Raw genomic sequence first — 247189 nt, forward strand, 5'->3', positions numbered from 1 at the left:
ATGTACTCCATATCCTATGTACTTAAGGAGGCACGGGTGGCCCAGTAGTCTAAGGCGCCGCGATTCGCTGTGCAGAGTTGCGTCCCTTGGGCACGCCAGAAACCTATGATTGTGGGTTCGAATCCCGGTTCGCCCCGATTATGTTCCTAGGTTTGTCAGCACCATACCCGTGATCGTGGGTTTCACCGAAGTGGTAAACGTCTGAGACCTGCATCACTTCGGGCTTTCCTCCCACATTAAGCTGACACGCCGTGATATAACTGGAACACTGTTAAAAGCGCCCTTAAACACAACTCACTCACTCACTCACTCCTATGTACTTAATATCCTATGTACTCCATCTAGTTGGTAATTCATCTGCAGGGTACTTCATCTGCTAGGTAATTCATCTACTTGGTGCTTCGTCTGATCTGAAAGGTGATAAATGAGAAGGCTACTGCTTTTGACTCATGAATACATTGTAAACCTGGTTTGGCCTGAATTTACAATAGGGTAAATATGTGCATAGACGAGCTGCGAGCGGGCGTCCCGGCGCCTTGTATGGAGCTCAGTCACATTTGGATACGGCTAGGCTATACCGAGGAATACGTACGTGTGTATAGCTGCTGCAAACGGTCACTATGGATACGGACAAGGGTAAGTATATGCCAAATGGCTATACCCATATGTATTATCTGCAATAACATTACAAACTCTTATCGTAATTGGATGACGACAAAACGTATGCTTACATTTTTAATGCTATCCTCGCGTGTATTCTGTGTTTTACATCGTTTGACGTGTGTAGACGTTTGTGTGTCAGCCTCGGGACAGTTGCAGCAACAGTTTGACAATTGCCGAAGGGCAGATTCTTTGTGCTAGACAAATGTGGAAAGTAGAAACACGTTTTAGTGGACAGGTTTAGTGAGCACCACAAGGACGTTTTAATGAATGCGATATGACAGGAGGTTGATTATTATACGTAGGTATTACATAGATATAAATGCCAACTGACGGCAAGATGTGCACATGTTTTTTCAGATTATATAACTAAAACATTTACCATGGTCTTCCCAAAACTATGTCTAAAAGTCAGAATTTTATTAAGTCATAAATGAATACGCAGATCTCCGGCTCCGCCACACAAAGAGACGTTAAAAGACGTTACTTGCCGTTATCCTGTCTGCATTAAGGGGATAACACAAGGACCAATAGACTCGGAGTCTGTTTACTGTGTCTGAGTAGGGTATCCATGTTAAACTGCGGCATGGTACCTCAATGGACTTGCACTTTTAAATCGGCATTGGTCCGGACACACACACAGACACATACACACACACGCACGCATGCACGCACACACACACACGTGCATGAATATCGCTATATAAGTGCAATAATCTGCGCGTGCACCGATTCATCAATGAACTTCTACACGACTACAAGATCGTCACACCGGCACACCATGCCGTTGCAGATCAACAGTGCAAGTTTCACGCATGTCATCCTTGCCCTTGATGCTCACGTGATAACATATAAGTTGTTGCAGGATCACTAGGGGTTCATTGGCCTTTACGCGTCCTGCGTCAGGTTTGATATCGAGGGACGCCTAAAACCCCATGTACCCCGAGTGATCCTGCTACAGCGGATATGTCTTACCGACAGTACCCTTTCACCTGAAGCTTTGTGTCTGTGTGTTGGCTCTTCGCTGGATATGCGACAACGCCATTTCAAGAATCATAAGAAATTTCCATTGTACGATTCGGAATCAGACAGACAGTTTATTTGATTACAAGTATATGGCCAAAAGAACAAAAGTACAACATGCATACACTAACATTGTACAAGTTACAGCGCTACCTAGACATTGTAGTTTCAGAACACGTAGAACGGGTTTACAAATACAACTTTCATAATAGATTTATATTGAGTTCTTATCCCTATTACGAAGTATGTGGTGAAATAACACGGATAACTTAAATAACATGTTCGCATCCTCGGTATGAAGCATATCAGCTTTCCTCGAGATGGTCCATTTCTAAAATACTGTTGTATGTACTTTTTCCTTAAACCTGCATATTCTGGACATATTAATAGTATGTGATATTCATCTTTATTTGGGTGGTTACAGTATGGACAGGGTGTATTTTCAATTGCCGTTTTTTTTTTTTAAACTCTAGCTGCCCTTGTGATAAAAGCTTGTACATTGCATCTAAATTTCGTTAAGACTCGACGGAGATGCACTGCTTTTATTGACGTTGGGTAGGTTCCAGATGAAAAGATTTTTTGAATTCAGAATTATAATGTACACAATTTGATTCTGAATCATCTTGTGGCAATAAAGCTGACTTGATTTGACATGGTTTGAACTGAAGCACTGATGCCCGAGCAACATTTATCCTTATAACATTATATGTAGTTTCAAGAAAAAGAAAATAAACAAACAGAAGTTAGAAGGGTAGTATTAATCGTGTCAATGCTTTCAACCAACTTGAAATTTCAAGATGCTATGTTGAAATTTCAAGTTACTAAGTTGAAATTTCAAGTTAGTATCTTGAAATTTCAACATAAAATATGAAAATTCAACATAATAAATTGAAATTTCAAGATAGTTTCTTGAAATTTTAACATAACATCTTGAAAATTTACGATACTAACTTGAAATTACCAGATGCTATGTTGCAAAACAAACAAAAAACAAATGGTAACACAAAACTATTTATTGCTAATAATGGTAAACAACACAATAACGGCAAACTCAACGGCCATGTTTACTTTCTGATAGTGTGTCACTGTATGATTGATAAGGCCAAACACATTTGAACAAGACATCTATCATTAAACCATAAACCATCAACCTTATGCAGCTCTGTAAAGTTGACCCCTAAAGAGGTTGCGTTGGCTGGATAATGTTTTGCATACCACGACGGCATGGTGGTAATCACGTCGAGGCCAAGCATACATTGTTTGTTGTTTGTTTTATTATTCATGTTATGAGTAACTTTACATGCAGTCGGGTACAATTACACACAGTAGGTGTAGTCCCAAAATCTGATCACATGTTCTGTACTTAATGTACCTTTACGACCCCCAAGATGGGGAAAGTGTGTGTCTGGAATCCCAACATGGTTAGCCTTTGACTTTAGACATTTCCCCAAGGCAAGAGAGTTAACTGACTATAAAAGTCCAGTTTCCACCCTTGCCGAGCTACGCTTGTTTTTCTGGGCTCGATCGTAGCGCCACCAGTGGCTATTACGAGTTCAATTCGGTTTATTTCGTAAGTGTAGGCCATCGGCCCATAGTTACATTTGTATTACAATGGACGTGATGTACACAGCTGTTATTGTTGTGACAATAATGTACTACGAAGTGACATCGCTTGATAGATATAGATAGCTAGACGTTCAATTAATTTACAATCAGTTGTAGACATAATGATATTCAATTTTTGTATGGTCGGATATTCATTAAATGTTTGTGGTAAGTGATCCATGCGTAGCTTGTTATAACCGGACCAAACTAACAAAATATGATACTCGTCCTCCACATAACCAGCATGACAAACACAACATAGTCTTCTGTTACGTGGGATATCAGCATATCTCCCAGTTTCAACACACAGCTGATGCGAAAAACATCTAAACCGAGCTAGCGCCACTCTCAATTTACTGACGGTCACACAGCTAAGATACAACTCTGTAGCAAACGATACCTTGAATAGAGAATACGAGAAAGATTTACTACCCTTTACCAGAAGACTATGCCAATCCTGTTCATAACTACATTTCAGACGCGACATAAATTCTGTCAAAAACGAATCAGGATGACTTATACACTGGTTTTCTCATACAGAGCCAAAACCCAAACAGAACAATAAAGATTTACATTTTGATACCCAATTAATTTTACCATTACTTTCTGCCTGAAGCATCATATAATAACATTTCTTTGGAAAGCGACAATCGGACATACTCAATAACCTTATCCAATAACCAATAACTCTTTTGTATGCATAAATATATAATGGATACCGCCCACATTCACCTCGAACCATGTTGTTGGGTGTTGACGATTTGACACCTAGAAAGCGCTTGCATGCCAATGTATGTATAGTTTCCATTTCATCATTCTGGTGTAGACCCCAGACTTCGGAACCATAGAGCAAAATTGGGACTATTTTCATATCAAATATTTTAAAATATAAGTCCTATCGAAGAGGATGCAATTTTATCAATGACTTTAAATTTCCAAACATTGCTTTTTTCCCCTGTAGACCAGCATTAGAAAAATGACTTGACCAGGACAGGCTTCTCGTAAAAAGTAACGCCCAAATATTTATAGGAGGACACACACTCCAACTTTAGACCTTTATAGTACCAAATCTCTTTTCTTGACAACACTCCACCATTCTTAAAAACAACCACCTTGGTTTTATCCAAATTGACATCTAGATCATAATCATTACAATATTTTTCTAGAAAATTAATACGCTTCTGAAGTCCACCTATAGTATCTGCAATTAAAATAATATCGTCTGCAAAATTAATAATAACAGGAATATCTCTGTAATATCAGGATGAAGTTGTATTCCTGGTCCAGAATTCTGTTCAACTTCAGCAGCTACATGTAGTTCGTTAATAAACATCGAGAATAAAAGGGGGCTTAACACACAACCCTGACGTACTCCTCTTGGACACCCGAACATTTAAGAAAATGTATGTTTAAATTTAACACTGGCCTTAACAGCTGTATAAATAGACCGTATAGCTTTTATCATTTTGCCAGCGACACCTTTATTAGCTAGTACTGACCATAATTTCATCCGGTTTACACTGTCAAAGGCTTTTGCAAAATCGACAAACAAACCATATACCCTACCCTTACACTTACTGATATATCTCTGGATAATACACTGTAATATAAAGATATTATCCATGGTGGAGTAATCATGACGAAAACCAGCCTGGGACTCGGCAATTTTACCATAGACCTCACACCAAGACGTGACCCTTCTGTTCAAAATAGAAACATACAACTTACTCAGTGCACTAAGGACTGATATACCCCTATAGTTGGATGGGGAATGGATGTCTCCTCGCTTATGTATCGGAACAATAATTCCCAAAGACCAAGAGTCAGAAAAGTATGCATTATCAAACAACTTATTAAACAACACTGTAAGATACGGGACAAAAATATCATTCGCATATTTAAAAAATTCTGAAATGAGGTGGTCATTTCCTCCGGATTTATCAATTTTCAAAGAGTTGATTGCACAAAGCACCTCCTCTTGTGAAATGGGGGAGTCCAGAATATAGCAACTCATATCATCATGACTATCATTAATAGTCGTGTCGGTGTTAACCATATCTTCAGCTCTCGGATTGTCAAACACATCTTTAAAATGATCGACCCATTGTTCTAGTGCTATGTTAGGTACACGAGTTGCATTTACTATTTGGAAGACTAGATAAAACCTTATTACGCATACATTCATTATAACTTTTCTTTTTATCACGTAATAAACTTGTATAAGTATTTCTTGATTTTAAATAACTAACTAAGGTGCTATCATTCTTAAGGTGTCTATATATTCTGAGACACCTCTCTCTCTCCCACCTGTAGTGCCGACACACGCTATCAAACCAGGGTTGTGTGTTACTGTCGTGAGACTTACAAGTCCTTTTCATGCACTGAGCAGCTGTACAAATGGCGTCCGTGAATGAGTTAATAGCACCATCTATATTATCTGGTAGTAACAGAGTACATTGTTCAAAACCACATGTGGCAGTACAAGATTATCCCTGAACTGTTGTAGTTTCGCCATGTCCCACGCATAGTGGTAGTTTTCACGAGGCGCACGTGCGGCCCCTGCTGTCTCAACGGTAATATCAAGGTCACGTGCTTGAAATGAACAAGATAGTGGAAGGTGTGAGGATTCTGCCCTCGACACAATATCAAATGTGTTACGGTGGAAGAATAGACTGTTGGATACAATAATGTAGTCAATTACACTTGAGCCTGAGTGACCGATGTAAGTATAAACACCTATACCTAAATCCGAACCACAGCGACCATTTAGAAAAGACATATCGAGAGCGGCACACAGATTGACAAGATATTTTCCGGCATTGTTTTTAATGTTATCACATGACACTCTATCTATGTTGATACTATCGGACATAACTGACATATTCTCGTCACCTAAAACCTCGGCGATATCATCATCAATATGATCAGACAGTGTCCCAGTCCGGGCGTTGAAATCCCCGCCTATGAGGATGTGTATATCTCTGTTTAGTGACCAAATAACTTCTATAAGTGAGTTGAAGAATAAAGTCAAACCACACTTAGTTTGTCTGTTATTAAACCAACTTGATCCTGGAGGATTGACATATACACAGCAAATAAGAATGTCTTTCTCAAGATTAAATACAGCTTTTATCTAAAAGTAAAAATATAGCATTGTCAGCAATTCTGGACCATTTCACATAGACACTGATGGATTTTTTCACAATCACGGTTAAACCTCCCGAGAATCGTCCTCTGTCTGCTGTTTTTATTGCATTTAGGCTGTAGGCTGTAAAGTTATGGAATATCTGGTCATAAGGAAAGTCAATTGTCCATGTCTCTATTAATCCAACAAGATCTGCATTAGATAAAAAGTTTATAAAGTTTACGTCGGAAACTTTATTTACCAAACCAGATATATTCCAGAAGAGAATCTTAGTAGATAATACTTGTTTTGGACATCGACGAGAGTTTGCTTGGACTGGACCACACCCCTATTATGAGTTATGTCCCCTCTATGCCCCTCCTATGTACCTTCTAATGACCAATCAGATTCCACCTCGCATATCACTTGCATTTGCTTCAAACAAAATGGCGGCGCCCAGTGAAGACGATCTGATCGATAATCAAGATCTATGTTGTAATAAAACGGGTATTTCTTCTCTAAGTGCATCAAATCACGTGAGCACCGTGTTTATAAACATGAAAAGATTTGGAAAATATTTGTTGACGGTACACATGCTTTGCAAATCCTGCACACGACCGAAATCTGCACGTCAGTTTACGAACCGGATGAGAGTTCGTTACGCGATTTTGATTGGACTATATATAGACACGTTAGTCCAGCCAGAATATATCTCTATAATTCCAGTCTAGTTCGGCAAGGGTGGAAACTGGACTTTTACAGTCAATAAACTCCCTTGCCTCGGTAAGATGACATAAGAGGCAGTTCACTAGTTTCAGCTTTTCCATAGACTACTGATCTAACATAACGCTCGAGAGAATCCATGCTTATAAGGAACCAACCATGTGATATTTTGGGGTTGGCATTGTGTCGGGATAGGATGCAGGGGGGTTGAGGTTGGGGTTGAGTTGGGTGAAGGTTAGGGGTGAGTGGGTGTTGGTGCTTCACTTGATATGCTGGTGTCATGAAATAAAAGCGACAAAAATATTTCCATAATCATAAGACATTTCTACTAAAAGCCGAGTCCAGTGTACGATTCCGACTATATGAGAAGCTTGTGTTTATAGATCAGTTTCAAATAGGGACGATACAAGGTGTTCACGATAAGGTGAGCCTATCCTGCCCCGCCGTTGGCACCAGTCACAAATACATGCAAAGGCAAGTCAGTTGTTCTCCTAACCAAAACACGAGACCATATGGTAGTCAAAATAGAAAATGACATCTAACAAATGTTTTTTTCTGATACGTCAGAATTGGAAATGACCCACACATGTCTACAATAAAACCATTCACTGAGGCCTTGATTGTTGTATGTTGTAGCCCTGAAAAAAGAACTTTTTAACAAGTGTCGTATGACGCTCTTTGAAATCTTCGTAGATAGAAAAAAAACTACATGTCACCTCTACAAATGATTCTAGCCGTCTTCAAGATGGTAACATCCGACCAACAACTATCTATTTGATATAAAGTCACAACAATTTCGCGAAATCAATGTCATCACTGTATTACAATGTTTCCATATAATTTTCACCGAGATTTTGCCATATCGGATAATCGAGACTGGTTATTCTCTGGCGTTGACGTTGTGTATATAACAATGGGTGCTGCAAAGAAAGATAGAAATTGTGTTTTTGAGAACAATGTCAGCTGTGTATTTTACACCGACAAATTCAATATTTATAACATCATGGGTCATGACCTAAATATTTAATCTGGAGTTAACAAAAAGTTTTATCTTCTAATTATCTTAAGAACACATGCATGTAGTACGGGTTTAAACCGCCGTTCAGTCAAGTTGGTGTCTTGTTTGGCCCGCAAGATGGCGGGTGACAGATGTCTCTCTTCTTTATGTTTACCTTGACCCAGGCAATTCAACAAAGGTCAACGTTAGTGTCAATGTTAGGGTCAACGTTAGGTTCAACGTGTCTTGACAATACGGCTGTCGTAAATTCACAATGTAGTCATAAACATATTGTGTGCAGTTTGCAGAGCACGCCCAGCGTACACTACATGTATGTGGGCTTAAGCCACATATCCTTCTTTATCATATAATGAGTAGGTTTCTCGGCAAGATAAAGCAAACGGATAAAAACGATATCCGTTGGGGTCATATGCGGATAGAGATGCAAATATGAAGGGTCAAGTAGGGACCATTTCACTGTTTATAAACAAACATGGCGTCGCCCTCGTCATTCGGCGATCGAGTCAGAATTAATCATCGGGAATCTGGATAAACTACAGGGATAATTGCTATCATTATCAAAAGAACAGTCTAATATACTGAAAACCAGTGTCTTACTGTGACGTAGCTAAGGCATTTTATAAGTATTGGCAACTTTGGAGATATAAATTTCGAAACAATTTTGCGACGGCACGAGGCCAAGCCAAGCGGGATCAGTAGCCATGTCTGTGCTTGTAGATCTCTGCGGTTTGAAACCTTCTCCACAAATTAAAATAGTTGGATTTGGCCGAAATATGTTTGAATTGTTACCTTGTTTCGTTTTGTCGCTGTGTGTACATCTGACTACACTTCTTAACGTTATGACAGGACAGACCGACTGTCAACAACGTCTGACCTTGGCCGTGACGTCTCATAGACTAGGGTTAGGGTAGCTTCCCTTTGACAAAGGGCAGCTACTCTAGCGGACAGACCGATGGATTGCCACGAAAGGCAATTAAAAACAATTGTTGTTTTGCGTATATGTTGCTTCGCCACTGTATAAGAAACATATTTCAGTTGGAACTATATTGGCTACTGTCACTGTCCGACTGACACATCACTTACCCTGTGACGTAATAAATATTAATTCGCGCATTCCAGGAAAAGTCGCAATGTTTTGGTAATGTTTGTGAGAGAGGGAAAACGATTTTGAAGCACAGAATTAAAGAATGACATTATATGATAAAGAGGTTATCACGCTTGTGTGTTTGGGGATGGTAGATATCCTGTATTAGGAATAAACACTATGTATTTAGCTCGCCAAGGCTCGCTAAATACAATATTTATTCCTAATGCAGGATATTTACCATCCCCAAACACACTCGCGTGATAACCTCTATTTATTTGTGGATGGTGACCAACAATTTCATCGTCTGGAATGATGACGAAAATACACATGTCGAAGTTCGCAAAACATATGTTTTGTTTGTTTGTTTGTTTTTTATCGCCGCACTCAGCAATATGCCAGCTATATGACAGCAATATTCCAGCTATAAATAATCGAGTCTGGACTAGACAATCAAGCGATTGACATCAAAAGCATCGATCCACACAATTGGGATACGATGACCTGCATCAACCAAGTCAGCGAGCCTGACCTCCTGATCCCGTTAGTCACCTCTTACAAGCATGGTTTGCTAAAGACCTATTCTACACCGGATCTTCACGGGTCGAAAAAAATATGTTTAGGCAGACATCGTAAATCTTTCCATTTTGTGTCTTTCTTAAACATTAAAAGCGTTGTCTTTGGAAATACATTGTGTCGAGTAATATAACCTTTCATCCAAGTATATTTTTTGTGGGAAACAGTTTTATTACTTTGTCGCGCATTCTCGGGAAAAGATTATTTTGATCAAGATAATCCCAGATATAGCACATGGTCGCTTCCTCCCGGAGTTCTGTGACCATACCGTCAGCCTTCACTCCCAACAGGCCGCACATCTTACTGTATAACCAGCTGACATGACTCAAGGGCTTTAACGTTGAGGTTATCCTTCGCGTTTAAGAGTCACTGTTGACCAACTGTAGTGTGTGTCTGTATGAGTGTCATATGAGGTCACGTCGAAGGGATTCCAGGTCAGAATAGGACCCCATTCACCCATGTATGTCACCGACTTAATGTATCGGGTGGTCGGACTCGTCCACCTGTCTGATGGAGAGCCATCGTTTCCTGACGACGTGAGTCATATATCAACCACGTGTTTGTCTGGCTCACACTCGCTGTGGACATATTAATAAATTAATATTAATTGTTGCAAGTTGATTTAATTGAATGGAATAGACATTTTATTAGTTTTGTTGACCATTAGGGACACTATGTTTGTTTCAAACTGGAAATGAAGAGTTTTTTTGTTTTTTAATATCTGAAGGCAGTTATATAAACCGTCATCTCCGAAACTAGAAAAGGCAACTTTCATTGAATACAATTTATGTATTCTCCGACACTTGAGTTATTATAATCTTATCGTTCCAAAGTTTTGTCCATACATCAGTCATGATGCCACGACACTGGCCGCCTATCGAGGCAAGGATTCATTATAAAATCTTGACCTACAGATGTGTTCGCCACGGTTCCAATAGACTAACGCTTTGTCTCTGAAAAAATATAATTTATATAGAAACAATTGAAAGGGAGCCCCGGTGAGATAGGAGAACCTGAGGAAAATCTAGACTTGCTTCACATTACACATTGCATTACATAAAGGACTGGACAGAAGGGAAAATAGTATAGTATGTTGTTGGTCCATAGTCATTTGTGTGTTCATCAGCACGTATCAGATAGCTTCAGAGACGACATTTTATTTTCACAAAATGCTTGATAAAACCATTCACCTTATCTTCACAGGCCTTGAAATAATGTATTGCTTGTCCAACGTTATGTGTATCGTCTCTGTAACGTGATCGTCTTACTCGTGTTTCCTGAAGATTAAAGTGTACATGTTAAGAAAGGCAAGTTTTCCAGAGGCCAGTTCATCTTTACTACGACCTGTTTCTATCGATCATAACAAATATGTACAAGATTTTATTTTTTATGCAAATAGTGGGAGTGGCGGGTGCAGGAGGCAGGGCAGGAACTGATGACCCTTCTCAAGAACACCTGGTGTTATGGCTGATTTTCAGAGATCCATTCATATAATTTTCACCGCTGTTATTGCTTTTAATGCCCAATGAAATCTGTTTCGTCTGAAAATCGACACTGGTTATTTGACGTTTTATATTCTCAAATACGACCTTTCTCTCTCGATCACGACAAAAATGTACAAACATGTCTTATTTCGGCAAAACTTGTAATATAAAATGTCAGCACCACAGAATAATCAGTCTGATTATCTGTCGAACAGATCAAATAGCAGCTTAATTTAAAAGGTAATTTCATTACTGCGAGTTCATAGTCAAAATTAGGACGTAGCCTAACAGTATAGTTAGTACCATGCCAATATAAGTCGTCTGCGTATGGGTTCACATCAGCTGATCAAGGGTTATGAAAGGTAAGCTAGTCGTCTTCTAAAAAATTAACAGTTTCGTTTGATTCAGCCAGATGGGTCCTCGTTGATATTAGAACATGCGTTGTTTTGCGGCTTAAAGCTTAGGAAAGCAATAAAACAATTGGACTAAGACACCACAATTAACAGTGCAGAGTTGCGTCCCTTAGTAATGCGAGGATCTGCCGTTTGGGAGTTCGAATTACATGTTTTGACACGAGGCCGAACTATGGGTCCGTTCCTGGCTTTCTACAAAGTATTAGAGGTCTACAGCTTGTCATATTGGTTTACCCTCCAACATAAAACTGACACATGTGATAACTGAAAACTGGCCAAAGCAGTTTAAAACACCACACCTTTAACCATTCCGATTATGTTAATGTAAATCTATGTGAATCCACATTAAAGTAAAAGTAAAATATGTCAATAAGTGAAAAACACTGCTTACAGATTCATCGACCCCGGACAAGGTGTCACTGTCAGACATGGAGCTGCGGCAACGAGCAGCTGCTGACTCCACAGAGACGTCTGAACCTAAGGTCCAAATTGACACATCCAAGATGACCTTGAAGAGGGAGATAGGTCTGTTCAGTGGGATAGCCTTTGTGGTCGGATCAATTATTGGTAAGCTGGGTTGCACATGTATCATTCATGGTAAGGTTTCAGCTGCTTTCAATGGACGAATTACCATTATTAGAGTGATGGTCATTAAATGTGAAGGGAAGGGGACGGGAAGGCAGGAGAAGGAAGGGGAGGGGGTGAATTAGCATTATCGGGGTTGGGGTTGGTATCAGTAGGGAAGGGAAGGAAGGGAGGAAGATGAAAGGAAAGGGTGTGAGAGGAAGGGAAGGAGAGAGGAGGAATTACCATCATCGGGGTTGAGGTTGGCCTAAGTAGGGAATGGAATGAAGTTGGGATTGACATAACTGTAAGAGGGAAGGAAATGAGATGAGTTTCTATTATCGGGGTGGGGTTGACATTACTATAGGAGGGAAGGGAATGAGATGAGTTACTATTATCGGGGTGGGGTTGACATTACTATAGGAGGGAAGGGAATAAGATGAGTTACTATTATCGGGGTGGGGTTGACATTACTATAGGAGGGAAGGGAATAAGATAAGTTTCTATTATCTGGGATGGGGTTGACATTACTATAGGAGGAAAGGGAATAAGATGAGTTTCTATTATCGGGGTTGGGTTGACATTACTGTAAGAGGGAAGGAAATGAGATGAGTTTCTATTATCGGGATGGGGTTGACATTACTATAGGAGGGAAGGGAATAAGATGAGTTTCTATTATCGGGATGGGGTTGACATTACTATAGGAGGGAAGGAAATGAGATTAGTTACTATTATCGGGTGGGGTTGACATTACTATAGGAGGGAAGGGAATAAGATGAGTTTCTATTATCGGGGTGGGGTTGACATTACTATAGGAGGGAAGGGAATAAGATGAGTAACTATTATGAGGGTGGGGTTGACATTACTATAGGAGGGAAGGGAATAAGATGAGTTTCTATTATCTGGGATGGGGTTGACATTACTATAGGAGGGAAGGGAATAAGATGAGTTTCTATTATCGGGGTGGGGTTGACATTAATATAGGAGGGAAGGGAATAAGATGAGTTTCTATTATCGGGGTGGGGTTGACATTACTATAGGAGGGAAGGGAATAAGATAAGTTTCTATTATCTGGGATGGGGTTGACATTACTATAGGAGGGAAGGGAATACGATGAGTTTCTATTATCGGGGTTGGGTTGACATTAATATAGGAGGGAAGGGAATAAGATAAGTTTCTATTATCTGGGATTGGGTTGACATTACTATAGGAGGGAAGGAAATAAGGTGAGTTTCTATTATCGGGGTGGGGTTGACATTACTGTAGGAGGGGAGGAAATAAGATGAGTTTCTATTATCGGGGTGGGGTTGACATTACTATAGGAGGGAAGGGAATAAGATGAGTTTCTATTATCGGGATGGGGTTGACATTACTGTAGGAGGGAAGGGAATAAGATGAGTTTCTATTATCGGGGTGGGGTTGACATTAATCATTAATATAGGAGGGAAGGGAATAAGATGAGTTTCTATTATCGGGATGGGGTTGACATTACTATAGGAGGGAAGGGAATAAGATGAGTTTCTATTATCGGGATGGGGTTGACATTAATATAGGAGGGAAGGGAATAAGATGAGTTTCTATTATCGGGGTGGGGTTGACATTACTATAGGAGGGAAGGGAATAAGATAAGTTTCTATTATCGGGATGGGGTTGACATTACTATAGGAGGGAAGGGAATACGATGAGTTTCTATTATCGGGGTTGGGTTGACATTAATATAGGAGGGAAGGGAATAAGATAAGTTTCTATTATCTGGGATTGGGTTGACATTACTATAGGAGGGAAGGAAATAAGATGAGTTTCTATTATCGGGGTGGGGTTGACATTACTGTAGGAGGGGAGGAAATAAGATGAGTTTCTATTATCGGGGTGGGGTTGACATTACTATAGGAGGGAAGGGAATAAGATGAGTTTCTATTATCGGGATGGGGTTGACATTACTGTAGGAGGGAAGGGAATAAGATGAGTTTCTATTATCGGGGTGGGGTTGACATTACTATAGGAGGGAAGGGAATAAGATGAGTTTCTATTATCGGGATGGGGTTGACATTACTGTAGGAGGGAAGGGAATAAGATGAGTTTCTATTATCGGGGTGGGGTTGACATTAATCATTAATATAGGAGGGAAGGGAATAAGATGAGTTTCTATTATCGGGATGGGGTTGACATTACTGTAGGAGGGAAGGGAATAAGATGAGTTTCTATTATCGGGGATGGGGTTGACATTACTATAGGAGGGAAGGGAATAAGATGAGTTTCTATTATCGGGGTGGGGTTGACATTAATATAGGAGGGAAGGGAATAAGATGAGTTTCTATTATCGGGGTGGGGTTGACATTACTATAGGAGGGAAGGGAATAAGATAAGTTTCTATTATCTGGGATGGGGTTGACATTACTATAGGAGGGAAGGGAATACGATGAGTTTCTATTATCGGGGTTGGGTTGACATTAATATAGGAGGGAAGGGAATAAGATAAGTTTCTATTATCTGGGATTGGGTTGACATTACTATAGGAGGGAAGGAAATAAGGTGAGTTTCTATTATCGGGGTGGGGTTGACATTACTGTAGGAGGGGAGGAAATAAGATGAGTTTCTATTATCGGGGTGGGGTTGACATTACTATAGGAGGGAAGGGAATAAGATGAGTTTCTATTATCGGGATGGGGTTGACATTACTGTAGGAGGGAAGGGAATAAGATGAGTTTCTATTATCGGGGTGGGGTTGACATTAATCATTAATATAGGAGGGAAGGGAATAAGATGAGTTTATATTATCGGGATGGGGTTGACATTACTATAGGAGGGAAGGGAATAAGATGAGTTTCTATTATCGGGATGGGGTTGACATTAATATAGGAGGGAAGGGAATAAGATGAGTTTCTATTATCGGGGTGGGGTTGACATTACTATAGGAGGGAAGGGAATAAGATAAGTTTCTATTATCTGGGATGGGGTTGACATTACTATAGGAGGGAAGGGAATACGATGAGTTTCTATTATCGGGGTTGGGTTGACATTAATATAGGAGGGAAGGGAATAAGATAAGTTTCTATTATCTGGGATTGGGTTGACATTACTATAGGAGGGAAGGAAATAAGATGAGTTTCTATTATCGGGGTGGGGTTGACATTACTGTAGGAGGGGAGGAAATAAGATGAGTTTCTATTATCGGGGTGGGGTTGACATTACTATAGGAGGGAAGGGAATAAGATGAGTTTCTATTATCGGGATGGGGTTGACATTACTGTAGGAGGGAAGGGAATAAGATGAGTTTCTATTATCGGGGTGGGGTTGACATTACTATAGGAGGGAAGGGAATAAGATGAGTTTCTATTATCGGGATGGGGTTGACATTACTGTAGGAGGGAAGGGAATAAGATGAGTTTCTATTATCGGGGTGGGGTTGACATTAATCATTAATATAGGAGGGAAGGGAATAAGATGAGTTTCTATTATCGGGATGGGGTTGACATTACTGTAGGAGGGAAGGGAATAAGATGAGTTTCTATTATCGGGGTGGGGTTGACATTACTATAGGAGGGAAGGGAATAAGATGAGTTTCTATTATCGGGATGGGGTTGACATTACTGTAGGAGGGAAGGGAATAAGATGAGTTTCTATTATCGGGATGGGGTTGACATTAATCATTAATATAGGAGGGAAGGGAATAAGATGAGTTTCTATTATCGGGATGGGGTTGACATTACTATAGGAGGGAAGGGAATAAGATGAGTTTCTATTATCGGGGTGGGGTTGACATTAATATAGGAGGGAAGGGAATAAGATGAGTTTCTATTATCGGGGTGGGGTTGACATTACTGTAGGAGGGAAGGGAATAAGATGAGTTTCTATTATCGGGGATGGGATGGTCAGCAAAAGGTGGCTTGTGATAGGAAACTACTCATCATTATATGTGTGACCCATGTAAAAGTATAAAGTTGTTTCGTAGGTTCTGGTATCTTCATCACCCCCCAAGGAGTCTTGAGGAACACAGGGTCGGTGGGTCTGTGCATGGTGGTGTGGTCTAGCGGAGCTCTCCTCTCTCTCCTCGGTAAGTACATTTAAGTAAGCAAAACAGTGTCACACAGATGGACGTGGATATAAGCATTATGAATGTATCAGTATCTGTGACGATGGGGGTGTTGGGGTAGCCAAGTGGTTAAAGCGTTCGCTCGTCACGCCGAAGACCCGGGTTCGATTTCCGACATGGGTACAATGTGTGAAGCCCATTTCTGGTGCCCCCGCCGTGATATTGCTGCAATATTGTTAAAAGCGGCGTAAAACAACACTCACTCACTCACTCAATCTGGGACGACGGAATTCCATAACCAAACTACATCTTTTCTGATTATGCACACTTGTCTGATTGTTTCATGACAAATAACGTATCAATTATCAAGTGTCATGTGCTTATATGTCGCTTTTGAAGCATTTTCAGAAAAAGATAAGGAATAATACGGGTTTATACTACAACCTGACTTTAAGTTGTTTTGTTAGGTCAGGCAAGGTGAAGAGGGTTTCATGTCGCGCTTTCAAGGTCATTTCATGTATACACCGGCGTGCATACACGTGTGCGTGCGTGTGTGTGTACGTGCGTGTGTGTCTGCTTGTACTAGCAAGAGCTAATGTTGGTTTTATAGTGCTAGCCCACAGAGATACCATGCCGCAATTTAACATGCATACCTCACTCAGACACAGTACACTGACTCCGAGCCGACCAGTCCTTGTTTTAGCCCCTTAATGCCGAGCGCAAGACAGGGTAACAACAAGTACCATCTCTTAACGTCTTTTCGAATGACGCGGGCGGGGATCGAACCCCGGACCTTCTCTCCGGGCGGACGCTATCCCACTAGACCACGGAGGCGGTCAGTTGGAGACATTGTTTCAATGAGCACCTGTTTAAAATTCGTGCAATTTAAGGCAATAATTACAAATTGTACCCAACGCTACCAATGTACAATATACAGTATTCCACTGTGGCCTTACAATCGCTGTTCGGGCAGACGCCCTATCCGCTACACCACGTAGGCATCCTTTAAGTTGTTAAACCATAGGGAATCTAATGTGCCTGAACTGAAAATATGTTATCCTGTTTCCAGGTTCACTGACCTTTACGGAGTTGACATCTGTCACGCGGACGTCCGGCGGGGAGTACGCCGTGCTGCTGAAAACATTCGGCCCTATCCCTGCCTTCATGTTCGTGTGGTCCATCGAAATCGCCAGGAACCCAGCCTCCCGAGCTGTGCAGACTCTGACATTTGCCGAGTATCTGTCCTCCTTCCTGGAGCTGTGTGGGTCACCTGTCCTTCCCAAGAGGCTCGTAGCGATCTGTGTACTTTGTAAGTGCAGGTTTAATTGTGTTGGTCCACTTCCCGAGAAGTATATAGCTAGTTTGTCTACATAGGTAGTAAATCTGATTCTTCATCGACAAAAGATCGCTAAAAGTCCGTAGAAAGCTTAGCTTGGTAAGTGGTTCCTGATTGTGTTGGCCAAATTCCCGAGAATCACACAGGTAGTTAAATCTGACTTTTCATCTGTATTGATCCACTTAACGTCCAAAGAGACCTAAACTATTTTGCTTTCTTTAAAGGCTGAGTTTTCCAGATGCTTTTTAAGAAATTACTTGTCGTCTCAAAGGTATTCCTCTCTTTTCGCTTCCTCAGTATCAGTATCCATGAATATATCCCCCTTCCAAGAAATCCTTAGCCATTTGATTGCTTTGAAAGTCGTAAGACATTCCTCGAACTGTTTCAACCACCTCTTCAAAAGTACATATTATCCATATATGCCCAAACTGGGTCATGAATGTTTTGTAAAACTAGACAGACTAGATAGTGATATATCTCGTGACCATATATATTTCATTTTGAACTAAGTGTCAAATGAGTTGCCTCATACGACTAGAATCTGACGAGTGAAGTCCAAGAAGGAAACTGAAGAACAAACTACCCATTACAGTAATTAAAGCGATGAAAGTTGTGTTATGATCTTAATGCCTGTACGATCAGACTGTATAATCCTGAGCCAAACATGACAATGTCCCAGTACATGACCTTACATCTGTTGTCCAGTTGTCCTTTCGTTCACCACGTCCTACAGCGTGAAGCTGTCGGCCAGGATACAGGTCTTCTTTACCATAGCCAAGCTGGGAGCTCTTGTTGTGATCATCATCGGAGGGCTGGTCTCCATTGGACAAGGTAGGGACCCGGGCAGATAGTGTCAGGCAGAGAAGCAGAGGCCAGGATGCATGGGCCAAAGTGTGTATGCACTGAATGCACTGCCCTTTTCAGAAAGGTCATCGAAGCAAATAAAGCTGCCACATATTTGGACCTTCCTGTCTGAATAGTGCCCTGGTGGTTGTGTGAGCAAGTTTGGTTTTAATGGCGCTTTCAGTATTTTAGTTAGATCAAGGGTTCTTAACATTATGAAGGGAATGGAAATCTCGGATGTTTACATTTTGGGAGCTGAGAAAACTAATCAATATCGTCAGGTCGATTTGGGATTTGGACTTACGAAACTGGCGTTACGAAGGGATGCAACTCTATCGTCCTAAAGACGGGGAGCGAAGTCAGCAGTGGATAAATAGGGCGCTTGTGTGCCTTCGTGCGTCCCTCTGTGTGTGTGTGCGTGTGAGCGTATGTGTGTGCGTGTGTGCGTGTGTGTGTGTGTGTGTGGCTGCTTGTACAAGTCCATTGAGATACCATGCCGCAGTTTAACATGGATACACTACTCAGACACAGCATACTGATTCCGAGCCGACTGGTCCTTGTGTTATCCCCTTAATGCAGACATGATAACGGCAAGTAACGTCTTTTAACGTCTCTTTGTGTGGCGGAGCCGGAGATCTGCGTATACATTTATGACTTACTAAAACTCTTAGGAGCACAACGTTTCGGAGGTTATACTAACCTAGGTGAATAAATGCTATAAGACAGAGAACATTATGAGGAGCACAACGTTTCGGAGGTTATACTAACCTAGGTGAATAAATGCTATAAGACAGAGAACATTATGAGGAACACAACGTTTCGGAGGTTATACTAACCTAGGTGAATAAATGCTATAAGACAGAGAACATTATGAGGAACACAACGTTTCGGAGGTTATACTAACCTAGGTGAATAAATGCTGTAAGGCAGAGAACATTCTCTCATAGCATTTATTCACGTGATGAAGGAGTAAGTATATACTCCTAAACGTTGTGTTCTTCATAACAAAGAAGCTGACGTCCATAATTTATCTTCCTTACGTGTATGACTTCGAAACGTCTTTCAAACACTTAATACGTACAGATCCTTCTCCTCGCGAATCTGCCAAGCCTATTCTGCGCCAACAAGGGAAAGATGTAGACTAAAAGATCTTTTGATAGTACATATCCCAAGAAATTGCGAATATGTACATCAAATACATGTCTGTATTGCAGTTCGTATAGTTGTCTACAAATGTTTTACTTTTGTGTAACAGGTTTTATTTACAATTGAATCTGTGGTGTTTTCCTATGATGATTCATAGAACAGTTTTTTTTTATATTAAATGATTATTGTTCTCGTGGCTGTGTGGTTGAAGAATTGACTTTGCATCATTGAGGTAACAAGTCAGTGAAAAAAATCAGCTGTGAGCGGAGTGAGGTGAACAGTGCTGAGACTGTTCTCGGCATGCAATGCGATTTAAGTAGCCACTTGAGTGCGTTAAGGAGTTACACTGAATAAAGTGAATGACATCGTCAGTACATGGATTTGTATACACCACGTTCTTCCATCACCCGTGAATACATGTCTGAGCGTGTAGTAGGGACGCGTGTCAATTAAGTCAAGCAAGTAAGCCATGCCTCCTCTTGCAGGGACGTTGTCTGATCTACCAACAGGGTTTGACGGTTCTGTGACCTCGGTTTCCAACATCGCTCTGGCGTACTACTCGGTCATGTTTGCATATGGAGGATGGTAAGCTACAGCCGACCATTTCACATTCGGGTTTGGGTATGTGTAGGGTGGGGTTGTGGGTAAGTGTGGGTGGGGGGTGTTGGGGTTTGGGTATGTGTAGGGTGGGGTTGTGGGTAAGTGTGGGTGGGGGGTGTTGGGGTTTGGGTATGTGTAGGGTGGGGTTGTGGGTTAGTGTGGGTGGGGGGTGTTGGGGTTTGGATATGTGTAGGGTGGGGTTGTGGGTAAGTGTGGGTGGGGGGTGTTGGGGTTTGGGTATGTGTAGGGTGGGGTTGTGGGTAAGTGTGGGTGGGGGGTGTTGGGGTTTGGGTATGTGTAGGGTGGGGTTGTGGGTAAGTGTGGGTGGGGGGGTGGTGGGGTTTGGGTATGTGTAGGGTGGGGTTGTGGGTAAGTGTGGGTTGGGGTTGTTGGTAAGTGTGGGGGTGGGGTTTGGTGAAGGTATGTGTGGCGTAAGGGGTATTGTGTAGGGGGGGGGGGGGTTGTGGGTACGTGTTGTATAAGGGGTATTGTGTGGGGTTTGGTGAAGGTACGTGTGGTGTAAGGGGTATGTGTGGGGGTGGGTTGGGGTGAAGGTATGTGTGCGCAGGGTGTGGGTATGTGTGGGGTGGAGTTTTATGCGTGGGTATGTGTTTGGTGTGGTGTGGTTTGAGAATGTGTGGGGCGTGGGGTGGATATGTGTGTGGGTGTGGTGTGTTTTGGGGTGGGAATAGTGGGGTCGGGTGTCGGTCGGCCACTTACCTGCAACTGATGTGGGAAAAGAAAAACAACAATACCAAGTCATACCACTCCTCCCTTTTGATTATTGTCATAAAATCAGTGTATGGGTGTGCAGGTCATATTTGACATTGGCAGACGAACCTGTGGTCAGTCCTGAAGTTCATGTACTAGTTATGACAGACCCAACCAGCTGCATCTGTCCATGGTACTCCACCATCTGTCCATGATACTCCACCATATGATGTCCTTTTGTCCCTTAAAAATATCAAGAAATGCAATGTAAGTGAATTACAAATGGTTCTTTTCAATAAACAGAACGTTTCATTTAGAAGACGTTCATCGTAAAGCTACACATGTATAACATATGCAAAGCATACATTTTCAAAGCTCGGAATTATGACAAATGGTAACATTTATAGTTTAAACCATCCCTGTATTGATGGCAGATGTATGATGTGTGGGAGGCAAAGTCAGACAAAACAAAAATTGAATCGCTTAATCCGGAAACAAACCCGATTCGTTTGAGCTTGTTGCCAATGAAAAAAACATTAATAGAGAACTTCTTGATAAAACAAGGGGCAAGCTCATCATGTGCATGCTGTATAGACACCGAACACACAAAGTTTATGTTTCCATGGAAAATATTAAATTGACTATGATTAACAAACACACATGTTATGGATAACAACTCCTTTGATAAAAAAATACCTTGTGAATCGGCCTTCAAAACGCCAACACATCACGTTCTGAGAACAACAAGTCACCAGTTCAGCATTTGTCTGATGTGTGCACGAAAGTTTTCGAAGATAGGCTGGACGGTTTATGAGTTATGTTCGGACAGGAGCCGTGATACTGTTTCTACAATATCATATAACCATGTATGTTTGTTCAGTACATGCACACATTTGATTTGGAGAAATCATATGTACTTTTTGTCTTTCAAGGAACAATGTCAACTTCTTGATAGAGGAGGTGAAGAACCCACAGAGGTACTGAGTCACAGTGTATCATATATATATATATACTCATTAGTGTATCATATATATAATGGATTGTGTTAAAGCAATCCAACAAACGTAGTATCACAACCCAATAAATATGCAAATGAGGACATCAAGCAGAAATACTTTTGATAAGCTCCATATCGACGCGATGCCTGCTTGCTCGAAAAAAGCCTTTTGCCTATCGGTCCAAACGGAATTCAGATGGACGGTTCCCGACCGGCGAGTGCCAATGTAACCAAATATGGCTGCGACTCGTTTGCACTATATTAAGATTGGGGCGGTTCTTTGTAATCCCATGCGATATATAATGTTACTTAACTGATTGAAAATATGACGAAAACTTCGATTATGTTAAGATGTGATGAAGCAATAATACCCTCTTGTGTTGCCATTTTATAAATATGTTTTAGGAGTAAAAACTATTTATTATGCACACCAAAGGCTCGCATACAATTTTCATTCCAAATATATATTACATTACGTATATTACGTTCTACATAAAACACATTCGCCAAATAATCCTTTAAGTTAGATATCGACCTGTCGATTTGGGCTTAATTTCGACCATAGCATACAGACCCGTGAAGATACGGGTAGGGAATAGATTTTCAGCAACCCTTGCATGCCGTAAGAGGCGACTAACAGGATCGGGTGGTCAGGATCGCATTCTTGGTTGATACATGTAATCGTATCCTAAATGCATTCATCGATGCTCATGATGTCAATCACTGAGTTGTCTGGTCCATACTCGATTAATTACAGACCATTGTAATACAGCCTGAATGTTGCTGAGTGCCGCGTTAAACAACTTAACATCATAGCTTACAACGCCATGGTCTAACAATCACTATGTCGTCACTATGGACTAGCATTCCGCTTGTATGGAACTACCCAAACAAAATTGAAACAAAATACATTATTTTTAGTTAATCACCAAGATAGTAAAGTAATAATGTTCACAGTATTTAGATATAACACTTTTTATCATACGATATATAATTCTGTAAGAGAAACCTATAACCAATTACAGAATGACTTTAATCTGTTGAGCAACAGTGAACTGGATCTAATGTTCACGCAGATGTCTCTGAACAATCGGTGTTCTTAACTTCCAGAAACGGACCTCTGTCGAGTATAATCGGCGTGGCGGTAGTCGGCGTTGTCTACATCCTCACCAACGTCTCCTACCTTGCTGTCATGACCCGTGAGGAGCTGTATCAATCATCGGCTGTCGCACAGGTACATGTAATGAAACATGGGTTCCATCAATACTCGTTTGTTTGTTGTTTGTGCTGCCGCACTCAGCAATATTCCAGCTATATGAGGGCGACCGCCTCCGTCGTCTTGTGGTAGAGCGTCCGCCCGGAGAGCGGAAGGTCCAGGGTTCGATCCCGGGCCGCGTCATACAAAAAGACGTTAAAAGATTGTACTTGTTGTTACCCTGTCTGGCGCTCGGCATTAAGGGGTTAAAACAAGGACTGGTCGGCTCGGAGTCAGTATACTGTGTCTGAGTGGGGTATTCATGTTAAACTGCGGCATGGTATCTCAGTGAGCTAGCACTATAAATCGGCATCAGTCCGGACTAGTACAAGCAGCCACACACACACATACACGTGCATGCACGTCGCTATATAAGTGCAATAATCTTGGACGCGACGTTAAACCCAATTTCACCTCACCTCACCTATATGAGGGCTGTCTGTAAATAATCGAGTCTGGACCAGACAATCCAGTCATTGACATCATGATCATCGGTCCACGTAATTGGGAGCCTGACCCCCGATCCCGTTAGTCGCCTCTTACGACAAGCATGGTCGCCTTTTATAGCAAGCATGGGTTGCTGAAGACCTATTCTACCCCGGATCTTCACGGGCCCATCAATACTGGTATTGATCATACTCTGGTATTGATTGTCTGACAGATCAGGATGTTGGCTAATGGCTATACATAGGATTGAATGTCCGTGTGTTGTGTTTGTATACACACTGTGCACGTGGGTGGTTCAGTCCTCAGATGCGTTACGAGTTGTGTCCCTTGTGTACCAGGAACTTAAGATCGCGGGTTCGAAGCCCGGTTCACCTTGATTATGTTAATAAGTTTGTCAGCACCAAACCGGTACTGGTAGCTTTCGAAAACCTGCAGCTTCGGGCTTTCCTCCAACACCAACCCGAGACGCTGTGATGTAACTGGAACACTGTTCCAGCGGCGTAAAAGTCCACTCACTCACTTCAGTTTAGTCACCACCATATCCATGGTAGTAGTAAAGGTCAACGACCTACACCGCTGCGGGTTCCCTCACACATGAAGCTGACAAACCGTGATGTATTGAAACCCACTTCACTCACTTTCTCACTGTTTCCAACCAGACATGGGGAGACAGGGTCCTTGGTTCCTACTCGTGGATTATCCCAATCGCCGTCATGATGTCAGTGTACGGCAGCTCTAATGGTGGAATAGGCACAGCTTCCAGGTGAGCGGTACTTTGAGGGAGTGTGTATCTAAACATTATTGTGTACGGCAGCTCTAATGGTAGAATAGGCACAGCTTCCAGGTGAGCGGTGCTTTGAGGGAGTGTGTATCTAAACATTATTGTGTACGGCAGCTCTAATGGTAGAATAGGCACAGCTTCCAGGTGAGCGGTGCTTTGAGGGAGTGTGTATCTAAACATTATTGTGTACGGCAGCTCTAATGGTGGAATAGGCACAGCTTCCAGGTGAGCGGTACTTTGAGGGAGTGTGTATCTAAACATTATTGTGTACGGCTAAAACGAGTCACATACTCGCGATACTTTGTGTCTAGATACGAATATCCTTTCGTGAGATTGTATAATGTAGCAAAAAATAGATATGAGAGGGTCGTGTTGTATAAAATGAATTGTAAAGTATGATAACGACCCCTTTGGCCCAAGTGATTTGTCAGTGACACATGTCAAGCTGCAAAAGTGTGTTTTTTACTGTAACAACTTACACGTCCCTGTTTATAGTGATAATAACTCACAAAGACCTGTCTATAGCGGTAACGACGAAAGCTTGTAAATAATGTAGCAGTATATACAGGCGTGTTTATATCGCTTTTAACGTGCTGTGGTATGTTTATAGAGACAGACCGCCTCCGTGGTCTAGTGGTAGAGCGTCCGCCCGGAGAGCGGAGGGTCCGGGGTTCGATCCCAAACGTCATGCCAAACGTTAAAGGATGGTACTTGTTGTTACCCTGTCTGGCGCTCGGCATTAAGGGGCTAAAACAAGGACTGGTCGTCTCGGAGTCAGTATCATGTGTCTGAGTGGGGTATTCATGTTAAACTGCGGCATGGTATCCCAGTGTGCTAGCACTATAAATCGGCATCAGTCCGGACTAGTACAAGCAGCCACACACACGTGCATGCACGTCGCTACATAAGTGCAATAATCTTGGACGCGACTTTAAAACCCATTTCATTTCACCTTATAGAGAACAATTGACATTGGTGACTTGAATCAAGAGTCCTCTCTTTGTTTGACATTCTGTACATGCAATATGTTTTCGGTACTCTAGTAGAAGGTCATGATATTTAGCCAAGGTTTTTTTGTGTCATTTCTCAACATAACATTCCTCCTATATGAATTTGTCGCTACTTTGACGGAGATGTTTACATTTTTAACAGTTTTACTACATCGTCGAGTTTGTCAGTACAGGAGGTAGACCTACCCAATAACACTTCGTGAGTGAGTGAGCAAGTGAGTGAGCGAGCGAGTATGGTTTTACGCCGCCTTTAGAATATTTCAGCAATATCATGTCACCAGAAATGGGCTTCACACATTGTGTACCAATGTGGGGAGTCGAACCCAGGTCTTCGGCGAAACGAGCGAACGCTTTAACCACAAGGCTATCCCACCGCCCAACACTTCATGAAAGCACATGTATGAATAGAATCAAGCCCCCACCTTTGCTCTTCCTTCATCTTAGAATACAGTTCGCAGCAGCCCGAGATGGGAACTGGTGGGAGTTTCTGTCTTTCGTCAACGTGAAGAGGTTAACACCCATGCCAGCAATCATTTGTCACGTGAGTACGAGTAAATGTTGTTTTACGTCACTAGTTTTGTTTGTTTGTTGTTTAACGCCGCACTCAGCAATATTCCAGCTATATGACGGTGGTCTGTAAAATAAACTAGTCTGGACCAGACAATCCAGTGATTGACATCATGAGCATCGACCCACGTAATTGGGATCGATGGCATGTATCAACCAAGTCAGCGAGCCTGACCAACCGATCCCGTTAGTCGCCTTTTACGACAAGCATAGTCGCCTTTTACGGCAAGTATGGGTTTCTGAAGACCTATTCTACCCCGGAATCTTCACGGGTCACGTCACTAGTAATACATCTATCTGGTATACACCTTGGTCATCTAATCTCCAAGTATAGATTTGAGTGATCAGCCAATGTATGTCGAGGCCATGTTGCGGCCATGTTGAGGCCATGTTGCGGCCATGTTGAGGCCATGTTGCGGCCATGTTGAGGCCATGTTGAGGCCATGTTGCGGCGATCTCGTATGACAACAATCGTTTTACCTTTGACCATCTGCTGAATTCTGAAGGGGACGAAAACCCTCTGAACGTATCCCTTGTGATGAAAGTTTAACTGCCAACCACATTCGTCTTGATTGAGCGGACGTAGCAATCACAAGGGATTCGTATTACAAGGCAGCGAGTGGTCTGTAAAATAATTGTAAAAAGTACCTTGCAGTTCATGAATTTGTCTATATTGTATTACTTTTAACCGCACCGGGTGCTTTTTATTGTTTCTGTAATATTTACCTAACTATTTTACTGTACATCGTTTTAATCAATATATAATTTGCTCTCGTCTCGATATGGCTGAGGGGTGGTCGGCTAGCCTAGTGGTTAAAGCGTTCGCTCGTCACGCCGAGGACCCAAGTTCGATTCCCGACATGGGCACATAAGCCTATTTCTGGTATTCCCGCCGTGATATTGCTGGAATACAGCTAAAAGCGGCGTAAAACCATACTCACTCGTTCTCTATATGGCTGAGATATTACTGATGCAATGTTAGATTTATAATAGAAGCTACAAAAGCTTTTTTATATAAAAAAAATCTCTGCCAAAAGAGTCGATTGTACGATTCCGACTACATCGTAGCATGTGTTTATGGATCACTATCAAATAGTGATGACACCAGGTGTCCGTCACCCACTCTAGTCTCCTGTGTTGATGTTTGGCTGCAGGTGCTGATCGCTGCCTTCATGGTACTGCAGGGATTCATCACCAGCCTCATCACCTCTGTATTTTCTAATCTAAGCACATGTCCCATGCGTTGTTGTTTGGCTGCAGGTGCTGATCGCTGCCTTCATGGTACTGCGGGGCTCCATCACCAGCCTCGTCACCTCTGTATTTTCTAATCTAAGCTCATGTCCCATGCGTTGTTGTTTGGCTGCAGGTGCTGATCGCTGCCTTCATGGTACTGCGGGGCTCCATCACCAGCCTCGTCACCTCTGTATTTTCTGATCTAAGCTCATGTCCCATGTGTTGATGTTTGGCTGCAGGTGCTGATCGCTGCCTTCATGGTTCTGCAGGGCTCCATCACCAGCCTCGTCACCTCTGTATTTTCTGATCTAAGCTCATGTCCCATGTGTTGATGTTTGGCTGCAGGTGCTGATCGCTGCCTTCATGGTTCTGCAGGGCTCCATCACCAGCCTCGTCACCTCTGTATTTTCTAATCTAAGCTCATGTCCCATGCGTTGTTGTTTGGCTGCAGGTGCTGATCGCTGCCTTCATGGTACTGCGGGGCTCCATCACCAGCCTCGTCACCTCTGTATTTTCTGATCTAAGCTCATGTCCCATGTGTTGATGTTTGGCTGCAGGTGCTGATCGCTGCCTTCATGGTTCTGCAGGGCTCCATCACCAGCCTCGTCACCTCTGTATTTTCTGATCTAAGCTCATGTCCCATGTGTTGATGTTTGGCTGCAGGTGCTGATCGCTGCCTTCATGGTTCTGCAGGGCTCCATCACCAGCCTCGTCACCTCTGTATTTTCTAATCTAAGCTCATGTCCCATGCGTTGTTGTTTGGCTGCAGGTGCTGATCGCTGCCTTCATGGTACTGCGGGGCTCCATCACCAGCCTCGTCACCTCTGTATTTTCTGATCTAAGCTCATGTCCCATGTGTTGATGTTTGGCTGCAGGTGCTGATCGCTGCCTTCATGGTACTGCGGGGCTCCATCACCAGCCTCGTCACCTCTGTATTTTCTGATCTAAGCTCATGTCCCATGTGTTGATGTTTGGCTGCAGGTGCTGATCGCTGCCTTCATTGTTCTGCGGGGCTCCATCACCAGCCTCGTCACCTCTGTATTTTCTGATCTAAGCTCATGTCCCATGTGTTGATGTTTGGCTGCAGGTGCTGATCGCTGCCTTCATGGTTCTGCAGGGCTCCATCACCAGCCTCGTCACCTCTGTATTTTCTGATCTAAGCTCATGTCCCATGTGTTGATGTTTGGCTGCAGGTGCTGATCGCTGCCTTCATGGTTCTGCAGGGCTCCATCACCAGCCTCGTCACCTCTGTATTTTCTAATCTAAGCTCATGTCCCATGCGTTGTTGTTTGGCTGCAGGTGCTGATCGCTGCCTTCATGGTACTGCGGGGCTCCATCACCAGCCTCGTCACCTCTGTATTTTCTGATCTAAGCTCATGTCCCATGTGTTGATGTTTGGCTGCAGGTGCTGATCGCTGCCTTCATGGTACTGCGGGGCTCCATCACCAGCCTCGTCACCTCTGTATTTTCTGATCTAAGCTCATGTCCCATGTGTTGATGTTTGGCTGCAGGTGCTGATCGCTGCCTTCATGGTTCTGCAGGGCTCCATCACCAGCCTCGTCACCTCTGTATTTTCTGATCTAAGCTCATGTCCCATGTGTTGATGTTTGGCTGCAGGTGCTGATCGCTGCCTTCATGGTTCTGCAGGGCTCCATCACCAGCCTCGTCACCTCTGTATTTTCTGATCTAAGCTCATGTCCCATGTGTTGATGTTTGGCTGCAGGTGCTGATCGCTGCCTTCATGGTACTGCGGGGCTCCATCACCAGCCTCGTCACCTCTGTATTTTCTGATCTAAGCTCATGTCCCATGTGTTGATGTTTGGCTGCAGGTGCTGATCGCTGCCTTCATGGTTCTGCGGGGCTCCATCACCAGCCTCGTCACCTCTGTATTTTCTGATCTAAGCTCATGTCCCATGTGTTGATGTTTGGCTGCAGGTGCTGATCGCTGCCTTCATGGTTCTGCAGGGCTCCATCACCAGCCTCGTCACCTCTGTATTTTCTAATCTAAGCTCATGTCCCATGCGTTGTTGTTTGGCTGCAGGTGCTGATCGCTGCCTTCATGGTACTGCGGGGCTCCATCACCAGCCTCGTCACCTCTGTATTTTCTGATCTAAGCTCATGTCCCATGTGTTGATGTTTGGCTGCAGGTGCTGATCGCTGCCTTCATGGTACTGCGGGGCTCCATCACCAGCCTCGTCACCTCTGTATTTTCTGATCTAAGCTCATGTCCCATGTGTTGATGTTTGGCTGCAGGTGCTGATCGCTGCCTTCATGGTTCTGCGGGGCTCCATCACCAGCCTCATCACCTCTGTATTTTCTGATCTAAGCTCATGTCCCATGTGTTGATGTTTGGCTGCAGGTGCTGATCGCTGCCTTCATGGTTCTGCAGGGCTCCATCACCAGCCTCATCACCTTCCTAAGTTTCACCAGCTGGGTCTTCTACTGTGTTTGCGGTCTCTGCTGTATTGTACTGAGGTTTAAAGTGAAGGACGACCCGAAACGAGTAAAGGTATTGTGTGATCCCACTGATGGTGGGTTCGAATCCCGGTACGGCCTGATTATATTGTAGGTTTGTCAGCACCATACCCGTAGGTATCACAAAAGAGGTAAATGTCTTAACCTGCATCGCCGCCAACCTCCAATATAAGGCTGACATGCCGCGGTATAACATAAATACTGTTCATCATGGCGTTAAACACAACTCACTCACTGTTCGTTGTCCTATCTCGACACACCTTAAACATATAAAATGTCAATGCCAGAGATCTAACCAGATTCCATTGGGCATAAAAGGAAAAATAGCGGTGAAAAGTATAGGCGTGGATCACTGACAATCAGTGATGACACCAGGTTACCCTGAACAAGGTAAGCATGCCCTGCCCTACCGGCAACACCCGACACTCTCACATTAGCATAAAAAATTACCAACTCGACTGTGGCAGTTACAGATTTTGAATATTTCTTGTATTTTACCCTTTAAGTATAATTCATGTACATAATTAAATGCAGTTTTAGTCACCTTATTGTATTTCTCAGCCTACCTTAAACACTACACTATCAGTCACAGCCCTTTTTCTTAGCATGCTTACTGCATGGTTAGTTTGTGAATCTCACACCCTGTGAACTAAGACTTCAGCCTTTCCCTACTCAAGCCCTTTTGTCTATATGGCCAGTTTGGGTACTGAGCCATGCTGTATACTGGACACCTAAGAAGGACTCAGGTCACTTCTCATATACCTTTCAAAGGATAAACATATTTATCATTTAACTTAAGCATTTTACATGACATAAGCTTATGACATAAAAACATGTATGTCATACCCCAATGACATAAGTATGCAAATTAGATATGCAAATGAGATAACCGGAAGAGCGAGCGGTTTGATTTGAAACTATATATTATAAGTGAAGTTACACCAGAGATATAATCAGATTACACAGAATCGTTGTTGTTACGGTTATTAAAGTTTCAATTATTCTGCAAAAGTCTGTTCAAGTATTTTGTTTAAAATAATCCGAGGAACCTTTTTTCTCAGCGAATTGTTTTTTTTGGTTTACATGGCTATGGAAAACATGTATCACTACGCACGATCTATACGTAAGATTTCGACAAGTTGCTGATGTTAATGTTTAATGCAATTATTCTTTAATTTGGAAGCAAAAATGTGAAAATGATAAATAGAATTCATCACTCGTGTTTTTTAATATGGGAAATATCAACCTCGTCCCGTTTATCGGTATTTGCCTCGCCAAAGGCTCGGCAAATACCGATTAACTAAGACTCGGTTGATATTTCCCATATTAAAAAACACTCGTGATGAATCCTCTATGTATATTCTCGTTCGTTATTTGCAAGGATCTCTTTGGGGAACTTTGGATCAAATTTCAAGACGAGTGTTGTACTACTGTGTAGACACCTGACGCGGCATCGTCCCCAGGTGTGATGTCATCCCATACCCACACACCTGGGTGGGTTTTACGTTCATACCATCTGGGATTAAATATTGGCCATTGAAGAACACCGTAGCGCCTGTTGTCATTCGTGACCAACTCGTGTTATTCCGGGACAAGCCGAATAGCGACTCGTGCCCCTCTCATAGCCATTTTTGGGACCGGGATCCGTCTTAGCGCAATCGGGCATATCCAAAACAATTGTCAACTCGTTGCGTAATGGTTCACATATATTTCCCCATATATTATTTATGTTTCAGATGCAATTTAAAGCACATCTGGACATGTGGAATTATACAGTATGATTGAACACATTTAACTGTGTCTTGGGTATATTTTAGATGCAAGACATGTGTAAAATCAAATATTATTTCTGAGGGATTCTTTGATGAATAACTTGAAATCAAACGCGCATTCTGATTGGTTTGTCGTATTTTCGCACATAACATTCATCGATAGGGGGACGAGTCTTCTTGCAGGTTACGGAAAGGGGCGAGTGGTGACGAATGCGCCTGTTGTCTGTGTGTCTGACACAGTCCTGCTACACGCCTATGTATGTGTTACTTAACCTGACCCTTCCTTTCAGGTTCCTATCATCATCCCCACAATCTTCATGCTGTGGTGTCTGTTCCTGGTTGTTGCCCCTATTGTAGAGAATCCACGTGTTGAGCTGCTGTATGCAGCCATATTCGTCGTTGGTGGCCTCGTCATCTATTTCCCACTCATCTACTTCGACTTAAAACCAAAATGGTTTGGTATGTATAGAATATCCCTGAAATGACGCGACATCCATACAGTGTATCAGTACCATGTATTTACTTTCAGCGACAGTTCATTGGTGGTATAATAATCAATTTAACTCACTTTGGCACATCAACATTCTAAAGTATCAGTTAAACAAACGATAACAATCATTTCCATTCTACTCCTTTTACTACTACTCCTTTTACTACTACTACTACTACTACTACTACTACTACTACTACTACTACTACTACTACTAATAATAATAATAATAATGATAATAATAATAAATATCGACTGAAAGCAGAGTCATTTGTACGACTTCGACTACTTAATAAGAGTGTGTTTATCAAATAGTGATGATACCAGGTGTTCGCGAAAAGGATAGCGTATTCGATCCTACCGGTTGCACCGGTCACAAACACATGCAAAGGCAAGGCAAGTGTTCACCTAAAAACTAAACGGAGACAAATGGTACAAGTCTAAAACGGGAATAACAGCAGACTTCATTTTTGTCAAAGGTGGCAATGTCCTCCACATGTCTACCGTAATACTTTTTTTAAAGTCGTATGACGCTCTTTGAAATCTTAGAAAGAGCATGCTCGGATATACCTAAACAAATGTGAAATGTAAACACCAAGGGCCGGAATATTGCTCGACATAAAGGGAACGGTGACTACTGGAAAGGTTTTTGTCATTCTTCTTGTCACACAGTCTTGAGGAGAATTCTTTGTCACTATGAATCGTTATGCATGCATCTACAGATTGGGTCTCTTTTATCTTTAGTTCAGGTGGGTAGATCAGTAGAAGGGAATTGGCTATTTGACCATAATTGAACGATATCAGATCATCGATTTAGCTGAACTCGTACAGATCAACAAGAAGGGCAGCACAATTGGTGTTCATGAGAATGCGTTCCTATTATCATAGTTCTTTCATAGAGTATACAATGTAAGAAGAGACTCATTTTCCATCACTCACACCTCAATCTCTCCCATGTTTGCTTACAGAAAAGATAGAGATGTATCTTCAGCTGCTGCTGGAGGTTGCGCCAAGCACATATGTGGACACTTCCTGAGAAGATGGGCCACAAGTTCATTTAGCCAGATTAGCAATAACATTGGGACACAAAAACTGTGTACATGCTCATCGTTGCTTGGGATTCGTTGCTACCTCAACTTCTAGCATCACACCAAACTCGGATGGGTGTGTACAGAGATTATACCGCACGAGTGTCTGACACGTACCACTGATCTTACAAGTTGTTGTTAAACGTAACTAACAAAAGAAAGCGAGTTAGATACGTTCTGAAACACATATTTATAAGATAAATGGTACATGTCAGGAACGAGTGCAGTAATGTTTCTTACACGACCTAAAATCGCATCAAATCGATGCATATTTTGTCTATTCTCGTGAGCACAGTGGCACATTAATACATAACACAACGGTCATGAGTGACGTCATCCAGCTTACTGCTCACTACTCATGCCTGGCGTGACCCTCCACAAAATACGTTTCAGCTTATCTCTGGATTACGAAGATGATAATGTAACTCGATAAGATTCAAAGAATGTTTATCAAACACTCGAAAACCAAAACCTTTCGATACAGACGTAGGTGAATTGTTTAAAGCACGAGAATCGTATCAACGAATTACAAAAAGGAACGTAGTCCTTCATGATATGACCTGAGGTCATCACCATGGAGTAGGGACTCGGACCTGGAATTCGATCCCCCACATATGTTTGAGGTACGTTGTCTCAGTACACAGACCCGAGTAAGGCGATCCTGGTACATGTGTATCATATTCCACTTCAAATGCCTGTGTCTCATTGTCTGAATACCTTGGTGACAAAACTTCAGTCCTTTCGTTGAAGCTTGCACTCGAAAGACTTGTACAGTGATAGACAATCTTGTGTGACGTTTGCTGAGTTCCTTGGCCATCTTGTCTCTGCCACCATGACCAGTAGCAACATCCACTCTCTTGATGACGTCAAGGGTCTCCTGTTCTTGTTGGTGTACTGTACGCCGCCACACTGTAGTATTTCCTATTTCTTCCGATGATAAACCGAGGAGCAAAGGAACTTTACCTCTCAGCTGATTTTATCATATATTTTATTTTCAATTATAAATTTATTTTTTTTTAAAAATATCTTAAGTTAAAGTATATAAATATCATACCGAGAATATAAACTTTATTGGCACTTAGTCAGCACTCAATGAATACTTCCACATCGTTTTATTTATTTATTATAATTTGATTTAAAACTTTTGAGTGCGTGAGTGAGTGAGTGAGTGAGTGAGTGAGTATGGCTTACGGCGCTTTTTAGCAATATTCCAGCAATATCACGGCGGGGGGACACCAGAATTGGGCTTCACACATTGTACTAAAACTTCTGAAGGGCGGTGAGACACGAGGGGCGTTCAATAAGTTTTGCAATTTGCATTTGTGTTTAAAGCGTTCGATCGCCACGCCGAAGACCCGGGTTTGATTTCCCTTATGGCTACAATGTGTGAAACCAATAACCGGTGTACTCCCCCGCCATATTGCTGGAATATTGCTACAGGCGGCGTAAAATCCAACTCACTCACTCATTCGCTCACTTTAACTTTAAATATTATTAAACAAACCTTTCTCATTATACACAACTACTGATATGTATCTTTGAAAATCAATAAATGTTTCTTTTTTTAAAACAATTTTACAACATTTCAAACGTGGTAGGGGTCATGTGGACTTCATTGAACCAATAGGTGATGACATAAGTTTTCCCAGCCGGAGATAAACGTTTGCAAAATGTGTCAGGAATGAGTGATGATTAAATGGACATAATCACATGACACTTCTTTCAATTTTCAATTACACACGAAAAACAAACAAGGTACATTACCTGATGGTCCTCAGTATAATACAGCCGTGGCTTCTAATATCTCACCTGTGGTTGTGCAGTCCTCTTAAACCTTTGTTTTTAACAGTGATCACTAATCGTTCCAAAAATGTCAAACTTATGTGTTATTTTTACTAATCCTTTCTTTTTAATAAACCACTTAACATTGTTATATTGATACAATGAATAATTCCTGTTCTTCTTATTGCTACAGGGGCGGTCGGGTAGCCTAGTGGTTAAAGCGTTAGCTCGTCACGCCGAAGACCCGGGTTCGATTCCCGACATGGGTACAATGTGTGAAGCCCATTTCTGGTGTCCCCCGCCGTGATATTGCTGGAATATTGCTAAAAGCGGCGTAAAACCTCACTCACTCACTCTTATTGCTACAGATAATCTCTTCACAGTTAATTCAGTGAACATCAAAGAGGGAGTGACGCTCTGTTATTACAAATCTAATGACGTAAGCTAATTCTAATGTCAATTTATTTCAGGGAATGTGTTTAAAAGACTTTTTGTTGGATCAGGGAATATGATTAATACCTGAAAACTTTAAGGATTATGTATATTATCCTGAAAATTCCAGAGATTATACACATTCCGTGATTAGCCATAGTCCCTGTAACATATAGATGGAGGATGAAGGTGTCTACCAGCCTCCTTCACGTGCATTTCATTTGTTCAGCGCTGACGTCATGTTGCAGGACACAATCATGGCGGGGAGCTACACGCCATCGCTTGTAGATTTTATTGTGATATATTATTCATGTGTCTCTTTTTACATTTATATTTTATTTATACAGATTAAAACGGTTAATAGTCTGCAGAGTGTTTTGTTTGTTTGTTGCTTAACGCCGCACTCAGCAATATTCCAGCTTTTTGACGGCGGTCTGTAAATAATTAAGCCTGGACGAGGCAATCCAGTGATTGACATCATGAGCATCGATCCACGCAATTGGGATACGATGACATGCATCAACCATGTCAGCGTAATTGATCATCCGATCCTGTTAGTCGCCTCTTACGACAAGCATAGTCGCCTCTTATGCTGAAGACCTGTTCTACCCCGGATATTCACGGGTTTCTTCAGAATGTGGGTCGGTTTTGGACTCTGCATGAGCGACATGACGTCACGACTCGTACATGACAATACAGAGGCTGATTCTGAAAATAATTGAGGTGCGTATAATACCCATGTCATGAAGTGGCTTGGTCGAGAGAACAAATCAACACGTTAGTGAGTGAGTGAGTGAGTTGGGTTTAACGCCGCTTTTAACAGTATTCCAGTTATATGACGGCATGTCAGCTTAATGTGGGAGGAAAGCCCGAAGTGATGCAGGTCTCAGACGTTTACCACTTCGGTGAAACCCACGAGAACGGGTATGGTGCTGACAAACCTAGAAACATAATCGGGGCGAACCGGGATTCGAACCCACAATCATAGGTTTCTGGCGTACCAAAAGGACGCAACTCTGCACAGCGAATTGCGGCGCCTTAGACGACTGGGCCACCCGTGCCCCCTATTAGCACGTTAGGTGACCCCTCTGGAGCTGCCCGTGAAACGTATCCCTGAAAGCAGCAGCAGTCAGAGATCTTTGTATGTTAAAATAGTCGTACATGTTATAAATCTGTATGTACCATGTCATTGATAGGTGTGAGCTGAGATACCAGCGAGTTCATATTGGTTTAAACATTTTGATATTTCATAAATGAAATCCGGATTGGTAAACAAACAAAACATTACTTATATAAATACCGCTCCGGGAAAAAATCAGTTGGTGAATATATACATATAAACAAGTTCGTGTTAAGTATAAATGTGCATACAACTTATCTGTAACCGTAAACTGGAGCTAGTGGTGTCTGAGCTAGAGGAATGAAATATTCATACCATATGTTGTCTTCGAACATGACGACACTGACACCAGAATTCACTGCAGGCTTCTTGGAGATTAATTTGGGAAACGAATTCGTTACTTTCTTTAAGTAAATTGTGGTCAGTACAGGACATGTTCGCGAACACCTGGTGTCATCATTGATTTTCAATGATTCGTTCATATAATTCTCACCACTGTTACGCCTTTTAACCCAATCACATCTGTTTCGGCAGGTAACCAAGACTGATTATTCTCTGGCGAGGACGTTTCATATTTACTGTGGTTCTTTAACTTTTAATATGATTTGTTGTTGGTTTGTTGGTTAACGCCGCACTCAGCAATATTCCAGCTATATGACGGCGGTCTGTAAATAATCGAGTCTGGACCAGACAATCCAGTGATTAATATCATGAGCATCGATCCACGCAATTGGGATCGATGACATGCATCAACCAAGTCAGCCAGCCTGACCACCCGATCCCGTTAGTCGCCTTTTACGACAAGCATAGTCACCTTTTACGGCAAGCATGGGTTGCTGAAGACCTACTCTACCCCGGAATCTTCACGGGTCACTTTTAATATGAAATGAAATGACTTAAGTTTGCTTGGAGGGACTAAGTCAGCTGTCAACAGTTTTCAGCAATCTAGCTGCTCATGCTTTGTATTTACAGAACTTCAAACGCCAGCCACAGCTTATAATATATAACGTCAACGTCAGAGAAGACCCGAAGTCTCGATTATCCGCCGAAACAGATTCCATTGGGCGTAACAGGCAAACTAGAGGTGAAATTATATGAATGGATCACTGAAACCCATTGTGTCAGAAAGGAGTACGCATGTCCTGTCCTACTGGGAGCATCCTTCACGCACCTGATTTGCATAAAGGTAAAAATTCGATGGAAATGCTAAATGTCACACGTGAGGGAATATGGTTTTGCGCCGATTTTATCAATATTCCAGCAATATGATATCATGTGGGAAATCGAACCCTGGTTATCGACGTGACGAGCGAACGCTTACTCCACTAGGCTACCCCACCGCCACCTGAATGTCATAAACAGGCGCTGACAGTTTCTGAATGAATGAAATTTACGTGAAGTGTGAAAATAATTCCGACCGTGTTCGCTTTATATGAAAGCATGCGCATGAAACAGCAACACAAAACACTATTGAAATGTTGTACATGTGATAGTCAGCACTTGGGGTTTTCATGGTGTTTGTCAAGCATACACAGTGATGGTGCGAGTACCTTGATATAGGACACGTGTTTCCTATATAAGCATACAGTGGTATCTTGGGTAAATATTGTTATTCCAGGGCATACACTTACCCGTGTCGGGAAGCTCACCGCGTACTCGGTAAATATTGACAAAGTATGGACTACTAAAGTCTGACCACAATGATCGCGTTCACCCTCCGTGCATAAACAATATTTCCTTTCATGAAAGGCCACCACTGGTTTTTATGGCTACTTCGGCGATGGTGTAGTGGCTTACGGCGGATGTATGTGTGATTATATGACTGTCTCTATCACCAATAGTAAAACAGCAATATCTCCATCAATGTTAACACAAATCTAATAACATTAATCAAACTTCACAACAACTTTACAATAAACTTTACATCATAATTCAAAACAAACTTTACAAAAGACTTTAATGAAAGTTAAAACAAACTTTACAATACACTTAACAACAGACTTTATAATAAACTTCACAACAAACTTTACAATAAACTTTACAATTTACAATAAACTTTACATCATAATTCAAAACAAACTTTACAAAAGACTTTAATGAAAGTTTAAAACAACCTTTACAATACACTTAACAGACTTTACAATAAACTTCACAACAAACTTTACAATAAACTTCACAACAAACTTTACAATAAACTTTAAAACAAACTTAACTGACTTTACAACAAATTCACAACAAACTTACAAAAGACTTTACAATAGACTTTACAATATACTTCACAATATGCTTTACAACAACCAAACAAAGTGAGTGAGTGAGTGAGTCAGTCCACAATATGCCAGTTGCAACTCGAGGCGGTTGATCATGGGATGGACATAACCCGGTCAGTTGGTTCTGCATACCTTGTGTATAAACTGGTCGTTAACCGACACAATGAATCTGTATAAAAGAGAAGGCTAAATGGGATGTTACTTGGCTGGTTGTGTGTCACGGCGTCCCGACGGCGTGGAACATGGACAACAGCATCATTGATCAACCTCTAGTTTTCCTGAACCCTGCATATTCTTTGAAGCGTGCGTACAATCTCTATACAGCCGCGCACGACCCGAAATCCGCTTACGAGTGAATATGCGACTTCGCTCGGAGAATCTGTACTCCCTGGCTTGGTTGCTTGATTGTTGTTTAACGCCGAACAATATTCCAGCTATACGACAGCGACATGTAAATAATCAAGTCTGGAACAGACAACCCAATGATTGATATAGTGAGCAGATCCAGGCCGTCGGGGTAATATGACACGCAACCCGTGAAGATCCGGAGTAGAATAGGTCTCAGCAACCCATGCTTGCCGTAAAAGGCGACTATGCTTGTTGTAAGAGGCTCGCTGACTTGGTTGATACATGTCATCATATCTCAATTGCGTGGATCGATGCTCATGATGTCAATCACTGGATTGTCTGGTCCAGACTCGATTATTTACAGACCGACGTCATATAACAGGAATGGTGCTGAGTGCGGCGTTAAACAACAAACAAACAAAACGATGACAGGCAATCAACCAAGTCACCGAGCCAGACCAACCGAAATATTTAGTCTCCTCTTCCGACCAACATCATGTTGGCGACCTCTACTGGCTCGGGATGCCAGCGGGGTCACTGTTTGGGGTAACGCTGCTTTGAATAGGAAGGGCGTGGGAAGAACGCCAATAGTGACAAGTCGTAGCCATTTAGCACGACAGGTTAATTATAATAATATGAAAGATTCGGGTGTTTTTTTCACTTCTTTTGAGTATACAGTAAACTACGTTTATAAGGAACACGCTTGTAACGAACTGACAGATTTAAGAACTTTTTTTAGTCCCGTCCATTTGCTGTAATTATGTTATATACGTTTACAACGAACTACGGTTATAACGAACTACAGTTAGTGGTCTCTTACAGTTCGTTATAACTGTAGCGTACTGTGTATTATTGTAGCAGTGTGGTTTTATATAGTATTAAGTTGGGGTATTAAAACATTATTGTATTACGTTAAGCTAAATATTAGGTTAATAATCTATACCTAATCATTTGAAAGATACTCCCTTACATGCTTGCACAACTTGAATCAAAGGTTACCTAGTCTCTGCAGCAGTGTTTGAATATTGCTAGGCTGTCATCAGGGGCCAAAGACTTTAGAAGTTACTAAACTCTTTAGGCACTCATTCAAAATATTGCAGCTTTCTGTGACAAATAAATACACACGTAAATTTACTGCAGGCCATGAGGCCGCCATGGTTACACCTTTGAAACTACGTGCCCAACACGAAATCTACTTGCCACGGTCCTACGGGCAGGCGATTGTTTCGAACACTGCTCTGCAGTCGGATTGGGTCATTCAGCTACTTCTTTTATGAAGGTCGCAGTTCCTGGTCTGTGGCGCCACCTGGTGACCTTGGGTTTCCTTGTTTCTGAATGATCTCTGCATGTTATGAATATCAATAATCTGGTTTGTTTGTTTGTTTGTTTGTTTATTTGTTGTTTAACGCCGCACTCAGCACTATTCCAGTTATATCACGTCGGTCTACATAATCGAGTCTGGACCACACAATCCAGTGACTGACATCATGAGCATCGATCCATGCAATTGGTATACATGCATCAACAAAGTCAGCGAGCCTGACCACCCGATCCCGTTAGTCACCTTTTACTGCAAGCATGGGCTGCACATGCTGAAGACCTATTCTTCTGTCGGCATTTCTCGCCTCACATCAACTGAGAGCACCACCTCTGAACTTTATCATATAGGGTAAAGGTACGTTAATTTACCCGAGGGAATTATGATATTTTGTATTTATCACTTATCAGCTTTGTTTGTTGTTAAACACCCTTTCAGCAATATTCCGGGTAGCCTAGTGGTTAAAGCGTTCGCTCGCCACGCCAAAGACCCGGGTTCGATTCCCGACATAGGTACAATGCCTGAAGCACATTTCTGGTGTCCCCAGCGGTGATATTGCTTGAATATTGCTAAAAGCGGCGTAAAACCATACTCACTATTTGTTATGGCTTATGCTACTTTCCTGGTTTACTATAACATATTATGCTAGTTACCGAGGGCAGGGATAATAGCTCACAAAATAGATCACTGGATTGTCCGTTCAAAATTATATTATTTGCAGACCGCCGTTATATTGGTGGAATATTGCTGAGTGCGGTGTAAAACAACAAAGACAATATGCTTGTGTGACGTTATTTCTATTATAGAATAGCAGGTGATGTTTATAAATATATTATTTGTTCAGGGCTACCCGACTGTTTAGATGTATGTGCGAAATCTTCACAGTATTGTATATATAGTGACGATTTCGTTCAATGCATCTACATACTTGAGTACCCATCTGTGTCGTTAATTTTATTATTGTCAAGTAACAAAAAACACGATCAGCTGACGAACGACGCCGAGTGCACGACATACTGACGATTTCGTACACCGTCCCTCTATAGGTCTCCGATGATATCATCGCGTACATATGTCTGGGTGGTGAGGAGATTTGTCGTTCTGGTGATGTAACATAAATACACTAAAATGGTATTGTAACCAGTCACCTTCACCTTTTGGACTTAGGACGACCGCCCGAGAATCATAAGGCTACGCCGCTTTACATTTCTAATAAGTCGTATGGAGAATACTGTTTCACACGTGGTTCCGGTCTAAACAGGAAGTTATCTTCTACACCCAGTTTCAATGTTTTGATTTTTCCGTTCACTGAGAATGACAAGTGTGTAGAAGAATTGTCTTAATTTCCGAAGATTTCCAGCTACGACCGACCCAAATGCAGAAGAAAATGTTCACCAAATTTACCACTCTTATACAGCATGCCGTGGACTCGGTACGCGTTCGTCAGCTGTTCTTGTTTTTTTAAGTCAAATATGAACAATGACATAGGCACAGCTGATACCCATTTACCAATCTAGCAGGGGCGCAGATTGGGCTACTTAACTTGAATTACAAGTATTAGCCTGTATCAGGCTGGCTATGCAATGAGTAATCCACGATTTTAAAGCCCGTTGTAAATGTGGCACTGAAAGACTGTAAAATGAACTCAAGTCATTAATATGATATTTTGACAGATGAAGTACGCGGGTAATTTGGCTGTGTTTCTGTTGTTATCTGGATCAGTAGACGAGATCTTTATTGTTGAATAGATTACTTTCGCACATAAATCGTACGTATGCTGCTAATGATTGTAAAGCCAAACACTTGTCACTGAAACCTGTGTACAACGACAAGTATTATTTTGGTTGTCCCTGTATTGAAATACTACTTTCAAGCTACCGTCAAGGGAGATAGGCAGGCTTTCCAGTTTGATCAGCAGCAAATTATTTGATATTCCACCGGTCCGTTTTGACTGATAGGCGTCCAGTTTGATGAGACAAAAGGAGCCATTATGACCAAATTGTCTGATCCGTTATGACATACAGCTACAAACAGGACTTCAGATGCCTGTCAGTAAGAATACGGCTCTGCATTGTTTAGTGTTTGAATTTTCCACTGGTTCCATCCAACTGATCTACGTTAGATATACAGCACATGCACTTTAGATGCCTTTCTGTCAGATGTACGAACAGGAAGGAATCATTCTCCAAATATTGTTGTAGTGGGTCAGTGTTTTATAATGTACAGACGTTTACTTTATTTTTATTCTTATTTTACCTTTAAACCATAAAATATAAAACACCATGTTACATCCAATAATTGTAAAATAGATATATACAAAGAAACCAAGTTAAGACATTAAAATACCCTCAAAATGCTACATGAGTACTGTTCTGTATACAAAGACCTTCCCCACTCCAGACCAGTGTACAAGAATCTACCCCTGTCATTTGGTGCCAATAGTTTGTCAGAATCCAAACTTATCCAGAACTGGTTTAGCATTGTTAGAATAAATCCTGCATTTCTAAACTCACTTTGAGTCAAATAAGCATGATAAGAAACAAGCATGACACCATGCATGTTGCTCTATGCTTCTCTCATGTTGCTTATCATCTATATTTATGAAAGAGACAAACATGTTAAAATTCTACTACTTACCATGCTTACGTAAGTCATTTGAGAAAAATCAGAAACTGTTTAAAATGTTTGTGCCTGAATTCAATAATGACACACTAGTAAACTTTGTAAATGATATGAAATTTTTGAGCAGATTGTCTCTCAAGTGTTTAGTCATCTAAACAAGGTGAGCTTCCGTATCTTTGGATTTGGGATCAAACAGAATCTGCTCAGACATCCTAAACAATCTTATATGAGTGAGTGAGCATGGTTTTACACTACTTTAGCAATATTCCGGCAATATCACGGCTCGGGCTTATATGACTAAGCTGCACCAGTGTCCCATGTATCTAGTGTCATACATTGATGTGATGTGAAAGGATCAGAGAAGAAGGATGAGATTGGCTAGAGTCATGTGATGATGTTGATGTTGTTGTTTGCAGTTTGCTCCGAACTTGTCCCTGCAGGAGGAGTTCATCCATCACTGGAAGGCCGTCACCAGCTACTTCGTCGATAACAAAGGTCAGTACAGTCCGCATTCTTGTCCTAAATATCTGTCGGCTTGTTACATCGTGTTGAGTAATGTTTCTGGAGAACCAGCATTTATTCAAGCTTTGTCCCCTGTCTTTCTCGTACATGTTGTAAGATATTTCCAACATTTTAAACACAATTAATATACTTGCTGCCAAAAGAAACGTGAACCATAGAAACATATAGAGAAGTATGTTCGATAAGAAGAGATGTTTCCAATGTGTACGACCTAAACACGGAACTAACAATCTGTCAAGTGTTACCACAGATTGTCTTTGTTCTTATCACAATATGCTGCACATAATTTTCAAACTTTACACGCTAATCCTGCATCTCTAGTCATGGATCTACGACGTCACATGTGATGCGTTCATGAGAATCGGTCCACACATTTTAACAGTATGTTAGTTTGTTCATCGAACCAATTTAATATCTCTTGTATATGAGTAATTCTTCATATATTAACCAACATGTATGGTATTCGCATTTCTTTTGGCATTGAGTATATTAGAATTATTCTTATATCTATGTGTATTGTTAATTATTTGTTTTTGTCTCTTGATTCTATTTACTGCCACCCTTGATTGCATTCTATTCTAGTTCATGTTTTCGCGCCATAATCAACTTTTCTCTTACTTGAGATGGTATTGGACATTTAAAGAATATCACAATATTTCGGGATGCACAAGACCTAATTGCGAAACGTATCATGATATATTGTATAATTCTAAATTTTGAATTCAAAAGCAACTTGGTACGTTAAGGTATGAACTGAAGTTCACAAATGGAACAAAACAAGATGCTGGTACAACATGGCATTTACTCAGTCAATAAATACACAGCCATTTTGGTTCTCCGGGGCAATGAAGGCATTTGCCAAGTGTATAACATTTAACACATGATAAAGATCGTTATTTGTAATCACCCAATATATTGAGCTTCAAAAAATGATATAATGATATGTATCATGGAAAGAATGAACCTCGAATTAGCGATATACCTGTAATACCGCACACCCTTATCTCTCACATTATCTAAGATCATGACAGAATGACCTCAGATAAGATGTCGGTGACAGTGTTGAGAGCATGTGGAATGTTGGCCTACCTTTAGAATACAGTACCACAAACATTTCAAACACGTGACAATACCCTGTCAGAAAATCCACCAGCCGACTTATTAAATTACACGTCATTCATGCGTACTCGCGAGTTCGACGTCTGACATCTGAAGCCTGGATCTGTTTTCAGTTCGCGCCATATTGGATCATTCCTCACCACCCGGTATCTTGTAGATTACGGAATGGGACGAGTGTGCCAAATTGCATCGGGATCATTTGTAAGTGTCGATAGACTAAAGTCATGAGACACCATGCCTACCCCTAACCTTCGTAAGGGTCTGTCACCTATTCGACCCTTTTCGTTCAGTTCCGTAACGTCGTAGGCATGACTAGGTAAATTTGCACTTTGTTTCACAGTGTGGACGTAGCTCAGTCGGTTAGCTGTCGGGCTAACAATCCGAAGGTTGTGAGTTTGCGTCCGACGGATTCTCACAAAAACTGGTTGCTTGTCTTTGAGACATGTGACCTACGGCAGAGACCGTCCTCACGAGAAGTTGTGGTACTGTATTCTAAAGGTGCTCCGGAATGTGTGTAGGTGAGCGCGGGCATGTGGAGCAGACCCAGATACCAGGGCACCTGGACCAGATGATGCGGATCCTGTACGAGGAGGAGGGGCTGTCCCTGGAGAGCGGCACCACAGGCCCGTGTCTGGAGTACGTCCTGCAGCACAAGCTGATGGAGACACTCTACACGCTCGGCAGGACGGATGTAAGTACAGACGAAGGGATTTATCAAGAGCAATGTCTGAAATAACTGCCTTTGATAACTTTTCTGTCGGGCTGCATGAAATTTTATTCCACCTGCCCGACTGTCTGGCTGATAATTTTAAGACTACTTATGTATGCAGTTTTATTCTAACTCCTTGTACATTCTCAAGTAATTGTTTGCATTGTTTCTTCAACTTTGAAGATGGACGGAGAACTGTTATGGGTCACCTGCCCCACTGTCTTGTAGGGTTATAAATCTATTGTAATTTTTTTTTAAAACGATGATGCACAGAGGCGATATTCAGTAAAAATTCCCAAATAGGAATGATAAATATCCAAATTAAATTTAGTTATGACACATTGTGACTTTGTAGAGATGACTTGACACATTGTGTTTCACTGACAAAAGGACCATTGAAGAGGAGTGAGTGAGTTGTGTTTAACGCCGCTTTAAACAGTATTCCAGTCAAATCACGGTGTGTCAGCTTAATGTGGGAGGAAAGCCCCAAGTGATGCAGGTCTTAGACGTTTACCACGGTTAAACCCACGAGCAGGGGTATAGTTCTGACAAACCTAGAAACATAATTGGGGCGAACTGGGATTTGAACCCACAATCATAGGTTTCTGGCGTGCCCAAGGGATGCAACTCTGCACAGTGAATTGTGGCACCTTTGACGACTGGGCCACCCATGCCCCCCTCCATTAAAGAGGAAGAGGCCTTATTTATATCTTGTACATTATTGCACTGAATGCAATGTTAGAATACCTATTAACATGATGAATGTAAGAAGAATTTATTTATCTAATATGGATTGATGTACATGTTGGATAAACATGATGACATTGCTATGGGTCTATTTCCAAATTCATACACAAAGATCAACCCAGAAATTTGAAATAAATTGTGAAATCAGTAAATGACTCACAAAAGTTGACTGGATAATCAATAAGTTATAGTTAATCACACAGTTTTAGGTTCAGCATCAAAAGGGCAGTACTATGGGTAAAAAAGTGACAGCAGCACCAAGCATGATAAGTAACAAGTGGTAGAATTAACGTTTGTGCACTCACAGGTGTGGAAGAAATTGTTAGTCGATTGCCTTGAAAGAGGCCTATCTCTGCTCTGTAATCCAGAATAGGTTTGGAAACTGGCAGGAATTTGGTGTTTTCAAATAGGTATCCAAACGGACTTGGCAAGTAGATAAGAATAACTTAGATCCAGAAAGGCCTCCAATCGCCCTCTTGTCACTTTTATATAGGTACAGTCTGCCTTTTTGAAACGACTGCCTCCATGGTCCAGTGGTCATGTCAAGAAATACCACATTGGACAAAATGTATCTCTAGGAAAACCATGGTTACATCTGTTTGACGTTACATCCCTAAAGTATGCGCTGTATGACCATGAAGTCGGGGGCCAGCTGATGAGGGTCGGCTTGTTCTGTGGTATACATGGTATAAGTGTAGTATATTATTATAGTCATATTGAAGCTGCTTGCCAAATGTCAAATTGTAGTTCGTAAAAACATTGTGATATCTCAGAAGATACACGAATACAAACATGGCTATGTGCAGCACGTGATGGTGTTTTATCACCTAGGCAACTTGTGAGTATTGTTCATTATGTCAGTATGTTGCTAGGTAAGGGCTGTTGGACCTTAGCAGGGCTCCATTTACGGAACTTGATTTAACTTGCACCAGGTGTATGTTCAGAAAAATCTGAGTTGCACCAGACCAAACCAGGTTTCACCCTGGTCCCATAAATTTATTAAAGTCGAAACATACATGCATAAACGAGTCGAAATAAATAATATCGACGACTGTAACGACTGTATCACGATTTTACGTAAATTAATGACATATTGGTGTAAAAAGTGAAAGGAACCTGTGTGCATAATCTTGAAGTACCCACACTTTGATGACAAGCCCAACAAAGCATGACAAATTACACACACGGGATAGTGGTGTGGTATGGAACATAGAGATTAAAGGTACTGAGTGAGTTCAAAAAACATTGGCGGGTTGAAAAGTAAGGGTAAGTCAGACTCAAATTTTAATACTACATGCACTTGGTGCATGTAGACATAAATATTAGGTTGCACTTTTCAATAATAGGTTGCACTGGTGTGTGTTTATCAGCTAAATTAAGCCCTGCTTCATCCTTTGTGCTGCTGTATGTGTACACACTCGTCTGTGATCTGAATCATTATCCCCCACTGTGAAGTGGAAGGGGATATGCTGTCCATCCGCCACGTTTCCTTTCCAGAGCAGAATTAAAAAAATATGAGAGATATCTCAACCAAACTTGACACATTGACAGGTCTATTGGTGATCTGGTGACTTGATAGTGTGGGATTTTAATTTTTTTTATTGTTTTGAGTTTCCATGGCAACAACTTTGACTGCCAATGGTGGTAGGCAGGGGATATGAGTATGTCATGCTTGTCGGCAATATCCCACGCTATTACCATCTTGTTGACTCTTCCAGCACCCGCCTGGGATGAAGCAGATCATCCTCAGCTTCTTCACCAAGATGTTGTCACGCATCAAGCACCCGCTCCTGCCGCACATCAACGTACACAGAGCTGTGCAGGTAGACAGGCATTGACTTGGGGATATGTTTCTTCCACATATGTTATATTTGGGATCACACTTTCTTAGTAAAGCATAGGTTCAAGTACATTTTTGGGTTGACACTCCCAAAGTGAGGCACCTAATTGCCAGCACACAGTCAGTGATCTAACCCTCCTGGCTAGCGAGGCTTACACAAAATGAAAGTCCGACCACTGGTAGTCTAGATCACATACTTTGTGTACCCCTCTGACAAGTGTAAATTGGCACGGTTCCCATGGCCGAAAGCTTTGCATACACAATGCCATATAGAAAGTGGCCAAATGTAACAAATGTTATATTTGGGATAACACTTTCTTAGTAAAGTACAGATTCAAATGGGACTTTGTGCCTATTGGATATCTGCTTTCAAAAACAATTTGGTTTCATTTCTTTGCCACCTTGATTGTGAAATTTGGTTTAGACAAGAAAACCCACACGGAACACAATTATTCCTTGGTTGGTACTCCCTTGTGGGTGGTGATGCCATGACACTTAGAAAAAACAGGGTGTATAAATCATCAACAGTATAATGATATTCTTTATTATTTACATTTAGAACTGGCTGTTTGGTTCCTTTTACATATACAGAAATCAGATATGCTGCTTCGAATGCGTGGCTCCCTCATACCAAGAACTTAGAAGCTGATTGGCTGATTTGAAAGTTCACTATCAGAGTACCAGAATACCAAATACCAGAGTCGCAGGCAGGTTTCAAATCTGGGTATTCCACCATCGATCACATTTTTACTTTACACTCTATTATAGAAAAGTGTTTGATTAGAAAGAGGAAAAACTATAAGTTGCATTTAAAGACTTGAAGAAAGCCTTCGACTATGTAAAAAGAAATAAACTATGGTACTGTTTGTATTGTAATGAATGGCCTAGGTGGAAAAATGTCATCAGCCCTAAAAGTCTTCTGTTAATTCCTCATATACCGATTTCTTTGACTGTCCAAATGGTGTATGCTAAGGTTGCATACTTAGCCCTTTGCTATTTTCTCTATTTATAGGAGAACTATCAAAAGTTATACATGAACATGGTAAACATGGCATACAATTATTTCCAGAAATTTTTGAAATTTTGTTACTGTTATTTGCAGATGATGTCATCCTTGTCTCAGAATCTATTGGGTTTTTTCAGATACATGGGGATTAACTGTTAACATACAAAAATCAAACGTAGTTGTTTTCAGAAGGGGAGGCATCCTATCTTCCAAGGAGAAATGGACATTCAGAGACACCCCCCTGCCCATAGTTTAAGTACTTAGGTGTAATATTTTCTTCAACTTTCAAGATGACAAAGTGCTGATCTAGCAAATCATGGAAAACAGACTTTGATGGAAATAAATATGATTTTAAATAAAACAGGAATGATTGACCCAAAAGTATATTTAAAAAATATTTGATACACGGGTATTACCAATACTTTTATATGGGTCAGAAGTATGGGGTTACCAGCGGTATGATCAATGAGAACGAGTTCATCTTTTGGCATGTAAATGTTTTTTTAAAAGTGGGAAATCAAACTCCAAATGCCATTGTCTATGGTGAATGTTGTGGCTATCCCCTTTATGACAATGCACAGGTCGGTATTATAAAGTATTGGTTAAAATTAACCAGAATGCACGAAAAGCATTTAACATGTTGATGTATTTAGACAACATTGGTCATAATACTTGGGTAGCATCTGTTTGTAACATTTTATTTTCGCATGGTATGGTTAAACCGGTCTGATGTGGACAATATAGCTTTCATTGGGGTAGTTAAAACATGTCTTGTAGATGAATTTCATCAGAACTGGATGTCAACACTCAAAAGTAGAACCCGATATGTTTTTCAACCTGAAAGATATTTGAGTATTTACAATAGTAAAAATGTACATGTTTTTATCAAATTAAGATGTAATGTTTTACCTTTACGACAGAACGAGGGTAGATGGCAATCTGTTGAATCATGCTTACGTATGCGTCCTGTTTGCAATATGTCTGTTGAAGATTAATATCATTTCTTATTGATCTGTACACATTATATTGAACTACATAAGTTTATTTGCCAGAATTTGTTGGACATTTCCAACTATATAGAAATTCACAAGTTTGTTGTGTACAACTCAGGATGATTTACTAAAACGTAATATTATATTTATTATGCATAGAAAAAAGACATGACATCGTAAAATCCATGAAATGTGTTACACATTGTACTATTGGCATTGCATTCCTTGTACCGTTTTTTCTTGAGTATAGTGTGCACGCGTGTATAATGCGCACCCCCCTCTAGCAGGTTCAATATTTTGGAAAAAAAGAAATTTGAATATTATGCACAGAAAAAAATTACACCGTACCCCTTCAGCGAAGTCCGGCAAACGAACTGGTGATGAGAAACTTCGTCAGTACAAATTCGAAATTTGAGATAAAAAATCACCAATCATGTTGATTTACCGTTTAAATTGTATTTTTTGTTCAGCTAGGCATTGTTTTATATCCAGGGATTAAGATTACCTTGTGTATTTTCTCGTAAACTAAGCCGGACACAGCAATCAGCTGTACACACGTTTTCTTGGAATCTACCGGTGATTCGGTCAAGACACACCAAATGATATAACTTTACAGTATTTTAATGCAAGGATTGGCAAAAGTTGTATCTGAAACTATTTTTTTATCAGGAATAATATATTCCAATATCTTGTTAATTTAGATGCAGCTTTTACTAAACATATTTAAGATAATAATAACCCTAAGCGAAGCAGCTGATCGCTATTGCCGGGTATTATTTTTTACATGGAACCAGTCTGACCTCAAGGCTCCCGTGCACGTGATCGCGAGAATTACATGTTGATATAGAATCGTCCAACAAAAACAAATATGACCATAAATATGGGCCAAATGCCTACACACATATAAACTAGTTGCGACTCCTTGTTTTGGAGTAAGAGGTCAGTTAGTGACGACTCCTGTGGCTTCTGGTTCCAGCGCCTGGTGAAGACTTGCGGGGAAGTGAGAGCTGCCCCCACTGAGAAGGAGGAGATTGAGTTTCTGTGTACTGTTTGTGCCAAGATCAAGACTGATCCATACCTAGTCAACTTCTTTATTGAGGTAAGTTGTCATGGAAACAAAAGCAATTAACTTCATCAGTCAATTTCTATGTTCAATTTCTTGGATCGATGCTCACGATGTCAATCACTGGATTGTCTGGTCCACACTCGATTATTTACAGACCGCCGTCATATAACTGGAATATTGCTGAGTGTGGCGTTAAAAACAAACACACAACAAACTAAAAACAAATCTGTGTACCATTAATTGTCAGAATGGTTATTTTCAATGACGTGGGCCATGTTTTGTGTATACAGTTGTTAACTCATGTTTGAATGCTTGTTTTATTTGAGCTGTAAATTCAGGCTCCAGGAAAGTCTCAAGACAAGGGTCGTCCTTCTCTACCACTGATGGTGTCGTCTCAGCCGACGGCCACAAACAACCTGGAGTTCTGTCTTGTGGATGCTCTCATCTCTCTCATGTCTAGTCCAGTGAGTAGATCGTCATTGTGAAATTGCCTTAGAATTATTTTCTATTTAACATGTTTAGTCTTTTTGCTGTTTGTGATTATTTTGTATATTTTGTAATCAGATAAAACCCGGATGAACATTACTTGACCTTGACTTGACCTTGTTGACCAGTAGTCCTGTTGTCCTGTTGCCCTGACCACTGCCAAGTGATATTCAGTTATATACATATTGTGGGTTCAAATCCTGGTTAGCTCTGAATATGTTTCTAAGTTTGCCAGTAACATACACAAACTTGTGGGCTAGACCCATGAAGATCCGGGTTAGAACAGGTCTTCAGCAACCAATGCTTGCTGTAAAAGGCGACTAACAGGATCAGGTGGTCAGGCTCACTGACTTATTTGATGCATATCATCGTATCCCAATTGCGTGGATTGATGCTCATGATGTCAATCACCGGATTGTCTGGTCCAGACTCAATTATTTACAGACTGATGTCATATAGCTTGAATATTGCTGAGTGCGGCGTTAAACAACAAACAAACTTGTTGGTTACATCAAAGTAATCGCCAACATCTAAGACCTGCATTACTTTGAACTTTCCTCCCACATCAAGCGACATGCCATAACTGTGATCTGTACTGTTCAAGACAGTGTTAACCCTAACTCATTCACTGCTGTCTCCAGGATGCGCGCATCTCGGTGAAGGCATGTGAAGGTCTGATGCTGTGTGTGAGTCTCCCCGAGGAGTCGGCCGCCAAGTGTATTGTCGCAGACACCAAGTTCTGTGGACACCTCACGGAGAGGCTCTGTCAGCTGTACGAAGACCTACCCACCGTCATCAGTCCAGCAGACATCGACTCTGTGGATGCCAAGTGGGGGTAGGTCAGATTTATGTTTTCTAAACAAGAATTGGAGCCCAGTGGTTAAAGCGTTCGCTCATCGCGCCAAAGGGCAGCCTTAGAAATTGGCACTGGTCCTATAGTCCTTGCCCAACTGCCCAATAGTTGAGGTATCATAAGGACTAGTAGAAATATGCACTTTTTAAGGGTTTTGCTATATATTATCATAATAAGGACAAGTGGCCTAAAACTGTTTGTTTCTATCGCTTCAAAGTGTCCGATTCCCCACTTGGGTACAATGTGTGAAGCCCATTGCTGGTGTCCCCTGTCATTATATTGCTGGAATATTGTCAAAAGCAGCATAAAATCTTCTCACTCACTCTTAACAAGAGGGGAGGGGGGGGGCTAAATATTAAAGGGATCAACTCTATTCGTCATGTCAATGGCCAATGGAGACTGTTATTCAGTAAATGTGACCGACCATGAGATAATGGATGTTATGGGTGAAAAAAATCACATTTTGAATTCTCATTATATTTTACAACTAAGGTATCTTAGGAACACAAAAATGCAATTCACAAGCTTCAGTTCATATAATTTTTTACTTATCCTGCATTACTCCTTAATGCATTCACTGCTTACTTACGACAACTAGAAGGACAGCGCTGCGAAGGTCCTGGGTGAAGAAATAAAGTTGTTGTTCTCAAGTCCCAATCAGTGGCCTTCCGTCGCTGTCCTGTGACCTTGATGACACCTAAGGTCATCTTCACATCACTGCTTGTCGCAGCACAGCTAGGACGTGTCCAAGCGGAGCTCTCCTTTTGGATTAATTTTAGACCTTCAGTTTGTCTACAATCTTAAAAATTGATCTGCGATGGGTGATGTATTCTTTTCATATTACTTTCACCATGTTGTGTAGTTTTATGTGAATTAATTAGGCGTGAAAAGACGCTTGTCTTTTTTCCCGCCAAATATATTGTTGTTCGTCGCCATTTTGAATTGTGTTACAATCGTTTGCCTGCCAAGGTAGTCATATTGTTTACAATTCTCAGCTACGTATGTATAACATATTCTTATGTTCTTAAATATTACTAGCTTTGGCGTAACAGTGAGTTGCGTATACTAAAATTATTGTATACTTTTTCAACTCGTTAAAAATATGGTTGCCGATAGATTAATATCAAATCTACGGCTTTCTTCCAGTCCCGCTTCATCAACAATTCTTTTATTGCGTACCTATGTTTATGCGATTAAATAGTTTTTTGTTGGTATTTTTGGTTTTACATTGAGTTGCGTATATGAACTATTGTATACTCTTGCAACTCGTAGTTTTTGCCGATAGATTATTGTTCAATTCTATGGCATTCTTCCAGTACCGCCTCATCAACAATGGGGTAATTGTGTTTAATTTAAACATATTTTATTGACATATATGGTCAACGGGATTGGGCAAAAGTTATCCAACTTAGGTGGCCCTTTCCCTACTCTATATGTACAGACATTGAATATACATATATATATGTAATTGTGTAACTTATGATTGAGCGTGGTATTAATTGTCGTGGGAAAAATCTTACAAAGATTATCATCCACGTTGTTTGGTTTGCGCGCAGATGTGCTCTCCAAACCCTAAATGAAAATATAAATACCCTTGGTTTACATTGGGTTGCGCATACAAAAATATTGTATATCCTTGCAACTCATAAATTTGCCGATAGATTAGTGTTCAAATTCTTCGGCACTCTTCCAGTATTATCTCATCAACAAGGGTTTCATTGCGTAACATACCTTTGAGCATTTTACTAATTGTCGTGGAAAAAACCTTACAAGATTATCATCCACGATTGGTTGGTTTGCGCGCGGATGTGCTCTCCAATCTCTAAATGTAAATAGCCTTGGTTTACATTGAATTGCGTATATAAAAATATTGTATACCCTTGCAATTCGTATTTTTGCCGATAGATTACTGTTCAATTCTACGGCATTCTTCCAGTACCATTTCTTCAATGGTTTAATTGCGTAACATAATTATGTTTGCTCGGTGTACATATTGTCGTGGAATAATCGCCCAAAGCTCTTTATCCACGGTCATAGGCATGCACGTAGATGTGCTCGCCAAAATTCAAAAGGTAATTTTTATGTAAATCTCTAATCCAACGAGTTTACTATATAAAAGCAGATTACTCACAATCATATTTTGCAGTTATTCCATCGTGAGACGAGAGGAATGTCACTATCGCAGAATAGCGAATGACATATGGTTCTGTCATTACCACCCAACCGTTATTATCGGCAGGTATTATGACGACTGTGATTGCAGAAGTACACCATCCACCGAAATCAACAATACCGGAGGATTTTGTGAGTATCGTAACTGCTCCTATTTTTTCAGCCGCCGGACACTTCCAGATACATGTATGATAATCTGTGACGTCGGCGACAGCACCAGCGTATCGAGATGCTATGATGGGGGTAGATTAGACACAAGCTTTGATCCAGTCAATACTTTTGAGCTTTGTGTCTGATTTATCTGCGCCGAGCGCAGCACTTGACTACAACCAAAGCACTTCTATTACGCAATCGGCGCACGATCAGCTTAGCGCTGTTCCAACATATCCAGCATAGACCTGCGCCGAGCGCAGCGTCTGACTGATACCCAAGCGCTCCTATCACGCCAGTGACGCACGATCAGCTTAGCGCTGTTCCAACATATCCAGCATAGACCTGCGCCGAGCGCAGCGTCTGACTGATACCCAAGCGCTCCTATCACGCCAGTGACGCAGGATCAGCTTAGCGCTGTTCCAACATTCCAGACCTGCGCTGAGCGCAGCGTCTGCGTATCAATCATCTCTACAATGACGTTAGCCCAAGGCTTACAGTGTACTCGGTTACGTAACCGGCACATGATCAGCTTAGCACATGTACCCGATTGGGAAGCAGACCATCTCGTGTCAGTAACGCCCTCCCCTGATAACAGGGTAAATAAGAGGGACACCACGAGGTCATTGGAGGAAGCCTTCTCCAAAACTCACATTTGCTCCGTGATTTAAGCGACCAATATCGTCAATGTTTGCAGTGGATCAGAATCTATTAGAGGATAACCCTATCTGATTAGATCACTTCCAAACTATGGTGTTTTTCCTACAGCGTCAGTTTGACCACAGGAAAACTCATCTTGAGACCGTTCTGACGGTGATTACCGTTACACCCAAGACTTTATAGCGTTTCCAACTGAGATGCTGGTTTCAAGGGCAGTCTATTACGTCAACCTTGATCATCTACTCCCCTGTTCAACGAACAGATCGCAGACACGCACGTCAAGTTCCCAAAAAGCTTGGAAAGTCCAAGTCAGGGAATTATAAGCCTAGACGCGCGTTTCTCAGGGAAGACCAGCATTCCCTTACTGAGAAAGGGAGTGGCAGAGACAAGTCTCAAGGACGATTTCGTACTTATCGCACTATATCATGGTGTCCGTATAAGGGTAGAGTTAACCCCACCGTTGACCACAGTTTGATTGGGAAAATCCAACATAGACATACTGTTGGTAAGAAGAGCTGTAGAGTGGGTTCACAACCCAGTCTTTACTCCGGGGTTTTATCCTCACACCTACCTGGTACTCATGAAGGACCCAGACAAGATGAGAATGATCCACAATCTCTGTGTTCAACGAACGTTTGATTCTTCATCAGTCTCGACTATCCATCCCAACCGTAGACTTTTCAGGTCCAGTTCATTGGGGTTCACTACCAATGGTAGTATTTCCCATTTGACATGTCAGTGACACTTATGGCTATTTACAGGAGTAATGAAGCCAATAACTATCTACACGTGACGAACACTTGGTTCGAGTCGTAGATGGAGGGCGATCTACTGTATCATCAACACATGTCAATAATTGGGATAGACAATCAACGAGGCGAAGTCGGGAGTATTCTCCTTCCTATTGACTTCAGTTCATAGGAGACCTGTTTAAGACAGACCAGGATATCCTATCTGTACCGAGGGACAGATGGCACAAGTGTCTACTTCTTTTGTCATCTACTCTACACCAACCACACACACTTCGCCAGTGGCAAGTGTTGCTAGGGTTAATCACCTCGGCACAGGAGTTAACTAGCATGGGCCGCTTACAACAGCGACCAATTCAATTTTTTTCCTGAACCGTTACATCAGGAGTCAGGATCCACTCAAGGCCATCACTCTACCAACTAAGCTAGAGCCTCAATTTGTGGCGCTGAATGTCTGCGGAGTCTGTTTATTCGGATTTTCCCCGAATACACACCTGTTTGTGGACGTCCCTTTTCAGGGGTGGAGTCTTCACTTACAAGACCAGATAAGCTCAGGGCTATGGCCCGGCGCACAATGGAAGTGGCACATAAACAACTTGGAGTTGGAAGCTTTAATTCTGGCTATATCACATTGGCAGAATCAACTACAGTTAGCCCGACTCGCTATATCCACAGACAACAGCACTGCGGTGTGGTGCCTGTGCAATCGGGGAACAACACACTCCCACTCTCCACTTCTAAGGACATTCAGATTTCTTCCATCTAGTGGATCGGCTGTGATTAAGGTTCATAGTTCAGCACATCCCCGGATGTAGAAACATACTGGCCGACACTTTATCACGTCCAGACAGGGTGGCTCCCACTGAGTGGAAATTTCTCACAGAAGCATTCCAGTTACTGCTTCAGGAATTCAGGCAACCAAACATTGACTTGTTTATTACTTGCCTAGGCCACCAACTCATGACGTATATCTCCCCGTTGCCGGATCCGCAGACTTGGGCGGTGGACAGTTCAGTATCACTTGGGAAGGGCAAAGAACTAAAACTCTTCTGCCACCACTTTTACTTCCAAGGTGCTACAGGGGATCAAGGAGACAAGGTATCTCGATCTCTCCTTTGGTCGCACCATGGTAACCGGCGAGAGGGTAGTTCGTCAAGCTCGGAAAAATCTAAAACGATTCACTTCCCCTCTCACAGTGGTCCAACCTACTCATCCACCCTCAACAGAAAATTGCCTCACCCAACGTCTGCACGCATGGTTCGTCTTTAAAAGGCGTTCAAGTGCGAAGGGTTATTTCGACACGGGCAGCAAAGCTATAGCTTTAGTTCATCGTTACTCTCCCAGAGACGACGATGACAAGTGGGGATCACTTGAGACCTTTTACAGGGAAGAAAAGAATCAAGACCCTACGATTGCGTCACAATTCCTAGAGGAATACCTCCTACATTGCGTACCCAAAAACACTTGGAAGGTAGCACCATTACTACGTAATTGGCTGCAATTATCTTAGTGTTGGCCGTTTCCGGAAAATCACAGTGTGATTAAGGTCACGGAACTACAGGCCATATTATGCTCATTCAGGTTTGAGGATCAGAAGGCCAAGTTCCAGCCACCTGATTGGGACTTGAACGTGGTACTTCGAGGTTTGCAAGGGCCCCCTTCGAGCCCCTCATTGCATCCTCATTTTCAAGCTCCTTCCCAGCGCGTGACACCTTCGTTACACTCTCGGTATAGTATAGAGAGCTCCGCGAACGGGCTATCGCTGTGAGGAGCTTGGACCTCACCAAGGAAACAATGGTTTTCTCTTGGCATTAGCAATGGCGGTACGGGTGAGCGAACTACATGTGGTCGACTCAACCCGGATCCGTTTTGAGCATGGGACGCACGGAACAGGACATCTAGGGTTATGCTGGGATTTTATTGCTAAAATCTACTACCAGGCAAACCCGACCGTTCTTCACCATCCCACCGATATCGACTATTGTGGGAATCGTACATGGTGAAGTTCTCCTGGGCTCGGTGCGAGCAGTTCGAGTTTTCATTCGACGCTCCAAGACAAGGCGTGGTTCGTCCACGACAGAAGTTAGTCGCATAATCGCAAACACCATATCTATATGGTTACGCGCAGTAATCCTTCAGGCCTACGAGATCATCAAACGGAACTCGCCGAGAGCGAATTACCCTCAAGATCTCAAGGTGTCAGCCTTACAAGGGCTCAACACGGCAATTGTGGTTTTGGAACAATCACGGAAGGATATTTCTGGAGATTCGACACATATTTTCGTTAGTCATAACCTTCGCGTTGTGACTCTCGAGGATGTCAAAGACGTTCGAAGTTTGGCCCTCTGGTTGTTATCCTGCAGATTGCCAACCACTGACGCAAATAATGAACTCGCCCTATACAGAGCCAGTCAACTTCCATGTGCAGTCACTCAGTCGCCACCAGTGGAAGAATATTAGACAATCTTGTTTGTCAGCGACGGCTCTATGACGCAGTAAGTAAAGAATTAGCTGAATAGCTATTATTTTCTTTATTACTAAGCGTGTATAGGGAATTTCTCTTTAATTCCTATGTTCAATGTTTTTGATTTTTGAACAACCCTACCGTAATGGCGTTTTTGTCTGAACTTTTCCGCTTCACGGTTTATCGACCAAATGGGGTCGTATTGCAGGGTGTGAATTATTGAGGTTTCTGTATTCTGAAGGTTGACCCACCTCCAAACCGTCCGATACAGATGCATTAAGGAGTAATGCAGGATAAGTAAAAAATTTAGTAAAATCTAAATATTTTTTACATTTGTATACTTATCCTGCATTACTACGCTTAAGGCCCACCCGTCGTTAGACTTGCCTCCCCACTTTGGCTTCAGAAACCTCAAAAGTATGTTTTTCTAAGAGCTTGGGCGACAGGCAGTGATGTGAAGATGACCTTAGGTGTCATCAAGGTCACAGGACAGCGACGGAAGGCCACTGATTGGGACTTGAGAACAACAACTTTATTTCTTCACCCAGGACCTTCGCAGCGCTGTCCTTCTAGTTGTCGTAAGTAAGCAGTGAATGCATTAAGGAGTAATGCAGGATAAGTATACAAATGTAAAAAATATTTAGATTTTACTAATTGTAGTATTTTATATAATATCAGATTAATTGAACAAAGACATGTACACCCAAATGTTTTCGAATAATGTTTTTATGACATTACAAACCTAAGGGATAAAAATAAAATGTCTGTACAGTCCGTACAATTGGCCTTGTTTTGGAAGTAAGTTGGCATCAAACGTCTCTCTTGTGAGGTCACAGCACAATTGTACAGTCCCTTTTCTCCTGGTGGGTCACCATTGTTGTTTTAACGCTGCAGTCAGCACTGATCTAGCTGTATCTGGCAGCCTGGACCTGCATTACCAGTGACTGAAAGCATGAGCACACAACCACTGGGGCAGGATGACATTCAGAGAGACTCACCACTCAGTGAATTAGTTGACTCTTTATTTCAAGCATCCATGTTACTGGGGACGAACTGGGACGACAAATCCAGCTTGCTTTAGTTCAGTATTCCAATCTTTGTGTTTTAATGAGCAGCTATTGTCACCAAAGAGGAAGCTTTTGAGGCATGTCATAACAGCAGTTTTACTCTTAGAATAAAAAATGTCATCAAATTCCTGGAATTGAAATCTTGTTTTGACATCAGCCACTTTGGTAACACAGAACCCTTACATCTGTACAAGAAAATGTTGTCATTTTAAAAGCTTTGAAATATTGTTTGTAAGTGAACTGGAATATTCTAGTTTATAATCATCCATTGCTCTGTAGGCCATTTTGTTTCCAGTATGAAAGTACCTTGGAGATGTCAGCCTGAGAGGTGTAATTGAATGAAGTAATGTAAAATCCTTATGACACAGATTAATGGATTGCTGTGGTTACTAATTCAACAAATGATGCTTGGCTTGCGGTCATTTGATCAACATGTATGATACAACTTCACAGATTTTTACAGTATTTTTGCATGACAAGAAACTGAAGTCTGATGATTTGGTGACTTCCTTCTGTGTCTTCAATAAGGGGAAGTAACTCTCCATGTACATTATATACTATTTCCCTATGAAACAGTTACCAATACCATTATTTATGGTATCCTTCTGTCGACATCATCCTAACATGGTCAACTTGTTGTTTTCAGTCTGGATGTTTTCACTGAGCGAGAAGACCACCAGTCTTTCATTGGCAAGCGCACATTGATATCATTCTTGTCGTGGTTGGATTATTGTGACCAGCTCATCTCCATTGCCAACCCCCTGGTAGCCTGTGCCTTATCCACCTCCATACATGTGGAGCTGCTGAAAGGGAAGATGCAGCCTCTCATCTTACAAACGTCAGTACAGTGTTTTTATCATGTCTATTCTACGGTTAGTGTTTTCTGATCACAAACCACAGTGTTCAAAAAGTGGTAAACGTCCAAGACCTGCATCACTTCGGGCTTTCCTCCCACATTAACCTGACACGCTGTGATATAGCCGGAATACTGTTGAAAGTGGCGTTGAACACAACTTACAAGTTATCTAGAATTCCAAATTAGGTGCAATTAGCAGGCAGATTGGTGAAAAGTGTTAGTTTGTTCAAAAATATATGTTTTTTAAGTTATAATTTTTCAAGATTCAGAGCAGTATTTTAGCATTGAATTTTGACACTGCCTCAAATGTTCAACTAAGCATTAAAGCTTCTTCCTTTATATGGACCCTGTCATCAGTGAAATAAAATCACCTCTATACAGCTTTACGGGTAGATCTTTTGGTCTCTAAGCAGACTTGGAAATATGCTCTTGTCCTGCTATATCTTGAACACAGGGACTTCTCCATGTTCAAGTTTTATCATTTGGATTATTAGATGCGAGTTTTGAACACTGCACTATGACAAGCCTTGAGCTCGGACAAAATTGTAAGCTTTTGTCAGTTTTGTTTATTGTTTAACGCCGCACTCAGCAATATTCCAACTATATGATGGTGGTCTCTTAATAATCAAGTCTGGACCAAACAATCCAGTGATTGACATCATGAGCATCAATTCTCGCATTTGGGATACGATGACATGCATCAACCAAGTCAGCGAGCCTGACCATCCGATCCCATAAGTCGTCTCTTACAACAAGCATAGTCGCCTTTTACGGCAAGCATGGGTTGCTGAAGACCTACTCTACCCCGGATCTTCACGGGTACTTTTGTCAGTACATGTATGTTGAATAATGCAAGGACGTCTACGTTGTATGATGTTACAGATACTTAATCATCGCAGTACCATTGAAATGGTTGTATCAGTATTGTAATAAAGTTTTTAACTACCACAATATTGCAATAGCAAACTAGCCTGGATAATTACCTTTCGTTCCTATGTCATGTTATATACAGTAAACTACGGTTATCACAAACTCAAAAAGACCACTAATTTTAGTTTGTTATAACTGTAGTTTGTTATAAGCACACACAGCATAGATACAGCAAATGGCTCTGACCAAAAGTTATATCTATCAGTTCATTACATGCGTGTTTGCTATAAACATACCCTACTGTAAACCTGGTTAAATAAGGCACCATTTACTATATATTTAAAAATTGTATTGTGTCTTAATTTTCTGTTGAAAGATATTTGTTTTTGTTTGGGATGGATGTCAAATCTTGATATTTCCAAACGATACGTGGAAGTTCAGAATATATGAAAAGTGGTGCGGAACTTTTGATTATGACAATAATTATTGATGACGACAAGTGCTACAAGTGGCTGTGTTCATTGTTTTCTGTCATTATATACATTACTGGTAATAAAGGTAGCTTCATATAATACTTACCGCTTCCTGAGTCTACTGGTAGAGTGGCGGCCGAGAGAGAGGAAGGTCCAGGGTTTGATCATACCAACAGATGTTAAAAGATGGTACTTGTTGTTACCCTGCCTGGCACTCGTCATTAAGGGGCTAAAACAAGGACTGGTTGGCTCAGAGTCAGTGTGTCTGAGTGGGGTATTCATGTTAAACTGCAGCATGGTATCTCAGTGAGCTAGCACTATAAAACGGCATCAGTCCAGACTAGTACAAGCACACACACACACACACACACACTCACACTCACACTCACACAGGCATGTCGCTATATAAGTGCAATAATCTTGGACGCAGCATTAAAACCAGTTTCACCTCACCTCATTTAATACTTTACATTTTGACTTTGTACTACAGGTGTGAGACTGGTGCTATAATGGCAACGTGCTACCTCACCCGCTGTCTGAAGACAGTATGTTCCCAACCACTACTTACAGGTGAGTCTTGGCTCCTGATTTCTATGAAAACTGTTTTGTTGTCATATAAGACACCACCACTGGTACTCCCATCGTTAAAAACATCACATCCCCATTTATATTCCGGTCCACTGGTCAGATACTACCCACACATGGATATCCCCTAACGGTCCACCGGTCCTGGAAAGACTTCCCACCAATCCACCGGTCAGATACTTCCCACACATGGGTATCCCCTAACGGTCCACCGGTCCTGGAAAGACTTCCCACCAGTACACCGGTCAGATACTTCCCACACATGGGTATCATCTAATGGTCCACCGGTCCTGGAAAGACTTCCCACCGGTCCACCAGTCAGATACTTCCCACACATGGGTATCCCCTAACGGTCCAACGGTCCTGGAAAGTCTTCCCACTGGTCCACCGGTCAGATACTTCCCACACATGGGTATCATCTAATGGTCCACCGGTCCTGGAAAGTCTTCCCACCGGTCCACCGGTCAGATACTTCCCACACATGGGTATCATCTAATGGTCCACCGGTCCTGGAAAGACTTCCCACTGGTCCACCAGTCAGATACTTCCCACACATGGGTATCCCCTAATGGTCCAACGGTCCTGGAAAGTCTTCCCACCGGTCCACCAGTCAGATACTTCCCACACATGGGTATCCCCTAATGGTCCAACGGTCCTGGAAAGTCTTCCCACTGGTCCACCGGTCAGATACTTCCTACACATGGGTATCCCCTAATGGTCCACCGGTCCTGGAAAGTCTTCCCACCGGTCCACCGGTCAGATACTTCCCACACATGGATATCCCCTAACGGTCCACCGGTCAGATACTTCCCACACATGGGTATCCCCTAACGGTCCACCGGTCAGATATTTCCCACACATGGGTATCCCCTAACGGTCCACCGGTCAGATACTTCCCACTAACGGTCCAACTTCCCACCATTCCACCGGTACACCAGATCACCAACCCACCTGTAAGCACCACCGGTACACCATCCCAGGACCCTTGCAACATTAGAGTACTTCATACAACGGGGCTGGGATAGTTGGACAAATAAATAAATGCACCGGCCGAACAATCACTTCCAAAAGTGAGAGAGATATGACAATCAGTGTTGGGAGAAAAGGTGCAGAAAATCAAGGTGAAAATTGTGAGAATATGCGGGAAAGACCAAATATATTAACCCGTTCATTAAAAGGACTTGTCCGACATTGCCTCAGTTGGATTTTATTCAGGGAGACCTGATTATTTAAATAGGGTAAAGATTTTTAAAGCGTAGACTTTTTACCAACATCCTTAAACATGTTAAAGAGGTTGTACGTAATGTTGATATCTCACATAAGAAATAAACGACTCGTGGTCGTTGTGTATTGTACAATAAAACACTGCAGGGATAATAAACAACTTGGGGCTTCGTCCCTCTTGGCTGTGTCTCCCTGCAGTGTTTTATTGTACGATACACAACGACTGTGAGTCATTTATGTCTTAATGAAGGGACCGCCTCCGTGGTCTAGTGGTAGAGCGTCCACCTGGAGAGCGGAAGGTCCGGGGTTCGATCCCCGGCCGGGTCATACCAAAAGACGTTAAAAGATGGTACTTGTTGTTACCCTGTCTGGCGCTCGGCATTAAGGGGCTAAAACAAGGACTGGTCGGCTCGGAGTCAGTATACTGTGTCTGAGTGGGGTATTCATGTTAAACTGCGGCATGGTATCTCAGTGTGCTAGCACTATAAATCAGCATCAGTCCGGACTAGTACAAGCAGCCACACACACACACACGTGCATGCACGTCGCTATGTAAGTGCAATAATCTTGGATGCGACGTTAAACCCAATTTCACCTCACCTTAATGAAGGACTTTAGAGTTGTTAACTAAAGGCATGTTAAAAAAGCATGTGTCATGCAGTCCTTCTCCTTCTCCCTCTGGTCATTGTCTACATGATTTCCAGCAGGAGCACAGAGGCGAGTTACAGGAACATTTGCCTATGATGATGCAAGTCTATTGTGGGAATGCAGTTTCAACAAGGTTTAGCCTGATGGAGTATAAATGTGTGATGTCATGAATCATGTTTGTAAGGGAACAACTTCAAACTCGGGGTTATGGAGTGTGGGAGAAAAGAGCCTTGTAGACTTCGGTTCCTTGGCCAAGGGATGTCCAGTTCTGATGATGTTCGTGATGTATTTCCAGAATTTACTCATTTCATTCTTGGGAATGAATCGGAGCCAGAGAAGCCCTCTGAGAGTGTCCACAAGATGCGCCGAACTCTGATTGAACGTTGTAACCACATTTCAGAAGAGGTAAGTTCCTACAATATACATGTATCATTATCTAGGGCTGGGATGGTACATCCACTGTGTGATCCGATATGTACCACGATGCCTTGTTCACGATCCGATATGTACCACGATGCCTTGTTCACCATCCGATATGTATCACGATGCCTTGTTCACGATCCGATATCTATCACGATGCCTTGTTCACCATCCGATATGTATCACGATGCCTTGTTCACGATCCGATATCTATCACGATGCCTTGTTCACCATCCGATATGCATCACGATGCCTTGTTCACGATCCGATATGTATCAGGATGCCTTGTTCACGATCTGATATGTATCAGGATGCCTTGTTCACGATCTGATATGTATCACAATGCCTTGTTCACGATTTGATATGTATCACGATGCCTTGTTCACGATCCGATATGTATCACGATGCCTTGTTCACGATCCGATATGTATCACGATGCCTTGTTCACCATCTGATATGTATCACGATGCCTTGTTCACGATCCGATATGTATCACGATGCCTTGTTCACGATCCGATATGTATCACAATGCCTTGTTCACGATTCGATATGTATCACGATGCCTTGTTCATGATCCGATATGTATCACGATGCCTTGTTCACCATCCGATATGTATCACAATACTTGCATATGCGCTTATCTTTTTCTGGAGATTAGAACATGCGCTCGCAACTTGATGACATCGTAATTGGGATAACATTTTTTTTAGAGAGTAGTGTCCAGTAAGTTGTTTCCCATAGATGTAGCTGGGCAACACAGATAAACCCAATGGCCGAACGATCCCTTCCAAAAGTGAGAGAGATATGGCAATCTGTGTTGGAAGAATCGACGTGAAAATTTGGCGTGTGTGTGTGTGTAACCAGAAATGGTATCATTAAGGTTCCTCAGGGTGTTGGCTGGAGGAAAGGTACTTTGCTTTGGCATAATGTAGTCAGCCTGAACTACACCAAGTCAAAGGTAATGGTGTCACACTGAAAATAGGTGGTAGTGTCCAATCACTACTGGGGCCTTCCAGAAATGACAAATCTAGCTCTGTATATATTGTATTTACTGTAATATGCGCCCAGGGCGCTCTCAAAATTAGAAATATTATTTTGGTGAAAATAAACAGAGTTCAAAGATAAATTTTGTGGTTTATGCTGACAGCCTGAAATGTTTATATACGACAGACATGTTTTTCCAGAATTTAATTGCCAATAATTAATGGTGTTATAACACTCGAGTGCGTATTATACGCGAATAAATAAGTCTTGTGTTCATTGATCAGTCAGAAGGGGTGCTAATTGAGATTGTTCACTTGCCAATATTTTAGCAGATATCGTCGTAGGCGCTTATTAGAGCAGGACGCTTATTACATCGAATACGGTAGCCATTGGTTTTCCTGGCCCTTATATAAATAATTACAGGCCTCCTTGATGTGGCGAGACAATTGCTGACTGTGGTGTAAAACAGTACAACTCCTTCCCTTCCCTGTCCCCCACCACACTGGTTATAGAGCTGAGGATGTGCTGCAAGTGTCATTAAAATGCAACCCCGAGGGGAGTCCAGGTTGGAGTAGGTACCCAGCAGCCTGTGCTGGTCGCAAGAGCTGACTTAGCAGATCAGGTGGTCAGACTTGGTAGTTTGGTTCATGGCATGTTATTTTATCCCCAACATTGTTCACAATGTCAATCACTGGATTGTCTGGTCTAGATTTGATTATTTATATGCTGTTATCATATTGCTGGAATATTGCTGAGTGAGACGTTAAACGAGAAACAAACAAGCACACAAAGTCAAGTGCAGCTGTTCATTGCCATGTTCAGTTGTGTTTGAAGCACCCATAAAAGAATGTCTTTCCTCTCCCTCTGATGTGTTACCTTTTTTTTGTGCAAATGTGACTTTGGTGAAACACGATCAGGCGTGATTCTTTAGTCTGTCTCGTGTAATTGTCTTTTACGCTTTTTGATGTAAATTTTTGCAATGATGCAAGTTGCAGGCTTTTTGGCACCAGCTACGTACTATCAGGGTCTTGTTGCTAATGGAAAAAGGTTCCAAAACATCAGCCTGTTTCGTATTTTGCCTGTTGGAAGTATGTTTAATGTGTTTAATTGATTCATGTTCAATGATAAGAACTCTTTAGGCCGAACCAATTTTAATTCTTTTTTAGTTGTGACTTTTGGTAATTATTAATTAAAAATGTATTAAATTAGTAATAGAGAATTGGCAAAAACAATTATGAAAAATGCTGTTTGACTGAACATGTGCTTTTTTTGTTTTCTTTGGTTTCTAAATTTAAGTTTATTTTTTTAAGGAAAACTTTGAACACGCTCTTGAATACTTTCAAAATGCATTTTTGACTCTATAGACATCTTCTCTGAAATTACCTGATCGAGGAAGCGAAACTTTGGCATATTTCTCTCCAAAAGGTGACATGATATTTTGTTCAAATCCTTAGATTTTATCGCGTTTTTCTGTTTTCCGTACTTATGCAGAAAATATCTGAATGTCAATTGAGAATGCATCTTTTGGTAAGTGCCTTTTGATGGTGACATTTTAGGTTGTTGTCTAAATGTCCATGTGAGCTACAGTGCCATGTTGTGTATTGTAGTTCATATATTTTTTGTAGATATATTATAGTTTTGTCTATCCTGTTTTTTTAATTAAATCGATGATATTTACATGACTGTTTTGTTGCACACACCCTCCCATGTATGAACCCCCTATGTACCTACCCACACACCCACCCATGTACCAACCCCCTATGTACCTACCCACACACCCACCCATGTACCAACCCCCTATGTACCTACCCACACACCCTCCCATGTACAAACTCCCTATGTACCTACCCACACACCCACCCATGTACGAACCCCCTATGTACCTACCCACACACCCACACATGTACCAACCCCCTATGTACCTACCCACACACCCACCCATGTACCAACCCCCTATGTACCTACCCACACACCCACCCATGTACCAACCCCCTATGTACCTACCCACACACCCACCCATGTACCAACCCCCTATGTACCTACCCACACACCCTCCCATGTACCAACTCCCTATGTACCTACCCACACACCCACCCATGTACGAACCCCCTATGTACCTACCCACACACCCACACATGTACCAACCCCCTATGTACCTACCCACACACCCACCCATGTACCAACCCCCTATGTACCTACCCACACACCCACCCATGTACCAACCCCCTATGTACCTACCCACACACCTACCCATGTACCAACCCCCTATGTACCTACCCACACACCCACCCATGTACCAACCCCCTATGTACCTACCCACACACCCACCCATGTACGAACCCCCTATGTACCTACCCACACACCCACCCATGTACGAACCCCCTATGTACCTACCCACGCACCATCCCATGTACGAACCCCCTATGTACCTACCCACGCACCCACCCATGTACGAACTCCCTATGTACCTACCCACACACCCACCTATGTACGAACCCCCTATGCACCTACCCACACACCCACACATGTACCAACCCCCAATGTACCTACCTACGTACCCACATCTGTATGAAGCCCCAATGTACCTACCCACGCACCCAACCCTGGGTGACTGGCTAGGGTATTTTGCCATGTTATTTTGTGATTGAGTGACTTGACATAAAAATGTAAAGGGTCTTTAGAATACATTGTATATACCACACATCGTTAAATATCATAATTTTGCATCAAAATCTTGATTCAAGTTGCATGTTTCTGAAGACTATGATCAGAAACAAACCGTCACAGTGGACATCACAAATTCAGAATGAGTCTCTTTTACACTCTTAACACAACTTAATTTAGTTGGCCACTCATACATATCAGAGCTAATGGTTTGAATTTAATTTGATTTTCCTTTGCCAAATCAAAAATATTTAGCTGCAATCAGTTATTTTGAAGAGAGCCATGAACTTTGATAATTGGTTTCTCTCAAGGACTTGAACGTGGTGAAGTTGTTGAATGTTCTTTCTCCTCATTGTAGATGGAAAACTTGATTCATGAGAATGTTCTGATCTTGTAAACGGAAGTTGAATATTAACAGAAGTTTGAAGAGTGCACCTATTCTTTGATCCACCATTCCTGGGGATGAGGTTCTAAGTTGCTGCTGATAGTTGAGGAGATGAACTGTCTTTTTCTACTCTTCATCAATGCACATTCTGACTTCATATGGTATCAAGTGTGGTCAAGATATTTTACTCTGAAATCCTAAGGAGCATCCAAATGTTACATTGTAAGGAGTGCCATTAGTTAATGGATCTAAACTTCATGGTTTCTCAACAGCAGTTAATAAGCATCCATGGAAGCTTCTATCACACTTACTGTGTTGCTTTCTTCTATTTGAGTGTTAACCAAAAGATGAAACCTAGAAATATTCATTCAGTTACCATGGTTACCATCTTGTGAGGGCAACGCTATGCTTCCTGTTAGGCCAGTAAAAACTAGGGGGACTTGTGAAATGCTGCTGAGGACTTCCCTATTGTCTTCTACTCAAGTATTAGCACTTGTCATTTGTAACCAATTACTTGTTTTCATCGAGATCATTTGATACTCACCCAAATTTTGCAAATAAATTGTTCAAGGTGTCCAAGGCATCTGTGTATAAACTGTGAACGCATGTGGTTCACATGAAGCATGAATGTTGGGCAGGAATCATGTATTTGGGTATTTCTCAAGTTGAGAAAGAACAAACTTCAGTTTTCTTCATCTGCAGTAATTTGGGGACATAAAATGATGGGAAGGGATGAAATTCTAATAATTAATCATGGTTTAATGCTGTGCAGTTTCCTGTTGGCAATTTCATTGTGGTAATTAAAGCCCAAAACGTCTTGAAGGGTAGTTATGTCTTTCTCCTATCATACGAGGTGAATATGTGGATCGGTTGGTCAGGTTGTACGAGGTTACTGAGTGGATCGGGTGGTCAGGTTGTACGAGGTGACTGAGTGGATCGGGTGGTCAGGTTGTAGAGGTGACTGAGTGGATCGGGTGGTCAAGTGGTAGAGGTGACTGAGTGGATCGGGTGGTCAAGTGGTAGAGGTGACTAAGTGGGTCGGATGGTCAGGTTGTAGAGGTGACTGAGTGGATCGGGTGGTCAGGTTGTACGAGGTGACTGAGTGGATCGGGTGGTCAAGTGGTAGAGGTGACTAAGTGGGTCGGATGGTCAGGTTGTAGAGGTGACTGAGTGGATCGGGTGGTCAGGTTGAAGAGGTGACTGAGTGGGTCGGATGGTCAGGTTGTCGAGGTGACTAAGTGGGTCGGATGGTCAGGTTGTCGAGGTGACTAAGTGGGTCGGATGGTCAGGTTGTCCAGGTGACTAAGTGGGTCGGATGGTCAGGTTTTTGAGGTGACTGAGTGGATCGGGTGGTCAGGTTGTACGAAGTGACTTAGTGGATCGGGTGGTCAGGTTGTCCAGGTGACTAAGTGGGTCGGATGGTCAGGTTGTCGAGGTGACTAAGTGGGTCGGATGGTCAGGTTGTCGAGGTGACTAAGTGGGTCTGATGGTCAGGTTGTCGAGGTGACTGAGTGGATCGGGTGGTCAAGTGGTAGAGGTGACTGAGTGGATCAGGTTGTCAGGTTGTACGAGGTGACTGAGTGGATCGGGTTGTCAGGTTGTACGAGGTGACTGAGTGGATCGGGTAGTCAGGTTGTACGAGGTGACTGAGTGGATCAGTGGTCAGGTTGTAGAGGTGACTAAGTGGGTCGGATGGTCAGGTTGTCGAGGTGACTAAGTGGGTCGGATGATCAGGTTGTAGAGGTGACTAAGTGGGTCGGATGGTCAGGTTGTAGAGGTGACTGAGTGGGTCGGATGGTCAGGTTGTACGAGGTGACTGAGTGGATCGGGTGGTCAAGTGGTAGAGGTGACTGAGTGGATCGGGTTGTCAGGTTGTACGAGGTGACTGAGTGGATCAGTGGTCAGGTTGTAGATGTGACTAAGTGGGTCGGATGGTCAGGTTGTCGAGGTGACTAAGTGGGTCGGATGGTCAAGTGGTAGAGGTGACTGAGTGGATCGGGTGGTCAAGTGGTAGAGGTGACTGAGTGGATCGGGTTGTCAGGTTGTACGAGGTGACTGAGTGGATCAGTGGTCAGGTTGTAGATGTGACTAAGTGGGTCGGATGGTCAGGTTGTAGAGGTGACTTAGTGGGTCGGATGGTCAGGTTGTAGAGGTGACTGAGTGGGTCGGATGGTCAGGTTGTCGAGGTGACTGAGTGGATCGGGTGGTCAAGTGGTAGAGGTGACTGAGTGGATCGGGTTGTCAGGTTGTACGAGGTGACTGAATGGATCAGTGGTCAGGTAGTCGAGGTGACTAAGTGGGTCGGATGGTCAGGTTGTATGAGGTGACTAAGTGGGTCGGATGGTCAGGTTGTCGAGGTGACTAAGTGGGTCGGATGGTCAGGTTGTCGAGGTGACTAAGTGGGTCGGATGGTCAGGTTGTCCAGGTGACTAAGTTGGTCGGATGGTCAGGTTTTCGAGGTGACTGAGGGGATCGGGTGGTCAGGTTGTACGAGGTGACTAAGTGGGTCGGATGGTCAGGTTGTCGAGGTGACTAAGTGGGTCGGATGGTCAGGTTGTCAAGGTGACTAAGTGGGTCGGATGGTCAGGTTGTCGAGGTGACTAAGTGGGTCTGATGGTCAGGTTGTCGAGGTGACTGAGTGGATCGGGTGGTCAAGTGGTAGAGGTGACTGAGTGGATCAGGTTGTCAGGTTGTACGAGGTGACTGAGTGGATCAGTGGTCAGATTGTAGAGGTGACTGAGTGGATCAGTGGTCAGGTTGTAGAGGTGACTAAGTGGGTCGGATGGTCAGGTTGTCGAGGTGACTAAGTTGGTCGGATGGTCAGGTTGTCGAGGTGACTAAGTGGGTCGGATGGTCAGGTTGTCGAGGTGACTAAGTGGGTCGGATGGTCAGGTTGTCCAGGTGACTAAGTGGGTCGGATGGTCAGGTTTTTGAGGTGACTGAGTGGATCGGGTGGTCAGGTTGTACGAAGTGACTGAGTGGATCGGGTGGTCAGGTTGTCCAGGTGACTAAGTGGGTCGGATGGTCAGGTTTTCGAGGTGACTGAGTGGATCGGGTGGTCAGGTTGTACGAAGTGACTGAGTGGGTCGGATTTTCAGGTTGTCGAGGTGACTAAGTGGGTCGGATGGTCAGGTTGTCGAGGTGACTAAGTGGGTCGGATGGTCAGGTTGTCGAGGTGACTAAGTGGGTCTGATGGTCAGGTTGTCGAGGTGACTGAGTGGATCGGGTGGTCAGGTTTTACGAGGTGACTGAGTGGATCGGGTGGTCAGGTTGTAGAGGTGACTGAATGGGTTGGATGGTCAGGTTGTCGAGGTGACTGAGTGGATCGGGTGGTGAGGTTGTACGAGGTTACTGAGTGGGAAGGGATGAAATTTTTGATAATTAATCATGGTTTAATGTTGTGCAGTTTCTAGCAAATCATGATAAAAAAAGTCTCAAAGGGTAGTTACGTCTCTCTCCTTGTTATATAGGTGACTAAGTGGGTCTGATGGTCAGGTTGTCGAGGTGACTAGTGGATCGGGTGGTGAGGTTGTACGAGGTGACTGAGTGGATCGGGTGGTCAGGTTGTAGAGGTGACTGAATGGGTTGGATGGTCAGGTTGTACGAGGTGACTGTTGAACAGGTGGTCAGGTTGTACGAGGTTACTGAGTGGGAAGGGATGAAATTTTTGATAATTAATCATGGTTTAATGTTGTGCAGTTTCTAGCAAATCATGATAAAAAAAGTCTCAAAGGGTAGTTACGTCTCTCTCCTTGTTATATAGGTGACTAAGTGGGTCTGATGGTCAGGTTGTCGAGGTGACTAAGTGGGTTGGATGGTCAGGTTGTCGAGGTGACTTAGTGGGTCGGATGGTCAGGTTGTCGAGGTGACTTAGTGGGTCGGATGGTCAGGTTGTCGAGGTGACTTAGTGGGTCGGATGGTCATGTTGTCGAGGTTACTAAGTGGGTCGGGTGGTCAGGTTGTACGAGGTGACTAAGTGGGTCGGATGGTCAGGTTGTCGAGGTGACTAAGTGGGTCTGATGGTCAGGTTGTCGAGGTGACTGAGTGGATCGGGTGGTCAAGTGGTAGAGGTGACTGAGTGGATCAGGTTGTCAGGTTGTACGAGGTGACTGAGTGGATCAGTGGTCAGATTGTAGAGGTGACTGAGTGGATCAGTGGTCAGGTTGTAGAGGTGACTAAGTGGGTCGGATGGTCAGGTTGTCGAGGTGACTAAGTTGGTCGGATGGTCAGGTTGTCGAGGTGACTAAGTGGGTCGGATGGTCAGGTTGTCGAGGTGACTAAGTGGGTCGGATGGTCAGGTTGTCCAGGTGACTAAGTGGGTCGGATGGTCAGGTTTTTGAGGTGACTGAGTGGATCGGGTGGTCAGGTTGTACGAAGTGACTGAGTGGATCGGGTGGTCAGGTTGTCCAGGTGACTAAGTGGGTCGGATGGTCAGGTTTTCGAGGTGACTGAGTGGATCGGGTGGTCAGGTTTTACGAAGTGACTGAGTGGGTCGGATTTTCAGGTTGTCGAGGTGACTAAGTGGGTCGGATGGTCAGGTTGTCGAGGTGACTAAGTGGGTCGGATGGTCAGGTTGTCGAGGTGACTAAGTGGGTCTGATGGTCAGGTTGTCGAGGTGACTGAGTGGATCGGGTGGTCAGGTTGTACGAGGTGACTGAGTGGATCGGGTGGTCAGGTTGTAGAGGTGACTGAATGGGTTGGATGGTCAGGTTGTCGAGGTGACTGAGTGGATCGGGTGGTGAGGTTGTACGAGGTTACTGAGTGGGAAGGGATGAAATTTTTGATAATTAATCATGGTTTAATGTTGTGCAGTTTCTAGCAAATCATGATAAAAAAAGTCTCAAAGGGTAGTTACGTCTCTCTCCTTGTTATATAGGTGACTAAGTGGGTCTGATGGTCAGGTTGTCGAGGTGACTAGTGGATCGGGTGGTGAGGTTGTACGAGGTGACTGAGTGGATCGGGTGGTCAGGTTGTAGAGGTGACTGAATGGGTTGGATGGTCAGGTTGTACGAGGTGACTGTTGAACAGGTGGTCAGGTTGTACGAGGTTACTGAGTGGGAAGGGATGAAATTTTTGATAATTAATCATGGTTTAATGTTGTGCAGTTTCTAGCAAATCATGATAAAAAAAGTCTCAAAGGGTAGTTACGTCTCTCTCCTTGTTATATAGGTGACTAAGTGGGTCTGATGGTCAGGTTGTCGAGGTTACTAAGTGGGTTGGATGGTCAGGTTGTCGAGGTGACTTAGTGGGTCGGATGGTCAGGTTGTCGAGGTGACTTAGTGGGTCGGATGGTCAGGTTGTCGAGGTGACTTAGTGGGTCGGATGGTCATGTTGTCGAGGTTACTAAGTGGGTCGGGTGGTCAGGTTGTACGAGGTGACTAAGTGGGTCGGATGGTCAGGTTGTCGAGGTGACTAAGTGGGTCTGATGGTCAGGTTGTCGAGGTGACTAAGTGGGTCGGATGGTCAGGTTGTCGAGGTGACTAAGTGGGTCTGATGGTCAGGTTGTCGAGGTGACTTAGTGGGTTGGATGGTCAGGTTGTCGAGGTGACTTAGTGGGTTTTCAGGTTGTACGAGGTGACTAATCGGATGGTCAGGTTGTACGAGGTGACTAATCAGCATGACATACTGGGTACCAATTCTACCCTGGAATCCCTACATGGTCAATTATAATCATCCCATCGTTCTGTAGGAACTTTCCTCTTTTGAACTCACTCAAGTTTAAGCTGGGAGGGACTGTTTTAGGGAGTTTTACTTTCCCAGTAAGACCTTCTTGTAGGTTTTGCTTCTTTCACAGAAGACTTCAGGTTTTACTTTGAGTCATAAGTAGACCTGCTTTGAAGTTTTACTTTTGAACTATATCAATTAACTAGCATCTAATGTTGATTTTTGACAGCTTAAAGGAAAAGAAAACATGAAAGTTCGATGACGTGAACTGAACCTGCAACCACATATATCATGTCTGGTATTGTATTGTTTGTTTGTTTGTTGTTCAACGCCGCACTCAACAATATCCCAGCTATATGACAGCAGTCTGTAAATGATCGAGTCTGGACCAGACAATCCAGTGATTGACATCATGAGCATCAATCCAAGCAATTGGGATACAGTGACATTCATCAACCAAGTCAGCGAGCCTGTCCACCTGATCCCGTTAGTCGACTCTTCAAAAAGCATCATATTGTAACCTTGTGTTTTCCCACTGAGGCACCGGGGCAAGTGATGAAGTAATGGTTCATGGAGCACATGGTTTGTGACACTGTCTGGTTCTCATGCTAGAATATTAATGAGTGTTCAACGAGCCAATTTTAGACAGGGTTATCCATATCAATCAACACAACATATTTGATTGATGTGTGTATCAGTGTGTTTGTGTAAACGTCTGTCGATCACCGGTTGGTGCTCATGCTAGAATATTAATGAGTGTTCAACGAGCCAATTTTAGACAGGGTTATCCGTATCAAATCAACACAACATATTTGATTGATGTGTGTATCAGTGTGTTTGTGTAAACGTCTGTCGATCACCGGTTGGTGCTCATGCTAGAATATTAATGAGTGTTCAACGAGCCAATTTTAGACAGGGTTATCCGTATCAAATCAACACAACATATTTGATTGATGTGTGTATCAGTGTGTTTGTGTAAACGTCTGTCGATCACCGGTTGGTGCTCATGCTAGAATATTAATGAGTGTTCAACGAGCCAATTTTAGACAGGGTTATCCGTATCAAATCAACACAACATATTTGATTGATGTGTGTATCAGTGTGTTTGTGTAAACGTTTGTCGATCTCTGGTTGGTGCTCATGCTAGAATATTAATGAGTGTTCAACGAGCCAATTTTAGACAGGGTTATCCGTATCAAATCAACACAACATATTTGATTGATGTGTGTATCAGTGTGTTTGTGTAAACGTCTGTCGATCACCGGTTGGTGCTCATGCTAGAATATTAATGAGTGTTCAACGAGCCAATTTTGGACAGGGTTATCCATATCAATCAACCCAACATATTTGATTGATGTGTGTATCAGCTTGTTTGTGTAAACGTCTGTCGATCACCGGTTGGTGCTCATGCTAGAATATTAATGAGTGTTCAACGAGCCAATTTTAGACAGGGTTATCCGTATCAAATCAACACAACATATTTGACTTATGTATGTATCAGTCTAAGAAGATGTGGGTTCACAACCTCAAATTAGGTCTTAATGGTCTTAATGGGATTTATGGGGAGATAGGGAACAAGTCTATCGGCCATCGTTCTTACTTTTGGATCTGTACTCCCTCAGGTTTTACCACTCCCACAAAGACACAAATTCCAGGTTGTAAACCTTTGCATAAATACCACCAAAACATTAGCAGTGGATGAAGTCACAGAGTCGAGACGTGAGAGTAATTGAATCGTCAGGACATATTAATCCAATGATTCATGTCATATTTATATTCTTTAACCCAATAGAAACTGTCTTCACTCAGCCTCTCTCCTTGTCTATCGCATCTGTAGCTGTGCACTATCAATAAGCCGGCCTTGTGTTTGGGTCCCACCAGAGGACAGTAACAATGTTAAGGAAGCTGTCTATTATCCATTGTTAACTGACCTGTCAGTTCCGATACCAGTACAATTTTGTAGTCACAAGAATGAAAATATATTGGAAATCTCACCCTGAAATTTGGTGTTATTCCCCAACATGTATAATAACTAAGATTTTGATTCAATTTACTCACACGCTGAAAGTAAGATTCATGGGAACTTATAAAAATGGAGTACAACTTGTCGGAAAACAACCTTGTGAGCGTGGTGTTCTCGTTGCCAAATTGTAGCATAAGGCCTTTATATTTTGTAAGTTGATAGACAAAAAAACCCCGAAAATTAGAATAAAAAAAGAATGACTTTTGACATTTTTTGTTTTGGCTAACTCCGTTTTACAAAAAGGTGAAATGAAAAAAGAGATATATCATAATGAATACTACATAAAAAGTCTTTATTTTAACAAAAACAGACAATCAATTATCTTTAGGTATCTTGCCATGTTACCACTTGTTTGTTTTTCTTTCATTAGTCGCAGTTCTTATCTGGAAGCTGAAAATTATTTTCATTTTGATCCAACCACTTACATCAATATTTTTGTCCAAATGAAACTAATAAAACCTAAAAGGCGGAATGACCAACACATGTGAAAATCCAATCTAATGACCATCAGATGTTGCACTCTTTGTGAGGACACCTCTGTAGGAGATCGTGTCAGGTGAACCCTGAGCGACCTCTGATCCGCCCAATTTAAAGGATGCGTGAATTCTTGAGCCCATCAGACGTCAGCTTGTAACACAATTTGGTTTTGTGTCTGTGCCATCTTGATTCCGAATTTTCGATTTTAACAAACCTACACAGGACACAGAAATGCCTTCGATTGCAGTCTCTTTTGGATGTAGATCCAACAGAGGCCATCAATGACAGGGTGTATAAAATATGCACAACAATATGATAGCACAGCCATCATCATGTCATTCGTTGACAAACTTGTACCTAGATTATAGAGACCCGTGAAGATACAGGGTAGAATAGGGCTTCAGCAACCCATGCTTGCCATAAAAGGTGACTATGCTTGTCGTATATGACAATCAACAAGATCGGGTGGTCAGACTTGCTGACTTGGTTGATGCATGTCATTGCATCCCAATTGCGTGGATTGATTCTCATGTTGTCAGTCACTGGATTGTCTGGTCCAGACTTGATTATTTACAGACCACTGTCATACAGCTGGAATATTGCTGAGTGCCGTGTTAAAGAACAAACAAACAATTAAGCCAAGAATATAGAGGTCTCAACGCTGATCAGAAAGTACTCCTGACGTGATGTCATGTGGAGGTTTCGTCACATCTTCATGCAGAGAGGCGTCGTATGGGGGTTAAAGATCTGATTTTAATGAGATTGGTGAAATCTTTGTCTGTATTTCCTAGCCTTGTGAAGGTGCTTCTGTCATCTCCTCTTCCCCATAAGCCAGTAGTTATGTAACATGACTATTGGGCTGGTAAACTTAACTTACCATTAACCCTGAAGGGGCAGTGGGGTAGCAAAGTGGATCAAGCGTTCGCTTGTCATGCCAAAGACCAGGGTTCGTTGACCAACCTGGATGCAATGTGTGAAACAATTTTCTGGTGTCCCCATCATAATATTCTTCTGCTATTACTAAAAATGGCATAAAATGAGACAGATAACAGGAGTCTGCACAGGCTGTAGGGGTCCATAGTCAGACATGGCCGTCCTTCTTGTTAGTTAACATTGTATTTTATTCAGCTTATACAAAGGTGTTGGCCATTTTCCTTCCTTGCATTCTCTTCCATTCTGTCCAGTCTCATTATATCTGGATTTTCACTCCAATGCCATACATACCTTTCTGCATTTTAATGATTATTCTTTCATGAATAACATCGAAATGGCCCGGAGAATTTCTTTGGCACATGTCATGAAAAGGTCAAAGGTCAAGGTCACAAGATAGAAAACCCCCCGCAAAACAGTTTGTGGTTTTACTTTCTCAAAAAGTATTATTGCATTGAAGCATCTATGTTTGAGCTTGTCCATATTTTCACAATTAGGTTTTGGGGATGTCATGGAAATATGTTTTTATCGGACATGAAACTGCTGAACTGGTCCCTTGGTGCAATGGAGGACACTACACTGAGAACATTGAATTACAGATCCAGGAAATGTGTTTGTGCATATGTATTTATGATGATATCGTTGAAAACAAGCTCTTGCCAGACCCCTTGTGTAGACATAAATATGAGTGGGTGCAGACTCTCATGTCTGAAGTATCCCATACATCCAGAATCCGATGACGGCCTCCATGTTGTACATGCACCGATCCCTGTAACCATTATCATACAAGGTTATTTGATGAAGAAGACAATCAAGACCTTGGTTTTCATTGGTAATACAATGCCAGTATACTTCCTTATTTTACAGGCGATGAAATGGGGTTTAATGTAGCTTTCAAGATTATTGCACGTAGCTAGTGAAACCACAAGTACCAAATTTTAACATCTTTTGGTATGATGTGGTTGGGAATCAAACCACTGACCTTTCTCTCTCTGGGTAGATCTACTGAGGGTGTGAGGTATTACTGGTATATCGGTAAATTTAGGTTCTTTCTTTCCACGATGCGTATCACAATATCATTTTTTCATGCTTGATATATCAGGTGATTTTAAATTGGGAAATGAGGGAAAGTATGTACTACTTAAGGGATCAGTCATTATGGGGGTGGGTGGGTAAGAGGGAGGGCCACCAGAACATGACCAGAAAACACATGGGAACATGTGGTGCTTGTCAAAATAGGGAATTGCATCAGATTGCGTGCAATCAGGAAATGTCCTCGGCATGTCTACCACAAAACGTTTTAAAGCTACTGACACCTTGAATATTGTAACCTTAATCAAACAACTTTTAAGGAAGAGTCTCACAATGTTTGAAAACCTGCTGCCTGCAGTAGATATATTAGGGCTGTGGTTGCAGAACACTTCGAACTGGTGCTATGAGACTAGGACAATGTATTGCACTTTTCTACACAAAGTTCATATAAATGTGAGCATCTGTTATGTCAGAATAAATACTGAAAGAATGATGAATAAAAAGTAATTAGTGAATACTCAACAGGGAATTACAGAGTATCTGTCCCAAGTGATGGAATGCTGTCTGCCTTCAGCCTTTGACTAGGACAATGAAGGGAGATGTACTGCTCTTGCATATTGGGGATGAAGTAAGGAGTGGAAATAAGTGGGTCTCCTCAGCAACCATATTGTTTCATTACTGATGTGTAGATGCTGCATTTAATAATACGTCTCTGATGTGATACAGGCTCATCGCAGGATGATCACAGAGGCGGATGGAATAGGGTACAAATTGTTGGTCTGAAGATTGCTCATGGATTATTTAACAGTTCCTGGTAAACATTCAGACCTGCGGCCAAAGTTTGAAAATGCTGAAAAGAATTCTAAAAAATACATGAACAGTTTCCACTTCAAATTGACAGTGGAAGAGATGATAAATAATTCAGTAATGATGTTTGGAGTGTTGTGCAAGAAACTAGTGTATTTATCTGCACCATCTGTCGTGGTGGGTGTTTGCTTGAAGTCTATGGCTGCAGGATAGGGGCTTCTTGGTGACATGACATCTTGCTCTACAGGAAATGTGATGACGTTTGTCCTGTTCTGTTCTTATTCATGTCTAAGGCATGGCGATTCACTGTGTAGAGTTGCATCCCTTAGGTGTGCCATGATCCTGTGATCATATCAGTGAATGTCCAAGATTTGATCCAACTTGCCCCTTGGTCTCAGTTTTGGCCTACAGGGGAACGGCCCCCTGGTTGTCTAAGGCACGGCAGTTCACTGTGCAGAGTTGTGCCCCTTAGCTTTGCCATGATCCTATGACATGATCCTATGATCATTTGTGAAAGTCCAAGATTTGCCCGTGGCATGCATCACAAACACATGCAAAGCCAATTGTACACCTGTAAAAACACAGGAACATTGGTACAAATCAAAATTGAGAATTCCATTGTACGTCACTGATGCGACAAGTTTAGAAATGTCCTCCACATATCTACCATCAAAACTTTTTAGAAAGGAGATCACACAACTGTTGAGCAGGACTCGTATAGGGAGGGTTAACCCCAACTCACTTGCTAAAATTCCTGACAGATTGAGATGACTTTGTTGGTCCGTGTCGATCATGGCTCATAATATCCATCACTGGATTGCCTGATCCACAGGTAGAGGGTAGTCAGGCTCAGTCACCAGGTAGATAGAAGGTTAACATGCAACATGGCTCATAATATCCATCACTGGATTGTCTGATCCACAGGTAGAGGGTAGTCAGGCTCAGTCACCAGGTAGATAGAAGGTTAACATGCAACATGGCTCATAATATCCATCACTGGATTGTCTGATCCACAGGTAGAGGGCAGTCAGGCTCAGTCACCAGGTAGATAGAAGGTTAACATGCAACATGGCTCATAATATCCATCACTGGATTGCCTGATCAACAAGTAGAGGGCAGTCAGGCTCAATCACCAGGTAGATTGAAAGTTAACATGCAACATGGCTCATAATATCCATCACTGCATTGTCTGATCCACAGGCCATCATAATAAAGCTGGAATGCTGGGTGGGCGTAAACCAACAAACTGAACTTCCCAAAAGGTTAACATGGTTCCTGCATCTTCCAAACATGGCTACAGCAGGAGATGGTTACAAGTTGATGAAGTGTCTACTGAGTCAGTGTTATCAGAACAGTACCAAGCATTTCAGTTTTTTCCTTGGCTTTGATTTGAGAACGACACCCCTTTTGATGTTTACTGCAAGTACTTATGGTAATAATATCAATCACTGGTAAGTCCGTTCCGGTTTCGTTATTTCCATGCCATCAATTATGGCTTGAATATTGCTTAGTGGGAACTAACCGACACACTGAAATTCTCAAAAAGTTAATTTGGTTCCTCTGTCTGGAAAACATGTCTGCATCAGGGGAGAAGGTCACAAGTCTTCACTGCAAGTACTAGTGGTCCAGGTTTTAAAAAACTCAGAATTTGGACTTGATATGTGTTGCTCTTTGCTCTGTGACATCAAAAACTTTATTCTCTGTTGGGAATATAGAAATCTATAGTGACGTTTTCCTTTCCAATGTGATTTTGAGTAACTTATTTAAGCAATACTAATTTGAAATTTTTAAAGCAACTTTTGTTTTCAGATTCAACTAACCAAGAGGAAAAAGCTCTTTTAGAAATTAAAATAGAAAATGGTTTGAATCTGTCATTTTCTTCCTAACAGCACCATCTTTGATGGATTAGAAAATAAAAAGATACTGCATAGAAATACTAAAAGTAAAGTTAGAATTGTGGATAATTTGTAAGTTGTTTGAACTATTGTACTTTGTATTCCGGCAGTACATCCATGAATAGCAATACTGACATAAACTTTTCTGAAGGGGATGTCTTTGTTGACTTTTTAAGCTGTTGACTACATATCCAGGTGAGCTACAGTACTATTTTGTTAAGGGTTATGATTGATGCAATGTAAACATTATCTAGTCACTACAAACATTTTGTGATGAAAAACAAACCTCTGGCAGCAGTAAGTCCATGTACATGTAGCTGTCAAAATATTAAAGGACCTTGAGCAGAATTTGTATTTGTTTATTTCCCCCTACAACTACTGATGGAAAACAACTTGATACCAAGTTAAAAAATTATTGAGCTTCATAGTTTCATTTTTTCTTCCACCTACCCAGACTAAATGCTCAGTAAGTCATGTTAGTTCTCTCAATAACTATTATTTAAACCAGTTGAGCACAGACTCACTGTAAAGCTCCATGTTAAATTTAGCATTTAAATGATGAACAAAACTTGGACATGCAATCCAAGATAACACATGTTATTGACTCTTTTATAACTGTCTTCATCAGAAAATATCTCATCTTTTGTTTCCCTAAAGAGTTGAGTCATTGTTACAATTTTAGATGGCCTAGAGTTATACTCCCTCATAAGCTTATTTGGCAAGTTATTTCCTGCCATCATTTTGTCTCAAAACCAGCCAACCCACAAATGGAAAAAAACAAAAAACAAACAAACTAACTTAATTTTTTTGTTAGAGTGCAAAAGTGTTTCTGTGTCATATTTGAACTGAACCTGTTTTGGTAAGAATGCTGTTGAACTGCTTGCTACAGATTTGAGAAATGTTGACAATGAAGATGGAGATGCCCAAGCCTTAAAAATGTCATATCAGTCAGATTCAACGTATAATTTTGAGCTTTCAAGTGATTGTATGTGGATTTTGCTTTAAGCATATTTGTCTTCAGGAGAGTCTGGACCACTTTGAGGGTTACAATATGAAGCCTCCATTAAGTCTCAGGTCATGGCTTTTGAAAAAAGTATGCCATCCTGTTTTGCTGATCAAGATCAAAGGTCCAAGAGAACTTGCATGTCGTTTCTAGAAAGGAGGAAGGCATATGCCTTTTAATTTTACTTTGAGGCTGTCTTGCCCCAAAATACAACATGAAGACAGGAAAAAGTCAATGTTTAATATATTTAAAACAATTTTCTTCTTAGAAACTGCATCGTCTAGTAATCTGAAACATTCTGTAATGTGTAGCAGCATGAGCCTAGGATACTATTTCTTTAAGTCAGGATTTCCTGTAACTTATTCTTGTAACAGATTCTACAATTCACTGTTCAGAATTGTGTCCCTTGGGCATGCCACAAGCCTATGATCATGGGTTTGAATCCTGCTGCGACCCGGTTATGTTACTAGGTTTGTCAGCACCATACCTGTGCATGTGGGTTTTACCAAAGTAAGACCTGCATCATTTTGGGCTCTCCTCCCACAGTAAGATATAACTGGAACACTATTCAAAGCAGTGTTAAACCAAACACACTCACATTCAACTCAAGACAAGTTTTGGTAAAAGGCAACCTGCATGCAAAGTTTGATCATGTTGATGACTGTTGTTGAACATTTATTTCAAATAAAAGCCTGAAAATTCATCAAGGCACATTTCAGAAGTGGCGTTAAAACCAATTCACTCACTCTTTCACAAATTCTGCCATCTTTAGAGAATGAAAAGTGGAAAAAACTATCTGAAAAGCACTGATTTGTTTTTTGAACCAAATACAGAAAATAGTAGTGTATGTTGACTAGGGGTGATAACAAGGAATCCTTCCTCATATTCAGTACTCTTACACTAACACGCTGGTGGCAGCGTCTACCCCTGTACACTATAGGTTATACTGCCTTGTCTTACCTCCATGTCAGGGTGTTGAGATCTGATTGGTTCTTGTGATCTTGATGAAATACTGCGTATCCCACCTGGGATAAATCCTTGCACACTGCTACAAAGCGAACAACTGTTGTTGACGAGTCAATAAAAGTCCAGTGAAACAGCAAAAGTTAACCTCAGCTCAGTCAAACATCTGTTTTCTATCAATTTGCAGTTTTTTTCAATTATTTTACAATAGCTGATTGAAACATGTCGCAAGATATTGTCTGATTCATCGGTATAAGACCTATCTCGGAATGGTTAAAATCCCACATATCCCTCATGATACCACTACAACTTACAGCACCCATGAAGACCTGGGTTAGAATAGGTCTTCAGCAACCCATGCTTGCCATACAAGGTGACTAGTTGTTGTAAGAGGCGACAAACAGGTCGGGTAGTCAGGCTCGCTGAATTGGTTGATGTATGTTATCTTTTCCCAATTGTGTATATCGATGCTTATGATATCATTGGATTGTCTGACCCATACTACATTATTTAGAGCCAGATGTCATATAGCTGGAATATTGCTGAGTGCGGTGTTAAACAACAAACAAACAACTTTCAGATAATAGTTGTAAACAACAACACAGGCTTGGCTAACACTGCACACAGGACACCATACTCCTTTTAATCATATAATCAGTGTTAAGCTTAAAAAAATAAAAGGATTGGTTCTCAGGCAATGGTTTTTGAAATTTATAGTGCGGGCGGGCAGTTTCTTTTTTTTGTTTTTTGGTTGTACAAATTAGTATGTAACCAATAAACAGTTGTGTAATCAATAAAACAATTGTGTACAATCAACCCGGGAAAGGGCCTCCCTAAATAAATGTATTCCTTGGTGAGTAAAATACTGGAATACATGTTGGACTTGGAATATTTAAGGATTTTTTATATATCTTTTTAAAAAATGAAACGTACAGTGAACTTTATGATGATGCGGACTCTTATTTTTTTAGCCTTATCAGTGTGGTAAACCAATCCGATATGCTTGGTAGCACGATCCAATAAATATGTACATGAGGTTGCCTAGCAAGGAGTGCTTTCAAGCTCCATACAATGATGCAATGACCTTTTTTACAAAAACTAGTGACTAATTAACATTTCCCAATATGCTCAGTTAGGGGTTTCCCAACATGGCACATGTTTCTGTAGACAAACATGGCCGCATGTCATTTGGAAATATACCGGTATCATTAATTGGGCGGTTCACTCAAACATTGTGTTCATACACAACTTCTGATGCTTCTTCATTAATGAAATTACGTCTTAAACACCCATTATTTTAAGAATGACATTCTGTGATAAGGACCAAAGGCTTGCACAGTACAATTTGAATTCCTAATATTTGATATTTATGATACGGAAACACACTTGTCCAATAATCTCTATGGCTATTTGAAATATAAACAAAATAATGCAAATTATTTCCAACCTTCCAACCAGGATTGTCACTAAAATGTCATAAAACCTCAAAATGTTTATATTGCCTTTAACAAAAGTTGAATCATTCATTTAGTTATGTTATAATCTGTGCGACAGTCATGTGTTGTGACTTTGTATGTTTCCCCACCAGAGGGCTCTGTAGTATTTACTGTAACACTGGCGGTATTATTACATACAATCACCATCCACACCAAGAAGATGCATGTAAAAATGCGTCTTTAATCATACAGTCGGAAGTGCAGACCAGGTAGTTTGCACACATGAATAGCAAATTGCCCCCTAGCTGGTTTGGTTTCCATCAGTGCCATGGAGAAAGGCCAGATGCCCGCCATTATCAAGTGGTCAGAAAAACAAGCAGGGTTTAGCCACCATCACCAGCACTGATCACAAGCCAGTGAAAGCTCGGATCGTAATTCCAAGTTGGCAAAATGACCACCAATTTGAAAGTGACCACATGAGTCTAAAAGTAGGAAAGTCTTGCAATCTGTCTGGTGGCTCCCCCTGGAGGCCTAATTGTATGACCTTTGCCACTAGCATGGCACCTCACCTGGCCGGTAATTATTAACTAAGCCAGCTAATTTTTCAGGCAACATGAGCAAATGACAGTAAATTAGGGCCAAGGAGAGTGTCTGGCTTGTTTAACAGATCAGGTGTAGCCCAACCCTTGCACCAGTTATTTAAGTGACCGGAAATAGCTAATAGATTGCTTGGCTTCCAGCTGCAAGGCCGGATTACATTAGGTTTGTTGCTGCCAGCCAGAGGACATTGTTATTTTCATGTGCACAAAGCTCCAGCCTGCTTGTCAGGATGTATTTTTAGCTCACCTGCAATATGTGTGGGCCTTCATCTAACATCCCCGCTGAAATTGTTTGATCAATGAAGATGAATGTTGGGCATCGTATGTATCCAGTGGTAAACACAGCAAGGATGACACATAAATGATTTTAGCTCACCTGGAATATGTGTTGGCCTTCATTTGGCACTGTCCTCTGAAATTGTTTGTCTGATGAAGATAGGCGTCTTATGTATCCAGTGGTCAACACAGCAAGAATGACACAGAAACGATTGTAGCTCACCTAGAATACCGTATTTTCTTGAGTTTTTCCAAAATACTGAATCCACTAGAGGGGTTTGCGCATTATACTTGGATGCGCACTATACTCAAGAAAATATGGTATGTGTTGGCCTTCATCCGGCAACATGTCCTCTGAAATTGTTTGTCCGATGAAAATAGGCAACTTTACAATCTTAAGTATCCAATTGTCATCACAGCATGGATGACACACAAACAATTCAATTTTTTTATAACATTTGATTTTTTTTTTCACCATACAAATTTTTGTTCATGTTTTTTGTATATCCTGTTTCAAGAAAAAGAAGAAAAAAAAAATGTATGAATATGGAAAATGTTTTTGGGATAATTTGAAGCTTATTTTCTTATTTAAATCTCCGGGCGGAACGTCTGGGGTTCGATTCCCATCTGTGTCGTACCGAAAGACGTTAAAAGATGGTACTGCCAGCACTATATTTTCAAAAGTCATTGCCTCTGAACCTATTCTTTTATTTTTTTAAGCCTTAGTCAAGACAGACAGTCACAAACACACACAGACCCACACATACCCTGATGGCGTGGATTGTTACTCAATATCAATCACTGGTATGTCTGGTCCAGATTTATTATTACCAATATTGCTGAACGGGCATTTACCAGCCAACAAACAGCACAGCTCTATAGGTTAATTTGGTTTGTGCGTCTTGAAAATGATGGCTGCTGCATTGTGAGAGGGTTACGAGTTGATGTAGTGACGACTGAGTCAATGTTTTCAGAGCAATATAAAGCCTGCAGCAAACAGAAATAAAAACCCAAAACCAACATGGGATAAGAGTAATGTGCAGGGAAGCCCATGTTTTTAAATAATCTTTATTTCGAATACTTTGATCTGACATGTTTATTGTGGTTCAAATGTTTTTGATTTGTCACTGTATATTGAGTGATATATCATTGAAAACGTTATGTTGTTTATCATTGTGATCCCTGTAAAAGAATAACCATACATTTCTCATAGTATCATGCCCTTGTCCATGTCCAAGGTGAGAAGGGGGCACGGTTGGCCCAGTCATGTAGGGTGGGGAGGGGGCACGGTTGGCCCAGTCATCTAGGGTGGGGAGGGGGGGAGGGGGCACGGTTGGCCCAGTCATGTAGGGTGGGGAGGGGGCACGGTTGGCCCAGTCATCTAGGGTGGGGAGGGGGCACGGTTGGCCCAGTCATCTAGGGTGGGGAGGGGGCACGGTTGGCCCAGTCATGTAGGGTGGGGAGGGGGCACGGTTGGCCCAGTCATCTAGGGTGGGGAGGGGGGGAGGGGGCACGGTTGGCCCAGTCATCTAGGGTGGGGAGGGGGGGAGGGGGCACGGTTGGCCCAGTCATGTAGGGTGGGGAGGGGGCACGGTTGGCCCAGTCATGTAGGGTGGGGAGGGGGCACGGTTGGCCCAGTCATGTAGGGTGGGGAGGGGGCATGGTTGGCCCAGTCATGTAGGGTGGGAAGGGGGCACGGTTGGCCCAGTCATCTAGGGTGGGGAGGGGGCATGGTTGGCCCAGTCATCTAGGGTGAAGAGGGAGCATGGTTGGCCCAGTCATCTAGGGTGGGGAGGGGGCATGGTTGGCCCAGTCATCTAGGGTGAAGAGGGAGCATGGTTGGCCCAGTCATCTAGGGTGAAGAGGGGGCACGGTTGGCCCAGTCATCTAGGGTGGGGAGGGGGCACGGTTGGCCCAGTCATGTAGGGTGGGGAGGGGGCACGGTTGGCCCAGTCATCTAGGGTGGGGAGGGGGCATGGTTGGCCCAGTCATCTAGGGTGAAGAGGGAGCATGGTTGGCCCAGTCATCTAGGGTGGGGAGGGGGCATGGTTGGCCCAGTCATCTAGGGTGAAGAGGGAGCATGGTTGGCCCAGTCATCTAGGGTGGGGAGGGGGCATGGTTGGCCCAGTTGTCTAGGGTGGGGAGGGAGCATGGTTGGCCCAGTCATGTAGGGTGGGGAGGGGGCACGGTTGGCCCAGTCATCTAGGGTGGGGAGGGGGCATGGTTGGCCCAGTCATCTAGGGTGAAGAGGGAGCATGGTTGGCCCAGTCATCTAGGGTGGGGAGGGGGCATGGTTGGCCCAGTTGTCTAGGGTGGGGAGGGAGCATGGTTGGCCCAGTCATCTAGGGTGGGGAGGGGTCATGGTTGGCCCAGTTGTCTAGGGTGGGGAGGGAGCATGGTTGGCCCAGTCATCTAGGGTGGGGAGGGGGCACGGTTGGCCCAGTCATCTAGGGTGGGAAGGAGGAATGGTTGGCCCAGTCGTCTAGGGTGAGAAGGGGGCACGGTTGGCCCAGTCATCTAGGACGGGGAGGGGGCATGGTTGGCCCAGTCGTCTAGGGTGGGGAGGGAGCATGGTTGGCCCAGTCGTCTAGGGTGGGGAGGGAGCATGGTTGGCCCAGTCGTCTAGGGTTGGGAGGGAGCATGGTTGGCCCAGTCATCTAGGGTGGGGAGGGAGCATGGTTGGCCATGTCGTCTAGGGTTGGGAGGGAGCATGGTTGGCCCAGTCGTCTAGGGTGGGGAGGGGGCACGGTTGGCCCAGTCATCTAGGGTGAAGAGGGAGCATGGTTGGCCCAGTCATCTAGGGTGGGGAGGGGGCATGGTTGGCCCAGTTGTCTAGGGTGGGGAGGGAGCATGGTTGGCCCAGTCATCTAGGGTGGGGAGGGGTCATGGTTGGCCCAGTTGTCTAGGGTGGGGAGGGAGCATGGTTGGCCCAGTCATCTAGGGTGGGGAGGGGGCACGGTTGGCCCAGTCATCTAGGGTGGGAAGGAGGAATGGTTGGCCCAGTCGTCTAGGGTGAGAAGGGGGCACGGTTGGCCCAGTCATCTAGGACGGGGAGGGGGCATGGTTGGCCCAGTCGTCTAGGGTGGGGAGGGAGCATGGTTGGCCCAGTCGTCTAGGGTGGGGAGGGAGCATGGTTGGCCCAGTCGTCTAGGGTTGGGAGGGAGCATGGTTGGCCCAGTCATCTAGGGTGGGGAGGGAGCATGGTTGGCCATGTTGTCTAGGGTTGGGAGGGAGCATGGTTGGCCCAGTCGTCTAGGGTGGGGAGGGGGCACGGTTGGCCCAGTTGTCTAGGGTTGGGAGGGGTAATGGTTGGCCCAGTCGTCTAGGGTGGGGAGGGGGCACGGTTGGCCCAGTCGTCTAGGGTGTGTGTGTGGGGGGGGGCACGGTTGGGCCAGTCATCTAGGGTGGGGAGGGGGCATGGTTTGCCCAGTCATCTAGGGTGGGGAGGGGGCATGGTTGGCCCAGTCATCTAGGGTTGGGAGGGGGCACGGTTGGCCCAGTCGTCTAGGGTGTGGGGGGTAGCATGGTTGGCCCAGTCATCTAGGGTGGGGAGGGGGCACGGTTGGCCCAGTCGTCTAGGGTTGGGAGGGGGCATGGTTGGCCCAGTCGTCTAGGGTGGGGAGGGGGCAGTTAGCCCAGTGGTTTGAGGTAAGGAGGGAGCATGGTTGGCCTTGTCGTCTAGGGTGGGGAGGGGGCATCAACTGGAAAACTGTTCAAAGTGGCATTAAACCCATCTCACTCATTCACTTACTCTTAGGTGGTGAAACCAACTTTGCAGAGTTGCCTACCTTAGGCATGCCAGGAACCTATGATTGTGGGTTCAAATCCCAGATTCAGCCTGGTTATGAGTTTTGATTTGTCCACACCACACCCATGATCGTGGGTTTCACCAAAGTTGAAAAGAACTGCATCACTTCGGCCTTTCCCTCCATCGCAAGCTGACATATTCTGACATAACTGAAACACTGATCAAAGTAGCTTTAAACCAAACTGTTTCACTCATCTTTCACTCGTCCAGTTGCTATATGGCTGAAATAATGCTGATGCGATGTTAAATTGTAACTCACTCAATCACCCACTTTCACACATCCTACATATGTTTCATTATTGAAAAGGCATTGTCGTCATCAGAACTAACAATGTTTGTTCTAGATCTGTTGTATAATTCAGGCTCCTCTGTTACAAATTTGCAAGGACAGCACTGTATTACATCAATGCCATTGATGATTAAACACCCCAGACTCTGTGTATAGGAAACGTGCAACACAAGATATTCATCTTTTGAAATTGCATTGTAAAACTTGATCTCAAAATAGTCTACTGTCATACCCAAGATAAATACTAGAAGGTTATTTAGAAGAAGGATTTAAAGGTTAATAAGCTATGCAGTGGTATTTAGAAAAAGTATTTCATCTGAAACCATTGTCACATTGATACAATGGAAATGTTGTTCATATTTTTCGATAATCTGTGTTTATGAGGCCCTGGGGGTGTAAATATTATACTAAATAACAAAACTGGAATAGCATTGTCCTGACAACTAATTCCCCCTTAGGATCTCACTTAATCACTTGTATGCACATGTCAGTGTAGTCACCTGACTGTCCTGAGTGGGGGACGTATACTTGAACCGATCCACGGCCTGGTACAAGTACCGGCCCAAACATGGTGTGTGACGGGCACCAACTTGTCAGTACTGACACATACGGACAAATGTTGATGCCAAATCATGTGGATAATTAGCCTCATTTCGGCCAGCTTCGTAAATCTCCTTGTCCCATTAATAAGTCTTTTAGCACCTCAGTCGAGTTGAAATGAAAAATGTATGAGTCTGAGAATCTTGAGGAGAATCACCAGAGTTAGTGGGCTCAGCCCCTGACCTCCAAAGTGGGCAATTATTGATATTTGAGAGCGGGTGTTTGGAATATGTGATCAAAAATCCATGATTGGCTGTAACCCTCGTGAACTGGCGACTTGGTCAGTTTATGTTTGCATGATGTACTGGGTTTACGAGATGCATGCTTATCTGTCTCCATCGCTTCAGTGTTTGGTGAAATTGAAATTTGGTTTCATTAATGCGCTGGTGAGATATAATGATGACTCTGCATACATGTGATGCTTTGTCTGCATGCAGATACTATGATGATGTTTTCCACACTGATCTGTACTCAGCATGTGGCTTGTGAAAAGGAGGACTCACTAAGTGATGATGTTTTTGTTCAAATGTTTAGCTATGTTGTTTTCACAGTAGGTGTAATCTGGTTTGATGTTGGAAACTTGTGTGTATTCAGTGTGACCTAAGTGTGTTTGTTTCTTTGTCACACTTCCAGCCGTATGACGGTGGTCTGTATATAATCAAGTCTGGACCAGACGATCCACTTAATGAAATCATGATCATCAATCTACACAATTGGGGTATGATGACATTGCATCAACCAAGTCAGCAAGCCTGGATGTTGGTGTGACCTGGGTGTCCCCCAGGTGTGATATAAGTGTGATTATTTGTTACTTAGGTGTGATATAGGTGTAACATGAGTGTTACCTGGGTGTGATATAGGTGCGATATAGGTGTGACATAAGTGTTACCTGGGTGTGACATAGGTGCGATATAGGTGTGACATAAGTGTTACCTGGATGTGACATAGGTGTGATATAGGTGTGACATAAGTGTTACATGGATGTGACATAGTAGCGATATAGGTGTGACATAAGTGTTACCTGGATGTGACATAGGTGCAATATAGGTGTGACATGAGTGTTACCTGGGTGTGACATAGGTGCGATATAGGTGTGACATAAGTGTTACCTGGGTGTGACATAGGTGCGATATAGGTGTGACATAAGTGTTACCTGGATGTGACATAGGTTTGATATAGGTGTGACATAAGTGTTACCTGGATGTGACATAGTAGCGATATAGGTGTGACATAAGTGTTACCTGGATGTGACATAGGTGCAATATAGGTGTGACATGAGTGTTACCTGGGTGTGACATAGGTGCGATATAGGTGTGACATAAGTGTTACCTGGATGTGACATAGGTGCGATATAGATGTGACATGAGTGTTACCTGGGTGTGACATAAGTGCGATATAGGTGTGACATAAGTGTTACCTGGGTGTGACATAGGTGTGATAAAGATGTGACATGAGTGTTACCTGGTTGTGACATAGGTGCGATATAGGTGTGACATGAGTGTTACCTGGGTGTGACATAGGTGCGATATAGATGTGACATGAGTGTTACCTGGGTGTGACATAGGTGTGATATAGGTGTTACATGAGTGTTACCTGGGTGTGACATAGGTGTGATATAGGTGTGACATGAGTGTTACCTGGGTGTGACATAGGTGCGATATAGGTGTGACATAAGTGTTACCTGGGTGTGACATAGGTGCGATATAGATGTGACATATGTGATACCTGGGTGTGACATAGGTGCGATATATGTGACATGAGTGTTACCTGGGTGTGACATAGGTGTGATATAGGTGTGACATGAGTGTTACCTGGGTGTGACATAGGTGCGATATAGATGTGACATAAGTGTTACCTGGGTGTGACATAGGTGTGATATAGATGTGACATGAGTGTTACCTGGGTGTGACATAGGTGTGATATAGGTGTGACATAAGTGTTACCTTGGTGTGACTTAGATGTGATATAGGTGTGACATAAGTGTTACCTGGGTGTGACATAGGTGCGATATAGGTGTGACATGAGTGTTACCTGGGCAAGACTTAGGTGTGACATAAGTGTTACCTGGGCGAGACTTAGGCGTGACATAAGTGTTACCTGGGCCTGACTTAGGTTGACAGAGGTGTTACCTGAGTGTGATATAGATGTGACATAAGTGTTACCTGGGTGTGACTTAGGTGTGATATAGGTGTGACAACTCTCCCCTGTGTTTGTCTGGGCCAAAGTCATCATGAGTCAACCATACCACCTCTGTCATCTAGTTGATGGAGTGTCTCCCCTTAGAGCAGATGATCAATTGTTCGATCCCCAGGCTGTGTCCTGTCACCAACAGATGTTGATAGGTTCTACTTGTTCCCAGTGGAGTCAGTATTCTGTGTCTGACTGAGTGGGGTATCCATGTGGCATTGCAGCTCAGTGGTCTGGCACTTTAAAACTGGCATCAGTCCGGACAAGTACAAGCAGCCACATTCAGTCATACATGCATGTCACTTTGTAAGAGCAATAATCTTAACCACGACATTATGCCCCATCTCACCTTATTGCTCTAGTCTACATTGACCTCTTTTTCTTCTATTTCTATACAAATGCTGATGAAATTGAGAAAAATGGTGGTTTCCCCCAAATGTATGCAATTTGGTGTACACCATGGTGGCAAGGTTCTACAAAAGGTCTCTCAGCTTTCTTCAGAAACAAGATACATTTAATAGGGACGGGCTTCCTACATCGTCATCACGTGCAACATCATGTAGGTTGGGAATGTCATGTTGGGGGTAATTGTCCGACTCTGGAAGTACTCACCAGCAGTCAACACAGCTATGTGACACGGGAGATTAATTAATTACATGTGTCTGGTGATGGGTCATGGAAACACAGCAGACTGATGGCAAGGGTCATGTCCTGGGGTCAGCCATGTACTTAGATCACAACTCAGCTCAGCACTTTGGTGTTTGAGATCAAGGCTGAGTCTTTTGAAGTGATTTTCACGATTATTTGACATTGACTTACATTGACATTGTTTATATACCTTAGTTTTCAATGTGTGAAGCTCATTTCTACTCCAATATGGCTCGAATATTGCAAAGTTAAGTCAAATCCTACTCACAAAAGTTTTGGGAGGTGGGGTATGTAATGTGGGCTGTTGGTTCCGTCATTTTGTTTTGTTATGCCCCAAATCTTGGCTCAGCACATGTTGGTATTCCTTAAAAATTGAAAAATTGAAAAATTTCCCAAAATGTGGAAACCTTTGGAAATGATGGACGTTCTGAAAAATTGGCTTGAAAATCGAAGAGAAGAGAGTTGTAGGACGTATAAAATATTCTGTCTCAAACAAATCACAGGCCCACCCCCCACCACAATGGAAGGATCGGCCCCTCAGTAAATGTGGATCGGGTGGTCATTCTGTGTTCTCCGACTCTCTGGTGGTTTTGTTGTTTAACGCCTCACTCAGCAATACTGCAGCTGAGTATAGGCGGTCTGTAAATAGTCAATTCTGGACCAGACAATCCAGTGATTGATATCATGAGTGTTGATTTACACAATTGGGATACAATGACATGCATCAACCAAGTCAACAAGTCTGACCACCCGATCCCGTTAGTTGCCTGTTATGACAAGCATAGTCGCATCAGATTGTCCACTACTCCGCTTCAAACTTGTGTGTAGACACAGCTTTATAATAATAATCTGGATTAAATATAGATTCTGATGATACGTTCAATGTATGCGACCGTTTGATATTTTACTTTTGTACAAATAAAGATATGTCTAGATAAACCAGGTATGTAATCATGTTTGTGATTGTACAACATTACATTCAGTGCAGTAATGTCAAGCTAATCTCTGCTCTATTTGTCTTGATTGGTGCTTTGTAGAGTGAAATACAAGTCCCTTCTAGTTCAAGATTAATTCCTGCTTGTAGTTTTTCCTTCCACTGAAATTATTTTACATCCACCGTAAACTATAGGAGACATCGCATGACAAAGTGTGGTGTTACAAGAAGCTAGAGGCGTAGAATGTGATAGCTCTCTTGATTGTTGAAGATGTAGCGTGCGACATATTGAGTCTGATTATATCTTTTAGGTCCCTGCTCATGTTCGTTATCTTGCCGAGATCTTTAGATCCACGGTGTAGATGGGATGGGACTTTTAAGTTACATTGTGTGATTCACAATGCAATGTTGTGACTATGTGCAAGTGATGTGTCTTGTCAGAACAGAAACATACGTAGATATAATGAAGCAACACTGAAGATTTATTTTTGAGATGTGCCTCTCTATGAATTGTCGACTCTGTAATCTGTCATCGGGTCTGCTGAATTTTACCCAGCCACAATACACTATTTTACTGACCCATATACTGTGTTTGACCTCTTCCATGTCTCTCAATGCATACTGCTATGCGGTGCTTAACACACCTCTTCCATGTCTCTCAATGCATACTGCTATGCGGTGCTTAACACACCTCTTCCATGTCTCTCAATGCATACTGCTATGTGGTGCTTAACACACCTCTTCCATGTCTCTCAATGCATACTGCTATGCGGTGCTTAACACACCTCTTCCATGTCTCTCAATGCATACTGCTATGCGGTGCTTAACACACCTCTTCCATGTCTCTCAATGCATACTGCTGTGCGGTGCTTAACACACCTCTTCCATGTCTCTCAATGCATACTGCTGTGCTGTGCTTAACCTCTTCTGTCCCTCAATGCATACTTGTCTGTGGTGCTTAACTTCTTCAATGTCTCTCAATGCATACTGCCCTGTGGTGCTTAACCTCTTCCATGTCTCTCAATGCATACTGCCCTGTGGTGCTTAACACACCTCTTCCATGTCTCTCAATGCATACTGCTCTGTGGTGCTTAACCTCTTCCATGTCTCTCAATGCATACTGCCCTGTGGTGCTTAACACACCTCTTCCATGTCTCTCAATGCATACTGCTGTGTGGTGCCTAACCTCTTCAATGTCTCTCAATGCATACTGCCCTGTGGTGCTTAACCTCTTCCATGTCTCTCAATGCATACTGCTGTGCTGTGCTTCACCTCTTCTGTCTCTCAATGCATACTGCTCTGTGGTGCTTAACACACCTCTTCCATGTCTCTCAATGCATACTGCTGTGCTGTGCTTCACCTCTTCTGTCTCTCAATGCATACTGCTCTGTGGTGCTTAACACACCTCTTCCATGTCTCTCAATGCATACTGCTGTGCGGTGCTTAACACACCTCTTCCATGTCTCTCAATGCATACTGCTGTGCTGTGCTTCACCTCTTCTGTCTCTCAATGCATACTGCTCTGTGGTGCTTAATACACCTCTTCCATGTCTCTCAATGCATACTGCTGTGCTGTGCTTCACCTCTTCTGTCTCTCAATGCATACTTGTCTGTGGTGCTTAACCTCTTCCATGTCTCTCAATGCATACTTGTCTGTGGTGCTTAACCTCTTCCATGTCTCTCAATGCATACTGCTGTGTGGTGCTTCACCTCTTCCATGTCTCTCAATGCATACTGCTGTGTGGTGCTTAACCTCTTTAATGTCTCTCAATGCATACTGCTGTGCTGTGCTTAACCTCTTCTGTCTCTCAATGCATACTGCTCTGTGGTGCTTAACACACCTCTTCCATGTCTCTCAATGCATACTGCTGTGTGGTGCTTAACCTCTTCAATGTCTCTCAATGCATACTGCTCTGTGGTGCTTAACACACCTCTTCCATGTCTCTCAATGCATACTGCTATGCGGTGCTTAACACACCTCTTCCATGTCTCTCAATGCATACTGCTATGCGGTGCTTAACACACCTCTTCCATGTCTCTCAATGCATACTGCTGTGCGGTGCTTAACACACCTCTTCCATGTCTCTCAATGCATACTGCTGTGCTGTGCTTAACCTCTTCTGTCCCTCAATGCATACTTGTCTGTGGTGCTTAACTTCTTCAATGTCTCTCAATGCATACTGCCCTGTGGTGCTTAACCTCTTCCATGTCTCTCAATGCATACTGCCCTGTGGTGCTTAACACACCTCTTCCATGTCTCTCAATGCATACTGCTCTGTGGTGCTTAACCTCTTCCATGTCTCTCAATGCATACTGCCCTGTGGTGCTTAACACACCTCTTCCATGTCTCTCAATGCATACTGCTGTGTGGTGCCTAACCTCTTCAATGTCTCTCAATGCATACTGCCCTGTGGTGCTTAACCTCTTCCATGTCTCTCAATGCATACTGCTGTGCTGTGCTTCACCTCTTCTGTCTCTCAATGCATACTGCTCTGTGGTGCTTAACACACCTCTTCCATGTCTCTCAATGCATACTGCTGTGCTGTGCTTCACCTCTTCTGTCTCTCAATGCATACTGCTCTGTGGTGCTTAACACACCTCTTCCATGTCTCTCAATGCATACTGCTGTGCGGTGCTTAACACACCTCTTCCATGTCTCTCAATGCATACTGCTGTGCTGTGCTTCACCTCTTCTGTCTCTCAATGCATACTGCTCTGTGGTGCTTAATACACCTCTTCCATGTCTCTCAATGCATACTGCTGTGCTGTGCTTCACCTCTTCTGTCTCTCAATGCATACTTGTCTGTGGTGCTTAACCTCTTCCATGTCTCTCAATGCATACTTGTCTGTGGTGCTTAACCTCTTCCATGTCTCTCAATGCATACTGCTGTGTGGTGCTTCACCTCTTCCATGTCTCTCAATGCATACTGCTGTGTGGTGCTTAACCTCTTTAATGTCTCTCAATGCATACTGCTGTGCTGTGCTTAACCTCTTCTGTCTCTCAATGCATACTGCTCTGTGGTGCTTAACACACCTCTTCCATGTCTCTCAATGCATACTGCTGTGTGGTGCTTAACCTCTTCAATGTCTCTCAATGCATACTGCTCTGTGGTGCTTAACACACATCTTCCATGTCTCTCAATGCATACTGCTCTGTGGTGCTTAACCTCTTCTATGTCTCTCAATGCATACTGCTCTGTGGTGCTTCACCTCTTCCATGTCTCTCAATGCATACTGCTGTGCGGTGCTTAACACACCTCTTCAATGTCTCTCAATGCATACTGCTGTGTGATGCTTCACCTCTTCCATGTCTCTCAATGCACCCTGCTGTGTGGTGCTTAACACATCTCTTCCATGTCTCTCAATGCATACTGCTGTGTGGTGCTTAACCTCTTCAATGTCTCTCAATGCATACTGCCCTGTGGTGCTTCACCTCTTCCATGTCTCTCAATGCATACTGCTGTGTGGTGCTTCACCTCTTCCATGTCTCTCAATGCATACTGCTGTGTGGTGCTTAACCTCTTCAATGTCTCTCAATGCATACTGCTCTGTGGTGCTTCACCTCTTCCATGTCTCTCAATGCATACTGTTGTGTGGTGCTTAACACATCTCTTCAATGTCTCTCAATGCATACTGCTGTGTGATGCTTCACCTCTTCCATGTCTCTCAATGCATACTGCCCTGTGGTGCTTAACACACCTCTTCCATGTCTCTCAATGCATACTGCTGTGTGGTGCTTATCCTTTTCTATATCTCTCAATACAGACTACTGTGCTGTGCTTAACCTCTTCCATGTCTCTCAATGCATACTTGTCTGTGGTGCTTAACCTCTTCCATGTCCACTACACTATGAATAATACTCTGTGGTGCTTAACCTCTTTAATGTCCCTCAATGCATACTGCTGTGTGATGCTTAACCTCTTCCATGTCTCTCTATGCATAATGCTCTGGTGCTTGACCACTTCCATGTCTCTCAATGCATAATGCTCTGTGGTGCTTAATCTCTTCCATGTCTCACTATGCATAATGCTGTGTGCTTAACCTTCTCCATTTCTGCGTGACTGGGCCCTAAATTTATCTTTAAATGCGAGCGCTATTATCTTTTCATATTTTGTTCATTGTAATGGAACCAGAAGTTCATGTGAGGGCAGTTTGTTAATGCAATGTCAAAACTGCTTGTCTGCCATGTCTTTTTATTGAAAACCTAAAATTTGCCTTTCAACCATTTTGCACAAAATCTGTTGAATTTTTACAACTAGGTAGTACAGTGATTGTCAGTGAATCACAGATACAGCACCCTTTGATGTACTGCTATCTCTGATACAGCTCAGTGGGAGCACGGTCATCTAATAACATTGATGTAAGAACTGATGAGATAATATTCCCAGTGGCCGTGAGCATGTAACACCGGAAATACCATGTTAACAAATGTGTGCTGAAGTAGACCATGTAACCCTGCTATTACAGTTTCTGGTTATAAAAAGGGTTCTTGGTGTATCTGGACTTATTTTATTAATTTTATTCAAAATTTCAGTCAATATTGTTTACATTTATTTAGGTAGATCGCACCAACTCATCGTTATTTACAGCAACCACGGTTAGATGACCGCCATTGGTGCCTTGAAACAATCTTAAATTCACAGAGAAGGGATCCATATCATGAATGGCATATTTTGACTCGTTAAAAATCATATTCGATGTATTTTGAAGTACATGTATTAAATATGACAACATATCTTTTTCGTGATCGATCACAGGAAACCTCAATGGTGACTTGGCAAAGTGTTCCATACATACCGGGGGGTAAGGAATATCCGGCAATAACGCTCAGATGTACCAAAGTGCTACACTTATGGTCATTATTATTTTAAATATATATAGTAAAAGCTTCTACTGTAATTGCATGGTTTGGGAATATTTTATTACTGATGAAATAATAGCTTCAGATAGAATTCTTTAGATCCTTGCATCCAAATAATTTGAAGTTATATAATTGGGTAACTTTTAACGGAATCACTGGTAGATTTGGAGAAATTTTTTGTACAGCTGATTGCAATTTCTGGCTTAGTTCACAATAAATTACACACTGTAGTCTTAATCTCTGCATAAAGCACAATGCCTAGAAGAACATTTAATATAATTTAGATAGTAAATCATCATGTCTATTGCTGTTTTATCTCAAATTTCACATTTTTACTGTACGACTCATTTTAATGAATTTTTATTTATGTAATTTTCGCATGCATTTTGATTCATCATCATCTGCAATCTTAGCTGTGTACACTGATTAATTATGAAGAAACTGAATAAGGCTAAAACCTATTGATGATGCCCGACCAACTCAAGTTTCTAACCTTTTGATGAATTGGACATCTACAGGGCTACAATTATTTTTATGATCAAGGTCTGCAATAATGATTTGCTACAGAGGTGCCATCAACCTTATTGTTAAGGTGGTAGTCCACAAGGAAATGTCACTAGTCCTGCTAGGGGCGGTGGGGTAGCCTGGTGGTTGAAGCGTTGGCTCGTCACACCAAAGACCCGGGTTCGATTCCCCACATGGGTACAATGTGTGAAGCCCATTTTCCGGTGTCCCCCGCCGTGATATTGCTGGAATACTGCTAAAAGCGGCGTAAAACCATACTCACTCACTCACTCACTCACTAGTCCTGCTACAGAGGTGCCATCTACCTTATTGTTAAGGTGGTAGTCCACAAGGAAATGTCACTTGTCCTGCTACAGAGGTGCCATCTACCTAATTGTTAAGGTGGTAGTCCACAAGGAAATGTCACTAGTCCTGCTACAGAGGTGCCATCTACCTAATGGTACAAGTGGTAGTCCACAAGGAAATGTCACTAGTCCTGCTACAGAGGTGCCATCTACCTAATTGTTAAGGTGGTAGTCCACAAGGAAATGTCACTTGTCCTGCTACAGAGGTGCCATCTACCTAATTGTTAAGGTGGTAGTCCACAAGGAAATGTCACTAGTCCTGCTACAGAGGTGCCATCTACCTAATGGTACAAGTGGTAGTCCACAAGGAAATGTCACTAGTCCTGCTACAGAGGTGTCATCTACCTTATTGTTAAGTTTGTAGTCCACAAGGAAATGTCACTAGTCCTGCTACAGAGGTGCCATCTACCTAATGGTACAAGTGGTAGTCCACAAGGAAATGTTACTAGTCCTGCTACAGAGGTGCCATCTACCTTATTGTTAAGGTGGTAGTCCACAAGGAAATGTCACTTGTCCTGCTACAGAGGTGCCATCTACCTAATTGTTAAGGTGGTAGTCCACAAGGAAATGTCACTAGTCCTGCTACAGAGGTGCCATCTACCTAATGGTACAAGTGGTAGTCCACAAGGAAATGTCACTAGTCCTGCTACAGAGGTGTCATCTACCTTATTGTTAAGGCTGTAGTCCACAAGGAAATGTCACTAGTCCTGCTACAGAGGTGCCATCTACCTAATGGTACAAGTGGTAGTCCACAAGGAAATGTTACTAGTCCTGCTACAGAGGTGCCATCTACCTTATTGTTAAGGTGGTAGTCCACAAGGAAATGTCACTAGTCCTGCTACAGAGGTGCCATCTACCTTATTGTTAAGGTGGTAGTCCACAAGGAAATGTCACTAGTCCTGCTACAGAGGTGCCATCTACCTTATTGTTAAGGTGGTAGTCCACAAGGAAATGTCACTAGTCCTGCTACAGAGGTGCCATCTACCTTATTGTTAAGGTGGTAGTCCACAAGGAAATGTCACTAGTCCTGCTACAGAGGTGCCATCTACCTTATTGTTAAGGTAGTAGTCCACAAGGAAATGTCACTAGTCCTGCTACAGAGGTGCCATCTACCTAATTGTTACGGTGTAAGTCCACAAGGAAATGTCACTAGTCCTGCTACAGAGGTGTCATCTACCTTATTGTTAAGGTTGTAGTCCACAAGGAAATGTCACTAGTCCTGCTACAGAGGTGCCATCTACCTAATGGTACAAGTGGTAGTCCACAAGGAAATGTTACTAGTCCTGCTACAGAGGTGCCATCTACCTTATTGTTAAGGTGGTAGTCCACAAGGAAATGTCACTAGTCCTGCTACAGAGGTGCCATCTACCTTATTGTTAAGGTGGTAGTCCACAAGGAAATGTCACTAGTCCTGCTACAGAGGTGCCATCTACCTTATTGTTAAGGTAGTAGTCCACAAGGAAATGTCACTAGTCCTGCTACAGAGGTGCCATCTACCTTATTGTTAAGGTGGTAGTCCACAAGGAAATGTCACTAGTCCTGCTACAGAGGTGCCATCTACCTTATTGTTAAGGTAGTAGTCCACAAGGAAATGTCACTAGTCCTGCTACAGAGGTGCCATCTACCTTATTGTTAAGGTGGTAGTCCACAAGGAAATGTCACTAGTCCTGCTACAGAGGTGCCATCTTCCTTATTGTTAAGGTGGTAGTCCACAAGGAAATGTCACTAGTCCTGCTACAGAGGTGCCATCTACCTTATTGTTAAGGTGGTAGTCCACAAGGAAATGTCACTAGTCCTGCTACAGAGGTGCCATCTACCTAATTGTTAAGGTGGTAGTCCACAAGGAAATGTCACTAGTCCTGCTACAGAGGTGCCATCTACCTTATTGTTAAGGTAGTAGTCCACAAGGAAATGTCACTAGTCCTGCTACAGAGGTGCCATCTACCTAATTGTTAAGGTGGTAGTCCACAAGGAAATGTCACTAGTCCTGCTACAGAGGTGCCATCTACCTTATTGTTAAGGTAGTAGTCCACAAGGAAATGTCACTAGTCCTGCTACAGAGGTGCCATCTACCTTATTGTTAAGGTGGTAGTCCACAAGGAAATGTCACTAGTCTTGCTACAGAGGTGCCATCTACCTTATTGTTAAGGTAGTAGTCCACAAGGAAATGTCACTAGTCCTGCTACAGAGGTGCCATCTACCTTATTGTTAAGGTGGTAGTCCACAAGGAAATGTCACTAGTCCTGCTACAGAGGTGCCATCTACCTTATTGTTAAGGTGGTAGTCCACAAGGAAATGTCACTAGTCCTGCTACAGAGGTGCCATCTACCTTATTGTTAAGGTGGTAGTCCACAAGGAAATGTCACTAGTCCTGCTACAGAGGTGCCATCTACCTTATTGTTAAGGTGGTAGTCCACAAGGAAATGTCACTAGTCCTGCTACAGAGGTGCCATCTACCTTATTGTTAAGGTTGTAGTCCACAAGGAAATGGCACTAGTCCTTCCTGAATTGTATCTGGAGAGAGGAAGGTCCAGTGTTTGATCCCCGGCCACGTCATACCAAAAGATGTAAAAAGATGTTTTTTGTTGTTACCCTGTCTGGCTCTCAGCATTAAGGGGCTAAAACAAGGCCTGGTCGGCTCGGAGTCAGTATACTGTGTCTGACTGGGGTATTTATGTTAAACTGCGGCATGGTATCTCAGTGAGCTAGCACTATAAATCGGCATCAGTCCGGACTAGTACAAGCAGACACACAAACACACATACTTGCGATATAAGTGCAATAATCTTGGACGCGACGTTAAACCCCATTTCACCTCACCTCCTGAATTGTATTTGTCTGGGACTAGCAGTCTGCTAGCCATGTGTAAAATATGAAATAGTGGGAAAGTGTTAGGGCAGCTTACTGCAAGGATCCAACTTGGCACTGGACCACTGGACCACTGCACCCTTGGACCACTAGCCTGAGTCATGTTGTCTATTGTTAAAGTTTTCCTGACACTGAGTAGAGTTTCAGGATTTTGAGGGGTGTCCTTATATCAATATTCAGGCTAGTAACTTTCAGGTAAAGTTGCATCCCTGTCTCATTAAGATACCTCTGTGACATAGGGCTGTCAACATTTCCAAAGCAAACAAAAATAATTGTCATGATTGTTGCAGCCATTACATCTGTTGGGACAAAGAAATGATAGCCATTTTGTTACTGGCTGTAAAGATGTGATAGAAATATTTTTCAAATTACCTATTTACTTTTTTCAAGAACACATTTACTGTATCCTGAAGGACAAATAGAAGTAAGCATAGTAAGAACTGCTACGGCTACTAGCAATGGGTATACTAGTTTCAATTATCTAGGTGCCAATATTTCAAGAAAATATTCCATTTGTTCTTTGTGTGTATTTGAGTATGGGATAATTGAAAATAGCTATTCCTTGTTTCTTTGGCTGTCAGAAACTGAGTAATATTTACTTCTTTGAGTTCAACTCTGAAATTAGAGAATTAAAAAAAGAATTCATTTGAACGAAATTGGAGCCATTAAGCCTTATTTTAAGTTTCAGAATTAATCATCTTTTTAAAGTCATTACAGTATCTGATGGCTTTGATGGATGTTTCCGTGTTAGTTGTGTTGGTTGCAAGTTAATTATGTTGAAATTAGTTTCCTCAAGTAGCACATTCTTTTCATCTGATGAAAGCGATAGACAGGTGACATTGTTTACCTAACTTCTCAAACAGAAAAAGATATGAGAGTCATTATATTGCTGTGAATAATCAATAATTTAATTAATCATTTGATCATCAACTTTAAATAACAAGTACTTTAGCGATGGTGACATCAATTTAGTTATGCAATAATCCTATTCCTTTTGAGAAAGGAATGAAATTTCTATCACACTAAAAGAAGAAGTGTTTTATTTTTCAATGGATTTGAAAGGAGAATATGTTTTGGTGATTTGTGTGTGGGAGTTCAACAACATCAATCATGAAATGGCCAGTGAAAAGACATGTATGATGAAAGAGTTTTTACAACGCACAATTGTGAAAGGGTTTGTGTAGTTATTGACTACAAGAATGACATCATGCAGCCTTAATGTGATTCATTCCTTGCGTGGGCATTCCAAGATGTCAGCCATTGTTTTTGTGTTCAAGGTCTGATAACAAGCTGCTTGGTATTTCTGACAAGAAACATTCTAGCACTGACAACTTCATCCTTGATCATCCAGTGTATGTCTCCTCTCTATCTTGATAAATACCTGGGCACATCCTTGATCATCCAGTGTATGTCTCCTCTCTATCTTGATAAATACCTTGGGCCCATCCTTGATCATCCAGTGCATGTCTCCTCTCTATATTGATAAATACCTTGGCACATCCTTGATCATCCAGTGTATGTCTCCTCTCTATATTGATAAATACCCTGGGCCCATCCTTGATCATCCAGTGTATGTCTCCTCTCTATCTTGATAAATACCCTGGGCACATCCTTGATCATCCAGTGTATGTCTCCTCTCTATCTTGATAAATACCTTGGCACATCCTTGATCATCCAGTGTATGTCTCCTCTCTATCTTGATAAATACCCTGGGCACATCCTTGATCATCCAGTGTATGTCTCCTCTCTATCTTGATAAATACCTTGGCACATCCTTGATCATCCAGTGTATGTCTCCCCTCTATCTTGATATATACCCTGTGCACATCCTTGATCATCCAGTGTATATCTCCTCTCTATCTTGATATATACCTTGTGCACATCCTTGATCATCCAGTGTATGTCTCCTCTCTATCTTGATATATACCCTGTGCACATCCTTGATCATCCAGTGAATGTCTCCCCTCTATCTTGATAAATACCCTGGGCACATCCTTGATCATCCAGTGCATGTCTCCTCTCTATATTGATAAATACCTTGGCACATCCTTGATCATCCAGTGTATGTCTCCTCTCTATCTTGATAAATACCCTGGGCCCATCCTTGATCATCCAGTGTATGTCTCCTCTCTATCTTGATAAATACCCTGGGCACATCCTTGATCATCCAGTGTATGTCTCCTCTCTATCTTGATAAATACCCTGGGCCCATCCTTGATCATCCAGTGTATGTCTCCTTTCTATCTTGATAAATACCCTGGGCCCATCCTTGATCATCCAGTGTATGTCTCCTCTCTATCTTGATAAATACCCTGGGCCCATCCTTGATCATCCAGTGTATGTCTCCTCTCTATCTTGATAAATACCCTGTGCACATCCTTGATCATCCAGTGTATGTCTCCTCTCTATCATGATAAATACCCTGTGCACATCCTTGATCATCCAGTGTATGTCTCCTCTCTATCTTGATAAATACCCTGTGCACATCCTTGATCATCCAGTGTATGTCTCCCCTCTATCTTGATAAATACCTTGGGCCCATCCTTGATCATCCAGTGTATGTCTCCTCTCTATCTTGATAAATACCCTGGGCACATCCTTGATCATCCAGTGTATGTCTCCTCTCTATCTTGATATATACCCTGGGCACATCCTTGATCATCCAGTGTATGTCTCCTCTCTATCTTGATAAATACCCTGGGCACATCCTTGATCATCCAGTGTATGTCTCCTCTCTATCTTGATAAATACCCTGGGCACATCCTTGATCATCCAGTGTATGTCTCCTCTCTATCTTGATATATACCCTGGGCACATCCTTGATCATCCAGTGAATGTCTCCTCTCTGTCTTGATAAATACCCTGGGCCCATCCTTGATCATCCAGTGTATGTCTCCTCTCTATCTTGATAAATACCCTGGGCACATCCTTGATCATCCAGTGTATGTCTCCTCTCTATCTTGATAAATACCCTGGGCACATCCTTGATCATCCAGTGTATGTCTCCTCTCTATCTTGATATATACCCTGGGCACATCCTTGATCATCCAGTGTATGTCTCCTCTCTATCTTGATAAATACCCTGGGCACATCCTTGATCATCCAGTGTATGTCTCCTCTCTGTCTTGATAAATACCCTGGGCACATCCTTGATCATCCAGTGTATGTCTCCTCTCTATCTTGATAAATACCCTGGGCACATCCTTGATCATCCAGTGTATGTCTCCTCTCTATCTTGATATATACCCTGTGCACATCCTTGATCATCCAGTGTATGTCTCCTCTCTATCTTGATAAATACCCTGGGCCCATCCTTGATCATCCAGTGTATGTCTCCTCTCTATCTTGATAAATACCCTGGGCACATCCTTGATCATCCAGTGTATGTCTCCTATCTGTCTTGATAAATACCTTGGCACATCCTTGATCATCCAGTGTATGTCTCCCCTCTATCTTGATAAATACCCTGGGCACATCCTTGATCATCCAGTGTATGTCTCCTCTCTATCTTGATAAATACCCTGGGCACATCCTTGATCATCCAGTGTATGTCTCCTCTCTATCTTGATATATACCCTGGGCCCATCCTTGATCATCCAGTGTATGTCTCCTCTCTATCTTGATAAATACCTTGGGCACATCCTTGATCATCCAGTGTATGTCTCCTCTCTATCTTGATAAATACCCTGGGCACATCCTTGATCATCCAGTGTATGTCTCCTCTCTATCTTGATAAATACCCTGGGCACATCCTTGATCATCCAGTGTATGTCTCCTCTCTATCTTGATAAATACCCTGGGCACATCCTTGATCATCCAGTGTATGTCTCCTCTCTATCTTGATAAATACCCTGGGCACATCCTTGATCATCCAGTGTATGTCTCCTCTCTATCTTGATATATACCCTGTGCACATCCTTGATCATCCAGTGTATGTCTCCTCTCTATCTTGATAAATACCCTGGGCACATCCTTGATCATCCAGTGTATGTCTCCTCTCTATCTTGATAAATACCCTGGGCACATCCTTGATCATCCAGTGTATGTCTCCTCTCTATCTTGATATATACCCTGTGCACATCCTTGATCATCCAGTGTATGTCTCCTCTCTATCTTGATAAATACCCTGGGCCCATCCTTGATCATCCAGTGTATGTCTCCTCTCTATCTTGATAAATACCCTGGGCCCATCCTTGATCATCCAGTGTATGTCTCCTCTCTATCTTGATAAATACCCTGGGCACATCCTTGATCATCCAGTGTATGTCTCCTATCTGTCTTGATAAATACCTTGGCACATCCTTGATCATCCAGTGTATGTCTCCCCTCTATCTTGATAAATACCTTGGGCCCATCCTTGATCATCCAGTGTATGTCTCCTCTCTATCTTGATAAATACCCTGGGCACATCCTTGATCATCCAGTGTATGTCTCCTCTCTATCTTGATAAATACCCTGGGCACATCCTTGATCATCCAGTGTATGTCTCCTCTCTATCTTGATATATACCCTGGGCCCATCCTTGATCATCCAGTGTATGTCTCCTCTCTATCTTGATAAATACCTTGGGCACATCCTTGATCATCCAGTGTATGTCTCCTCTCTATCTTGATAAATACCCTGGGCACATCCTTGATCATCCAGTGTATGTCTCCTCTCTATCTTGATATATACCCTGGGCACATCGTTGATCATCCAGTGTATGTCTCCTCTCTATCTTGATAAATACCCTAGGCACATCCTTGATCATCCAGTGTATGTCTCCTCTCTATCTTGATATATACCCTGGGCACATCCTTGATCATCCAGTGTATGTCTCCTCTCTATCTTGATATATACCCTGGGCACATCCTTGATCATCCAGTGTATGTCTCCTCTCTATCTTGATAAATACCCTAGGCACATCCTTGATCATCCAGTGTATATCTCCTCTCTATCTTGATAAATAGATTGGCACATCCTTGATCATCCAGTGTATATCTCCTCTCTATCTTGATATATACCCTGGGCACATCCTTGATCATCCAGTGTATGTCTCCTCTCTGTCTTGATATATACCTTGGCACATCCTTGATCATCCAGTGTATATCTCCTCTCTATCTTGATATATACCCTGGGCACATCCTTGATCATCCAGTGTATGTCTCCTCTCTATCTAGATAAATACCCTGGGCCCAATTGCACAAAGCAGCTGCAGTTGCAATCCTAGCTAAGATCAAAATCTCTAATGTTGGTGGTACAAAGCTGTAAATCTTGAAATCAGTGTGTCTTCAAAATACCGTATTTGACGTAGTAAGCGCCCCGCTCTAGTAAACGCCCACGGCGATATTTGCTAATATATTGGCTAGTTAACAATCCCAATTAGCACCCCTTCTGATTGATCAATGTACACAAGACTTATTTATTCGCATATAATAAGCACTCGTGTGTTATATGCACCCTTAATTATAGGCAATAAAATTCTGGAAAAATATATCCGTCGTACATAAACATTTCAGGCTGTCAACATAAACAACATAATTTATCTCTCAACTCTGTTTTTTTCACCAAAATAATATTCTAACAAGAGCCCCTTTTCCTAATTTTGAGAGCGCCCTAGGCGCTTATTACGTTGAATACAGTAATAGGACTGCTGACCCTTAGCTAAAAATGCGACTCAACATTAATGCAACTCCCCCACCCAATCCCCAGTGGAATGATTCATATTCTTACCTTAATCCATTCAAACAGCAAACAGCACCACTTATTATCGCTAAGGAGAGCACATCCGTAAAAACAATAAACTGTTTTCCTAAAAACAACACACAGTTTATATCTTGATTCTGTTGACTGGCATTAAGGAAGTTCAAAGGCAATGAACTAATTGAACCAACAACAGTTCAATGATTGGTATGAGGAGAAGGTGTGGACAAACTTGAAGTCAGATAACAAGACAAAGGCTGTAGATCTAAGGAGTGTGATGAAGCCTATGAAGCGCATTGGGTCGTGTCGGCCTTTGAAGAAGTGTTGTGTGGGTGGCGTCTGTCTGGACTCCTGGACTGTTCAAGGATGCTTAGTTTGACATGAGTGGGAAGAACTCTTGACCCCAGCAGTGATAACTCACCGGATGCCAGTGGTGTAATTCTTTATTCTTTGAATGACATGGTTATATACTTGTTACAACTGCTGCTCAATAAACAGTGTTTTTGTTTATGTTCAAGTTGGTATTTCCACTATCCAAAGTGTGCAGTGAGGCTGTCATTTCGGAGACATAAATGCAAAGTTTAGTTAATGCGAACAAAGACCACTCGCATTTTTCGCACTTAATTCACGCTCGTTTTAATTTCAAGATTTTCAGTATCTTAAACTTGAATCCAGTCTTCAGTTGTTTCTTAAAAAAAGCACACCATGCTGCGCACATCAACAGTGTGATTGATTATGATATACAATGGGTACCTGCCTCTGTCGCAGCTTACACGGTTGTAAAAATGGTCCCAATTAATTGACGGAAATGACTATAAATGATGGGATATAATTTCTTCTGAAATTGATACTGTCATGATTAAGGAATTGTGAGTTTGATATTGCAACTAGAGAAATACCACTATTTTATGAAAATATTGAAATTTGAAACAATACATCCATAAATTTGGCTCAAGATTTAGTGATTTAATTATGAAAAGTAAAATAGGCAAAAATCATATTTCCTGCAAACTTAACATGAAAATGTGTATGATCAGCTGATGGATGTCATAAGGTTCAATATATTGCGTGTAGCACTACGATTGTTTTGTGCATGTGAGCCTGGACCAAACTCCCATCATATTTTTGTTTTGAGTCTGATTTTGGCCGCACTCAGCAATATTCCAGCTATATGATGGCGGTCTGTAAACAATCGAGTCTGGACCAGACAATCCAGTGATTAATATGATGAGCATCAATCCATGCACTTGGGACCAAGTCAGTGAGTCTGACCACCTGATCCTGTTAGTCGCCTTTTACGATAAGCATAGTTGCCTTTAACGGCAAGCATGGGTTGCTGAAGACCTATTCTACACCGAATCTTCACGGGTCGAGTCCTGAACAACCTGAAGCTAATAATAGCCATCCAATCAAATTACACTGTTCTTTCTACCTATGAAGAACCTGTTTTCAGCAATCCATGCTTGTCGTAAGAGGCGAATAATGGGATTAGGTGGTCAGACTCACTGGTTTGGCTGATGCATGTCATGTTTCAAATCCGTACATCAATGCTCCTGATATGAGTGAGTGAGTGAGTGAGTATGGTTTTACGCCGCTTTTAGCAATATTCCAGCAATATCACGGCGGGGGACACCAGAAATGGGCTTCACACATTGTACCCATGTCGGGAATCGAACCCGGGACTTCGGCGTGACGAGCGAACGCTTTAACCACTAGGCTACCCGACCGCCCGCTCCTGATATGAATCACTTGATTGTCTGGTCCATACTCAATTTCTTTTTTATACAGATGGCCTTCATTTAGCTGGAATATTGCTGAGTGCAGCCTTAAGCAGCAAACACATAATCAACAATCTATCACTTGTATTCATCTTGCCTTGTTGCTTGCCATCTCAACTTGGAATGTCTTGTAACATGAGGAATTCCATCCCTGTCTTTGTAATTAGGAAGACATCTTTTCCAGCAAAAACTTAATGTGTTCTGGTTTGATGTATTATTGCGAGGGTTCAGATGTACAAGTCTGCGATTATGAAAGTAGATCTTGTTTGATGACGTCAGAAGTGGCATTTTGATTGGCTGTGGCTTTCTTGCTCTTGAGAAAGAGAAATTCTAATAAAGAGAGGTGACAAAACCATTTCCATAGTCATGAAAAATCTCTGTCAATAGCAGAGTCGATTTTACGATTCCGACTATATCAAGAGCATGTGTGAATCACTGTTAGATATCAGATACCAGGTGCTTACTAAAAGGTGAGCGTATCTTGCCCCGTCGGTATCACCCATCACAAACACATGCGAAGGCAGGGCAATACTTTTGGTTCACCTGAAAAAAACTGGAAGTTAGAGATAAGAGAGATGGAGCTGCTGATGCTACTTCTGAACATGTCTGTGGTCATAGAAGAATGGACGTATGATATACTGAATTAATGCAGATGTGACGCCTTAAGACTTAAAGAATTTGGAGCACATTTGTGGATGACATTACTTAAACAGTTTGTGTGCCCAAGGAGGAACAAACACCCTGTTGTGAGTCTAGTGGTTGTGTGTCTGCCTGGAGGACTGAAGGTCGGCAGTTCGATCCCCGGCTGCATCATACCGAAAGGTGTTAAAAGATGGTGCTTGTTGTGCAACAACATTAAACCCCTTTCACCTCATCTCACCCTTTTGTGAGTCTTGCATGATGTCAAAGGAGTTATTCAATTCACTGTGTAGGGGCCTGTGTCCTGAATATGTTGCTTGGTTTGTCTACACCATACCCTTGCTGGCAGGTTTGATCAAAGAGCTGTGCATCTCAGACATGCACCACTTCAAGTTGTGATGTATAGGGAATCTCACCCAAGTCTCTTTTGAAATCAACCATATCATCATGAGTGGCAAAAAGTTTAAAATTCCAAGGATGCCTCTTGGAGAAGCCAGTTTTGGATCATACAACTGAAATAGGCTTCAGGCAGAGTCTGTTGCTACAAACACTTGTGGACACACACTGTTCAATGTGGAGTTGAACACAACTCACTCACTTGAACACTTTGAATATGGCAACCACAGTTGGCCTTGTTATGTGTTTGCAGTAAGTAAGTACAATGCTAGCTGATGTTTGGTCAGGCCACAGATGCAGCAGTATTGCTTCTGGACTTTGGGATTATTGGTGGCCAAATAGTAAATCATTGAAGGAGAGTGTGTATGTTTATGGTGATTTGCAAGTTTTAATTTAGCTTCTTTTGTGTTTGGATTCTTGAAAGATTACTTTGACAGCCATTTTCATCTTTGAGTTATTTCTGTTTTGAGAGTGATCATTCTTAAAGAATTGTAGTGAGTGAGTTTATGCTTTACGTCACATCGGCAATATTTCAGCCATATCGTGACGAGGAAAGAATTGTAGTCATAGGAGTTCACTGTCTGTGACATACACCAGAACTAAGGAGTCTGCAAACGTAGCAATATTCTGACTTGTATTTCTTGCCCTTTATAATGATATTGTTCATTGTCTAACTTTGGAAGCCATTTCAGATATCTTTATTTCAGATATGATGATAGTTCATATCCTATAACTGTCGAGCAAAAGTTCACTGTTCATGGCATATTACAGGACAGTGAAGTCTGAAAACAAGGCAATTTTATACACTTGTCCTTGATATAATATTTTTTTATTACTAAACTTTTCCACGTTTGAAGTATGGCCGTTCTTTGTGTCCTGATTGTGAACTATGATAATTATGGTTGCTTCCATTTCCCTTCACTTCAGAGACAGTGCCAATTGATGTTGACCAGCGCTCATTTTCCCATCATGCATGCTGTATAATTTCCAATTACTACCGTTCCTTAAGCTCTTCAAACAAGCACCTAAATCCAACAAACAAGGACTTAATGTCCAAAGAAACTGAAAGGGTTCTTGTCAGCGTTGATGACTGCCCTGTCACAAACAAATAACAAGATTAAGATGCAGTGCCGCATTTCTGCACGTGAAAGATAATGGCCTTACGTCAGACCGTTTTCAGTGATGCCAAACAACTCTGATTTATGTCTTTTCTAAGACCATAGTCACAATGGCATGTTCATAACTACAATTAGAATGTAATTGAGTCCCCATGTAATTTGAGCCTTATAAGTTCCTTAAGTTTGACTATTGAGCTGTGAAGCACTTTAATGAACAGGCAATGAAGGCATCTCCCACTTTACAGAGCAGAATTCGCCCATTTACAAGACATCACTTCCTGGGGTTGGGCCAATTGTTGGCTGCCAATAGGTTTTATTACAATAACATTACATTAACTTCTGATTAATTAGGACTCTATCCAGCCATGCTCATTGGCCACACGGCCATTTCCTTAATTGAAACAAACCATGATGTTCTAAACGTGATTTAATGTTTATTGTGCGCCAAAATATTGACAGGTGGCAAAGTAAAAACATGCAAAAAGATTGATCATGGCCGTCCTTTGTTGATGTGCTTGTTGGTGTTTATGCTCCCTACAAGACAGCACCGTCCTCGTTGACTCTTGCCAGCAGAGTATGAAGTCTGGTAATTACACTCAGGTTAATGAGCCATTGTTTCATTTGGCCATGATCTAGTGGAAGTTATCATGTTTATGGGAAGTTAATCTTTTTTCGTGTCTATACATGTTGCTGCTGAAAATAGATCAAACCACTTTAGCCACGGTGATTGTAAAGGTTATATTGATGGGGGAAAATGTGCAATTTGAAGTGTTCTTAGTAGGGTAGGGACGGAACATTTTGGCTTTATGTAATATATTGGAAACTGAAGGTCATCCAGTATAGGATGCTGCTCAGATGCCACATGAGGAATTTTCGGTCAAGACCCAGGAATCTCAAGATGTGGTACTGACAACCTGTTCTGTCCTGTATTGATTGAGTGTGGAGTGTTGGTTCCCAAAAGACAATAAACAGTTCATTTCACATTATACATCTGATTACTGAAGAATTATTGCTCCATTATTTTCATGTGGGATTTATTGGGGATATTAGCACTTAAGGCTGTATATGGTTCAGTCACTTTGAGTTGTGGCAGAGATACATTGGCTGGGCTGTGATTACATTATATCTGGTGGAGAGTCTTCACACTCTGCAGGGTCCACCTGGTCAGCCCTGGGGGTATTTAGGGTTGTATTGATGTCCAGTGCCCAACACTTGTAAGAAAGGACTAAATGGGATTCGGAGAACTTGTACTGTTTGACTTGGTGGCTTGATAGTCTGTCATACTGTCACTGAGCAGTTGGGTTCATGTTCCAAAATGTGGTTTTGAGTGGTTCAGTGTTACGGATCTGGAATACCTTATTCGACGTAATAAGCGCCCCGCTCTCATAAGCGCCCACGGCGATATTTGCTAATATATTGGCAAGAGAACAATCCCAATTAGCACCCCTTCCGATTGATCAATGTACACTTATTTATTCACGTATAATACGCACTCGTGTGTTATATGCACCCTTAATTATGGGCAATTAAATTCTGGAAAAATATATCTGTCGAATATAACAGTTCAGGCCGTCAGCATAAACCACAAAATTTATCTTTCAACTCTGTTTTTTCCACCAAAATAATATTCTATTAAGAGCCCCCTATTTCTAATTTTGAGAGCACCCTGGGCACCTATTACATCAAATACGGTATGGTAGTCTGGCATGATGGCTTTGTGAAATGGTTTGTGAAATATATACTACTCAAAAGAAGCTAAGGACCACTTGATTCTTTCATAATACTATAGTTAATCTGTGATGTTATACAGGTCTGTATAGTTAATCTGTCATGTCTTGACAGATTAACTATAGTAATATGAAACAACCAGGTGGTCATTAACTGCTTTTGAGTAGGCCGCCTATGTGGTCTAGTGGTGGAGCGTCTGCCCGGAGAGCGGAAGGTCGTGGGGTTTGATGCCCGGCCGCGTCATACCGAAAGGTGGTGCTTGGTACCCTCAAGGCTCGGCATTAAGGGGCTAAAAAAAGGACTGGTTGGCTTGGAGTCATTATACTGTGTCTGAGTGTGATATTCATGTTAAACTGTGGCATGGTATCTCAGTGGGATAGCACTATAAAATGGGCATTAGTCTGGACTAGTACAAGCAGCTCTCCCCCCCCCCCCCCCCCCCCAACACACACATGTACATACACATCGCTATATTAGTGCACCAATGTTGGATGTGACGTTAAACCCCATTTCACCTTACCTCTTATGCTTGTTGACACCAGCCTAACACTTCTTTTCTTTCCCATGAAAACTGTTATCTGAAGCGATGTTAATCCACAACTCATGGGGGGACGGTCGGGTAGTCTAGTGGTTAAAGCATTCGCTCGTCACGCGGAAGACCCGGGTTCGATTCCTGACATGGGTACAATGTGTGAAGCCCATTTCTGGTGTCCTCCACCATGATATTTCTAAAAGCGAGGTAAAACCAAATTCACCTACCCACCCAACTCATGGTCACCAAGTATTCTGTGTTTAGTGTATGCCTATGAACTTTTGTACCACATTTGCCCCTTCTTTGCAGGTTTGTCTGTCCACAATGAAGCTGTTTGACATGCTACTCCAGAAAGAGGATGCTCACATCTTCCAGAACTTGTTCCTGCGGAACCTCCTAGGACGGTGCTACATGAAGCCACAGGCTAGTTCCAATCAGTCACAAGATGGAAGTGGCTCCACGGAAACACAAGATGCTAGTGTTCCCACAGAATCCAAAGATGGGAGTGGTCCCACAGGATCCCAAGATGGGAGTGGTCCCACGGGAACTCAAGATGGTTCCACAGAAACACCAGCTGCAGATGAGGAGGATGGAGGCATGGATGCTGCCTCCAGTCATGTGAAGGATGCAGATAGTTGTAAAGAAGAGCAAGATGAAGAGAATAAGGAAAGGACAGCTCCAGATTCCCAAAGAAAAGGAGATTCCCATGATAAAGCTGCAGTGGAAAGTCTACCAACACCAAAAGGTACCTTTATTCAACATGCATGGTATTACAGACAAAATAGGACGTCAAGAAACACAATTACCGTATTCGACGTAATAAGCGCCCCACTCTAATAAGCTCTAATAAATTTGCTAATATATTGGCACGTGAACAATCCCAATTAGCACCCCTTCCGACTGATCAATGTAAACAAGACTTATTCATTCGCGTATAATACGCACTCCTGTGTTATATGCACCATTAATTATGGGCAATTAAGTTCTGGAAAAATATATCTGCCGTACATAAACATTTCAGGCTGTCAGCATAAACCACAAAATTTATCTTTCAACTCTGTTTTTTTTCCACCAAAATAATATTTCAATAAGAGCCCCCTATTTCTAATTTTGAGAGCAGCCTGGGCGCTTATTACGTCGAATACGGTAATACATATGATAGATTTAAGATACGTTACTTTTGGATGTGTATGAATGTGCTTCAAAAGAGCTGATGTGGTGGTTCTTATCATCTGTCCTTCATAATAACTTTTACATTGCACAAAAGATACTGAACTACAATGGTTCCAGTATAAAGTATTACATCATATACTACCAACAAACAAAAGACTTTTTAAAATGCGACTGGTTGATTCGGAGACATGTAGTTTTTGTTCAAATAGTATAGAATCTGTTTCCCATGTACTGGCAGACTGTAGCAAAGTGAAACCAATATGGCAAAAACTGGAAGAGTGGCTATCAGATGAGATTCAGGTTAAACTCACATTAACAAGAAAAAACATTCTGCTTGGATCTGATCAGCGACACAACGATCCTATAAATGTAATTATCTTACTTTGCAAATTCGTAATTTTTAAATATAGATATTCAAAAAAGGTACCGAACTTCCAGTTTCTTAAAAAGAGATTTACAAATATTACATGCTTACAAAATACACAGCTCTCATAAGTAATAGTATCGATAAATTCTACAAATTTTGGTCATCTTGTCATCTTTTGTTTCCCACATAATAATTCTGTCCTCAACTTTTGTTTACTGCCTATGTATTACATTGTATAGTCCATGTGTAAAAATGCAACAGAAATAAAGTTAAAAAAAACAAACAAAAAAACAAAACAAAAAAAACACAAACTTTTACATTGTTTCTCCTCTGAAACTACAAGGCCTAGGGAGCTGAAATTTGTATGAATAATCCCAGCAATGAGACTCTAATAAATGACTCCCAGAATTCTAGTCTGACTCACGGCGCCATTATTTCACAATTCAGGTGAGCTACAGATGGACAGATGCTTCGGAGCTTGTGGCTCTTTTTTTGTGTTTTGTAAAATATTTGTTCAGTTCGTGATCCGATTTAATTCTTCACTTGGGGTGAAGTCCTGAATTAACTTCAGCATTAATGAAGATCATTTGATTAGTGAAAGGCCATCAATCTCCGGGGACATCATGGACAAGGCTGTCTGCCTCTTCTCTAAATCTTCACCAGTCAAATGACTGTGTGGGCACATTATGTTTTTTGGTGACATTAACTTCAGAACATACCAAACTTTATTTCTAGACAGGTCTGTTTTTCCAACCAGATGTATTATTTTTAAAAATTCTGAAGCTGCCTTTTTCATTGACAAAAGATGGATGACTTCAAAAGAGATTTTGAACATTTCATGGATTGTTTAACACGTTTGACAGCTGTGAAATGATATCAAGTTTCTTGTTTTTATTCACCACTGGATTTTGCTTTTTGTATGTCAAGTTATGTCATTGAATTATGAACATTTACATGTTTTTTGAAAATAGAGACAGTTATTTTATATTAAAAAACCAAATGGCGGATACGGATGCATTAGAAAATCTGAAATAATTGCGAAAATAATGAAAGGATGTTTTTCAACTATCTGATGTATGGAACATGTATAGGTTGTATATCATTGAGAAAATCTGTCAGCTTTGAGTTTTTGCATCAAGAACACTCGTTCATTAGATACAAGTTCAATTTCAATTTAGCAAGACATGGATGGACAAAAGTCTAAATATCACTTTCACTCTTAATGTGTATCCATCGGGGTATAAATGTCTTGGTTGTATACGGATGCATACATCTTGTCAAATTACATCTGTGGGATTTTTTTTGTAGGGATGCGTTCCTTGTGAACTTCACATTTAGAAAATGAAAACAAGAAAATAGCTTTTGCTAATAAATCATTCGTGATGAGCTTTATCAATTTTGGATTAGTTTTGAAGGTAGCTAATTTGATCAGAGTCGTGTGTACTCCAGGGAGCAGAAATGCTTCATTTCCTCCAACGGATGAAGATACTGGCCCACATCTGACATGTTCCACTGCAATTGATGGGCTGGAAACGTTGGTGATTGTCTTTGAAATATGTCCCATGTTTGGCAGGTATCGGGAGACCTAATGGCCAAGCTTAGGTCTTTATCTGGCACGACCAGAGTATATGTCAGACTTCCATGTCAGACTGCCCTTTTCATAAGTTTCAAGGCAAAAAGTTTTCAAATTAAAATGGCTTGCAGGGAACTGATTAGAAGCCAATTAGAATCAACGCGAGGGTCTATCTTTCGGGAGCCTGTTGGGTGGGATTGGATGAATAGGTTAACAAAAAAGAAACGCAGAATAGATTAGATGCCTTGCAGCGTAGTGTGGGTAACGGGTAGCCATGTTAGCTTATGTAGCCCTGACTACAGGGATTGCATTGTTGGCTTAGTTTGCACTTTTGGCTAATCTAGCTCTGTTAGTTAATGCATCCCTGTTAGCTAATATAGCCATGTTAGCTAATGTAGCCTTGTTAGCTTGTATTGATCTGTTTGCTAATGTAGCCCTGACAACTAGGATTGTTAGCCAATGTTGCAATGTTGGCTAATCTAGCTCTGTTTGTTAATGCATCCCTGTTAGCTTAATTAGCAAATGTGCCTACATTAGTTATGTTAACTAATGACCTTAATGTAGCTGTTAACTATTACAGAGCTACAGGTAAGCTGCGTATTTACGTAAAATACTCCCCCAAAATATTCAAAACCCAATTTCTTTCAATTATCTTGCGTTCAAAACCGCATGCATTAAAGGAAAAACTCAAATGTATAAAAACAGCATGTGTAAATACCTAAGAAAGCTTTTTCAGCATGCGTACAACAGAGCTAATTCAGAAACACCTTCCCGCTACCTTATGTAGATGCTAGCCAAAGTAGCTGTTAACTAATGTAGCTCTGTTAACTAATGTAGCTCTGCTAACTAATGCACCTGTTACCCAATGTGTTCTGTTAACTAATGTAGCTGTTAGCCAGTGTAGCTGTTATCTAGTGTACTCTGCTAACTAATGTAGATGCTCGCCAAAGTAGCTGTTAACTTATGTAGCTCTGTTGACTAATGTAGCTCTGTTCACTGATGTAGCTGTAAGCCAATGTAGCTGTTAACTTGTGAACTCTGCTAACTATTGAAGATATTAGCCAAATTAGCTGTTAGCAGATGTGTAGCTGTTAGCCAATGTAGCTGTTACCTAGTGAACTCTGTTAACTAATAAAGATCCTAGCCAAAGTAGCTGTTAGCAGATGTAGCTGTTAGCCAATGTAGCTGTTAGCAGATGTGTAGCTGTTAGCCAATGTAGCTGTTAGCAGATGTGTAGCTGTTAGCCAATGTAGCTGTTACCTAGTGAACTCTGTTAACTAATGAAGATCCTAGCCAAAGTAGCTGTTAGCAGATGTGTAGCTGTTAGACAATGTAGCTGTTAGCAGATGTGTAGCTGTTAGCCAATGTAGCTGTTAGCAGATGTGTAGCTGTTAGCCAATGTAGCTGTTAGCAGATGTGTAGCTGTTAGACAATGTAGCTGTTAGCAGATGTGTAGCTGTTAGCCAATGTAGCTGTTACCTAGTGAACTCTGTTAACTAATGAAGATCCTAGCCAAAGTAGCTGTTAGCATATGTGTAGCTGTTAGACAATGTAGCTGTTAGCAGATGTGTAGCTGTTAGCCAATGTAGCTGTTAGCAGATGTGTAGCTGTTAGCCAATGTAGCTGTTAGCAGATGTGTAGCTGTTAGACAATGTAGCTGTTAGCAGATGTGTAGCTGTTAGCCAATGTAGCTGTTAGCAGATGTGTAGCTGTTAGCCAATGTAGCTGTTACCTAGTGAACTCTGTTAACTAATGAAGATCCTAGCCAAAGTAGCTGTTAGCAGATGTGTAGCTGTTAGCCAATGTAGCTGTTAGCAGATGTGTAGCTGTTAGCCAATGTAGCTGTTACCTAGTGAACTCTGTTAACTAATGAAGATCCTAGCCAAAGTAGCTTTTAGCAGATGTGTAGCTGTTAGCCAATGTAGCTGTAGGCAGATGTGTAGCTGTAAGACAGTGTAGCTCTGTTAACTAATGTTCTCTTTTGACTGATGCAGCTGTTAGGCAGTGTACTCTATTAACTGATGTACGTCTGGTAGCTGATGTCAATGTAGCCAAAATGCCAGCAAACAATAAACACTTGATATAATTATGCCTAGTGATATCTTATTGCCAAATTTACACTCAATCTGTACCAATAATGGGGAGTTTGTGCTGAAGTGTGTATCCTACACAAGATCATCTGGCAGAATGAAGGAGGTCAATGGAATCATTTCAATATAATGTTATGTAATCTGCTGATACTGAAAGGGAATAACACTTGTCGTATATTAGGAGTATGTGACAGAAACTCGCTGACTGCCAACACTGATTGAAAAGTATTGCCTCGCATCACAAATGAAATGTAAGCCATACATCTCTCATTACGAATGGATTCTCATGGTCAATTGTAGCCAAAGCATTTGGATTATTATTCCTCCCTGTTTGCCTAAATCCATAAGAATAATAGCAGTTTTGATATGATTGCTTCATATTCAACACAAATTCTCTTACTTGAGACATTTGTAAATGTCAAAGTGGTTCTGATTTGGGCAAGTATTATATTCATTACGCTGGTCGTGATATGGGATTTGTTGTGTCATCGCTTGTTACTGAGAAGCTCCAGCTGCCGGAAGACGTCCCACGTCCCTGATGATATCCCGATCAAATGATAAGTCAATTTTCTGGAGTGCATTCATACCTGTGTGTTATGATAGTGTGGAGTTTGGTTATTTTCATTTGTAAAACAGATAGGAGCGTATGCTGCATTTTCAGTGGTTGAAAAATGTGAAAGATGGTATTTGCCTATTTGAAGCCTTGACTTTTCACAGTGTTTGAATACTTTTCTTGAAAGGGTTTCTATCTTTTCCTCATCCCAAATTAAAAATATGTGCCTTGCACCAAAGCATGTGACGCCATCCATTGTGTCATGACGTCCTTCAATTGTATCATGACGTTGTCCATTGTATCATGATGCAATCAATTGTATCATGACGTCTTCATATACCAGGGTGACATCATTCATTGTATCATGATGCCATCAATTGTATCATGATGTCTTCATAGACCAGGGTGACATCATTCATTGTATCATGATGCCATCAATTGTATCATGATGTCTTCACATACCAGGGTGACATCATTCATTGTATCATGATGCCATCAATTGTATCATGATGTCTTCACATACCAGGATGACATCATTCATTGTATCATGATGTCTTCACACACCAGGGTGACATCATTCATTGTATCATGATGTCTTCACATACCAGGGTGACATCATTCATTGTATCATGATGCCATCAATTGTATCATGATGTCTTCATAGACCAGGGTGACATCATTCATTGTATCATGATGCCATCAATTGTATCATGATGTCTTCACATACCAGGGTGACATCATTCATTGTATCATGACGTTGTCCATTGTATCATGATGCCATCAATTGTATCATGATGTCTTCACATACCAGGGTGACATCATTCATTGTATCATGATGCCATCAATTGTATCATGATGTCTTCACATACCAGGGTGACATCATTCATTGTATCACGATGTCATCAACTGTATCATGATGTCTTCACATACCAGGATGACATCATTCATTGTATCATGATGCCATCAATTGTATCATGATGTCTTCACATACCAGGGTGACATCATTCATTGTATCATGACGTTGTCCATTGTATCATGATGCCATCAATTGTATCATGATGTCTTCACACACCAGGGTGACATCATTCATTGTATCATGATGCCATCAATTGTATCATGATGTCTTCACATACCAGGATGACATCATTCATTGTATCATGATGCCATCAATTGTATCATGATGTCTTCACATACCAGGGTGACATCATTCATTGTATCATGACGTTGTCCATTGTATCATGATGCCATCAATTGTATCATGATGTCTTCACACACCAGGGTGACATCATTCATTGTATCATGATGCCATCAATTGTATCATGATGTCTTCACATACCAGGATGACATCATTCATTGTATCATGATGCCATCAATTGTATCATGATGTCTTCACACACCAGGGTGACATCATTCATTGTATCATGATGCCATCAATTGTATCATGATGTCTTCACACACCAGGATGACATCATTCATTGTATCATGATGCCATCAATTGTATCATGATGTCTTCACACACCAGGATGACATCATTCATTGTATCATGATGCCATCAATTGTATCATGATGTCTTCACACACCAGGGTGACATCATTCATTGTATCATGATGCCATCAATTGTATCATGATGTCTTCACACACCAGGGTGACATCATTCATTGTATCATGATGCCATCAATTGTATCATGATGTCTTCACACACCAGGGTGACATCATTCATTGTATCATGATGCCATCAATTGTATCATGATGTCTTCACACACCAGGATGACATCATTCATTGTATCATGATGCCATCAATTGTATCATGATGTCTTCACACACCAGGATGACATCATTCATTGTATCATGATGCCATCAATTGTATCATGATGTCTTCACACACCAGGATGACATCATTCATTGTATCATGATGCCATCAATTGTATCATGATGTCTTCACACACCAGGATGACATCATTCATTGTATCATGATGCCATCAATTGTATCATGATGTCTTCACACACCAGGGTGACATCATTCATTGTATCATGATGCCATCAATTGTATCATGATGTCTTCACACACCAGGGTGACATCATTCATTGTATCATGATGCCATCAATTGTATCATGATGTCTTCACACACCAGGGTGACATCATTCATTGTATCATGATGCCATCAATTGTATCATGATGTCTTCACACACCAGGATGACATCATTCATTGTATCATGATGCCATCAATTGTATCATGATGTCTTCACACACCAGGATGACATCATTCATTGTATCATGATGCCATCAATTGTATCATGATGTCTTCACACACCAGGATGACATCATTCATTGTATCATGATGCCATCAATTGTATCATGATGTCTTCACACACCAGGGTGACATCATTCATTGTATCATGATGCCATCAATTGTATCATGATGTCTTCACACACCAGGGTGACATCATTCATTGTATCATGATGCCATCAATTGTATCATGATGTCTTCACATACCAGGGTGACATCATTCATTGTATCATGATGCCATCAATTGTATCATGATGTCTTCACATACCAGGGTGACATCATTCATTGTATCACGATGTCATCAACTGTATCATGATGTCTTCACATACCAGGATGACATCATTCATTGTATCATGATGCCATCAATTGTATCATGATGTCTTCACATACCAGGGTGACATCATTCATTGTATCATGACGTTGTCCATTGTATCATGATGCCATCAATTGTATCATGATGTCTTCACACACCAGGGTGACATCATTCATTGTATCATGATGCCATCAATTGTATCATGATGTCTTCACATACCAGGATGACATCATTCATTGTATCATGATGCCATCAATTGTATCATGATGTCTTCACATACCAGGGTGACATCATTCATTGTATCATGATGCCATCAATTGTATCATGATGTCTTCACACACCAGGGTGACATCATTCATTGTATCATGATGCCATCAATTGTATCATGATGTCTTCACACACCAGGGTGACATCATTCATTGTATCATGATGCCATCAATTGTATCATGATGTCTTCACATACCAGGGTGACATCATTCATTGTATCATGATGCCATCAATTGTATCATGATGTCTTCACACACCAGGGTGACATCATTCATTGTATCATGATGCCATCAATTGTATCATGATGTCTTCACATACCAGGGTGACATCATTCATTGTATCATGATGCCATTGCATTCCAGGGTCACACTATGCATTGTGTCATGACATCGCATATCTTCCTGAGGCAAGGGAGTTAACAAACTATAAAAGTCCAGTTTCCACCCATCCTGAACTTGGCTGGAATTCTGGAGTTATATTTTGGCTGGACTAACGAGTCCATGCATAGTCCAATCAAAATCACGTAATGAACTAGACACCCGGTTCGTAAACAACATGGATTTCAACGTGCAAATCATGTTTATTGTCGACAGATATTTACCAAATCTTTTCGTGTTTTTAATCAAGGTACTCAGGTGATTTGGTGCTCTTTGCGGGGTAAGACCCCTATTTTTTCAATAATGATCTTGAGTATCAATCAGATTGTCTTGCCTGGGCACTGCCATTTTGTTTGAAGAAAATGCAAATGATATGAGAGATGGAATCTGATTGGTCAGTTGGAGGGACATAGAAGGGACATAACTCATAGTAGCCACTGGTGGCGCTGTGATTGAGCCTGGAAATTCCAGCCTAGTTCGGCAAGTGTTGAAAGGACTTTTGTGGTCAACTCCCTTTCCTTGGGAAGATGGACATCGCATTCCAGGGTCACCTCATCCATTGTATCATGGTGTCGGCACCTCCCATGACACTGTCATCCATTGTGTCATGACGTCATCGCATTCCAGGGTGAAGTCTTCCATTGTATCATGGTGTCGGCACCTCCCATGACACTGTCATCCATTGTGTCATGACGTCATCGCATTCCAGGGTGAAGTCTTCCATTGTATCATGGTGTCAGCACCTCCCATGACACTGTCATCCATTGTGTCATGACGTCATCGCATTCCAGGGTGAAGTCTTCCATTGTATCATGGTGTCGGCACCTCCCATGACACTGTCATCCATTGTGTCATGACGTCATCGCATTCCAGGGTGAAGTCTTCCATTGTATCATGGTGTCAACACCTTCCATGACACTGTCATCCATTGTGTCATGACGTCATCGCATTCCAGGGTGAAGTCTCCAATTGTATCATGGTGTCAACTCCTTCCATGACACTGTCATCCATTGTGTCACAATGTCATCACATTCCAGGGTGAAGTCTCCCATTGTATCATGGTGTCAACACCTTCCATGACACTGTCATCCATTGTGTCATGACGTCATCACATTCCAGGGTGAAGTCTTCCATTGTATCATGGTGTCAACACCTTCCATGACACTGTCATCCATTGTGTCATGACGTCATCACATTCCAGGGTGAAGTCTCCCATTGTATCATGGTGTCAACACCTTCCATGACACTGTCATCCATTGTGTCATGAGGTGATCGCATTCCAGGGTGAAGTCTCCTATTGTATCATGGTGTCAACACCTTCCATGACACTGTCATCCATTGTGTCACAATGTCATCGCATTCCAGGGTGAAGTCTCCCATTGTATCATGGTGTCAACACCTTCCATGACACTGTCATCCATTGTGTCACAATGTCATCGCATTCCAGGGTGAAGTCTCCTATTGTATCATGGTGTCAACACCTTCCATGACACTGTCATCCATTGTGTCACAATGTCATCACATTCCAGGGTGAAGTCTCCCATTGTATCATGGTGTCAACACCTTCAATGACACTGTCATCCATTGTGTCATGACGTCATCACATTCCAGGGTGAAGTCTTCCATTGTATCATGGTGTCAACTCCTTCCATGACACTGTCATCCATTGTGTCACAATGTCATCACATTCCAGGGTGAAGTCTCCCATTGTATCATGGTGTCAACACCTTCCATGACACTGTCATCCATTGTGTCATGACGTCATCACATTCCAGGGTGAAGTCTTCCATTGTATCATGGTGTCAACACCTTCCATGACACTGTCATCCATTGTGTCATGACGTCATCGCATTCCAGGGTGAAGTCTCCCATTGTATCATGGTGTCAACACCTTCCATGACACTGTCATCCATTGTGTCATGAGGTGATCGCATTCCAGGGTGAAGTCTCCTATTGTATCATGGTGTCAACACCTTCCATGACACTGTCATCCATTGTGTCACAATGTCATCGCATTCCAGGGTGAAGTCTCCTATTGTATCATGGTGTCAACACCTTCCATGACACTGTCATCCATTGTGTCATGACGTCATCACATTCCAGGGTGAACTCTTCCATGGTATCATGGTGTCAACACCTTCCATGACACTGTCATCCATGGTGTCATAACATTATCCATTGTGATGATGTCATAGCTAGCATTAGAGATGTCATGTCTGTCTCTGTGAGAAAATATCGGATATCTCTATGTTTTTTCAGATTTGTGGATGTTATTGATTATTTGATGCCTAGAAATTTTAACATTTGAAACCTCCGACTAGCACTGTTATTTCTAAATTAAATTGAATACTCAATAAAACCCTGAAATCTGAAATAATATATTAATTTCCAAATTGAATGTCATATTAAACTTGTCCTTGGGGTTTTAGAAATCCTGTTTGCGTGAACTTCGACTTAAGGTTTCTTATGACCATTAACTATTGTGCCTTTTCAACAAGTTGTGCTGAAAACGGTTTTATTCCAGATACACAACAAGATAAATGGACCTTTGAATGCCGATAGTGTAGCAGGAACTCACTATGCCTCACTGTCTGGGGCCCAGTGCAAGTTGATGTTGCAGGAACTCACTATGCCTCACTGTCTGGGGCCCAGTGCAAGTTGATGTTGCAGGAACTCACTATGCCTCACTGTCTGGGGCCCAGTGCAAGTTGATGTTGCAGGAACTCACTATGCCTCACTGTCTGGGGCCCAGTGCAAGTTGATGTTGCAGGAACTCACTATGCCTCACTGTCTGGGGCCCAGTGCAAGTTGATGTTGCAGGAACTCACTATGCCTCACTGTCTGGGGCCCAGTGCAAGTTGATGTTGCAGGAACTCACTATGCCTCACTGTCTGGGGCCCAGTGCAAGTTGATGTTGCAGGAACTCACTATGCCTCACTGTCTGGGGCCCAGTGCAAGTTGATGTTGCAGGAACTCACTATGCCTCACTGTCTGGGGCCCAGTGCAAGTTGATGTTGCAGGAACTCACTATGCCTCACTGTCTGGGGCCCAGTGCAAGTTGATGTTGCAGGAACTCACTATGCCTCACTGTCTGGGGCCCAGTGCAAGTTGATGTTGCAGGAACTCACTATGCCTCACTGTCTGGGGCCCAGTGCAAGTTGATGTTGCAGGGATGTAGATTAACCAGATGGAGGACAAACAGGGCTAAAAGAATCATCATGGTTCAAAGACTTGCTCATAATTAGGTTTTCTACTTAAGTGAGACAAATCTGCCGTTTTCCATCTTTTTCACTGTGTTCATATTTGATCATGTCAGAAGTGCAAAAAAAGAAGGCTACTTCAGCTGTTTGTACATGTTTTCCAAGTACTTTAATATATTCCCGTGAAGACCTGTGGTAGAATTAATCTTCATGACCCATGTCGTAAGAGGCGATCGGGTGGTCAGGCTTGCTGACTTGGTTGATGCATGTCATTGTACCCCAATTCCATAGACCGATGCTCATGATGTCAATTATTGGATCGTCAATTATTTACAGACCGCTGACATACGGCTGGAATATTGCTGAATGCAGTGTCAAACAACAAACAAACAAAAAGAAATTTGATATTCGACATGTTCATTGGTCCAAAACCTTGTCCTACCTTGTTCTTTAAAGCCATCAAGCAAAGTATTTAATCAGATTTGCTAGGACTGCAAGCTTGCTCAATCCTAGTCCCTTGCTTCAAGATGAGAAACTACTGACAATATTTTGCAATGGACAATAGAAGTTGATATATTGGTCTTCCCTCAAGTCAGGCACCCCAAATCACTATTAGATTACAATACTGGTTTCCATGTATTTCCAGCATACAGCCTGCTTCTAGTCAGTCCCCAGGTTGTTTGTATTTGGCAACTGCAATCACATCTAACCACTCAAGTTCTGTGAGGCAAAAATGGCTTGTGTGTTTCCCGTCTTTCGATTGACCTTAATTGGGAGCCCCTTGACCTTAAACTGTTTTTCTAGTTTTTCTTGATTTTCGTGAGTTGCATTATAGCTTTTATCATCAATTGGTATTACCCAGATGTCATGTTACAAGCATTCATTTGCTGCTCTTCAAAGATAAATCAGTCTGTATATTCATGTGAAAGCTGGCTTTACTGACAGAAAATAATTGTCTTTCAAAGAAAAGAAATTTAGAAAACCCAACTACCTACCCTGTTTTGGGAATGACTGACATAAGGAGACCCATGTTCCATTTTTTGACTCAATGTTTCTCATGTAGTGGCTATTATCAGGAATATTTGTCTTGATCTGTAATGTGATTCTATATGTATTGGTACATGAACTGTTAAGACATGATTTGAGCGAGGGTATTATTGCCCCTGCGAAACTTTCAAGAATAATTCTTGAATTGTTCTAAAATTAAATGTTCATGAACTGCTCATGCAAAGCTCAAGAACAGTTCACGAGTAGTTCATAAACATTAAATGGTGCAAATGTAATGGACATTTCGAGAGCAAACAGTTCATGAACAGTTCATGAACTTCTATTTTCAAGAGCACTTCATGAACTAAATTCCATCTGACCTTCACCTCCAATTGTGCACTCAACTTTTGGACCAAAAGTTTGATCAAATTATTCCTATCTATTTCCATGGCAGCCATACAGAAAATAGCATTTTGAATAATTTTACAAGCAGTCATTTTCGCATACATCCATCCTAAAATATGTTTGCTTTCTATGTCACCGTCATTAGATAAGTGTTAGTTTGCAATCTTACGAATGTTGAAAAATGAAATGAAATAAGTATAAATTAAGCTTAAAAGTTTGATCCCATAAGCTAGCAGGGTGAACATGATTTTTCGAGCTGAATGGGCTTGTTCACCACAAGACTGAAGGTTGAGTGTGAACATGAATGTTCACCATGTGAAATCCTGTACATGTTGCTATTTATCATTACATTTTCACAAGTCTAGAGACTTATTTTCGAAACATGTTTGTGTGAAAGTATCAGATCTGCTGTATGACTGCCAGTGTTCAGCATGCTAACTCAAGTGTGAACAGAGTTCATTATGACATGACAAGTAGATAACGGCATCATGTTCACTGGTCGATACTTATCATACTTGTATGGTTTTTTTAAAAATGGCGACTGGCTATTCGGTTAGCTGGATGTTATTATCAAGTAAGAGGCGACTAATGGGATCGGGTGGTCAGGCTCGCTGACTTGGTTGAAGCATGTCATTGATCCCAATTTCATGGATCCATGCTCATGATATCAATCACTGGATTGTCTGATCCAGACTCGAATATTTACAGACCACCGTCGGGGCGGTCGGGTAGCCTAGTGGTTAAAGCGTTCGCTCATCAAGCCGAAGACCCCGGTTCGATTCCCGACTTGGGTACAATGTGTGAAGCCCATTTCTGATGTCCCCAGCCGTGATATTGCTGGAATATTGCTGAAAGCGGCGTAAAACCGTACTCACTCACTCACTCACTACAGACCACCGTCATATACCTGGAATATTGCTGAGTGTGGCATCAAACAACAAACTAACCAACCAACTACAAGTAATGATAAATGTTTCTACAGTGTGTGACCGATCAGGGACACCAGTTGAGCACCACTCCTGGAGGAATTCTGCTTGACAAGTACAAGTGATTAATAGAAGGACTGATTTCTGTACATTGATATCTCATTAAGAATTTCACCCCTTGGGATTCTTGGCCAGAATAGGCCCCTAGTGCTTGTTGTACAGTTGACTGATGAGGACCAGACTGTTACAATGGGTGGTGATTGAGTGTCATCGTGCCCCGATGATGTGGATTGTAGTGGATGTAGTCAACCACTCGACTGGCTGGCTGAAGCTGACGGGATGAAGCAGAAAAAGTGCTGACAGAGCGAAAAAGAGACACTCACTCACTCTGAATATATTAACATGCACATTGAACTTCATTCTCAACACAGGCTCCACTGTAAGATGACTACAGAGTTTATTCTGTAGGGCATCAAAGATGGTTTAATTGCTATCTTGAAAAGAACTATTTTTTACCCCCTTTGAAAATGATTGGCAAGGGATAATATGATTTGTATAGTCAGGTCTCAAAGACCAGTATTAATTTTGGCTTTCTTCCCATGCTAAGCTGACATGGTGTGACCCAACTGAAATAGTTTTCAAAGTGGTATTAAACCAAACTCACTCACTCTGTTCTGTAGATCAATACAGTCTTCGTACTGTTGGAGTTACAATGTTGGGAAATGTGAGGTGAAATGGGGTTTAATGTCGCGTCCAAGATTATTGCACTTATATAGCGACATGCATGTACATGTCTGTGTGTGGCTGCTTGTACTAGTCCGAGCTGATGCCGAGATACCATACTGCAGTTTAACATGAATACCCCACTCAGTCACAATATACTGACTCTGAGCTGACCAGTCCTTGTTTTAACCCATTAATGCCGAGTGCCAGACAAGGTAACAACAAGCACCATCTTTTAACGTCTTTAGGTATGACGCAGCCAAGGATTGAACCCTGGACTTTCCGCTCTCTGGGCGGACGCTCTACCACTAGGCCACAGAGGCGGTCTGCTGGGTAAGAGAGAAGAAAGAATTTCATTAACTGTAGTGAAGCCAGTCAGTTTCAGTTTTTCAGTTTGTTTGTTCTTTAACACCGCACTAAGCAATATTCCAGCTATATGACCTTGGTCTGTCAATAATCTGGACCAGACAATCCAGTTTTTGATGTGATGAACATCAGTCCACACAATTTGGATACGATGACATGCATCAACCAAGTCAGTGAACCTGACAAGCATAGTCGCCTTTTACAGCAAGCATGGATTGCTGAAGACCTATTCTACCCCGGATCTTCAGGGGTCTGAAGCCAATCAAATGAATTTGACTTCTACAATGCAGACCAAGTATAATTCAACCTGAGCAGTCTGAATTAACTTCTCCTAATCATACTTCAAGTAACTCCTACAATGCAGACTAAATTTATCTTCTCCTATGCAGACTAAATGGAACTCCTGTACATGATTGTACCCACCTGTATTTTAACTTTGAATACCTGGACACCAAAATAATTCAGTCATATTTACAGTGTTACTCATCAGCAATGTTACTTCGTACTAATTAGGGGTGGTTGTGGCGTGGCTAACCGGGGGGGAAAGCATCTACTCGCCATGCTATAGGCCTTGTTTAATTCCCCGCATGAGTACAATGTGTGTATTTGCTTCAACAGGATCCACAATGTTAATTATTTGTGTCCATTCGCAATAGGCATGCATATAGGACATAGTATTTTGTGTTTGGTAAACACTGGGCCCAGTGTCACAAAGCGAACTCTGTTCTGAGACAATTGGGGGCGGTCGGGTAGCCTAGTGGTTAAAGTGTTTGCTCGTCATGCCGAAGACACGGGTTTGATTCCCTACATGGGTACAATGTGTGAAGCCCATTTCTGGTGTCCCCCACCGTGATATGGCTTGAATAGTGCTAAAAGCAGCATAAGACCACACTCACTCATTTACTCATACCAATTCATAACAAATATAGCCCATTGCAATTTTGTATTATACATTACCTTATAATGCATGCATAAGCACTTTGAACAATATCACCGGTTATGGTTGAAATTGGATGATAAAGAAATTATTTATTGGCAAAGAATGTAAAAGTGATGCTAGGACAGTTATGGGTACATTTGGATAGACAAATCAAATTTGTTGTTTTAACAGGGCCATCAGATTTTTGCAGACTTGCAAGATATATTCAGATGCTGTGAACATTTGAATATTGCATCCAAGAGTTTATGCTTTTCAAAAAGTCAGGAATTAAAAAAGATTTAAAAAGGTTACCGGATAGCCAATGTTTATGCAATATTTCCTGTGCTTTATTGTAACTTTTTGTTTGACATGTTAATAGATTGACAAAATCATCAACAATAAACAAGGCAGCATTTTGAATTGCAATTACATTTGAAGATTTAGGGTTAAATGGTTACTCAGATATGCTTAATGGAATCAACCCAGCGGTCAATTTTAAATTGACATTTTTTTGTAATTTAACTCCAAGTTATGGGTAAAGCTCCAACGATTATAAACAAATTTCTGGTGATGAGGGAAAACACCCAGTATGGATGGTAAGGATCCCTATGTCATCACTGATTTATTATTTGTTAAAAAAAATAACAGTTTTCTCTCTTGGCATGCTAATGATCATGAAACACAGATCAGTGCACAGGTTCAATATTTTGGATTAAACCAAGCTGTATCTCTGATGATTTAAACTTGCATATCGCCTACTTTGTTTAATTCAACCATGGAATGTTTAATCAAGCATTCAGACATTTTATGGCATGTAAAACAAGCTGAAAAGTTTCACATGAAAGCATAACTATTATAGTCAGAGAGTCGGGATATGTGTTAGGTTGTTTTGTTGTTTAATACCATGCTCAGCAATATTCCATCTATTTGACGGCAGTCTGTAAATAATTGAGTCTGCATCAGACAATCCAGTGATTGATGTCATGAGCATTGAGCCATGCAATTGGGTCAGGATATCTGCAGTCTTGTTGGAGGCATGGGTGGCCAAGCCGTCTAAGGTGCCGCAATTCGCTGTGCAGTGTTCCATCCCTTGGGCAATCTAGAAACCTATGATTGTGAATTTGAATCTTGGTTTGCCTCGATTATGTTTTGTGTTTGTCATCACTATGCCCATGCTCGTGAGTTTTACGAAAGTGGTAAACATCTGAGACCTGCAACACTTCCAGCTTTCTTTGCACATTAAGTTGGCATGCTGTGATAAAGGATGACTCTATATTATCTCAGGCTCTATATTATCGCTGTATCGGTAAATCTTGTGATCTACAACCCCTGAAGACTGTTTACTTTTTGTTTGTTTGTTTGTTGTTTAACGCCACACTCAGCAATACTCCAGCTATATGACGGCAGTCTGTAAATAATCGAGTCTGGATCAGACAATCCAGTGATTGACATCATGAGCATCGATCTATGCAATTGGGATACGATGACATGGATCTTCACGGGTCGACTGTTTACTCATGTAAACTAAGCACAATATTTCAGTAAAGTAATGTAAACCACATAATCAAATGTATCACACACAAAATAGTGATACTATGATAATATAGAGTTGCCCGCCAATGAGTCGCCAATGACAGGTACTTTGTTTACTACCGAAAATCAGCATCCATCAATCCTAATTGATGTGTCATAAAAGTTGAATATAGAATGACATTGTTAAAGAGTTAGTAAGCATTCGCCATTACGATCTGTTATAAATTAACTACTGCAATAATATAGCGTACCATGCTATAACTGGAATACTGTTCAAAGTGGCTATGAACCAAACTCACTCACTCACTCACTTCAAGTTGTGATGACATCAGCTGGTTGCTTTATGATTGCTACAACGGTTGAAGGATCCATGCTGTCTGTGGTAAGTCTGTTACTCCAGCTGCAATTGCCAGGAGATGTTGATAAGCATGACAAGCATGTGTCTTAATGCAGCCATGTAATTGTGATGGATAGGGATGATATTGACATCCCCTTGTCAGCTATGTACCAGAGGGACTCAGCCCCAAAGCACCTCCACTGTATACACATCCATCATGACTTGATTCATGAACAATTGACACATTGTAACACTGTACTTTCGACAGGATGACAAAGAATATGTTACGAAATTCACTCGGGTCTTTGGATGTGATCGTGACAAGCTAAACAATTAGTTTAGTGTCAAACACAGAATCTAACAGTATGTTCATTTCAGTCGGATGAAGATTCATGAGGATAGAAACCTCATTTGGCCGACAGCTATCAGTGACGAAGTTGAGATGACATTTTAGAGGATTACCCAGCAAATACGACATTGTGTCCTTATCGCTGCAAGGAAAGACATAATGTTCCATCATCCTTGAAGATCTGTAGTTCTGGAGGAAGAGGTCTTATGTCTGTGAAGAAACCTTTTCAAGAATAGGTTTTCTGAAGTACATGATGTAAGGAATTACATAATGTTCCATTGTCCTTGAAGACGATCTTTCATTTCAGAGGAAGAGTTCTTATGTCTGTGAAGAAACCTTTTCAAGAATAGGATTTCTGAAGTACATCAACCAATGTCATAATGTTATAATGTCATGATTAGGACTTCTTCATGGCCTGCTTTTCAAACATAGCATTAAACATGTGAACTCATCTTCTATATATATGATTACTTAGTGAGCTTGTAACGCGTGTCTTGAATCTTCCTAAAGAGAGACATACAAGTGTTTTTTGTAATGTTTTGACATTTGACATTCTAAATCATCGTTATCAGGGATGTGTTTTCCATCTAATTGACATAAGTTCAAGTTATACACATGCAAGAATATATGGATTTTAACTTCTGATATTCCCCTACATCCCTCCCTCCCTCTTTCTGTCTGTCTGTCTGTCTCTGTCTCTCTCACACAGAGAGAGAGACACACACACACACACACACACACACACAGACACAGAGAGACACACACACACACACACAGAGACACACACACACACACAGAGACACACACACACACAGATAGAGAGAGACACACACACACACAGAGACACACACACACACACACACACACACACACACACACACACACACACACACACACACACACACACACACACACACACACACACACACACATTGTGCATGGGCTGAAGATCCCCCAAGTTAATAGGGTATGGAATAGGTAGTCACTGTGCATGGGCTGAAGATCCCCCAAGTCGATAGGGTATGGAATAGGTAATCATGTTTAACAGACACTCATGGTTTTGCATATATTTCAAAGTCATGTTTTCTTTCAACATACGAACATGATGAAGCACAGCCATGTTGTATTACGCAGCAGCAAAGATATTTTTATGCGTTTAACATTTCATTTTTGTGTGTGCATAAGAAGCACTTTCAGTTTCTAAGCATGTTGTGGAGGATCAAAGAATGTGAATTGTCATTTTATCTACACATTTGAACAACTCAGATTTCAATTATTTTTTTCCGAAACATTGAATGATCTATGCAGTAGGTAGCAACATGTCCGTTCTCCAGCATTTTTTAAATATAGCTATGCCGTCACTCTTTTGTTTGAACTGTAGATTGTCAGTAATGATTCTGATCTACTTGCACATGCGTTATTTCTAAGAACATGCGTTAATTCTAAGCACATGCGTTAATTCTGAGTACATGCAGTACAAATGCAATTCAAATGCTGCACGGATATCACAGCTCAATGTTAATGATTCTCATGTATTACAAATGGATTGCATGAAATTTTCATACAGAATATAAACTTTGATGCTGTATTTTAAGTCTGATAATGCATGTATGACTGGACTTCCGTTACAAAAAAATCATTTTTGCTGGCTTGAACAATTGTAACGAATGTCGAGTTTCTTTTATGTTATCCTTTAGATAGTGGACAGAAATACTGTATACATTGTGACTATCATCGTCCTGAGAAAAAAGAGTTCACTGACTGCAAAAGTCCAGTTTCCACCCTTCCCAAACTAGGCTGGAATTTTGTGGCCCAATCATAGCGCCACCAGTGGCTATTACGAGTTATGCCCCTTCTATTGACCAATCAGATTCCACCTCTCATATCAGTTGCATTTGAATTTGCTTCAAACAAACTGGCGGCACCCAGTCAAGTCACGATCAGATCGATAATCAAGTTCTATGTTGGAATAAAACAGGTCTTACCTCATGAAGTACATCAAATAATTTTAGCACTTTGATTAAAGCCATGAAAAGATACCCAGTTGACAGAAGGTCTTCTAAATTTTAAGGTTGCCCAGGGGGTATCTGAGAATGATTTTTTAGCTTCTCCAGCAATTTCACAAGATGGGCATTGATTTTCCACATTCCTGGCCTGTTGTCCATAATAGATTACCACATTTGTACACTGTAAGTGAAATAACAGTTGTGATATCTGTTCTAAATATGACCATCAGGCAGATTAAATGCTCTCATTGTTTGCTTTGCCTTCCTTGGGGAAGTTTTACTGAACTTTGTCGCCTTGGCATGTGTGCCGGCATTGTCTGCCTGGGTAACATGGCATGATTCATGCATTCTGGTTGTCTGAAAGCATACAGCTGTGAACACTGTCAACATAATTTAACAGAAAAACAATACTCTTGAGAAAAGAATGCTAAAGGTAAAAAAGAACCCTTTTATTCTGAAACTGAATGGAAAATTTGAATGTGTTTGAGGTATCTTGTGCTTCCAGTCCTGATTTAAGACCAACCAAGAAGTGCAGGGTGAACTACAGTACCTGTATCTCTGCTGAAGGCATGTTACGTCACCTAAAGGCTTTGGCACTGGAATCTGGAGTGGCACTACTGATTTTAGACGAAGTGTCATGTGACTTGTGGAAGCAGACATAATAGTACATATGTGAACTTTATAACTGTTTTTATCATCATGATCATGTCAGTGTGTACTTTTACATGCATCCGGATATCTGTCACATCAGTGATAGGAGTGAATGATTGATGACTTTTTCTTGTGATCATTACACATATTTCTATGTATACTTTGTGCGTGAGGACGGAAAAATGATTTATGGTTGGTAATCATTCAAAGCATATCTAAGTCATCCTCATCAATTAGAAGATGTAAACTGGGCTGGTGTTACGTCAAGGTGAAGATAGGACTCATGAGCAGCCGTAGAAATTCAGCTTTTTAGGACTAGTGAAACTTTATTGCGGTAGTCCTCAGGGTTTGTAGTAAGTCCTGCATGAACAAGGCAAATATGTTTACAGTGTTTACATTTTCAGTTCCAATTTATAGCAAAATTAAAGCGTTGAGAACTGGTTCAGAATTAAAGCATTGAGAACTGGTTCAGAATTAAAGCATTGAGAACTGGTTCAGAATTAAAGCATTGAGAACTGGTTCAGAATTAAAGCGTTGAGAACTGGTTCAAAATTAAAGCGTTGAGAACTGGTTCAAAATTAAAGCGTTGAGAACTGGTTCAGAATTAAAGCGTTGAAAACTGGTTCAGAATTAAAGCCTTCAAATGCTATGAATCAATGAAGAGGACCATCTTTAGATTTTCACTTGTCCTCAGCACAATTTAGTAGTCTTTGACTAGCAGACTAGCATAAATTTCGAAAGCTGCATAAGCAAGAGATTAAGTAAAGAAAGCTTCTTCTCAAACTTGCGTATTCGTTTTCTCATTAGCATTTGTTAAGTTCTTTGTTAAATTCTCTTCTTACATGGAACTATTTTCAATTCCTATTACAGGAGTGAGGGAGTGAGTATGATTTTACGCCTCTTTTCCAGCAATATCACGGCAGGGAACACCAGAAATGGGCTTCACATATTGTACCCATGTCAGGAATCGAACCCGGCTCTTCGGTGTGACAAGCGAACACTTTAATCACAAGGCTACCCGACCACTCCTCCCATTATATTTTATGTGACCTTTTTATGCCAGTCTCCTGAGGTATTCCATTTCACAGTGCAGAATAGTGAGTGCCCTTCTGGTGTAGCAGGATCCTATGATTGTTTGAATCCCACATTTACCCTGATTGTAATACTTGGTTTATGAGCACCATACCTGGCTGTGGGCTTCACCCAAGTGGTGAACATCTCTTCAACATTTCTCCAAAATCAAGCTCTCATTCTTCAATATCCCCCCCAATTTTTTTTCAAAATATAAAAAAAAGGTTCAAGAGTCGTTAAGCCAAACTCACTCACTCACTCGTGGGTTGGAACACCAGGTTCATCCTAATTATGATCATGATAATCCTTGGTTGAATGTGAGCACCATACCTGTGATGATCCAGGGTAGAAGAGGTCTTCAGCAACCCATTCTCGCTGGAAAGGCGACTATGCTTGTCGTAAGAGGCGACTAAGTGGATCGGGTGGTCAGACTTGGTTGATGTATGTCATCGTATCCCAAGTGCGTGGATTGATACTCATGATGTCAATGACTTGATTGTCAGACACAAATCTGTGGTGGGTGGTTAGATGTTGTTAACATCTGCATCTCGTCAGGCTTTTCTCCTATAAACAACCTACCAGGTCGTGATACTACTACATGTACTGGTCAAATGCATAAAAACAATTTCAACAGACCTAGGACAATCATACGAAGCGATTTGTTGTGATTCATAGAAGGATTGACCCATCTCTAAAGCTACATCGTCTGTAACTTGAAATGACTGCTAATTTTCATGTATCCATGAATTTCTATGAGCATTGTTACTTTTGTCCGTAAGCAGGGATTTCCCCGAGTCCAGCAATCCATGGACTCTCGCGAGGGGGGGTTACAAGGAATGAAAATCGGGGTCCCAGGCTGACAGGAGGCACACTTGATTTTCAAACTGTTTATTTATTGCAGATTGCATGAACATTAAACCAGCCAGTCTGCAATGTAAGACTGAAGAAAATCAACCATTTACACCCTGCAGAAGTTTGGGTATATTTCTCACCGGAATAGAATGTTGGTTAGAGATGTTTTAATAATACAGGGTCCTGGTTCATAAGCTTGTTTTTTTTTGTTAAATGCTGCACTCCGCAAAATTCAAGCTATATGATGGCGGTCTGTAAATAATCGAGTCTGGACCAAACAATCCAGAGATTGACATCATGAGCATCAATACATGCAATTGGGATACTAATGATGTGCAATGGGCTGAGCCTGATGCCAATTACCTTTAGTCTCCTCTTTCAACAAGCACGGGTTGCTGAAGATCAATTCTAACCTAAATCATAATGGGGCTGGTCCATAAGTGTATATGTTGCAGGAATGAGTTGTTATCACATAGGGACCGCCTCCGTGGTCTAGTGGTAGAGCGTCCGCCCTGAGAGCGGAAGGTCCGGGGTTCGATCCCCGGCCGCGTCATACCAAAAGACGTTAAAAGATGGTACTTGTTGTTACCCTGTCTGGGGCTCGGCATTAAGGGGCTAAAACAAGGACTGGACGGCTTGGAGTCAGTATACTGTGTCTGAGTGGAGTATTCATGTTAAACTGCGGCATGGTATCTCAGTGGGCTAGCACTATAAATCGGCATCAGTCCGGACTAGTACAAGCAGCCACACAAACACACACATGTACATGCACGTCGCTATATAAGTGCAATAATCTTGGACGCGACGTTAAACCCCATTTCACCTCACCTCACATGTTATCACATGGTGATATTAGCCAAAAGCCTTTGCTTCCATCACAGCCATTGTTATTCCCTATACAGTACTAAGAGGTTTAAGGATGCAGCAGTGGATCGGCATCAGTGTTCCAGGTCAAAGTGATGTGGTTTTGCTCGAATTAGTTTAAGTAGCTCTACATAAACAGGACTTTAGGCACTAATAAAGTCAGCATCCTCTTTGCGACAGAGAGATAAAGCAACAATACAAATATAGTACTTTATTGAAGCTTTGGAGAGATCTGTCAAGTGTTTTCAAATTTTGTCAAGAACCATTTTCAATTCTAATACAAGTCTTGTATAAGTAAACACTACTGGCAGTTTCAAAAGATAACACTCTCTCTCATGATATTTGGACCAAGAGCTTGTTCTGTGCAAATAAGGAATAGCTGTGATGTCATCGTGCTACCAGAATAGTATAACAGGCTGTATAATTGACATTGCTGTGTTAATTCTTTGTGCAAATGCCTTCTTTTGAGAAAAACCTCCATTCACATGCCATCACTAATGAGAAGTTGGTTAACACGTAAATTAAAGCATGATTATATTTGCCGACTTTTTTCGCCCCTGTCCAAATGCAAGCACTTCATCTAATATTTCTTCGGCATCTTATCAAATTAGATCTAATTATTTGGCAGAAATCAGTTCAACTTTGGAATGATGAGAACGTAATGATTTATGCAAACTTGAGTAACAAGGATGATTTCATGCTCGTGCCGTACCGGACAAAGAAAGATGGAAATTTGCACAAAGCGCCAAGATTTGGATGGGTGTTTGTCGTCAATGACACTTGTGATTGACACTGGATGACTCTCGGTTCAGATGAAATTTACATTGAAATGTATTCACGGTGGAGAGGATGAGGTGCTGAGCTTGCCATGTGGGTCTTTGTTGACAGCATTAATTGAGAATAAATGGAAAATCTGTTAAATTTGATTTTGACCATCTTGATTTCAGACTTTTTGTTTCAGTGCTGGCAAAAGGAGTGGCTCTTTTGGTTTAGTCCTGAAGGATGCCGTGGGAAGGAAATAGACAATCTCGGTTTAGTCCTTAAGGAGTCTTAAGGAGAGACTCAATACGCCATGACCTAGAAAAGAATGTTTTCATATCCTATATGTTTTGTTGCAATTGTTAACTAATGTTTTAACTTTTATTGCAGACTCAGCATATGTACGACCTGAAGTTCACAAGGTCGTCAACAGGTATGAGAAAAAATCTGAAAAAGTCATTAAAAGAATGAAATTGAAATTGGATGTTTCAAACAGATGTACAATATCTTGAACAAAAGTGAAATTTAATTGAATAAGAGTAATGCCCAACATGTGGATCACGGATCTGTGTCTAACAGTATGTAGAATTTGTTTATCATAATTCAATAAGGGGTTTCTGCACACCTTAGGAATCGATTACAAAAATATGTGTCCATCACATGTGTCAATTCAATGTGTCTGCGGCAGCTGCATAATTTGATATGATATGATTAGTGTAATACAATAAGACAGGTAGTAACCTTGTTAGGCCGTACACGGCAATGCAGCATCTCTCATTGGTTCCAGTTTCCTGACCATGCTGCCAGAGGAAGCTAAGTCTTCGTACCAGACAGCGGACAGTGGGTACGACATGTATCTCCGTGATGCCACAAGACAGGTGAGATGATGCAGTGGATGGAGACTGTCAGGAATAGCTTGTTCAGGGATATGATCGGCTTAGCTTGTCAGTGTGGGACACGAGGAACACACTTTTCTTGGTCTTTGACATATTGGCTATCTACATCTCACCTCAATAAAAATAATGGAATTTTGAAAAGGGAAGTTTTTAGCAGGAATTAAAGGGATGATTGAAGATGTACGTCAACTGTGTCAGCGATTGTATTATAGAGTTTGGTGCAAATTAGGTAATGTCACATCTGTGGAAAGTTACAAGTGTCATGTTTGAGAAATGTCCTTTGTTTTGAGACAGCATCGTGGGTGAGTCTTATTTGATATCCTTTGTTGCTGTAGATTTCCGTTTGGGGTAATGGATTGATCATATATTTTTCTTTGAACACGTTTGCTTCAAATCAAATGATGTGTCAGTGAGTGAGAGGATGCTGTTTAATGATGCAGTCAGCAATATCCCAGCTGTATCAACATGGGCCATCATCTCGGTCAGCGAAACAAGTGTTTGATATCATGAGCATCATCAGGGTACATAGACACACAATCAGCCAAGTCTCCTGGTGTCCTGCGATATGATTCACGATGAGGACTCACTGGTATCACAATACACATCAAATAGAAAGAATTGATGAAATCACATATTTCTTGATTTACGTTTATTTATTTATTTATACATTTATTTATTATTTTCGCAATACTTGAGCAAAGAAAACCACAAGAACAAAACATCCTCAGCTACTTAGTCCTCGCGTTCTGCCATGCTTACAGGTGGGTTGGTTTGTTGTTTAACGCCGCACTCCACAATATTCCAGCTATATGACGGCGGTCTGTAAACAATCGAGTCTGGACCAGACAACCCAGTGATTAATCATGAGCATCGATCCACACAATTGGGATACGATGACATGCATAAACCAAGTCAGCGAGTCTGACCACCCGATCAAGTTAGTCGCCTCTTACGACAAGCATAGTCGCCTTTTACGGCAAGCATGGGTTGCTGAAGACCTATTCTACCCCAGATCTTCACAGGTCCATGAACAATTGGGATACGATGACAATCCCGTTAGTCGCCTCTTACAATAAGCATAGTCACTAGTTACGGCAAGCTGGGTTGCTGAAGACCTATTCCACCCCAGATCTTCACGCTTACAGGTGCCACTACCTCTGCATTTATGGGAGGTAACTCTGTTAGTTCCTGTTCTATTTATAGTGTATCACCATCTCACAAACTGACAATTCTAGTATTGTGTGTACCTAGGTATCGATGATATCGTAGGTATCGGTGAATTGTAACAGCCCTGCAAGTCATGGATTGCCTCTTCCGACCAGCAATTGTGTGGTTGGACCTGCTCTTACTCAGCTCCCAACAGGTTTCAAATCTTCTTTGTATGAAGGTCATTCTATGTGTTATGATATCACACAGATGATGACTGGTTGAATATTGAGTCATCGTCATGATGCTGAAGTGTATGGTGTGCTGCTTTGATCCACACTTCAACATCTGTCAATGCTTCTGTTTAAACGTTTAGCTGTTAATACCTTCCAACCCAATCTTTGTTAAAAAAACCCCACCCCCACAAATATATTCTGACAAGCTTGAAAAGAAGGCTTGAACAGCTGCTCAATGTGTTATGTCCATTTACTCTGATATTGAGGGGGAGGTGGGGTAGCCTTGTAGTTAAGAGATCACTCATCATGTCAAAGGCCCAGGTTCGATTCCCCACATGGGTACATTATGTGAAACCCATAACTGGTGTCCCCTGCTGTGATATTGCTGGCATGTTGCTAAAAGCAGTGTAAAACCACTCACTCACTCACTCACTCACTCACTCACTCACTGTTGAGGACTGGGTCAGTTCCCCCATATTAGTACAATGTGAAGACCTTAGTGCATCCTGTTAGTTGGCTGGTTTGTTTGTTGTTTAACCCCGCCGCACTCAGCAATATTCCAGCTATATGTCGGTGGTCTGTAAATAATCGCAGCAGACAATCCAGTGAATGATATCATGAGCATCGACCCACACAATTGGGATCGATGACATGCATCAACCAAGTCAGCGAGCCTGAGCACCTGATACCGGCCTCTTGCCCGAATTGCAGGACCTGGTACTCGCTCAGTTTGTGGAGACTAGGACACGTAAGTTGTGATCCATTAATATTCCTGGTTACCTTGTGTTGTAGTTCAGCTGTGTGGAGCATGGGAGCAAGTCCTGGGGGTGGCCTGTCAAGCCGGTACGGATGGAGCAGTACAAGATGGATGTGTTCTACGAGGGAGACTTCCTCCACATGCTGCTGACAAGGCTGAGCAAGCTCCTCAAACAGGTACCCAGTCATCACCATCATCCAGGAGTTGTTTGTTTGATGTTGAACGCTGCACTCGGCAATACTCCCATGAAAAGTTATCAGGCCATGTTATTCCAACACTTTTGAAATAAAACTTTTTGAAATTCGATTCAAAATTTAACATGGGTAACATCTGTGAATCAGGGCGGTCGGGTAGCCTAGTGGTAAAAAGCATCGCTTGTCGCTCCGAAGACCGCGGTCCCGACATGGGTACAATGTGTGAAGCACATTTCTGGTGTCCCCCTCTGTGATGTTGCTGGAATATTGCTAAAAACGGCATAAAACCATCCTCACTCACTCACTAGTCATCACCATCATCCAGGATTTGTTTATTTGTTGTTTAACGCTGCACTCAGCAATATTCCAGCTATATGACAGTTGTCTGTAAATAATTAAGTCTCGACGAGAATCAGATATTGACCAATTTGATGAAAGCCACCAGCACAGGATTATATCTTGTTTTAGTCACTAATGAAACTCAAAGAAGTCAAAGGAGCTTAATTTAAAAAGTTTTGTGTGAACTCCACTGTTGCCTGATGTTGAAGCAGTGTTATCAGCAGATAGGCGCGAGGTTGTGGCACATGTTGAATGAGAAATGTAACCATTTATCTGTAAACTGATTCTTCTGAAATATTAGAATGATTGTTTTGCAGACATACACCATAAACCTAGTGCTGACATCTGTGATAGCCAGAGTGGCCCTTGTACCACACCCAAACCTTCACGAGTTCCTACTGGACCCATTCCTACCGGCCAACAACAGTGTTCCCACACTCACCAGTGTGTTGAAGAAGGTAAGACGAATTGTATTATGTTGAAAAATAGAAGATATGCATACAGTATGACCCCTCCCCTATCATGGGGCTCTTCTAGGTCTATTCCTACTGGCCAACAACAGTGTTCCAACACTTACAGTGTGTTGATGAAGGTAAGAAGGATCTAATTGTGTTATAGGGGAGGAGAGGGTATGACACTTCACCTATCATGGGGCTCTTCTAGGTCTATTCCTACCGACCAACAACAGTGTTCCAACACTTACAGTGTGGTGATGAAGGTAAGAAGGATTGTATAGTGTTAAAGGGTAGGAGAGGGTATGACACTTCACCTATCATGGGGCTCTTCTAGGTCTATTCCTACCGGCCAACAACAGTGTTCCAACACTTACAGTGTGGTGATGAAGGTAAGAAGGATTGTATAGTGTTAAAGGGTAGGAGAGGGTATGACACTTCACCTATCATGGGGCTCTTCTAGGTCTATTCCTACCGGCCAACAACAGTGTTCCAACACTTACAGTGTGGTGATGAAGGTAAGAAGGATTGTATAGTGTTAAAGGGTAGGAGAGGGTATGACACTTCACCTATCATGGGGCTCTTCTAGGTCTATTCCTACCGACCAACAACAGTGTTCCAACACTTACAGTGTGTTGATGAAGGTAAGAAGGATTGTATAGTGTTAAAGGGTAGGAGAGGGTATGACACTTCACCTATCATGGGGCTCTTCTAGGTCTATTCCTACCGACCAACAACAGTGTTCCAACACTTACAGTGTGGTGATGAAGGTAAGAAGGATTGTATAGTGTTAAAGGGTAGGAGAGGGTATGACACTTCACCTATCATGGGGCTCTTCTAGGTCTATTCCTACCGACCAACAACAGTGTTCCAACACTTACAGTGTGGTGATGAAGGTAAGAAGGATTGTATAGTGTTAAAGGGTAGGAGAGGGTATGACACTTCACCTATCATGGGGCTCTTCTAGGTCTATTCCTACCGACCAACAACAGTGTTCCAACACTTACAGTGTGGTGATGAAGGTAAGAAGGATTGTATAGTGTTAAAGGGTAGGAGAGGGTATGACACTTCACCTATTGTGAGGCTCTTTTAGGTCTATTCCTACTGGCCAACAACAGTGTTCCAACACTTACAGTGTGTTGATGAAGGTAGAGAAAGCACATCCTTTTGAGGTCCTATCAGTGGATGAACTGTGCAGAGACCTGCATTACAGAGCAGGGGTAACACTCTGAACAGTTACAAGGAGTAAGACTGATCTGTTCTTGTGTGACCCTGTTCTCCTTGTCCAGTGGAATTACCATGCATCATCTTTTCAAACTGATAATGCAATAAAATGACAAACTCTTTCCATATTCATAGGGGACCCATTAAGATCCGGGTTAGAATAGGTCTTCAGCAACCCGTGCTTGCCGTAAAAGGTGACTTAGCTTGACATAAGAGGCGACTAACTGGATCAAGTGGTCAGACTCTCTGACTTGGTTCATGCATGTCATCGTATCCCAATTGCGTGGATCGATGTTCATGATGTCAATCACTGGATTGTCTGGTCCAGACTTGATTATTTCGAAACTGCTGTCATATAGCTGGAATATTGCTGAGTGCAGCGTTAAACAACAAACAAACAAACATATTCATAGGGAGTCCATTGGTCAAGTTACACACTCACTAGAGTGTTTAAGAAAGTAAGATTGAAACAACATCCTCTTCAGTGGTCCTCCTGGACCGATCCTTGCAGGAAGTTCATGTCTTTACAATTGAAAGGAAGAAAAGATGTATGGCTCTTGAACCAGCCTTCAGATCTTGAGTTCTTTCTGGATACCTCAGTAAGAGTCTGAGATCTTTTGTGGCTTCCTCCCACTCCAAGCTGTTAACACCTGACACTGAGCTAATGGCAGGATATACCGGAACTACTGTTCAGAGTGGTGTCAACCCATCTCACTAACTCTCATTCTGCTGTATTGAAGGTTGCTGGTGAGATCCAGGTCTACCTCAAGACTGAACCTCATTTTTCTGACAAACTGGTGGTTGCTAGGAAACAACTTCTGGGCGTCATGGATACAATGCACAGGTATTTGTGATTTTGGTTCTTGTTATGGTAGACTTGCCAGAAGGACATACCCTTCTACTGGTTAATGTTATTTTAGGGAAGGAGGCAAAATGTTTGTTTTTTAAAGAAACCTGAATGAATATTTTTTGGGGGAAACTCAGAAATTCACACATTTATTAGTATGATGGCAAATGTGCGAGAGGAAGGTTTTGAAGATGACAGAAAAAGATTGTTTAAAAGTGTCCTTGGTTACATTTTGGGATTTGAAAAACTTATTGCTAGAAATAAGAAACAGCTATTCAGGGGATTTGATGGCTTTTGAAACATCACAGTCAGTTATGCAGGGGCATTTGATGTCTCTTTGAAGCATCAACGTCAGTTGTTCAGAGGTATTAGATTTCTTTTGAACATCAACGTCAGTACTATATGGAGAGAAAGCATGTCACTGTCAGTGTTAGCCTACGTTGAAGGGTATGGTCTTCTTCCTGTTGATTGTGAGATAGTCTAGATTAACATTGCAGCATCAAATATTGTAACATCTTTTATTTCTGAATGTTTGTTTAATAGTTCAGTGCATTTTGATGCATATTGGAATGGTATGCTTGATCTTTTTCATATCACAGTTACATTATTTCAAAAGCATCTCCTTGCTTGATTGCTTGACATGAGAATGATTGTTTCAATGGTTTACAGAATGGTTTGTTATTTTGAATGTTTGTTGTCCAGGAAACACAAGGCCCTTCGTAGGTATGGTGTAGTTGTAGTGAAAACATGCATATCATTATTTTGTAAAACCATTTATTTTGGGTGAACAAATTCATTATAGAGTGAAATAGCAGATTATTGACTTCAAGTGAATATATTTAAATTTTGATTTAAAAGTTGTTCACCAAATGTAGATGGTTTGTCAAATATTTAAACTGTGTTACTAATAACTGCTTTTTTATATGGTAAAGAAATAGGTTAGTAACAAGCAGGTATTATTTCTAGTGAATTGTTCCAGGCATGGGTATCAAACTATCAGCAGAGGTTTGAGGTTTGAAATACTAATATATAGATATCAGTAGATTTTGACTGAACTGAAATGATGTAATATCTACAGAAGTTTGAGGTTTGAAATACTAATATATAGATATCAGTAGATTTTGACTGAACTGAAATGATGTAATATCTACAGAAGTTTGAGGTTTGAAATACTAATATATAGATATCAGTAGATTTTGACTGAACTGAAATGATGTAATATCTACAGAAGTTTGAGGTTTGAAATACTAATATATAGATATCAGTAGATTTTGACTGAACTGAAATGATGTAATATCTACAGAAGTTTGAGGTTTGAAATACTAATATATAGATATCAGTAGATTTTGACTGAACTGAAATGATGTAATATCTACAGAAGTTTGAGGTTTGAAATACTAATATATAGATATCAGTAGATTTTGACTGAACTGAAATGATGTAATATCTACAGAAGTTTGAGGTTTGAAATACTAATATATAGATATCAGTAGATTTTGACTGAACTGAAATGATGTAATATCTACAGAAGTTTGAGGTTTGAAATACTAATATATAGATATCAGTAGATTTTGACTGAACTGAAATGATGTAATATCTACAGAAGTTTGAGGTTTGAAATACTAATATATAGATATCAGTAGATTTTGACTGAACTGAAATGATGTAATATCTACAGAAGTTTGAGGTTTTGAATACTAGTAAATAGATGTCAGAAGATTTTGACATAAATTCTTTGTAAAATGTACTGAAGATGTATTAATATTTTGAGTTTAATATGAAATTAAAATTTTAAAAATAAAGCAAAAGATATGAGCTTAAAACTTGATGGGCATGTGATGAGTCACTCGTGTGTGAAAGCATCAGGAATGTACACATGATGATACATGACACACCTACTCCCATGTAGAAGTTCATATTGAAATTCTGTATCAATCAAAAGAGTATCATTTACAACTATGTACAATAACCCCGACAAGGTAACTACTCCTCAGGGCCGCTTCCCCCATCCCCTTCTGGACAGCACTGACAGCATTGCTGCAGACAACGTGGGCGATGGAAAATATCTCTCCACAACATTGCAATTTAAGTATCACAACACATAGCATATCATGAGGCAGCTGTGTCATAACACCCCTGATACCTTATGGTGAGGGCTTCTAGGGAAGATAAATATATGCATCAATCATAATTTAGATTGATTTAAAAAAATAAATATGGAAGAAGCCACTGGCTTGTGAAAAAATGTATTCGTTTTCACAATATCCTCTGTCCAATTGGACTGTTTGTGCTCATCTAGAATAGGATTTTGGCTCTCTCATCTGGCAATTAGGAAAGAATTGATTCCAAGTTATCTGTTATAATTGCTGTGGACAATGAGGCTCAAGCGTGCCGGTAACGGTAGCATGGGACTCGTCATTTTCAGTATTTCTCTTTAAGATAAAAAAGAAGAAAAATCCAAATTTCCTTCTAAAAGCCCTGCAGAAATTATTTTGTACCTGTTTTGTTCAATGGAAGGCAGCCAGTAAAAATACAACCTGGAATTTGTAAACGTTTGTCTGATAATGAAAACACATCCTGAAGGCCTTACTGCATGAGGGAGTGTGATTCTCAAGGAAGCCTTAGGTCTTGTGGTTCTCCCTCCCGGCAGCCTCATTATAGGGTATTCAGCGCAATAGCTCGGCTGAGACCAAAAAATTGTGTTTGGCGTCCGATTCACAAGGTAATAGAAAGAAGGAAGACATGGCAGTGTCGCACAATGCAAAGATGAATTGCTCGTTTGATGGGAAAAGGAATATTAAAATTGCCTTGTGGCACGGTTTCTGAAATAACTCTGATTAGATGGGGTATCAAATCATTCGGTCGGCTGCAGGAGAATGCAGTTCAAATCTTTGATGTGGAAATTGGCAATTCTCAATGAAAATGAGAAACAGTTTGGGACAAGAGGCCAGTAGTTACTACATCCTTGTCGTGAGGCGATACGTATGATATTCCCACCTCATCTTTAATCCAAGCCATGTTCATGGGCTTCAATGTTGCCTAGATCTTGCATTGTGACTCTATTGCAACTATGGCTACTACATAATTTCAAATGAGATTTATTACCTTGATGGTTGTGTAATCACTCGTGTCTTTTGGCATCACATTGAATAATTCCTCCCATCATTTATGTCAAAAGTCAGTTAAATTTTATTTCACAAAAAAAAGTTTTTTGATACTTTTTTTTGGTACTTATTTTCACAACTTTCTCGACTTGGATCAGGAAAAAGGATTAAAAATCCAGCAAGTTTACCAAGAATGTTTTGTGTGTAATTCTTCGTAATGAAGTCTGTCTTGATGTGTGCTTCTTTTGAAAAAAGTTAAACCAATAAAAATCTATCTAGCACCATGTCCCACGGAAATGAGATACTGCTTAAACCGACAGTGATATCCATACACTTTAATGTCATCAGCCCTAAATCAGTTAAATCAATGGAGATGTGGGTTTTCAAAGAAAGGCTTCGGTTGACTTCAAACAGAGGTGATTCAATATCCCAGGAATCATTGTTGAATTTTATTTACACATGGTAATTTGAATGCTCAAAAAACGGAGAAAACTTGTACGTTTGTGAAAACTATCGGAACTGTTTTCATTTGTCTTTATCTTTAATGAAGTTTTAATGCACCAATCAGTTTCAGAAATTTGAGGGATTTTGACTCTTGGAGCTATTGGGTGCTCGAGTTGTCAGGATATTGAAAGTTTTAGCACATGATGGTGTCCAACAATATTACATGTCAATTGTCATTTGAACTGTGTTTTTCATACACAGGGGTGCACCAGGTGCAGATCATTTTTTAGACAGAACAGTACTTTCTTATGCCTTGATTTTTAGTGTCAACCTTCAAAAGCCTTGAAAATCACCAAAATATCTTGAAAAGTCTTGAATTTGTAGAAAATGAAATAAACTAGTTCGTAAAAGTATCAATTCATGACAGACTTAATATTATTATTTGTTGGGTGTGAAAATATATCTTGTTGGAAAATTTGTGATTCATACTGCTTTTCAGGTCTGATGACTATGTAATATATATGGTATGCTCGATTAAAAAAGATCTTTAGAGACTAGGCTATTTACCCAACTAAAACACCCTTGAAAATGACTGTTGAAAGCCTTGAATATTAGTGTTCCATATATGTATGGACTTTGGAGTCCCTTATGTTAAAACCTGAAATTTTGGGATCCCAAGATTCAAACACAACAGCACGTATCTTCAAGGACACCAGGGCTCCTTTCCACAATGCGATCTTAGTGCTAAGGTGATCGTAGCTCCCTTACTTTGACTTATGACTGTCATTGTGCTAAGGCCGTGGAATGGGGCCCTTGATCTTATTTTGGAACACTACGTAGGCATGTCAGCCTACTGGTGAAAGCAAATGTTTGTCACACCGAAAGCCTGGGTTTGATTCTACACATGGGTACAATATATGAAGTCATTTCTGATGTCCCCACCATGGTCTTGCTGGTATGTTGCGAATAATATAGTGTAAGATTATAGTAACTCACTGTGGGTTAGAATCTTGCATTTACCTTGACCATGACCCTAGGTTTGTCACTGCCGTATCTGTGTTTGTGTGTTTCAACAAACTGGAAAACGTCTACGACCTGTATATCTTCTCACCTTGACACCAATGACATACAGTAAACTACATTTTATAACGAACACGCTGATAACGAACTGGTGGATATAACCAACTGTTTTTTGGTTTTTTGCTCATAACAAACTACGTTTATGACGAACTAACTTTAGTGGTCCCTTTTAGTTCGTTATAACCATAGTTTACTCTACTGCTCAAAGTGTTGTTTCACCCTAACTCAAACACAAATGATGTGAGACTGTTCTCCCAAACACTAATTTTGACATATTTTTTATGCAAGCTCAAAAGGCTGCCTTGGGTAATTTACGCACAGTGTTGTAATACGTATGCTATTGTTTAAAAAAAAATTCATGCATATCTACACAAGCAACTAAACATTAATTGGGTTATGGTGATAATTTTGCATATTTTATGCAAATACTCAGCTTATCTGGAGCTCTGAGAGACTTACCCAGACGTGTGAAGGATCTCTGTTCATTTGGTATGGACACTTGGTCTTTCCCTGGAGATGTGAGATAGGTACTCTCTGTTTTGAAGGGAGGTTATTAGCCAGTGTTTTATGGTAGCAGCTAATGTTACCAACTACTCACAAGTAGATTGCTTGTCTGACCACAAGCACTCAATTAAGGAAAATATTTGGAAATGGATTCATAATTGCTAAATAAATACCTGAACTCACACTGGACATTCTCCAATGGCTCCAGTTCGGCCTGAGGGGATCTACTGGAGTTTTTCATATAATAGTTATAATGACTGGCGCACATTCATACAATAGCTAACGATTGTGAAAAATGTATTACACCCAAGCTATGCACGATCAGGTTGTCCATCATCCTTTGTAAACGTCAGAGCTATTATTTAGGTCAGTCGTGGTAGTGAGAAGAAAATTAAACAGTATTCCCATTGTTGCTTCGAACTGAGGCCAGATTGGCAGTAGAGTAGGGGGATCGGTTTTGTGTGTTCACTGTAATTGATAGCTGGATTGACGAAAACTGAAAATGCTGGCATCGTTTTTCTGTACAATACTTGAGTCAAATTTGATATGTTGACAATGAGTGTAGTGTGGACCACTTCTTAGCTCACCTGAAGCAAATGTTTTTGTGAGCTTGTGCCTTGTGTCTCGTACAGACCCTGAAACAAGAAAATCTGGAAGAACTCGAGCAAGTCTAGATTTCTTCAGTTTCAGTTTTTTTTGGTTCATGTAGAAAAGTTTAAGCCATAGTTACATGAATTTGAAATCAAAAACATAGCATGAGGTTTCAAATGTTTAATTAAGCAAGGTTCATCTACACATAACCTAGCTCTACATTGAAAACACAGTATGGTTATCTCAATTTGGACATGATAAAAACAAACACGAGCTCTTTTTCGTCAGCAATGATAGTGACTGAAGCAGCATGGGATTAAGCACTATGTGCTTCAACATTATTTGTTAACATCAATATGCGGTGCCCATCACATACATGGCAGGCATAGAAAATGTGGAGGACAGCTACTTTGTAAGTCAGCATGAAGTGGCCACCCCTAAAGAAGAGTATGCAAGCCTTGTAAGGTTCTGTTCTACTCCACGCCTCACACTGCTCATGGTGACTCTTTTCTTTCTTTCTTTGTTGTTCACTCAGCAGTATCAAGGCTGTAGTTAACTTTTTTTGACAGGGGGGGCAAATAAGATTATTCATTTCTTATTCAAGTTAACTTTCACAAGGAAAAATGCTTTCTATAAAAAACCAGGGGGGCGACTGCCCCCCCTTGCCCCCCTGCTGGCTACGGCACTGAAAATACCAACTATATGACAGTTTTCTGTGGCACCAAATTTCAAGTTCTCTGTGTACATTTTGTGCAGAATACACAATACACACTCGGTAGATTTCTATCTTCTTTTCTGAACAAGATGTATTACTACTCATACTGTGAATATTGTAAACTGCAATCTGCATTTTATAACCTATAATTATTCATATAATTATTTTAAAATTCTCATCGATAATCACTGAGAAAGAAGTGCTTTTTCTATTCGTACCATCTTCCACGGTGATGCCATCAAATCAGCTGTTTCAATCAGAGGTGGTTATTGTGATTTGATACCTCTGATTAACCAATCAGAATCGAGTATTTCCCAAATTCATGGTCATAATTCTGTTATATATTTTATGGGACCATTTAACAAAAGAAAAGTATTAAAGTATTTATGTGATGAGACTTATAAATGTAACTCTAGCCTATCATGATTTTTTTGATGTATGATCAAGCAATACTGTATCAAAAATATTCTCACAGAATTTCAAACTGATTCTAAACATGGCTGCAGAATATTCAAACATATTTATGGGACTATTGTGAAATAGGATGTGCATCTGCAATGATATATTTTACATTTTTAGAAGAAGGTATTGAAACTACAGTTCGTTTTGGTCCAAATGTGAACGATGAATTGCAAAATGCATCAAAATCAGGAATAGTCTATTAAAATGTCAATACGGTACACAGCAATGAATACCCTGTACCAAACAATATGGTCTGTTTATTATTTTTATTCCCATCACTGGAAAAAGTTGTTTAAAGTATAGTCCATATGTGGCATGTATCGCATCATATATTGTGTTTTCTGAGTATGAAGATTCTAGTCCTATTATGGACTTTGAAGGCAAAGCATAAATGGAGACTGCATTTCCAACACCTTTGAAATTCAAAAGCTCGGCGCCAGAGGATAATCCTTGAAACCCTTGAAACCCTTCTGTCCAAGAAGCTGACCTTCAAGCCAATAGTTCAACCATTTTTAACAATTTTTTCGTATATCACTGAGTAGTTTGATATGCAATAAAGTCTATTCTGCCAACACATGGGTATATTTTTTGCATATTTGATACTTTACCCTATCGTTTGACTTTCACTTTGCATATGACCTTTGTGCTAAACGAGACCCAAGAGGGATTCCTAGAAGCAGTGGTGGATTGCCATCCTGTGAAACTAACTGAAAAGAATTTTTCCATTTCAACTGTTGTGGTATTGATCACGCATGTTGAGAAAATGTGTGTTCACATGATGCAAGCTCTGTTTTTGTTGTTCAAACAAGATTCTTCTTGCAGGCAAATGATTTGGAATTGGCAAATTGTGTCATTCAGAGCAATACTGCTAATAGACAATTATCAACTTGCTACTCAAGCCAATTATTCAAGATCATGCTATGGGGATATTAACAAATTTCTGCAAAAAGCAGGCAATCAAGTACTTTCCACAAAGCATCGAAAGTTTGAAAGGGCTTCCTCTCATCTCTGTATGGCTAGTCATGCTTCAACACTAGGGAGAGTAGGATTCGTAAATATTGGTGTGCAGCGTATTGTCACTTGCCAATTATGAACAAAGTGTGCAGTTCTCTGGGTACGAATTTAAACACCCAAAAATATTTCGGTTTATGAGCAACATGAATGCAAATGCATTATGGAACATTTAGCAGAACAGAAAGTTGCTTGATTTACCTTTGTGTGTTCAAAAATAGATATTTTAGGTTCATGTGCACTCAAGAGTGGTTTTTAAGGTGACTTGTTTTGTTGTATTATAAGACATCTAAACAGTGGGACTGCCTCCGTGGTCTAGTGGTAGAGCGTCCGCCTGGAGAGTGGAAGATACCCGGCCGCGTCATATGAAAAGACATTAAAGATGGCACTTGTTGTTACCCTGTCTGGCGCTCAGCATTAAGGGGTTAAAACAAGGACTGGTCGGCTTTGAGTCAGTATACTGTGTCTGAGTGGGGTATTCATGTTAAACTGCGGCATGGCATCTCAGTGAGCTAGCACTATAACACACACACACACACACACACACACACACACACACACACACACACACACACACACACACACACACACACACACACACACACACACACACACGGGAGACAGACACACAGACACACACACACACACACACACACACACACACACACACACACACACACACACACACACACACACACACACACACACACACACTGTTCATGGGCTGAAGATCCCCCAAGTTAATAGGGTATGGAATAGGTAATCATGTTTACACAGACACTCATGGTTTTGCATATATTTCAAAGTCATGTTTTCTTTCAACATAAGAACATGATGAAGCACAGCCATGTTGTATTACGCAGCAGCAAAGATATTTTTATGCGTTTCACATTTTTGTGTGTGCATAAGAAGCACTTTCAGTTTCTAAGCATGTTGTGGAGGATCAAATAATGTGAACACACTGGTTGGCTTGGAGTCAGTATACTGTGTCTGAGTGGGGTTTTCATGTTAAACTGCGGCCCACACAACACTAAATTGACTCCTTATCATCATGGAAAGGGTTTTGTCACTTTTGTATAATTACAGTGAAACTTTTTTTTTCAAGAAATCCAGAAAAACACCTTCCACACGATCACTGCTCGGTACACTATCATATATAAAGTGTCCTTACTCCACACCTATGAGTTTTCCTCCAGAGGTCCAAAAGAAAACGTTAATAGATGTCAAAACATGTTTTTTAAATGATTTGATTTTTATACATTGGCAAATGAAATGTAAAATGATGATGTTATTGAGGAGTTTTTCCTCACTGGAATTGATAAACACACTCTGTGGAAAAGTAAAAATAACTTTTTTCAAAATTTTAATTTTAATGTAGAAAGCCTAAAATGTTTTGGAAAATTGCCATGCTGAGCAGTTTCTTCTGTGTGCTGTCACTGTTAAAAGCAATCTGATAATGCCTTTAGCTTGAAAACTGCATTTGTGTAAGGCCAACCATTTTTTATTTCTGCAATTATGGATGCAATGATCTCAAAAATTGAGAAATTGGAGAAAAAATATAATTGAAAATTGAAAACTAAAATCTTTCCCCAAAAGTGTTGGCTGATAATCTGAAGTATCAAACCAATTTATCCATACTGATGTTGCGTCTATGACCATGATACTATGGGGTCATGACTATCCTTACTATCTGGAACTGATGTTTGAAGAACGCCATGACACTATGGACAACTCCCAAGGTGCTAAGGTTTGCAGATAATGGCCACCTGTGAAGATCTGGTTCAGAATTGGTCTTCAACAACCTATGTTTGCTGTAAGAGACAGTTAAGGGGATAGGGTTGTCACTCGCTGACTTGGTTGATGCGTGTAATCGTATCCAAATTCTCTGGATCGATGATTATGATGTCAAGCACTGGATTATCTGATCCAGACTTGATTATTTACAGATGGAATATAGCTGTAACATTGCTGAGTGCAGCGTTAAAGAACAAACAAACAAATCAGTATGGTGAACCAATGAGTGTTGGAATGGTACTGACAAACCACGATTACAAGGATCATGATCAAAGCAAAACAGGATGTGTATCCACAATCATCAAATCAGGGAAAGGGATGCAACTCTGAACAGTAATTTGCAGGGCTTTAGAAAACTTGGTCATTCATGCCCTCTTGTTGCTAAACATAAATAACCTATTCACGATTCTATAAATAGAAGCAACAAAAATCATAAGCCACAAAAAAATGTCCATAATCATAAATCTCTGTTAAAAAACGAGTCCATAGTATGATTCCAACTTTATCATAAAATCACTTCCAAATCGTGTTGATACCAGGTGTGCAAAAGGAGTGCATACCCTGCTCTACACAAACACATGCAAAGGCAAGTCAAATGTTCACCTGTTCAAACATGGAAAAATGGTACATGTCAAAACAGGGAATTGCACCAGACATGTTTAAAATGGCTCAGAACAAAATATACACCTTCGCTGAAACATACCTTCTTGTAATCTACTCTGATAAATCTTAAACCTCTGCAGAAATGGTGTACCCATGCAAGATTGATCATCTACAAAAAGTCTGAATGATAATTGTGTGTTCAAATTACTTAATATCTTTGGACTTCTCAACCTAAAGGAAATGTAATTCTATAATCCAACCGTTAGTCCACTTTCTTCTGATCACCTCCTGTATCCTGTAGCTGGAAGAGGATATGCACCAGTGACATTAAACATCATCACATTTCCCACAAATTATCCAATACTGATCCTTCAGATATCAAATATCAAGTACGTTGTATATGATTACGGTAGAGGTGTTCTTTCCCTTGTACCATTTATGTTTGGTCCTGTTGAAGAATGGATAAAGCTTGAACCAAGGAACACTAACATAGGTTGGGATGATAAAGATGATGCAGATGATAAAGATAATATATGTTGATGGTTCCTAATATCTTACCAGGATAGAAATATGAATAATTATTCTTTGCTACTTTGGCTGAACAGTTTTATTTTTTTTAGGTTTTAGCTTGTTTACCATAATGAAACTATTAGGATCTTGAAAACACGAAGGATAACTTTCAACAATACCTATGTAACTCTATTACATTTTAGGATCATTGATACATCAAACCTACATGCAAAATAGAAAGCAGCCCAGAGTTCTTCTTGTTGTCATTCACCCCTGGGGCTTGTGGGTTAGATTTGTTTGTTTGTTGTTTATGCCGCACTCAGCAATATTCCAGCTATATGACAGCTGTCTGTATAAATAATCAAGTCTGGATCAGACAAACCAGTGATTGATATCATGAGCATCGATCAATGCAATTGGGATACGATGACATGCATCAACCAAGTCAGCGAGTCTGACCACCCAATCCCGTTAGTCGCCTTTTACGGCAAGCATGGGTTGCTGAAGACATATTCTACCCTGGATCTTCACGGGTCTTCTGGGTTAGAATTGGTCTCGACCAACATTTGCTGGCTGTAAGAGGCGACCATATTAAATGGATCAGGTGGTCAGACTCAATGACTAGCTTGATTGCGTGTCATCGTACCTCAACAGCAAGGATCGTTGCTCACAATATCAATCATGGGATTGTCTGGTCAAGACTCAATTATTTACAGGCTGCTGTTGTATAGCTGGAATACTGCTGAGGGCCGTGTTAAGGAATAGGCACTTCGAGTCAATTAGATGAGGAAAACCTTTGATCACAATGGTGCATATTACCTTCATGAAGAATTCCCTTTAGCATGTTCATGAAGAATTCCCTTTAGCATGTTCATGAACAATTCCCTTTAGCATGTTCATGAACAATTCCCTTTAGCATGTTCATGAACAATTCCCTTTAGCATGTTCATGAACAATTCCCTTTAGCATGTTCATGAACAATACCCTTTGTCCTGTGAACGATATGCATGTGCTCTTGTTCTGTGTTAACATGTTTTCCCTTGCTAACAACTTGTATGTTTGTGTTTGTCAGTGTAAGGAGCTCGCTCGTAAAGAGTGATTCAATCGGGTAAGTGAACACTGAAAAAGCTTTGCTTGGAGTTGGTGATGTTTGATTTGCATGAAATTTACATCTTGCACGCCTTTGTTATGAAGCTTTCATGCTTTAATTCATTTGTTTCCCTTTTTCTTGCAGCATAGATGGTGTCTGGTTCATATAACAATTTGAAATCACGGTCAACAGTTTTCAATATTCCTCATGCTGATAGTATTTATTTTTGGTGCACTATGGCTTCAGTTACACATCTGGTTGTAGTCATACTATTGTATATACCCAGAATACTCAAGATTAATGTATATTTAAGAAGAACTATTCAGATTTAATACCTAGCTGCTTTTAAATTATGGTGCTTTGATAACATTGTAAACCGCATCACTATTAAGCTCTCTATAAGCTCTAGATATTGCACCAGTTGAGTAGATTTATGCTCATGATGTCAATCACTGGATTTTAGGTTCCAGACTCTAATATTTACAGACTGCTGTCATATAGCTGGAATATTGCTATGTGCAGCATTAAACAACAAACAAACAAAAAGATATTGCGCACTGATAATGACTTTCTCCTATCTTTGAAATGAATTCTACTTCATGATGAAAAGTGCAAGGAAACTTTAGTTATTCCAGGTTTATGATGTACTGGTATGATATACATGAAAAAATGTATCACACTTTGACCTTTATCTTGATATGAGACGACATCATTTATCATCTTTATATCCAGAACATACAGAACCCACCCCTCATTGTTTTCAATACATTGATTTAATGGAGAAAAACAAAACCTTCCAAATATAACGTGTCGGCAGTATTCTGTTTAATGTCTGCACATTACTCCCACACTATAAATCACCACACTTTGTTATACAACACCGGCACAAGGGTGGATTTACAGCACTGACACTCCCAACCAATTGCCCTACACCTGTGAATTGTAATCTTCTAATCCTCTTTCAGTTGTGTTTGCAAACCATTAGATTTCCCCATGCCTACACACACTTTTTATTTTGATCTCAGCTGATGATAAATCCCATGTCAGCAATACCATCCACCACATATTCAGATTTCATATTGGAGAGGACACACTACTGCCTAAATATACCTTCACTTACTGCCAAGTGCGACAATTCCTACAATAAGTGCTCCAACACTTATGATAAGTGCTATTGGATTTTTCCGTTACAGTTACAAAAATATTTGCTCTGTAGTCTTTGTCAGTCACAGCCCATATTTCCGAAACAATATAATGAAAAATTGTGGAGATGATATTTCGCGCCTATTCTCAAGAGGGAAATTTGTTTTTGATGGCTCTTTCAAACCCATAGTTTGATTAATGTTGGCAAACGCATTCAGATGTTTGATCATTTGCTCACTGGAATTGGTGACGGACTTTATCGTTGATAATAAAAACGCCTCTTAATTGAATCTGCCAGAATTACTGCCCTGGACAATCTTGCATCTTTGTTGTCATGATTTCATCAGCAGGAATTGTTATGAATTGTGCGCAATATTCTGATTTTGTTTTTTAATGTTTATATTCAATTAGGCATCCATTTAAGCTCCTTTTTCAAGCCATGCTCAGTTTACATATTGCAATGCCACATTTGAGACCTGATAAACTTGGGTTGTATCTTTAGTCCTGTTTATTTCTTCTTAAGAGCTCAGGACATTGCACTGTAATTCTTCAAAAGCTTCCAGATCATTGTAACTGTTTACACATCCGCACAAGCAATAGAGAAAATATAAATCATTTTACATATCATATCAAGTCATGTCACATAGCAAGATGATTTCTTCTACGTGTCTAACATGTTCTTTCCCTATTGTAGAACAATAAATTCTGTGTTTTTTGCAGTATTGTAACCTCTTTTACATTTGGAGGAGGCTTTGGGGAGATCAGTGTTATCGTTATGTATAAATGTTCCATTAACCTGTGGCTTCCTTATCAAGAGATTCAGTATTGGAATGTAATGAGATGATATGACAGACAAGTCAATCTGTTCAAAACTGATTGAATGCTGTCTTGTCAGTTAACAACAATAGGATAAGATGGTGTTAAAAACAAGTGCATTAAAATGATACATGGCATTTTCGATATTCATGACAGCAACGTAAAATAAAATTAATTGCTACAAAAATGGAATTTGACATTTTTATGACAGATTTTACATTGAAATTTGTGGTATGAATTATGTTATGTTATGAATACAGGTTTTATTATCACAATTTTTCATTGGTGAAAGGAAATATTAGTCAGTTTTATTGCACTTTGATTTACATGACACTTGGCATATTGATCCAATCCTGATTTACATGAAAACATGCTGACCTGCATCTTAAGTAGGTGAAATTTTTCAGATTTAAACTGCTTCATTAGCTCAAACTTTAATGTAATTTTGACAGAAGAGATGATTTATTCAAGATGTATGCATTCATTCGTATCTTTTGATGTGGGAATTATAAAGACATTCAACAAAATCTTGTTTCATGTTTTGTGTTTGAGATTAAACCATGTCATTGTTTCATCAGGTTTGACGATCAAAGTCAACTAGAAGCCATCATTGTGATCGAGGAATTCTGTAAGGAGTTGTCAGCCATTGCCTTTGTGAAGCATCATGCCGCAGTGACCAGGACATAAGAGGTAGGACAGAGGAGGACATTGACTTGGACAACGACACACACTGACCAGCTATCAGAGTCACTCATGTGGTTACACATGCATTTACTGGGACAGTACTCTGCAAAGACATCTCCACCCTCATACACCTGTTGTAGTTGTGGTTGTGGTGATGGTGGATGGAAGATGAAGATGTTCTTGGACATGGGAGGACAGGCGGACAGGGGGACACTGACCAGCTATCAGAGTCACTGTTGTGGTCCAACACACAGTTACTGGGACAGGACTCCTTCAAAGAATGTCAAGGACATCTCCCCCATCATACGCCTGTTGTGGTATCATCATCGATGATGGTGGTGGGAAGATGCAGATGAAGATGTTCAGACTACTATTTCAGGCATTCTTCCTGGTATTGGTAATCATTCTAGAATAACCTTGTATTTCTCCCCAAATTGTTAAGAGTTTAGGCCATTATGAATGTTTTGTCTCCTTTCATTTAAATCTACCCATCATCTACAGAACTAGAAATGGCCATTCAGTGTTAAATAATGTTATCAGGCTTAAGATGAGAGGCAACAACTGTATTAAGGTCAATTCTTTTACACCACAGTCACATCTTTTGTGTAAGATGGTTTCTTTCCTGTCACAACAACGTTATAGAATCTCAAAAAGGTTTCAGGCTATATGCGAAATGAATTGGTCACATCTACAAGATATCCTTGTGCTTGGACAAAAGTTCATCAATAATAACCAACAGATGCCACCTTATTAAATTTGCATCTGAAGAGTAAAAACCAATTGTTGGTGTTAGTAGTGATGAGAGGGTGACCTCACTGCATCCTCCATCCTTCACTAACTGATACTGTTTATCGTCATGATGGGGAGTTTGGCCAGCAACTGTTGATCATCGATCAGAATCTAGATCCATTTAACTGTGACAGTTAATGCATCAGCATGAGCTGAACAATTGCTCAGACGGACCTGTGTGTCCTGACATTGTGTTTTCAAGTAGGATGTTCTGAGCTGATTTCACAAAAGTATTGTCCTAAAATATGATTCATCCATTAAGCAAATCCAAAACAGGAAAATTGGGCACTTAGTCTCTGGGCCACCAGCAGAATATGTAAGGTTTGACTATTAAGCTATCTCCATTGTTTAAGGGGAAGATGTCTTATTCAGCTTGGTGTAATGACCAAGAGAGCCGCCAGATGTCTTCTGGTAGAGCATGTAGATAACTGGATTCACCTAAAGGGAGCCCAGTGCGCTCATACACCAGGGTTTTACATGATGCAGAAACCTGCATCCAATACCCACAAATGTCTAGAATGGATGAAGAAAAGAAATGTAGTGCATCCTGTGGGACGCAAGGTAATATTCATTCTACCAAATTCTTGGCAAGAAATATTAAGTTCTTGTAATTGATGGAATTATCAAATCTTACCGTACAGTATTCTACACAATCTCATTAGTTTACAGGGCTCTCATATATCCTGTAATGATCCTTGAAATAAGTTATTGGTTCCCATAGACCCCTATTTTTTTTTGTAGGTCAAGGTAAAACTCTGATTTCACTCTGCAGAGCTTTTTCTATGCTGGGCCAAGTTCCACTTACCGTGGGTTTGAATCTCTGATTATGATCCTTGGTTTGTCAGCACCATATCCTGGCTTTCCCCTCACATGAAGCTTCCATGCCGTGATGTAACTGAAATATTTTTCAAAGCAACATAAAACCAAATAAACTTGCTCCATTATCCACCTGAGACCAGGATCACCCATAGCTTCATGCATGTGTCCGATCCACCCGACACCAGGATCACCTATAGCTTCATGCATGTGTCAGATCCACCCGACACCAGGATCACCCATAGCTTCATGCATGTGTCCGGTCCACCCGACACCAGGATCACCTATAGGTCCGATCCACCCGACACCAGGATCACCTATAGGTCTGATCCACCCGACACCAGGATCACCCATAGCTTCATGCATGTGTCCGATCCACCCGACACCAGGATCACCTATAGGTCTGATCCACCCGACACCAGGATCACCTATAGGTCTGATCCACCCGACACCAGGATCACCTATAGGTCTGATCCACCCGACACCAGGATCATCTATAGGTCGGATCCATTGTGGCATCAAGATGAAGCAGAATTGGTTGCTGTTATTGGGTATGTTGGAATGAATTTAAGACCAAACTGATTTACAGACTCATTGTCTTTTATTCTTTCAATGTGACATTTCAGTGCATGTGATAGATATGTCAGTCATGTCTTCATTCATACTTCAGCTAAAATGGAGCCATTTAAACTCAGCCTTATAGGAATGGGTATTGATAATGCCAGAGACAAAAATTGGCACACTTGCATTATACCGGCTACCTGTTTTGCCATATTTGTTGTCAGTGAAAGTGTAGCTATTTGAAAAATTGTGGGATATAGCTCAAAATTAGCTGAACATTACCCCGCTTGCATTTGAATGGGTAAATATGATAAAACTTTTGAAATTAATGTTTCAAGTTGCATACGGCGTGCAGCAATCTCATCCGTTACATGCATCAGACATGTATGTTTTATTAACTTTGGTAACTGAAAATTAGATTTACTTACGGAAGCTTTTAACACTCTAAACCCTAAACCCCATGTTAATCTGGCAAGCCAGCTAAAAGTGGCAGCTATTTAGAAAGTGGTATGAAGGATGGAGCCAACACACATCCCCTACCAAAGGACAGAAATGACAGAAATTATGCGGCATACTGCAATCTGCCCCAAAGATTGAATTTTCTGTTATGCAATATATTTGGAAACAATCATGTCACAATGATGACGAATGCTTGAACATTCAGGTTCAGAGAACATGTCCTGATTCATATACTTCTCATGACTATAGTTAATATGTCATGGCCATGATAGAAAGCTTAAATCACGTGGAAAAAAAAAATATATATAAGTGTATATATATATATATAGAAAAAGCACAGTAAAGTTCTAACTCTCAAACACAATATAATAATAATAAAATAAGTGGAGGAAGATTGAACACAGTTTTAAAACTGTGTTCAATCTTACTCCACTTATTTTATTACTATATGCTGTATATATGCTTATAATAAAGCTGTATATGCTTTATTACTATATGCTGTATATATGCTTATAACGAACTACGGTTATAACAAAACTAAAATTAGCAGCCCCTTTGAGTTCGTTATTACCGTAGTTTACTGTAGTTGGGAAAACACATGGTGTCTGCCTGTACCTGACGTATTATTTGTATGTGGATATTACTCTTCCAATAAATGAATTAATTGGTAATCCTATGAAAACCACAGAAAGTATGTGAAAATCCTGTAATGTATTACCCCTGCCTGAGCTCATCCACCACAGAGCTCTGTAATGTTTAGACAGGAGTCCATTAGACTGCAGGTCTATTCTGACCAGAATATTTCAAGGGAATGCAATATGTTTGTGACACTAATTTAGTTCCTCATATACTGGCTAAGCAACAGATTTGTTTGTTAATAGTTCTTTGATACTGCCTTGTGTCAAGCAGTGGATGAGGAACTCTTACATGTGTCCTGGCCACATGTTACTGACCTGCTGAATTTTTAATGTCAAGACAAGATTCTTCTGGAAAAGGACATGTTTTTGCTTATTGTACTGGAGTATTAGTTTGTTATTGAGCTTCAGAGTATATGGTGTTTAACAGAATTGTTACTCCCTTTTTGAATAAATATCACTTTCTTTTAATTGTCCTTCACGCAGCATTGATGTACACTGAGTTCAGTGATCACTGTTTCATTCCTATTGTTTTAGAGTGGGTAGGATTTGTTATGAATGTTCTCAATGAAATCAGTGATCTTCCAAGAGGGTGCCTTAGTCTTAATAAACAGTTATCAAGGGCCACAGTCTGCAAGATCATCATCAGATTATGCATGCACTTGCCATTGCATCATATCATAATAATGAAGACACTCAGTGTTCCATATCTGTCAGTTATATATCATATTAATGTGTGAACCTCACGTCTTCTATATTATGTACATAGTTTGTGTTCTTTGGTGGCACAGTGTCAACATTTTCACTGTCTATCCATTGTTGCAGTCATGTGTTGTTTCATTCTGTGTGTCAAATGTATATGTATACATGAGCATTAATTAAGCAACATCAACCTTTTTGGATAAGTACATTAAATAATGACTGGTGTCATGCATTCTTGGAAACACGACAAGAGAGTAGAAAATAACACAAACAGCCTGGCACTACAACCACATAAAATAATGAAGGTGACACAAGCAAGAGGTGCCAATGTATTAGCGTAACATGAAGAAGTCGAAGAATGTGAATTTCAACAGTGCTGAACAGTAGCAGCACCCAGCCCACCTCATGAATCAGACTTTCACATTATGCAGTGAAAAACTATGATTGTGAACCTGGAATCACCACTGACTGCAATCATCTGTCACGGATGACGTTCGCAAGGCATCTCCACTTGCCGCTGATTAGACGTCTGATTTCTAACATTGGGATCCTCTGCCGTTCTTGGTGCAGTGCCTGGGGCAGTTCATTCAGGTTTTGAACGGGAGGGTCTCTAGCTCTCACTTGATGGCAGTCCATTCATACAACAAGCTGACAAGTTAGGTTTCCACTGTTTGTCCTCATGTTCTGAGGGGCGGTCGGGTAGCCGAGTGGTTTAGGCGTTCTCTCGTCATGCCAAAGACCTGTGTTTGATTCCCAACATGGGTACAATGTGTATAGCGTGAAGCCCATTTCTGGTGTCCCCTCCGTGATAATGCTGGAATATTGCTTAAAGCAACATAATACCAAACTCACTCACTCACATTATGTTCTGAAATGGATTTTGAATCAGGTGCTTCATTAATGCTCGTGTGTATACTATAGAATCCCCTGACCAAAGACATGACAATGTGAGCAGATATTTTGACCATTTTATTATCTGGTGGTTTTATCCTGTTTATCCCTAGTGTGCCAAATCAACTAATGTGCAATATGTTTTGTTGGTCAATGTCTGTCTTCCAGTAGTGACCTGTTTTATTGTACATGGACTACAGGTACAGATTTCCTCGGTTTGTTTCAATGTTCCACCTTGGTCCTGACCACATACAGATAATTGTGTAGGGGACCCACCATTTAATATTCTGTGGGGTTGGTGGGGACCCTGGGACTTTTCTTTTCTTTCACATCTTTTAGCTTCACAAGACTTTTTTTTATGCCAGCCAGCATGTCTAGTCTAGTAAACTTGTTTATGTGGGATGGTAAAACTTGAGGACCATTTTTTTTCCATTGTGGAGCTCCCCCAACCCAACCAAGATATCTATCTAGGATTTCAGATTAAGCCCCCTTTGCAGACAAATTTGGAAAAATTATTTTGTTTCAAATTGGGATCTCATAAAAAGTTCTTATTTTCCTAAATTCAAAAATATTTAACATTGAATTTTAGGATTGCATTCAATGCAAAAATGCTAAACTAGGTATTAAAGCTTCTTTCTCTATGTTGGTCCTATTGTCAGTGAAGTAAAAAGTACGCTCACAAAGCCATAGCATCAGTATAAATATGGGGATATTTGCTGACATTTGCTTCAAGCTTGGGGCCAAATATTGGCCTCCTAGCAGATCAAGATAAAGCACCACCACCACCACGAATATAAAATGGACGTCCACGTTTGAATGTTGAAATTTAGGTTTATTTTATTTCATTCAAGTTTTAAGATTATTTACCGGTAATCATGTGATTCCGACGTGATTTCTTCTAATTTTATGATACAATTTTAAGTATTACTTTATAGAAATTAAATGATGTGTGATTTTGTTTTGTCTTGTCGCAAGAACATTAGCCACTACTTCCACGGACTATTTCAGACATTGTGTATGAAGCCACTGAACCACATCAGAATTGTATGTTCACATTATCATAGTTCAATGTACACTGTGAACCTCGTTACTTAACAATGGTGCTAGTCTTTATATGTTTTGAGGCAATGTGAATAACATATTATATGCTGCTAAAGACAAGTTAGGGACCATTCGATTCTTTCATATTACTATAGTTAATTTGTCATGCCATGGCCAATTAACTACAGTAAATATCATAGAATGGTTATGTCTTTAATGTTTTCTGAGTAGTATATCATACTCAGTGATTTGATTCCTTTTAAAGAACAGGGAATCCATATGGATTATGGTATATTTGTTTTTCAGAAGAAAAAATATCTTTATTGTTCCAAAGATATATTAATTCAGATTAGTTTAGATTGTTTGGATTTTTGTTTGTGTACGAAAAAGGCATAAAACCAAGAAGAATGTATTGATCGGCATGATACTCTTGTTTCTAGCCTTTACTATGTTTCAGTTAACAGAAACTACAACAGTTGAAGGTATTCTGGACAGTACATGTAGTTGTCTTCCGAGGGATCTAGAAATTAATATTTACTCTATGTTATTTTTTAATCAGTAATAACTACTATCGAACACCTTTGTGTCAAACTTACGGTTGTCTCGAAGTAATAGCTTGGTCCCTGCTTATTCCTTCTTTATTCATCATTTTGGGTTGTGTCGAACCTTGGCTAACTGGATGTACTTATATAGGTCCCTTCAACTTCAACACAACTGTGTACATCACGATGATCACCTGAAGGTAATCTGTACGGTACATGTACAAGTCTTCAGAGGGATATAGACACAGATGTTTGTTATTGGGGTCAGCTTTCAACAGAGAACTTATCTATAACTGATGTTATATGAAGGAATAAATTATGTGACAATATTGTTTTCGTGTTTTACTCTTATTTTGTATGTTCCATTTTGATCTGCTACAACTATTAATAAATATGTGGAAAATATTCTATACTCAAATCTCTGTTGGTAAAGCTCTGGCTACAGGCCAAATGGTACCTTGAATGTTTTAACATTAGGGATGTATATAACTTAGAGATGTGTGGCTTTTAGCATTTGTGAAAAAAGATTGACAAAGGCATTTTCTAAAAGCAGAGTCTGTTCAGTGATAAGCATGTGTTTATAAAACAGGATTTACCTGGGTCTGTGAAAAAAGAGCAACAAAGCCTTGTGCGACGTGCCACAATCGCGGCCTGCTCCATTTGGGTTGACGACAAGCCTTTGCAACAGCACCTGTTTGACGGAGAACTGGATGCCCCACAGACAATTGTCGTCATTTTGAAGTCAATGAGGATGATCAAGCGTCCTGAGCTGTCAGATCGTCATCGGAGGGACCGTTTGGCATGGTGTTTTGTGATGTCTGAAACCTAAGGACATTGCGGAAGAACCACTGGTCGAATGAGAGCAGGTTCATGTTGCGTGTCATGGACGGATGAATTCAGGTCTTGCAACAGGAAACATGGCATACACGCCCAGTAACGTTCGTCCCACAATATGGACATGTGATATTTTTTTAGCATCAGGTACAAAAATAGGAAATAGGACATACTGTGGTTTCTATGCCATATATTTTGGGCCAGCGCACAATTGTTTAATAGCCTTAATAGCAGAGGGACCTGTTTCCTCGTGTATATTTCATGCAGGGTAAAAAAGTCCCCATACTCCAAGCTGAAAAGCGTCTGGTGTTAACAATGTGTTACTTCGCTGATTGTGTGTCGTGGTGGTTATTTACAGGCCGCCCTGATATACTTTGGAAACTCAGTTATGTTTATATCCATTTTGCCGATAAAGATATAATCACGAACTCTTTGGAGTAATTTTTCCTCTTTTCGCCAGTTCCTACCTAGGAGGCATGAATGGCCCAGTCGCCAATGGCGCTGCCTTCCGTTGAGTTGCGTTGCTAGGGCGTGCCAGAAACCTTCGATTGTGGGTTCGAATCCTAGTTTCGCTCTAACAATTTTCAAGGTTTGTCGGTAACATACCTGTCCTCATGGGTTTGAATGTAGTGGTAAACTGCATCTAAGCATCTTCAGTTGAATCACCGTGACATAACTGAAATACTGTCAAACCAAGTATACCCATTTGTCTGACCTCCGTGAAGATCAAGGTGACAACTGGTCCTCGGGAACCCCTGATGATGGTGTGGTCATGCTCGCTGACGTTGATGCATGACATCGTATCCCAATTGTGTAGATCGGTGCTGAGTATGTCCATCACTGGATTGTCTGTTGATTGTCGATTATTTACAGACCGCCGTCATATATAGCTGGAATATTGCCGAGTGCGGCGTTAAACAAAAAACAAAAAACAAAGAAACCTGGTAATCTGGCATTTACATTTATAATTGAAAATACAAGGAAATACGCTAAGAAATACAAGAGTATATATGTCACAACGAACTATGAAGTAATAGAAATACTTTAAGTCAGATTAAAGGTCACGCTGTTTGCAGTTCTAACTTAGCCAAAATGTTATAGTTGTATCAGAACAGAATTCACCACTGATGCTTTTAATTTCGAAAATACCAACTGCATCCCGTTAATCGGTACTTGAATCGCCGAAGTCTCGACTAATACCGATTAACCAAGTTGGTTGATATTTCCTATATTTCACAAAAACCCTCGTGATGAATTCTGTCTGTATATGCTCTGTCACCCGCTTCAATTTCATACGCATCAGCACCTGTCTCGGTTAAACACATTTATGCACTATAGCCATTCTGCTTAACATATAAAAGAGTTAGTATGTCCATATCAACCTTTACCTTTAACAAATATATCTCCCCGATGCACCATGAAAACATCACAACTTAACCTTTAGATAAGAAACCTGACGCCCTTTTGCGACCATACAGAAAGTAGGCAACAAAGCTTGTTTGATAATCTCATAATATTTTTTCTCTATCAGCCATCTTTTCGTTTAATCAGCAATTTGTCATTCTCTTTTTTAACAGGGGAAATGAAGTAGTGTTGTGTAGACATGCCCTGGTTTATAGGTTAGCATTATGCTTCACAAGGGCTGTGTGGCAATCCAAAACTGCTGGTAGTTATGTTTGCTCTTTCTGCTTCTTTTCATATATCCCTGTTAATTATTGGTAAGCTTCGTCACCACAAGGGATGGAATCGTTTTTGTGTGGCCGGAATTTATGACCATGGTGTCGTAGTTATTCATAAATGCTGCAAAAATCGACTTTTATTGGAACGGTATGATCAAACTTGATGGCGCTTTGTGACAGAAACGGGATCGAATCGTGTAAGCGTTTTGTGAGTTCATTCTCTTGACAAAAAAAGACACGGCGCTCTTGTAGATGTATAGATGGTCTAATTATAGAGACTGATATATGTGAGTTTTTTATTCTTTGGGAATATTGTAGGCTTGCCAGAAGCCAGTTCTATAGGTGATTACTGTTTATGATGAGACAGCACCAAGCACCAAAGTTGATCAGGAAATATATCACTTGTCTGAAAAGATCGCATGACACCGTAAAAGGTTTCGCTCTCGTTTGCACTCATGTGCGCGTGCATTAGGTAGGCGTGTCTTACGATTATGTTTGACGGGTGAAGCTGTCAAGAAAGTCTTCCACAGTTCAGTAACCGGATCCTGAGTACGCAATCGTTTGTAAGAGATAAGAGTCTTTATTTCTTCTTACATTGTTTTCGTTTAAGTTGTAATTGATTTTAATACTAAAAAGCACAAATACATTTCCATACAAGTCGTTATGGGTTGACTGAAAGGGTAGATCTATTTTGCCCACGTCTTACGATGTGAAGTAAAATGAAGTCGCATTCAAGATTATTGCCGTTCATCGTTGTGTTGAGTTACCTAGAATTGTGGATTCTAACCCAAGATCCGCCCTGATTACAACCCTCCTGTCATCACCATAACCGTGCTTGCAGTTGTTCACATCTTTGACTTGCGTCATTGCCGGCTTTCCTCACATGAAGTAGCACAACTGAAATACTGTTCAAAGCAGTGTTAATTTTAACTCACTAACTTACAATCTATTCACCCCAGGCTTCTTGTGTTTGTATGCTTCGAGGGGCGGTTGGGTAGCCGAGTGGTTCAAAAGTTCGCTCGTCTCGCCTAAGACCCGGGCTCGATTCCCGACATGGGTGCAATGTGTGAAGCCCATTTCTGGTGTCCCCCGCCGTGCTTTTGCTGGAATATTGCTAAAAGCAGCGTGAAACCAAACTCATCCTCTCAAATGTATACTTGGCCGATTGCCTGAACAAAGTACTGCAGTACACCTGGCAAAAAGGTCGTCATTGTCGTGTAACCACAAATGTCATTGGTGAAATCATTTTCGTAATGACACGAACTGTTAACCAAAGCTAATATGTGAATGTTTGATATTGGTTCTGATGCAAAAATTACATGCAAGTTGCACGTGCAAGAGCTTTTTGCGACATATTAGAAATGCACTATCAGTCGCCCCTACATCCATGGTCAATTTGAAATTATTCTGAATTGTAGTATTTATTCTTGTTGAACTTGGCTCGATGGAGATTATCTGGGGCGAAGGGTTGGTTATATTCAGGATTAATGCGGGAATATCACACAAAGCTGTTGGTCGTCCACTCGATTACCACAATTTGGTTGTAAGTAGATTGGCACAGTACCATCAGCAATGGTGAGACAATGAGGAATGAGTAACGTAGTAAAGGACCTTTGGGAATTGCTCCTCTTGACTAGGCAGCAACCCTTTGCCCCAAGCACCTGTCTGAAGGAGAACTGGAAGCTCATGACCGATTGTGGTCATTTTGAAATCAGCAGGTTTCAGGTCCAATGCTGTCAGATCGTCATCACAGGGAACATTGGCATGGTGTTTGGCAAGAAGAGGCTGGAACCTGAGCGCCAGTGTTCGGATGAGAAAAGGTTCTTGTTGTGTGTCACAGACGGCCATATTTGGGTCTGGCGGCAAGGAAACATTGCATACACACCCAGCAACATTCATCACATAGTCCCTTTGATGGAGGATCAGTCCTGATATAAATGTATGGTTTCTTGTTCCATGACTGCAAGCTGGACATTGTCACTGTGCTGAGGAATCTGACGGATGAGAGGTGCAAATCCACGTCCGATCGTTATACTTTATTTTAATAACGACCCCTTGGCTACCAGATCCTTCGACATGGACGACAACGCGATACCACATCGTTAGGTAACAAAGTTCCTTCAGCAATAGGCCACACCTGACACCTTGTGGACTATCAAGAGTCCAGATCCCCTACCTGCTGGAACGCATTCGGGTGAGTACGGTATTAAACAGCAAACAACGAACAAATAAACAAACCCTACTCTGGCATTTACATGCGTTATACTATCTACGCTAAGAAATTCAAGTGCATATAGTTCGCAACCAACTTTCGAAAAAAAGGTTTAAGTCCGATAAAATGTCACGCCAAGAACGTTTTCGCAGTTCTAACTTACCCCAAAACATTATATTTTTATCAGAACAAAATCCTTCACTCATACCTTTAATTTCGAAAACACCAACTGCGTCCCGTTAATCGGCAGTTGTCTCGCCGAAGTCTCGACTAAAACCGATTAACCAAGTTGGTTAATATTTCACAAAAACTCGCGTGATGAATTCTGTCAAAAGATGCTCTGTCACCCGCTTCCTCATCTGCTTCAATTTCATACGCATCAGCACCTGTCTCGGTTAAACACATTAATGCACTATAGCCATTCTGCTTAACATACAAAGGGGTTAGTATATCCATATCAACCTTTACCTTTAACAAATATATCTCCCCGATGCACCATGAAAGCATCACAACTTAACCTTTAGATAAGAAACCTGACGCCCTTTTGCGACCATACAGAAAGTAGGCAACAAAGCTTGTTTGATAATCTCATAATATTTTATCTCTATCAGCCATCTTTTCGATTAATCAGCAATTTGTCATTCTCTTTTTTAACAGGGGAAATGCAATAGTCTTGTGTAGACATGCCCTGGTTTATAGGTTAGCATCATGCTTCACAAGGGCTGTGTGGCAATCCAAAACTGCTGGTAGTTATGTTTGCTCTTTCTGCTTCTTTTCATATATCCCTGTTAATTATTGGTAAGCTTCGTCACCACAAGGGATGGAATCGTTTTTGTGTGGCCGGAATTTATGACCATGGTGTCGTAGTTATTCATAAATGCTGCAAAAATCGACTTTTATTGGAACAGTATGATCAAACTTGATGGCGCTTTGTGACAGAAACGAGATCGAATCGTGTAAGCGTTTTGTGAGTTCATTCTCTTGACAAAAAAAGACACGGCGCTCTTGTAGATGTATAGATGGCTAATTACAGAGTCTGATTTATGTGAGTTTTTATTCTTAGGGAACATTGCAGGCTTGCCTGAAGCCAGTTCTATAGCTGACTACTGTTTATGATGAGACAGCACCAAGCACCAAAGTTGATCAGGAAATAAATCACTTGTCTGAAAAGATCGCATGACACCGTAAAAGGTTTCGCTCTCGTTTGCACTCATCTACGCGTGCTTTACATAGGCGTGTGCTACGATGATGTTTGAAAGATGAAGCTATTACGGAACTGTGCCCGAGTTATGGTTGACTGAAAGGATAGATCTATTTGCCCATGTCCTTACGGGTGCCGCCGGTGGGGCAAGACACCTTTTCTTGAACACCTGGTATCATTCACTATTTGATAGTGATTCATAAACACATGCTCATGATGTAGTCGAAATTGTACAACCGACTCTGCTTTGAGCAACATTCAAGAGGTCAGGCTCGCTGACTTGGTTGATGCATGTCATCGATCCCAATTGCGTGGATCGATGCTCATTATATCAATCACTGGATTGTCTGGTCCAGACTTGATTGTTTACAGACCTCCCTCATATAGCTGGAATATTGCTGAGTGCGGCGTTAAACAACAAATCAACCAAACAACCGACCAAAGTAAAGCTCTTAAAAGGCTTTATGATAGACACGTGGAGGACATATCTAAATTTGACGCTTTTGTGACAAAAAAATATATTAAAAATTTCCCAAGGTCGTCCATTGAGTCAGATGCCATACAAGAACTTTATAATTCCAAGACTACGAGAAACACTCACCTGCGCAACCTCCGAGAAAAAATGTCATAACCAAAGTGACAAATTACTTTACAAAGAATTTGAACTGGTGTGCCACATCTTCCTTTTGGATGGATTCATTTCAAGGTATGTAATATGTTTCAGAAAAGATTATAAGTATATCTGATGGAAACAGGGAACACTACCTGATGCGAGACCTTTTTTTAGCTCTTCTTTATGAAAATAATCAATATGAAAGGGACCGCCAGTCTGGCTTAATTATCAATTACACCCATGCCTCGTTGTTCCATCAGTGGTGAAATTAGGAGCTGCACTTGTAGTGATGTGGCACATATGCCCCATTACACCATTGATTCAGTAATGTTGCAAGAATTGATCGCAAAGATCATCCAATAGTCCAACGGGCATCGAGGGCAAGGGTATGCTCGCTGCTAAGATACACACATACCATGCTGAGAGCATGTCGTGTTGTAAGAAAGGGTATTGCATTTTTTTAAGTGGAATATCTATGTGTTTACTAAGGTACATGTATGCGACTATGTTTTACCAATAGCATTAACATATTGACCCATGTAGGGAATCGAACCCGAGATTTCAACGTGAAGAACCAGTGCCTTATCCACTAGGATACTCTTCGTTCAGCTGATCAACTTCTCATTGGTCTTCATCAGCTGCATCTCTGGAATTCTCTCCTGTTGGCTCTGAAAATTGTCCTGCTCTTTCATCTTTTAAATCTTGATTGAAAACTTACCACTCTCAACGCTACTTAACGTACAACTCGTTAAATGCAAATCATATTAAAGTAAACTCGCGCATATTAGTTTGTATTTATCTTTTTTCGCAACACAGGGATATGTTCTTATGAAAGAATATATCACCGATTATATATACCACTGGAGACGCTATGGTCAGAAGTTATTTAAGCTGTTGTGTTCAATAGGGGCTATAAGTATTGTTAAAACCTAAGTATATACACCCTATAACAACCATGCACATATTTATGACTCATTCACATGGTCTACTTTCCATTGTTTCTTCTTTTTTATGCCAATACTGAAAATGAGAAGAAGAATAACAATAATACAGCTGTCTGCTTAGAAGTAATGAAACCAACCTGCCAATGATCCATCTGGCTATTAAACGATCTAGCGAAGAAAATTGTGATAAATTATTTGTATATTGTTTATTTGTTTCTCTATTCATTTGCATGCTTTTTCATTTCCGTATGTCTGCCATGCAAGCACTTGTTTGACCTGGGAAGTGTTTTCCATCCGCTTGGATGTTCTTTATGGAAATACTGGTTTTGTTAGAAAACAGAACGTCAGTTGCTGATGTTATTATTAGGTCTACAGTGACGTTTGCTAGAGCAATTCTGTTTATCAGTGTTTAGATATAAGGTTTTTAAGAATATCCATTTCTGGTGTCCCCACTGTGATATTTCTGGAATATTGTCACAAGCGGGGTAAAACCATACTTATACACTCACTCTTTGAGAACAGCATTAAGAAGGCTTCAGGACTATTTCACACGGACCCCAGCACAAGGACCAATAGATATCACCTTCACCAACTGTCATGGTGAGTTTGTTTGGCACATGATTTTATGATTATAATTATTTTTAATTACACATTAAATTAAATAAATGCAGCAAAAAGAGTTCGGGTGATCCTGGTACCGCCAGGCTAGATGCGCTCATCATCAGCTCAGGGCCCTTGCCCCGTCAACGTGCAGCCCAGACAGCGAATTTGATTCCCAGGGACCTGAGCTTCACTGGTCGGATTTGAACAGGTTCTTGATGCGTGTCACAGACGGGCGTATTCGGATCTGTCAGCAAGGAAACATTGCATACACGTCTCACAGTCCCTTTGATGGAGGATCAGCCATGATTTTGGGTTTCCTTTCCCCTGATATCACATCGTTATTGACGGTACCAAAGTTCCTCAAGCAAAATGCCATTCCGAACATCTTTGGACCGCCTTGAGTCCAGATCTCAACACACTGGAACACATTTGGGACATTCTGGGGCGCAAGCTACAGAAACTGGATCCACCTGTAGACAATCTACAGGATTTGGCACTTGCGTCGAGAATGTCAAAACCAACTCCAGGAAATCATCAGAGTTCTGACCTGAGGCATGAGAAGGAGGGTTGGGGTGGTCATCCGGGCACGTGGCGGCTATATACGTTCGTCAGAGGAAGTCATGTTTGAACCTTAGCGGTAATTGTTAACAACTTATCAGCGACAATTGTCTAGGACTGCATGCAGCAACAACCTTAATCATGATCAAATTTTGGCAATAATAACACAATGAAATGTCCACCAATATCATGAATACTAAAAATGTGATAATGTTGTCCTTATGTATCCACAAAGGCTTACTTTTAAAAGGAAGAGGGCATGGTCGTCGATGGTGCTGCAATTCTCTGTGTTGAGTTATGTCACTGAGTCGTGCCTGAAACTTACGATCGTGGATTCGAATCCAAGCTTTGAAATCGGCATTGAAGCTGACGCGCAGTGACATAACTGAAATACTGTTAAACCCACACCCACTCACATACCTCTTGTGACCCCGCGTGAAGATCCAGGTTAGATTCAGGAACCCATGCGTGTCATTAGAGGCGACTGACGGGGAGGAGTGGCCAGGTTCGTTGACTTGGTTGATGAATGTCATCGTATCCCAATTGTGTAGATAGAAGGTCATGATGTCAATCACTGGATTGTTTGGTCCCGACTCGATTAATTTGCAGACCATATCTGGAATAATGTTAAGTGCTGCGTCAATCAACTAACAAACAAAAATAAAGCAGATAATGGAGCACGTGAATAGCAAAGAAATAAAATATAATCTGGTATTTACATGCAGTAAAATATCAACGCTTAGAAGTACAAAGGCATATATTCGACAACGAAATGTGAAAAAACCCAGTTTAAGTCCGATATAAGGTCATGGCAAGAACGTCTAACTACATCGGCGCATTCACAGTCCGTGGGGTATAATGTTTGCAGTTCTAACTTACTGCCAAAAATGGGTTTTATGAGAAGGGGATATATCACTCATGCTTTTAATTACGAAAATACCAAATACGTCCCTCGAATCGGCAGTTGTCTCGCCGAAGTCTCGACTAATACCGATTAACCAAGTTGGTTGATATTTCCTATATTTCACAAAAACCCTCGTGATGAATTCTGTCTGTATATGATCTGTCACCCGCTTCCTCATCTGCTTCAATTGCATACGCATCAGCGCCTGTCTCGGTTAAACACATTTATGCACTATAGCCATTCTGCTTAACATATAAAGGAGTTAGTATATCCATATCAACCTTTACCTTTAACAAATATATCTCCCCGATGCACCATGAGAGCATCACACCTTAACCTTTAGATAAGAAACCTGACGCCCTTTGGCGACCATACAGAAAGTAGGCAACAAAGCTTGTTTGATAATCTCATAATATTTTATCTCTATCAGCCATCTTTTCGTTTAATCAGCAATTTGTCTCAATCTTTGTAACCAGGACAAAATGCAATAGTCTTGTGTAGACATGTCCTGGTTTATAGGTTAGCATTATGCTCCACAAGGGCTGTGTGGCAATCCAAAACTGCTGGTAGTTATGTTTGCTCTTTCTGCTTCTTTTCATATATCCCTGTTAATATTTGGTAAGCTTCGTCACCACAAGGGATGGAATCGTTATTGTGTGGCCGGAATTAATGACCTTGGTGTCGTAGTTATTCATAAATGCTGCAAAAATCGAGTTTATTGGAACAGTATGATCAAACTTGATGGCGCTTTGTGACAGAAACGAGATCGAATCGTGTAAACGTTTTGTGAGTTCATTCTCCTGGCAGGAAAAGACACGGCGCTCTTGTAGATGTATAGATGGTCTAATTACAGAGTCTGATTTATGTGAGTTTTTATTCTTAAGGAACATTGCAGGCTTGCCAGAAACCAGTTCTATAGGTGATTACTGTTTATGATGAGACAGCACCAAGCACCAAAGTTGATCAGGAAATAAATCACTTGTCTGAAAAGATCGCATGACACCGTAAAAGGTTTCGCTCTCGTTTGCACTCATCTACGCGTGCATTAGGGAGGCGTGTCTTACGATTATGTTTGACGGGTGAAGCTGACAAGAAACTGTGGCCGAGTTACGTTACCCGCTTCTTAGGCCATGATCATTGGAGTTAAGAGTCATATTTCTATTAGTATCGTTTTCGCTTCAGTTGTAATTGATTTTAATGCTGAAAAACACTGCCCCACTAGTCGTTATGAGTGGACTGAAAGGGTAGATCTCTTTGTCCATGTCTTACCATTTGAAGTGAAATGGAGTTTTACGTTGCATTCAAGGTTATTGCCAATATACACCGAAGTATTTGTGTGGCTTATTGTTTGTGTTCTGACATACCTGTTTTATAGTGCTAGCCCACAGAGATACCATGCCACAGTTTAACATGGTCAGCCCACTCAGTCACAGTGAACTGACTCCGAGCCGACCAGTGCTTGTTGATAGAGCGCCAGGCAGGGTAACAACAAGTACCATCTCTTAACGCCTTTTGGTATGACGCGAATCACCGACCCTCCACTCTCTGTACAGATGCTCTATCCATTCGTGAAGGAGGTTCCATGTCTTAAGAGGAACGCTGTGCATTGTGGTATGCTAGTTGTTATGTGTGTAGATAGTCCGTCCAAATCAAGCCCCGAAATATAATATCTGTGACTGTTAATTTTAGGCACTCCTTCAGGATGGAGCAGTAACACTACAGATTGTCCACCGCCATACATAGCGACTTAAAGACATGAAACTGTTATGGACAATAACCAATACTTTGTTTTTTTTGTAACAACGTCTTGCCCTCCATTGGGTGAATAATGATGTACAAGAAGTGGCCCCGATACAAACAACCAAGAGCAATAACTTCTAAATGCCTTTCGAAGGCTTAAGGAGGACTAACTGTTTCATTTCTGTAAAGGTGAGGTGAGGTGAGGTGAAATTGGGTTTAACGTCGCGTCCAAGATTATTGCACTTATATAGCGACGTGCATGCACGTGTTTGTGTGTGTGTGGCTGCTTGTACTAGTCCGGACTGATGCCGATTTATAGTGCTAGCTCACTGAGATACCATGCCGCAGTTTAACATGAATACCCAACTCAGACACAGTATACTGACTCCGAGCCGACCAGTCCTTGTTTTAGCCCCTTAATGCCGAGCGCCAGACAGGGTAACAACAAGTACAATCTTTTAACGTCTTTTTGTATGACGCGGCCCGGGATCGAACCCTGGACCTTCCGCTCTCCGGGCGGACGCTCTACCACAAGACCACGGAGGCGGTCTTCTGTAAAGGACAGAGACGAACTTATCTTTTGAATACTGACTATTTCCAGTTATTCAAATGCTGTACAACCCATTTACTTGCTCTCATCTTCAGCATATTTCAGCGGACGACTCTTGCACAAAAGGTATGAAATCAGGGTTACTTTCAAGGTCTTAGTAAAGCTTTTAATAGGTTTCTGGTTTACATTTGGAGGTCGATTCTAAATTTGACGCATCCATGAAACAAATGATGGAATTCCCTACATTATTGACTTGTGCTATATGTTCCCGTCGTGTATGTTCAGGTGAACATTTGACATGCCTTTGCATGTGTTTGTGGCTCGTCCTACCGGTGGGGCAGGATGCGTTCACCTTTTCGCGAACACCTGGTATCATCACTATTTTATTGTGATACATAAGCATTTGCTCATGATGTAGTATGAATCGTACAAACGACTCGGCATTTAGCAGAGATTTCTTATGATTATTGAAAGATTGCGTGGATCGATGCTCATGATGTGAATCACTGGATTGTCTGGTCCTGACTCAATTATTTACAGTGCTGAGTGTAATATTGCTGAGTGCGGCGTTAAACAACAACAAACAAACAAATAAACCTCCGAAAAAGGTGAAACTCCACCTTGACATATTACCTCACAAAGAATCTGAACCGGTGAGCGACATCTTCCTCTTGGGTAGATTCATTTCAAGGTATGTAATATGATTCAGAATAGATAATAAGTATATCTGACGGAAACAGGCAACACTACCTGATGCGAGACATTTCTTCGCTCTTCTTTATGAAAATAATCAATATGAAAGGGACCGCCAGTCTGGCTTAATTATCAATTACATCCATGCCTCGTTGTTCCATCAGTGGTGAAATTAGGAGCTGCACTTGTAGTGATGTGGCACATATGCCCCATTACACCATTGATTCAGTAATGTTGCAAGAATTGATCGCAAAGATCATCCAATAGTCCAACGGGCATCGAGGGCAAGGGTATGCTCGCTGCTAAGATACACACATACCATGCTAAGAGCATGTCGTGTTGTAAGAAAGGGTATTGCATTTTGTGATGTGGAATATCTATGTATTTACTGAGGTTCATGTATGCGACTTTATCTTTAACCAATAGCATTCTCATTTTGACCTATGTAGGGAATCGAACCCGGATCGTCAACGTGAAGAACCAGTGCTTTATCCACTAGGATACTCTTCGTTCAGCTGATCAACTTCTCATTGATTTTCTTCGGCTGCATCTCTGTGGAATTCTCTCCTGACAATATCCCGTTTCTTTCTGCTTCTAAATCTTGATAGAAAACGTACCTCTCTCAGCACTACTTAACGTGCAACTAGCTGAATACAAATGATATGTTGCAGTTCATTTATTAACTCTCATATTAGTTTGTATTTGCCTTATATCGCAAGCGCTGCAATATTTTCTCACGAAAGAATATATCACCGATTATATATACCACTGGAGACGCTATGGTCAGAAGAAGTTATTCAAGCTGTTGTGTTCAATACGAGCTCTATGTATTGTTTATATCCAAGTGTATTCGCTCTTAACAGCCATGCACATATTTATGACTCGTTCACACGGTCTACTCCCCATCGTTTATTCTTTTTTATGCCAATACTGAAAATGAGAAAAATAATAATCATTACAACGGTCTGCTTAGAAGTAATGAAACTAACCTGGCAATAATCTTTCTAGCTATTAAACGGTCTAGTGGAGAATTGTGATGTATTATTTTGTATATTCTTTACTTTTTTGTCTATTCATTTGCATGCTTCTTATTTTCCATATGTCTGCCATGCAAGCACTTGTCTGACTTCGGAAGTGTTTTCTGTCCCCTTGGTTGTCCTTTAGGGAAATCGTGCATTTGTTACAAAACAGAACGTCATTTGCTGATGTTATTAATGGGCTTACAGTGATGTTTTACACATTATTTATCCACGTTGAAATATCAGATTCTTTGAGAAGAACATTTAGGAAGCTTCAGGACAATATCACAAGGACTCCATGCTTTGCAACTGACATCACATTCAATAACTTCCATAGTGATGTGAAGCACATTACCCTTTTTATGAAGAACACATTCTTTTATTCTTTGTAAATAAAGTGACTTAACCCTTTCCATAGCCAATAGAAATTTCTGTATAAAGCAGTGTCGAGTGTACGATTCCGACTCATGAACATGTTTTTATGAATCACTTTCAAATAGTGATGATACCAGGTGTTCGCGACCCGTGAAGAATAGATCTTCAGCAACCAGTGCTTGCCGAAAAAAGTGACTATGCTTGTCGTATGAGGCGACTAACGGGATCGGGTGGTCAGACTCGCTGACTTGGTTGATACATGTCATCGTATACCTATTGCGTGGGTCGATACTCGTTAAGTCAATCACTGGAATATCTGGTCCAGACTCGATTATTTACAGACTGCCATCATATAGCTGCAATATTGCGGCGTTTAACGACAAACAAAGACCTAAAGCATAAGTTACACTTCTTGGCCAAATTACCTTGTTTTGACTTTGTCATTCCGAGCAGATTTCCGATTCATATGCATAAAGAAACAGATCCTGAAGAAGGGGAGCACAGTTGGTGTCCATGGGGATGCCTACCTCTTGCCTAAATGACTTTTCCTATTTTTTACGTAGATATTTTCAATGAGTCCAGCTTTTCACATATTTCTTTCTCAGTGAACTTCAGATGGCATTTGCTATCATTTTTGTCAAATTGTCCTAAACCTCAGACTTAAATAACAGAATATATTACCTCTGAATATATAACTGAACATGGGGTCGCCTCGGAGTTAGTATACTGTATAAAAGTGGGGTTTTCGTGTTAAACTGCGGTATGGCATCTCAGTGGGCTAGCACTATAAATCGGCATCAGTCCGGACTAGTACAAGCAGCCACACACACACACACACGAGCATGCAAGTCGCTATATAAGTGCAATAATCTTGAACACGACGTTAACCCCATGTCACCTCACCTCACATTCCCGACTTGACAAAGCTGATATTGTTCAAAGTGGTTGAGACACAAGTGTAATTGTCAACTTTTGCAGGTCAAGGGATGAGATAAACATGTGTCTTGGCAGGAAAAGAATAAGTACTGATATTTGTGGTCTTGTGATCCGGCATAAACTGTTATTGCCTTCAAGTGAGATACAAAACGTGACTAAACGTGACGGAACGTTACAGCACTATATGCTTTATCGTCATTATACTGTTTGGTGAGGTGTTACTATCAACATTTAGAGTAAAAAATGAACATGAGTTAAAACGCCTCTGGTCAGTAAATGCATTCAAAGGCTCTTTTCGTCTATGTCTATTGCCATAAAACACGAAGTTTAGTACTTGCAACGTGTAACGGATAACAATCCGACGCGGTATTGTCTCGTTAAAGTAAATATTCATTAACCAGTTCGTTATATGGTAAATTCAATGGTTAGTTTCTTTGGGTAATCGTGAGGGCCAGACATTGACTTGTACAAACTTGTTGCCATGTAGTAAGTAAGGCGGTCTACATCATCAAAACAAGGGGGTGTTCCTGCGGCGGTCTTGAATCCCTGCTTCTACACGTGTTGGAGAAGGTATATATTTGTCTTCTTTCTGTTCTCCCTGTTTCGAGAAGTAAGCAAGATCGCAGAAATAGGTCAATATACGGTTTGATATTTATTTGACATTTGCGTTTCACCTGACTTACATTTTAACATTGTCATTATTTTTTTCTCCATCGATAATACTCTTTTTGAAGAAAACGTGATTGCAAAAACACTCCTAAATAACAGTACCACATACACATCACAATCAGCATTACCGAAAAAGGTTAACTGTACAAAAAATGCTGGAAAAGATGAGTATTCTTCAGACTGTTGAAAAAAAGATTAAAACAGTTTGTCAGTCACAAAAAGTAAATTGGCGCAAGATGGTTTTAAAACACAGACACACACACGCACGAACACACACACACACGCGCGCACACACAAACACGTGCGCACAGGCACACACACGCACGCACACACGTGCGCACACGCACACACACACAAACACGTGCGCACAGGCACACACACGCACGCACACACAAACACGTGCGCACAGGCACACACACGCACGCACACACACGTGCGCACACCCACACACACGCGCGCACACACATGCACGCACGCACACACACACGCGCAGACACACACGCACGCACACACACACACACGCACACACACACAAAGATGTACAATACCTCTCATCCTTTGACATATTTTGCTTTTGTCACCAATGGATATCGAATCTATACCATGAGGGTGTTACTATTAAGTGACGGGTGTTTTGTAGAGGATTAAAGGCTCGAGCTGCAACGAAGATAGTAACAAATACTTCTGTCTCAGAAACTAAATGACGCAATCGGGATAATCAAAGGGCAGATATTTATGCACAAGTGGAAATATGGAGTTTGTATTTCTGGCATTTGGCGAGTGAAACACTTTGGACAAATAGTATTGAGAAGGTTATAGCTGTCGGCAAGCTTCGTAGTTATCCATGTACGTCGGTTAATCGAAACGTTCATTGCTTCACATAAAAATCGTTCACAATCAAAACATTTCACACACTATTTTTCATATAATCTCCTTTGACATAATGGGTCTGGTACTCGCTCAACACTGATCCCAATATCGTCAGCGATAAGCTGAATTGTAACAGGTCGATCAACCATAGCCATGCGGTAGGCAGCCTCCACTTGAATTTCAGGCGTGGTATCGTAAGGACTACCAGACCTGCCTCTCTCAAATTCAGAGCCCATTTCCTAACAGTTGAATACAACCCTGGTTAGGCTCATCATCAGATCAGGGCCCTTGCCCCCTCTACACGCAGCCCAGACAGCGACTTCTCCCAGGAAGCGCTGCCAAGTCAAACCCACCCAGAACTTTTCGGAACTCCCCAACACTGCAGCCTTCTGCATTACCCAGATTGTCAGAAGGGCTGTATTCCTGGTAGCTAGCCAGGGTACTCTCCCAATGTCAGTCAACAAATTGGGAGGTGCCAAACCTAAGGCACCGAAAACAATGGGGAGTCGGACAACTTGGTACTTGGGATTATTATTATCATTATTGTTATCATTATTATCATTATTGTTATCATCATTATCAATATCAATGACTCCACACTCAGCAATATTCCAGCTATATGACGGCAGTCTGTGAAGATACAGAGCATCGATCTACACAATTGGGATACGAAGACATGCATCAACCAATTCAGCAAATCTCACCACCCGATCCGTTGACACGCAACGACACGCATTGAAGAGCAATTCTAACCTGGATCTTCACGGGTCATATGTCTAATGGCATATCAGTAATTAGTAATTGCTTGAAACTATCTAATGGGAAAATTCTAGGATGGTTAATCTTTTTAAACTCATACTATAATTTTAAATATAGTATTTTGTATTTTAGCAATTATTGTATTGTATTGTCAGTATGAAAAAAAACATCGGTTGCGTGTTCTGTGTACAATGACAACATAGCGATTATCTTGTTCTGTTTTGAAAGTATAAAAACAAGTTCATTTTAACTATGTCATGAAAGGTATATAATATGTTAATGTTTGAAACTCATAACGGGACTTTAAGTTAAACATCTGTCGTTCTATTTGTTTACTGTTTTGCTATTGTTTTACCATATAAGTCATCTGCTGTAATATTTGTTTACTGTTTTGCTATTGTTTTACCATGTAAGTCATCTGCTGTAATATTTGTTTACTGTTTTGCTATTGTTTTACCATATAAGTCATCTGCTGTAATATTTGAAGGTTCAGGACAAACCCAAATGAATTACTATCAACAGACATTTGGGGCAGCACTTTCGCTTATCATAATGTAATTACATTTCTTCAACAGGTTGCGTTCTCAACTGTTCGTGACTCGATTGAATAAATGGAAATGTCAACCCACATGATTAGCCATCATTTCTATAAAAACCACGATCGTGACTTCAAAACATATTTCATCACATATCTTAGATATGGTAAAAACATGATGTCGGACACTAAAGAAACAGGCAACGGCAGCCCCACTTAAGACAGGCACGAAATCGATATATTGTAATCCCAAGTAGAGATCATAAGGTTTGCTGTAGAATGAACTTGATGATGAACTACAGTAGACCCAGCTTCTGAACCTAACCACCGGATGAAGGACGGATTTTGTCTGAAATATTTCTAAGAAGTCTTGATCGTAAAAAGTCTCAACCTGTTAAACATCTCTACTCATCTATTACGAAGAAATAGCTTATGTACACTTGACGGTAAGCTTTAGCATTACATGGTGTATTTCTTCCAGATCACTCGTTGGCACGCTCAGAACACACAGAAATCAAAACACTCAAATACCCTCGGAGTTGTGAGACTTGTTAAGGACAGAAACATCCGACTCCTTGCAATGGCAGACATATTCCTTTAATCAAAAGATATGTCATTTCTAGACAGAATAGTCTCTATTTGCAAACAGTACTATGTGGCCTTTATTACCAATGTAAACGCACGTCTATGAAGTATGATTGCGATGTTGATCATACCTATTGATATGATCATCCAATACAACCATGGGTAGTTTACCTCCTTGATGACGGTGCCTGTGACTCAGTCCGAATTTCCCATTCATAAACGGAGACTGTTTGTAAATACTACTTCCAGACTATGACCGAATCTTCAAAGAATACAGGACAGGAATCGGAGCTGATTCAACATAGGAGGAAGCTAAAATACAGGATATGATCAGTATTTCAATTTTCATCTCAATGATCTATCGTACTTTGGATTTGTTTTTGAACACACGTACTTTAACTCTTTTGAACGGTGTGGTCATCGCAATGTACCCACCATAAGGCTACACCACTGTCCCTACTCACTTAGAATTAAATAAAGTGAGTGAGTTGGGTTAAACGCCGCTTTGAACCGTATTCCAGTTACATTATCACAGCCTGTCAGCTTGATGTGGGAGGAAAGCCCCAAGTGATGCAGATCTTAGACGTTTACCACTTCGGTAAAACCCACGAGCACGGGTATGGTGCTGACAAACCTACAAACATAATCGGGGGTACCGGGATTTGAAACCACGGTCATAGGTTTCTTTGCAAAACGAATTGCAGCGTCTTAGAAAACTTTAAAATAGCTTAAATAGTGTTGGCGACATGAATCTAGTACATAATTTTTCTCCAAACGGCCACTGGGATAACGAAGGGACAAGACCCTTCGGCAACATGTATAGCAACATGTATGTTAAATATTTGAAACTGGTGACTGAGATAACTAACAGTTGTCCCGGGCGGCAGCTCAATACAGTGCGTAGCTTCAAAGTTCCAATACTGGTTGTAATTCATGACACTTTACTGTCTTCACGAACATTATTAAATAAACATTGTAAATGTGACCCTTGATGCGTCTGTGGAGAGACGCTGTGCTTCTAAGTCACCTCATAGACACATATGTTATAAGTTCTGACGGCGTTCTTCATCAATGCTAACTTATGAGGATTACTAACGATGTTTGTATTTTCCCTCACATAGAGGTGGACATCCACCTGGAAGATGATGCATGTTTTGACCATCGTAAACATGGGTTATAGCAATTGAAAGACGGACTTCAACCAGGAAAGATGTTTTATCTTAGTCGAATGCTGACACTGTATCTAAATATGTTGGTATACACTCAATCTATTACTAAATCTAGTACAAAGAGTAAGTAGATAAAACAAAACAGATTGATTTGTTGTGCTTTCTATTTTGTAAGTAGTGATTGAAATGAATTGCATACATGTTCCAAACATATTATTCGCAGTCAGTTTTGTCTGCACGAATGTCCCTTGGCTAACATTCCTATGAAAAATATCATTTGAAGTGATGTAGTATTACATATATAATTAATCACACACCTGGTGGTTTTCTTTGGGATAATTAAGGAATATTTCCCCTCGTTACAATCTTAGAAATATATATATTTGCGTTATTGAAAACGTTGGCATACAACTCTTGCACAAACGCCTCAGTAAAGTTTTTAAACAGTTTTGTGGCAGACATGTGGAGGTCAATTCCAAAATGTGACGCATCAGTGACGAAAAATGATGCTCCGATGCAATTCTCGATTTTGACTTGCACCATACTATCCCGGTTTTTTAGGTGAACAATTAACCTGCCTTTGCGTGTGTTTGTGACAGAGTCCACCGGTGGGGAAGGATACGGTCACCTTATCGTGAACACATGGTGTCATCTATTATTTGTTTGTAATTCATGAACACATGCTCACGGTAGAGTCGGAATCTTTCAATGAACAATGCTATTAGTAAAGATTTCTTATGATTATGGAAATGTTTTTGCCTCTAATATTGTACATATTAGTGTAGATCTTGTTAGGATTTGGAACAAATTACTTTTTGATAGCTTTACTGCATGTAGCTCGATGTGTTATAAAATATGATTAAGAACTGCTAATACATTTATCAAGGCAATTACACTAATAGGAGTTTCAAAAGTATGAGATGGGGCTTTTGTATTTCCATTGGGATGAAATTATATATACACAATGCATTAATATGTTTGTATAGTTTTAATTGAAGACGCATTATAATGAAAGGAATCTGTCACGTAGCCAGTAATAAGGAAGTAAATCAACAAGACAAATAAATACAAAATGCATGACAAGAATGATTTGATAATAAATAAAAGCGACAAAACCCGTCCAATAAGCATCAGCATTCTCTGCTAAAACAGAGTCATTTTTGCGTCAAACTTGGAAACCTCCTTCACATATTTAGTGACGATATCCACAACCGTGATACACATTCATCTGTTACATCAGTTTTTAAAGGCAGAATGAACGAATAACGTATTCCGTCATCTTAAAGGATAATGTGATATGTTGCATTTTTCTGAAATAATTTCATGAGTGTAATTTTTAATAGTTTCAATTATGACGTCAATGCAGGAATCTGATATCATTTTATTTCATTATAAATCATTAAGCGAGTTCCCAGTTTTTCATTTTTATATACATTACACTGACAGCAGGTTGATCGCGTTTCTGTTTATCTCTCACTTTAGCGTTAATTTCAAAATTTTGTTCTCATCAAAACTGGTGGCAATGCATTTTATCTCCTTAAAACGTTTCGCTGGCGCCACGGACGGTGCATCACACATTCAGAAAATTGTATTATTATGAAATATGTTATGCTTCCTTTTGTATCTCTCAATCATGTTTTGGTAAAATATCGCCAAGTTTAACGTTGGTTTGACCTGTGTCATGACATGCCTATACGTCTTGTAACTCACGTGTAGATACTAAAATACTCCTTGTAATCAGTTAACAAGGTAGTGCCATAACTTCCTGTATACGCCCCATCTTACAATGTAGGTGCAAAAGAGTCTTTGTAGAATTCTCTACAGGCGATTTTGAGTAACTGGAATATTTAATAATACAGGGCGCCTGTACGAGATTCTTGGAAATTTGAACACAATTTCATTTCAAACATTCTGTCACATATTGATTTGTTTAATTTCACCATGCAAGCATTACTGATATTTTGTGCTCATTAATATGACGACTGTGTCAATAAAGAATTTCGTCAAAAACAAGATCATGACGTCGATGACAGAAATGACACCCAGTCCGAACCAGGTGTCGCATTTCTGAATAAGATGGTGATTGTGCTTCACTTGGTTATATTTGGAGTGCCCCAGGGATGCCACAAAATGTCACGTAATTTAATTTTGATCAAGTTTATCTCATTTGATTATGAATACAGTATATACCAAAGAATACATAGTGACAACATATTCATCGTTTCTTTAAGCCCTGACATACATCCAAACGAGTGGGCTGGGTTAAAGGTCTCTTTAAACAGTATATATATATATATATATATATATATATATATATATATATATATATATATATATATATATATATATATATATATATATATATATATAAACAGTATATATCAAGGTGTTGCAGGTTTATTAGGAAGCCCAAATGTTGTAGGTCCCAGTCGTTTGTTACTTTGGTAACACCACGAGTTCGGGTATTACACTGACATTCTATGAATCGCACAGTCTCTTTTCGCTTGACCTTTACCGATTGAGCAAACCACATGTCACGTTTATCCCTTAGTATCTACCTATTGAGCAAAACAAATATCACGTTTATCCATTAGTATCTACCTATTGAGCAAAACAAATATCACGTTTATCCATTAGTATCTACCTATTGAGCAAAACAAATATCACGTTTATCCATTCGTATCTACCTATTGAGCAAAACAAATATCACGTTTATCAATTAGTATTTACTTATTGAGCAAAACAAATTTCACGTTTATCCATTAGTATCTACCTATTGAGCAAAACAAATATCACGTTTATCCATTAGTATCTACCTATTGAGCAAAACAAATTGTACCCCGACGGCATTGGCTAATACTCATAATATCGACCACTTGTTCGTCTAACACGCCCGACCCTGATATAGGTGAAATATTGCTGCGTCAACAGTTTATCCCATTCAGCCATGGAATTTCACCAATCCAGCAGAGCATTTAACACATTCTTCCATACCAATTTACCAATTCAGCAGAATATGAAGCGCGATCTTCAATGACATTCTGTCAATTTAGCCAAAAATGAAGCACATTTATCAATTCGGAAATGCAAACAGCACAATCTTCACTGACATTTTACCAATTCAGTAAAACATGCAGCACATTCTTCACTGACATTCTTCTAATTTAACAGTACATGCAGGACATTCTTCAGTGGCATTCTACTAATTCAACAGTATGTGCAGGACATTCTTCAGTGACATTCGCCTGATTCCGTAGAACATGCAGCACATTCTTCAATGACATTCGACTGATTCCGTAGAACACGCAGGACATTCTTCAGTGGCATTCTACTAATTCAACAGTACATGCAGCACATTCTTCAATGACATTCTACTAATTCAACAGTAGATGCAGGACATTCTTCAGTGACATTCTACTAATTCACCAGTACATGCAGCACATTCTTCAATGACATTCTACTAATTCAACAGTACATGCAGCACATTCTTCAATGACATTCTACTAATTCAACAGTACATGCAGGACATTCTTCAGTGACATTCTACTAATTCACCAGTACATGCAGGACATTCTTCAGTGACATTCTACTTATTCAACAGTGCATGCAGCACATTCTTCAGTGACATTCTACTAATTCACCAGTACATGCAGGACATTCTTCAATCACATTCAACTGATCCCGCGGAACAGACTACAGATTACTTTCACTCCTGACGATCTTTCGAAAACGCAGAATGCACAACGTTATTCCCAACATTTTCACCCCGGCCGACAGAGCCATGTTGTGAACACTTCATTACTACCAAAGTCACTGCGGTTTTCAGTGTATAGAGACATTTGTTTGATTTTGTCCATCAATACTGTCCCAGGCTAAGTGTGATGGCGATACAAAGTTCCCTGATATGATGTTTTTATTGATGTATTTGACTACGGACCATTTAACTGTGGACCAGAACGTGCAGCCCAACACGTGTGCACGTTCAAACACGACCCGGCTCATAATATTAGATATGTTACTTATTTCTATTTGCTGTCGAGGTGCAGAAGAAAAGATCAAACATGTAAAATCGAACCATTTGATGTAGTTACGACAATGACATTGTTTTTTCACCAAACATTGCCACTTGTATTACAACAGACCTAAGCCGAGTTCTCTCAGCCAGGCCTATATAGTAATGGGAAGTAGGAAGGGGTCGGGGAAGTACCGTATTATACCTCTAAGGCGGTCTTTGAGGTTTTCTGTTCTTTGTCACTCTCTGAATTAGACAAGGTTAGACTGAGAATCATGCGTTACAGTGATGGGAACATTGACCAGCCTTCTGACATTCTTTATTGGAATCTTGAGAGGTCTAGCTTTACATTTATGATGACAGTCTCGACGAGTGTAATCTTGATTAAAGGGAAAAGTTGTAACGGTGTTGGTGTATTCTGGTTGTTTGATGTCATTCATTAACTGTATGTACAGATACATTTCCTTCATGGCTACTCAGACTGCCGTGACATTTGTACAGACGCTTGAGCCGCTTCAACGTTCTAAAATATCTAGGAACATAAACATTTGTTTAGGGATTCGGAACTTTGCGAAACTTCTTTTGCTTGTTATAGGATTCTATGTCCCCAAGTCCTGAATGTGTCCGTAAACATTACCAAGCACACATTAAACCGAGTGCAATTCAAAAAGATATGTAATATGTCTTAATGAACAAGGCAGTGTAGGATTTCTTTGATGTAACACGATCAAAGTTAATATGTAAAAACATATACCATGTCTGGAAAATGAAATGTAAACATTTTCAGGAACAATTATTTCAACTGTTATTGTTAGGGATTCTTATATAATCACAACTTTCCGAGTTTTCTATTTCATTTATATTAATCAATCAATGCAATATTATGTCTTATTCTGGTATCCAAAGCCGCGATATTGCTGAAATGTTGCTAAAAGCAGCGTTAAACAATACTCACTCACTTTCTGTCTCATTCGGCGAACATAATTTGTATTTTCCTTTAGTATTAATCTTATAAACAAAATAAACTTTAAAACAATTTTAAAAAGGTCCATTTTCTGTCCCTTTATCTTGACTGTCTGGTTTATTTACAGGCCGCCGTCGCATGGCAGGAGTACTTCTGTGCAGCGTCAAACAACAAATTTAAACGCTTTTTATGCAAATCACGTGAGTGACGGGTACTACCGGCAGAGCAGGACATGATTACACATTTCGCGAACACCCGGTGTCAAACCTGATTTTCAGTGATCCATTCACATAAGTTTCACTGTTATTTCGCCTTCATGCCCGATAAAATCTGTTTCGGAGAATAATCGAAACGTTGCATTGACGCGTTATATTGCCTACTGAAATTCAAATGAAATATATGCTGACATACTTATATTTCTTATTATAATCAGCTTAAGAATTCCACCGCATCTCCTTTTCACATTAGACTATTTGGTTTCACTTGTCTCCATGCTATATATATATTCAGTAGACTAATCCAGATCTTTCACGCATTTCTCTCTGGCTGGTACATATTAATTAAACATGTATTAGAATTTGATACATAAGTCTGCCATGATGTCATCATTTAATACTAGACATGTGAAGATAGTCATTACATTTATACATACATCACCAGTAGTTGGTATATAGTTAAACCGGTAGAAGAATTCTAGTCTTCTTATTGTATCTATCTGTTTGATATATAAGTATAGCAATCAGTTGTCTGCCATGTAATACCGGATACTAAGTGAACATGATCATTATGTCTATACACATATCTCCCGAGGGTGATTGCGATAATTCACCGGGCGCCTGGATGAACTTGGAGAAAATGCCTTTCTAATACACAAATCTGGTGATCAAGCTCCTGATAACAGTCTTCCACGGTAAGGATATTTGTATTCTAGATCGTATAAAGATGCAATTTTATACTTAACTTATACTCAACCAGGTTGTAATGAAACCCAAGAAGTAGGGGACATACAAGTTTCATAACAATCGAGTTTCGTGACAGAATAGTATTCATTACACAGCTATAGTCAGCAAAATGACCACTTATTTCATAGGACATTTTATTGCATTCACTGGATATTCTCCTTAAATCTGCATCAGTAAATGGCGGGTATTGCGTAGCTTTTATTCTGCAAATGGGGTAATCTCGTTACTTGCAGACATTGACGAACCATGTCTCACGACATTGAAGCTTGTAAAATAACGAATCATAAGAAGAAATGATGTTTCTAATATTTCAGGGTTCATATTTATTGTGACCGCCTCCATGGTCCAGTGGTAGAACGTCCGCCCGGAGTCCGGGGTTCGATCCCCGGCCGCGTCATACCCAAAAACGTTAAAAGATGTTCCCCTGTCTGGCGCTCCACATTAAGGGGCTAAAACAAGGACTGGTCGGCTCGGCATTAAGAGGCTAAAACAAGGACTGGTCGGCTCGGCATTAAGAGGCTAAAACAAGGACTGGTCGGCTCGGAATCAGCATAGGGTGACTGAGTGGGATAATCATGTTAAACTGCGGAATGGTATCTCAGTGGGCTAGCGCTATAAATCGGCATCAGTCCGGACTAGTACAACCCCACTTCACCTTACCTCACCTCATATTTATTGTACAGTCACAAGGAAGATTTTAAACTATATTTGACACTCAGCATCTGCCAAGATAGACACGCAGATGATGACAATTTACGTCAAACAGGTTATGACAATTTACGTCAAACAGAATATAGTCACTTTGCCAAGAAGTGTGAAAAAAGGTTGAGAACGTATATTTTTATGGTATTTAGTCGGCTACTGTGAAGCCTGTTAGGTGAAGTCCAGCTCACATTTACACGGATCGGGAGACCGGACAAGCGGGTGGGTGATACGACGTTCTTAACTCTAGTATTGCGTGTAAATAGACAAGACAAACGTCCATGGTACGATTCCGACTACATCGCAAATATGTGTTTATGAATCACTATCGAATAGTAATGATACCAGGTATTCACCCATCTTCCCGCGGCAAGGGCGTCAACTGACTACAAAAGTCAAGTTTCCACCCTTGGCGAACAAGCCTGGAATTTCAAGGCTCGATCAGTGGCAGTTACGAGTTATGTCCCTTCTATTGACCAATCAGATTCAATCTCTCATATCACTTGCATTTGCTTCAAACAAAAGGCGGTTCCCAGTCAAGACGATCTGATCGATTATCAAGATCTAGAGTGTAATAAAACGGGTGTTACCTCGCGAAGTGCATGAAATCATGTGAGGACCTTGATTAAAAACATAAAAAGAGATGCAAAATATCTGTCGACGCCCAGTTGACGGTACACAGGCTTAGCAAATCCTGCAGTCGACCGAAATCTGCACGTTAAAATCCATGTTGTTTACGAACCGGGTGTCGATTTCGTTCCGCAGTTTTGATTGGACTATGCATAGACTCGTTAGTCCAGTCAAAATGTAACTCCGGAATTCCAGCCTAGTTCGGCAAGGGTGGAAACTGGACTTTCATAGTAAACATCCTTGCCTCGGTAAGATGGTGTTCACGTAAAGGTGAGCGTAACCTGGACATATTGATGGTCACTGATTTTGAAACTATGTGTTTGAAAGATTGACTGAGACCTTGTAACGCTTATCAAGCAATGTCGTATGATGCTGTTTGAAATCTTCGTTGACATACCTTACTCGTTTGTACCTCAGGAGTCGGAAACTGTAGACACCAAGAGCTGGAACGGCTGGAAATAATGTTCAACATAAAGGGAAAAAGAATGAGTATTTGAAAGTTGTATGTTCTGCTTAGAGAGCGAAAGGTAGGTGGTTCCATCCGCTAGCCACGTCATATTAACGTACGCCAAAAGAAAGTATTTGTTGTTACCTTGCCTGGCGTTACATTGCCTTGGGATTGTCCTGGAGTCAGTATACTGTATCTGAGTTGGGGGTCCATGTTAAACTGCGGCAAACTATATTAAACCGGCATTAGCGGAACTATGATAAGAAGCCACACACGTGCGTGGACGTCGCTGTGAGAAATAATCTTGAACGCAGCGATAAATCTAAATTCACCAAAAATATGTACAATGCCCCATCATTATGTCATGTGTATGATAAGGATGTAACGGTTGGCACTAATTCGAGTGAGTGATTTGGGTTTAACGCCGCTTTGAACAGTATTTCAGTTACATCACGGCGTGTCAGCTTAATGTGGGAGGAAAACTCGAAGTAATGCAGGTCTCGATTGTATACCACTTTAGGTGAAACCAACGAGCACGGGTATGGTGCTGACAAACCTAGAAACATAATCGGGGCGAACCGGGATTCGAACCCACGCTCATAGATTTCTCTAAAGCGAATCGCCTCAGGCGACTGGTCCACACGTTAGCACTGAAACTGACAAGATTTACCTTTTAACACACGTTCTAGTCAAATGCGACATAGATGTTTAATGATACTAACATATTTGACGCTTCACAAATATAGTACATAACACTGAAAGTATCACAAAACAATCCATTAGATTAATGAACAAAATTGGCGGAGATAATTGTTAAAAAGTGTAGGTCTCTTCCATACAGTTTGACCATGAAAACATTATGTGAGCAAGCATAGGTTGGATAATTTCGTTATTGATCAATGGATGTTAGACTGTAGGGTATTCTTCGTTTCGTTTTTCAGCGTCTAGGAACATACTTTATTCTACACAAGTATGTGCTGAAGTGTGCGTTAAAATCACGGCTCTCCTTTTTACCGTATTGACGGTCAGGGGAATAAATTGATTTTGTAATTGACAAAAAATGAATTCGCGTCATAGCCGTTTCTTCCAGACTGGAATATGCCGAAATTTAAAACAAAATGCTAAAATTCAGACATCCTTCGAATAGTAAAAACGTTTTGTCATAAATGAGATGATTGTTTTATATTTTCGTATTTCAATTTCAGACTGGGTTATTTGTTCGTAAATTTAAACGCTCAGGGCCAAATAATGAATTGAAGAAAGTACATGCTGTAATAAAGAAACTTGATTTTGATTATAGCTGAGAGAAGTGGCATACGATCCTTTAAAAGGAATATACAGAACAGGGAGGCGTGTAGATTCACAGATTCTTCTGAGATCTAATAAAGGTCTCTGTATGATTTTTAGGTTCTGTGAAGAATGTTTCTCGTTGAAAGTACTTACTTCAGAATGCAGATTCTGAGGTTACATCGACCTGACAGGACCACGTTATCCTCATCACCTTCTGGTAAGGCGTCCATTCATAATGTACATGGATGTAAAAAGCAAATGAGATCAATCGCTTAAGATTCCAGGAATGGGTAACAAAAACTGAAAGTAATTTTGTCTACGACGGCTATGCTCGATAAATGCATGTCATGCCTCTGTTAATTCCTTCAAGAGAGGTAATGTTTTATGGGCACTAAGTGCAGCCATTAACAGACACAGCTTGAAGGTACCAATTAGACTTTAGTCTTGTGAGCATGGCCTCTGAATTGTTTTTCTCAAATCAAAGTTACGAGCAAAACTCGTAGAAAGCTAAACGTGTTTAAGAGGAAATCAGAGGGAGTCGATTAAACGTAATTGATTGAACAAAATTTTCTTATCATGGTTGGTCGGTTTTGTAAGGGGTTTTTGCTGTGGTTTCCCGGGTACATGTAAATGCCCACTGACGTCATTCTTTTCAAAGCCAGTACGTGGTCGGTGATTCCAGAAAGATTAAAACGAATTGACTCAGATAATGTGAATTTTAGGAACAAGGAGATTAAAGTGGTTTGTAGCAGCGGTTACTGACTGTTTAAATTATTCAAACAATATTAAATGTGTCAGGGAATTTTATTCAACACACAGCGAATGTGCTTTGAAGAATCATCAGAAGATATTTAATGAACGTTATATGAACTAGAGATGAACTCTCCATGGTATCAAGACATAAACTCAGTCTCTACTAGTATGCTTGTAAGACATGGTGAGAGATCCGACTTTAGCAATGTCTCTGAACAGATAGGCATGGCCTCCTATATCGAGGTTTTGTGACGTGTAATAGATATGTCAATGTAAGTTGGTATTGACAATATTGATTTTACTGCATTGGTAAAATAGTATGTGATACAGACACGCAAATCCGACAAACTGAAATGCATCTGTTTCTACATGGTTTCCTTAAATGTCTTACAGTGGATATGCCTGACATGCTTCTGTAACGGTGGATGGTCTGTGGTATACATGATGAAGTAGGGTACTGTTGAATCGATAACAGATGTCTTGATCGTACATCGGGAAATTTACAAAACCTTCCATAGAAGGGAACATTAAATAGACGACGGACATGGATTGAGATTCGTTATGAAACAGGGTATGATCTATATTGAATACTACAAATGTTGGATGTCAAGAGATTAAGAAAGCTAATAAAGTGCTTGTTACACATTTACATATGACATTTTCCTACCACAGTCAGTACTATCCCTGTGAAGGGCAGACCAGGATTTGATATTACATGCAAAAATCCACACCTTTGGGGTACGATAACAACCTAAGAACAACAGTCACTGAATCTGACCTTTGGATATGCCTTATCCACCTCTTACAATAAGAATAGTTTGCTGGGTACCAGCTATGCATGCTTTCAAACATGGCCTGAATGTGCATAAAGTATATAGTCGGTCTGTGAATTGGGTTTGATGCATTACGTTTTAGAATTTGATTTGATTTTTAGTTTAATGTTGGCGGCAAACTGTCTGCCACTCTTGTGAGCGCAGTATGGTCGTGAGAAACTAATGACTGTAATTATAAGCAGTGGGGTTGTTTCAATCGAATCAAGGACTATCGGATTCCGGCACACCTCAGCTACATAACTCTGCACAGCGAACAGTGACGACATGATCACCCTTGGCCCTGGAGTGTTGGTAGACGCAATAATAGGCTCCAATAGTTGAGATATGTAACAGCAGGTTCAGATAGTTCAGATATGTAACAGTAGGTTCAGATATTTGACATATGTTACAGTAGGTTCTTATAACTGACAGGAGTAACAGCAGGTTCAGACAGTTGGTAGTTGGAGAAGGCGATGATAAGTGTTGCACTTGTGCCCAATCCCTTTGTCTTTTTGGACAATAAAATATGTTAAATAATAATAATAATGTAAAAACAGGTCCAGACAGTTGACAGATGTAACTAAAGGTTAAGATAGTTGACAAATGTAACCTCAGGTTAGACAATTGACTGATGTAACGTCAGGTTCAGACAATTCACAGATGTAACAACAGGTTCAGATAGTTGACGGATGTAACAAGAGGTTCAGACAATTCACAGATGTAACAACAGGTTCAGATAGTTGACAGATGTAACGTCAGAATAGACAATTGACAGTTGTAACAGGTTCAGATAGTTGACAGATGTAACATCAGGTTCAGACAATTCACAGATGTAACAACAGGTTCAGACAGTTGACAGATGTAACAACAGGTTCAGACAATTCACAGATGTAACAACAGGTTCAGATAGTTGACAGATGTAACATCAGGTTCAGACAATTCACAGATGTAACAAGAGGTTCAGATAGTTGACAGATGTAACAAGAGGTTCAGACAGTTGACAGATGTAACGTCAGATTAGACAATTGACAGTTGTAACAAGAGGTTCAGACAGTTGACAGATGTAACAAGAGGTTCAGATAGTTGACAGATGTAACAAGAGGTTCAGATAGTTGACAGATGTAACATCAGGTTCAGACAATTCACAGATGTAACAAGAGGTTCAGACAGTTGACAGATGTAACAACAGGTTCAGATAGTTGACAGATGTAACAACATGTTCAGACAGTTGACAGATGTAACAAGAGGTTCAGACAGTTGACAGATGTAAGAAGAGGTTCAGAAAGTTGACAGACGTAACAACAGGTTCAGATAGTTGACAGATGTAACAACTGGTTCAGACAGTTGACCGATGTAACAACAGGTTCAGACAGTTGACAGATGTAACAAGAGGTTCAGACAGTTGACCGATTTAACAACAGGTTCAGACAGCTGACAGATGTAACAAGAGGTTCAGACAGTTGACCGATGTAACAACAGGTTCAGATAGTTGACAGATGTAACAACAGGTTCAGATAGTTGACAGATGTAACGTCAGATTAGACAATTGACTGTTGTAACATCAGGTTCAGATAGTTGATAGATGTAACAACAGGTTCAGATAGATGACAGATGTATCATCAGATTCAGATAGTTGACCGATGTGACCTTTTTCCTATCATCACAAAGACAAAATATTATATTCAATTTTGAAAGAGAAGAAAGAGTCTTTCGAAAAGGAGAACGCGTACCATCTACGACATAAACATAAACTGAACTTATTATTTCCAGGTTAATCCAGAATATGGAGGGAACACATGGATGTTGCTATTAATGTAAATTGTGTTCCGCTTTGTAATCGAGTCAGTGCGAAGCCAAGGTACACGACGAATACAAACTACACACTGGCAGACAATGAAGCACCAATGGGACAATGCTATTCATTTTCTGCTGATGTAAGCAAATTCGCGAATAATGGATTGCATAGTCTGTCTGTTCTGCAATTATATCATGTCACTTCATCAGTTGTATGTGTGGTCTGTCTCATGTACATGAAAGAAATTGTTGTCTTCGAACGCGTATGTTCATGTTTCACATATAAACACAGCAAGCGTATTTGAATATATGAAACTTTATATCTTGGATGCCACATATAGATTACATTGAATTGTCCTAGTGCGTTGAACAATATGTGTGGGTTTGATGTTACAAAAAACTAGATACCACTGCTTCAGATACTATCTGTCACTTATACCGAGATTTAACAATCGCATCTGTGGTCTTGTGGATAAGGCGTCTGCCTGGAGAGTAGAAAGCTGTTCGATCGATCCCAGACCAGACTTGATGACGTTAAAATTGGATACTTGTTGTTTGCTTGCATGGCGCTCGGCATTAAGGGGATAAACCAAGGACTGGTCAGCTTGGAGTCAGTATACTGTGTCTGGGTCGGGTATCCATGTTAAACTGCCTCATGGTATTTCAGAGAGTTGGCGCTAAAAAAACATTCAAAACCACACACACAAACCTGCACGTCCGTCGCTATAAGTGCCATGTTCACCCCTCACCTGGACCAGTGGTATTTAACTATAGAAAGGTCGTGCAGAGGACGGTCAATTGTCTTCAGATGACCTTTACCGAAGGAACAGTACGACGTACAGGGAGTAATGAAATACATTCTGGAGTGAATACAACAGGAGAGAAGGTGGTAAAGTTTTTCAGACACATTGATGCCAATACCGATGGCATTATGACATTGTGTCAAATATAGTACTTTGAAATACACACAATACTTGTCATACCCTACTAGCTCAATAGGACGTATCGGTCATAATCAGCAGTGTTTCCATGGCACAACTAGAAATACTATTTAATGTGTTACAGTGTCAGTTTTCGAAATGTCATTAACTTGTAGTGTCAGCTTTTGGCTAAAAAACGGTTCCCATGAGGTAGTCCCGAAGTTATAATGTGTCCTGAGACGCTTGGAAAAGATCATTAAGGGAACACTTTTTGAGTACAAAAATGCAATTATCGTCCTACTAGAATTGTCAAAACACATTATTTTGTCTCTGGTTGTTTAGGTATTGTGTAATTCAGAATTATCCTAAAGTTGAGAAGATTTCAACTCTCTACATTAAAGAACGACACAGAAGTCTAAGGTGTCGTTATTCCCTGTACAGAGTTGCACAGAAGTCTAAGGTGTCGTTATTCCCTGTACAGAGTTACACAGAAGTCTTAGGTGTCGTTATTCCCTGTACATAGTTGCACAGAAGTCTAAGGTGTCGTTATTCCCTGTACATAGTTGCACAGAAGTCTAAGGTGTCGTTATTCCCTGTACAGAGTTGCACAGAAGTCTAAGGTGTCGTTATTCCCTGAAAATAGTTGCACAGAAGTCTTAGGTGTCGTTAGTCCCTGTACAGAGTTGCACAGAAGTCTAAGGTGTCGTTATCCCCTGTACAGAGTTGCGTCCTTTAAACATAGCTAGACCCAGTGATCGTGCATTTAAAACGCTTGATGCCCGTGGGTTTCATCTGACTGGTTATCTTCTATGACCTGCATCAGTTGAGGCTTTCATCCCTCATATAGCTGACACGCCCTCATATGACACTGTTTACAGCATGGTTACGGCTGCCATCGATTGTGAATGTTAATTAGACACAATAAAATTTACAAGTCCACGTCATTCCAGAACCGTACTGGAACCGTATTGAAACCGGATGATATACTTAGGGGATCTTGAAATATGAATGTTATGATCTGTCGCCAGAAGAAAGATCAGCTGTGAAAAATGACTTCCAGAGTTAGAACGGTTTCGATTCCAAAACCGAACGCCCCAACACAACTGGGTTAATTCTTGAATATAGTGAAACATCAGTGAGAGTCGGCAAATCTCTCTTCATTACTATTGTTGACATTCATTAACCACAGTAACGCGTGAGCTCTCTACTCTTGCTGTAATACAATATTTGTGATCAGACAGATTTGGGATGCCTCGTCTACAGCGTGATGAGTGAGTGAGTGAGTGAGTGAGTGAGTTGGATTTAACACCGCTTTTAAGATTATTCCAGTTATATCACGGCGTGTCAGCTTAATATGAGAGGAAAGCCCGAAGTGATGCAGGTCTCACACGGTTAAACCCACGAGGACGGGTATGGTGCTGAAACATAATCGGGGCGAACCGGGATTCGAACCACAATCATAGGTTTCTGGCGTGCCCAGGAGACGCACCTCTGCACAGTGAATCGCAGCGCCTTAGACGATTGGACCGCCCGTGCCCCCTACAACGTGATGAGCGTCTAAGAGCTATCGGCATGCTTTACAACTAACAGTCAACATGTTCAATGTATCTCAGTCTGTGATTTGCAGACTTTGGAAGTGGTTTCTGCGGAAACAAAGTATTAATGATCGGCCCCGCACAGGGCGACCTCGGTCGACAACACAAGAAACAGAGCCCAAACAACCAATTAAATTACTGTTAAAAAAATGACCAGTCGATTAGAAATGCTCGGCAACCACGTGTTGTCAAACCGGTAACAAACCGACACATTCTAGCCAGACGCCAATGGTGTTCAGAGCACAGAAGCTGGGAGAGTCGCCAACGTGAGGCGACACGACAGATTTGAGGGTGGGTGTAATGATATGGGGTGGGATCAATATGGCTGCCAGGACGCCACTGTATATACCATAGTGTCCATGACAAGGGACCGCCTCCGTGGTCTAGTGGTAGAGCGTCCGCCCGAAGAGCAGAAGGTCCCCAGCCGCGTCATACAAAAAGACGTTAAAAGATGGTACTTGTTGTTACCCTGTCTGGCGCTCGGCATTAAGGGGCTAAAACAAGGACTAGTCGGCTCGGAGTCAGCATCCTGTGTCTGAGTGGGGTATTCATGTTAAACTGCGGCGTGGTATCTCAGTGAGCTAGCACTATAAATCGGCATCAGTCCGGACTAGTACAAGCAGCCACACAAACACACAGACGTACATGTACATGCACGTCGCAATAATCTTGGACGCGACGTTAAATCCCATTTCACCTCACCTCACCCATGATAAGGTCATTCGTCACTGCTACCGAGACAACATCAAGTACTGGCGCATATAGTTTGCCGTCTGTGTGTCTTGCTGGACCACGCCTTCCTACCGCCTGGGACGTCTCGGACATTATCTAGAGACTGGTACGCCGACGTCAAAGGCCACCCGTTACCTGAAGTGGGCGCAGCAAGAGGAGTGTCATAAGGGATTTGTTTCGTTGAAAAACGAATATTTGACCAAACGTGAGAGCATGACCCATTTTTGATCAAAGTCATCTCACACCTTCATATTTTACTACACTTTACTTTTTCGTCTTTCTTGGTTGTTTGCACCCTTACAAAACAGCACCAACATATTCAGTTGGTTGTCTTTGGCATCTGCTACCATTACTCGATATCGCTTTGTCTTTCTATAATCTGTTATTTTGAATATCCCTCACGTTATGTTTACAGTCTATAAAACTAGATAAATCACAACGTTGTGTTCCTGGTTGAGTAACGACTTTCACAACCGATGCTGGCCGTAGGAGGCCGACTGTGTATCTCAGCTCGGTGAGGATGTGTGCATGCTATGGTACGCCCACGGCGAGGATCATGCTCATGCCTGTTCAAGTGTACGGAGGTTAAAGTTGTACTTAAGAAATAAACGACGAGTGGGAGTTGTTTATCGTACAATAAAACATTTTCTAATATGAGATATCAACATTATGTTGAGCCTCTTTAAGGCTGTTGATAAAATGTACAAGCTTTAAAACTTTAATAATGATGAATCCCTGAATAGAACCGACCTCGGAAAATGTCGGACAAGTCCAATTTACGAACAAGTAGGTTAAGCTTGTCATTTCCCGCATCTTCTCACAATCCTCAAGTCGATTATCTGTAACTTTTATCCCAATTCTGATTGTCATATCTCTCCCGCTTGTGGATGCGATCGTTCGGCCACTGCGTTTATATGCGTAGCCCAGCTACATCTACGTAGAACATCGTAGAGATTGATCAAATGACCAAATAAAATACGTTTCAATGTACATGATGGAGCTACCCCTTGCAAGTGCATAATCTGAACCCCATGGGTACTCGGGATATCCGGGGTAGAATGTATCTCGAGCACCCTTTTGCTTTTCGTAAGAGGCGACCGAATTGGGCAACCCCTTACAATTGATTTTTAGCAACCCATGAATTCTTTAACGTTTATTGTTTATGTAGATTCTAGATATAACAAATTCGGATTGATGTTAAATCATAAGAAGCATGTTGTGCTTTAAACATTTACCTCAAGACACCTCTCTGCAAAATTTTGTTTTGAAATGTAGTGCTATCTTGTTACACGGATAGTTATGCTTTCAAAATAAAACTATTAATATTGTTTACTTCAGTGGTTTTATGTCTTTGGTATTTACTAAACAACGCATTAGTTGAGATTAGCAACAAAGGATTGGGTAACAGATGATAGATGAACGAATGCTTCATGAGTTGAAACACCCACTGTTCTTCTTTCCTATTCAAGGTCAGGAAAATGATCGACAAACTTCGTGCCAAGTATCAATTTGTTGTTACTTGCAATACAAATTTATGATTCATTGACCGATATTCATTTCGGAGTCTTGGATCTACAACATAATCCCCACCCACACTAGGCACTGCTTGATAACGTTACTGGCATTTGTGCTGAAACGTCGCGTTGAAAGAACAATGAAGTTGACATTCATAAGTAAACGCTGTCTTCACCCTGGATCTGGCCTCGTCTTTATACCGGGGCGGTCGGGTAGCCGAGTGGTTAAAGCGTTCACTCGTCACGCCGTCGACCCGGGTTCGATTCCCGACATGGGTACAATGTGTGAAGCCCATTTCTGATGTCCCCCGACGGGATATTGCTGGAATATTGCTAAAAGCGGCGTAAAACCACACTCACTCACTCACTCACTCACTCGCTCACTCGCTCGCTCACTCACTCGCTCACTCGCTCGTCTTTATTGTTGCCTTCGTCCAAGTGTCCGGACTAAGTAAAACCTGTAATTAAGAAATAAACGACGAGTGGGAGAGCCTCTTTAAGGATGTTGATAAAATGTACAAACTTTAAGAATATTTAACCAAATTTTAATAATAATGACTCCCTTGATAGAAATCTACCTCGGAAATGTCGGACAAGTCAATTTTACGAACAGGTAGGTTAAACTTGGTATTTCCCACATCTACTCACAATCCTGAAGTCGATTATCTGCACCTTTTCACCTAATTCGACTGTCATATCTCTCCCACCTTTGGATGCAATCGGTCGGCCTCTGCGTTTATCTTCGTTGCCCAGTTACATCTATGGAGAACAACTCACTGGACACTTCCCACTGTATTACAGCTATGAAAGAAGACGTAATTATGAAAAGCCTGTAAATCTGTACATTTGTACCTGACATTACCTTTTTTTCATGTACCACACTATTTCAAATGTATGAATTGTGTATGGGCCAGTGGCCTTAGTACAAATAAAGACTTCTTCTTCTCTACACTCAAATATAACGTCGTCCAATATCTGACGTCATTCAGTTCGGAGTGCATATTCGAATCTCCAAAAATGACGTCATGATGGAACAATGTTTTATGGGGAAATCTGCCACGAATTAAACAATCAGGCACTGACGCGTGAGCTACCAATTATTGCTAACATTAACATGTACACTCCTGCTCAAAACTACTCTGTTTATGGAAGTATACTTCCCCCAAACGGTGTTGAAATACCCCGGCACGTTTGATGAAATAAAAGGTTACGTTTCTGAAATCAACGTGTAACTTTCGATAAATTAAGACGCTACGCTAGATGTACTTTTGCAGAAATACCGTGCACGAGATCTATTGATAATTGGGCGCGGTTAGTTTCAAAGACGATTATGTTTCCCCGTAAACATTTTCACACTAATTGAGTATGGAATTTTGTAGTTACGTATTATAGATAATTCCTATTTGAAATGTTCACATAATTTTTGAATGTTCCTACGATAATGAGAGTATTGAATAAAGAGGCAAGCCAACATGCCATCCTTTTCACTGGGAACAAAACTTATTATGACAGATAAAAAAGTGTACTTTTTCATATTGCTTCCTGGTAAATTGGAATATCCGTATAGCTCTGATGTCTTAACTTTCTTTATGAATTTACATTACAACAAAACAAAAACATTTCTCGTACGTTTATAGTGCATCATCACTATACAAGCCAAGGGCGTTATTGGTTTGAACTGAATGGGAAGAAAAGTACGTTAGATTACCAGACAAGCACACACTTGGCAATATGCATGCATATATGTAAATATGTAAAATTAAGAGAGGTTAAAAACTTGCGAAAAGTAAACTCAAAGATCAAAACCATACCTGAAGTACGGCTGATGGTAAATCTTGACACAGACATCCGAAAATATCTTATAAGATAATGCAGAGCTATTTGGATTTCAAGCCAACTGTTTCCACTTACGAGTGTAAGAAATATTCAGTTTAAAAAAAATGCCACGCGCTGTATACTATTAGTCTTTGAGTTTTTGTATCATTTTGATAATTTAAGTGTTCATGCTACCATAAAGGGATAAAGTGTTTTTTCAGTTCAAGTAAACTACATCCACTGAATGCAATATCCCTAAGTGATTTTGTATTTCGTTCCACTTTGAGGTAATATTCGCTAATGGCGAATGTCTGGGCCACGGAAAGAACAATTGACTTGCAAAATAAGTTTTTGAACTATTCTGATCTTTATGTGTGTCAGACGACATGTATATAAATTGCATCATAAGCATTACTTTATATTCGAAACGAAGCCAGATCTTTCAAAAAGGAAATGTTTTCAGGTTACTAAATAGAGGCACACGCAGACGCATTGTCCAAGAAGCCCAAGGCAACTCTTTTTAGCAATAAATGTCCTCGTATCCGTGAAGAGCCAGGTCTCACATCACCAGAAGACACCAATTTCCTCTTTCGTAGGGCACGGGTGTTCTTGCCTGGGAGATATCAGGTCCCCTTTTTCAGGAACGACAATGTTACTCTTACCTGGCAGACGCAGGGCCTGCGTATTCAGGATAGATTACGCCTGCCACGAAGATGCGAGGTCTCTCTATCGACGATACAGAAAAGTCATAAGCCTTTTGTCCAGATCACGCCTATGGCCTCCAAGTCTTAAATTTGCCACGCACTACTTGTCCAGAATACGTCGGCCTCATCGTCAAGAAGCATTATACGCCGGTGTATACGCCCCCTAAATTTGACTCTTGAGTCATATGGGCCTAGGCTGAAATGACTCCCCTAGCCAGGCTCAAAACACTCCCTGCACGCTCAGCTAACTCCCATACTGAACCCAAATGACTCCCCTTGTTTTGTAAGAAATGATTACAGAAAAGATGAAACATATCTTGTATTGTAAAGGTTTTCAACCCCTCTTCTCCATTTTCTATTCTGAAATGTCAGGTTAAGAACGATCCCTAATATTGTGTGTCAGATGTTTTAGTACCAGTTATTTTATTACAGTTTTATATTTAACTTTATTTGGAAAAACTCACGATGTCTCTTATAAATCACTATACTTTTCTTAACCTATTATTTATTTTCAGAGTGCTTCCTGTGTCCTACATCCAGTTCTTGGGTATCAGGCTCAAACTACTCCCCCTATTATATATCCGATTCTTTAGTATCAGGCTCAAACTACTCCCTTTATTCTTAATCCGATTTTTGAGTATCATGCTCAAACTACTTCCCCTATTCTGCTTGTCCAAACGGCAGCACACCCCTTGTCAATAATACGACAGCCCTTCCTACACTTACTGCACCCTCCAGTACCTGCTTGTCCAGATGCGCAGCACACTTCTTGTCAATGATACGACAGCCCTTCCTACACGTATTCCACCATCCAGTACCTGCTTGCCCAGATGCGCAGCACACTTCTTGTCAATGATACGACAGCCCTTCCTACACGTATTCCACCATCCAGTACCTGCTTGTCCAGATGCGCAGCACACTTCTTGTCAATGATACGACAGCCCTTTCTACACGTATTGCACCATCCAGTACCTGCTTGTCTAGATGCGCAGCACACCCCTTGCCAATGATACGACAGCCCTTCTTACATTTATTGCACCATCCAGTACCTGCTTGTCTAGATGCGCAGCACACCCCTTGCCAATGATACGACAGCCCTTCTTACATTTATTGCACCATCCAGTACCTGCTTGTCTAGATGCGCAGCACACCCCTTGCCAATGATACGACAGCCCTTCTTACATTTATTGCACCATCCAGTACCTGCTTGTCTAGATGCGCAGCACACCCCTTGCCAATGATACGACAGCCCTTCCTACACGTATTGCACCATCCACTACTTACTTGTCTTGATGCGCAGCACACCCCTTGTCACTGATACGACAGCCCTTCCTACACGTATTCCACCATCCAGTACCTGCTTGTCTAGATGCGCACACACCCCTTGTCAATGATACGACAGCCCTTCCTACACGTATTCCACCATCCAGTACCTGCTTGTCTAGATGCGCACACACCCCTTGTCAATGATACGACAGCCCTTCCTACACGTATTCCACCATCCAGTACCTGCTTGTCTAGATGCGCAGCACACCCCTTGTCAATGATACGACAGCCCTTCCTACACGTATTGCACCATCCAGTACCTGCTTGTCTAAATGCGCACACACCCCTTGTCAATGATACGACAGCCCTTCCCAAACGTATTCCACCATCCAGTACCTGCTTGTCTAGATGCGCAGCACACCCCTTGTCACTGATACGACAGCCCTTCCTACACGTATTGCACCATCCAGTACCTGCTTGTCTAGATGCGCAGCACACCCCTTGTCAATGATACGACAGCCCTTCCTACACGTATTCCACCATCCAGTACCTGCTTGTCTAGATGCGCAGCACACCCCTTGTCAATTATACGATAGCCCTTCCTACACGTATTCCACCATCCAGTACTTGCTTGTCTTGATGCGCAGCACACCCCTTGTCAATGATACGATAGCCCTTCCTACACGTATTCCACCATCCAGTACTTGCTTGTCTTGATGCGCAGCACACCCCTTGTCAATGATACGACAGCCCTTCCTACACGTATTCCACCATCCAGTACTTGCTTGTCTTGATGCGCAGCACACCCCTTGTCAATGATACGATAGCCCTTCCTACAGGTATTCCACCATGAACTGGAATGCAATAAATTAGCTGTGAATATCTCTCTTTGCAGTAAAAAGCAAAAACGTTACAGAGTGTAAATGACAAAGATGGTCATTCACTGGATATGGCTTATGTCCATCACAACACTTAAACTCACGAGAAGTGCTACGTTCATTTTAATTAGATTCATGAGTGAGTGAGTGTGTATGGTTTTACGCCGCTTTTAGCAATATTCCAGCAATATCACGGAGGGGTACATCAGAAATGGGCTTCACACAATGTACCCATGTCGGGAATCGAACCCGGGACTTCGGCGTGGCGAGCGAAAGCTTTAATCACTAGGCTACCCGACCGCCCCGATTAGATTCATGGTACAAAAGTTGTCAATCACACAGATAGAAGTAAGTGTGTGATGCGGTTGCAATAGGTCGCATATACATGGCTACTGCCACCATACCTGTCTTGGTTTTAATGGCTACTGTGCATCTTTACAGGTTTCTAAGCAATATGTTGGATGTGAATCATCAGGAAAATCGAGAAAAAGCGTGTGCGAAGGAGGCAGTGGTGTCAAATGTACATCCCCTCATTAGCTTTGAAACCATACAAAAGAGTTTGCACATATGTTTTTCTGTTAGCACTGACTTTTCTTTTTCCCACGTGTGTGTCTGTGTGATGTGTTCTTTTGGTGTGTGTGTGTGTGTGTGTGTGTGTGTGTGTGTGTGTGTGTGTGTGTGTGTGTGTGTGTGTGTGTGTGTGTGTGTGTGTGTGTGTCTGTCTGTCTGTCTGTCTGTGTGTTTGTGTGGTGTTTGTGTTGTGTGTGTGTATTTGGTATGTGTCTGTGTGTTTGGTATGTGCTTGGCGTGACTGTGGTGTGTGTGTCTGTGTGTGTTTGGTATGTGCGTTGCGTGACTGTGGTGTGTATGTGTGTGTTTGGTATGTGCTTGGCGTGACTGTGGTGTGTGTGTATGTGTGTGTTTGGTATGTGCTTGGCGTGACTGTGGTGTGTATGTGTGTGTTTGGTATGTGCGTTGCGTGACTGTGGTGTGTGTGTATGTGTGTGTTTGGTATGTGCTTGGCGTGACTGTGGTGTGTATGTGTGTGTTTGGTATGTGTCTGTGTATTTGGTATGAGTCTGTGCGTTTGGTACGTGTGTGGCGTGACTGTGGTGTGTGTGTGTGTATTTGTGTGTTTGGTATGTGTCTGTGTGTTTGGTATGTGCTTGGCGTGACTGTGTGTGTGTGTGTATGTGTGTGTTTGGTATGTGTGTTGCGTGACTGTGGTGTGTATGTGTGTGTGTGTGTGTGTGTGTGTGTGTGGTATGTGCTTGGCGTGACTGTGGTGTGTGTGTATGTGTGTGTGTGTTTGGTATGTGCTTGGCGTGACTGTGGTGTGTGTGTATGTGTGTGTTTGGTATGTGCTTGGCGTGACTGTGGTGTGTATGTGTGTGTTTGGTATGTGCGTTGCGTGACTGTGGTGTGTGTGTATGTGTGTGTTTGGTATGTGCGTTGCGTGACTGTGGTGTATATGTGTGTGTTTGGTATGTGTCTGTGTATTTGGTATGAGTCTGTGCGTTTGGTATGTGTGTGGCGTGACTGTGGTGTGTGTGTGTGTGTATTTGTGTGTTTGGTATGTGTCTGTGTGTTTGGTATGTGCGTGGCGTGCCTGTGGTATGTGTGTGCATAGGGTGTACATGTGGTGTAAGTGTTGTGTGTGTGTGTGTGTGTGTTTATTTGGTGTGATTGTGTGAGTGTGTATGTTTGTGACATAGCCCATGGATACTGCTATTAAGAGTTGAAGCATTTTCAATTCTTAGTGGTGACAGTTCTTCATGATTCAGACAGAATAATAAAGAAACTAAGATATGTATGGTGACGAAGTCGCCACCAATGTTATAACAATCGTACTTCATTCGTATATAACCATATATTAATGCGTTGAGCTTAATAACTAAAAAGATGTGCATGCATCCTTGTTACATGGGGCAAATAACATTCAATTACTCTATGTGTAAATCTATTGATTGAAGAATATTATATTAAGTATATTTATATCCATAAGTTTCGTGTAGATGTAGCAAAGTTTAGATGCAGTTTTCACCAACTAAAAATTGAGCCTGGCAGATATGCAAATGTTCCAAGAAATGAAAGGTTTTGCAATGCTTGTAAAAAATGTTTCGTTGAGGATGAGTATCATTTCTTGTTTGTATGCACGGTGCATGCCGAATTTCGTGATCAGTGCATTCCAAGAAACTGCTATGTATTTCCCACATTACATACATTCAATGTCTTGATGTCAAGTGATAAATGTCATATCATAAGAAATTTGGCTATGTATATTTATAAGTCTATGCAATTAAGGACAAAACTGCCGATGTTCATTTAAATTATAATAATGGCTGCTGTACAACTGCTGTGACATGGACCGATGGCCTACCTGACCTTGCTGAATAAACAACAACAGAGGAATAAGTGTTTATTTATTCATTGAAGTTTTTTATGCTCTACGTTGCACGCAGCTCTTCTTGAAGTTGAGCATTCTCAAGATAAAGGGATGGAAAACAGTCCATTACAAGTAATGGCGTCCTGCATATAAAGAAGTGTCCAAATTTAGATTAATTATCACTGTTATAAATAGTTTTCTGTATGATTTACTATTTCAATAAGCTTACTAGACATCATTGTAGTTTTCCGACTGCCTCGAACACCACTGGTGTGTTAAAAAGTGCGATTTGACCATGTATTGATAGGGAATGGGACAACGTAATACGCTTAGAATTTTAAATCATTTTAAGGCTTAAAGAAGTCAATGTTTTAATATCGTATTACGTTAATGTCTATTGGTATGACACTCTCCGGGTGGACGCTCTACCACAATCCAACAGAAGCGGACGAAACGAATTTGAATTTGGCTAAATGTATCAATGAGATCACACTTTGGCGGCCCGTGAGTAGGGGACCCTATTTACTGTATATATTAGCAGTACTTGGTTCCTACCAAACCCGGATGATTACTGACAGAACGATCTACCAGAGGAGGAGCATATAGAACACGTTTAAGGCATGACGTGTCCTTTCAGTGTAACCAACACACTCTGTTCAGTGAAAGGTTAAGCAGTGAGTGATGCGACGTCACATCTGTAATCAAACAACCCTACCGCAGTGACTGCAGTGTGAGTAACGCAGCGTGAAGGATACACACTGAGTGAGTGAGTGAGTGAGTGAGTGAGTTGGGTTTAACGCCGCTTTTTTATTCCAGTTATATCGCGGCGTGTCAGCTTAATGTGGGAGGAAAGCCCGAAGTGATGCAGGTCTCAGACGTTTACCACTTCGCTGAAACCCACGAGCACGGGTATGGTGCTGACAAACCTAGAAACATTATTGGGGCGAACCGGGATTCGAACCCACAATCATAGGTTTCTGGCGTGCCCAAAAGGATGCAACTCTGCACAGCGAATCGCGGCGCCTTAGACGACTGGGCCACCCGTGCCCCCCATACACACTGAAGTAACCTAGATTTAACATTGAGCGAGCAACTGAGTTTGGATCAACGACGTTTGCACCAGTATGTTACCTGTGTCAGGCAGTTTATATCTCATGTACAGTCTCTGGACGTGTCACCTTGGAGGAGTGAGTGAGTATGGTTTTACGTCGCTTTTAGCAATATTCCAGCAATATGATTGGGGACACGAGAAATGGGCTTCACACAGTTTACCCATGCGGGGAATCGAACCCGGACGTTCGGCGTGACGAGCGAACGCTTTAACCACCAGGCTACCCCGCCGCCCCTCAGCTTTGAGGAAACCTATTACGACTCTTTGACCAGTATTTTAGTTTGTATCTCATGTATTGTATCTCACGTACACTCTCAGGATGTGTCAGACTAATGTTTGAGGAAACCCATAGTGACGCAGGGGATTGACCTTTAAACAAGAGAAACCCAAGAGTACGGATAATCTACCAAATGGAGAGGTAAACAACAAATCAATAACGCTATAACAAACCTGTTTGTGTGTAGGCGACAGGGTTTACAATATCGTGGAGGCCTTGGCGGCGTGTAAAGCATCAATAGGTCCAGGCTCCTAAAGCAGGTCAAAGTTGCGTCCCTTTGGCATACCAAGATCCGCTGTTGATGGATTCGAGTCCCTGATTGTGGTGCTTGTGAGTTTCAGCAAAGTAGGCCGCAATACAACTAAATACTGTCTGAAGTGGCTTAAATCCAACTCAGTCACTGAAACACCCCCAACTAGGGACAACATTAGCCGGTTGACTTAATAGTGAGTGAGTGAGTGAGTGAGTGAGTGAGTGAGTGAGTGAGTGAGTGAGTGAGTGAGTGAGTGAGTGAGTGAGTATGGTTTTCCGCTGCTTTTAGCAACATTCCCATTTTTGGGGACACCAGAAAATTGACGTCACACTTTGTCCTCATGTAGGGAATCGAACCCGGGTCTTCGGCGTGACGAGCGAACGCTTTAACCCCACCGCCCCGTTGACTTAATAGACTAACGTGCGTGATCAATATATCAGCTGTCGCACAAACGTTCAACTAAAATGCATCTTTGGAATGGTTCTATCCAACACATGTGCATACACATGGTTAATGGTTGAAACAGAACGTTTATGCTGCCGTTACAACTTTCGCTGTGCAGAGTTGCGTCCCTTAGGCCTGCACGGATCCTATGACCTTGGGTTCGACTCCCAGATTCTCCCTTATTATGTTTCTCAATTGTTAGCACCATACCGGTGCTCGTCGGTGGCAACAATCGAAGATTTGTATCTCTTCAGACATTCCTCCCACTCTGTGTTATAACTGAAATACTGTTCAAGGTGTTTGAAACCCCAACTCACTAACTCGAATAATGCTTCGTGTTGTCCTCGGCTTCTTGTTTCGAAAACAAGGCTGTTCTGAAAATAATTTCATTTCAAATTAAAGAATTAAGTAATGTAAATCCCGGGCAGGTATAATGTACCTTCAGGAAGATACTTCCTTAGTTATGTGAAAATTAAAAAAAGCAACAGAGTCTTATTATCACATTATCCTTCACATCAACACATCCCACCATTCTCACAAATCTTCAACTTAATTTCCAGTACGATGTACAGCGTGGCAGGGGGACGCTTTCGTCACAACCCAAATCAAATTGTTTTCCTCGGCTTTTTCATTTATTCTGAAGTAATTCTTTTTTTATATACTCCACCAAGATTAAAAACTAATATCAGTAATCCTCAATCTGTATCCAAATATTTTTTTCAACAGTCTTAGTTCTTACACAAATCTGATGGGATTCACCATTCACTGAAAGAGGAAAGCCATACAACATTTCGAAAATGACAAAAAAAACCATTGGCTCCACGCTCGTCCGATCTCCGCCGAAACCATCACTTTGATCCTATGGGAAATTCTGGACCTTCTGTTTTCATATAAACACTATTGCTTCTTTTTGTTTTTTTAAGTTTGGTAGATTTCAAATTCGAATTTTCTTCAAAACCTGGTATCGGAGGAGCCCAGTAAATTGGGAAATAAATAGCCGTGTCTGGCAACTGCTGTCTCTGATTTCTATGGGGGTTAATGGTAATTCCATTATGCATATATCGTGAACAGTATTTTGCACTTTTGAAACCTTTTCCTTTTCCGTTTCTGTTTAGCGTCTCATAATGTTGGATATAAGACAAAGTTATTGATTGAATAATTGAGTGAGCGAGTTTATTTGTTTGTTTGTTGTTTAACGCCACACTCAGCAATATTACAGATATATGACGGCGGTCTGTAAATAATCGAGTCTGAACCAGACAATCAAGTGATTGATATCACGAGCATCGATCCACCCACTTGGGATACGATGACATGCATCAACCAAGTCAGCGAGCCTGACCACCCGATCCCGTTAGTCGCCTCTTTCGACAAGCATAGTCGCCTTTTAACGACAAGCATGGATTGCCGAAGACCTATTCTATCCCGGATCTTCACGGATCGAGTGAGCGAGTGAGCGAATATTGTTTAAACACTTCAGTGAGCAATAATCTTCCCATATGAAGGCAGCTTGTAAGTAATCGAGGCTGCATGGCAATGCAGTGATTGTAAGCTAAGCTCCACGTCATCGGTACACGATATCACGTACCAGTCAAGTCACTGAGCCTGACCAACCGAGTATGCGTGTTAATTTGTTTTTATTGTTTTATTTTTACAATAAAATACACTGCCATATAACAGCGTATTTCTCCATGGAGTTAAACCACAGCCAGACATTCGTGACTTACCATTGCTTTAAGGGTTAACACATTAACATGTACACACACTGCTCATAGCCTTGTACCTCTTCCGGATACGCATCACGGTGCGCTTCAGTATACTAATACGTTACTAATGCTATGGCACGTTTTGCTGAAATAACGCGAAAAGCTTGCGGAATCAACGTATATCGTTGTGCGATTAACGCGGTGAGCAGTAGTGTATGTAGTGTATTGCCACTGTGAGTAGTGTTGGAGTAAATAGTATCATCTAGCTCGTGCTAAGACGTAGCTAATGACGTCATCTCTGACCTCATGTACTGCCGCCATGACTAAGAATAAACCCATGATCGTATCATCCTGGCCTCGTGGTTAATAGATCTGTGCGGACATAGTTCCCAAATATCAACATTACTCGAAAGAACATTACAGTTAACATACCATGTACGGTATCTATTGACAAAGAAAATGAAATCTAGATGATTAGACAAGCACACATTTGTCAACATGCCATGCATCTCTGCAGAGTTTATGTCCAAAGTAAATATGCAAAACAAGGAGAAGACTTGTGGCAGTGAAATTCATTGTTAAATAATGTTGCAATTGTATCACATTGTTTGTGTTGGGATTCAGTAGAAGTTCATAGCATAGTACTATGATAATAACTTGTCTGGAATGTAGTACTATATAATGTAAGCAGTGGTGTGAAAGTTACTATATTTAGGTGCTTTTGGAGTCAAGTGTAATCTAGAATCTTCCAGAACAACTAGACTCGTCCAGCACTGTAAAGAAACTTCTACCACTGCTGTCATATTTAATATTGCGAATGTACTTGTTCTGCCATTGAATATTGTACTACCACTCTATTGTGTACTACCACTGTAATGGCTGTGCAGTAATTGTTATTGATTTGCAAATATATTAATTTTGTAGGAGAAAACAAATATTTGCAAAAGGTAACGAAAAGATAACAGACATCCCCATAGATTTTTAATGATAATGCAAAGCTGTTTGGATTTCAAGCCAAGTGTTTTCACTTACAGTTTGAGGAAATATTCACTTCAAGAAAAATATCACTCACTGTTTATCATTTGTCTCTAAGTTTTGTTTCATTTTGATAATTTAAGTGTTGATGCTTTCTGAAAGGGATAAAGTAGGTTCTTTAAAATCAAGAAACCAACATCCACTAAATGCAATAGGCCCAAATGGTTTTGTATTTCTTCCACAGCTTTGGATACATATTGGATGATGTTCCATGATGGAGGTTTGTATTCACGTCCTTGACACAGAAAGAACATTACACATTAACTTTTTTATTTCTGTAAAATTAATTCTATCCTGAATTCGCAATGAAGCCAGAACTTTTAAAGGAAATACTACTAAATAAGTAATACATGCAGCAGCATTGCCCAGTGCATCCCATCACTCTTTTCAGAAACAATGCCATCGTATCCTTGAGTAGCCAGGTCTCTCATCTCTAGGAAACTCCAACTTCCTCTTGCTTAGGGCAACAGGTCTTCTTGTCTTGGAGATATTAGATCCAAGTATTCAGGAAAGACAATGTTCCTCCTACGTACGAGACGCAATGCCCAAATATTCAGGATAGGAACTACTAAGGAGAGGGGTATGGAGTCTTTTTGTGATGGACACGCACTTCATAGTCTCGATCACGAAAGCCTCCTCCAAAACTTGAAGCATCATCCACATCTTGTCCAGAATACGCCAGTCCACTCCTAGTCTAGACACACCACCCACGTATTGTCCAGAATACTCCAGCCACCTCCTAGGCTAGAAGCACAATTAACCCCTTGTATACGCTATTTCCCTCCTAGCCTTGAAGTATAATCCACATTGTGTCTAATTTTTGTTTCCCCCTCCTCACCAAGCCTCTTTGTTCAGCATACATCAGAACCACCCTCTAAAGCTTTGACGCATGTCTCTTGTCTCTTGTGCATGATACGCCAACCTAGACTTGAAGCACCATACCACCTTGTCCACTTCCTAGTCTTGATGTATCATACACCTCTTCTCCGGAATGTTTCCCACACCTCCTTGTTTAAATGTGCAACACACTTCTTGTCAGAATACATGTACGTCGGGCCTCACTACTCCAGTATCTTGGTGAGTGAGTATGGTTTTACGCCGCTTTTTGGAATATTCCAGCAATATAACGGTGGAAGGACACCAAAAATGGGATTCACACAATGTACCCATGTCGGGAATCGAATCTCGGTCTTCGACGTAACGAGCAAACGCTTTAACAACTAGGCTACTCGACCACCCTTCCAGTTTATGAAATGTGTACGTACATGTAAAATGGGAATCGAGTTAAACTTGAATTTAATTCATTTGCTGCCACAAACAATCAATTTACATTGGGTTTTGCTTACTTTTTTCAGTCATTAACACGAGTATCACCATGTTATTTTTATAGGGTAAATGAAGAACTTCAGATTCATATACACAAAGCAACTAATCACCAAGGAGGGAAGCACCGTTGGTGCCGAAAGGGATGCAATATCGGTCCCCTAGATTTTGACTAAAAATACCTGGTTCGATAAACAGATGGCAGGTCTCTGTTGCAATAGTTAGAAAAGACGCCGATGTTTCTACACACGAGACGAGTGTTTTAACAAGTTGCATTGTGGTGGCCGGTTTGTACCTAGTTTGTCAGGGCGTTTTGCCACGATTGTAAAAGGTTCACGAGTGCTGAAACCGTTTCAGGGAAAATGATATAGTTTTGATATAAAGTGAATTAATGGTACGAACTTTTTTAATCACACAGACAGTTTTGCAAGGAAATGTGTGCTACGGTTGCAATACGTAGCAGGTAAATGAGCACGGGCTCGATACATGTCTTGAGGCTTCTGTTCATCTTCACAGGTTTCCAAGTATTGTGTTGGGTGTGACTTATTAGGGTTATCGAGAAAAAGAGTATATGAATGAGAGAGTGGCGTCAAATATACATCCCCCACATTGGCTTTGAAACCATAAAAAGGGTTTTGTGATACTTGCATTGAATTGTTTCTGTTAGTACTGACATTTCCATGACTCCCTTCATATCTTCTATTGTGAGTTACATGTTCTTGTGGGCCCTCGTGTGTCGCGCATTGCGTGCTTGCATTGGATTAAAAAGAAAATTTAACGCCAGCGCTACCTGGGTCTAGCAAGACTTGTCTACTTTACATGAAAGTCATGGAATCTCAATTCATGGAATCTACAAAAAAACGTGTGTTTGTTCACTCCACTGTGACCTTTTACTCTTGTTTCTAGCAATGCTTGTTTACACTGCGTTAAGTACACGGAATCTACATGTACGATATCTGACACTCACACTTGTGTCCCGATCATTGCATTAACATGCTATGTGGTAATCTGATGCTACTAACATCTATTCTGAACAAACGTGATGACGTGACCCTTTGAGAATTCAATGAAAAAGTCTTCAATCTCCATATCCAGTTGGTTTTTTTTTTGCTGCATGGCGCTAAACACTAGTGGCAAGTGTACTGCGAGTCTTGTTACAAGCATACTTTTATCACGTTCACTACTGTGTTTTTTATGGTGTAAATGAACTCACATCTATACGTGTATGTGCCTCTCTCTCTCTCTCTCTCTCTCTCTGTCTCTCTCTCTCTCTCTCTATATATATATATATATGTGTGTGTGTGTGTGTGTGTGTGTGTGTGTGTGTGTGTGTGTAAATGTGCGTCTCTGTGTGGCTGTATTTATGTGTGCGGGCCGCTGTACTTGTATGTGCGCGTTCGTGCGTGCGTGCGTGCGCGGGTGTGTAGATGCGTTGGTCACATGTTATAACATTGGCGAATTAACTACTATTATATGTTGTACAACAAAATCCCATCTTACTGTCAATAATAATTCATCATAAACAAAACCTTTATCAAGAGACTAAAATAATGATTAGGCTACAGAAGTCTTCGTCATTGTTATAACCATCGTATTAAAGTAATAAATGGCCATGGCTAGATGCGTGAATTGCAGATGATGTTTTCATATAAAGAAGTGTTTAAATTCATTCTTTTGTTAATTATCAGCCCAGACTTGGAGTGAGTGAGCCAGTTTGGTGTAACGCCGCTTTGAACAGTATTCCAGTTATATCACGGCGTGTCAGCTTAATGTGGGAGGAAAGCCCGAAGTGATGCAGGTCTCACTTCGGTGAAACCCACGAGCACGGGTATAGTGCTGACAAACCTAGACACATGATCGGGGCGAACCGGGATTCGAACCCCCAATCAAAGGTTTCTGGCACACCCAAGGGACGCAACTCTGCACAGCGAATCGCGGCGCCTTAGACGACTGGGCCACCTGTGCCCCCGCCTAGACTTTGAGCACCACAACACCTTGTCTTGTCTTGGTGTATCATTCCCCACATGTACAATACCTGACACACACGTGAGTCCCGATCAATGCATCAACAAGCTTTGTGGTAATCTGATGCTAGTAACATCTCGTCTGAAAAACGTGATCATGGGACCGTTCGAGAGTTCACTGACGAAGTCGTTAATCTCAATATCCATTTTTATGTTATTGGATGCTGCAGGGTGCTAAACACTAATGGCAATTGTACTGCGAATCTTGTTACAAGCATACTTTCATCACGTTCACTACTGTTTTATTGGTGTATATGAACTCATACGTGTGCCTGTGTGTATGTTGGTCAAACACCATGGTTACAACTCTTATGTGTTGTCGTACTCTTTAGATCATAATTTAATATCTTTAATATCACGTGGTGCATCATAATGAACAGCCTTATCAAGAGACTAAGACAATGATATGGTCCAGAATCCTTCATCAATATTAACACAATCTTATCTGGCCATGGAGTGATGCGTGTATTTCAAATGACCTTTACAACTTAATACATGTTTATTTGTTCAATGAACTTTTTATGAATTATATTGAATACAGTTCTTCTTGAAGTTGCGCCTTCTCAAGAGAAAGGGGTGGAAAACAATCCAATAACTGGAATGGAGTCTTTTACATAAAGAAGTGTTTAAATTCACTCGTTTGTTAATTATCCGCAGTTTAAACAGTTTTCTGAATGATTAAGTTCTCCAATAAGTTAACTAGACACCATTGTAGTTTTTCAACTCTCTTGAACACCACTGGTGAGGAAGAAGCCGCGCTTTGAACATGTACATTGAAGGAGTGGGACAACATCAAACACCATTTGATTTTCATGATCACAGCTTGAATCGTTTTGAGGCCTTATGAAGTAAATTAATTAATCTCAAACTCGTGGGGAACGCAACGGGAAAAACATCACATAAATATTCTGGTTGATGCTTTTTTTTACATATTTTATAATGTATTTCATTCCTAACAGACATTTTGACAATTTTCAACAACGTATAAATTATTTGAGTGATTGTTCTTTTTTTTGCGACACAGATTGCTTAATCATAAAATAGTATGTAATTCCCAAACCAACTGACGAATAAGTTTGTTTCAATATCACTGTCAACAGTATTCCAGTTACACCACAACACAATCAGCGAGGTGACACATTGTATCTATCAGAAAATCCCCAGCAGGCGCCTACAAGCATTGAGTATGGGGACCTACTTTCTCTGCGTTATAGCAGTTCATCATCCTCATAAACCCGGGTGATTACTGACAGGACGATCTTCATCAGGATGCACAGAATGCATTTAAAGTATGAGCCCTTTCACGTTTACCAACCTACATTTGAATGTTCCACGACACCTTGAGGTGAAGTGACATGACGTAACACCAGCAATATCCTAGTAATAAGCCAGCTCCACCACGGCGATCTGGAAAGTGAATAACGACATAAGTATGCAGTGTAAAGGAGCCTAGAATTTACACTGAGCGAGTGAGTTAACGCCTCTTTGAACAGTATCTCCGTTGTATCTGATATACCCACGAGCACTGATATTGCACCAACAACCACACTTTGACAAACTTTTGAGTGTAGACAAAGAGTTTCTTATCAAACAACTGTCGACAGGATACTTGTCATATACTTCATGCGTAAACGAATGATATGACGTAACACCAGTAACATGAATTAACGCCCCTTTAAACACTATCTCCGTTGTGTCAGTGAGAGAGAGAGAGAGAGAGAGAGAGAGAGAGAGAGAGAGAGAGAGAGAGAGAGAGAGAGAGAGAGAGAGGAGTAACATATCAGTTCATGAAGATTTGACAGATGAGAACAATGTGTGTCCTAGTTTATATCCAAGCAGTCAAATGAGAAAGGGGAGCAGACAGAATCCAGTGATCTCTATAACATAAAGCATCATGGGGATCGCTAAGCCAGACACTCCAGGGATTTCACAATAAAAAGAGTTGATCCTTACAACGACCAGGGGTCACTTTCTCACGTTTTAGGACAGTGCAATGAGATAGAGATAATTGGTAGAGTTTAGCAACAAACTACGGTTGTTACAGTACAAACATCTAGCCTAATTGAGTGAGATACTTTTTCATATCCTGTTTTCAGAGATGGTCGTCAATAGTACAGACGCTAAGCCATAAAATAGTGTGCTTCTTAATATGTATTCAAGAGAAGTCCACACGACACCTTCGTCTATTTTCTTACATGTCAACAGATATTGGTTTCTGTTTTTCTAGATTCTAACAGAACGGCACTTTTTAAAGCTATGGTAGCATCTCAAACATCTATACGTCCAGACACCTAGTATGACAGGACACTGTTCAGAGTTTACGTCCTTCGCTTTGGGTTCGAATCCCAGATTCTGGTTATTGGTTGCCAGCATTATAGCCGTGCCTGTTGGTTGCCTAGGTTGGAAACGTCTTCCACTCGCACTCTAAGATCATGCCTTGGTACAACTGGAATTCTTTTGAAACGGGCTTAAATCCTCCTCACTTACTGACGCAGACACCACTAGGGACAAATACCGATCTGCTATAAAGAGGACATGTGTGATTGATCGATCAGCTGTCGCTCATTTGTTCAATTAATATACATCCTTCGGAATTATATCTCTGTCTGATATATGTGTAGGCACTGCATGCAATGTTGTATTTGAACATTAATGCTGCCACTACTACTTGGAGGAATACCAGGGGACATGGGTGGTCTTATGGTGCCTCTATTCACTGTGGAGAGTTGAGTCCTTTGAGAATGCCAAAATTGATCGTGGGTTCGCCACCCTTATTATGAATATCGGCTTGTAAAGGTTAACGTCCGAGACCTGCATCAATTCAGGTTTTCCTCTCAAATGAAGCTGACACGTGATAACTAAACTCACTCACTCAAATAATGCGACATGTCCTCGGCTTTTATTTCGAATGTCTCTTTTGAAAAATATTAGCATATGACATTAAATAATGTAAACCAAGGCTAGGTATAATATATCTTTACGAAAAACACTTCCTCAGTTAAAAAGAACACAAACGAAAGCACCGCAGTTTTATTATCCCTTCAATCACAGCATTACATCAAACTGTTTACACAAATCTTCATCTCACTTTCCGGGACGTTGTACCGCGTGGCTAGAAGGACGCATTCTTAACATCTCAAATCAAATTGTCTTCCTCAGCTTTTTCATTTATTCGCATGTAATTCAATTTTTTAAAACTCTATTAAATTAAAAAATAGTATCAGTAATCCTCCATCCGTATCAAATGTGTCCAAAATCCCCTTTTCAATAGTCTCAGTTCTTACAGAAACCTGATGGATTCAACAAACACTGAAAGAGAAAAGCCATACAGCATTTAAAAAAGGGAGAATAAACATTGTCTCCACGCTCGTCTGATCCCCGCCGAAACCATCACTTTGATCCTTGTAGCAATTCTGGACCTCCTGTTTCCATATAAGCAACACTGCTTTCTGTTGTTTTCTTCAGTTTGGTAGATTTGAAATTTCGAAATGTTTTCAAAGCCTGGTATCAGTGGAACCCAGTAAAATGGGTTATGGATAGGCGTGTCTGGTAACAACTGTCTGGGATTTCTGTAGGGGTAATGTTAACTCCATTGTGACATATATCTTTAATAATTTAATAATTTTAATAATTCTTTTGAAACTTTTTTATATGTGAAAATACTGGAGATTGCATGGACCCGGCAATGCAGTGCTTGTAAGCTTAACAACGCTCCACGCCACCAGTGCACGATAACACGCAAACAACCAAGTCAGCGACTGAGTGTGTTAGTTTCAATACCCCAGCTTTGAGCAGTATTTGAGTTGTAACACGGCGTGCCAGCTTGATGTGGGGTAAGTTCCCGAAACAATGCAGGTTCTAGATGTTTACCACTCTGGTGCATGCTGACAAATCTACGAATATAATCAGGGAGAACCGGGATTCGATCCACTATTATAGGTTTCGGTCACACCTAAAGAGCGCAACTCTGCACTGGCCTACCCGCGTCCTATAATAACCCGATCCTCTTTAGAGGTCAGCAGACAGACCAACTCTGATTAATGTTAGATCACATGAAACATGCTTCAAATATTTCCGAGAAGGTACATGTATATTTCTCCCATGAAATTAACCACAGCAATAGGTTCGTGACCTCTTTAAGTTTGGAGTGTTAGCACATTATCGTGTACACTGCTGCTCATAACTACATGTACCGTGAAGATCTGGGGTAGAATAGGTCTTCAGCAACCCATGCTTGCCTTAAAAGGCGACTATGCTTGTCGTAAGAGGCGACCAACGGGATCGGGTGGTCTGGCTTGCTGACTTGGTTGATGCATGTTATCGTATCCCAATTGCGTGGATCGATGCTCTTGATGTGAATAACTGGATTGTCTGGTCCAGACTCGATTATTTACAGACCGCCGTCATATATCTGTAATATTGCTGAGTGCGGCGTTAAAAAACAAGAAACGAAACAAACGAAAACATGTACGTTCCTGTTTATCGCGGTGTACTTCCCGATACGTCCAACCGTACTTCCTCCAAAAAGTAGCCGAAATGCTGTTGCACGTTTTGCTGAAATACCTTGATAAGCTTGCGGAATCAATGCATAATCAATGCATAATGTTGTGGAATTAACGAGTTTGCCTAATTACCGTATCCTACAGTTGAGGTATCGCAAAAAGTGGCGAAAATGCCACCGAAAACAATTTCCGCCACGAACTAATGAGGAGTGTACATATCATATACGGTATCTATTGGAAATGTGGGCGTTGTTTGTTTGAAATACATTAATGTTTCCTCAAAAACATTTGGGCTCTAAACAACTAGGACTTTTGTATTTACCTATTATGAAGAATTCCTATTTGAAATGGTCACACATTTTGGCGTTTTCATACGGTGCTGAGAAAAATGGATAGACAGACCAGCCTACACACCATAATCACTAAATCTTGACACTGGAAACACAAATGATCGTAACATTCCTGATAAATATGTACACCACTGACGTCTTAACGTTTTGATGAATTTACATCAGAATAAAAGACATTTCCCGTTCGTTCATAATGCATTTTCATTATAGAAGGACGTAACGTTTGTTTGAACTTAATGGTAAAAAACTATGTCTGACAGACAAGCGAAGAGTTATCAACATGTCATGCATCTCAGCACAGTTTCCATCCAATGTAATAATTCAAAATGAGGACAGTTTAAATATTTGAGAAAATTGAACGTACAGATCAAAACCTTAACTGAAGTACAGCTGATGGTGTATCTTGACATTTCCTGAAAGGGATAAAGTGCGGGTTTTTTCAGATCAAGAAACCTATATCCACTAAATGCAATATCCCTAAGTAGTCTTGTATTTCTTTCCACAGACTTTGATATATATCGGGTAATATTCCCTGATGGAGGTTTAAATTCATTGCCTTGAAACAGAAAAAAGATTGCATTTTCACAAAAAGGTTTAAAACATTGTGATCTTTATGTGTTTGACGATATGTATATAAAAGACAGTATTGTATCAATTAAACGTTTGAACCAAGCACATGAACGTTTCATTAACGTTAAAACACTTTCGGTTCAGAATTCGAAATGAAACAAAAGAAGGAAATGTTTTGATGCATACTACTTCAGCAATACACTAGAACCAATGTTTTTTAATATTACCCGGGCCAAACCTTTCAGAAACGATGACATGGTATCCATGAGAAACCAGAAGACAGCAATTTCCTCATGCCTAGGAGACAGGCCCTATTGCCTGGGAGATACCAGCCCTTATCACACACACACACACACACACACACACACACACACACACACACACACACACACACACACACACACACACACACACACACACACACACACACACACACACACACACACACACACGCACACACTCTCTCTCTCTCTCTCTCTCTCTCTCTGTGGAATGTATCCAGTACCCTCTTGTCTGGATGTGCAACACACCTCTTGTGACAATACAGGCTTCCGATTCTAGCCGAGCAACATCATCAACCTCTTGTCCAAAATCCACAGCCTTTTTCCAAGCCTAGAATCACTATACTGCTCTTGTTCAGAATAAGCGAGTCACTTCCCACTCTGGAAGCACAAGCCTACCATAATCAAAATGTGCCATCCTAGCCAAGAGGCATCATCCACCTCTTCTCAAGGAAACAGAAGTTCCCCTCATACATCTATTGTTTAGCAGCCCATTCCAAGCCAAGAAACACTATGTCTCCCTATATCACGAGAATGTGTTTTTGAATCTCTATCAAATAGTGATTATACCAGGAATTTACAAAAAACGTGAGCGTATCCTGCCCAATAGGTGGCACCAGTCACTAACACATGCAAAGGCATGTCAAGTGTTCACGGGGAAAACACGGGGCATATCGTACAAATCAAAAAAGGAAATTGCATGGGACATCATTTTTGTCACTGTCATTTGTTAAATTTGGAAATGTCCTCCACGTGTCAACCATTTAACGTTTTGAAGGCTTTACTGACGCTTTGAATGTTGTAACCTTTATGAAACAACTATGAGCAAGGGGTCCTATTGCGCCCTTTAAAATCTTGGTAGAAACACCATGATCGAGTGTACTTAAAAAAACTGTGAAACGTAGACATCAAAGACCGGAGTTGCTGGAATATTGCTCTACATTAAGGGAAGTTGACTTTTGTAAAGTTGAAGTCATCCTTCATCCTGTCATACAGTCTTGTGGGGAGATTTTTGTCACTCTGAATCTTTATGCATGGATCTAAATATGAAACTAATGAGGCGGTTTCACTGGTCTCTTTTATTTCGAGTTCAGGTGGGTAAATCCATGGAAGGGAATTTAGCTATTTGACCATAGAACGGTATCAGATCATCAAAATACCTGAAGCTTAAGATAAACTGCCTTGATTTGATTTTGCCAATACGAGCAGACATTCCGATACATATGCATAAAGAAACAGATCTACAAGTAGGGGAGCACAATTGGTGCCCAGGGGGTGGCCAACTTCTTGCCTGAATGCCTACCCACAAATTGTACATAGAAGTCAAGCATTACACATATTTTTGTTCTCAGTAAACTTCAGATGATATTTGCTTTCAACTTTGAAAAATCATCCGGAGCCTCTGAAGATAAATATGTAACTATATCTGTGATCCCTTACCTTTAGCATGTGGGATAGCAGGGTGTAAAATTCACAAATCCAATGTTTTGACAGAATTAAACTTGATTCTTTTTGAGAGTAAAACTTTAAATATATCCGCTTTTCTCACATATTTTCTGAGTGTATAAAAAATATCCTTCTTTGATTGTATTTAGGACAGTCGATAATCTTTTAGACAGATGTGGTGTTTCATTTGCTTGACCCAGCAATATATCTCCCTTTGTGCGGATTTTATGGAGCTTTGGAATCCAGTACAAAAGAGGAATGGACATGTCTTCAGATTTCAGAGTGAAGTCAAAAGATGATAGTACTGATAAGGTCATCGCCAGTGTCATACAGTTTTGTGGAGAGTCTTTTATTACATATGAAACAGGATGATTAGTCTCCTAGCTTTGTCCAAAAGTACCTTGATCGATAACCAGTTGGCATGTCTCTGTGGCAACAGTGAGAAAAATGCCGATGTTTCTTTACACAAGACGACCATTTTAACAAGTGGCATTGTGATGCGCCGGTACGACCCCAGTTTTGTCACGATTTTAAAATATTCACGAGAGAGCGCTAAAACTGTTTCAGGGAATATAATACAATATTGATTTAAATTCGATTCATGGAACACAAGTTGTCAGTCACATAGATTGATTTTCAATACATGTGTGTTACGTTTGCAAAACATAGCAGATAAATGACCACGGCCTGTATAAATGTCTTGAGGTATCTTTTCATCTTCACAGGTTTTTAAGGTGATGGGTGTGACTTATTAGACATATGGAGAAAAGGCGTGTATGAACGAGATAATGATGTCAAATATAGATCTCCACATTAGTTTTGAAACCATAAAAGACTTTTGTGGTACTTGCATTTCACTTTTTCTGTTAGTATTGATTTTCCCATCGCTTCCTTCGTATCTTCTTTTATGCAGGTGCAGGTGCTTGTGGACCCTCGTGTGTCTGATTGCTTGCTTATATTGAATAAAGAAGAAAATCTACAAACGTTAGCGTCTTTTAACTTCAGATGACTGATACACCTGTCTCTAGCTGCATTAAAGTCAGGGAATCTACATGTGCAATATCTGACACATTTACACATGTGTCCCAATCATTGCATTATCAAGCTTGGTGGTAACCTGATGCTTCTAACATCTCTCTGAAGAAACCTGATGATGTGACCATTCGAGAGTCCATTCGAAGTCTTTAATCTCAATGTCCAGTTATATGTTATTGGATGCTGCATGGTGCTAAATACTGATGGCAATTATACTGCGAATGTTATTACAAGCATACCCTTATCATGTTCCCTACTGTGATTTATAGGTGTAAATGAACTCAATATGTGTGCTTGCGTTTGTCACATAGCCGCATTGTTACAACTATTAAACATTGTCGTATTCTTTAGATATTAACAATTAACATCACGTGGACAACAAATACACTTTTTAATAGTAATAATAGTCAATCATTATAAACAGTTTTATGAAGAGACTAAGATAATGAGTAAAGTACAGAAGTCTTCTCCAAGGTTATGACAATCGTACTAAATGGTCATGTATTGATGCGTAAATTTCTTAATATGTGTTTATTTTTTCATTGAATTTTTAATGATCCATATCATCGAACTTTTAATGAAAAAGGGATTGGAGAGAATCCATTAACTGTAACTGAGTCTTGCATATAAAGAAGTGTTTAATTTCCCCCTTCGTTAATTATCACCGTTTTGAAAAGTTTTCTGTATGATAGAGTATTTCAATAAGTTAACTAGACATCATTTTAGTTTTTTAACTGTCTTGAACACCACTGTTGTGTAAGAAGCCGCACTTTGGGTATGTCTATTGAAGGAAAGGGAAAGGTCGGAATCAAACAGTATTTGTTTTTCAAACTGTCTTTACAAAATCCTCAGTCTGCACTTTTAAGCTTTGAGTGTGGGTACCTACTTACCCTGCATAAAAGCAGAATCATCTTCAAACACTGAGTAACAGTAACATGTCAACAACACTTTAACAAACGTTTTGTGTGTTGACAAAAAGTTTATATTAGAACAACTGTCAACAGGAAACTTGTATAAACTTCTCGTATAATTTCAATAAAATGTAATATCATGTCTGATGTTTTGACTTCATCACGGCAGTGAATATTGCTTTATGTACGCATATACATTTGTTTCTCGCTATTTGTATTCGGTTTGTGTCGCTGCGAGCAAATCAGTTCATGAAGATTTGACAGATGAGAACTATGTGTGTCCTAGTTTATATCCAAGCAGTCAAATGAGAAAGGGGAGCAGACAGAATCCAGTGATCTCTATAACATAGAGCATCATGGGGATCGCTAAGCCAGACACTCCAGGGATTTCACAATAAAAAGAGTTGATCCTTACAACGACCAGGGGTCACTTTCTCACGTTTTAGGACAGTGCAGTGAGATAGAGATAATTAGTAGAGTTTAACAACAAACTACGGTTGTTACAGTACAAACATCTAGCCTAATTGAGTGAGATACTTTTTCATATCATGTTTTCAGAGATGGTCGCCAATAGTACAGACGCTAAGCCATAGCAATGTGTGCTTCTTAATATGTATTCAAGAGAAGTTCACACGACACCTTCGTCTTATTTCTTACATGTCAACAGATATTGCTTTCTGTTTTTCTAGATTCTAACAGAACGGCACTTTTTTAGGCTATTGTAGCATCTCAAACATCTATATGTCCAGACACCTAGTATGACAGGACACTGTTCAGAGTTTACGTCCTTCGCTTCGGGTTCGAATCCCAGATTCTTGTTATTGGTTGCCAGCATTATAGCCGTGCATGTTGGTTGCCAATGTTGTAAACGTCTTCCACCTGTCACTTTAAGAGCATGCCTTGGTACAACTGGAATTCTTTTGAAACGGGCTTAAATCCTCCTCACGTACTGATGCAGACACCACTGGGGACAAATACCGATCTGCTATAAAGAGGACATGTGTGATTGATCGATCAGTTGTCGCACGTTTGCTCAATTAATATACATCCTTTGGAATTATACCTCTGTCTGATATATGTGTAAGCACTGCATGCAATGTTGTATTTGAACATTAATGCTGCCACTACTACTTGGAGGAATACCAGGGGACATGGGTGGTCTTATGGTGCCTCTATTCACTGTCGAGAGTTGAGTCCTTTGAGAATGCCAAAATTGATCGTGGGTTCGCCACCCTTATTATGAATATCGGCTTGTAAAGTGGTTAACGTCTGAGACCTGCATCAATTCAGGTTTTCCTCTCAAATGAAGCTGACACGTGATAACTAAACTCACTCACTCAAATAATGCGACATGTCCTCGGCTTTTATTTCGAATGTCTCTTTTGAAAAATATTGTCATTTTAACATATGACATTAAATAATGTAAACCCAGGCTAGGTATAATATATCTTTACGAAAAATACTTCTTCAGTTAAAAGAACACAAACGAAAGCACCGCAGTTTTATTATCCCATCAATCACAGCATTACATCAAACTGTTTACACAAATCTTCATCTCACTTTCCGGGACGTTGTACCGCGTGGCTAGAAGGACGCATTCTTAACATCTCAAATCAAATTGTCTTCCTCAGCTTTTTCATTTATTCGCATGTAATTCAATTTTTTAAAACTCTATTCAATTAAAAATAGTATCAGTAATCCTCCATCCGTATCAAATGTGTCCAAAATCCCCTTTTCAATAGTCTCAGTTCTTACAGAAACCTGTTGGGATTCAACAAACACTGAAAGAGAAAAGCCATACAGCATTTAAAAAAGGGAGAATAAACATTGTCTCCACGCTCGTCTGATCCCCGCTGAAACCATCTCTTTGATCCTTGGGGCAATTCTGGACCTTCTGTTTCCATATAAGCAACACTGCTTTCTGTTATTTTCTTCAGGTTTGTAGATTTGAAATTCGAAATGTTTTCAAAGCCTGGTATCAGTGGAACCCAGTAAAATGGGTTATGGATGGCGTGTCTGGTAACAACTGTCTGGGATTTCTGTAGGGGTAATGTTAACTCCGTTGTGACATATATCTTTAATAATTGTTTATTCTTTTGAAACTTTTTTATATGTGAAAATATTGGAGATTGCATGGACCCGGCAATGCAGTGCTTGTAAGCTTAACGACGCTCCACGCCACCAGTGCACGATAACACGCAAACAACCAAGTCAGCGACTGAGTGTGTTAGTTTCAATACCCCAGCTTTGAGCAGTATTTGAGTTGTATCACGGCGTGCCAGCTTGATGCGGGGTAAATTCCCGAAATAATGCAGGTTCTAGATGTATACAACTTTGGTGCATGCTGACAAACCTTGGAATATAATCAGGGAGGACCGGGATTCGATCCCCTATCATAGGTTTCGGTCACACCTAAAGAGCGCAACTCTGCACTGGCCTACCCGCGTCCCATAATAACAAGATCCTCTTTAGAGGTCAGCAGATAGACCAACTCTGATCAATGTTAGATCACATGAAACATGCTTCAAACATTTCCGAGAAGGTATATTTCTCCCATGAAATTAACCACAGCAATAGGTTCGTGACCTCTTTAAGTTTGGAGTGTTAGCACATTATCGTGTACACTGCTGCTCATAACTACATGTACCGTGAAGATCTGGGGTAGAATAGGTCTTCAGCAACCCATGCTTGCCTTAAAAGGCGACTGTGCTGTGTCGTAAAAGGCGACTAACGGGATCGGGTGGTCTGGCTCACTGACTTAGTTGTTGCATGTCGTCGTATCCCAATTGCGTGGATCGATGCTCTTGATGTGAATAACTGGATTGTCTGGTCCAGACTCGATTATTTACAGACCGCCGTTATATAGCTGTATTATTGCTGAGTGTGGCGTTAAAAAAAACAAAGAAACGAAACAAACGAAAACATGTACGTTCCTGTTTATCGCGGTGCACTTCCCGATACGTCCAACCGTACTTCCTCCAAAAAGTAGCCGAAATGCTGTTGCACGTTTTGCTGAAATAACTTGATAAGCTTGCGGAATCAATGCATAATGTTGTGGAATTAACGAGTTTGCCTAATTACCGTATCCTACAGTTGAGGTATCGCAAAAAATGGCGAAAATGCCACCGAAAACAATTTCCGCCACGAACTAATGAGGAGTGTACATACCATATACGGGATCTATTGGAAATGTGGGCGTTGTTTGTTTGAAATACATTAATGTTTCCTCATAAACGTAAACAATTATGAATTTTGTATTTACCTTCTATGAAGAATTCCTATTTGAAATGGTCACACATTTTGGCGTGTTCATACGGTGCAGAGAAAAATGGATAGACAGACCAGCCTACACACCATAGTCACTAAATCTTGACACTGGAACACAAATGATCGTAACATTCCTGATAAATATGTACACCACTGACGTCTTAACGTTTTGATGAATTTACATCAGAATAAAAGACATTTCTTCGTTCGTTCATAATGCATTTTCATTATAGAAGGACGTAACGTTTGTTTGAACTTAGTGGTAAAAAACTATCAGTCTGTCAGACAAGCGAATAGTTATCAACATGTCATGCATCTCTGCACAGTTTACATCAAATGTAATAGTTCAAAATGAGGACAGTTTAAATATTTGAGAAAATTGAACGTACAGATCAAAACCTTAACTGAAGTACAGCTGATGGTGTATCTTGACATTTCCTGAAAGGGATAAAGTGCGGGTTTTTTTCAGATCAAGAAACCTACATCCACTAAATGCAATGTCCCTAAGTAGTTTTGTATTTCTTTCCACAGACTTTGATACATATCGGGTAATATTCCCTGATGGAGGTTTAAATTCATTGCCTGGAAACAGAAAAAAGATTGCATTTTCACAAAAAGGTTTAAAAAAAAGACAGTATTGTATCAATTAAACGTTTGAACCAAGTACCTGAACGTTTAATTACTGTACTTTCGGAGCCAAAGAAGGAAATGTTTTGATGCGTACTACTTTAGCAATACACTAGAAATAATGTTCAATATTTCCCTGGCCAGTACCCTCTTGTCTGGATGTGCAATACACATCTTGTGACAATACAAGCACGTCGGGCTTCCGATTCTAGCCAAGCAACATCATCAACCTCTTGTCCAAAAATACACATCCCTTTTCCAAGCTTAGAATCACTATACTGCTCTTGTTCAGAATAAGCGAGCCACTTCCCACTCTGGAAGCACAAGCCTACCATAGTCCAAAATGTGCCATCCTAGCCAAGAGGCATCATCCACCTCTTCTCAAGGAAGAAACAGAAGTCCCCGTATACATCTATTGTTTAGCAGCCCATTCCAAGCCAAGAAACACTATGTCTCCCTATATCATTAATCTTTATCAAAGAGTGCTTATACAAGGTACTTGCAAAAAACGTGAGCGTATCCTGCCCAATAGGTGGCACCAGCCACTAACACATGCAAAGGCATGTCAAGTGTTCACGGGAAAACACGGGGGCATATCGTACAAATCAAAATAGGAAATTGCATGGGACATCATTTTTGTCACTGTCATTTGTCAAATTTGGAAATGTCCTCCACGTGTCCACCGTTTAACGTTTTGAAGGCTTTACTGACGCTTTGAATGTTGTAACCTTTATGAAGCAACTATGAGCAAGGGGTCCTATTGCGCCCTTTAAAATCTTGGTAGAAACACCATGATCGAGTGTACTTAAAAAAACTGTGAAACGTAGACATCAAAGACTGGAGCTGCTGGAATATTGCTCTACATTAAGGGAAGTTGACTTTTGTAAAGTTGAAGTCATCCTTCATCCTGTCATACAGTCTTGTGGGGAGATTTTTGCCACTCTGAATCTTTACGCATGGATCTAAATATGAAACTAATGAGGCGGTTTCACTGGTCTCTTTTATTTCGAGTTCAGGTGGGTAAATCCATGGAAGGGAATTTTGCTATTTGACCATTGAACGGTATCAGATCATCAAAATACCTGAAGCTTAAGATCAACTGCCTTGATTTGATTTTGCCAATACGAGCAGACATTCCGATACATATGCATAAAGAAACAGATCTACAAGTAGGGGAGCACAATTGGTGCCCAGGGGGTGGCCAACTTCTGGTCTGAATGCCTACCCACAAATTGTACATAGATGTTATCAATGAGGAAGTCAAGCATTACACATATTTTTGTTCTCAGTAAACTTCAGATGATATTTGCTTTCAACTTTGACAAATTATCCGGTGCCTCTGAAGATAAATATGTAACTATATCTGTGGTCCCTGTGGTAAAACTTTAACTATATCCGCTTGTCTCACATATTTCCTGAGTGTATAAAGAATATCCTTCTTTGATTGTATTTAGGACTATCAATAATCTTTTAGACAGATATGGTGTTTCATTTGCTGGACCCAGCAATATATCTCCCTTTGTGCGGATTTTATGGAGCTTTGGAATCCAGTACAAAAGGGGAATGGACATGTCTTCAGATTTCAGAGTGAAGTCAAAAGATGATAGTACTGATAAAGTCATCGCCAGTGTCATACAGTTTTGTGGAGAGTCTTTTATTACATATGAAACAGGATGATTAGTCTCCTAGCTTTGTCCAAAAGTACCTTGATCGATAACCAGTTGGCATGTCTCTGTGGCAACAGTGAGAAAAATGCCGATGTTTCTTTACACAAGACGACTATTTTAACAAGTGGCATTGTGATGCGCCGGTACGAGCCCAGTTTTGTCACGATTTTAAAATATTCACGAGAGAGTGCTAAAACTGTTTCAGGGAATATAATACAATGTTGATTTAAATTCGATTCATGGAACACAAGTTGTCAGTCACATAGATTGATTTTCAATACATGTGTGCTACGTTTGCAAAACATAGCAGATAAATGACCACGGCCTGTATAAATGTCTTGAGGTATCTTTTCATCTTCACAGGTTTTTAAGGTGATGGGTGTGACTTATTAGACATATCGAGAAAAGGCGTGTATGAACGAGATAGTGATGTCAAATATAGATCTCCACATTAGTTTTGAAACCATAAAAGACTTTTGTGGTACTTGCATTTCACTTTTTCTGTAAGTATTGATTTTCCCATCGCTTCCTTCGTATCTTCTTTTATGCAGGTGCAGGTGCTTGTGGACCCTCGTGTGTCTGATTGCTTGCTTATATTGAATAAAGAAGAAAATCTACAAACGTTAGCGTCTTTTAACTTCAGATGACTGATACACCTGTCTCTAGCTGCATTAAAGTCAGGGAATCTACATGTGCAATATCTGACACATTTACACATGTGTCCCAATCATTGCATTATCAAGCTTGGTGGTAACCTGATGCTTCTAACATCTCTCTGAAGAAACCTGATGATGTGGCCATTCGAGAGTCCATTCGAAGTCTTTAATCTCAATGTCCAGTTATATGTTATTGGATGCTGCATGGTGCTAAACACTGATGGCAATTATACTGCGAATGTTATTACAAGCATACCCTTATCATGTTCCCTACTGTGTTTTATAGGTGTAAATGAACTCAATTTGTGTGCTTGCGTTTGTCACATAGCCGCATTGTTACAACTATTAAACATTGTCGTACTCTTTAGATATTAACATCACGTGGACAACAAATACACTTCTTAGTAGTAATAATAGTCAATCATTCTAAACAGTTTTATCAAGAGACTAAGATAATGAGTATAGTACAGAAGTCTTCGCCAAGGTTATGACAATCGTACTAAATGGTCATGTATTGATGCGTAAATTTCTTAATATGTGTTTATTTTTTCATTGAATTTTTAATGATCCATATCATTGAACTTTTAATGATCCATATCCTTGAAGTTCAGAAGAAAAAGGGATTGGAGAGAATCCATTAACTGTAACTGAGTCTTGCATATAAAGAAGTGTTTAAATTCCCCCTTCGTTAATTATCACCATTTTGAAAAGTTTTCTGTATGATAGAGTATTTCAATAAGTTAACTAGACATCATTTTAGTTTTTCAACTGTCTTGAACACCACTGTTGTGAACGAAGCCGCACTTTGGGCATGTCTATTGAAGGAAAGGGAAAGGTCGGAATCAAACAGTATTTGTTTTTCAAATTGTCTTTACAAAATCCTCAGCCTGCACTTTTAAGCTTTGAGTGTGGGTACCTACTTACGTACCCTGCATAAAAGCAGAACCATCTTCAAACACTGAGAGAACAGTAACATGTCAACAACACTTTAACAAACGTTTTGTGTGTAGACAAAAAGTTTATATTAGAACAACTGTCAACAGGAAACTTGTATAAACTTCGTATAATTTCAATACAATGCAATATCATGTCTCATGTTTTGACTTCATCACGGCAGTGAATATTGCTTTATGTACGCATATACATTTGTTTCTCGCCATTTGTATTCGGTTTGTGTCGCTGCGAGCAAATCAGTTCATGAAGATTTGACAGATGAGAACAATGTGTGTCCTAGTTTATATCCAAGCAGTCAAATGAGAAAGGGGAGCAGACAGAATCCAGTGATCTCTATAACATAAAGCATCATGGGGATCGCTAAGCCAGACACTCCAGGGATTTCACAATAAAAAGAGTTGATCCTTACAACGACCAGGGGTCACTTTCTCACGTTTTAGGACAGTGCAGTGAGATAGAGATAATTAGTAGAGTTTAACAACAAACTACGGTTGTTACAGTACAAACATCTACCCTAATTGAGTGAGATACTTTTTCATATCATGTTTTCAGAGATGGTCGCCAATATTAGAGACGCTAAGCCATAACAATGTGTGCTTCTTAATATGTATTCAAGAGAAGTTCACACGACACCTTCGTCTATTTTCTTACATGTCAACCGATATTGGTTTCTGTTTTTCTAGATTCTAACAGAACGGCACTTTTTTAGGCTATGGTAGCATCTCAAACATCTATACGTCCAGACACCTAGTATGACAGGACACTGTTCAGAGTTTACGTCCTTCGCTTCGGGTTCGAATCCCAGATTCTGGTTATTGGTTGCCAGCATTATAGCCGTGCCTGTTGGTTGCCTAGGTTGTAAACGTCTTCCACCTGTCACTTTAAGAGCATGCCTTGGTACAACTGGAATTCTTTTGAAACAGGCTTAAATCCTCCTCACTTACTGACGCAGACACCACTGGGGACAAATACCGATCTGCTATAAAGAGGACATGTGTGATTGATCGATCAGCTGTCGCACGTTTGCTCAATTAATATACATCCTTTGGAATTATACCTCTGTCTGATATATGTGTAAGCACTGCATGCAATGTTGTATTTGAACATTAATGCTGCCACTACTACTTGGAGGAATACCAGGGGACATGGGTGGTCTTATGGTGCCTCTATTCACTGTGGAGAGTTGAGTCCTTTGAGAATGCCAAAATTAATCGTGGGTTCGCCACCCTTATTACGAATATCGGCTTGTAAAGTTGTTAACGTCTGAGACCTGCATCAATTCAGGTTTTCCTCTCAAATGAAGCTGACACGTGATAACTAAACTCACTCACTCAAATAATGCGACATGTCCTCGGCTTTTATTTCGTATGTCTCTTTTGAAAAATATTGTCATTTTAACATATGACATTAATTAATGTAAACCCAGGCTAGGTATAATATATCTTTACGAAAAATACTTCTTCAGTTAAAAGAACACAAACGAAAGCACCGCAGTTTTATTATCCCATCAATCACAGCATTACATCAAACTGTTTACACAAATCTTCATCTCACTTTCCGGGACGTTGTACCGCGTGGCTAGAAGGACGCATTCTTAACATCTCAAATCGAATTGTCTTCCTCAGCTTTTTCATTTATTCGCATGTAATTCAATTTTTTTAAACTCTATTCAATTAAAAAATAGTATCAGTAATCCTCTATCCGCATAAAATGTGTCCAAAATCCCCTTTTCAATAGTCTCAGTTCTTACAGAAACCTGACGGATTCAACAAACACTGAAAGAGAAAAGCCATACAGCATTTAAAAAAGGGAGAATAAACATTGTCTCCACGCTCGTCTGATCCCCGCTGAAACCATCACTTTGATCCTTGTAGCAATTCTGGACCTTCTGTTTCCATATAAGCAACACTGCTTTCTGTTGTTTTCTTCAGGTTTGTAGATTTGAAATTCGAAATGTTTTCTAAGCCTGGTATCAGTGGAACCCAGTAAAATGGGTTATGGATGGCGTGTCTGGTAACAACTGTCTTGGATTTCTGTAGGGGTAATGTTAACTCCGTTGTGACATATATCTTTAATAATTGTTTATTCTTTTGAAACTTTTTTATATGTGAAAATATTGGAGATTGAATGGACCTGACAATGCAGTGCTTGTAAGCTTAACGACGCTCCACGCCACCAGTGCACGATAACACGCAAACAACAAGTCAGCGAGTGAGTGTGTTAGTTTCAATACCCCAGCTTTGAGCAGTATTTTAGATGTATCACGGCGTGCCAGCTTGATGTATGGTAAATTCCCGAAATAATGCAGGTTCTAGATGTATACAACTTTGGTGCATGCTGATAAACCTGGGAATATAATCAGGGAGAACCGGGATTCGATCCCCTATCATAGGTTTCGGTCACACCTAAAGAGCGCAACTCTGCACTGGCCTACCCGCGTCCCATAATAACAAGATCCTCTTTAGAGGTCAGCAGACAGGCCAACTCTGATCAATGTAAGATCACATGAAACATGCTTCAAACATTTCCGAGAAGGTATATTTCTCCCATGAAATTAACCACAGCAATAGGTTCGTGACCTCTTTAAGTTTGGAGTGTTAGCACATTATCGTGTACATTGCTGCTCATAACTACATATACCGTGAAAATCTGGGGTAGAATAGGTCTTCAGCAACCCATGCTTGCCGTAAAAGGCGACTATGCTTGTCGTAAGAGGCGACCAACGGGATCGGGTGGTCTGGCTTGCTGACTGGTTGATGCATGTCATCGTATCCCAATTGCGTGGATCGATGCTCTTGATGTGAATAACTGGATTGTCTGGTCCAGACTCGATTATTTACAGACAACCGTTATATATCTGTAATAGTGCGGCGTTAAAAAACAAAGAAACGAAACAAACGAAAACATGTAGGTTCCTGTTTATCGCGGTGCACTTTCCGATACGTCCAACAGTACTTCCTCCAAAAAGTAGCGGAAATGCTGTTGCACGTTTTGCTGAAATAACTAGATAAGCTTGCGGAATCAATGCATAATGTTGTGGAGTTAACGAGTTTGCCTAATTACCGTATCCTACAGTTGAGGTATCGCAAAAAATGGCGAAAATGCCACCAAAAACAATTTCCGCCATAAACTAATGAGGAGTGTACATATCATATACGGTATTGGAAATGTGGGCGTTGTTTTTTTTAAATACATTTATGTTTCCTCATAAACGTTTGGGCTCTAAACAATTACGAATTTTGTATTTTACCTATTATGAAGAATTCCTATTTGAAATGGTCACACATTTTGGCGTGTTCATACGGTGCTGAGAGAAATGGATAGACAGACCTGCCAACACGCCATGGTCACTACATCTTGACTCTGGAACACATTCCTGATAAATATGTACACCACTGACGTCTTAACGTTTTGATGAATTTACATCAGAATAAAAGACATTTCCCGTTCGTTCATAATGCATTTTCATTATAGAAGGACGTAACGTTTGTTTGAACTTAGTGGTAAAAAACTATGTCTGACAGACAAGCGAATAGTTATCAACATGTCATGCATCTCTGCACAGTTTACATCCAATGTAATAGTTCACAATGAGGACAGTTTAAATATTTGTGAAAATTGAACGTACAGATCAAAGCCTTAACTGAAGTACAGCTGATGGTGTATCTTGACATTTCCTGAAAGGGATAAAGTGCGGGTTTTTCAGATCAAGAAACCTACATCCACTAAATGCAATATCCCTAAGTAATTTTGTATTTCTTTCCACAGACTTTGATACATATCGGGTAATATTCCCTGATGGAGGTTTAAATTCATGTCATGGAAACAGAAAAAACGATTGCATTTTCACAAAAAGGTTTAAAACATTGTGATCTTTATGTGTTTGGCGATATGTACATAACAGACAGTATTTCATCAACTAAACGTTTGAACCAAGTACATGAACGTTTCATTAACGTTAAAACACTTTCGGTTCAGAATTCGAAATGAAAATAAAGAAGGAAATGTTTTGATACGTACTACTTTAGCAATACACTAGAACCAATTTTCAATATTTCCCGGGCCACACCTTTCAGAAACGATGACATGGTATCCATGTAAAACCAGAAGACAGCAATTTCCTCATGCCTAGGAGACAGGCCCTTTTGCCTGGGAGATACCAGCCCTTATCACACACACACGCACACACACGCACACGCACACACACACACACACACACACACACACACACACACACTCTCTCTCTCTCTCCCTCTCTGTGGAATGCATCCAGTACCCTCTTGTCTGGATGTGCAATACACCTCTTGTGACAATACAGGCACGTCAGGCTTCCGATTCTAGCCGAGCAACATCATCAACCTCTTGTCCAAAATACACATCCTTTTTCCAAGCCTAGAATCACTATACTGCTCTTGTTCAGAATAAGCGAGTCACTTCCCACTCTGGAAGCACAAGCCTACCATAGTCCAAAATGTGCCATCCTAGCCAAGAGGCATCATCCACCTCTTCTCAAGGAAACAGAAGTCCCCTCATACTATTGTTTAGCAGCCCATTCCAAGCCAAGAAACACTATGTCTCCCTATATCTTGAGAATGTGTTTTTGAATCTCTATCAAATAGTGATTATACCAGGTATTTACAAAAAACGTGAGCGTATCCTGCCCAATAGGTGGCACCAGTCACTAACACATGCAAAGGCATGTCATGTGTTCACGGGGAAAACACGGGGCATATCGTACAAATAAAAAAAGGGAATTGCATGGGACATCCTTTTTGATACTGTCATTTGTCAAATTTGGAAATGTCCTCCACGTGTCAACCATTTAACGTTTTAAAGGCTTTACTGACGCTTTGAATGTTGTAACCTTTATGAAACAACTATGAGCAAGGGGTCCTATTGCGCTCTTTAAAATTTGGTAGAAACACCATGGTCGAGTGTTCATAAAAAACTGTGAAACGTAGACATCACAGAACAGAGCTGCTGGAATATTGCTCTACATTAAGGGAAGTTGACTTTTGTAAAGTTGAAGTCATCCTTCATCCTGTCATACAGTCTTGTGGGGAGATTTTTGTCACTCTGAATCTTAATGCATGGATCTAAATATGAAACTAATGAGGCGGTTTCACTGGTCTCTTTTATTTCGAGTTCAGGTGGGTAAATCCATGGAAGGGAATTTTGCTATTTGACCATTGAACGGTATCAGATCATCAAAATACCTGAAGCTTAAGATAAACTTCCTTGATTAGATCTTGCCAATACGAGTAGACATTCCGTTACATATGCATAATGAAACAGATCTACAAGTAGGGGAGCACAATTGGTGCCCAGGGGGATGCCTACGTCTGGCCTGAATGCTTACCCACAAATTGTACATATATGTTATCAATGAGGAAGTCAAGCATTACACATATTTGTTCTCTGTAAACTTCAGATGAAATGGTGCTTTCAACTTTGACAAATTATCAGGCGCCTCTGAAGATAAATATGTAACTATATCTGTGATCCCTTACCTTTGTCATGTGGGAAAGCAGGGTGCAAAGTTCACAAATCCAATGTTTTGACAGAATTAAACTTGATTCTTTTTTAGAGTAAAACTTTAACAATATCCGCTTGTCTCACATATTTTCTGAGTGTTTAAAGAATATCCTTAGGATTATCGATGTATTTAGGACTATCGATAATCTTTTAGACAGATATGGAGGTTCATTTCCTGGACCCAGCAATATATCTCCCTTTGTGCGGATTTTATGGAGCTTTGGAATCCAGTACAAAAGGGGAATGGACATGTCTTCACATTTCAGAGTGAAGTCAAAAGATGATAGTACTGATAAAGTCATCGTCAGTGTCATACAGTTTTGTGGAGAGTCTTTTATTACATATGAAACAGCATGATTAGTCTCCTAGCTTTGTCCTAAAGTACCTGGATCGATAACCAGTTGGCATGTCTCTGTGGCAACAGTGAGAAAAATGCCGATGTTTCTTTACACAAGACGACTATATTAACAAGTGGCATTGTGATGCGCCGGTACGAGCCCAGTTTTGTCACGATTTTAAAATATTCACGAGAGAGCGCTAAAACTGTTTCAGGGAATATAATACAATATTGATTTAAATTCGATTCATGGAACACAAGTTGTCAGTCACATAGATTGATTTTCAATACATGTGTGCAACGTTTGCAAAACATAGCAGATAAATGACCACGGCCTGTATATATGTCTTGAGGTATCTTTTCATCTTCACAGGTTTTTAAGGTGATGGGTGTGACTTATTAGACATATCGAGAAAAGGCGTGTATGAACGAGATAGTGATGTCAAATATAGATCTCCCCATTAGCTTTGAAACCATAAAAGACTTTTGTGATACTTGCATTTCACTTTTTCTGTTAGTATTAATTTTCCCATCGCTTCCTTCGTATCTTCTTTTATGCAGGTGCAAGTGCTTGTGGACCCTCGTGTGTCTCGGATTGCTTGCTTATATTGAATAAAGAAGAAAATCTACAAACGTTAGCGTCTTTTAACGTCCGATGACTGATACACCTGTCTCTAGCTGCATTAAAGTCAGGGAATCTACATGTGCAATATCTGACACATTTACACATGTGTCCCAATCATTGCATTATCAAGCTTTGTGGTAACCTGATGCTTCTAACATCTCTCTGAAGAAACCTGATGATGTGACAATTCGAGAGTCCATTCGAAGTCTTTAATCTCAATGTCCAGTTATATGTTATTGGATGCTGCATGGTGCTAAACACTGATGGCAATTATACTGCGAATGTTATTACAAGCATACCCTTATCATGTTCCCTACTGTGTTTTATAGGTGTAAATGAACTCAATTTGTGTGCTTGCGTTTGTCACATAGCCGCATTGTTACAACTATTAAACATTGTCGTACTCTTTAGATATTAACATCACGTGGACAACAAATACACTTCTTAGTAGTAATAATAGTCAATCATTCTAAACAGTTTTATCAAGAGACTAAGATAATGAGTATAGTACAGAAGTCTTCGCCAAGGTTATGACAATCGTACTAAATGGTCATGTATTGATGCGTAAATTTCTTAATATGTGTTTATTTTTTCATTGAATTTTTAATGATCCATATCATTGAACTTTTAATGATCCATATCCTTGAAGTTCAGAAGAAAAATTGGAGAGAATCCATTAACTGTAACTGAGTCTTGCATATAAAGAAGTGTTTAAATTCCCCCTTCGTTAATTATCACCATTTTGAAAAGTTTTCTGTATGATAGAGTATTTCAATAAGTTAACTAGACATCATTTTAGTTTTTCAACTGTCTTGAACACCACTGTTGTGTACGAAGCCGCCCTTTGGGCATGTCTATTGAATGAAAGGGAAAGGTCGGAATCAAACAGTATTTGTTTTTCAAATTGTCTTTACAAAATCCTCAGCCTGCACTTTTAAGCTTTGAGTGTGGGTACCTACTTACCCTGCATAAAAGCAGAACCATCTTCAAACACTGAGAGAACAGTAACATGTCAACAACACTTTAACAAACGTTTTGTGTGTAGACAAAAAGTTTATATTAGAACAACTGTCAACAGGAAACTTGTATAAACTTCGTATAATTTCAATACAATGCAATATCATGTCTGATGTTTTGACTTCATCACGGCAGTGAATATTGCTTTATGTACGCATATACATTTGTTTCTCGCTATTTGTATTCGGTTTGTGTCGCTGCGAGCAAATCAGTTCATGAAGATTTGACAGATGAGAACTATGTGTGTCATAGTTTATATCCAAGCAGTCAAAATGAGAAAGGGGGGCAGACAGAAGCTAGTGATCTCTATAACATAAAGCATCATGGGGATCGCTAAGCCAGACACTCCAGGGATTTCACAATAAAAAGAGTTGATCCTTACAACGACCAGGGGTCACTTTCTCACGTTTTAGGACAGTGCAATGAGATAGAGATAATTAGTAGAGTTTAACAACAAAGTATGGTTGTTACAGTACAAACATCTAGCCTAATTGAGTGAGATACTTTTTCATATCATGTTTTCAGAGATGGTCGCCAATAATACAGACGCTAAGCCATAACAATGTGAGCTTCTAAATATATGTATTCAAGAGAAGTCCACACAACTACTTCGTGTATTCGCTTACATGTCAACAGATATTTTAACAGCAGAGCGGCACTTCTTTTGGCGTCCCTTGGGCATGCCATGGTGCGTTGACTAGGGGTTCGAATCCCATATTGGGGTAATTGGTTGTCAGTACCCGTGTGTTTCACCAAGTTGCCTCCCACCTGTCACTTTAAACGCACGCTACTATTCAATTGAAATTCCTTTCAAAGCGATTAAAACCGAACTCACTCAATGAAACAGTCACTACAGGAGACCACACCAGGTCGGGTAAATAGATCAATGACATTGATTGATCCATCAGCTGTCGCACGTTTGCTTAATTAATACACATCCTTTGGAATTAGATATACATGTATATGTACGCTGTTGTTACTACTTGGAAGAATACTAGGGGACAGGAATGGTCAAGTTGTGTAAGGTGCTACTCACTGTGCAGAAATTAAGTCCTTTACGAATGCCAAAGCTAATGTTCGTGGGTTAGACCCCAAGGATTTGGCCTTTTTAGGATAATAGGTGTTAGTATTATAAGGTGCTTGTTGGTTTCAACAAAGTGCTAAGCGCCTGAGACTTGCGTCCATCAACTCACTCGAAAATATATTTCATTTCAACATGAGAAATTAAGTACTGTAAACGATCCAGGTCAGGTTTGATGTAACTTCAGGAAAGTACTTCATTAGTTTGCAATATTCCAGCTATATGACGCGATATGTAAAGAATCGAGTTTGGACCAGACATTCCGGCGATTGGCATCTTGCGCATAGATCTATGCAATTGGGATACGATGACATGTATCAACCAAGTCAGCGAGCCTGACCACCCGATCCCGTTAGACGCCTCTTATGACAAGCATAGTCGCCTTTTACGACAAGCATAGTCGCCTCATACGACAAGTATATTCGCCTCTTACGACAAGTACATATAGTCACCTCTTACGATAAGCATAGTCGCATTTCACGGCACACTTCATTAGTATGAACATACAAAAGAGAGCAAAGTCCCATTATCACATTCTCTAACTGTTCTCACAAATCCTCTCATTTCTTTTCAGTACGGTGTTCAGTACAAAGCATAGAGTGGCTCGATGGAAGCTTTTTTAAGATCTCAAATCAAATTGTCCTCCCAAACTTTTTCATTGAGTCACATGTAATTCAATACTTTTTTCCTCCGGCAAGATGAAAAAATAAATGTCAGTAATCCTCCATCTGCATCCGATGTCTCCCAAATCCCCTTTCTCAACAGTCCCAGTTCTGATGGGATTCAGCGTACACTGAGAAAAGAAAGACAAAGAGCATTTCGAATATGACAGAAAAAAAACATTGGCTCCACGCTCTTCCGATCTCCACCGAAACCATTACTTTGATCCTTTTGGGAAATTCGGTTTCCATATAAACACCATTGCATTTTGTTTCTTTTCGTAGTTTGGTAGATGAAATTCGGCTTTATTTCTTTAAAACCTGGTATCAAAGGAGCCAAATAAATTGGGAAATACATCGGCGTGTCTAGTAGCTGCTGTTTTTGATTTCTGTAGGGGTTAATTTTAATTCCATTGTGCAATATGTCCTGAAAATGATTTTACACTTTCGTACGTTTTTTCCCCTTCAGGGCTTAAAACACAGTCAGCAACACTTGCTATATGATGGTGGTTTGTAAGGAATCGAGACTCGACTGAGCAAGACATTGACTGAACGCTGAACAACGCTCCACGCCATCGGTGCGCGATAACACGCAAACAGACAAATCACCGACCAATTGAGTAAGTCTGTTAGTTTGTTCAACCCTACTTGGAACAGTATTTCAGTAATAACACGGCAATTCTCCACAGCAAATTGCTGCGCCTCAGACGACTTGGCCGCCCGTGCCTCTGACCAACAGATCATCGGTTCTTACAACAAGCATGGGTTACTTGGGACCTTGTCTTCCAAAGAACTGACAAAGAATAAACATTTAATAATGTGCTACTACTTCATTGCAATTTACGTTCGAGGTAAGTACCATGCGTCAGTAGAATGAAGGCGCTATTGGTAAAAGTTAAAGTATTCTCGTATATGTTATAAGTGACTGACATACGTATTAACAAAAATCTATGTGGTCGAAGTAAGCTTAAATAATGATTTTAGTTCACAACTCATCCTACAACAGCATGCTCTGCATTTCTCTAGCTTCACTAACACAAAAGACAACCTTTCAGCCAACCTGTTTCCCAAAGCCCATGGACGTACCTCTAATAGCCTTGACATATCTACATATCCCTTTATGTACATGTCGCGCAATAGATCCAGCCTTGGATGTTTGTCTACTTTTCACAACGTTTGCTCAAAAGTTGTTTGATCATGGTTACAACTTGCAATGCCTTAGTAAGATTTCATAAAGTTTAATGGCAGGCATTGGGAAGACATTTCAATATTGGAACCATCAGTGACCAGAATGATGTCAGAAAGGTTATGGATAAATGGCTGTCATTTCTGCATACAGTGAAGTAAGGTTTCTACTTTTTTTAAAATGGGAAATCAGTTGCATGCACAATTTGTGCTCACTGTACAAGTTTGATTTTTAATGCTTTGAACTTCACATATACATGTATATTTTATTGTGATCTTTATGGCACACAGTTGGATTGCTTTGAAGATCAAGGTCATGACTTCAAAATTAATATTCATATAAACCGCATTTGAACATCAAAACGTGCGTATTTATCATATTTGTTTGTTTGCTGCTTAACGCCGCACTCGGCAATATTCCAGCTATATGACGGCTGTTTTTATCTTTGGATAATTACGAAATACGACATAATTACATTTGCTTATACAACTTGACGGAAACACGTTGTGTTCAAAACGTTTCCCTTGAAACTTCTCTTTGAGAAGGGGGCACGGGTGGCCCAGTCGTCTAAGGCGCCGCGATTCCCCCTTGGGCACGCCAGAAACCTATGATTGTGGGTTCGAATCCCGGTTCGCCCCAATTATGTTTCTAGGTTTGTCACCACCATACCCGTGCTCGTGGGTTTCACCGAAGTGGTAAACGTCTGAGACCTGCATCACTTCTGGCTTTCCTCACACATTTAATCGCGATATAACTGGAATAATGTTAAAAGCTGCGTTAAACCCAACTTACTCACTCACTACCTTTCAGAAATATTGTTTTAATCGTAATGATATATCTGAAGTACAAATGATGGTACATCATAACAACACAGATCCAAAGACATTCATTATGATAATGCAGAGCTATTTAGATTTCAAACCAATTGTTTCAATTACCTCGTGAATTGCCCAATTAATTAGTGAAAGAAAAATATAACGCACTGTATATCAGTAGTCTGAAGCTTTGATTCATTTTGATAATTAAAGTGTTTATGATATATATGAAGTATTTTTCAGATGAAGAAACCTTCAACCTGGCTTGCAAAATATGATTTAAATTGTTTTGATATTTTTGTTTCTGATGTCTGATGTGTACAAAATGCATTATAATAATAAAAGTGACAAAGCCCTTTCATTTCATAAGAAAGCTCTGCTGAAAGCACAGTCCAGTGTACCATTCCGACTATATCATAAGCATGTGTACTTATGAATCACTATCAGTGATGACACCAGATACACATATATACAATTCTTATTGCTGTACTAGTAGTTTCTATCTGGAATTAGAATGTTTTATCCTACTCATTGCCCACGATACTCTGGGCCATTTCAGGCAGAAGCAACATCATCGTATACGTAAGAAACCAGGTCTCTCATCTCCAAGAGATACCAATTCCCTCTAGTCTTGGAGGCGACAGGTCCTCTTGCCTGGGGGTCCCCGTATTAAGGAAAAACAATGTCCCTCTTGACCAGGAGATGCAAGGCACATTTTGTTTAGGATAGATAAGACCTGCCTAAGAGATGTGTGGTCCTATGAAAAAGCCATACGTGTTTAGTCCGGCTTACACCAGCCTCATCCAAGTCTTAAATTAACTATCCATCATTTGTCCAGAACATGCCATTTCCTGCCTACACGATAAACGAGACCCTCCTCATGTCCAAGCTATGCTAGACTCATCCTAGCCTAGTAGCACCGTCCACCTCATATCAAGAATGTGCCAGTCCCTCATGGCCCAGAATACCACCTATTGTGTAACTTATGCTACGCTCTTCAAGCCAAGAGGCGCATACCACCTCTTGTCCACATTACAGAAGCCTCTTCCAAGTCGTAAAGCATCACCCGACTCTTGTCGAGGTTATGCCACACCTTTCTAATCAAGAAGTACCCGCACCACTTGTCGAGGTTATGCCATC

At 40.8% G+C, this 247189-nt stretch overlaps 2 protein-coding genes across 5 annotated transcripts; both read left to right on the top strand.

The window, feature by feature from the left end:
- The first annotated feature begins 512 nt into the window (after positions 1-512).
- Positions 513-34799, top strand: LOC124147232 (b(0,+)-type amino acid transporter 1-like). The gene is made up of 13 exons (XM_048381524.1): positions 513-636; positions 12104-12277; positions 16227-16328; positions 17377-17616; positions 18349-18474; positions 20118-20217; positions 21876-21920; positions 23051-23174; positions 24302-24405; positions 25878-25974; positions 29593-29742; positions 31771-31939; positions 32939-34799. Exons 1-13 carry the CDS (start codon positions 621-623, stop codon positions 33004-33006), a joined length of 1515 nt encoding a protein of 504 aa, XP_048237481.1. The 5' UTR covers positions 513-620; the 3' UTR covers positions 33007-34799.
- A 6786-nt stretch (positions 34800-41585) lies between these two features.
- On the top strand, positions 41586-163317 carry LOC124147186 (FHF complex subunit HOOK interacting protein 2A-like). 4 transcript variants are annotated; one of them, XR_007218029.1, is made up of 19 exons: positions 41586-41760; positions 43367-43445; positions 45110-45282; positions 47766-47870; positions 50862-50984; positions 51290-51415; positions 52079-52272; positions 60199-60390; positions 62242-62321; positions 64504-64613; positions 115013-115448; positions 140043-140085; positions 140440-140530; positions 142723-142863; positions 143538-143678; positions 145637-145740; positions 157634-157669; positions 160189-162156; positions 162190-163317. XR_007218029.1 is itself a non-coding variant. In XM_048381429.1 (18 exons), the coding sequence occupies exons 1-18, from the start codon at positions 41704-41706 to the stop codon at positions 160295-160297; spliced, it is 2340 nt and encodes a 779-aa protein (XP_048237386.1). In that variant the 5' UTR covers positions 41586-41703; the 3' UTR covers positions 160298-163317. The 4 variants fall into 4 exon arrangements, 2 of the variants coding, with proteins under 2 accessions (XP_048237386.1, XP_046373757.2); XR_007218030.1 differs by having other exon boundaries at positions 160189-162066; XM_048381429.1 differs by having other exon boundaries at positions 160189-163317.
- Positions 163318-247189: the final 83872 nt, after the last annotated feature.

The sequence above is a fragment of the Haliotis rufescens genome, unplaced genomic scaffold, assembly GCF_023055435.1.
Source record: "Haliotis rufescens isolate VD_foot unplaced genomic scaffold, xgHalRufe1.0.p SCAF_39, whole genome shotgun sequence".
Lineage (NCBI taxonomy): Eukaryota > Metazoa > Mollusca > Gastropoda > Lepetellida > Haliotidae > Haliotis > Haliotis rufescens.

What these genes read in the sequence shown, in the direction of transcription:
- LOC124147186 (XM_048381429.1), top strand. Translation starts at nt 41,704, where the DNA reads ATGCAGAAGAAAATGTTCACCAAATTTACCACTCTTATACAGCATGCC. An exon ending in TCTGTGGATGCCAAGTGGGG is followed by an intron (nt 52,273 to 60,198) that starts GTAGGTCAGATT and finishes TGTTGTTTTCAG; the next exon opens with TCTGGATGTTTTCACTGAGC. An exon ending in CAGCCTCTCATCTTACAAAC is followed by an intron (nt 60,391 to 62,241) that starts GTCAGTACAGTG and finishes TTTGTACTACAG; the next exon opens with GTGTGAGACTGGTGCTATAA.
- LOC124147232 (XM_048381524.1), top strand. An exon ending in ATGTTTGCATATGGAGGATG is followed by an intron (nt 20,218 to 21,875) that starts GTAAGCTACAGC and finishes TTGTCTTTCAAG; the next exon opens with GAACAATGTCAACTTCTTGA. An exon ending in CTTAAAACCAAAATGGTTTG is followed by an intron (nt 31,940 to 32,938) that starts GTATGTATAGAA and finishes GTTTGCTTACAG; the next exon opens with AAAAGATAGAGATGTATCTT.